At 42.5% G+C, this 286,608-nt stretch overlaps 5 protein-coding genes across 11 annotated transcripts; 3 read left to right on the forward strand and 2 right to left on the reverse strand.

The window, feature by feature from the left end:
* Nucleotides 1-6,875: 6,875 nt before the first annotated feature.
* Nucleotides 6,876-112,379, forward strand: Scp2 (sterol carrier protein 2). 3 transcript variants are annotated; one of them, XM_077791270.1, is made up of 16 exons: nt 6,876-7,047; nt 13,955-14,012; nt 18,548-18,619; nt 22,572-22,703; nt 25,094-25,158; nt 31,391-31,517; nt 44,681-44,744; nt 49,335-49,421; nt 50,609-50,759; nt 55,036-55,183; nt 59,206-59,313; nt 80,710-80,863; nt 90,985-91,078; nt 99,339-99,468; nt 108,925-109,004; nt 111,637-112,379. In XM_077791270.1, exons 1-16 carry the CDS (start codon nt 6,979-6,981, stop codon nt 111,730-111,732), a joined length of 1,635 nt encoding a protein of 544 aa, XP_077647396.1. In that variant the 5' UTR covers nt 6,876-6,978; the 3' UTR covers nt 111,733-112,379. The 3 variants fall into 3 exon arrangements, with proteins under 3 accessions (XP_077647396.1, XP_077647397.1, XP_077647398.1); XM_077791271.1 differs by lacking the exon at nt 99,339-99,468 and having other exon boundaries at nt 111,637-111,721; XM_077791272.1 differs by lacking the exons at nt 90,985-91,078; nt 99,339-99,468; nt 108,925-109,004; nt 111,637-112,379 and adding an exon at nt 84,395-84,478.
* Nucleotides 112,380-122,224: 9,845 nt separating this feature from the next.
* Nucleotides 122,225-143,316, forward strand: Podn (podocan). 4 transcript variants are annotated; one of them, XM_026382248.2, is made up of 11 exons: nt 122,225-122,363; nt 129,158-129,474; nt 130,354-130,447; nt 131,762-131,826; nt 133,063-133,172; nt 133,747-133,903; nt 134,254-134,369; nt 134,902-135,559; nt 138,830-138,978; nt 140,025-140,244; nt 142,368-143,316. In XM_026382248.2, exons 2-10 carry the CDS (start codon nt 129,163-129,165, stop codon nt 140,215-140,217), a joined length of 1,854 nt encoding a protein of 617 aa, XP_026238033.1. In that variant the 5' UTR covers nt 122,225-122,363; nt 129,158-129,162; the 3' UTR covers nt 140,218-140,244; nt 142,368-143,316. The 4 variants fall into 4 exon arrangements, with proteins under 4 accessions (XP_026238033.1, XP_026238041.1, XP_026238030.1 ...); XM_026382256.2 differs by having other exon boundaries at nt 122,225-122,342; nt 142,354-143,316; XM_026382245.2 differs by having other exon boundaries at nt 122,225-122,342.
* Nucleotides 143,317-144,826: 1,510 nt separating this feature from the next.
* Nucleotides 144,827-188,714, reverse strand: Slc1a7 (solute carrier family 1 member 7). The gene is made up of 11 exons (XM_026382264.2): nt 188,415-188,714; nt 181,010-181,089; nt 164,262-164,477; nt 155,704-155,746; nt 153,007-153,229; nt 150,025-150,124; nt 149,134-149,367; nt 147,611-147,805; nt 146,902-147,036; nt 146,331-146,436; nt 144,827-145,840 (listed from the first exon to the last, which is right to left on the reverse strand). The coding sequence occupies exons 1-11, from the start codon at nt 188,547-188,549 to the stop codon at nt 145,622-145,624; spliced, it is 1,686 nt and encodes a 561-aa protein (XP_026238049.1). The 5' UTR covers nt 188,550-188,714; the 3' UTR covers nt 144,827-145,621.
* Nucleotides 188,715-242,478: 53,764 nt separating this feature from the next.
* Cpt2 (carnitine palmitoyltransferase 2) lies at nt 242,479-261,881 on the forward strand. 2 transcript variants are annotated; one of them, XM_026382428.2, is made up of 5 exons: nt 242,479-242,769; nt 248,489-248,569; nt 250,599-250,705; nt 258,590-259,894; nt 261,253-261,881. In XM_026382428.2, exons 1-5 carry the CDS (start codon nt 242,618-242,620, stop codon nt 261,582-261,584), a joined length of 1,977 nt encoding a protein of 658 aa, XP_026238213.1. In that variant the 5' UTR covers nt 242,479-242,617; the 3' UTR covers nt 261,585-261,881. The 2 variants fall into 2 exon arrangements, with proteins under 2 accessions (XP_026238213.1, XP_077659862.1); XM_077803736.1 differs by having other exon boundaries at nt 258,590-259,905; nt 261,253-261,451.
* A 7,208-nt stretch (nt 261,882-269,089) lies between these two features.
* On the reverse strand, nt 269,090-275,904 carry Czib (CXXC motif containing zinc binding protein). Its single transcript, XM_026382360.2, has 8 exons — nt 275,830-275,904; nt 275,529-275,612; nt 274,203-274,259; nt 273,689-273,770; nt 273,466-273,497; nt 271,861-271,938; nt 270,976-271,041; nt 269,090-269,351 (listed from the first exon to the last, which is right to left on the reverse strand). The coding sequence occupies exons 1-8, from the start codon at nt 275,833-275,835 to the stop codon at nt 269,274-269,276; spliced, it is 483 nt and encodes a 160-aa protein (XP_026238145.1). The 5' UTR covers nt 275,836-275,904; the 3' UTR covers nt 269,090-269,273.
* Between the last annotated feature and the right edge of the window lie 10,704 nt (nt 275,905-286,608).

Raw genomic sequence — 286,608 nt, forward strand, 5'->3', positions numbered from 1 at the left:
GTGTCTGTCCTGGGTTCTGTAAATCCAGAGAAAAGTGAATGATCAGTAAGTTTTACTGTGTGTTTCATTTGAGTTCCTTTTTCCAGACGAGCTAAACTTGCAGTTAGTCATTAGGATACAAAAAACAGCTTTCACCAGAGAACAGAGGAGACAGAAAAAGGCAACATTTTTCATCCATTTGGCAGCTCCAGTTAGAGGTGTCCTCTAAGCCAAGCTGGAGGAAGACTCATATATTGCTTAGCAGCATGACCTCCAAAGTTAGTGATTTTTAAAATCAGTTAAAGGCAAATGAAGCTGAAGGATTTATTTTTCCTTTAGTTACTTGCTTATCTTCAAAAGTCCTTGACCAAATTGCTTAACCTCCACCCTTCTTTCTTTGTCTGCAAAGTGGTGGTAATAAACCTTGACTGGAATCAAGGGCTGGAGGATTCACCTTCATTATCACCATTGTCACTGTGCTTGCCAGGCACACCACTGCCATAGGGTAGGTATTGTTATCATCTTCATTTACAAATGGAAGGAAGCCGTGAATCAGAAAGGTTAAGTAACTTTCCTGAGGATGGCCAGCTAGTAGCTTGGTTTATGTTTGATCCCAGGACTCCATAACCTTCTTAAAACACTGATACCCTTTTTTGCCTTCTAAATACTTAGCACCCTGCCTGACTCGAAATAAATGTTGAATTGGTAATAATTAATTTGGAATGTCACTCAAATATTCCAGCTTTTTGGGGTCATCACTATATCCATTAAGGTTTTTTTTTTTTTTTTTTTTTTTTTTTTTTTTTTTATGTGTGTGTGTCTGTGTTTGTGTGTTGGGGATGGAACTCATGGCCTCTCATGTGCTAGGTAAGCATTTTACTACTGAGCTAAGCTCCCAATTCTTCCATTAAAGTTTAAATAAAACGGGGATTTAACTCCCTTTTAGAGCCTAGTGGGAAAATATAAGTTTTCCCCTGTGTCTTTCAAGATTAATTGCAATTTTGGCTGGAGGTATGCTCAGTGATAGAGTGAATGTGTGAATGTTCAGCATGTGCAAGGTCCTGATTTGATCCTCAGCACCAAAAAAAAAAAAAATGGGGTTTATATTAAGCCTGGTCATTTCTGATGCTATGCCCCTGCTTTCAATGAATTAATTCATATTATGGATCATCTGGCCTTTCTTCCATATCTCTTCTCTGTAGCTTACTGGACATGGCTACAATTCCTTCACTCCCTAAAAAAACCACAGAAAGAAGATGCATGTGGTAGATTTTTACAGAAGGTTTGGGAACAAGTACAAGACTTCACTTCTCATGTGTAAAAGAGGTTAATGCTAAATGTTACAGGCTGAATTCTGTCCTCCTGAATTCATATGTTGAAGTTCAGACCCCTAGTACCTCATGATATTTGGAGATTGGATATCCAAAGAAGTAATTAAGTTCAAATGAAGTCATGAGGGTGGGCCCTAATCCAGTAAGACCAGTGTCCTTACAAGAAGAGGGAATCTGGATAGAGATGAATACAGAGGGAAGACTGTGTGAAGACACAGGGGAAAATGGCCATCCATAAGCCAATGAGAGAAACCTCATATGAAAAAAAGGACTTTTTTTTTTTTTTTTTGAGAGAGAGAGAGAGAGAGAGAATTTTTTAATATTTATTCATTTTTTTAGTTCTCGGTGTGTAAAGGTAAAATTTCTAAGCTGATTCTAAGCTGCAAAAGTCTGAGTTAAAGTGTAAAAGACCGGGCATTGTAAAGCTTCTAAATGGCAAGGCCTGGGCTAAAAAGTAAAGACTAGGTATTGTTAAAATTCTTCTGCTATCCCCGGAACCTGTAATCTCTGTAAAGTTGTTAGGACAATGCTGGAACTGCCCAGTAAATATTTCCACTGACTTTCTGGTTATTTAATAGCTAAGGGTTCTGAGTTGCTTGGCACGTAGGCATTGCAGGACCTGAACCAATCAGTTTGAACGTGTACCCCACTTAGGAGCACCAATCACCCCTGTCCAATCTGTTCCCGCCAATGTATGTACTAATCACGTTTCAGAATTGTTGTTCAATTTTCCCGCACCTCATGATGATTTGTTCTGATGTATGCAAAGCCCCCCACCCTCTCCAAAAAGTGTACTTAAGCTCTGCTTGAACTCTGCTCTGGGCTCTGGGCTGCTCTCCCTTCTTGAGTGAGCACAGAGTCCCAGCGCGCTGGAATGGATCCTCAATAAATCCCCTTTTGCCAATTGCATGGAGTCAGTCTCTTGAGTGGTCTCTCCCTCCGACGTTTCGCCGGACCCCCCTTACAATATCTATTTTAAGTATAAAAGCTATATATACAGAATACACTCACACTGCTGAAGGGGGATGTCTCTAATTGGAAAGTATTTAGCAAATATCTGTTAGAATTATAAACGCACAATCTCTGGTGGACATGATAATGCATGTGCTTGTAGTCTTGGCTGCTAGGAGTCTGATGCAAGAGAATTTTTTGAGTCCAGGAGTTTAAGGCCAGCCTGGGTGACATAGCAAGAACCCATTAAAATAGTACACACACACACACACACACACACACACACACACACTGTCAGCTTTATATTGCTGTGCCGATGTCTTGGGGGGCACCAGAATCAGGAGGCACCACACAGCTTTGTATGTTCAAACAGCAATTCTTTATTCCCGATCTCACACCAGCCTCCACACACGTTCAGGGGCAATTCCAATATGTCCGATCCCAAATCCTACTCCACGAGGCTTTTTCCAAATCCCATTTTAATCTCACGAGAACTCAACAAGCCGCAGGAACACCCTAATCCCAGCAGCAATAATCTTCAACCTCAACTTCCCTAAAACTCCTATTGTCACGCCCTAAACCCAAGGACGGAGATACTTCCTGCAGGAATACACCCTAATCCTGGATCCACGCTGGTGATTGAGCAGGGTCACCTTTCTCAAACACACAAGTAAGGTCGCAGCAAATTTCCAAGGCAAGTCCATTTAACATGGGGTACACTGGCAAGGATTACGATGCGTCATACCTACTTGGTAATGGCCCTCAGCATTGCTGTGATCAAAATACCCCAAAAGACCAACTTGGAAGAAGAAGAGTTTATTTTGGGCTCACAGTTTCAGAGGTTCAGTCCATGGTTGGCTGATTTCATTGCTTTAGGCCAGATAAGGTAGAACACCACGGCCCAAGTGCAACAGTGGAGGAAAGCTGCTCCCCTCATAGCAGGCTGGAAGGTAGGGGAGTGGGGATGGAGGGGGGGGGGAACAAGATATAGTCCCCAAGGGCCCACTCCCAGTGACCCACCTCCTCTAGTCACACCCCATCTGCCTACAGTTATCACCCAGTGAGTTCATTCAAACTAGGATAAACTAATTAGATTATGGTTCTCATAATCCATCCATTTTACCTCTGAACATTCCGGCATTAACAGGAGCTTTTGGGGGACACCTCATATTCAAACCATAACATGCATACATACATATAAATGCACCACATCTTTGGCTTATAAATTTCAATCTTAAAATTTAACCTACAGATATAACCACACAGGAAAGAAATTACATATGTCATAGGTTACTTATTACAGCATTTCATTTATAATAGCAACAGACTAGAAGCAATCTTAATGTCCATCAATAAGGGATTGGTTAAATAAATTATGGCACACCCAAATCAAATTCTATGCAGCTATATAAAAACATTTAAATCTCTTTGGGTACTGATACAAGTGGATCTTCAAAATCCATTGGCAAATGAAAAAAACAAGATGCAGACTAATGTAATATAGAGGATGACATGACTTAGGTATGTATGCATATATTTGGTTGTATTTACACAAAGTATCTCTGAAAAGATGAGAGAGGAAGTGGGAGACTGGAGATGGGTCAGGAGGGAGAATTTTATGATTTGATCTTTTGTATTTTTTGAATCTTGATTTATGTATTAAGTATTACTTATTTAAGAAAATATAACGCAAATGGAAACAAAACACAATGACAAAAATTAAAGCAATGACACGATATAGTAAAGCAAAGTTATATATATATATATATATAAAGTTATATATATATATATATATATATATATATATATATATAAAGTTATATATATACACACACACAAAGTCAAAACAGTACAGATGGGTATAAAATTAAAACTAAAACTTCCCCTCCTCCATATTCCTTACATTTAAAATAATGTATGTTGTATTTTATCCAACATTTTCTAGGTATTTTGTAACAGGGATTTTTTAAATTTTAAAAATTACATCGGGCTGGGGATGTAGCTCAAGCGGTAGCACGCTCGCCTGGCATGCGTGCAGCCTGGGTTCGATCCACATACAAAGATGTTGTGTCCGCCGAAAACTACAAAAATAAATATTAAAAAAAATTCTCTCTCTCTCTCTCTCTCTCTCTCTCTCACTCACTCTCTCTCTTTAAAAAAAAATTATCTAGTTCTCCACATTGGAAAGGGAAGTGTTCTTTTTTCCTTTTTTAATTTTTTGGTACTGAGGATTAAACCCAGGGGTGCTTCACCACTAAGCTACAGCCCCGCCCTTTTAAATTTTTATTTGAGACAGTGTCTCACAAAATTGTTCAGGGCCTCATTAAATTGTTGAGGCTTCCCTGGACTTACTATACTCTTGCCTCATCGTCCTAAATAGGTCATAAAAAGACACTTTTTTTACTGGATCAAGAAGACAGATTGTGGTCTTGTTGGACCTCAACTGAGAATGTGGCTTTGGGCATTTCAAATTCATTCACCTCAAGAGCTCATATATTGGTTTTGGGGTTACAAATCAACGTGAGTAGGCGAGTTGTCAAATAGAGTCTTCCCATAATAAGACAGGCTACATTGTTAAAAGAAAAATTTCAGACCAATTAAATTACACAGTTAATTTGAGCCAATTCATGAATCAGTTATCACTTATAATGAAAAGAGTTTCAGAGAGCTGTGCTCCCCAAGGTGAGCAGTATCTACAAACAAAAAATGAAAGTACAGAAATAATTACTTGTAGCCAGGTGGTTGCTTTATTTGCCATAAAATTGAATGAAACCTGACTGTTTTAAAAAATATACTCCTAGTTAAATTTTAGTTTGTTTATGTACTATGTTAGTATGCATCTTTTTTTTTTTTTTTAAAGAGAGAGTGAGAGAGGAGAGAGAGAAAATTTCTTTTTTAATATTTATTTTTTAATTCTCGGAGGACACAACATCTTTGTTGGTATGTGGTGCTGAGGATCGAACCCGGGCTGCACGCATGCCAGGAGACCGTGCTACCGCTTGAGCCACATCCCCAGCCCTATGTACTAGGGTCAAAGTGAGGCACAGATCTCACTTTGACCCATTCTGACCCATTTCTTTCTGTGATGACATGAAGTACACAATTTGAGAGATAGGGTAGAGTAAGGGCATTGAAGAGGAATGCATTTGTTACATCTTTGCTAGGCATATTTATACATATAAATCTATAGTACAGAGATGTGATCTAAGAAGGTGTTTTTAATTCTGCTTGGTAACCAGACATGTTAACCATTATTGGGATGAGGCCATTCTGACATTTCACCCATTACTGGCATGAGGTTATCTTTCTTTGTTTTTGGTACCAGGGATTGAACCCAGGAGCACTTTACCACTGAGCTACATCCCTAGTGTTCTTTATTTTTTGAGGCATCTAAGTTGCTTAGGGCCTCCTCTCTTTACCATGGTTGATTTTGGGACTGTCAGCAAAAGAGTCTCTGTAAATGAGTTCAATGTAGATAAACTTCCTATTTTTGTGTTGCTCTGATTTACTTGGCCACTGGCTGGGAAGAAATCAGCACTCCAGGTGTGAACACCCCCTTACCAGTTTTTCACAAACTTGTATCCAGTACAGTAGTTTGGAGAACCAGACATGTTAACCTCTGGCCTTGAGCTGGGGCTTCACAGAGATGTCTACATTTCTAAGATAAGAGAAGTTACCAATTGGGCTCCATGGTACAGCTGGCAGGGGGAGGGAAAAAAAGAGAAGAAGCTCTCCCCTTCTCAGGTGATGTCCTTGAAGGTTTAACTTGCCCAGAACAGTGAAAGAAAAAGCTGCTTTTATGTAAACTTCTGCAGACTGTGAACTTCTGAGCCCCTTCCCTTACATGTTGGGTATAAAACTCTGAAACTGCCTGATCTCAGGGTTCAGGGGATTGATTGATTACAGCAAAAGCTGTGCCCTCTGAACCTGGCTGCAGCCAAATAAAACTGTTTCCTACTATTTTTGGTGCCTTGCCTTGTCTGTCCCTACAACAATACCTGTGGCTAAGGTTTAACAATTGATTTAATAGTGTTGTTTGTGTCCAGGTATGTGAACATGACCTTTAAGTCTGGACTTTTACTTAATCTATGTGAAAGTGGACTTTATACCATGGCCACTCTTGTTTCGTCCTGCAAGCCCCCTTTCTACTTATCCTTATTGCTTCTATTCCACCTCATCACTCATTTTATCCTACCAAAACAACGTTTGAGAATTTCAGGTTAGAAAACAAAGATGCACAACTGGAGACTGAAGATCCTGCATCTATGGGCAAGCTTCCCCTTTCCTTGATGAGTGTATACAGTAAGTTTATCTCATGCATTGACTCTGCTTCCACCATCACTAATGCAATAGAGAAAGTTAAAAAGACTCTCATTAAAAGAACATTAAAGAATCTCAGGCATGTAGAGTCCCCTTTTGGCCAACCCCTCCTGTCTCAGGCCCTACTCCAGGCCTTCTCTCTCAAGATGAAGACTAAACAGGCCCAGAGCGTGGGAGGTGACTTGTGTCAGGCTAGAGAGAGCTTGGTCCTGGTAGGGACACATTACATAACGCCCCACAGGGCACGCGCCACCGCGCGTGCGCACTGCCGAGTCCGCCCGGCAGGCCCCGCCTCCCGCCCCACCGGGCTGCCTTGAGGGCGCTTGCTGCTGCCCGGGCTTCAGTCGGTTGGAACCCGCTTCTGCTGAGCTTGTGTCCGCCGGTAGCTGGCCCAGCCATGCTTTCTCGCGCAAGCAAGTCTCCGCCCCAACGCCGGGTGTTTGTAGTGGGGGTTGGCATGACCAAGGTAAACAGAGGGGAGGACTTTGTTCCCGGGAGGCCTGGAGCCCCAAGGTGATGGGAAACGGGGGCCAGGTTCTTTCCCCCTCCTTCCTGCCGGGGGACGACCCTCCTTCCTAGCTCCAGCTTCTTGGAGGGAGGGACATCAGAGAGGCCGCTCGAGTGGGATGTGATATTGGTGTCTCCTGTCGTGCCTCGGATTGGACCTGAGGCCAATTATTTATTCTTCCTCCTTCCTTCTCTCTTCTTCCTTGTCAGTTTGTGAAGGAGCCCCCAAGTTAACCCAGGGCTCACACTTTCTTTGATTATAAGTGGAGTCCGGAAGAATGTGCACAGGGCAACAGCTGTCTCACATCCAAAGGGAAGCAGGTCATGAATGTCACCAGTTCTGCTCCCCCCCCCCCCAAGTACTTGTAGTACCCTATCAGAACCATCTCCAAAAGTGGTTGGGGAGCAAACATTAGTGATCCTCAGCGTCTTGGCACAGGTGACAGGTTTCCTGGGTTCTCTGAACTTTTTGTATCTGCCTGGTCCTCAGGAGGCCAGAAGTGTCTCTCTTCAACACTTCTGTGCTAGAATAATGCCAAACTGCCATTAGTTTCTTTCATTTTAAGCTTTTCTTGTCATTATTTGTATCATTTGTCTTCAGCCCGGACCCTTGACCCATACTGGGGATTGAATCCATGATTGCTTTGCCACTGAGCTTTTTTTTTTAGGTGGTGGGGATTGAACCTATGGCCTTGTGCATTCGAGGCAAGCATTCTACCAACTGAGCTATATCCCCAGCCCCAGCTCTTTTTATTTCTTATTTTGAGACTGGGTCTTGCTAAGTTACTGAGGCTGACCTCGAACTTGGGATACTACTGCTTCAATCTCCTTAGTTACTGGGATTACAGACAGGCATGTACCACCACATTTGCCTAGAAGAAGGGATCCTTTTCTATTTTGGAATTGGGGATTGAACCCAGGGGTGCTCTACCACTGAACTCTTTATATTTTATTTTGAGACAGGGTCTTGCCCAGGTTGGCTTGGAATTTGTGCTCCTTGTGACTCAGCTTCCCTAGTAGCTGGAATTATAGGCATGGACCATCAGGTCTTAAAGATCAGTTCAGATCTCTTCCCCAGAAAATCTCTGATCCTCCTGGCCTTCCCAAAGTGCCTTGTACTTACCTCTATCTTACAACTTACTATGTTGTACTAAAATTCTCTTTCTCCTCTTGTAAGCTGCTGCAGGGTGGGTACCATGTTTTATTTATTCTCTGCTGTTCCCCTCCCACCCTGAAGGTGCCTGAAGACCCTTAATAGATGTTAGTTGAACAATATTAAATGGATGTATTCACTAAAAGAGTTCCTGGAGAGAGGTTTTTTTTTTTTTCTGTGAAGGCAGCATTAATTTTTATTATTATCTTATCAGTGGGCTAAGAGCATGTAGTTCAATCAAAATAGAAAAGTTGACTTCTATGTTATAAAGCAGAAGCTTGGAGATCATCCTGTTGTTTCATGGAAGAGGTGAACAGTAAAACAGTGTGTTCCATTTTTAGGTATCTTCCATTGGTTGTTGAATGTCTGATTATATGATCTGTATAGAAAAGCAGTTTCTCACAAAAGTAGGAGATGTATTTTTTCTCAAGTTGGGAGGTGGGGGGATATGTTAATAATCCTGAGGGAAGAGATGGGGAATATGGAGAGTGCTTTCATCATTTAAGCATATACTTAATACATTTACTGTGTGGTATTTGCTAGGGATGGCAAAAAAGAAAAGAAAAAAAAAAAACACCACCAACAAGATTCTTATTCTTAAGGAATGTATAATCTGGAGGAGAAAAGGATAAACAAGTAATAAATAAGGATGATTTGGGACATTTGGTTAAACATGGCAGACCAAAATCATGAATTTATCTGTATTGGTGCTTTCCAAATTCCACTAAAACTACAATAAGGAAATAAAAAGTTATTGACATATAAGAGCAATGTGAATAGGAGAGGAAATTAACAGAGAAATGCCAGAAAAATTTTGGAAAACTAAAAGCTGTTGGAGAAGTGATCATTGACTCAGCAGAGGAGCCCACAAACCAAGTTCTGGAAGAGGGGTAATATTGGCTGAGTCTTCCTCCAGAACTTCAGAAGGCTTAAGGCTTGGACATAGTGGCTACTGAGTAAGGCAGGAAGAAAAGAAAAACTGTTCTATGAAACAATCAGATTCCAGCATCTCTTTTACCACCTGGTGACTATGCCTTTCCTTAGGAGAGAGAAAGGAATGGGCTGGAGACAAAACATACCCTTCAAAGGCATTCCTCCAGTGACCTACTTTCTCTAACTAGGTCCCGCCTCCTACCATTTCTGCCGCCTCATAGTCCATTTAATTATGAATCCAACAATGGATGGTACAGCCATTGGTGGGATCAGAACCCTCATAATCCAATTACTTCCTAAAAGCCCCACCTGAACATTGCTGCACTGGGGACAAGCCTTCAATACACGAGCCCTTGGGGGACATTATAGATCCAAAACTATAGATCCAAACTATTAACAGAGACCATGATATAACTTCCTAAATTGACAAAGAAATAATTCTGTAAGAATATTTAGAAGGCAGTTTATATCAGAAAAAATACCTAAAAAAAATCTAAAATGCATGTTTTAGGAGCAAGTAAGACTTTGTAGGGCATAGTGAAACAGAAGATTATATAATAAGTCATGTGGCACTTTTTTTTTCTTGCATTTCTTTGGTTAAAAATTAAGAAACAAATATAAACAGAATTCCCAGAAGTTGGCCTTGTGCCCTCTTTGAGTCACTGACTCCCTTCTAGCAAAGTGTTGCCATTAACCTGACTTCTGACCTTTGATTCTATGTATTAGTTTTGGATTTAACTCAGGAGTGCTTAACCATTGAGCCACATCCCTAGCCCCCCCCCCCTTTTTAAATAACTTTATTATTTATTTATTATTTTTTTATGTGGTGCTGAGGATCGAACCCAGGGCCTTGCATGTGTAAGGCGAGCACTCTACCACTGAGCCATAACCACAGCCCCCCCATCCCCCTTTTTTAAAAATATTTTTTTAGTTGTTAATATAACTTTATTTATATGCAATGCTGAGAATTGAACCCAGTTCCTCACACATGCCAGGAAAATATGCTACCACTGAGCCCCAGCCCCAGTCTATAAGGATAGCTTTTAATCTGCAATAACTAGTTGGTAGAGAAAGGAGTCCAGCCTGTACTAAATTCAACTACATTTTGTACAGAAGTAACTGGGTGATTTAAAGGAAGAATGAAGGGTAGGTAGGGGGGCCAGAAGGGGCTCAGTAGAGTACAGGAAATGAAAAGTAATAAATTTTGGTATAAATTCAATTAGGCCTGCTGTGTCTGCTATCTGGCAGTTATTAAAGTTAGGATTTTAGCTCATCTCAGAGACCAGGAGACAATCTGTCTAACCTTAGGTGTTGAATGAAGCCCAATACTTTTTTTTTTTTTTTTTTTTTGTAGCAGCCTTGAATTTTCTAAAGCAGGCACTGGAAATGGGGGCAAGGATCTTTTAAGGGTATGGCCTTGAACTATTAGAAACTATGTTAGTGTTCTCATTTGAGATGAGGGTTCGGAATTCTAGCTAGAAATGTTCAAGAGAGGTTGTTTTTTCTTTTTTTGGTGGTGGTGGGGGGGTGGGGGGATACCTCCGATCGAACTCAGGATCATTCAACCACTGAGCCACATCCCCAGCCCTACTTTGTATTTTATTTAGAGACAGAGTCTCACCAAGTTGCTTAGTGCCTCGCTTTTGTTGAGGCTGGTTTTGAACTTGCAGACCTCCTGCCTCAGCCTCTGGAGACACTGGGATTACAGGTGTGTGCTATCTCGCCTGGCCTCAAAAGAAAGTTGTTTTTTTTTTTTTTTTGCCAGGTACACTCCTGTAATCAGGGACTAGGGAACCCGAGGTAAGAGGGGACCATAAATTCCAGGCAGTCTCAACACTTAGCCTCAGTAATTTAGTGAAATCCTGCCTCAAAAAATAAAAATGACCAGGGGTATAGCTCAGTGGTAGAGTGCCTATGGGTTCAACCTCCAGTTCTGCAAGGGATTTGAGGGTAGGGGCAAATCTTTGCTAAATGTCATATTTTATCTGGTCAGTTATTAAAGGACATTTGGTAGTTTCCATCTAAATTTGCTTTTAATTTTGAAAGGGAAAAGTATGTGTTTGTTTGCTTGACTAATCTTTTAAAAGTTTCTTCAGTAAGAAATTGAAAAGTACAGTTCTTTACTATATAGATGATAATTTAATTATTACTGGATACTGCTTGTTGGGGTCTAGCATAGTACTTTTATGAAAGGTACTATGTATAAATGATCTGGCTGTAACTGTTGAATGCTGTATTAGGGAATTAAAAAGGAATCCCTAATTCAAGAACTATGGAGAAGAATTAGAATAGTTCATGGATACGAACACATGTTCAATGTTTTATTCAGTTTAATGGTTATATTTTGGCACTGTGTAATTAGTGTACCATTTAAGTCAAGTATCTAGCATTTCAAACCATCAAGTATCTGGTATTTCAAACAGTGTTTTGTGTAATAAAATCAATATGGAAGGTGACCTTTAGCATTAAAAGAAACATTGAAATAAAATACCAAATATTGTATCTAAGAATACTTATGCTATAACAAGGATAATTATTTTATGAAATTTTTGCTTCCATCATGTGGTTTCATGGGTATACTTTATTGTGTTATAAAGTGTATCTTATTGTGGTCTGCAGTCAAAAGAATGTTTGGGATCCATTTCTTTTAACATGCTCACGGATCAGCAAATCATTTCACCTTATCTAATCAATCACTAAGTTCAGTAGATTTTATTTCTTTTTTTTTAAAGAGAGAGTGAGAGAGGAGAGAGAGAGAGAGAGAGAGAGAGAGAGAGAGAGAGAGAGAGAGAGAGAGAGAGAATTTTCCAACATTTATTTTCTAGTTCTCGGGGGACACAACATCTTTGTTGGTATGTGGTGCTGAGGATCGAACCCGGGCCGCACGCATGCCAGGCGAGCGCGCTACTGCTTGAGCCACATCCCCAGCCCAGATTTTATTTCTTTTGTTTCCATGTCCATCTACTTTTTTTCCATTCTTTTTGATACTGTCATAGTTAATTCTTACTTGGACTGATTTAGAATTATGCCAATTGGTCTCACTGCCTCTAGCCTTGCTCCTTTCATTCCTTTCTTTACTTTGCATGTATCCAAGTTTTTATTTTACAGAGCAGTTTTAGGTTCACAGCAAAATAGAACACAGAGCATAGAGATTTCCCATATCCTGTTTCTCCTAACCAATACACATAGCTTCCTCCACTATCAACAATCCATGCCACAGCTATACATTTATAACAATCTGTGAACTTACATTGACATGTCATTATCACCCAAAGACCATGGTTTACATTAGGGCTCACTCTTAGTGTTTCAACAAATTTATGACATATATCCATCATTAGGGCATCCTACAGAGTAGTTTTATTGCCCTACAAAGCCCTGGTGCTCTACCTGTTCATCTTTCCCTACCTTCTCAACCCCTGATCTTTTTATTGATTTCATAATTTTACCCTTTTTATTTCATTAATTTTTTTTAAAGAGAGAAAGAGAGAATTTTAATATTTATTTTTTAGTTTTCGGCGGACACAACATCTTTGTATGTGGTGCTGAGGATCGAACCTGGGCCGCACGCATGCCAGGCGAGTGCACTATCGCTTGAGCCACATCCCAGCCCAATTTTACCCTTTTTACAGAATGTCATTTACTTGGAATAATACAGTAGGCAGTCTTTTCAGATTGGTTTCTTTCACTTAATATACATTAAACATTCCTTCATTCCTTTCGAGGCTTGATAGCTCTTTTCTTTTTATCACCAAATAATATTTCATTGTTTTGATATACTATATCCATTCATCTACTGAAGGACATCTTTGTTGCTTTCAATAATTGACAACTATGCAGAAAGCTGCTAAACATCTATGTGTACATTTTTCTGTGGATATAACTTTTCAACTCCTTTGGGTAAATGCCAAGATGTGATTATTGGATCATATATGAGTTTGTTTAATTTTATAAAAACTGCCAAGCTGTCTTCTAAAGTGTTGTACCATTTTGCAGGTCCACCAAGCAATGAATGAGGGTCCTTATTGCTTCACATTCTTGCCACATTTTTTTTTTTTTGCCACATTTGATATTGTCATTGTTTTGGGGTTTTACTCTTCTTCTAGTAGATGGTGGCATATCATTATTTTCCATTCTCTTAAAAAATCCATGTCTTCAGGACCTCATAATAGGGCATATAAGGTCCTTCATGAGTTGGCTGTAGACTTAGACTGTCTGATGGTTCAGTTACACTACTTATTAGCTGAGTGCCTTTGCACAAATTGCTTAATTTCTCTGTGTCCTTGTTTTCTTATTTGCAAAATTGTGAGGATTGGACAAGTTATTACATATGAAATGTTTAGCACAATGCATATTACACATAAATGCCAAATAAATATTAGTTATTATCATTTGATCCTAAATTACTTTTATGTCCTTATCACTTTCTATTTTCTTCATTGTGCTTGAGTCTGTTATATTAATTAATTATCTGTTATATTTAATTATTCTATAGAGAAAAAAATGGTCTTACTTTCTGCTGTAGCTTAAGCTAGGTACATGTCTCTCACAAATCATTCTGCGCTTATGATACTATAGTGTAATTGCCTATTTTACATTACACTAGAAGTTCCCAGAGGGCAAGAACTGTACATTATTTATAATGACAGTTGAGGAACATGGCAGGTTCTCAATAATATATTTTTGTTTGAATAAATAGTCAATGAATTTCTATGATGCTCTATTGTGAAAAATTCTAATTGTAACTTGTTTCTATTTATTATCTTCGTCTACATTCTAGTTTGTGAAGCCTGGAGTTGAGAATTCAAGAGATTACCCTGACTTGGCAAAAGAAGCAGGTAATAGAGAAAATTTAGATCTTTGAATATTCATAGTTTATTGTATGGTCTGTCTTTATTGCATAGGGGGAGCAGCCTGGCAAGCAAAAGGAACCCAGGCGAAAGGGAAAAAATTATGTGGCACATTGCCTAGTGGTTCACTTGAAAAGAGAAAGGGAAAGGAAAAGGACCTTGGCTGTTCTTAACTGATATAGAGCCAGGACAGATAGTGGCTTCTGATTTTATGTGTTATCCAGCTGTTTGTTAGAATGGTAAATGGACCTCTGGGAAAGAAAGGTAGGGTTATTAAAAACGGATAACTAGATTCTTATATCTGTTCTTCTTTGGATTTGTAACAAAATTAATGTCTTCCTTTTCTGGAAAAGGGATAACCACATTCAAAATGTTTTAAGTACCTATGTGGTAGTTTTTCTTTCTTCAGTTTGCTGAGTCAACCTTGATGATTATTTTTCTATTACTAGGCTACTGCATGACTAAATGCTGGAGTGCACTTTGTTATTATATATTCTAGTGCTGGTGCTAGCAAGCAAAGGACTTGGGTGAATACTTGTGAGCTGAAACTCAAGAGAGAAGAATCCACAGGAGAATGTATTTGGTATTCTTCAGAGACAAACTTGGACCATGTTGCACCTGCCTGAATTATGGGTGTGAGCTCCAGCAGGGATCCTCTCTGATTGTTTTTTTTTTCTCTCTCTTCCTACCAGGGATTGAACTCAGGGGCATTTAACCCCTGAGCCACATCCCTAGTCCTTTTGTTGCCCTTTTAAAATTTTATTTGGAAACAGTTGAATTGCTTGTGGTCTCATTAAGTTGCCGAGACTATCTTTGAACTTGTGATCCTCCTGCCTTAGCCTTCAGAGCTGCTGGGATTACAGGCATGTGCCATCGCACCCAGCCTCTTTCTCTCTCTTTAAAGAGGACATACATGAGAGCTTCTTTGCATGGTTTAAATAAGTAAATAAATGAAAAGAAGGGAAGAGAGGGAGGGAGGAAGGAAGAAGCATGTAGTCTAAGCTTAAATGCCAGTGTTAGGCATGATCCTTGCCCTAGGAATCTCCCCAACCCTGGTTCCTATTAGTTTGTTGCTGGGAAAACCAAAAAGAATTATTGTGGTTATTCCACAATAAGATGTTCTTGCTTGTTTCTGTGAGTACCCTGTGTACATATATATTTAGATTTGCATCAACTTAGCATGCAACTCAATATTTAGATATTGTATGAGAAATTAGAGCATCTCATCCCCCAAAAGGAAGATTTATGATATTTAATTAACTAACTTCTGTTGGTTTTTAGGGTAGACACCATTTAAGGTTTATACTCCATGTTGATAAATTTTCTTCTTGTGACTATTTTCTGCCTTTCTCTGCAGGGTGAGTTTAATCAAGTCAGGTTTCTTGTTATTATAAATCCTTTGCAAGCAATAGTGTAAAAATAAATAAGAACATTTTATATAGAATAGAGTTTAAACTTAGTGTTGGGCTGAGGATGTAGCTCAGTGAGAGCACTTACCCTGCATGTACAATGCCTTGGGTTTGATCCCCAACACTGGGGGTAAAAAAGAATTCCACCCATACATCTCACCTTAAGTACCCTCAGGCCACATTGGTAACATTTGATTGAACATTTATTTAAACACAATTTGGAGGGAAAAACACCTGAGCTCCTTCTTGTAAATGAGAGCATTTTACTCTCTATAGGTTCATTTGTAGATGTACTGAGGCAGTGGGATTTGTTTCATGGAGTAATGGATCAAGAAATTCTACCCTCTACTTCTCCAAAGTGGCTGTAGGAGGGGGAGTCTGCCACCATGTTCTTTCCCTAAATGCATGGAATGGAGAGGGGCACAACCAGAAGTGTCCTGTCACTTCCATTATTCTATCTTCCTTTCCCTCAGGAAACATGATCTCACTAACATTATTATAAGAGATTTTTTTTTTTTTTTGCTTATACTCTGAGCCGGAAGATAACTTATTTTCTGACTAAAGTAATCCCATAAGCAATTATATACCTTCTTAAATTAATAAAAAAAAATGAGGTCAGGTATAGGGGCAAGAAAGATGGTGGAATAAGATGGACATTATTACCCTAGGTACATGTAGACTGCACATATGGTGTGACACTACATTGTGTACAACCAGAGAAATGAAAAGTTGTGCTGCAATTGTGTATAATGAATCAAAATGCATTCTGCTGTTATATACACCTAATTAAAATAAATAAATTAGTAAATACAAGGGCTGGGGCTGTAGCTCAGTGGCAGAGCGCTTGCCTAGCATATGTGAAGTGCCGGGTTTGATCTTTAGCACTGCATAAAAATAAACAAAAAAAATAAAGGCATTCTTCCATCTACAACTACAAAAAATTAAAACAAACAAACCAAAGTAATATATATCATATGGTTTTAAAATGAAGTACAGAATGGCTTAAAATTCCTAGGCCTATTTCCAAGTGGAAACTTAAAAAAAAAAAACTCTTTAGCTTTAGTTTTTCTGGTGCTTATCTACATATATAAATGCTTACTGGAATTTTTTAATAGTTGGTGTTAGATATCTGTATCTCACTATGGTAGACGAGTATTTAGCTGACACTTCTACAGCCTCTGTTTTTTTTAAATTAATTTATTTATTCTAATCAGTTATACACGACAGCAGAATGCTGTTCGATTTATTGTACACAAATGGAGCACAATTTTTGACTTCTCTGGTTGTACTCAAGTAAGGTTACACCGTTCATGCAATCAAACATGTACCTAGGGTAATGATGTTCATCCCATTCCACCATCTTTCCTACCCCACCCCCATTACAGATTAGCATCCACTTATCAGAGAAAACATTCGGCCTTTGGTTTTTTGGGATTATATCCAGTCTTTATTTTTGTTTTGTCTTGTTGCAGTGCTGCAGACTGAACCCAGGGTGTCGTGCATGTGAGACTAGTACTCTACCACTAAGTATTCCTCTAGCCCCAACCTTTCAGTCTTTTTTCTAGTTTATATACTTAATTTTACTCAGGGTCATTTCAGCCCTCTATGGATAGCTTTAAATCTCCTTTCTTGCTCTATAGACAGGACCACTGGCTTTGTAGGAATGAACTCATCATTTGTCCCCCACCAACCTTAACTCCAGGAGTGAGACTGTGTCTCCTTTGCCTTCTACATGTGTGATGGAACCACGGAGATGAACAAGATAAGAACCTTATATTTATACAATCAATTAACAAGTACATGTAAAAATGCTCACCATCTCTAGCAGTCAGAGAAATGCAAATCAAAACCACCCTAAGATACCATCTCACTCCAGTAAGATTGGCAGCCATTAGGAAGTCAAACAACAATAAGTGCTGGCGAGGATGTGGGGAAAAGGGTACACTTGTACATTGTTGGTGGGACTGCAAATTGGTACAGCCAATTTGGAAAGCAGTATGGAGATTTCTTGGAAAGCTGGGAATGGAACCACCATTTGACCCAGCTATTCCCCTTCTCGGTCTATTCCCTAAAGACCTAAAAAGAGCATGCTACAGGGACACTGCTACATCGATGTTCATAGCAGCACAATTCACAATAGCAAGACTGTGGAACCAACCTAGATGCCCTTCAATAGACGAATGGATAAAAAAAAAATGTGGCATTTATACACAATGGAGTATATTACTCTGCATTAAAAAATGACAAAATCATAGAATTTGGTGGGAAATGGATGGTATTAGAGCAGATTATGCTAAGCGAAGCTAGCCAAGCCCTAAAAAACAAATGCCAAATGTCTTCTTTGATATAAGGAGAGTAACTAAGAACAGACTAGGGAAGAAGAGCACGAGAAGAAGACCAACATTAAACAAGGAGGAGAGGTGGGAGGGAAAGGGAGAGAGAAGGGAAATTGCATGGAAATGGAAGGAGACCCTCAGGGTTATACAAAATTACATACAAGAGGAAGTGAGGGGAAAGGGAAAAATAATACAAGGGGGAGGAATGAATTACAGTAGTGGGGGTAGAGAGAGAAGAGGGGAGGGGAGGGGAGGGGAGGGGGGATAGTAGAGGATAGGAAAGGCAGCAGAATACAACAGACACTAGTATGGCAATATGTAAATCAATGGAAGTGTAACTGATGTGATTCTGCAATCTGTATACGGGGTAAAATGGGAGTTCATAACCCGCTTGAATCAAAGTATGAAATATGATATATCAAGAACTATGTAATGTTTTGAACAACCAACAATAAAAAAAAAAGAAGCTAAAAAAAATAAAGCCCATGTTTTATTTTCTTAAAAAAAAAAAGAACCTTATATTTATAGTTAGGTATGTAGTTAGGACACGAAGGGTCAAGTATCAAAGAAGGTGACATGGAAAAGTAATGCTATAGTCTGAGGAAACATGATTACTTCTAAAAGGAGAGAGCTGAGATGATTTGAGAAGGATTTTTATTTGAATTGAACATAGATTATATAGAGGTAAATTTACCCTGAGGAAACTCTGAACTTAATTTTTATTCACTCAAAGCAAATACTTCAAATACCTTTTGACACAGCCCTTTTGTTTTTATAGGCCAGAAGGCGTTAGCTGATGCGCAGATCCCCTACTCGGCAGTGGAGCAGGCGTGCGTTGGCTACGTTTATGGTAGGTGGTAAACCATGTTTTAAAAATTACTCACCTAGATCTGGCAGCAGCTACATAAATGATAGAGGCTTTTGTGAATTATAAGCCTCAAAATATAGAATTCAGAATCCTATTCTCATCATTATAGGTTTCCTTATGTGTCGACCTACTGTAATTTTTTTTTGGTGCCATTATTGTATTGCCAAAACTGTAGATGAATTTAAAAAAAACCATTTTGATCTTTAAAGAGAAGAATTATCCATAATTCTACCATGTAAGAGTATCTTCATCTATTAGTGTTCAGAAGATAAATTTTACTCTTTGTTGTCTTAAAATTTGTATTTATTGACTTTTTTTGTCTAACAGAATTTTTCTGATTAGAAAAATGATACACGCTAATTGTTTAAAAAAAGGAACCCCCCTCCAAAAGCATAAGATGAAACAAGTCACCTCTAATCCTGTTATATAAAGCTGATCTCCATTGATTTACTGATTTATATCCTTTAGTGAGTATGTGTGTGTGCATAGCATGTACATAGGATTTCTCTTAAAGAAAATAAGGTCTTTTTTTTTTTTGTAATCTGCTTTTCTCATCTTACTACATTGAACATTTCCCATCTCATTAAGTCTTCTACCATCATGAACATTTTCTAGTTAAACTTATTATTTTTTGGAATGGATTAAATATTCACTTGATTCAAAAATATAAAAGATTATGTAGTGGTTATATAGTGTGAAGTCTCACTTTTACTCTGTCTACCTGTCCTGTAGTTTTCTTTCCTCATACAACCAGTTTTCCAAATTACTAGTGTATCTTTTCAGAAATAATTCATGCATATATAAACATGTGTGTGCATATGTAATTTCCCTTTCCCCTTACTTTTGTTACCCACATGGTAGCATAAGTATTATTTTGTATCCTGTATTTTTTGTTTGTTTAGTGGTTTAAGTTCATATTATAAAGAGCTTCATTAGTCTTTTTTAATAGTGTTTTATTAAATAAATGTATCGTATTTTATTTAATCCATCCAAATTTGGGGGGGGGGCTGCTGGGAATTGAACCCAAGGGTGCTTTACCACTGAGCTATATCCCCAGCCCTTTTATGTTTTTATTTTGAAACAGGGTTTCACTCAATTTCTTAGGATCTTGCTAAGTTGCTGAGGCTGGTTTCAAACTTGTGATCCTCCTGCCTCAGCCTCCCGAATCACTGGGATTACAGGTGTGCACCACCATGCCCAGCTAATCCATCCACTTTTTAAAAAAATATTTTATTAGACATTGTTAGTCCTTTATTTTTGTTCATTTGTTTACATGGGGTGCTGAAAATTGAACCCAGTGCCTCACACATGCTAGGAAAGTATTCTACCACTGAGCCACAATCCCAGCTCCTAATCCATCCACTTTTAGTGGATATTTAAATGTTCTTTATTTTTAGCATTTTAAAAGTATTTAATTGTTAAATAAATACTGAATATATTTAAGGTGTATAAATGATTTGAAATATGTATATGTTGTGTAATGATTATTATAATCAAATTAATTAGCTTATCCATTGCCAACTATGATGTACATTAAATCTCCAGAACTTGTTTATCTTAAAACTGAAAGTTTGAGCCCTTTGGCTAGTATCTTCCCCTTATTTCCATAGCATTTTTTAAAAGTATTTTTTTAGTTGTAGGTGGACACAATACCTTTATTTTATTTATTTATATGTGGTGTTGAGCAATGGAATATTACTCAGCAATAAAATAGAATAAAATCATGGCATTTGCAGGTGAGTGGATGGAGTTGGAGAATATAATGCTAAGTAAAGTTAGCCAATTCCAAAAAACCAAATGCTGAATGTTTTCTCTGATATAAGGAGGCTGATTCATAGTGGGGTAGGAAGAGAGAGCATGGGAGGAAGATGGACATCATTACCCTAAGTACATGTATGAAGACACAGATGGTGTGAATATACTTTATATACAACCACAGATATGAAAAATTGTGCTCTGTATGTGTAATATGAATTATAATGCATTTTGCTATCATATATAACAAATTAGAATAATTTGCTGAGGATTGAACTCAGGGCCTCACATATGCCAGGCAAGCACTCTACCATTGAGCCATAACCCCACCCCCTCACATAGCATTTTTTTTTTTTTTTTAAGATATTGTGTCCATCTTATTTTACTTATTTATTTATTTTTTAGTTCTCGGCCGACACAACGTCTTTGTTGGTATGTGGTGCTGAGGATCGAACCTGGGCCGCACGCATGCCAGGCGAGCGCGCTACCGCTTAAGCCACATCCCCAGCCCCCTCACATAGCATTTTTAATAATTACATGAGTTCTAGTCTTGGAGATCTACTGCAGTTTATTTAATGGTAGTAATGATACTTTGTTCTTGACATTTAAAGTTACTTCAAATTTCTAGTTGTTATGAAAATACTGTAAATATTATAGGAAATATCACTGCAGATGAATTTTTGTGCCTGTTATTTATTTCCTTGAGATCTCAAGATATCAAGGGAATCCTAGGAGGGAAACTTGCTGATTCAAAATAAAAAATGTGTATATGAAAAGGATGTTCTTAAACCTTGCTGGAGAGTCTACCTTCCAATGTTCTCATCTTACTGCTCCAGAATTTCTGCCTTGGTGATGATGTTACTTGGGAGAAGTCACATGTGTATTCAATATGGATCACATTTTTCTGGAATGCCCTTGTACATAGGCTCTTTCAAACTTTTTGAAGTTGTGAAGTCTTTATTTATTTATTTATTTATTTTGAGACCTGGTTTCCTAAACTGATGTGGTCCTGAACTAATGGGATCATATATAATCCTCTTGTCTCAGACTCCTAAGTAGCTGGGACTAGAGGTTTATGCTGCCACACTTGGTTTAAGTTGTGTAGTGTGTATATGAAGTGTTAAAAATAGTGGCCTTCAATCTGTTGGTATAGTTTTAAAAATTTACATACCAAGCAAGGCGTGTTGGTGCATGCCTGTAATCCCAGCTATTCAAGAGACTTAGGAAGGAGAATTGTAAGTTGGAGTCCAGCCTGGGCAACTTAGTGAGACCCTGTCTCAAAATAATAAAGAAGACTGGGGATATAACTCAATGGTAGAGTGCTTGTATAGTATGTGTGAGGCCCTGGTTCAATCCCCAGCACTAAAAAAGCAAATTTATGTCTGATAGGCAAGTATCCATGAAATAGTGGTCCATACCACTACCCAGATTGAATTGTTTACTACTATAGTGTCAATTATCTACTTTCCCACCTCTGTATTATATAAAGAAAGTGTACATATGTTCTTTGTTTTGTTTTTTTTAATTTTTGAAGAGTATATGATGCTTAATGCTATAACTGTTTCTAAATAAGGTGTTATTTTAGTCAGATATTTCACTGCTATGACCAAAAGACCTGACAAGAATAATTAAAGAAAGAAAAGTTTACTTGAGAGTCATAGTTTCAGAAGTCTCAGTTCATAGATGTCTCCATTCCTTGGGGCTTGAGGTGAGACAGAACATCATGGTGGAATACTATAGCAGAGGAAAGCAGGTCAGGCCATGGCCACCCAGAGCGGGTGGGGTCGGGGGTGCAGAGAGAGAGAGTGGGGGGAGTGCTGCATTCAACAAGGTATATATTTTATATACCCCAGTGCCTGCCCCCATGGACCCGCCTCTTCCAGCCATTCCTTACCTGCCTACAGTTACCATCCAGTGACTTAACACATGGATTAGGTTAAGACTCTCATTACCCAATCATTTCAAACTCTAAACTTTCTTGCATTGTCTCACACATGAGCTTTCGGGGAACACTTCACAATTCAACTGTAACAGATGTCAATAATGTATACATCCTGCCCGTGTTGTATGCTAGGCAAAGGCATGATACTGAAAAAACATAATGCAATATTATATTGTATTACAGTTCCATGATTCCTGTATTATAGGCATTAAAATTTTAATTTGTTTTTCTATATAGGTGATTCTACCTGTGGGCAGAGGGCCATCTATCACAGTTTGGGATTGACTGGAATTCCTATAATCAATGTTAACAATAACTGTTCCACTGGTTCTACTGCTTTGTTTATGGCCCGGCAACTGATTCAGGGAGGTAAGAAGAGGTTATATGTCTAGTGTACTTGAATAAGTGTGGGACTATTTCCTGGTTAATCATTTCTCCATATTATCATTGCTTTATAATGTATTTCTTTAAAAAAGCTTTATTAAGACATAATTCACCCTTTTGACACATAAAATTCAGTGTTTTTCATTATATTTATAGAATTGTGCAGTCATCATCACTATCTAATTTTAGAACATTTTTATTACTCGAAAAGAAACCTTGAGAATGGGCATGGTGCTACATACCTATAATCCCAGGTACTTGGGAAGATGAGAGGAGGATCGCAAATTGGAGACCAATCTTGGCAATTTAGTGAGGTCCTTCTCAAAAAATATAAAGGGCTGAGGACAAGTTAGAGTGCTTGTCTTGTATGTGTAAGGGCCTAGGTTCAATCCCTAGAACAAAAAAAAAAAAAAAAAAGAAAGAAAAGAAAAGAAAAAGAAACTCTGTATCTATTAGCAGTTACTCCTCATTTCCCTTTCCCATCAGCCCCTTGCAAACCTTAATCCACTTTAATCTGTTGATTTACCTATTCTGAACATTTATATGAACAGAATCATATAATACAAGGCTTTTTATGGTTTCTTTCACATAGTATAATGTTTTAATTCATGTTATAGCATATGTTAGTATTTTATTCCTTTTTTAAAAAAATATTTTTTTAGTTGTAAATGGACACAGCGCCTTTATTTCATTTATTTATTTGTTTTATGTGGTGCTGAGGATTGAACCCAGTGCCTCACATGTGCTAGGCAAGTGCTCTACCACTGAGCCACAACCCCAGCCCATTTCATTGCTATTTTATGGCCAAATAATATTTCTTTGTGTGATATACCATATTTTATCTTGTTTTTATATTTTTTGCTGTTATGCATAACATCACTATAAATAATTTTAAAATTTGTACACAACTTCAAAAGGCCCTTTCTCAAAATAAAAAGGGCTGGGGATATAGCTCGGTGGCAGAGCACTTGCTTAGCATGTGAGAGGCATGTGTGAGGCTCTGGGTTCAAGCCCCAATATTGCTAAGAAAGAAAAGAATGAATAAATAAATAAATATAAAGCAAAAGAAAGAAAAATAACAAGGAAGTGTGGAACAAGGGACACTAGTTTCATCAGACAGTAAGATACAAAACTCCAAGAATTAAAACACTGAGTAGTAGAACAGTAATCAACAATTGAATTGGTGGAACAGAATAGAGAGCTTAATAAAAGACCCTAGAATATTTGGAAATATAGAATATGATGTGAATCCACAAGAACTAAGAATATATGGACACACACACACACACACACACACATACACACACACAAATTATACACAAAGCCAGGTGTGGTTATATACACTAGTAATTCCCATTACTCAGGAGTCTTGCTTCATATTTTCGGGGCTCCTCGCTCAGCCTCCTTGAGTAACTGAGATTATATTATAGATATGATGTCTGGCTTTATCTTCTATTTTTTAAAGAAAATATTTGGCAATTTTGTCATGTTTTGCTTTTTAGTTGAATTTTAACATTGTTTTTAGATGTTTCCTCCCTTCAAAAACAATTATGTTGAGATTTTGATTTTGATTTTTTTAAATTTTTAGTTAAAATTTCCATTTAATTGACCACTTCTTTAAAATTCAGGATTAGTTTTTTTTTTTTTTTTTGGTACCAGGGTTTGAACCCAGCGGGGTTTAACCACTGAGCCAAGTCCCCAGCCCTTTTTATATTTTATTTAGATACAAAGTCTTGCTGAGTTGCTAAGTGCCTTGCTAATCTGCTGAGACTGGCTTTCAACTCCAGATCCTCCTGTGCCTCAGCCTCCCAAGTTGCTGTCATTACCAGCATGTGCCATCATGTTCAGCCAGGATTAGTTTTTTATATTTGTTTTTCATTGAAACATATTTCCACATTAATCAATTTTCTTTTTTTCTTTCTTTCTTTCCTTCTTTCCTTCCTTCCTTTCTTTGCTAGGATAGAACTCTTATCCTTACATGCTCTACAACCAATCTACATCCCGAGCTCTTACGTTTACTTTGAGGCAGAGTCTAGGTTGCCCAGGCTGCCTTGGAACTTGTGATCCTCCAGTCTTAGTCTCCTGAGTAGCTGGGATTACAAGTGTGCACCACCATGCCCACTGATCAAAACCTTTATTGGCATATTAAGACATAAGAGAAGAATTAGCATTTCTTTTTGAATGTTTTTTCTTCTTATCTAGAAGCATGTAAGAATTTTCTATGTAATTTTTTACTTATTAAAAATTTTGTAGAATTATAATATATTTTTACATTTTATATAAATTATTATGCTTATTTTAATTAAAGTATTTAATGTTATTTTGTTGGGTATCTGGAAATTTACATTTTCAAAATAATTACATTTTTCTTTAAGGTATGGCAGATTGTGCCTTGGCTCTTGGCTTTGAGAAGATGTATAAGAGAGGTCTTGAAACAAAAGTGAGTTTCACTTATTATTTTGGAGTTTTTATGAGAAACTTTGCCCATATATCATAAATAGAGTCTGTTAGTAAGCAATATATAGCATGATTTGTCACAGTTATTTAATAAATGATACAATCTAAAAGCTGTAATTTTACCATATATGTACACATAGACCTTGGTATTTTTGAATAGTAAAGAATCTTAAAGAGTTATTTAGTTCAAGCTCTTTTTAAATCAATGATGAAACTAGTGTTCAAAGGGGTCAAATTATTGAATTTCAGGTTAATTTATCTACTTAATTTGAAAGTCATTCATTCATTCAACAAATGAATTCCATTCAACAAATTGGAAAGAGTTTAATAAAGCATGGGACTTCTGGCTGGGTTTAGTGGTATACATGTGTGGTCCCAGTGACTTGGGAGGCTGAGGCAGGAGATTCACAAGTTTGAGGCCAGCCTCAACAATTTAGTGAGACCCTAAGCAAATTAGTAAGATTTTGTCTTAAAATGATGCTTATGTTCACTTTTTTTAAAAAACATTTATTCTTTAGTTGTAGATAGACATAATACCTTTATTTAATTTTTATGTGGTACTGGGAATCGAACTCAGTGCCTCAAGCATGCTAAGTGAGCGCTTTTCTTTTTTTTTTTTTTTTTTTAAAGAGAGAGTGAGAGAGGAGAGAGAGAGAGAGAGAATTTTATTTATTTTTTTTTAGTTCTTGGCGGACACAACATCTTTGTTGGTATGTGGTGCTGAGGATAGAACCCCGGTCGCACGCATGCCAGGCGAGCGCGCTACCGCTGAGCCACATCCCCAGCCCCATAAGTGAGCGCTTTTCCTCGGAGCCATAACCCCAGCCCCTTTGTCTTAAAATGGAAAAAAAAAAAAAAAGTGCTGGAGATGTGACCTGTCTCTAGGTTCAATCCCTACTACTAGGGAAAAAATAAAAAGTGTAGTAGGTTATTTGAGCTTTCTCTGCATTTTTTGAGATGACTAGGTGATTTTTGTCCCCAATTCTAGTCATATGGTGAATTACATTTATTGATTTGCATACGTTAAACTATCCTTACACCTCAGAATAAAACAAACTTGGTCAGTATATATAATCTTCTTAATATGTTGTTGAATATCATTTGCTAATATTTTATTAGGAAATTTTGTATCTAAGTTCATCAATGATTTTGATCTGTTGCTTTCTTTCCTTGATGTGTCCTTATCTAGTTTTAGTATCAGGGTGACACTGGTTTCACAGAATGAATTTAGGTTTTTTTTTTTTTTTTTTTTTTTTTTTTTGTCGGGGGGATGCGAGTGGTACTGGGGATTGAACTCAGGGGCACTCAACCACTGAACCACATCCCAAGCTCTATTTTGTATTTTATTTAGAGACAGGATCTCACTGACTTGCTTAGCACCTTACTGTTGCTGAGGCTGGCATTGAACTCGTGATCCTCCTGCCTCAGCCTCATGAGCCACTGGGATTGTAGGCATATGCCACCATGCCTGGCTCTCATAGAATGAATTAGAAAGTTAAAGTTCTGCCCCTTTCTATTTCATGGAATAATTTGAGGAACATTGGCATTAGTTCTTTAAAGTTCTGGTAGAATTCAGCTAAGAATCCCTCTGATCCTTGGCTCTTCTTTGTTGGAAGGCTTTTTATTACTGCTTCTCTTTCATTGCTAGTTACTGATCTATTTAGGTTTTTCTATGTTCTCTTGATTCAATTTTGAGAGGTCATATGTGACTAGAAGTATATCCTTTTCTTATACGTTTTCCAACTATAAGTATTCAAAATATACCTAATGATCTGCTGGATTTCTGTGATGTCTGTGGTGATTTCTCCCTTTTCATCTCTAATTTCATTAATTTGGGTTTCTTTTCTTTCTTTGTTTTGGTTAGTTTGGCTAAGTGTTTATCAATCTTACCTTTTCAAAAATTCAACTCTTGGGCTGGGGTTGTGGCTCAGTGGTAGAGTGGCTGCCTAGGATGGATGAGGCCCTGGGTTCTATCCTTAGCACCACAAAAAAGCAAATCAACATCAAATAAATAAAGGTTAAATTCTTTTTTTCTTTTTCTTTTTTTTTTTTAATAGAGAGAGGGGGGGAATTTTAATATTTTTATTTTTTAGTTTTCACCGGACACAACATCTTTTGTTTTTGTATGTGGTGCTGAGGATCGACCCAGGCCGCACACATGCCAGGCCAGTGCGCTACCGCTTGAGCCACATCCCCAGCCCCCAAGGTTAAATTCTTAGAAAAAAAAAAAAAAAAGATTCAACTTTTTGTTTCATTGATCATTTTTATTTTTTATTCTGTATTTCACTGATTTTTTTAAAAGTTATTTTTAGTTGTACATAGACACAATATCTTCATTTCGTTTATTTATTTTTATGTGGTGTGAGGATCAAACCCAGTACCTCACATGTGCAAGGCAAGTACTCTGCCACTGAGTCACAACCCCAGCTGTATTCCATCGATTGTAACCCTGCTCTTAAGTGTTTCCTTCCTTCTATTAGTTTTGGATTTTTTTTTTTTTTTTTTTTTGGTACTGAATTTTTGAACTTTGAAGTTTGGGCACTTTACCACTGAGCTATATCCCCAACCTTTTTTATATTTTTATTTTTAGATAGGGTCTTATTGAGTTGATTAGGGCCTTGCTAGGTTGCTGAGACTGGTCTTGAACTCGAGATCCTCCTGCCTTAGTCTTCCAAGTCATTTAGGTTATAGACATGTGCCACTATACCTGGAATTGTTTTTGTTTTTCAAGGGCTTCAAGATGCATCAGTAGGTTGTTTATTTTGTATCTTTATGGTTTTTTATATAAGCCCTCATTTCTATAAATATTCCTCTTAGAACTGCTTTTATAGTGTCCCGGAGGTTCTGGTATATTGTATCACTATTCTGGTTTGAATCTAAGAATCTTTAAATTTCTCCCCTGATTTCTTCCCTCATCCATCATTCTAAAGTATATTGTAAAGCTGGGGTTATAGAGCTCAGTTGGTAGAGCATTTGCCTAGCGCATTCGAGGCACTAGCACATCCTCAGCAACACATAAAAATAAAATAAAGGTATTGTGCCTATCTACTATAAAAATATTTTAAAAAATATATTGTATAATCTCCACAAGTTTATATATTAGTCCTATATGGTTTTTGTTTTGTGATGTTGATGCAAGGAATATAATATATATATTATATTATATATGTGTGTGTGTGTGTGTGTGTGTGTGTGTGTGTATATATATATATATATAAATAAAATACAGATTTTTTTCTTTTTTTTTTAATATTTATTTATTTATTTTTTAGTTTTCGGCAGACACAACATCTTTGTTTGTATGTGGTGCTGAGGATCGAACCCAGGCCGCACACATGCCAGGCGACTGTGCTACCGCTTGAGCCACATCCCCAGCCCCAGATTTTTTTTCTCTTGAGGCTTTTAAAATTATACCCTTGTTCTTCTCTTGAGGCTTTTAAAATTATACCCTTGTTCAGTAGGTTTGGCATTTTAATTATAATGTGACTTGGAGAGGTTTTTGTTTTTTGTTTTGATCTTGTCTATTTGGGGTTCTATATCCTGTATCTGAATGTCCACCTCATTCTCAAGGTTTGGAAATTTTTGTTATTATTTTCTGGAAGAGGTTATTCATGACTTTAGCTTGCCTCTCACAACCCTCTGATTCTAATGTTTCTTAAATTTTGTCTCTTAATGTCCCAAAGTTCTTGTATATTCTGGTTATAGTTAGTTTTTTTCTCTTCCATAGTGTTTGAATGTTGAAGACTGACCACTTTATTATCCTGTAACTCTGAGATTCTTCTTTTTTTTAGCATGGGCTATTTAGAGAAACTTTCAATTGAACATTCTATTTGATTTATTGTGTCTTTCATTTTCAATATTTATGCTTATTTCTTCTTCAACATCTCTATTTCCATATTGAATTTTTCATTCATATCCTGTATGGTTTCCTTAATTCATTAGAGTTTTCTGTGTTCTCTTGAATTCATTGATGATTTTCATAATCATTCTTTTGAATTCTTTATGTGGTATTTCATCCATTTCAATATCTTTGGAGTTGGTTGTTGGTGACTTATGAACTTTAAGAAGCATTGTATTGCCTTGTTTTTCATATTTTATATATTCCTGTATTGGGTTTATGCATCTGTTCGGATGCTTTCTCTTCCATTCTTATGTGGGAGCCTTTTTATGATACAGCCTTCTGTTACTAAAGTTATGGGATATCAAGTGTTGTTAATTTTTCAGTATATTTCCAAATGGGTTTAGGAGTATAATTTTCCTGACAGCTCTTTGGTGATGATTAGTGTGTTTGATACAGTGTATATTATGTTAGAGCTTGAGGATTCCACTTTCCCTGTAGGTCTCAAAAGAATGGGGTCCTTCTTATTAATCCAACAATTGTGTTTTATACAGAATAGTATGTGGAGCATACACTCTGTGATTGCTCTTCTTCATGTATATTCTAAAGAGGGAGGGGGGAGATTTAGATGAAGATCCATTGAAGGTGTGGTGTCCACAATCTTTGTGTTAATCTCTCTGCTTTTGCTGTAGGAGTGGCTATTCTTGAGTGGACCTAAGAACCCCTATCCTAGCCATTACTAACTAAGTACTAAACCTTATAAGATCTTATAAGTCTTTTTACCATTAAATATGAACAGGATATTAGCTACAAAATCAAATGGTCGGGGCTAGGATTGTGGCTCAGTGGTAGAACGCTCGCCTAGCACTGGTGGGACCCGGGTTCGATCCTCAGCACCACATAAAAATAAAGGCATTGTTTAAAAAAAAAATCAAAGTGCCTCACACATGCTAGGCAAGCACTTTACTACTGAGTCATAACCCCAGCCCCCTCTAGGCAAGTCTTTATCACTGAACCACATTCCCAGTCCTGCCTGTGGATTGTTGGTAGATGCCTTTTTTTAAGAGAGAGAGAGAGAGAGAGAGAGAGAGAGAGAGAGAGAGAGAGAGAATTTTAATATTTATTTTTCAGTTTTCAGCGGACACAACATCTTTGTTTGTATGTGGTGTTGAGGATCGAACCCGGGCCGCACGCATCCCAGGCGAGCAGGCCAACACCTGAGCCACATCCCCAGCCTAGTAGATGCCTTTTATTAGTTTGGAGAAAGTTACCTTTTCCTGTTTTTTGTTTTTATTTTAGTTTTGTAATGCAAATTGTCTTTTTTTTTAACTTTTTCTGTGTCTATTGAGATGATTGGGTGTTCTTTGTCCTCTGTTCTATTGATATAGGGTATACATTAATTGATTTATAGGTGTTAAATGAACCTTGCATTCTTGAGATAAATTCCACTTAGTGTGATGTTTCATCCTTTTTATGTGTTGATGCTTTCAATTCACTAGTATTTTGTTTAGGATTTTTTTTCTCTATATTCATCAGAGATAGTGGTCTGTAGTTTTCTTGTGATGGCCATCTACTCTACTTACTGTGTGGGAGGCTGTGTGCTAGATTGGGGTTTGCATACAGAGGTGTATGGTAGAGTAATAGGTGAATTGACAAAACAGCTTTCCCTCTATGGAATATTTGCAGTGGGGAATTCTGATCTTCTTTTCTAGAACCATGAAAACAGATATGGTTATACTTTCTGTGCATCACTTTATCCTTATCTTGATTAGCTCCTTCTCTGAAACACCTAATTATGCTATTACCTTAGTGTCTTTGTTCTTGCTATTCCACCTGCCTAGAATGTTCCTTTCTCAAGATTACCTAAATAATTTACTCCCCACTCCATTACATCCCTGCTTAAATGTCACTATCAATAAGATCTCCCCTGACCATTGTCTGTAAAATAGCAGTTCTCACCTTCAGTCTTTATCCTTTTCCTCATATATATTCTTCTTCATAGCATTATTATTTACATTTCAATTTATTCTTGTCTCCATCATCACCTTCTTCCTTTCTTCCTTCCAAATGTAAATGTCAGATGAGAAGAATCTTTAATTGATGTGTTCATTCTTCTATTCCCTGAACCTTGAATAGTTATTATCACATATTGCATGCTTGATCAATATTTTTAAAATAATTAATATCTCTTTGATTGTTTGAATATTTTTCTTCCTCCCATGTTTTCCTGCAAAGGATTTACTGATGATTTTATTTACATTGACCATTTTTGGTTTACTATATTCTTAGAATAAGCAAAGTTCTTTCAAATAGTGTAATAGTTGAAAGAGACACTTACCATGCTATTACTTATTAAATTTTGTTTTTTACCTCTTAGTTTTCAGATAGGACCAATCCAGTTGATAAACATTTTGAAGTCTTGGTCAATAAGTATGGAATTTCTGCCCACCCAATTGTTCCTCAGCTGTTTGGTTCTGCTGGAAAAGAACACATGGAAAAATATGGTATGTTAAAAAACAAAACAACACTTTAAGGTGACAGGTACAGTGATGCATCCTTTAATCCCAGCTACTTGGGAGACATGGATGCAGGAGAATCATATGTTTGAGGCCAGCCTGGGCAACTTAATGTTTAGCAGCAAAGCCCTAGGTTCAATCCTTAGCACCAAAAAAACCCAACAAAACCTTAAGACTCATTAATAGTTATATATTTATTAAGGAACTGTGGAGGATATCATGATATATAAGATACAAACTAGTTTTTGAACTAGGTTGGTGAAGTAGTCCCTGTACAGAAAGTATGGGAAGTACACCTAGAATACTACATAATAGGAAATTGAAATAGGAAAAAGCACAGTTTTTTGTCTCCTTTAATCATGGATGATGAATTGAGGATTACCAGTTCTGAATATGATAGTAAAACTTAAAACTTGTTCTTGATAATAGATTTATATAGCCAAATTGTATTCTTTTTAAAAATTTTTTAGTTGCAGTTGGACACAATATCTTTATTTTTTATTTTTATGTGGTGCTGAGGATTGAACCCAGGGCCCCGCACATGCTAGGCGAGTGCTCTACCGCTGAGCCACAACCCCAGCCCCCCAAATTATATTCTTATTATTTGAATCTATCAGGAGTCTGTCATGACCCCATATTCCATGGCATTTTATGAGGTTAAAATTTCTTAGTTGATTTGGATTTTGTAGCTAATATTCTGTTCTTTGACTGATGGTCAATGGTTACCAGATGGGTAAAGCATGGGTTAGAGAAAATAGGGTGATTTTTTTTCTATTGTATGACTGAACCACTGCTTTATTGAATATTATGAGATAAGAAAGAAGATGACCATGTTTGACAGGTCAGCACTCCTATTCTTTGCAGGAAAAATATCCTAGGCTCAATAGGCAGCATCAAATAGTCAGAAAGGAAACAAGTCTTTCAGCAAGAATGGAAGTAAGTGGCACTTCCATTTACTAAAATTTTCAAAGCAGAAACATGAATCAACTTTGATAATTTTTCCTCCCTTTCTTCCACTCCAGTTTCTTACTATGTCCTAGAAATTCTACCTCTGAACCATCAAACTATCTTCTTTCATTCAGTTCTTTCATTACCATAGCTCTTTTCTTAGGTCGGACTTTTTTTTTTTTGGGGGGGGGGTAGGGGTGCTGTCCCACTGAACTATATCCCCAGTCCAATTTATTTATTTAGAGATAGGGTCTTACCAAGTTCCCAAGCTGGCCTCGAAGTTGCAGTCTTCCAGCCTCAGCTTCCCAAGTCACTGGGAATTATAGGCAGGTCCCTCTGCCCCTGGGTAGGTTAGAATTTTTCAAACATTGATTGTAACTCACTAGGAAATTATGGAATCGAATCAAGTTTAGTGGGTCAAGCCAACCATTTCTTTTAATCTGAACTTTGTATTGTTGTCTATTATAACTCAAAACAGAGAAGTAAACAAAACACTGTACACAGCAAGCAAGAATGTGAATTCTCATAAAGGTGATAGCTTGTGACCTACATCACCACCTAGGTTAAAAAAAAATAATGTTGTCAGCATCCAAAATTCCTCTGTGTACATTATTTTTGTCTTATGAACTTTGTGGGTTTCTTGATTATCTTGAATCATTGCTTTAGCCACCCCCACAAATCTTATTGTAATATGTTCTTTTCTACCATGAGACTCTTCTGAAATGGTTGAGGGTCAAAAATCTTAAGCTTCCTAGTGGCCCTTTATTTGAGAGAATTTGTAAAATAGAGCTGTCTGAACTATGTACTGAGTATTCCATTTGATCTTTCTGAGATCTTTTTTTTTAATATTTAATTTTTAGGTGTAGATGGACACAGCAAAATGCCCTTATTTTTATGTAGTGCCAAGGATCAAACTCGGGTCCTGCCCATGCTAGACGAGTGCTCTACCATTGAGCCACAATCCCAGCCCCCTTTCTGAGATCTTAACTGAAGATTTGACATAGCCTGGGCTTCATCTCAGACAGTGTTTTACTGGCAGTGTCATGAATTTGATCTTTGCTGAAAATTTATTTCTTAATTTTAGCATCTTTTACCACTAAAGAATCTGAGAATTTTCAAAACTATCACGTTTTAGATTCTTTTTGTTTAACAATTGTTTCCTCAATATAAAGATACAGAATTTTACTATAAGCTGCAATAAGAAATCAGGTAGCAACTTCAACATTTTGTATGTTTTCTAATTTTGCACATAATTTCAGGCAATAGTATTATAAAAATCCCTGTGTTGTTATAAGAAGAATCTCCCTTCATCTAGTTCCCAGTCAGATTTTCTTTATCTTCTTATAAGCCCTCACCTGCAGCATCTTCAAAGGACTTCAAAGATACCACTAATATTCTCTTCTAGGCACTTCAGGCTTTCACTAGCAGTTTCCTCAAAGTCTACTTTCTGGTTCCAAAGCCATTCAGATATTTTACATTTTTGTTCAGTGAGACTGAACAATCAAGGATTGATTGTTCCTTGATCAAGGAACTGGCAGATTCATTGTCTGGTGAAGGCCCACTTTCTGATTCATGGAAGGCATCTTCTCATTATGTCCTCATACAAGAAAAGGGAAAGAGAGCTCTGGGACCTCTTTTATGAGGCCACTAATCCCATTCATGAGGGCTCTGTCCTCATGATTTGATTACCTCTCAAAGGTCCTACTTTCTATTACTATCACCTTGGGGATTAGGTTTCAACATATGAAGTTTGTGGAGATATAAACATTCAGTCCATTGTACCCCTCAAAGGCCCATCTCCTAATAACAATTAGGAACAGAGTTTGACATAAGAATTCAGGGGAATGAAGTGCAGTGGCACATGCTTCTAATCCAAGTTTCTCAGAAGGCTGAGGCTGAAGGGTTGTAAGTTCAAAGCCAGCCTTAGCAATTTAGCAAGGCCCTAAGCAACTTATGGAGCCCCTGTCTCAAAATAAAAAATAAAAAGGCTAGGGATGTGGCTCAGTGATTAAGTCCCTTTGGTTCAATTCCCAGTACCAAAAACTAAAACAAAACAAAACAAAACAAAACAAAACAACAACAATAACAACAACAACAAAAAAAAAAAAAAAAAGAAAGAAAGAAAATAGGGGCTAGGAATGAAACTCAATGGTAGAGCTTCACATGAGGTTCTTCTAGCATGCATGTGACCTGGTCCCCAGCACGACAAAAACAAACAAACAAACAAAAACAAGAAAGGAAATAAATGAACTAATTTAGAGAGAACTGTTGTATTTATGATGTTGTTATCCTAGAAAATTAAAGTTTTCCTTATATATAAATGTTTTATTTCATTTTATTTATTTTTAAATAACTTCCTTAATTGTTTTAGTTGTCTTTGAGGCAAATGGATGTTTCTTTGTTGTTATGTCCTCTAAATTAGTTATTAGCTGTATGTATGCATATTTATGTATATAGATTTCTATTAATTAAAAAAATATTTTTAGTTGTAGATGGATACAGTACCTTTATTTTGTTAATTTATTTGTGGTGCTAAGGATGGAACCCAGTGCCTTACATGTACTAGGCAAGCCCTCTGGTGCTAAGGATGGAACCCAAGCCCTTACAAGTACTCAGCCACAACCCCAGCCCTCTGTGTATTAATTTTATGACTTGCTATATTATTAAATTTTCTAATTTTGGGGTTAGTTTTGTTATTGATTTTATTTAAAGGTGTTTTTCAGATAAGCAACTATATTATATCACCTGCAAAAAGAGTGAGTTTTACTGCATCTTTACCAAGTGTAATGTTTCTAATTGATTTCTTTTTTATAATTGCTTTAGCCAATACCATAAGTACATGTTAAATAGTAATGAAGATAATAGACATCCTTGTCCTATTCCTGATTTCATTGTTTTCCCTTTAAGTAAGATCCTGGCTTCAAGACAATGATATATACAGTTTGAGCCATCTCTAATCCAAAAATCCAAAATCTGAAATACTCTGAAATCTGAAATGCAGAGTTAGATTCTGTTGCTGTTATTTTATGTAGTAATTTCAATTTTCAATTTAATATTTATAACTGATGTTGATTTATAATTTTTTGTTAGGTTTTTATCAAGTTTTATACTTCATAAAAAGAAATATGAAGTTTCTTTTTTTCTTTTTTTTTTTACTCTTAATGCTATAAAATAGTTTATGGAGCATTGAGACCATGTGATCTTTGTAAGTTTGGTAGAATTTCCTGTGAAACTATGTGGGCCTGTTTTTTGTTTTTGTTTTTTCCCCCTGGAGGGTAGTTGCTTGGTAATTTCCTCTATTTCTTTTATGTTTAAATATTCTGTAACCATTGTTGGCAGTCCAGAAATTACCCAATTTAGATTTTCAAATTATATGGAAGTCTGAAAAGTAATCTTTTATAGTTAAAAATTTTATTTCTATTTCAAGTAGGAAAAGTTTCTCAGCCTGTTCTTATTTTTACTGCTAGAAACTGTAGAGCGACAGTAGGCTGCCACCAGCTCACCTCTTTGCTCTCTGCAGGTTTTCTTCTGGCTGCTTTTGTTCCCTCAAAGAATGATCAGTTGTTGGCTGGGATTTGGTCTTTTCCCTTTTCTTTTTTTCTAACTTACAGATAATTTAAAGTTTTGGCACCTTCTGTTTTCTGGTTATGCTGATTGAATGGTTTTGTGCTATCATATTTTTTCTTGTGAGTCTATATTGTTTTGGATATACACACATACACACACGCATATTTGTGTTTATATATGTTTTCTTTGTTCAGCTTTGTTTGGAAGGATTGCCCAAGGACATGGAAGCTACTGAAATATATGAATATATATTTCAATAACTTAGACTTAAAAAGAGGGAACACTTCCAAAGAAACTATAGAATTCAATAACACAATCAATAACTTAGACTTAAAAAGAGGTAGCACTTCCAAAGAAACTATAGAATTCAATAACACAATCAGTAACTTAGACTTAACTGACATAGAATATTTCACCCTTCAATGAGCGAATACTATTTCTTCTCAGCAGCACGTGGATCCTTCTCTAAAATAGACCATATACTATGCCACAAAGCAACTCTTAGCAAATATAAAAAAATAGAGATACTACCCTGTATTCTATCAGATAATAATGGAATGAAATTAGAAATCAATGATAAAATAAGAAATAAAAGCTACTCTAACACCTGGAGACTAAATAATATGTTACTAAATGAACAGTGGGTTGCAGAGGACATCAAGGAGGAGATTAAAAAATTTTAGAGGTGAATGAGAACACAGATACAATATATTGAAATCTGTGGAACACTGTGAAGGCAGTTCTAAGAGGAAAGTTCATTGCATGGAGTTCATTCCTTAAAAGAAGAAAAAGTCAACAAATAAATGACTTAACATTATATCTCATAGCCCCAGAAAAAGAACAAATCTACACCAAAAGCAGTAGAAGACAGGAAATAATTAAAATTGGAGCTGAAATTAATGAAATGGAAATAAAAGAAACCATTGAAAAAATTGACAAAACAAAAAGTTGCTTCTTTGAAAAAAATAAATAAAATTGACACACCCTTAGCCATGATAATGAAGAGAAGGAGAGAGAAAACTCAAATTACTAACATAAGTGATGAAAAAGGAAATATCACAACAGACACTACAGAAATACTGATGATAATTAGAAATTATTTTGAAAACTTGTACTCCAATAAACTAGAAATATCAAAGACACTGACAAATTTCTAGAATCATATGAATTGCCCAAATTGAATCAGGATGATATATACAATTTAAACAATTTCAAGCGATGAAATAGAAGGCACCATCAGAAGCCTACCAACCAAGAAAAGCCCCAGGACCAGATGGATATACAGCCGAGTTCTACAAGATCTTTAAAGCAAAACTAATATTAATATTCTTTAATTTATTTCAGGAAATAAAAAAGGGGGAACAATTCTAAACTCATTCTATGAGGCCAATATTAACCTAATTCCAAAACCAGGGAAGACACATTAAAGAAAGAAAACTTCAGACCAATATTTCTAATGAACATAGTTGCAAGAATTCTCAATAAAATTCTGGCATATTGAATACAAAAACATATCAAAAATATAGTCTGCCATGATCAAGTGGGATTCATCTCAGGGATGCAAGGTTGGTTCAAACATATGGAAATCAATAAATGTAATTCATCATATCAATAGACTTAAAGATAAGAACCATATGGGCTGGGGATGTGGCTCACGCCGTAGTGCGCTCGCCTGGCATGCGTGCGGCCCGGGTTCGATCCTCAGCACCACATACAAACAAAGATGTGTGTCTGCCGATAACTAAAAAATATTAAAAAAATTCTCTCTCTCTCTCTCTCTCTCTCTCTCTCTCTCTAAAAAAAAAAAAAAAAGAACCATATGATCATCTCAATAGATGCAGAAAAAGCATTTGACAAAATACAGCACCCCTTCATGTTCAAAACACTAGAAAAACTAGGGATAACAGGAACATATTCAACATCATAAAGGCTATCTATACTAAGCCCCAGGCCAACATCATTCTAAATGGAGAAAAATTGAAATCCCTCTAAAAACTGGAACAAGACAGGGATGCCCTGTTTCACCGCTTCTATTTAACATAGTTCTTGAAACACTGGCCAGAGCAATTAGACAGATGAAAGAAATTAAAGGGATATAGATAGGTAAAGAAGAACTCAAAATAGCACTGTTTGCCGATGATATGATTCTATACCCAGAAGACCCAAAAAAGTTCCACCAGAAAACTTCTAGAACTAGTAAATGAATTCAGCAGAATAGCAGAATACAAAATCAACACCCATAAATCAAAGGCATTTCTGTATATCAGTGACAAATCCTCTGACATGGAAATGAGGAAAACTACCTCATTCACAATAGCATCCAAAAAAAAAAAAACAACATCAAAACAAAACTTGGGAATCAACTTAATGAAATGAAAACTGTAGAATGCTAAAGAGAGAAATTAAAGAAAACCTTAGAATATGGAAAGATATACCTTGTTCTTGGGTAGGCAGAATTAATATTGTCAAAATGACCATACTACTAAAAGCACTATACAGATTTAATGCAATTCCAATCAAAATCCCAAAGACTTTGGTCATAGAAATAGAAAAAGCAGTCATGAAATTCATCTGGCAAAATAAGAGACCCAGAATAGCTAAAGCAACTCTTAGCAAGAAGAGTGAAGCAGGTGGCATCACTATACCAGACCTTAAACTATACTACAGAGCAATAATAACAAAAACAGCATGGTTTCGACACCAAAATAGACTTGTAGATCAATGGTACAGAATAGAGGACACAGAGACTAACCCACATAATTATAGTTACCTTATTTGACAAAGGTGTCAAAAATGTACATTGGAGAAAAGATAGCCTCTTCCACAAATGGTGCTGGGAAAATTGGAAAACCATATGCAACAAAATGAAATTAAACCCCTATCTCTCACCATGCACAAAACTCAAAGTGAATCAAGGACCTAGAAATTAAACCAGAGACACTGTGTCTATTAGAAGAAAAAGTAGGCCCAAATCTCCATCATGTGGGATTAGGCCCCAACTTCCTCAATAAAACTCCTATGGTGTAAGAATTAAAAATCAAGAATCAATAAATGGGATGGATTCAAACTAAAAAGCTTCTTCTCAGAAAAAGAAACAATCTGTGAGATGACTAGAGAGCCTACTAATTGGGAACAAAGTCTTACCACACACATGTCAGATAGAGCACTAATCTTTAGAATATATAAAGTACTCAAAAATCTTTTCATTTATTTATTTTAGTTGTAGTTGGACACAATACCTTTATTCCATTCATTTATTTTTATGTGGTGTTGAAGATCGAACCCAGGGCCCTGTACATGCTAGGCGAGCGCTCTACTCCTGAGCCACAATCCCTGCCCTCTCAAAAATCTTAACACCAAAAAAAACAAAACCCAATCAATAAGTGGGTCAAGGAACTGAACAATTAATTGTTGATTAATTAATTAACAAGGTTAATTAATTAATCAACAAATATAAGAAAAAATTTTCAACATCTCTAGCAATTAGAAAAATGCAAATCGAAACTACTCTAAGATTTCATCTCACTCCAGTCATAATGTCAGCTATTAAAAATACAAACGAACAATAAATGTTGACGAGGATATGGGGAAAAAGTCACACTCGGACATTGCTGTTGGGACTGCAAATTGGTGCAGCCAATATAGAAAGCAGAATGGAGATTCCTTGGAAAACTGGGAATGGAACTTCCATTTGACCCAGCTATCCCACTCCTTGGTCTATACCAAAGGACTTAAAAACGGTGTACTTCAGGGACACAGCTACATCAATGTTTACAGTAGCACAATTCACAACAGCTAAACTGTGGAACCAACTTAGATGCCCTTCAGTAGATGAATGGATGAAGAAACTGTGGTATATATACACAATGGAATATTATTCAGCATTAAAAGAGAATAAAATCATGGCATTTGCAGGTAAATGGATGAAGCTGGAGAATATAATGCTAAGTGAAATTAGCCAATCCCCAAAAACCAAATGCCAAATGTTTTCTCTGATTTAAGGATGCTGATCCATAATATGCTGTGGTGGTGGTGGTGGGAGGATTAAATGAACTATAGATGAGGCAAAGGGGGAAAGTGGAGGGAGGGAAAGGGAGGGGACATAGGGGTTAGGAAAGATGGTGGAATGCAATGGTCATCATTACCCTAAGTACATGTAAGAAGACATGAAGGATGTGACTCTACTTTGTGTACAACCAGAGATATGAAAAATTGTATTCTATATGTGTAATAAGAATTGTAATGCATTCTGTTGTCATATTTAACAAACCAAAATTTTAAAAAAGATAAATGAGAGAAAACTGGGAGGTGGGAGAGGAGGAGCAAAGTACTGGGGACTGAAGTGGAGCAAATTAAATTCCATGTGTGTATGTTTATGTCAAAATGAACTTCAATATTAGGATAACCATGCATTAATGAAAACATAAAAAAATTGAAATAAACTCTGTGGAGTCCATAATCCATGAGGCACATTGAATGTAGTTGCATGCAAAATTATTAACCCAACTTTGACCTGAAGTTACAGAACAAAACTTAGATGTTATATATTTGAACAATATGAATATTAATGTTATTCAAATGAGGTATGTGAGCAATAATACATTCATATTTTATATGTGGAGTCACTAGAGCTAAAATTGAAGTAGGCTGTTTAAAAATGAAAAAAAAAGATATTTTCTCAAGTTTCACATTACTTGGACTAGTTGGAAATTTTTCTACACCAAAATTTGAAATAAAAATATGTATTATTTTAGTTGAAATATTATTTTTCAACAGATTTACAAATGAATTGTAGAATTTTATTGTATTTAAGTTACCATTTGAAATTGCTGTTTATGAATGTACACTCTGAATAAATATATAAGAAAGTTTGTGGAAGCTTAAGTCATTAGAATATGCACACTTTTTTTCAGGTATTTATTTATTTATTTTTGTAGTGCTGGGGATTGAACCCAGGGCCTTGTGCATGCGAGGCAAGTACTCTACCAACTGATAGAATATGCATACTTTTGTGCTTCATAATTTGACTAAAGGGGACTTAAATCTTTTTATACTAGGCCTTTGAACAGCTAGAACTCTTAATTGACAGTTCTGAATCAGTGATTAACAAGCCCTTTATTATTAGTGCCTAGGCTTACAAAATATATAAGTAACTAGCAGAATATTTTTCAAGGGGATGGGGTGTTTTATAGATTAACTGGATCCCATAGAAAGAAAAAGACTGAAAAGATATCAGCACTTACTGAATATCTCTTGGATTGGATATTATGCCCAGTGCTTTTATATAGTTTTAGCAGCCTTTCTTCCTACCAATCCATGCATGAATTGCTTGTGAATCTTCCAAGAGAGAGAATAAAATATTTGTGCTCCCTATAACAAGTAAGTTTTCAACCAGCTGAGGTTACTAATTTCATTTTTGGGGTGATTCCAGTTATAACAGTGCTTCTTTTCTTCTCCTTCTCACTTCTTCCTTCTCCTTTCTCTCTCCTTCCTCCTTCTTCCTTTCTCCCTTACCCCCCTCCTCCCAAAACCTAAATCTCTCACCTGTAGTTTATACCTATGGCCTTCTTTCTATCTTCTGAGACTCACAGAAGCTTTTTCAAATATATGAAGCCAGCCTAACTCTGCTTAATTTAGCCTCTTCTCTTGTCTCTATTAGATCTGTTTCATGACCCATCACGTAATTTCCATGCCGTGACCATATGTAAGCCTTTCTGGTAGCCACATCATTCTGTTAAATCTCATTGAGCTTGTAGTTGAATAGAACCTCAGAGTGTGTCTCATAGTTGTTCCTTTTCCCAGGGCTTTTTTTTTTTTTTTTTTTTTTTTTTTTTTGGTAGGGGGAGGCTTAAGAACAGAACTGGGCATTTAATTTATATTCTGGTCTATTCCACTGATAAATCTTGCTGAAATCTAGTTGGATTCATTATTACAGCATTTCCTTCAAGCTTCAGATTTGGTGAGTGTCATTTTAATCTTCTAATTCAGTTTCAGTTGGAAAAATTAATCAGAACACAGCTAAGGTTAGTGGTTAGGGCTTTTCTTTAAATGGAGGCATTAATTAATGCTGTGTTTGCCAATGAGTGTTCCATGGGGCACTAAGCTCCTAAGATGCACCATGACATGGGTCAGATAGCATGGGAAATGCTTTCTATGTTAATCCTCCTTTGGGAAGTCACAGTGCACATTCCATGGTAAGGACTCTAAATATCTTAGTAAAGGAATCTATTCTTGTTTGACAAAAGAACCCTCATTAAAAAAAAAAAAAAACACCAAAAATAATTAAAATACAAACACAACAAAACCCACACTACAGTATTTTCTTGTTCAAAAAGATGTCTTGAAGAACTTAGTTAATTGTCTTGTTAATAGATAAGATGTTTCCTTTCAGTTAGCGTTCAGTTAAATCACAAAAAGATATTAACATGTTCTTATTTTAGGGGTGGGTATCAGGAATTGAACTTAGGGGCATTCAACCACTGAGCCACATTCCCAGCCCTATTTTGTATTTTATTTAGAGACAGGGTCTCACAGAGTTGCTTACTGCCTCACTTTTGCTGAGGCTGGCTTTGAACTCTGGATCCTCCTGCCTCAGCCTCCCAAGCCACTGGGATTACAGGAGTGTGCCACTGCCCTCAGCTTGGCCTGTCCTTAATTGAACTCATGTTGACATCTATATCACCACTCTTACTGTTATTTGATCACCAGTGTGGAATCTACCTTCTTCTCTTTTTAAAAAAAAATTTAAAAATTTTATTTATTTATTCTAATTTGTTATACATGTCAGCAGAATGCATTTCAATTCATAGTACACATATAGAGCACAATTTTTCATGTCTCAGATTGTATACAAAGTAGAGTATCACCATTTGTGTCTTCATATGTATACTTAGGGTATTGATGTCCCTCATTCCACCCTCTTTCCTACCTCCCTGTCCCCTCCCTTCCCTTTCCCCTATCTAAAGTTCCTTCATTCCTCCCATGTTCCCCCACTCCATCTCCATTATGGATCAGCATCCTCATATCAGAGAAAACATTTGGCATTTGGTTTTTTAGGATTGTCTTACTTCACTTAGCATAATATTCTCCAACTTCATCCATTTACCTGCAAATGCTGTGATTTTATTCTCTTTTAATGCTGAGTAGTATTCCATTGTGTATATATACCACAGTTTCTTTATCTATTCATCTACTGAAGGGCATCTAGGTTGGTTCCACAATTTAGCTATTGTGAATTGTGCTGCTATGAACATTGATGCAACTATGTCCCTGTAGTATGCTGTTTTTAAGTCCTTTGGGTATAGACCAAGGAGTGGGATAGCTGGGTCAAATGGTGGGTCCAGTCAAGGTTTTCCAAGGAATCTCCATACTGCTTTCCATATTGGTTACACCAATTTGCAGTCGCACCAGCAATGTATGAGTGTGCCTTTCTCCCCACATCCTCGTCTACACTTATTCTGACTGGAGTGAAATGAAGTCTTAAGAGTAGTTTTGAGGGCTGGGGATGTGGCTCAAGCGGTAGCGCGCTCGCCTAGCTTGCGTGCGGCCCGGGTTCGATCCTCAGCACCACATACCAACAAAGATGTTGTGTCCGCTGAGAACTAAAATAAATAAATAAATAAATAAATTCTCTCTCTCTCTCTCTCTCTCTCTCTCTCTCTCTCTCTCTCTCTCTCTCCCCCTCTCCTCTCTCTTTAAAAAAAAAAAAGAGTAGTTTTGATTTGCATTTTTCTAATTGCTAGGTATGTTGAACATTTTTTCATATATTTTTTGATTAATTCAAATCTTCTGAGAGGTTCAGTTCCTTGTTCCCATTGATTGGCTTATTTGTTGTTTTGGTGTTATTTTCTTCTCTTTTTATTAGAATTGGTATAAGTTGTGCTCGATTATATGTATGTCATTTCTGGCCTGAAAAATCTTCCTCCTTGATGGAGAATACAAAGATAAAACAGAAATGGGGACATTCTATTTTACCAAGCCATTCCATCCATGACATCAATTCTAATCACTGGACTTTTTCTTTTGTTGGCCTTTCCAACTCCAAAGGAGAATTCAAATACTATTTTAATTCCATTTCTTCTTTATAGAGGAAAATTTTTGCAAGTTTTACCTCATTGGTGTACTTGCACTTGTTTTCTCAACACTGTTATATATTTACACATTTTCTGTTAAGGAATTTAAAAAGCATACATGTGATTCTTCTAAAGAACCTTTTGCCTGATGATGAGGTATTCATCAGGCCCTGGAGGGCATGACTTGTGGTTCACTAACCCTAGGGTCATCAGGGTTTCTGGAAGACTCTAGGATTGCTGCAGTGTTCTCCTGACTTAGACCACTGTGGTTTTAGACTATAATTTTATAGTTTTTCAAATTTGACTCTTCATTATACTAAAGAGAATAGACCAGTTTGAATTATTTTTATCTCATATGCCTCTTGTTGTTTCAATTAATTAAACATACCCAAATTTAGTTATAAAGAAGTATATGTGAAGATCAATGTTCAAGTTTTAAATACTGATATCTATGCAAGGGGGAAATGTAGGAATATTCAGCAGAACACTAAGTACCATTGCAGCACTTGTTAATAAGCAGCAGAAAGACATTAACACACTAATAGATGTTTTCTTTCTCCACAGGAACAAAAACTGAACACTTTGCAAAAATTGGATGGAAAAATCATAAACATTCAGTTAATAACCCGTAAGTATTTCAGAGATATGAGATTATAAGAAATCTGGTTTATCCTTTTGTGTAATATCCAACTTTGTACTTTAAAAAGCAAATGTAAGATCTCAAAGATTTCAGCCTGAATCTCATTGCTTCTTTTTTAAACAAATATTTATTTTTTAGTTATAGGTGGACACAATATCTTTATTTTTATTTTTATTTTTTTTAATGTGATGCTGAGGATAGAACCCAGTGCCTCCCACATGCTAGGTGAGTGCTCTACCTCTGAGTCACAACTACAGCCCTCATTGCTTCTCTTAACACCTTCTTAGAGCTTCATTGCCTCTTCTGAATACTTTTGTTTTGACACATCACATTTAGTTACCTGTGAGTCTTCTTCTGATGATGATGATCCTCAAGCAGCCATGTGTCTCATCTTGGTGTTTATAGGATCCAGTAGGGTACTTAAATGTGCAATGAAACTTTGCGGTTATTGAATAGTAGAATTAGGATGAGCAGTTTTATGCCCATAAATATGGTCTAGGATTGGTTTTCTTTGTATTTAGAACTAGAAAATCATAAAAACTCTTCGTGATTTCCTGAAACTATAAGGAATTGGTTCTGTCTGATAGCACTGCAGTTTGAGGCTTAAAAAGTAGCTCTTCACTTTACCCAAAGAATTAGAGCTTCTAAGTCTTTCTTTGGCTTAATTACTTGCCTGACCAGGCACTCATTTATCCACTTTTTATATATTCTCTTAAGGAATTTTTTTCAACAAATATATGTTCAGTAGCCCACTACATATAAGACATTGCTCTAGCTACTGGTGATAACACAGATGAGTTTGTTGCTCCCATGGATCTTCTGTTACATATTATAAATTGTCAATTATGTTGAATAGGCAGACATTATTTATTTTTCTTTCTTTAAAGATTTCCTTTTTTCTTTCTTTTTTTTTGTGGGGGGGAAGCTGGGAATTGAACCCAGGGGATCTTTCCTGCTTAGCTACATCCCCAGTCCCCTACTCCTTTTTCTTTTTGACACAGGGTCTCACTAAGTTGTGAAAGTCTTGCTAAATTGCTGAGGCTGGCTTCAAAACTTGTCATCTTCCTGCCCACTGCACCAGGTTGACATATGTTATTACTGAATATCATTTTATTGTTCTTATTTTTAGTTGTAGTTGGACACAGTATCCTTATTTTATTTATTTATTTTTATGTGGTGCTGAGGATAGAACCCAGGGCCTCACACATGTGAGGTGAGCACTCTACTGCTGAGCCACAACCCTGCCCACTGGATGTCATTTTTATCATTTAAAATTCTTTGAAGCAAGGGTTGTGATCAGTGGTAGAGCATTTGCCTAGCATGCATGAGGCACTGGGTTTGATTCTCAGCACCACATACAAATAAATAAAATAAAGATCCATCAACAACTAAAAAAAAAAGTCTTTGAAGCAGCCCAGAAGAGCCTTTTGGGTTTGTTTCAGAAATTTTAGATGGTAACTTCTTGTATTCGGTTTTGCTTGGCTAGTGATAAAGAGAATTCTGGGCTTGCTGACCAGTCATTAGAGATACTCTGGCACATATTCCTATGTAAGGTTGAATTAAGAAATTGTTCTCAAGCATTTTCTTACCAATTATAAGAATACAGTGAGAATTGATGATAAGGATTAGAGATAGCTTGTGTCACTTGAGGTTTCACACCTGTGTCTATAACTTTCCCTTGGTTGTCGCCTCAGATGTCCCACAGGTGCCTACGAATCAACATGTTCATATAGAATTTGTCATTTCCCTTCAATCCTGTTTCCCTTTCATTGTTCTGCATCTTAGCAAATGACATCAGAATACACCTAGTCATCTAAGATAGAAAACGAGAAGTCATGTTTGCATCTGCCGTTCCCCTCAGTGTCCCATATGTAGTGGTTTGAAGTCCTAGAGATTTTGCCCCCCTTGCTATCTCTGAATTTATCCTTTCTCTCCATCTTTCATTTCCAGTTTGCAGCCTCTCCCCTGCTTTTTTCCTTTTTCTTCAGTACAGGGAATTGAACTCGGGGGTGCTTTACTACTAAGCTATATACCCAGTTCTTTTTATTTTTTGCTTTAAGGCAGAGCCTCCCTAAATTGCTGAGGCTGGCCTTAAACTTGTGATCCTCCTGCCTCAGTCTCCTATATTGCTGGGATTACAAACTATGTGCTGCTGGGCCTGGTGGACCTTATCATTTCTTACCTTAATTATTTGCCCCAGTCTTTACTTGCTCTTGGTAATGCCTTTTTACCATCACTTTCCCATGCCTCAGCCTTCTTGCAGAAGTACTGCTCTGGTCATGTCACACTTCAGATTAACTATCTTTTAGTAGTTACTCAGTGTTTTCAATATAAAATGTAAACATCATAACTGGGCTGCATGGTTTAATCCCTATTCATTTCTCCCATCTTCTTTGCCTTGCTTCCACATTCTCTTACACACGTTATGCCCTTGCTCTGGTAGACCATTTTCCCTGGAGAGGCTTTTCCTGTGCTGCTACTTCTGTTGGAAATTCTTTCTTCCCCACTTCTTATTTACTTTCTGATATATGAAGCGTGTCTGTGCTCCCACAGCACCCCATATAACATTTCTATCATAACATTTGTTATACATATTAGAATTATATATTTCTTTGCCATGGAATCATATTGAGTTCCTTGAGGGTAGGGATTATAAACATGTGCCTGGTGCCTAGCACAGTATGTGGCCCAAATAAGGTGGTTTTTGAAAGTTGGTTTACTGTTAACTCCATCTGCAAGTGAAAGTGCAGACACTAGTATATAAACTTAAGTTATGCAGGCTTTATCATCTAAAAATTTTTTTGTTTGTATGTTACTGAGGGTTGAATTCATTAGTGCTCTATCACTGAGCTATATCGTCAATTCCCCTTTTCTAAAAATTTTTGGGAGGGCTGGGGATGTGGCTCAAGCGGTAGCGCACTCACCTGGCATGTGTGCAGCCCGGGTTCAATCCTCAGCACCACATACAAACAAAGATGTTGTGTTTGCTGAAAACTGAAAAATAAATATTAAAAAATTATCTCTCTCTCTCTCTTTCTCTTTAAAAAAAATTTTTTTTTGAGACAGGTTCTCACAAATTGCTGAGGCAGCCCTCAAACTTGTGATCCTTCTGTGTCAACCTCCTGAGTAGCTGGGATTATAGTCATGTGCCACTGGTTTATTTTCTAAAATTTTGAATTGCTTGTTAATTTCCCCAGGAGTTGACATTTGCTTTTATAAACTCCTTTGTAATTTATCTTTCTGCTACTATTTTCTCCAGGGTGGCTTTTGAAGCCATATGATTATATTATTAGAGGAGCCAAAGAGAATAAAAGTAAATTTCTTCTTTGCAGTCATGGAAGGGTAATGTGTTTTTTAGTTGTTGTTTGTGTGTTTTGCAGAAACAGGGGTTGAACCTAGGATCTTGTACATGCTAGGCTACAGCTCTACTACTGAGCTACATCCCTAGACCTTTTAAAAAATATTTTGAGAAACAGGGACTTGCTAAGTTGCCAAGGCTGGCTTAAAACTTGCAGTTTTCCTGCCCTGGCCTCCCAAGTAGTTGCATGACAGGTGTGTGCCATGATGCCTGGCATAGGAAATATGTTTTTTAAGAATCAAAAATTTATTACAGGGGCTAGGGTTGTGGCTCAGTGGTAGAGCGCTCGCCTAGCACGTACAAGGCCCTGGGTTCGATCCTCAGCACCACATAAAAATACATAAATAAAGATATTGTGACCAACTGAAAAATAAAGATTAAAAAATTATTATAGGTTTTAGTTTTAGAACTTGGAGAACTTACATATACTTAAGAGCTCCATTAGCCTTCATTAAATGTACTTGTATAGTATCACCACAAAAGAGGGTTGAGTTGCACATCATTTAATTTTGCTTTTAAGGAATCAGTATTGTATAATTTGCCAGCAAAAATTGTGCAATTCTGTTTTAACCCTTAACAGATCTAACACTAGCTCAGTGTACTGCTACTCAAATCTGCCATGCTCCACTTAGAGTTTATGCAGACTGCATGAATTAAGGCCTCCATCCTCCATGAGACCACCCTCACCTCAGACACCAGCTGCAGGTGGTGGACAGGCCATCTACACCGCTGATTGACTGGTTACAAATCCAGGGGTTCCCATGACCTCATCAGGCTTGATAATTCTCTTGAATAACTTATAGAACTTAGGAAAGCATTCTAGTAACCATTATAGTTTTATTATGAAGGATAGAAATAAGGAACAGCCAAATAAAGAAGCGTGTAGGGTGGAGTCTGGGAGGGTTCCAATGCAGAACTTTCATGTCCTCTCCCTGTGGCAACAGGGAACTTTACCTTTTGGCACATCAGGTGTTTCTCAACTAGGAAGCCTCACCAAACTTCTGTGTCCAGAGATTTTATTGGATATTTTGGAGTTGGGATATTTTTTTATAAAGCTCAAATGACTTATTTATTCAAGGTTGAAACTATTCATAAAAGTTTGTCTTTGGCTGTGAAAAGAATATTCACAGATTATTCTCTCTGCAACTCTGGACCCAGATATCTTCAACAAAAATTGTAATCGCTGCCTCACATTTTGTAACTACTTATTTTGTATTTAGGTATTCCCAATTTCAAGATGAATACAGTTTAGATGAAGTGATGGCATCTCGAAGCATTTTTGAGTTTTTGACTGTCTTACAATGTTGGTAAGAAAAACACATTTTAACATTTAATAGATAGATGTAGCTGTTCCTCTCCTTGCTCATCTCTCTGTGGTTAAATCTTAGGCTTTGTATCTGGGTGTAGATTTTACAGAATTCCTACAAGTGGTTCCATTTTGGGTCCTTCACTAGAATACTCACTTCCTGTTCCTGCCCAGAGACAGACTGACTCCTTTTTTGAAAAACTGTGTTTTACTTCTTCCCTCTCTCCTAACTTCTGCCCACTTTGGTTGTTTTAATTATATTTATTCACTAAAATGTGGCTTAGGAGGCTAGTGGAGTCCCGAGGTTTTTTCCTTGAACATTTTGTTTTTCCTGCTATAGACTTCTAATACAGGAAATTTTACTGTGTAATAGTATCTAAGAGTAGAAGTAAAACAAAAATCATAGCTCTAATAATGATAATATTGGCAACTTGCAAACTGCCTGATGTGATCTGTTTCCTAGAAGATTGAGTGAATGTTGAATAGTTCTTGCCTGTGTCCTTGTATACACCTGGCTTTGCTTTGGAGATGCTGGCTGGGATGCAGGTGAACAAGTTGGGCCAGCTTTTATCTGTTGCAATCTGAAGGTCTTCCCATTTAGGAAGCCCTGCTGAACTCAGAGGGCTTCCTGTGTCTGCAACCTAGCTTTACAGCATGCTCTAAGGAAAAAAAGATATATTCTTGAGGAGATTTCAAGAGTCTTAACTATGGACTTTCTGATATTTTCTTCACTATGACTCTTAGAAGAGTCTTAACTATGGACTTTCCCCTTGTTTTCTCCTTTCCCAGTTTCTGAAAGGATTTTTGTACTGAGCTATTTCAGAGGTAGCAATATTGGAACTACTTAGGCTTATAGTAGAATCTTTATTGTATTAAGATAAAATAACCTTTGTACTCAGTCTTCTGAAGATCACCAAACAGTGCCTTATGTAACTGCAGGGGTAAATCCTGGATTCTTTGCAAAGAAAACTGTTTGGGAGATATTCTAGAGACCAAGCAGTGACTGATAACATTTAAGGTCTTGCTGGAAGTTCAGTTCTTCCAGCATAAATGATTTTTTAAACTGTCAGTATCATAAAAGAGTGCACTGGTCAGCAAAAATACTTGATCTTTCTTCTTGTGTAGTCTCAAATCTTACAATTGAGGTAGTGCTGGTATAAATAATTATTTATTTTTACTTCCTTCTAGTCCCACTTCAGATGGTGCTGCAGCAGCAATTTTGGCCAGTGAAGAATTTGTACAGAAGTACGGACTGCAATCCAAAGCTGTGGAAATTTTGGCACAGGAGATGGTGACCGATTTGCCAAGTACATTTGATGAAGAAAGTGTTATTAAAGTGGTATGTCTGAAATTATGTTTTATTAATCCAATTGAGGAAATTCTATTTAAAATTTTGAGGCAATATTATATTGTCATCAGCTTTGGAAGTTATGTACTTATAAAAATTTCATCTAGAAGGCTAAGGAAGGACAGTTGCAAGTTTGAGGCCAGCCTGGGCAGCATAGCAAGATCTTGTCTTCAAATAAAATTTAAAAGACAGGGAATGTGGTGCAGTAAGTAGAAAGGGTTTTCCTAGTGTGTCCAAGGCCCTGAGTTCAATCCCTAATACCATACCAAAAAAAAAAAAAAAGGTAGAAATTTTAAATTTTAATATTATAATCCATTGTGTGTGTGTGTGTGTGTGTGTGTGTGTGTGTGTGTGTGTATTACTAGGAATTGAACCCATGGTGCTCTACCACTGAGCTACATCCCCAACCCTTTTTATTTTCTGTTTTGAGATAGGGTCTCATTAAGTTGCAGAAGCTGGCCTTGGACTTGCTGTCCTCCTGCTTCAGCCTCCCCAGTCAATGGGATGACAGGGGTTTACCACAGAAACCAGATATTATAATCCATTTTTTAAAAATGTATAGTTTAATGTATTTTAATAGAAAACTTACAGGAACAGCACAGAAGACAGACAACGTTAAAAACATGTACGTGCATGTAGGACAACTCAGTTAGAAAAGTACAGTGAATGGATGGAATCTACTATATGATAAAAATGCTACAAACACCATTTAGTTGTCGTCAATAAGAAATTTACTTGTTTATAAAAATCCAAATGCTGGCATTGTCCAGAAAAATTTAACAGTTTTATTTATAATTGTTATAAAGTTGAACTGCTGAAACTTGTTCACTGAAACATTTTTGACTTGCATTAATGCTTTACATCCCCGCATTTATATTAAAAATTCACACACAAATGAAAATGGAAAAATGGCCAATTCCTGATTTCTGTCCCCTATTTTTCCACTTGCAATCATATACTTAGGTACCTTTTGACTCCATGGGAAAAAAAATATAACGTTCAGAACTACCAATAACAGGGAGAAGAGAAAAAAATTTTTTGAGAATGAAATGTTTCCCATCATAGTGAATTTTTTTTTTAAAGAGAGAGAATTTTTTAAAATATTTACTTTTTAGTTTTTGGTGGACACAACATCTTTATTTTGTTTTATGTGGTGCTGAGGATCGAACCCCGTGCCCCGTGCATGTCAGGCGAGCACTACTGCTTGAGCCACATCCCCAGCCCATCATAGTGAATTCTTAAGCACGTTCTCCACATAGGCGGCATGCTAGTTGGATGTCTTTTGGCATAATTGTTACACGTTTGGCATGGTTAGCTCACAGGTTGGTGTCTTCAAAAAGGTCCACTCGCTTCCTGCAAAGCACCAATAGCTGCGCTCTGGAAGCGCAGATCTGTTTTTGAAGTCCTGAGCAATTTCTCGCACCACACACTGGAAGGGGAGTTTGCGAATCAGAATTTCAGTGGACTTCTGATAACGTCTAATTTCAGGAGTGCCACAGTACGAGGCCTGTAACGATGAGGTTTCTTCACCTCTCCAGTAGAGGGCGCACTCTTGCGCGCGGCTTTTGTAGCCAGTTGTTTCCTGGGTGCTTTACCACCGTAGATTTGCAGGCTTTGTATGAGCCGTGATACAGAGACCTCCTTACTTACCCCCTTCTGCTTCAGCTGGAGCTCAGTGAGCTGGAGACTGCTCTGGCGTTAGAGAGTGCAGCGGCTGCGAACACAATTGAAAGATCTTTAACCCATTCTTAAGATTCTGTTAAGAAGTTGAGTGTGGTGGCATGTGCCTGTAATTCCAGCTACTAAGGAGAATGAGGCAAGGCGATTGCAAGTTCAAGTCCAACCTGGAAATTCAATATCTCAAAATAAAAAATAAAAGTGGTGAGAATGTAGCTCAGTGGGTAGAGAGCCTTGGTTTCAATACTTAATACTACAAAAAGAAAAACGGGGAAAAAAAGATCTGTTGGGAGAAAACAATTGACGAGAATAGATGCTTCTTATGATGGAACCATGAATATGATAACTTTTAACTAACTAGGAGTACTGCTTATTTTTGTTTTGAGTTGACTGAATTTCGATCTTACAGCGTTATGGGGAAAACAAGGAGGTTTCTAGAGATTTTTTCTTTTCTTTTTCCGAATTGTAGTCTTTAAAAAAAAAAATTCTAAGTATATTTTGTTGCTGCATTATAATTATACAAAATGTTTGGATTCTTTATGCCATATTTGTACATGCACATAACATAATTTAATCAGTCTCCTTCCCCAGTATTTTTCCTTTCCTTCCCCTCCTCCCTGTCCGTCTGCTTCCTTTCTCTACTGATCTACCTTCCATCATCATCATTATTATTATTATTAAATATTTTTAGTTGAACATGGACACAATACTTTTATTTTACATATTTATATATTTTATGTGGTGATGAGGATTGAACCCAGTGCCTCACATGTGCAAGGCAAGCACTCTGCCTCTGAGCCACTACCCCAGCCCCTATTATTATTGTTATTATTATTTGTAATTATATATAAGCAAGATTCATTGTAGTATGTTCATACATGGATGTAGCAAAATTTGATAGATTTCATACCCCAGTACTTCCCCATGCTCTTCCCTCATCCCTCCCTTTTATCCCTTCCTTCTCCTCTGTTCATCTCCCTTCTATTTTCTTGTGATCCATTATTATTATATTTTTTCTCTCTCTCTGGCTTTGAAATGTAATATTTTAAAATATTTTTTAGATGTAGATGGACACAATATGTTTATTTTATTTATTTATTTTTATGTAGTGCTGAAGATCAAACCCAGTGCATTGCACATGCTAGGCAAATGTCCTACCACTGAGCCACAACTGCAGCCTGAAATGTAATCTTAATGTATTGCCCAAGCTGGCCTTAAACTCCTGGGCTCAAGTGATACTTTTGCCTGAGCATCCCAAGTAGCTGAAACTATAGGCGTGTACCACCATGCCTGGCTCCAGAGAACTTTCTTAACCCTTAGCATTTCAAAAATCATGATTAAAGATTTTGTGCAATATGGATAAAGAAGATAAGAATTTAGACCTAGTAGTTAGTTGAATATTTGAAAACTCCCTCTTCTCCCACAGAAGCAATTATTTGATAATTATAGTATACAAAATGATTTTACAGCAGTGCTGTGAACTTGAAAATGTCCTGATAACTTGCCCAGGATCACAAAGTTAGGTTGTGGTAGAGGTGGAAATTATATTCAAACTATTGTGGTATAGTTTATATTATTCCAGTTTTATTTCTTGATGAAATTTGAGTTTACATATTCTTTTATTATGTGAGACCAAAGAGAGGTTAAGAGCATGGATTTTGGAATAATGGTTTGAATCCTATATTATCTTAAAAAATAATGTATTTTCATACAGAAGTTCTTTGATATTTTTCACTATTTGTTACTCCTAATGATGTGTTGATAATCTCTTCAACTGATTTATCACAACTATAATTAGGATTTGATAGAGTTTTTGTAACAGCATAAAATATGATCTAAGAATTCTAAGTCCTTTTCATGTCTTACTTAAAGTTTTATAGTTTGTAGTATAAAATTTAGTATGTACATTCTCCTTCCTGGACATTATTATTATTATTATTATAATATACAGGTTCTATGTTGCCCAGGCTGGCCTCGAACTCATGATCCTCCTGCCTCGTCCTCCCAAGTAGCTGAGTTATTTGGACTTTTTGTGTAATGTAGAATAAACTGAGATTTCAATATGTGTGGTACTCTGAGCTGTCAAGATTATTTATAATTGGGGCTGGGGATGTGGCTCAAGCGGTAGCGCGCTCGCCTGCCATGCATGCGGCCCCGGTTCGATCCTCAGCACCGCGGGTTCGATCCTCAGCACTGCATACCAACAAAGATGTTGTGTCCGCCGAGAACTAAAATAAATAAATAAATATTTAAAAAAAAAAAGATTATTTATAATTAATCTCTCTTTCTCTTTTTTTTTCTTTGGGAGATGAACTGGAGGTTAAAGCCAGTGGTGCTTTGCCACTGAGCTACATTTCCAGCCCCTTTAAAAAATTTTTTATTTTGAGATATGATCTTGCTAACTTGCTTGGGGCCTCCCTAAGTTACCAAGGCTGGCCTGGAACTTGCAATTCTCTTGCTTCAGTCTCCCACATTGCTGGGATTATAGGTACATGTCACCATGCATGGTACATAATTAATTTGTTAAAATTCCTTACCTAAAAATCCCAGTTTGTTGCATTAATTTATTTATACATGATTTTGGTTTTAGGTTGGCTATGATATGAGTAAAGAAGCTGCCAGAAAATGCTATGAGAAATCTGGCCTGAGACCAAATGATATTGATGTAATTGAACTTCATGATTGCTTTTCTGTGAATGAGCTCCTTACTTATGAAGCACTGGGACTCTGTCCAGAAGGTAGTATCTTTGAAGAAGGCAGATTAATTGGGTAACTTTCACTGAGAAAGCTTCACTTTCACCATTAAACAGAATAATCCACCTTTGTTTCCACATTGGCTCCACCACTGCACTGTGCAGAGTGAATATAAGCAGGTTTGGTACTGGACTTTTTAGAACATGTGGTCTTAGATAATACCAGCACGGAAATAACAGAGTATACAAATAGTTTATATTATCCAAGTCAATAATTTATGTTATCCAAATTACTGTTAAATTTTTAAAATGGTATAATATGCTTCAAGTTTTTCTAATTATGTGTGAATAAATATTTGCACAAAGGAAAATGAAAAAAAATGTTGGTAGAATCTAAATGTTCTGTCTTCATTTCCTACCAGCAGTATATTAGACTTTTAGTTGTTTTACTTCCTTGCCAGCATTTGACATAATCAGTTTTTAAAATTTCAGTCATGCTAAAGAATATATAGTAGTATCTTATTTTTGTTTTAATTGCATATTTCTGATAACTAATGATATTGAACATCTTTCCATATGCTTACTGGTCATTCATGTATCTTATTTTATAAAGTATTTGTTCAAATCTTTGCCCTTTGGTTGTTGGTTATTTGTCTTTATTGTGTTGTAAAAGTTTTCAAAACTATAGATATAGATAAAAATTAAAACTGGATCCAAGTCATTTGTCTGATAAATGTACATTGTGAACATTTTCTCCTAGTCTGTGGCTTGCCTTTTGTTTCATTAATAATGACTTTTGAAAAACAAATTTTTAAAATGTTAACGAAGTACATATGTGGTTTTGTTTGCATTATATTTCTGTTGTGCAGTGCTAACTTGAGACCTTCAGCATATAATGTAATTATTGATACAGTAGAATTTAGATCGACCATTTGATTATCTGTTTTCTGTTTGTCTTTTCTGTTCCTTCGTTCTCCTCCTCCAGGGTTCTCCATTTTCCTGTATTGGTATTTTTGGCTATATCTCTTTGTATTTTTCTTTTTTTTTTACCAGTAGTTGCTATAGGGCAAGTTTTCTCAACCTCATTACTGTTGACATTTGAGCTCTATTATTCTTGTGATTTGGCTTGTGCATTTTAGGGTATTCAGCAGTATTCTTGGCCTCTTAGCCACTACATGCCAGTAGCAACTCCCCCCACAGTTGTAACAACCAAAAATATTTCTAGACATTGCCAGACGTCTCCTGGTGGCAGAATCTAACCCAGTTAGAACCATTGCTATAAGGGTCATAGTATGTGTATTTAACCTTCATAGTCTCCTTTGAGCTAAAATTACACCATTTCACATGAAATGGAGAAATCTAGTGACCATATAGATCCATTGACTGATTCCCTTTGGTGAGTCATGGTCTCCCTTGCTTACCATGCTGTTCCAGGACCATGCTCATCCTGGGCACCGCTGTTAAGAAAGAGTCTCATGGAGGATAGCTGGGAACTCACCCTGGTGCAGTGGCTTCTCCACTATAATGTTTACTTTTCAGAGTTCTCAGGTAGTTGTTTTATTATTTTAGCCAGTGTTTACAGTTGTGATCAGTGGGAGAAAAGGGCTGAAGGGATCATATGCTGCCATAGCAGAACTGAAACCCCGTCTCAGGGTTAAGCATCTGGTATGTGATGCCAACTTTCAAGTGAATATCTTAGTTCTGTCTGCCTCCTGCAGCTCTAGATTTAGGTATCCAGCTACCTATTTTTCAAGGTTTTTGTTTGTTTGTTTTTGTTTTTGATGTCTCATAAGCATCTCAAGCCTAAGTTCAGAATTGAACTCTTGATATTTTCAAACTTCCTCCTCCCTCAATCTTCCTTATCCTCCAATTAACCAAACTGGAAACTTAGGATCATTTTTGAGTCCTTTCTTTCTCTCACAGCCTCCACTGAATCTATCTCCAAGTCATGTTGGCTGTGGATTTTCCCTTCAGAATAAATCCAGGGTTTGACCAAACCTCATCACTTTTTGTCACCACCAGCTTTGTTTCTTACTCAGATTATTGTAGTAGTCTCCCAGCTAGTCCCATGCATCCGCATTGTCTCCTTAGTCTCTTCACTAGACAGAAGCCAGTATAGTAGGTCAGTGTTGGTCCCCTGTTCAGAACCCTGTAGTTTATTATCTCACCCTGATGCATGAGCCAAATGTGATCTCTGGAATCCCCACTCCCAGCTCTCCAACCTCTTCTACTTCTCTCTGATTCTACTCTCCTGCTGCTATGTCAGTCTCCTTCAAGTGCTCTGGACTCCTTCCTTTCTTCAGGCCTTTGTTCCAGATACCCTGTGATTTGTTCCCTCAGTCCCTTCATCCCAGTCCCAGCACTTCCTAAGTTCCCTTTCCTGCCTCTTTTTTTTTTAATATTTGTTTTTTATGTGTACATGGATGCCTTTATTTTATTTACTTATTTTTATGTGGTGCTGAGGATTGAACCCAGGGGCTCGCCCATGCTAGTCGAGCGCTCTACTACTGAGCCACAACCCCAGCCCCTCCTGCCTCTTTTTTTCTATGGCACTTCAGTCACTCTATGTATTATTATTTTACACATTGTCTCTCTTTTCTTCACTCCTCGCCTATCATGAATTAAATTCCATGAGAGCACATATTTTTGTCTGTTTTGGTCACATTGTATCCATTTGTTCCCATGTTACTTTTGGCACATAATAGTTGTAATAATTATTTTCCAAAAGTGTGCACATATTTTCCTCTTTCCATGGTAGGGGGTCAGAGTGGTCATTTACAGTACTTTATCTTTTAGTTGTTGAGTTCAAGACAGTATTTTAAAATCTTTTAACAATCTTTTATTGTTTTGCAGGTTTGTATATATTTTGGAAAAAACATGTAGTAAAATTTTTATTTCTTGGGGTTAGGTTTTATTTAGTCTGCCCTGACTTGGTACAGTAACAACATTAACAGTTGTGAAAACAGCAATAACAGAATTAGAATGTCTATGATGACTTGGGCCTTGTAGCAGGTTCTAAGTCAGAAACATATCAAGAGATAGAGAGAGTGCCTAAGCATGCGAGGCAACTGCTCTACCCTGAACTACACTCCCAGACCCTATGGGATTTTAAAATCTATAATCTAGACTTAGAAGCAGTTTAGAAGTATTGGTCATTTGAATTCTGTGATTGGTATACTTTATTTTACCAGTAGAGATATGCCTTTTTTTTCCTGTCTGTTCTTACCTTGACTGTTTCCTCATTTGGAAAATGAAAATGATAGTACCTACTTCATAGGTTCTATGAAGGATTGTAGGATTAAATTGTAAAGATATATGGAAAATAATTAGAACAAGACCTGACACAGTGAATGCCCCAAGGAGATTTTGAGTTACTTCACACAGTACCACCATTGCTATTATGATCATCTTTTGGAGTGCCCATTTCTCCTTACTTTGTCAGAAATATCATTTGAAATAATATTTTATACAATGTATGCGTTTTGATTTGCTTCTTAACCACTTGAAACAGTGAGCAGGAAATTGACAGGAATTTTGAAGCCACCAAAAATAAGAAGTGATTTTTTTCAACATTACTTTTGTGGCTCAATGTGTTTTTAGCCATTTCCCTTAGTTTCATAAGAGGGCTTTTTTTTTCTTGTTTTTCCTTTTATTAAAAATGTTTATATAGCACACAGCAGTACAATTGAAAACAGAAAGAAATGAAAACATGAACTTTAAAGTTGTTATAATTATTTTAGTTATAATATCATATAGTATTTATATCCATTTCAGTGCTTTTCTTCTGTTTTTTTTTTTAATCTTTTTTATATTTGGAACAATTTTGGAAGCCAGAGAGCTCTTAGGAACTAATAGGAGCTTTATTTCATGCAGGACATGTTCTGAATATTATTATTATTGCTCAATATTTATTACTTAACTTTTAGAAGTGTTCCTACCAAATTGTTGTTAAGTTATTAAGACATGCTAGGTCTAAGAAATTTTTGGCTATGTGGATATTTAAAAATCCATGCCATTTGTTCCAGTATTATTTTTAACGTTTGTGATTATAATTTTTCCTTTCATAGGGAAAGGTGGAATACTGGTCGATAGAGGAGATAACACTTATGGAGGAAAGTGGGTCATAAATCCTAGTGGTGGATTGATTTCAAAAGGACATCCACTGGGAGCTACAGGTAATACTGCACACAGATTTCATAAGTGTTTGTTATTTTTATCATAAATGTGATTTTCCTTGAGTTGAATGTAAGTTTGTATTCTCTGAGCTTTATAGGCTGAACTTTGATTTTTTAGCTATGGTATTTTTAATATTTCTTTAACTGCTGCACACTTCCGTAATATTGATTAATCAATAAGAATTGGAATTAATTAAAACTCTAAAATTAACAATATCTATTTTTAAAAGTTTAATCATTTTCAGATATGTATAGAACTTAACTAGTAGAGATCTTGCTGGACCTGTTAGACAACAATCAATTCAAATGAGCACATTTATTTATGCTGTATACATTGTTGGCATTGCATGGAAATTATTTTCTCTTGAGACAACTGGACTTGAAAGTATGAAATAGGTATTTTACAACAGTTCTACTTCTGATTGGCCATATGATTGTTTTTTATCAATTGGCAATTAATCACTTTGACTCTTAGTTTCTTAATTGTAAAATGACAAATTTGTGTAATGAAGTTTCTAAAATAACTTTTAGCAATAACATAATCTTATGGTTTTTCATATCATCTCATTATATTAATTGATTAGTTTAGTAAAATTTTATAAATTCTTACAGATTCCAAATTAGAGAAAATGTACAGTGCATTTCTTATAGTAAATAACCTTGTTTTATGTCTGTTTATCATTCAAATTTAGTAAACTCATAACCTAGTAGAAAAAAATATATGAAAGAAACAGAAGGATATGTTTTCAAACACAGAAAGTTCCAATATGATGTGGCACCTTGCTATTTGTTTTATTTTTGTCTTGTGTCTTCTTTGATTCTTTTTTAAAATATATTTTTAGTTGTAGATGGACATAATACTTTTGTTTTTATTTATTTATATTTATTTGGTACTGAGGATTGAACCCAGTGTTTCACACATGAGAGATGAGCGTTCTACCACTGAGCCACAAGCCCAGCCCCTCTTTTTTTTAAATATTTTTTTAAGTTGTAGACAGACACAATAACTTTATTTTATTTATTTATTTTTTATGTGGTGCTGAAGATGAAACCCAGTACCCCACACATGCTAGACAAATGCTGTACCAACTGAGCTACAACCCCAGCCCTGATTCTTTTTCTTAATACCATTTTAAAGATCAATTGATGATTTTTAGTATTTCATTTTCTCTTTTATATTGCATTAGTTCTTTAATTTTTTTTTTTATACTTCAAGGATATGTAGCATACATCTTTAACTTACCTCCATCTACCTTCACGTAGTGTCAAACCACCTCATGTTTAATATAAGACTTTTTCAGGCTGGGGTTGTGGCTCAGCAGTAGAGTGCTTGCCTAGCATGCGCAAGGCCCTGGGTTCAAGCCTCAGCACCACATAAAAATAATTAAATAAAATAAAGGTATTGTGTCCAACTACAATTAAAAATAAATATTTTTTTAAAAAAGTCTTTTTTTATTGGTTGTTCAAAACATTACAAAGCTCTTGACATATCATATTTCATACATTTGATTCAAGTGGGTTATGAACTCCCATTTTTACCCCATATACAGATTGCAGAATCACATTGGTTACACATCCACGTTTTTACATATTGCCATACTAGTGACTGTTGTATTCTGCTACCTTTCCTATCCTCTGCTATCCCCCCTCCCCTCCCCTCCCATCTTCTCTCTCTACCACATCTACTGTAATTCATTTCTCTCCCTTGATTTTTAAAAAAAAGACTTTTTCAATAGCTTATTTCTATTTACTCCTTCTATTCTTCATGTTATTATTGTCATACACTTACTTTTCATATATGATAATTCCCATAGTGTACTACTACAGTTACTGGTTCAAACAATCTGATATTTTTCAAAGAAGTCTAGAAATGAGGGGAATGAGTGTTTTAACTGAGAGTAGCAAAAATGACAATATTGGAAAATTCTCTCCTTTATAAAAGTGCCAACAGGGGCTGGGGATGTGGCTCAAGAGGTAACGCGCTCGCCTGGCATGTGCGGGGCGCTGGGTTCGATCCTCAGCACCACATAAAAATAAAATAAAGATGTTGTGTCCACCAAAAACTGAAAAATAAATATTAAAAAAATTCTCTCTCTTAAAAAAATTAAAAAAATAAAAGTGCCAACAACTCTGACATAAAATATCCTGATCAATTTTGCTGATAACTTTGGAAATTTACCAGATTTAATTCTATAACCTTAGGAATATGTATTTAAAACAACAAAGAATTGAATCTCTGTAAGAACAGCAAGCTTCATGGCATTTTCTTTTTTTTTTTTTTTTTTTTTTAAAGAGAGAGTGAGAGAGGGGAGAGAGAGAGAGAGAGAGGGAGAGAGAGAGAGAGAATTTTTTTTTTTTTTAATATTTATTTTTCAGTTCTCGGCGGACACAACATCCTTGTTGGTATGTGGTGCTGGGGATCGAACCCGGGCCGCACGCATGCCAGGCGAGCGTGCTACCGCTGAGCCACATCTCCAGCCCCCTTCATGGCATTTTCATCAGCACAAAAATCAAGGTTTTAGTGGACATGCCACTAAAAATACCACCCTCTTCTCCCCGGCTCCATGGTAGTCTTGGAAACCAACAGCTTGCAATTATGGTATAAATTAAGCAGCCTCATCAGCCCTAGAGGAGTCCAAATGGAGCTGAAGCTCTTTTAAAGCCCCATCCTTTGAGAACTGTCATTATCCTGTCAATTTCCTGGCAAACCCCCCTTGAAAAGTTTATATTTTACCTGAATGAACACTCACCCAGCATAAAGAATATTTTCTCCAGAAGCATTTGCTAAGACCAGTCAGCAACAACTGTTTAATAGTGTAGCTCTCTGGAGTATCAATTGGGGCAAACAACAGACTAACCCAAAAAATTAAAAGGAAAAGTTGAGGAATGAAATAGCCACAGAGACCTTGAAAAGAATCCAACATAGACTTAGGAATATAGAAGACTGTGTGCATGCTCAGGAAAGACCTGGGAAGGTCTTCAATTCACACATTGAGCTCTGCATAAGCAAGAAGTAAAAGACTAAGGTGGAGTTGAAACTGCATTGCCCAGTACCCCAACACACACAGAGACACAGAGTCCCAGCAAAGACCAGGAGACTCTTAGTTCCAGGAATTTGAGGAAATCTCTACTCAATCAGTAAGAAAATTCAGTGGTTGTATCTGACAAAAAATATAGATTTTAAAGAATTAGTATTGAAAAGTCACTAAAAACAATTAACAAACTGTGGGAAAGGGGGAGAATCTGATTTTTGGAATAGCTATATTACTTAAAGTCATTTTTCAACAAAACTCATGAGATATGAAAGAAACAAGAAAGCATGGCCAAAATATTGAATTTATTAAGACTTTATTAATCAAGACTTTAACTATTTTAAGAATCCAAGGGGACTGTATATAGAGAACTAAAGAAAAGTATGAAAATATTTCATCAAAATAGGGAATATTAATAAATAGAAATTATAGAAAAGAACCAATGGGTCTAGCACAAAGATCAAGGATAAACCCCTAGGTTTTGGTGGACATTAAAGAATTAAAGGTGTAGTTGGAGAAGAGGAGCCATTTAAGAATAAAGAAAAAGGTCAGTTAACCAAGGAAGAGAGTGTTTGAGAAGTAAGAAGTCAGAAAGGCTAGAGAGATAGTAAAGAACATCCTTTGGATTTGGATTTGACTGTTACAAAGTCATTATAAATTCTGACACAGTTTAAAGGGAATGTTTTGCATGGAAGCACATGGGATTCAAAAAGAATTAGAAGCGAGGAAGTGGCAGCAATAGTGGAGTTAGTTTTTAGGAATAGTGGCTGTGAATGGAGAGAGATATGGAAGACTGTACCTGGATTGTAGGTGTGTGTTCTGTGTGAGCAAAGTCTTGAGTGTGCATGCTCAGGAAAGACCTGGGAAGGTCTTCAATCCACACATTGGGCTCTGCATAAGCAAGAAGTAAAAGTTGTAACTGCATGTCCCAGTACCCCAACATACACAGAGACACAGAGTCCCAGCAAAGACCAGGAGACTCTTAGTTCTTTGCTCACACAGAACATGCACACTCTCTTCAGCACATAGCTAGCTAATCTCTGTAAAATGAGAATAAAGTATAGTACCTACTACATAAGGCTGTTCTGTGGATTAAATGAGGAAATCTGTGTAGATAAAATATATAGTAGAGCCCCTGCCAAAAAGGAGTAGGAACACAATAATAATTCCTAATGTTCTCTTCCCCTCATCTCTACAAAAGGAAGTTGCCATGGAGATCCACTTAACAGTTGTTTTGTTTTGTTTTGTTTGTTCATTTTTGTCAGTAATAAAAATCTTGTCTGGACCATAGCATAAAAAAATAATTTATAATTATTTCAGGAAAATGTTCTTTATTTTGTAAAGAATAAGTTTCCTTCTATTATGACAGCTTCAAGGCATTATATCTTTTTGTAAATATTGTGCTAAATGCTACACAGATTATTTTGAAATTATTTTCTGTCTTTGGTAATCAGGCTAAACTGTTTTTATTATCCCTCAAAAAGAGAATTAGGTCATGCTTCAATGTTGATTTTGTTCTCATGGGTGTAAAGAAGTCAGGAGAATGATAAACATTCTTGGGGCGTGGTTATAGGCAGTGGAGTCACCAAATGTGTGTGAGAAGGCGCTTAAATTCTCCTTCAGACAGTGTTCTTCCTCACACAAGAAACCTCTGTTTCAACAGGAGATGAATACCACATACAGTTCATCATTTTATTGACATAAAACTTTTTTCTCCCCTGAAACATGTTTTTATTATAAGAAAACTTGTCTGCCATTTTGAGATGTTTTTGTTCTGCCATCCATTGAAACATTCAGAAATCATACTGTTTAGTAGCAATATGATTTTTCATATCATATTCTTTATTAAAATTTTTTCATATAATAAGACATGTTTGTTAGTAGCAAATTTATAATAACTAAAAGGTGGAAACAACCCAAATTTCTGTCATCAGTTGATGAATGGAAAAACAAAATGTGGTATGTACATACTATGGAATATTCTTCAGCCAGAAAAAGAATGAAATACTGACTGATGCTACAACGTAAGTGAATCTTGAAAACATTTTTCTAGTAAAAGAAGGTAGTCATAAAAGGCCAAATATTATATGATCCCATTTTAATGAAATGTCCTGGGGCTGGGGATGTGGCTCAGTGGTAGCGCGCTCGCCTGGCATGCGTGCGGCCCGGGTTCGATCCTCAGCACCACATACCAACAAAGATGTTGTGTCCGCCGAGAACTAAAAAATAAAGATTAAAAAAAATTCTCTCTCTCTCTCTCTCTCTCTCTCTCTCTCTCCTCTCTCACTCTCTCTTTAAAAAAAAAAAAAAAAGAAATGTCCTGAATAGGCAAATCCATAGAGATAGAGAGTAGATTAGTGATTGCTTAGGACTTGGGAACAATGGAAGGTGATAGTAAAGGGTTTTTAGTTTCTTCTGAGGTGATGAAAATATCCTAAAATTGATTGTGATGATAATTGCACTTATCTCTGAACACTAAAAAACATTAATTTGCATACTTTAAAAAGATGATTTGTTTTGACAATTGTATACCTCCATATAACTACCAGCCAAAACAAGATAAAGCACATTTCCATCACGCCAGAAAGCTCCATTCATCTATTCCAGACAATCCCCTGGCTTCCCTCAGATTCTTCTCCCCACTCTCTACCACCACAGGCTAAGACTTTTTGACTTCTGTCACTAAATTATTTTGATTGACCCTAGAATTTCATAGAAATAGAATCTTTTGTGTCTGACTTCTTTCACTCAGCAGAATGTCAAGTTCAAGTTTTTCTCATTAGTACATTGTTTTTTTTTTATTTTTAATTTTTTTTTAGTTGGAGATGGACACAATATCTTTATTTTAGTTGTTTATTTTTTTGTGTGGTGCTGAGGATCGAATCTAGTGCCTCACACATGCTAGGCAAGTACTCTATCAACTGAGGCACAACCCCGGGCCCAGTACATTGGCTTTTTTTTTCTTGCCACGTAGTATTCCTCTGTTGATATATGTCAGTTTGTTTATCCATTTTCCTGTTAATAAATATTTGAATGTTTTCTGTTTGGGGATGTTATAAATAAAGCTACTGTGAATGTTTTTGTATAAGTCTATTTGTGGACATGTCTTTATCTTGGATTAATACCACAGAGTAGAATTGTTAGATCACAGGACATTTGTATGTTTAATTTTATAAGAAACTGACACACATTTACTGTGTGTGTGTGTGTGTATGTGTGTGTGTCTCGCGCGTACATGCACATGCACACACATACATGATGCTGAGGGTTGAACCCAGGGCCTCATACCTACTAGGCAAGTGCTCTACCACTGAGCTATATCTCCAGCCCTTACGTACTTTTAATATTATAGCAGGGTGACAAATTTTTAACATATAATAATCTTTCTTTTCCTATTTACTATTTGTTTTATTTCTCAGAGTTAATCTCTATTAACATTGTATTTTTCAAAAATTGTTACATTAAAAACATATGTACATGTTATATAATCTTTCTGTGGTTAAGTATATATTTTATCACATTGAAGACTGATTTTATCATTTATATCTGAAATTCTTTCTATATTAGCATTTAAAGATAATCTTTATTCTTTTTTTTAATATTTATTTTTCAGTGGACACAACATCTTTATTTTATTTTTATGTGGTGCTGAAGTGCTCGCATGGCAGGTGAGCACGTTACCGCTTGAACCACATCCCCAGCCCCAATCTTTATTCTTTTTTAATATCTTTATTTTGTTTTTAATTTGTTTTTATGTGGTGCTGAGGATCGAACCCAGTGCCTCCCATGTGTGAGGCAAGTGCTCTACAGCTGAGGCACAACCCCAGCCCTATTCTTTTTTTTTTTTTTTTTTTTTTTGTGATGCTGAGGATTGAACCCAGGGCCTTGTGCATGTGAGGCAGGCACTCGAACAACTGAGCTATATCCCCAGCCCAGTCCTAATCTTTTTAATGTCTACTTAGCATTCTCATTTTAAGATATTTAGCTAGTCATTCACTTTTTGATAGACATATAAGTTAAATCCAGTTTGTTATTACAAATAATGCTGAAATAAGTATCCTTGTATCTTTCTATACTTTTAACAAATATACCCATAGGATAAATTCCAAACAGTAGACTCACTGTGTCAAAGGGTAATATGTATTTTAAAATTGGTAGAGATTGCCACATTTTCTTTAAAAATGATTGTACCAATAGAAAAGTATGAGAGTGCTTCTTTTTCTCCAATTTTGTCAACATTGGGTTTTCTTATCAGATGTTAATAGTTCTGGCAGTCATTCATTTCTCTCCCCTGAGTCCTAAAAAGCATACCTAAAACACCCCCAAAAGATAAAATTTATTCAGCTTTAAAATACTTTGGAGGGAAACGAGAATGTCTTCTACAATATCCTTTTAAAACTCTCCGTTATTTGCATCTACACTGTTTGGTAAATTTTTCCTCTTACCATTAGTCTTTGAGGTATAGTGTTTATTGATGATGTAGCATTTTAATGGGAAACTTAAAAATCTGGATGCCCTAAGTAGTAGTCTGAATAGGGACAAGGAATTATTGGAGAGTAAATGTTTACTTGCTACATATTGTGGATTTGGATATATTTCAAGTAAATCTGACACATGGCTACTAGCTACAGTGTGTTCCAAGAAAGAATTCAGACTCCTGGAAAATATATCAGAATGACAGCTGAGTAGTTTAAATATTTTTGCCTTGGTTACTTGGATAACAAACTGCAAAAGAAGTCTGAAAGAATCAGAAAATGGTCAAGTAGAAGCTTCCAAAAAACCCTGGTAAGGCCTGGGTGGTGAGGGTTCTCCTCTGCCAGTGGTGTTAGTTTAATATTAGGAAAGTGATACTTTGGCGGGGACTCAGTTATTTTGACTTTCACATATTGTAAGAATTTTAAAATTAAAGGTATGTTTTCTGAATTTAACTTATTCCGATCTGAGTGAAAAAAGTTTCTAGCTGTTGTTAACAGTATCCATACTAGAAAAAAAGATAGTTCAGACATTTGAATTGTGTCTTTTGTTCAACTTCAGTTTAAAAACAAATTCCTTTTAGATTTTTCATTTGAACTTTTTTGGTTTGTTTATTTTGCTTTGGTCACATGACAAAAAAAAAGTAGAGTCTAAACAATAGTACCATATTGTATTCTGGTCTTTACCTAACTTTTCCATTTATTGCCCAGTACTTGTTGAACACTTGTAAAAAAAATGAGTAAAATTGGCTTTAGCTTATTCTTAGCTATTTCTATTTTTAGCATTTGTAATCTGGTCAAAGGACAAGTGCCTTGGAGATTAAATTCCTGATAAGGGATTGTTGGTTTAAAGCTGAGAGTTGGCTTTTTAGTTTGTTCTTTTATACCAATTTGGCCTGGCTTTAGAAGTTTTTTTTTTCCATTTAGAATTTTCTAGCATGGCCTCACCTAGTTTTAGGTGCTGATCTTCCACTGTTCAGTCCATGTAAGTTCAGAAGTTGCTTGATGTATATGTCCATCTTGTCATTATGTACCAGAAACTCATTGGCTCTTAAATACAAGGTCTACTTACAGACTGATTCAGAATCTCCTAGAATTGTTAACAAAATACATTGCTACCTTTCCCTTAGAAATTCTGATTCTTAGATATGGGGTGGTCCCAAAAATTTATTTACATTTAAAGTTCTCCAAGAGCTTCTCATGCATAGCCAGGTTTGAAGATTAGGATATACAAATAACTATTGCCCTCAGGAAGTATACAAGAAGTAGATAATGCAAAGTAGTGCAAATAACACAAATAAATAAGATAATAAATATAATACAGGGCAGAATATAAGTGTCTTAGGAGAAACACAAACCAGAGCTATGAAAAGAAGAAAAAGGGAAACAGGGATGGCAAGAGTGAAGATAAATTAAATATCCACTACACACCATGCACTTTTCTAGCATTTATAACTTAGTTGGGATTCAGGGAAAGAGATGCAAAAAGAGAAAGCATGCTTAAATTAATTAAACCAGACTATTTGCTTTTATCAAACAGATTTAATTCTTTTTCATTTCTACAAACTCTGTTATTTTCTCAGTAAACATACAATGCTAAGTGTCGGGTATTGTTCTAAGTACTCTTCATGCCTTTAATTCCCATGTTCTTAATATTTTATGAAAAAAGAAAATAGAACCATGGATAGTATAAGTAATTTGCCTGAAGGCACCATGCTAGAGAAAGAAAGTTAGGATTCAAACCCAGGCCATGTTTTTGGTTTTTTTTTTTTTAAGAGAGAGAGAGAGAGAGAGAGAGAGAGAGAGAGAGAGAGAGTTTTTTTAATATTTATTTTTTAGTTTTCGGTGGACACAACATCTTTATTTTATTTTTATGTGGTGCTGAGGATGGAACTCAGCGCCCCGCACATGCCGGGCTAGCTTGAGCCACATCCCCAGCCTCAGGCCATGTAGAGTCCAAGGTCTTAACGACTTCTCTCTACTCAGTGCATTTTCCTCAGCGGAAATGCCCATCTTTAATGTTCCTCTCAATTGTTATTTATCTCATGAAGCCTTTCCTGATTCTCTGATTTTTTCCAAAGATTAAATTAGTCTTTCCCTATTCTGAATTCCCATTATATTTTCTTAGTACTTCTCTTTGACCTTTATGCTTGTAGTGTGTATTTTGATTATTTACAAGCTTTTAGAAAAATCTCCTCTATTTGATTAAGAGTCTGTGAAGCAGGCTCTTAATCATTTTACTTGTTTCTTAAACATTTTACTTGTTTCTGTACAGTGCCTAAGATAAGACTTTACACATGGGAAGAAATTATTGCTCCATTAACCTCTGAAAAGTGGGATATGGCAGAAGGAATACATTTGTTTAATGTAGGAAGACTTAGGATCATTGGAAAGAATTCACGGAAAGATAGATTTTGGCTTGACTCAAGAAATAACTTTTTAATATGGCTTCTTAAAAGTGGAATAAGTTGCCTTCTGTTGGCTTGCATTGCCTGTCACAGAGGCTACAGACTAAAAATGCATACAACAACTTGACGGAACTGTTGTTAAGAGGAATTGTCTATTTTGTTAGGGCTTATATTTGATGAACTCTTAGATTCTTCCTCTTTCTAAGATGCTCTGATTCTTAATGGGATGTAATTATTTCTCCTTCTGAGTTCACATGGTTCTTGATGTTGTTAGTGGCACATCTATTATTCTATCCTATGATTTTTATTCATACATTTCAGTACTTTTAAAGATATTGCAGACTTTTTAAGTGTTAAGAACTTGAGTGCAAATGAAGTGAGAGTAAATGGAATTTTAACCAGGGGACCTAACATATGCAAAACATGATGTGGTTTTTCTTCAATCTACAAAAGACTCCTAAAAGAAGTCAATCCCTGGACAATGTTGGCAAGACCTAAATCCAGTGTAGAGCTTTTAAGAAGTCAGCAGGTCAGAAAACATAAGTGACTTTTTTCCAAAACATCTTTGTCACCTTTCATTATATCCTCCAGGACACACATCCTCATTTCCATTTTGCAGAAATGAATGTGAGGAAAGGTAAAAAAATTTTTTATATATGTATCTTTATTTTTATTGATTTTTTTAAAAAATATGATGCTGGGGATTGAACCCAGGGCCTACGATGCGTGCAGGGCAAGCACTCTACCACTGAGCTACAACCCCAGCCCTGGAAAGGTAAATTTTATGATTAAACTCTAATGCACACCCTCTAGTACCAAAAGAAATGGAACATTTATTCTTTTTTTTTTTCTTTTGATACCAAGGATTGAGCCCAGGAGTGCTTATCTTATCCACTGAGTCATATCCCCCCAGCCCTTTTTATTTATTTATTTGATTTAGAGACAGGATCTCACTAAGTTGCTTAGGTTTTTTGTTTTTTTTTTAAGAGAAAGAGAGGAGAGAGAATTTTTTTTAATATTTATTTTTTAGTTTTTGGCGGACACAACATCTTTGTTTTTGTATGTGGTGCTGAGGATCGAACCCGGGCTGCATGCATGGCAGGCGAGTACGCTACCGCTTGAGCCACATCCCCAGCCCCTTGCTTAGGGTCTTGTTATTTTTTGGGGCTGGCTTCGAACAGGCAATCTTCCTGCCTCAGCTGATATTACAGGAGTGTGCCACCACACCCAGCTGAAAGTATTTATCTTGATACTTCTTTCTTTCTTTCTTTTTTTTTTTTTTTTTTTTTTAGAGGGAGAGAGAGAGAGAGAATTTTTTTAATATTTATTTTTCAGTTCTCGGCGGACACAACATCCTTGTTGGCATGTGGTGCTGAGGATCGAACCCGGGCCGCACGCATGCCAGGCGAGCGCGCCACCACTTGAGCCACATCCCCAGCCCTTTGATACTTATTTCTAACTAGAAATGACTAGGAGCAGGCCCTGGCTCTTACTGCTCCTGCTAGGTAAGAGGAAGAGAGAGAGGGTAGATTATTTATTACTTTAGTGGCTTTATTAGGTAAAATCAACATATAACCAATTGTATATATTTAAAAAACACAATAATTTTGACATATGTATACCCCTATGAAACTGTGACCATAGTCATGGTAGTCAACATATCCATCAACCCTAAAAGTCTTTTTGAACCTCTTTGTAATGCCTCCCTTCCACTACTCTCCAACCCTCATTTGGAAGCAACCACTGATCTGCTTTCTGTCAGTGTAAATTAGTTTGCAGTTTTTAAAGTTTTATATAAATGGAATTTTAATATCATGTACTTTTGTGTGTGTGCCTGAGATTTACCAGGGTTACCACATGTATCAATATTTCATTCCCCCCACTTTGGTATTAAGCATTTGGTATTTTATTTCAATTTTGAGACTGAGTCTTGTTAAATTGCCCAAACTGGCCTCAAACAGAGTTCCACTTCCAAATCCCAGAGTAGCTGGGAGTATGGGCATATGCCACTGCACCCAGCTAGTTCATTTTTTTTTTATTGCTAACTAGTATTCCACTGTATGGATATAGCACAATTTATTGTTGATGGACATTTGGGTTGATTTCAGTTTTGGGGTATTAGAAGCAAAGATACTGGGAACATTCATGTATAAATCTTTCTATGAGAGCTGGGCACAATGGCACATGCCTGTAATCCCAGTGAATCAGGAGGCTTAGGAAAGAGGATCAAAGCCAGTTCAAAGCCAGCCTCAGCAATTTAGTGAGGCCCTAAGCAATTCAGTGAGACCATCTCTAAATAAAATACAAAAGGGTTGGGGTTGTGGCTCAGTGGTTAAGTGCCCCAAGGTTCAATCCCTGGTACCAAAACACACAAACAAACAAAAAATCTTTGTATGAACGTATTTTATGTTTTCTCTTGAGTAAATACCTGGAAGTGGAATGACTAAATCATCTGCTACTTTTTAAGAAACCATCAAACTGTTTTCAATGTTTTGAAGGTTGTTTCATTTTACTTTCCCACCAGACATGCAAGAGAGTTCCAGTTTCCCCAGATCTATGACAACTCTTGATATGACTAGTCCTTTTAATTTCAGGTATTCTAATCAGTGTGTATTAGCATCCCCTCGTGATTGTAATTAACATATTTCTAATGAATAATGATGTTGAACATCATTTCATGTTCTTATTTGCTGTCTGTATTCCATTTTTGGTGAAGTGTCTATTCGGATTTTTGTCCATTTTTTTATGTTGGGTTTTTCTTTTTGTTGAATCCAAGAGGTTTTTTTTTTTTAAAGTATATTCTATATACAAGTCCTTTATCAGACATTTGCTTTACAATGATTTTTCTTCTAGTTTATGGCTTTTTTCTTCTCATTCCTTGTACTGTCCTGTGAAGAGCAGTAGTTTTAAATTGGTATAAAATTCTATTTGGAATTTTATAAATGGAATTTGTATAAATTGAATTTTATACAAATTTATTTATTTGTTCTTTTATATATTATACATCTAGTTATGGAGGAAAAAAGTAACTCCTTTTCCTCATCCATTATAAGGGTTACTGCTGACACTACTATACCAAAAGATAGATTAACAAAAGAAAAGTATATTATTTAATAAAGTTTTATATAACATGGAGGCTTTAGAAATGAAGACCCAAGACACAGAGGAAAACTATGCTTTTATGCTAAGTCTGATGAAAGAAGTGGATAATCACTGTGAAACATGATTGGACAAAATTGTATGATGTAATGATAAACCTGAAGGAGAACCCTTTAGGTCTCTATGTAGCATTCCTTCTCTTTGTGCTTAGGGCAGGACAACTGTCACATGGAGATCTTATAACTCACTTTTAGGGAAGATAAATCAAGAGGGTGACCTTTCCAAGTTTTCTTGTTTGTTTTGTAAGGAGTTGAGGGGGTAGGAGATAGGAGGATATGAGGAGGTCAGAAAGATTGTTGTTGTTTCTGAAGCCCTCTGTTTTTTAGCTAAAAAATACTCAGCATGCCAAGGTGTCAAACTTTGGGATATCATGTTCTGATCCCCAACATAATGCTGTATCTAAGAATCTTTGTCTAACCCAAGGTCACAAAGATCTTTTCCTTTTTTTTCTTCTAGCTATTTTATAATTTAAGTTTACATTTTGGTCTGTGATCCATTTTGAGTTAATTTGTGTGTGTGTGTCACAAGTTATAGATCCAACTTTATTTTTGCATATGGATTTCCAGTTGTTTCATCACCATTTGTTGAAAAAGCTATACTTTGTCTACTCCATTGACTTTGTACTTTTGTTACAAATCATTTGTATATAACTGTATGGGGCCTTCTTTCTGGACCTATCTTCTATGTTTATTTAATCCATTCTGTTGATACCATACTGTTTTGATTTTTGTAGTTGTGTAATAATTCTTTTTTTTAATATTTATTTTTGTGGCTGGGGATGTGGCTTAAGCGGTAGCGCGCTCGCCTGGCATGCGTGCGGCCCAGGTTCGATCCTCAGCACCACATACAAACAAAGATGTTGTGTCTGCCGAAAACTAAAAAGTAAATATTAAAAAAATATTTATTTTTTAGTTGTAGTTGGACACAATATCTTTATTTTATTTTTATATGATGCTGAGGATCGAACACAGGGCCTCGTATGTGCTAGGCGAGTGCTCTACTGCTGAGCCACAATCCCAGCCCCTGTATTCTTGAAATAAGTAGTCTTAGCCCTCCAGCTTTAGTCTTCTTTTTCAGAATTGTTTGTCTAGGTCCTTTACATTTCCATAGATATTTTAGAATCAGCTTGTTGGTCCCTACCAAAAAAAAAAAAAAATCTCTCTGGCTTTTGATTGGGATTATGTTAAATGTGTAGATAACTTGGAGAACTGACATCCCCAAATCAGTGTCTTCTGACCTCTCAACAAAGATTGTTCCTCCATTTATTTAGGTTATCCTTAGCTAAAGAAGCTATAATAATATGTATAAATATAGTTGTATGTAGAAATAGAATTAAGTTTTGTATGTTGATCTTGTATCCTACAGCCTTGTAACATTCACTAATTCTAGTACCTTTTTTGGTATTGGGGATTGAACCCAGGGATGCTTAACCACTGAGCCCATTCCAGCCCTTTATATTTTTTATTTTGATACAAGGTTTTGCTAAGTTGCTTAGGGTCTTGATGAGTTGCTGAGGCTGACATGAACTTGAGATCGTCCTTCCTCAGCCTCTCAAGCCACTGGGATTATAGGCATGCACACCATGCCCCAGTTTCTAGTCCCTTTTTAAAAACATTAATTTTGGGGCTGGGGATGTGGCTCAAGCGGTAGCGCGCTCGCCTGGCATGCATGCGGCCCAGGTTCAATCCTCAGCAGAACATACAAACAAAGATGTTGTGTCCGCCGAAAACTAAAAAAAAAAAAGTAAATGTTGAAATTCTCTCTCTCTCTCTTTAAAAAAAAAAAACCAACATTAATTTTTTTATTGTTATGAAATCTGAAACCTATTTTGGCTGATTTGATACAGCCAATCCAGCTTTCAATTTTAAATAATAATTATTAATTATTGACAATAAAAATAATGTTAGTAATTAAATAATGCAAATATTTCTATTTTTATCATTTTGCTTTTAATCTATTCATGTCTTTATATTTAAAGGCCATTGGCAGCATTTAGTTGGTTCTTGCTTTTTTTCTCCACTCTGATTATTTCTGACTTCAATTGAGTGATTAGACTGTTATATATATATATATATATATATATATATATATATATATATATTAATATTTATTTTTTAGTTGTAGTTGTACACAGTACCTTCATTTTTATTTATTTATTTTTATGTGGTGCTAAAGAACGAACCCAGGGCCTCGCACGTGCTAGATAAACACTCTACCGCTGAGCTACAACTCCAGCACTGTTTATATATTTGATGTGATTAATCAAATGGTTAGGTGGTTGATATAGGTATAACTTTATTTTATTTTATTTTATTTTTGGGGGGTGGGTACCAGGGATTGGAACTCACGGGCACTAGACCATTGAGCCATATCCCCAGCCCTATTTGTGTTTTTATTTAGAGATAGAATCTCACTGAGTTGCTTGGTGCCTCACTTTTGCTGAGGCTGGCTTTGAACTTGTGATCTTTTTGTCTTAGTCTCTGAGCTGCTGGGATTACAAGGCATGGGCCACTGTGCCTGGCAACAGTGTTTTATTGTTTGAGTGGTTGCTTTATAACTTGTTGTATACATCTTTTTTGTTTGTTTGTTTTTCTATTTTCTTTTTCATTTTTGAGGTGGCATCCCATTATGTTTCCTAGTCTGGTTTCAAACTCCTAGGCTTGAGCTATCCTCTTGCCTCAGCCTCTGGAGTAGCTGAGATTATAGGCATGTGCTACCATACCTGGCTTTATTGTATACATCTAATCATTGTTTGTCTTCAAGTGATATTGTACTGCTTCACTTATAGTAAAAGAACTTTCCAAGTCAAGAGCTGTAATGATATTTTGGTTAACAACAGTTTGCATATGTGATGATATATACTATACAACCTAGGTATGCAGTAGGCTATATCATTTAAGTTTGTATAGGCACACTCTATGATGTTTATACAGTGATGAAATCGACACCACTTTTCTCAGACTGTATCCCACTGTTAAAACAGTGTTTCCCAGACTGGTGTCCAACTTGGATTCTCCTGCCTCAAGTTTCCAGAGTAAGCTGGGATTATAGCTGTGTACCACCACGCCTGGCTTTGTCTGTGTTCACGGTACAGGAAGGGTCATGGGTTGAAGGAAACAGGAGGAAGAAAAGATTTCAGATAGTTTCTCAAAATATTATCCCTTAGAGTTATTTCTATTCTGTAGTTTTCCGTAGCATTTAATAGTTATCTTTGATAGTATTTTAAATTACACTATAAATTTTTAAATAAATTTTTTAGCTGTAGATGAGCACAATACCTTTTATTTATTTATTTATTTGTTTGTTTGTTTATTTATTTATTTTTATGTGGTGCTGAGAATCGAACCCAGGGCCTCGCATGTGCTAGGCAAGCGCTCTACCACTGAGCCACAACCTCAGCTCCACGCTATAAATTCTTTATATTTTTATATATTAGATGTTTGAATGATTTATTTTAGAAGCAAATACTCTATCTATATAGCTGAGTACTAGCCCGGTTGTTTTTATATAAAAGTAGTGAGCAATAACTTGTTAGGAAGAATTTCCAGAAAGATGATGGTAAATGAAGTAATCAGGCTAAAAAAAATTTCCCCTAACTAAAAAAAGGCTATTACTGATTGAATATACTACTTTGACAGAATGCACATTATTATGCTTGTCCATAATTTATTTATAAGCATATTATGTTCATGTTTGATGGTTTTATTTTCCAAACAGAGGGAAAGATGGCTTTCAATTCAATGCCAGAAATTATCTAAGGGAAAAAGAATTTTAAAAATTTGCTGAAATAGTTGATGTTTTCCCAAATGTTTTTCACACTTTCTTGGCAAGTGAATTTCTGAGGCCAATTGTTGACTTCTGCTCTTCACAGAATAGATTCTAGTAATATAAGGAACCTGTTTATTTGAAAGTAGATAATCAGAAAGCTCATATAAACAGTATGTCCCCCCCCCCACCCCTGACACTCAGCATTTGTCAAAAGCAAATGAATGAGAAAATAAATTAATTACATGGATCTTTATTCCCTCCCTCCCTTCTTCTTTCATTTAAGTTGGGAAAATGATTAGTAGAGATTTGTGTAGTCTATCATGTCTTCTGCAGTAGAGATTGAAATTATTGCAAAATCTGGAAGTGCTTCCATTAGATTTATTCCTTCTCCCACACCCCCCTCTCTCTGTTTCTCTCTCCTTTCCCTCTTCCTCTACTTTTCCTTTTGGTATCCCATTCCTCCTATTTTAGCTGTTTTGGACACTCTCTTTCCTGACCCACCCAAGTTTCTGTTTCTTCATACATGTTTCTCGCTCTTCTAGAAGCATTCTTTTCTCCTTTTCCCTCTATCTTTTCTTTATTCACAGAGCCTCAGTTTAGATTTCTAGCATTTGGACATCATTCCTTGACCTTCTAAGCTATACTAGGTATTCCTTCTCTCTGCTCTGGGATCATATATGCTGATGCCTGTGGTGGCATTATCAGACTACACTGCAAATGTCAGCATCTTTATTTCTCAGGCCATCAATTTCACAAGGGAAAGGACCAGGCTCATCTTGTTTATTGCTGGATCTCCTGATCCCGTGTTTGTATCATCATAGGTATTTCTGCAGTGTTTGGCACATTCTAGGTATTCCTAAATATTTGTTGGGTTGATGGGTAAGAAAATATATCCAATAAGATTCATAAGCATTTTTCTGTATTGTTAAAAATTTTTATGAGTACTATTTTAAATGGGAACAAAGTACTTTATCATATACTATGTAATTTGAAATATATATATATATATATTTTATCTTTGTCTGGTTTCTGACACACACAGTTTCTAAATCCCTTATAAAATTTTCTGTATGATAAGGGTGAGAGGAGCATCTTTTGTTATAGTATTTGTTCTTTTACAAAGTTTCTAAAACCTTCTGGAATTTCCTAACTGGTGGAGTATCTATCATTATTCATAACAAGCCCTTTCCATTACACCTGAATTTATGCAAAAGCAGTTTTTCTGGGGCTAGTCAGACGATTAGTTGATGGGAACCCTCAAACCTACCCATCAGCCTCCAGGAAAAAGGTGGAACTGGAGATCAAACTCTATAAAAACTTCTGGACAACTTGATTTGATGAGCTTCGTAGTTGGTGAGCATATACTCCTTCTGGAAGGGCTGCACACAGAAGCTCCTGTGCTCAGGTCCTTCCTGCCCTTGCTCTATGTACCTCTTTATCTCTGTCCTTTGTAATGAAGTGGCAAAATGTGTTTCCTGTGTTATATAAGCCATCCTAGTAAATTAATCAAACCCATGGAGGAAATTGTGGGATCTCAGAGTTGTAGCCACTATTTCCAGGTAGACAGTTTCAGAATTGAATTGAATTGTGGGATGCCCAACTAGTGTCCACTGGAGAGTTCTTGGTATATGGGGAAACGCCTCTCCCATATGTCTGATCACAGAAATGCTGTGAATGTGTTGAGCAGAGAGGTCATAAATCATAGAGTCATTAAATGTGTGTGACTTTTCCTTTTGGCATATGGATAGCTCATAATTTTTTTCTTTTTTTTAATTAGTTGTTCAAAACATTACAAAGCTCTTGACATATCATATTTCATACATTTGATTCAAGTGGGTTATGAACTCCCATTTTTACCCCATATACAGATTGCAGAATCACATTGGTTACACATCCATGTTTTTACATACTGCCATACTAGTGTCTGTTGTATTCTGCTGCCTTTCCTATCCTCTACTATCCCCCCTCCCCACCCCTTCCCTCCCATCTTCTCTCTCTTCCCCATCTACTGTAATTCATTTCTCTCTCTTGTTTTTTTTCCCTTTCCCCTTACTTCCTCTTATATGTAATTTTGTATAACAATGAGGGTCTCCTTCCATTTCCATGCAATTTCCCTTCTCTCTCCCTTTCCCTCCCACCTCTCGTCCCAGTTTAATGATAATCTTCTTCTCATGCTCTTCCTCCCTGCTCTGTTCTGAGTTGCCCTCCTTATATCAAAGAAGACATTTGGCATTTGTTTTTTAGGGCTTAGCTAGCTTCACTTAGTATAATCTGCTCTAATGCCATCCATTTCCCTGCAAATGCCATGATTTTGTCATTTTTTAGTGTTGAGTAATACACCATTGTGTATAAATGCCACATTTTTTTTTTATCCATTCATTTATTGAAGGGCATCTAGGTTGGTTCCACAGTCTAGCTATTGTGAATTGTGCTGCTATGAACATCGATGTAGCTGTATTCCTATAGTGCACTCTTTTAAGGTCTTTGGGGAATAGTCCAAGAAGGGGAATAGCTGGGTCAAATGGTGGTTCCATTCCCAACTTTCCAAGGAATCTCCATACTGCTTTCCAAATTGGCCACACCAATTTGCAGTCTCACCAGCAATGTACAAGTATATCCTTTTCCCCACATCCTCGCCAGCACTTGTTGTTGTTTGACTTCGTAATGGCTGCCATTCTTACTGGAGTGAGATGGTATCTTAGAGTGGTTTTAATTTGCATTTCTCTGACTGCTAGAGATGGTGAGACAGCTCATAATTTATATAACCATTAACCAATTATTTAACTTTTAGACTATCTAGTTTTTCACTGACATAACAATGTGGTGAACTGATAGCTTTGGATATAAAACTGGGCCTACACCTGTTTCTTCTCCAAAAGGTTGTGCTGGCTTAAACATTCACCAGTACTGAGTGTCTTTCTGCATAGTTTCCTTAGCTTTGATTTTTCTCATTTTTAAATACCCTTAGCAATTTGATCAGTTGAAAGTGGTACAATTCTGTTTTATTTCATCAATGGTGAGCTTGAATATTTTCTCAAGTGGTTATAAATCATTTGAGATTATTTTTTGTGAAGGCAACTAGCAATATTTCTCTAACCAGTGAATATAAAACCAGTTTGAATACTTTTTGTTAGGCATATTCATTAAATGTTTAGACTTTTTATAAGGCAGATTTCTAGTGCAATTGATTGCTCCAAAGTTTGGGTATAATACAATAATTTCAATTTGATCTTCATTAATTTTCAAAATGCTCGCAATTTTAAAAAATCACTAGGGTACTTGTCTAGTATGTGCAAGGCTCTGAGTTCAATCCCCAGTATCATGGGAAAAAAAAATTAAAGATGTGGAGTTAAAGCTTTTTTTTTTTTTTTTTTTTTTTTTGGTGCTGGGGATTGAACCCCAGGGCCTTATGTATGTGAGGCAAGCACTCTATCAGCTGAGCTATATCTCCAGCCCCTGGAGTTAGCTCTTTAAAAAAAAAAGTGTTTAGGGTATACTTTGAATATGTGGCACTGCTTAGAAATGAAAAGTGGCAATTAAAATTTATTGGGGAGGTGGGGGCTGGGGTTGTAGCTCAGCGGCAGAGCGCCTGCCTAGCACATGTGAGGCACTGAGTTCGATCCTCAGCACCATATAAAAATAAATAAAATAAAGATATTATATACATATTAAAAATGTTTTTAAGGGTTAGGGATTGTATAGAAAACTGTCACAGATGCTCAGAAGTCAGCAGTTGTTACTTAGGATGTGGGTAGACTAAACACTAGGTAGGCCTGCAGAGCTCTGCCTCCAGGACAGTGAAACCAGTCTTTCCTGATTGAACATTCTTTTTTTTTTTTTTTAATTGTGTATGGACACAATGCCTTCATTTTATTTTTATGTGATGCTGAGGATCAAACCCAGTGTCTCACATGTACTAGGCAAGCGCTCTACCACTGAGCTAGAACTCCAGCCCCTTGATTAACCATTTTTAACTCAGCTCTCTTTTAATAGCTGGGCTGATAGAAAGACAAACCTAAATTTTGAGACATGAGTTCTAGTCTCAGCTTTGGAATTAGCCTGCTCTGACTATTCAGATTACTTAATTTTTCTCTTTCTCGGTGTTTATATCATTAGAATTTATTATCCAAGGGCCAGAATATTATGAATCCATAACTTTTCTTGCGAACAGCTGGGAATGGGCCTGGAAAGCAATTCATATTTGTTGGGAACTACTTGGGGAAAATAATGGGAAAAATTCCTTTATCAGCTAGATTTTTTTAGGGAAAGTGAATGTCCAAATCCTAGATTATTTTCTAATGAACTCCCAAATCCCAGGTATTTTCTTCTGATATATTAAAACCTGGGCCACTTATAACGTGCCAGAAAACGACATGTTGAGTGCGTTAAAAGAGTGGAGGGAATTTCTTCAAATATATGGATATTTCCCAAATAAGAGATTGTCTAACTGCTTTAATCCAAAGTCACTATTAGACGCTCGACGTTTCCGGCTGTAGGAGACTGGTGGCTGCTGCTGTCCGAACTCCGCACTCCCGTGCTCTGTGTTCGATTCGCTAGGTCTGGCTCAGTGTGCCGAACTCTGCTGGCAGCTGAGAGGGGAAGCCGGGAAGAGGCAAGTTCCTGGTGCAAAGGTTGCTCTGCAGCATAATTTAGGCCTCGGAGGAGCAGTGGTGGTCACGCTCTATAAGATGGGGTTTCCGGAAGCCGCCAGGTAAGTGGCATTCTGCGTTTTGTCATTTGATCCTTCTGACTTTTCACAGTGGACCCATTCCAGGTAAAAGTCCTAATTTTATTGTTTTAGTATTCAGGGAAAAGTAATCTCATCACGTTGATTGCCTTGGCAATGGCTTTTAAACTTCAGCAGCTTTAGGGAAATTTTGATCTAAAGGAGACTGCGAAGCCAAGAGTGCTGAACAGGAGCCCCGGGCGGGCTGCCAGAGCAGGGGTTCAGGCGAATCACTTTTTGGTCTCTTTTCCCACAGGCTTTCTCTCCTGGCCGCCCAGGCTTCTGAGGTGGATAGAGGAAGCCACCCAATCAGTACATGTGGGATTGGAACTTCCCAAATGTGTGTTTTTGAGTCACCAGGCCTTCACTGCTGCTGACATCCTTTGGCCTCTTGCTGACTTTTTCCTTTCCTTCAAACACCTGCTCTCCCCAAGGCTCAGACACCTTCTGCTATCCCTCTAGGTCCCTCAACTTCCTTGTCACCTAAGAAGGGCTCTTTCTTCCAAGAGGAAAAAAGTCCCCCTTCCTTTCAAAGGCCCAGCTTTCCTCTTTGCAAGCTTTTATTTCCCACCACTTTCTGTAACTTTGTTCCAAATATCATGTATACCCTCTTTTGAATCTTTCCATCTTTCTGCTCCCCTTGGCACCTTTCCCTCTATCAGCAAACATAATCTTCCCTATTCTAAAAAATTGATTTTTCTCATTGACATAATTATTCTTTCATGATAAGCCTTTTATATAGAGGCATCTTTGCTACCGTTGTGTGTTGGAATACCTCATAGTCTAGCCTCACTTCTGATGACAGGCAAGGCTGATCTGAATGAAATCAAAGGTCCTTGTTCTTATTTTCCTTCATCATTTTCTCTAACCATACCTTAGCTTTTAGCACTTAATTCCCTTGTTTTCTCCTGAAATTTTTGGTAAATTTTCTAATTATTTATTCATACCTTTTGCTCTACAAAGGGTATGAGACACACAGAATCCCCTATATTCTTACTCTTTACATATTGTTGGATCTCTTCTCTCTATTCTTCCTCTGCCCAGAGTATCATTTCTGTTGTAAAAATTCTTTAAGACCCATTTCAAGCATCATCACCTTTTAAATATTCACAGCTCTTTGTGCCTCTTGGGTCCTATTCCAGTTTGATTTGTAATCTATCTGGTTTCATTAACTATGAAATACTTGAGGCCTAAGAGTGTGACTTCCTTCTCCTGCTCTTAGAGTCTCTCATAGTGAGTAAATGTTTATTGAATTAAATAAAAGTCACTGAATCTTAATGTTTGCTCCTAAATCTGACTCATTGTTCCTGTATTCACTTCGGAAGTCCCTATTATATTTGGAGTTGAAAATCCTTAGTAAAAGGCAAATTAGAAAAAGCTACCATAGTCAGCTTAATTAGTATAGTTCTCTAATTTTCTTAAGAGTAGAAAGTTATGGGCTGTGACAATAGATTCTTTTTTAAATGTGGAATTCTCATAGTTTTTATGAGAAATAAGTGTTCACATAACCCAGGGATGATATTTTTGGGAAAGCAGAAACATGAAAAAAAATTCCAGATGATATACTAATGATTGAAAAGAAATCGGCTGAAGATATTACAGACATTATTTGGTAGTTTTAGTGACAGAATGTAATTTATGCTCAAAGGCAAAATTGGAAAATTCTTAATTTTGGTATTAGAAATACAGTTAAAAATATGGTTATGGTTTAGTTCTTAAACAAAATAATTATAAGCTACTCACTGCACATAATCTGATTTGCATACTCATTTAGCTAACTTTGATGGAGCAACTGCTATGTGCTCAGGTCCCTCAAGTATCATTTTCTAAGTATATGGGGAGGGCAGAACATATTCTTTTCAAAATGCCATAAAAGCTCAGAGGAAGAGATTACTCTGAAGAAGGTAAATTTAAACTTGGATGACTAGGATTGTCCAGCAGAAGGGTAGGGGAAGGGCAGTCCAGGCCTGTACATAAGTAAACAGATTTGAAAGTTTGGCAGGTACTGCTGCATGGGTGGAGGGTAGATTATTTTGTGTGGATCTAGGTAAAGGGATAGAGTCAGTACTGTGTAGCAAACAGAAGCAGTACAACTTGCTTTTATAACACTCAGAGGAGTTTGGAATTTCTCTCATAGAATATGTGTTTTAGAAAAAGATGATGTGATTATTCAGTACAAGAGTCTGGCATTACTTTGAGTTGGATGGAAGAGAGAATAGAGGCCAGGAATGCTTGGGCAGATGGTGCAGTAGCATGGAAAAGAAATGTTTAGTGCTGCAACAGGGGCCCTGAAAATGAAGAGGAGAGTCCCATCACCCCCCAACACTCAAGCTTGGTGAGTGTTCTACTACTAAGCTATACCCCCAGTACTTTAGTACCCCCAGTACTACTAAAGACTGAACCCAAAGCCTTTTATGGCCTAGACAAGTGTTCTACTACTGAGCTACATCTCCAGCCATTTTTATATTTTATTTTTGAGAATAGTCTTGCTAATTTGCTCAGGCTGTGCTCAAACAGGGGATCTTTCCATCTTAGCCCCCCAGTAGCAGGATTACAGGTGTGTGCCACCTCACTTAACTGAGGCCATATTTAAGAGTGATGACAACTGCATTTGATTTGCAATTAAATTTTTAAAAATTAGATCAGTTTTAAATATGATTGGCTTTTGTGTTACATAACACAAAATTCTTTTTATCTAAGTAGGGAACTTTTATGATATCTAAGTAGGGAACTTTTATGATACAGACTTAAGTTTGCATTCTGTACTAGGTTAAATAGAACCTAATTCATTCTAATAGGTTAAATGAAACCTATTTCTAAAACTCAACTTTGTTATGTGTTTCTTTTTTTAAATTTACTTACAGTAAAATTTACCATTTCATCATGTTTCTGCAAGTTTTGACATGCATATGCTGCATAGTCATAACTACCACCATAATCAAGATATAGAACAGTTCCATCACTATCCCCCGCCCCCCCAAATTCCTGTGCACCTCTCTAGCCAGCCTTCCCCACTACCATCTCCCTCCTGGAAACCACTGGTCTGTTTTCTGCTCCTGTCATCTTCCCTAGTTAAATACCATCTGTATGTGATATCTTTTTAGATTTTTTTTTTAATAGACTGGAGGCAGATTTTTTTTTTTAAATAGGCAATATTGATCAGTGGAAAGAGCATATTATTGACTTTCAGTCACACTGCCTGTGTTGGGCATTTCCTCATTTAGAAAATACTGAAGGTATCTATTTTATGGAAACAGAAAACAACTGCCACACATTGTAGTTGTTTTTTCATTTTCCAGTGCTTTTTCCTTTCTTCTTATGTCTCTAGTTCATATCACTGATTAAATGACCAAAAGTGGTTTTAGTAATTAAATTACAGCTATCATCCAGGGACTTGAAGAAAATGAACTTGAATTTTTTGTACAGAAAGGGAAATATACTCAACTTGTTGAAAATAGTGGTTTGGATGAGGAGCACCTCCCACTTATCCTGAAGGGTTTCTTTTTGTCTTCACAGGCTGTATTTCAGTTGTGATGGGACCATTTGCCTTCTCTGAGGTCAAGGGGAGTTGCTGATTGAGAATGAACTTTACTTTGTAGTCCTTAGGCACATTGTAAAACCATCACTAATTAAAACAAACTGATTAGGGTTAACTGTAGATTTTGCAATTGAAATTGAAAATATAGGATTTTTTAATTCTTCTCATGCACTAAGAATAACAGCAACCACTTTTTAAAAATTAAACAACTATTAAGACACAATCCACATGCCACAAAATCATCTATTCTAAGTGTACATTCAGCAATTTAGAGAATAGACAGAATTGTGCACTCAGTGCCATGATCAATTTTAGAAAATTTTCATCACCCCCAAAGAAACTGCATACCCATTATCCATCATTCCCTAGTCCCTTCCTTCTTGCAGTCTCTGGAAACCACTCCTCTACCTTCTGTCTCTGTGGATTTGTCTACCCTGGAAATTTCATATAAATAAGGCAATTTTTGGTCTTTCATTATTGTCTTCTTTCGTTTAATATGATGTTTTTCAAGGTTCATGTATTAGTGCTTTATTCCTTTTTAAGGCCAAATAATATCCTATTTGTATGAGGAGTTCCATTTTTCTACATCCTTTCTCTACCTGTCCTACTCTGTGTGAAGTTGTTTCTTATTGTGATATTGATTTGCATTTCCTAAATAGCTAATGATATTAAGTATCTTTTCATGTGCTTATTAACCATTTGTATATCATCTTTGGAGAAATGGCCCTTTGTAATTTGGGTTGTTTTTAAGTCTTTTTATTGTTGAGTTGATAAAAGTTTTGTTTTGTTTTTACTGGGGAACAAACTGGGGTTCTCTACCACTGAGCTACATTTTAGCACTTTTTTAGTTTTACTTTTGAGACAGGGTCTTGCTCAGTTGCCCAGTTTGGCCTGAACTTTGCAATCCTCTCACCTCAGCCTCCTGAGTAGCTGGAATTATGGGTGTGAACACTGGTCCTGGAGTGAGAGTTCTTAAACAATTCCTTTTTGAGGGTCTGGTATGTGCCAGGCCATACATGCTAGATGTTTCACATTCAGTCTTACTTTTTTCCCTCAGTTTTGGGGACCAAACCCAGGGACTGTATACAAGCTTGGTGGGTGTTCTACCACTAAGCTATACCCCCAGCTGTACATCTTTGTTTAATCCTCATAAAACTCCTTCGTGGTCAGTATTATATACCTGTTTGTAGGTGAGATTGATGTGTTTAGTGTTGCAACAGGGGCCCTGAAAATGAAGAGGAGTCTATCTAAAGAAAGCCTCAAGTGGTAGGAATCAAGGTTCTAACCATCATCTGTCTCAGGGCAGGGTACGTGTTTTGTAGACTATTGGGTTCCCAGTCTTTGACATTGTTTAAATGAAGCCTGTATAGGTCTTACAATGAAATTTTTCAGCAATCTAGATATTCACCAACTAGGATAGTCTGCTGGTTTCTCTTCAGGGTCCTTTCCAACATTTTATTTATTTATTTATTTTAAAAGAGAATGAGAGAGAGAGAAATTTTTTAGTATTTATTTTTCAGTTTTTGGTGGACATAACATCCTTGTTTGTATGTGGTGCTGAGGACTGAACCTCGGCCGCACACATGCCAGGCGAGCACGCTACCGCTTGAGCCACATCCCCAGCCCTTTCCAACATTTTATATACTAGATTTTTTTTTTTTTAAAGAGAGAGTGAGAGAGAGAGGGAGAGAGGGAGAGAGGGAGAGAGAGGGGGAGAGAGAGAGAGAGAGAGAGAGAGAGAGAGAGAGAATTTTTTTAATATTTATTTTTTAGTTCTCGGCGGACACAACATCTTTGTTGGTATGTGGTGCTGAGGATTGAACCCGGGCCGCACACATGCCAGGCGAGCACGCTACCCCTTGAGCCACATCCCCAGCCCCTATATACTAGATTTATTCCAGGAAATTTATAGGTAAACCAAATTTAAATAAAACCAATCAGAATTTAGTTTTGCTAAAAGAACTTTGTGTATAAAGAAACCACATGAGAAGCTGGGTCTAGTGGCTCTATATCTAATCCCAGCACTGAGGAGACTGAAATGGGAGGATCACTTGAGCCTGAGAGCTTGGGGCCATCCTGGATAACATAGTGAGACCCCTGTATCAAAAACCAAACAAAACAATGGAAAGAAATAGTGAGAATAAACTTTTCTGAGTGAGTATATTCTCTTTCTGAATTTCAGTTAATAGCTTCAGTTTCCTTTGAACAGGGCACACATCAAATAAATTGTAAGGAAGGGTTTTCAGAAAATATTGATAGCATACCACATATTAACTTTTTCCTAATCTGGATGAAAAGTTGGTTAATTATCAATTTGATGAGCTTTTCAAAACAAGATCAAGAGATAGTCTGTGACCTTTGGGAACATGTCTGGACTTTACCACATAAATCGCTGTACACTGCTACTAATGTCTTATTTTATTATATTCAGTTAAGATGTAGCAAGTTTGGAGAAATACCTGGTGATGTGGGTAAAGGTTGAAAATTCAACTATTGATTAAATGGAATTGGCTTTTGGAGAAAAACTAATGTTGTCACCTGGCTTTAGATCACACAGACTTTATGTGTTGGGAACTAGTGATGCTTAGTATTTTGTTTGTTGCTGTTGGGTTTTTTTTTTTTTTTAATGTGGCATCTGCTTTTGAGAAGTAGATCTTTAGTAGTGTCTCATAGAAAAGGAGTTTTTTGGGCCAGGTCTTGAAGGGAGAAGCAGAATTTCAGACCCAGAAGCAAAGCCACATGGCCCTGAAGCCTCCCTGCTCTACTGCTTCAGATCCATTCCTGGTTCCTGTTAGTGTGATGCCCCTAGTAGGCTCACTTTTCAACTTGTTAGATTTTTCATAGCCACCCTTTCATTCCCACTCTGCTGACTGCTTTATCTTATTCTTTATTGAGAATGTAGCAATTTTTAAACCCAAACACCCTCATCATTGATCACTAGACTGATAGACCTGTCTGGAATTGTACCTCTCTGATCCTGTTTCTTCCCTTCAGCCTCTTTGGCTTAGATCCTGTCCCCTGTCACCTTAAGATTTCTCTCCTTCCACCTCCTTTCCTCTGGTTTATTATTATCATCAGGTATAGCTCTTCTGATAAGTCAATCTTGAAACCAAACCAAACATTCCTTGAAAATTCTAACATATGCTACATCATAAATAAACCTTTTAGACATTAAGTGATAGACTCTAGTTACATGAAGACAAATGCTGTATGATTTCACTTATATGAGGTACTTATGGGTGGTCACAGTCATAGAGATAGAAAGCTGAATGGTATTTGCCCGGAATAGCAGGGAGTGGGAAATTAAGAAGTTATTACTTAATGGATACAGAGTTTCAGTTTTACAAGATGAAAACAGTTATAGAGATGGATATTGGTGACAGTTGCACAACATTATGAACATATTTAATACCACTGAACTGTGTGGCACACGCCTGTAGTTCCAGCTACTCAGGAAGCTAAGGCAGGAGGATCACAATTTTAAGGCTAGCCTGGGAAAGTTGGTAAGAACCTTATGGTTCTCAACATAAAATTTTGAAAAGGGCTGGGAATGTTGCCTTATCCTTAGCATGCACAAAGTTCTGAATTCCATCCCCAGTACTGGGAGAGGAAAAAAAGAAGAAGAAAAAGAAGAAGGTGGTAAATCTTGTGTTATATATATTTTAACACAGTGAAAAAAATAGAAAAGTTTTTTAGAAGTACATCCAGGAAAAAATATACATTTCTTGAAGAGATTAAAGAGATTAGTCAAAAGATTCTATTTTTTCCCACCTCAAAATAAGAAGATAACCTTCCTTCATTCTGTGTTCCCCTCTAAAGACTATTCCATTTCACTGTTCCCCTAAAAGGAATGTCTCAAAAGAGCCACACTGTCCTGTTTCCTTTCATTTCCCCTCAGTCCACTGTCATTGACCACTACCCTCTGCCACTTGTAGCAGCCTTTGTCAAGGTCATGTGTTACCTTGTTACCAAATCCAGTGGGTACTTAACCTTTGGCAGTGTTTGGCATAGTTTACTCCTCCCCCTGAACTCCTCTCCTCTGGGCTCCTGTGATACCATACTTCCCTGGATTTCTGCTTGAGTCTTCACTGGCTGCTGCCTCCTCCCGTTCTGTCCCAGACTCTAAATAATGGGGTTCTGAAGGGCATTGTCCTGGGCTCTCTTTTTCTATAATTCCCTTATGTTCCATTCCCAGGGATTTAAAGGGTTATGCTGTTTGTTTTTTGTCAGTTTTTTTTTTTTTTTTTTTTTTTTTTTGCTGCTATGACTAAAAGGCCCTGACCAGCATAACTGTAGAAAAGGAAAAGTTTATTTAAGGGCTCATGGTTTCAGAGGTCTCAGTCAATAGAAGATTGGCTCCATCATGGTGGAAGAAATGTGGCAGAGGGAAGCTGCTCATGTGGTGATCTGGAAGCAGAAAGAGAGATCTCTACTTGCCAGATACAAATATATACCCCAAAGCCATGCCCCTAATTCCCATCTCCTCCAGCCACATCCTACTATTTCAGTTACCTCTCAGTTAATCCCTATCAGGGGATTAATTCACTGATTAGGTTAAGACTCTCACAACCCAATCATTTCTCCTCTATGTTTTCTTGCACTGTGTCACATGTGAGCTTTTTGGGGGACACCACATCTAAACCATAACATTGATGATTGCTTCATTTTTGTCTCCAGCTAGATCTCTCATCTGAGCCCCAGACTCTCATCCAACTGCCTTCTGATCTCCCATACTGACTGTACCTGTAACCGAAAGTTGAGCTCTTCTATTCTCTATATTCTTTCATATCTCAGGATATGGCCCTGTTGTCCCCAGTTATGCTCAAACTCCTGAATCTTCCTTGCCCTTTCCTTGTCCCTTTCCATCTCCTTCATCCCCAGCTATGGATTCTACTTTGACTATACTTCTCTCTCTCCATTTCTACTCACCACCTATCAAGACTACTCCAGAACTCATAAAAAGTCTCCTTACCTCATTTTTTGTCCCTTCTCCCCAAATCATTCTGTTCTTTTTTGTAAGAATAGTCACAAACTATTTCTTTTCCTTGTTACCATTTCTGTGGTTTTCCAGATTTCTTGCTTTGGCTTGTCTACATAATCTGGTCTCTGCCTAATTCTCCAATTTCATTTCATGTCATTTTCCCTTACTCATTGGGCTCTAGTGAGGTTGGTCTTATTTTACTTTCTGTTAACATACCAAGCTCTTTTCTCCCTCAGGATCTTGGCAGTTTCTTCTTTGAATAGCTAATTCCCTTTCTTTCTCTAATAGAATAGTAGCTTGAAATCACCTGTTCAGAGAGTCATTTCTTGACTGTCCTACATAAAGTAAGTTTCTCTTTTTCTTTGTATCCAGATACGTGCTATAATTCCCAATCTTTTGGGGGAATATGTGGCTTTTTTTTTCTCCAGCAGAAGAATATAAACTCAGTGAAGACAGGGATTGGATGTGACAGCTTCACCCTAAAATCCCCAGTGTACCTGGCAGTGTACCAGAAGGTCACTAAATGTTTATGAAGTGATAGAGCAAGGGAAAGGAAAAATGAACTGGGAGCCTGTATAGGGAGGAGGTGAAAAGGGGAAAGAAAGAAAGAAAGAAAGAAGGGCTGTTGATGAGTAGCTGCTCTGCTCCTCTCCTTCAGACATTTCCTTCCTGCATTCCAGTCTGCTGCGGTGGTATGTGAGAGGAATTACCTGGCAGTCTAAGCTGCCCTCTTCTTCCTTAGACTGCTGGGATTTGTGTCCATACCTAACCTTGAGGCTCTGAATCAACAGTAGTTATGGCTCTTGTTGTTCACCATGGGCCAAGAACTCTGAGAGGTGATCCCCTTTAATCCTGCAGTCTTTAGCACTTTCCACCTCTTCTCTCCCTCCCACTGTGCACTGCAGTGAATTAGCTTGCTCTAAATCATGTCACTTGTGAGTGGAGGAGGCCCTTGGGTTCAGCCTGTGGCTCTGTAAAGGCTGTGTTCCTTGTGCCACATCAAGCCATATTTCTGTAGTTGTTTCCTAAGTATCAAACAATCCAGTAGACAGATGGTTGTTAAACCCTTGTATTGAAGATTTAAAAAAAACCAAAACAACAACAAAACAATCTCAAATCCAACCTGCTTCCTTCCCACTCTCTTATTTCCCTGTTGTAACTATTATCTTTCACTTGGACTGTTGCAAAAGCTACTTGGTTGATCTCCCTGCCCTCCCACATACTCCCTTACAGTCCATTTTTCAGGTGGCATGTACTCCCTCTATATCCCCTTAACCAGCTTTATTTTCTTCATAGTAACTATATTTTTTTATTTATTTGCTTGCCAATTGTCTCTCTCCACTGCTAATATAAGTTTCTTGGGGGAGCTTCTTTGGTCTACAGTATTTTCAAGCATAATGTCTAGCACCTAATGAGTTGCTCAATATTTGGTGAAAAATTGGGAAAAAGGATTGTTTTATGTGCTTTTTGAAAATTTTAGATAAGAGTTGCAATATCTCTAGGAGTTTTTGACAATTACTTTTGTATAAATGTTGAAAACCCTAGTACCCATGAATTGAAATTGATCCTTTCCCCCAATTCTCATAGGACACATCAGATTGAGGCTGCTCCCACCAGTGCTGCAAGTGATGGATTTAAGGCAGATCTTGTCTTTAAGGAGATCGAGAAGAAGCTTGAAGAGGTGAGATCTGTGTAAAACATTGCCAGGGACTCTGAGGCTGCGAAGTGCACACAGGTTTCATATTGTGGCACAAGTTGAGAATTTATGTCATGTTGTCAAGTATTCAGTATGTTTTAGATTTCTGAGAGTTTAATTAAGGCTTCCTTGTAATTCTAGTAAGAATGTTATTTCAGAAATGTACAGATCTCCAGATGGAGTTAAAGAACTAGAATAAATAAGGTTTAAAATTGTCCCTCAGTCCCTTGTAAGAGAGAGATTTAGTTCTGGACAAAGTTCATGTGTATAAGGGGTTCTCATATATTTTGGTGTAATTTCCTTCTGAATTAAAAAGATTTTATGTAGAATAATTCCAAAGAATAATATTTTAAATAATATTTAAATGAGCCTTTAAATGTACATGATGTCAAAATTCTTTTTTAAAAGGAATCATTTGTATTTGATTTCTCTGTTTTTCTGTACTGGGAGTTGAACATAGGGCCTTGCACATGCTGGGCAAGCACTCTACCACTAAGCTACATCTCTGGCCCTTTTTATTTTGAGACATGATCTTGTAGGTTAACCAGGCAGACCTTGAACTTGTGATCCTCCTGCCTCAGACTCCCAAGTAATTGGCATTACAGGCATGTGCCACCACACACAGATGTCTTTTCAAAGTAATTTTTAACTAATTGTTTTCTTATAAGAAATGATACTAATTTTTCAAAAATTTACATTGTACAGAAATACACACAAAATAATTATTTTTAATATTTATTTTTTAGTTTTAGGTAGATGCAATATCTTTATTTTTATGTGGTGCTGAGAATAGAATCCAGTACCTCACGCATGCTAGGCAAGTGTGCTACCACTTGAGCCATATCCTCAGTCCCCAAAATAAAAATTTAAACCTCCCCAAATTCTACTACTCACAGTTCACTGAAGTGTCAACAATGGTGAATATTCATTCAGACATCTCTCTCTACATAAACTTAAAATTTTATATAATGAGGATCATACAATATATGTTGGGTTTTTAAATTATACCATATATGCAGATATTTTTGTACAATAATTCTTGATAATAATCATACAGAAGCAACCTAACAGGAAGATTATTCTCCTTTGATAGAATTAGATATTTATTTCATTGTTTCAAACTTAGAAATATCTGGGATTTCATTATTGATTTCTTGAGACCATGCAAGGTACAGTTACAGCCACTATCACAATTCAAATTACACATCTGATGTGGAGTTCAAAGTGGACTGAAGTAAATAAGAGGATTCAAAACTTTTAAGCTGTGTATTTCAGTCCAGTTAGAGCCACAGGGAAGCAAACACTGTGTGTGTTTCGTAATCTTTACTGCTGGGCACAGCATCTAAGGTGATTACACTGTGGGTGGGAGGCAGCTGTGTCTTGTGAAAGGGCCTAATATTTCCAGGATCTTCTTAATGATCAGCAGCCTTCCTGAGATGGATCAGGGCCAGGCTGATAGCTCCAAGAGAGTGCCACTGATCCAGAAGCTGTAGGAGGTTCACATGGTCATCTTGTGAGGTTGTATCTGCATGGGGCTACCTGTTGTTTTATAGTCTGCTGTTTTCTCTTGCTGTTTCTTGGCCATCAATATAAAAATCTTTACCATCCTTTTCAGTACATAGTATGTGTTGCACATATGTATCATAATTTATTTAACAAGCTTCCTATGATTAATATCAGATTTGTGTTTAAATTTTGAAAGTAAAACACTACTACAATGAATTTCCTTTTGCACTTGTCTTTAGGTACTTATTGCAGGATCAACTTAGTTTAATAATTAAAGGACAGAATTGTTGGATAGTTAGATAAATACATTTCTCATTTTAATAGTTTGTGAAAGTCCCCACCAGAAGGAGGGTATTGGTTGGTGGACTTCCTAACAGTTCAGGAGAGTAACTTCTTTCTTCATACCTTCTCTGATACTGTGTTGGTTGCTTCAAAAAAAAAAAAAATCTTTGACAACCTAGTAGGGAAAAAAATCTCATAATTGTGTTTTGAATTTCTTTAACTGTCCACTGTAAAATGAAGATGGACTCTAATGAGGGTTCAGCTTGATTTTTCTTCTTTTTCTTTTTTTTAACTGCAGTCTGTTTGAAAAATCAAATAAAAGGATTAGAGATCATCTAGGATAAGGTCTGAGGTATGACCATAGATCAATCATTGAATACTCCATTATTGAGATTAACAAAGCAGTGCTGTTTTTATTTTGCGGTATGCTTTTAGCTTTGCAAATGTATGCCTCTTGCTCCCATTTTAATTCCTTTCTCTTCCATGAACTCACCCCCACAGACCTTGTCCCCTTGTTTCTTTTCTCCTTCCCACGATTGTCAGTTTCCTCAGTATTTGCAGCACTAAAAAGTGAAAGTCTTGGAATCTTTTGTCAATTCATGCATTTTCTGCATTAGCAAAGGCTGCTTGGTAAGAGATTTTATTTCCACTTTTGTCTTTGTTAGCAATACTCCATTGCCCTTCTTTGAATTTGTCTTAATTTTTTGTCCCTATTGAGTTTACAACAGGACCCTACTCCATGACCTTTTGCCTACTCAGAAAGAAGTACTTTTCTTCCCATAAGGAGGCAGTTAGAACTTTCTTAGTACTAATGATCTCCAGTTTCACAACTGTGTTTTCTTTTTCCCTTTAACTCTGTCCTTCTGTTTCATTTCCTTAAATACTCTCATTCCCACTTCAAATGAAAATGCTTTATTGACCAAGGGATGTGATTTTCTAAGAGTCATTTGGTTCTCAGAAGTAATACCAAGTACAAATTAATCTACAACTATCTTAAGGAGATAAGAGGGTAAGTAGTAGTAAGATTGCAGGAATTTCTCTTCAAGCATGCAGGTGAAATTTCTAAGTGCTTGCTGATGTTTTCCTGCTCTAACTTGTCAGCATCTGCTCATAGATGTATTCCTGAGCCATTGTGCAAGCGGGTGGTATGGATCTACCTACAATAGTCCTTCAGGGGCCACTGGCCCCAGAGGAAGTCTGGCTCTTGGGTGTCTTAGCACATCACACCAATATTATTAACTCCCTCTCCAAGGTCATCTCCAGAGTGAGAGAAGACTCCAGGGAATGTGGGGAAGACTGAACTTTCTTCTAATTCATGTTATGGTAGCAGATACTATTCTACTGTCATAGACTCACGTTTGGACAATTGATGTAACCTACAGTTGTGGTACAGTGTGGTCAGATGGAAAGAGGATCGAATGTGGGATTGTGATTGAATTCAGGTTTTACTACTTATTAACCATGTGTTCCTGCCCTCAGGGAACATTGTTTAGTGGAAAGAGAGACGTGGAAAATTTTTTCCAGAAAAAAATAACTATTTTGGTGCATGTGCAGAAGTCCATCAGAATTCTTCAGAGGAAGCCTTCCCAGAAGAATTAGCATGTGAGCTGAGACTTGAATGATGAGGTCAGGGTAGGAAAGAAGAATAGGAGTTGAGCAACATGGGACAAAGGGCATGAATGGGACAAAGGGCATGAATGAGGTGAGGGCATAGAAGCATAAGAGACCTTGGCACTATATTCAAAATTATCAGTATTGTTAGAGCATAAAATCTGTGAGGGAGAGAAAGTGGCTGGTGATCAGAAAGATGAATATGCCTCAACTCATGAAGATTCCTAAATGATAAAGATAGACTTCACCCTGTTGCCTAGGGGAGACCATGTATGAAATTCAAGCCTTAAAGTGTTGGAAGGTTATGTTAAGAGTTAGGGTTAGGTTATGTTAGATGAATTGCTTGGCAGCAATATAAAAGATAGTCTGAAGGGTGCTTGACCTTTATTTATTTACTTTTAAAATATTTTTTATTTGTAGATGGACACGATATCTTTATTTATTTATTTTTATGTGGTGCTGAGGATCAAACCCAGTGCCTCACATGTGTGAGGCAAGCACTCTACCACTGAGCTATAGTCCCAGCCCGGTTCTTGTCCTTTATGAGCCTTGGTTGCCTTTTCCACATAATTAGAAAAGTTAATGTTAATACCTACCCAGCTACTTATAGGGCTTTATGAAGGTTAAAGAAATAGTATTTGTACAAATACTTAAAAACTTTGAAACCCCCCTCCCCAGTTATTAAAATTTATTTAAAACATTTTGAGTAAACTCTATTAAGGGAAAACAAAATAAGATAATTTCTTTTTTACTTAAAAACTTGACAGTGGTTTGGTTTTTTGGTTTGACTAGAAAATATTGGTGGTTAATTTCAAAATATTCACGTAAAAGATGCCTCCATAGCTTTTGAGATAAGTAGGCCTAGACTGTTTGTTTTTAGGACAGCTGCTTTGGACCCATGATTGATTTCAAATAGGCTTAGGGTAATTTACCTGTATAAGAAAAATATTGACACACCCAGTAGGGTGACTAAAAAAAAATAACAATGTTGTGAATGTGGAGAAATTGGAACTCCTCATTCATTGCTGGTGGGATTATGAAATAGTATACCTATTTTATTTTATTTTTATTTTTATTTTTTTAGTATACCTATTTTAGAAAAGCAGTTCGGTAGTTCCTAAACAAGTTAGACATTACCTTATTACTCAGCAATTCCACTATATACCTAAGAGAAACTAGAACTTATGTACACACAAAATATTTTGCATAAGTGTTCATCACAGGATTATTCATTTTTAAAAAGTGAAAACAACCATCAATGGATGAATAAACAAAATAAGCTGCATCTATATAGTGGAATATTACCTGGCCATAGAAAGGAGCAAAATACTGATTGATATACACTTCAACATGCACAAACCTTAAAAACATTATGCTAAGTGAAAGAAGCCAGTCACAAAAGACCACACATTGGATGGGTATGGTGGCACTCAGCTGTAATCCCCACTATTCAGTAGGCTGAGGCGGGAGGAACAAAAGTTCAAGGCCAGCCTCAACAAGTTAGTGAGACCCTGTCTTAAAATTAAAAAAAAAAAAAAAAAAAAAAGGACTGGGGGGCTGGGGTTGTAACTCAGTTGGTAGAGCTTTTGCCTTGCATAAAAAATATTAAAATAAAAAAGGACTGGGGATGTAGCTCAGTGGTAAAGCACCTCTCCAGTACCAAAAAACCCCCCAAACAAACAGACAAACCCATATTGTATGATTCTATGTATATGAAATATCCAGAATAAGCAAATCTGTAAAGACAGAAAGTAGGTTTGTCATTTCCAAGGGCTGGTGGGGAGGAACAGGGAGTGACCATGAAAGGGTTCAGATTTCTTTTGGGATTAATGAGAATGTTCTAAAATTAGTCATATTAGTTGTACTTCTTTTTTTTTTTTTAATTAGCTACACATGACAGTACAGTGATCTTGACAATTCATACATTTGAATCAAATGGGGTATAATTTCTCATTTTTATGATTGTACAGGTTGCAGAATCACATTGGTCATACAGTCACCTATATACATACAGCAATAATAATGTCTATTTTATTCTGCTGCCCTTCCTATCCCCCCTTCCCCTCCCCCACATCACTTCTCTCTATCCAATCTAATGTGACACACTTCTTTTTTTTTTCTCCTCACAACATCATACATGTATTCCATCCCTATAACGATGAAGGTCTCCTTCCATCTTCCTTAGTTGTACTTCTTTGAATATGCTAAAAAATGATAAATTTTATGGGGTGTAAATTGTGTATCAATTGCTATTGTAAAACAAACCACAACAAAAAGAAAGAACAAATTTAGGACATAGCACTGCATACATAGAAACGAAGGTTGGTATCGCCTATGATCTAATGTATGTTCCTCAGAGGAAATAATTATTTGAGTATTTCAGGTGCATCATGTTCCTGAGCATAGTAAACTCTTAAATCTTTGTTTAAAGAATGACTATTATGATACAAAAGAAAGAATCTAGGGTATAAATTATTGCAGGACTGTAAATCTTAAGTAAAAAAAGATAGGAAATAAAAGCTATTAGAGATAAGAGAACTTAAAAGGTAACCAGTTCCAAACTAAATGTAAATGTTTATTGGATTTCCTTTATATTTCTAGTAACGCAGCCATAAAATATATTACTAATAAGAGCACTATAAATACCTAAGAATAAACTTAACAAGAAATGTTCAAAAGCCTGTGTGGGAGCTGGGAATGTAGCTCAGTAGAACACTTGCTTAGCGTGTGCTAGGACCTGAGTTCGAGCCCCAGCACTGGTGGGTGGGGACTGGGGGGGTATGGAACCTACAAGGGGAAAATGTTTCTGTAAGGGACATTAAAGATATACCATGAAGGGGCTGGGGTTGTACGATCTTCAGCACCACATTAATAAATAAATAAACAAACAAACAAACAAAAATAAAGATATTGTATCCATCTACAACTTAAAAAAAAAAGATATACCATAAAGATACACCAAGTTCATGGGTGGAGACGCTTAATATTCTAAAGATTACTTCTGTCCCAAACAGATCCATATGTTCTATGCAATGGCATCTAAATTCAACTGCATTTGTGGGGAAGAATTAACTAAATGATTATAAGTACATATGGAGGAAAAAATGTTCCCCCAAATCTAAGAACAGCCAAGAATATTTGGAAGAAGATGATTTTCTATGCCTAAGAGTAAAATGCATTTTATATCTATAATATTAGCACAGGATTAGCAAACATCATAAAATAAAATAACAACAGAAAATGCTAACATCCATTGAGCAATTGTTCTGTGCTTTGTGGGTATTTATATAATTTAATTCTCATGCAATTCTATGTAGGTAGTTATTGTTTTATTTCCATTTAACAGATTAAAAAAACACTGAGATATAGAGAGGTTTGGTTTAATAACTTGTCCAGAGAGATAGAAATATATGAAAAAGGAGGTGATTGCCAGAATCAGAGTTAGCAGAGTTTAATTCTAGGAATTTACCCATATATAAAAGTGAGTTATATAAAATTGTTGAAATATAAGAACATTATTCATAGCATTATAATAAGAGCCAGAGTTAGAATTAGCAAATTCTAACAAGAAAAAAAGGTACTGGTTAAATGAAGTGCCCTTTTACAGTTTTATATGTGGTCATTTAAAATTGTATGGAAGCTCGCCTGGTGGTGTATACCTGTAGTCCCAGCAGCTCAAAAGGCTGAGACAGGAGGATTACTTGAGTCTAGGAGTTCAGGGACAGCTTATGCAACATAGCGGAACCCCTTTCAAAAAATTAAATAAATTAAAATTGTATGACAGGATATTAAGTGATACACATAATGAGAGTAATTAAACAAAAGATTACAAGACAGCATGATCCCATTTTTAAAATGCATATGCTGAGAAAAGAGATGGAATTTATTCCAACTATGATTTTCTTTGATAAAATTCTGAATGATTTGTATTTTCTTCTTTTTGCTTATCAATATTTTCTAATTCTAACACAATGAAATGTGTTTCTTCTCTAAGGAAAAATATTTTCAATAAGATTATTGTGCTGCTTTTGTTTTTCAAAAGCTAGAGTACGAGGTTGTGGTCATCCTTTCATTGCACATCCTGCCAGCTGCTCCTGCAGTCCCTGTGCTTCCCTTATCCCCATGTGTTGTCATGTGGTCATGAAGGATTGCCAGCATTCACTTTTCTGTCTCCTGCTTTTATATCCTTGGTGCCTGGAACAATGTCTGACTTAATAAATGATTCAGGAAGGAAAGTTGAAACAGAGTGGGAATGAAGGAGAGAAGAAGGGAAGGAGAAAGGACACCCATCTGAAGAGGTGTGGGTCTGAGGATATGTTTTTATATTTAGGCCAGCTTTGTTCCCCAAGATCCAAAAATAAGTGGTGAATGTGAGCATTATACTACTTAAATAATTCTTTAGACTAATACAAAAATTAAATTACTCCCCCCAAAAGTCTTTGGTCTCACTTTAAGTCTGGTTGTAGGAAACCAAAATTAGACATAAAAAACATTAATCTGCAGAAAGGCAGTGAGGATGCCTGCATTTTAAGAGACCAGAATGAATCGTGCCCAAATGATTGAGAAAAATGAAGGCTGTTTCAGCAGAAAATGCTGGCACATTTTCTTTCTTTCTTTCCCTTCCTGCAGTTGTGCCTGAGAGCCATTTTTAACAGAGGACTTGGCAGATTTGGGAATTGTTGCCTGGTTGCCTTTCTGACTTCTGGGTGAAAGATCCTAAAGGAGCTTGGGGACTGCCCAGTGGCCCAGCTGCTCATATCTTGTACCTGTTTAAACATTCATTTGCTTGGGGAGAAAGCCAGAGAAAGGGACCTAATATAACTCTGAGTGTTATTTTTATTTCCAGGATGGGGAACAGTTTGTGAAGAAAATTGGTGGTATTTTTGCCTTCAAGGTGAAGGATGGTCCTGGGGGTAAAGAAGCCACCTGGGTGGTGGATGTGAAGAATGGCAAAGGATCAGTGCTTCCCAACTCAGGTCAGTGCAGCAGTAACTGGTTTATGGAACAATGACTGGTTTACAAAGACTATCAGCTGGGGAACTGGAGTCTACTTGGTTATTCCCCAAAAGTGGAGTTACAGGACCTTGTTAAAGAACCATTGAATCTTGGGTACAGGAGTAGATCAAAGCTGCCTCTTCCCAAGATTGGGAGACTCAACCACAGAGCTGACAGTCGTAGGCTTTGGAATTAAATAATCTTAGGTTGGGGGGCTGGGGATGTGGCTCAAGAGGTAGTGCGCTCGCCTGGCATGCTTGCGGCCCGGGTTCGATCCTTAGCACCACATACAAATAAAGATGTTGTGTCCTCCAAAAACTTAAAAAAAAAAAAATATATATATATATAAATCAATCTCTCTCTCTCTCTCTTTAAAAAAAATAAAAAATAAAAAATAATCTTAGGTTGGGGTCCTGGCCCTGACTCTCTCAGATTCTGACCTTGTACCAGTTATTTACTTCTCTTTTAACAGTTATTTTCTTATTTGTAGATGGGCCTGATAAATGGTTCCTATTTCATAGTGTTAATGGAAGGGTTAGGAATATTCTTTGAATTAGCCTAAAGAACACGGTCCAGTGCATGGCTATATGTATGGCCTTGGAAGACTGGCTTTGCTACTATTTCCTCTTCTTCTCATCCAAATCTTTCTTGAATTCATTCCAGTCACCTTTTGTCCTGATCAGTATCATAAATCTGTTTTTGCCAAAGTCATCAATAGCCAGTATCTTGCTGAATTCAGTGGTTAATTTCTCACCCTCATGATATTATAATTCCAGCTTTTCCTCTTCCAGGCTGGTCCTTCCTGGCCTCTCTTGCTGATTTCTCCTTGTCTCTCAAGTTCATGAGTGTTACAAGGCTCAGCTCTATTTCATTCACTCCCTGGGGATCTCATCTAGTTTCATGCTTTTAAAACAATCTACAGTGATGATTCCCAGATGTATGTGTTTAGCAAGTATCCAGCCACTGAACTCCAAAGGGTTTATCCAGCTGCTTAAATGACAAGTTTTCTAGGACACCTGTCTTAGGGCGTTTTCTGTGACTATAACAGAATATCACAGACTGGGTAAATTATGAACATTAGAAATGTATTTGGCTGGGGCTGAGGCTGTGACTCAGTGGTAGAGCGCTTGCCTAGCATGTGTGAGGCACTGCGCTCAATTCTCAGCACCAAGTATAAGTAAAATGAATAAAATAAAGGTCTACACATCTAAAAAAATATTTAAAAAAAGAAATGTATTTGGCTTATGGTTCTGGAGACTGGGAAGTCCAATAATGAGCAGATGTATCTGGTGAGAACTTTTCTTACTGCATTATAATATAGTGAAAGGGCAAGTGAGTGTGCATCAGACAGAACGAGAGGAGGGAAGAAGAAGGGTGGGGCAGAACTTACCCTTTTTTCAGGAGCCCAGTCCTGCAACAATGGCATTACTCTATTCATGAGAGCAGAGCCCTCTTGGCCTATTCACCTCTTCAAGGCTTCACCTCTTAATGCTGTTATAATGGTCATGCAATTTTTAGAGGAAACATTCAAAGTATAGCAATACCTAGCAGACATGTCAAAGCTAACAAGTGTCAAACTGAACTCCTGATCCTTCTCCTGCAGTGTGTACTCCTCCCACTATACTCATGTGTTCTACTATTTCCTTAGTCCAAAAGCCTTGAAGTCATCCTTGACCCCCACTTTCTCTCAGACTACACAGTCTAACCCAGCAGCAAATCCTATCCTCTACTCCTACCACCTGGTCTGAGCTGTCCTCTTATTTTTGCTGAGTCTGCTAGCTTCCCTTCGTTTATACAACTAGCCAGAGTGATCATTTAAAAACTCAAGTCCAGTTTTTGCCCTCCTCTTCTCAAAACCATCTGATGACCTTCAACTCATTCCAAGTAAAAGCAGAAATCCTACAATGGCACCTCATGATCTGTCCCCAGTTGTTTTTTTTTTTTTTTTGGTCTTGGCACATTCTCCCTCACTTTGCACCAGTAACACTGGCCTATTTGCTATTTCATGAATGTGAGGTATTCTCGATGGTGTAGGGGATTTTCTGCTCTCTGTTCCCTCTAGAATTGTCTTCCTCAGATATCCTCCTGGCTCTCCCAGTTCCTTCAGATCTTTGTCCCAGGGGCCCTTCCCTAACCACCCTTTTAAAAATCATACCCCATCGTCATTCCCAATTGTGTGTGTCTGTGTGTTTTTAATCATTTTGGATTTTTTTTTTAGTTGTAGTTGGACACAATACCTTTATTTTATTTATTTGTTTTTATGTGGTGCTGAGGATTGAACTCAGAGCCTTACCCTTGCTAGGCGAGTGCTCTACCACTGAGCCACGACCCCAGCCTCCTATTGTGGTTTTCTACCTTATTTTTCTCCATAGTATTTGTTTCTCTGTGATATACTATATAATAATTTTTTATTTATCTACTTATTGTTCATCTCCCCATGTGAATTGTAATCTCTGAAGGCAGAGCTTTTTGCCTGTTAGATTCACTGCTGCCTTTCTAGCTCCAGAACAGTACCTGACACATGGTAGTCCTTCAAAAATCAGGATGTTCAAACAACTGAATGAATGGCACTCAGCAAACCTTCACTCAGTGGTAGCTGTATCACACTGTTAAATTTCTCTTGTCTGACAGGGTTTAGTGTAATTTAGATGTATGATAGATTGGGACCAGCTTTTTGAAAGGTTTAAAGGGTCATGATAGGAACTTTGAAAGTTATTTGATACATAGTGAATCCTTTGTTTTTTAAATAGAAAATAGTAAAAGTCAGAGCTGTATTTTAGAGGATGAAGCTGGTGCTTTGGACCTGATGAACTGGAAAGGGAGTGATCAGAGGCAGAGAGAGCAGTTAGGATGGATGTCACCATTGAGTGAGCAGCATAATGTGGCAGTGAGCAGAGGAGTGTTGTTCAAGATCAATGCTGGGGTTTTTGAGGTGAAATTGGTGGGACCTGGAATCTGTGTAGAAGAGGTCTATCACAAATGATAGTGCTTCATTTTTGATACAGTACTGAGGAAGGTCCTAGAGGAGATGATGACATCAGGAGCACAGGCACAATGAAAGGAGGGTTAGCCTAGCAGGGTGGGATGAATACTTCTTTCTCTGAAGGGGCACTTCAAGGGGAGAGCAGGTTGACAGAGCTCCTGGAATAGAGTGTAGAGCTTGGAAGAAGGAGAAAAAGTTAAGAGCATTTTATGTGCACTGTTGATAAGGAATCAGTGAGAGGATAAAGAAGGAGAAGCTAAACAGTGGTAAGGGCCTGCATCTGGTATGGGCAGTGTGACTTTTGTTGTGAAGATTCCTGACTTACACATATCTTTTTTTGTTTTCCCCCCCAAAACAAGTAGGCACAAAAAGATTTTATATCTGCATTCTACAAGCTGCCCTCTAAGGTACAGGAAGTAAAGCTAAAGCTTAATCTGGATTCTAGCTTTTAGAAATAGAAAGAGCTTTGGGAAAAATAATAATGCCATTTTTTTAAAAATAACTAAAGTTAGTAGTTTGTAAGATTATATTCTGATATTTTCCAATAAATGTTAAGGTGATTTTGAAATGTCTCCTGTTTCTCCTGTTTCAATGTTTTTGGTTAGTCATTTGTCATGAAAGGTAATTTGCTTGTTGAATGGTTTCAGAAAAGCCTTATTCCCTGCAGAGTGACTTTTCTCATGTGCTCAGGTGCTGAAGAGATCTTAGCCTGGGGCGGGGTAATTTCTGCTGAAACTGACACCTGTTGGCAGTCAGCAGTGGTGTTGAAAAATGGACTTAGCCAGTAAAAGCCACCACTGGAAATTGCCAGCTCTTTTTACATCCACTAACAAATGACCATTTGTTAGATATTAGCTATGTTAAAGCATCAGTAACTTGTCCTAGTTTGAACTGGCATCTTAAGGAGAATTGCTAATTCTTGTGACGTGTATATAGGGCTAGGCTCTTGTTAAAGAAGTAAAATTCATTTAAATATATTTAATTTGCTTGTATTTTAAGAGCTTGGTAATGATTATATTAAAGACTTGTAGATTTTGTGCACTTTCCATAATCTTTTCTTGCTTCTGGGTACCTTTTGGTATCTTTTTCATGAGTTCTGCCTTTCCCATCTCTCCATTGAAATGATTCACATAGCATATCTCCAAGAAGCCAGCTTTGGTTTATCTAACATTACATGATTTATCTAGTATTCCTTCATTTATTCTTCCCTCCTAGCACTTGAGTTCTCAACCTTATCCCTTTAAGAGTAACATGACAGAGAAAGCTTCAGAGTCTTCTACCTCCAAGGTACATTAGAAGGAACATAGCCTTTGGAGGTACCTAGACCTTGGTTTAGTTTGGGTCTTGGCTCTGTCCCTTACAAGGTATATATCTTCCCTGAGTCTAAGTGTATCATTTAGAAAATGGGTGAAAATAACCTGTAAAGCTGTTTTGAGGATTAAATAAGGTAGGGAAAGCACCTAGTTTTATAAGTGCATACTAAATCCATGCTTCCACCCCAATCCATGTATTAAATACTGATTAGTTTACATGCATAGACTTGTAAGCTAATCCCCCCAAAAGGACTGGGAGAACTGAGAAAACATCTGGGATTCATTAGATGCTAATGAATTGGTGAAGGCCCAGTCAAAACTAAGTTGAGGGATTATGTTAGTCAACTTTTTGTCACTGTGACCAAAATATCTGGCAGGAACAACTTAGAGAAGAGTTGATATATTTTGGCTTATGGTTTCAGAGGATTCGATCCATGGCCAGCTGGCTCGATTTCTTTGGGCCTGAGATGAAGTGGCACATCATGGTGGAAGGCATGGCAGAGGAAAGCTGCTCACCTCATGGCAACCAGGAAACGAGAGGGGGGAGGGGAGAAGGCACACTACTAGTGACCTAACTTCTCCAACTAGGTCCCACTTCCTAGTAGTCCATCCAACTATGGATGAATCCACTGATGATGTCAGAGTGCACATGACTATCATTGCCCAAAAGCCCCACCTTTGAGCCTTGCTGCATTGGGGATTATGTTTTCACCATATGAGCTTTTGGGTGCATTCTAGATCCAAACTATAACAGGAATGTTTGCATCCTTCCTATAACCAAAGAAAGCCATATAACACAGGAGTTGGGAGTATGGGCTTTGACAACATGAATCTGCTATGTGATCTTGGGCAAGTTTTTTGACCTCTCTAACTCTCATAGGATTGTTATAAAGATTAGATGAGTCCAGGTATGTGAACTGCTGAGCATTGTGAGGGTACTGTAGATGTCAGTATTACAGCAGCCACAGATTTCACCCCTACCCCAAGTCACCTTTCAGTAACTAGGAGTCCTTTCTTGGAATATTAGAACCAGGCCCAACTATCTCACTTTGTTAGCTTTTTACTTCCCTCTCTTTAATATATATATCTACAATAGAACATTTTCTAGACTGTAAATTCCTTCACTTTGAAGGCTTTAAACCTTATTTTCCCCATAATAAGAGAAAATTTCATTAGTAGCTAAGATAGAATGACATTGAATTAGAGACTCTTCCTGAGTTGTAAGACATATAATAAAAACATTTTTTTTCTCTCTTGCTAGTTATTTAATAATATGGGCATGCCATGCTTTAACAGTTTACCTCTGTCTCAATTAAGGCACAGGTTGACTGAGCCATTTACTGATTGCTCTTTATGTGCAAAGCATTCTTCAGTAGCCTGGGAACACAGCAGTGAACAAAACTGATAAGGCTCTGCCCCCTTGAAGTTTTCATTCTCTTGGACAAATACAGGCAGAAAAATATGTAAATATGTAAGGTGGTTTCAGATAAGTGCAGTGAATAAAAAGTAGACTAATAGAAAGTGCCTTGGTTTTGGAAAGTGTTCAACTTGAATTTGAGCTAATCCTCTTTTTTTTTATTAATTTTTTAATCCTTAATGAGAAGTGGAGCCAGCTGCTGAAGCACTATTGTTATATTGGTAGATTGCCTAAAATATCGACTGCTAAAAAAACTGGTCTCTTAGTGAAATTTTTTCCCTTTGCATTTGACACATCCCATTTGCCCAAGGTAAACATGGCTGATTTAGCAAGGAGATATTAGTCCTTGTTGTTCAGTCTTTTTACTTTGATGATACTAAAATTAACATTTTAAATGTTGTATTGTTTAGGCAATGTACACCTGGCATGAAAAATTTAGAAAAAATAGAGAAGAGTACACCAGAATTCTACCACATAGCCCAGGAATTGGTGAATTATGCATGTAGACCAAATATAGCCTACCACCTGTTTTTTTTTTTTTTGCTTTGTTTTGGTAATATTTTTATTAAATTCTATCCTATGGTAAAAGGCATAAATCTAAGTGTACACCTGATGAATGTTTGCAGATGCACACACCTCCCAGGTCAGGATGGAGAATGTTGCCAGCATTCCATAAGCCTCCCCCAGGCCCAACCCATCACCATCCACATTCTGTTCTGAATCCTTCACCACAGATTGATTTTATTTATTTTGGAAATTCATATAAATGGAACCATACAATATTTACTCATTTTTAAGTCTGGCTTCTTTCACCTGGCAGCCTAAAATTTCAGTATTATGGTTGCATGTAGCAATAGCTTGTTTTTACTATGTGAATGCCCTGGAATTTGTTTATTGACTGATTGTTCCCATCTTGGAGGCGTATTCATAAAACTGTTCTGAACGTTCTTTTGTCTTTTAATGGATCTGTTCTCATTTCCACTGGACATATACACAGAGGTGAAAATGCTAGGTTATAAGGTACAGTGTGGTTAAACGGGTTTTTAAAGTAGATGCACTATTTTATATTCCCTTCCACTTAATATGAGTTTCAGTTCCATGTTTTTGACAGTACTTGATACTGACAGGTTTTTTTCTTAAGTAATATTGATTGAGGTATAATTTTTATAGAATAAAATCTACCCTATTTAGTTGAACAATTCTATAAATTTAGACAAATGCATAGATGTATAACCACTACCAAAATTCAAGATATAGAATATTTCCACCACCACCCCCAGAAAGTGTCCTCATGTCCCTTTGTGTTCATCCCCCTCCTCCTGCCCTCAGGACCTGGCCAGCACTGATTTGATTTCTGTCCCTGTAGTTTTGCGTTTTGTACAGTGTCATATAGATTGTATCATAAAAGTGTAGCTTTTGGAGCCTGCTTCTCTCATTGAGATTCATGCATTGTTGCTTGTATATTGTCAAGTAGTTTCTTTTTTGTTGCTGAGTACTTTATCCCCTCACCGGTTGAAGCACATTTGGGCTCTTTCCAGCTTTGGGCAATTACAAATAAAACCACAATAAACGTTCACATACTGGATTTTGTGTGGACGTAAGTTTTCTTTTCCTTTTGGAAAATATGTAAGTGTAGGATAGCTAGTTCACATGGTATGTGTATATGTAGTTTGTATGAAGCTTCCAGTCTGTTTTCAAGAGTACCTGCAACTCTGCTATTGGGTTGACTTTTCAGTTGCTCTTCATTCTTACTAGTGCTGATTTAATATTTTATATATACATATATATATAATCACTACCCAACTATATATATATATTTTTTTAAATTTCAGCCATTCATTCTAGTAGATATGTGGCATCTATCTCATCTTAGTTGTAATATGCATTTTCCAATGACTATTGAAGTTAAGCACTTTTTAATGTGGGTTTCGGCCACTTAGAGAGCCTTTTTTTACACTATGCTTATTATCATTAGCCCATTTTTGTATTGATTATCTGAGCTTTTCTGAGTGGAAGGAGTTCTCTCTGTGTTCTGGACACAACAAATTCTTTGTCAGATATATTTGAATTGCAAATTTCCTCCTCTATTTGCCACCTGCTTTGAAAATAGTTTTTTTGTTTATTTATTTATTTTTATGTGATGCTGAGGATCAAACCCAGGGTCACACACATGCGAGGCAAGTGTTCTACTGCTGAGCCACAACCCCAGCCCCGAAAATAGTTTTTTTTTTTAATATTTATTTTTTAGTTGTAGTTGTCAATACCTTTATTTTTAATTTATTTTTATGTGGTGCTGAGGATCGAACCCAGGGCTGCACATGCACTAGGCAAGTGCTCTACCGCTGAGCCACAACCCCAGCCCCTGAAAATAGTTTTATTAGAACCCAGCCACACATTTGTTTGTGGATTATTTGTAGCTGTTTTTCACTACACAGGTAGAGTTGAGTAGCTGTAATCCATACTTGGAGACCCACAAAGCCTAAAATATGAAGTGTCTGATTCTTTTTTTTTTTTAAGTTGGACACAATACCTTTATTTTATTTATTTATTTTTATGTGGTGCTGAGGATCGAATACAGTGCCTCATACGTGCTAGGCAAGTGCTCTACCACTGAGCCACAACCCCAGCCTCCCCACCCCCACCCCCCACCCCGTGTCTGATTCTTTATAAAGCAAATTTGTTAACTTTGGATCTAGGTAACTGTATCCATTTTCTTTTATTACATAATAAATTATCACAAAATTAGAAGCTTAAATAATACACACATTTATTGTAAATGTCCATGGTTAAGGAGGCTGAGGACACCCTCACTGGGTCCTCTGCATAGGGTCACACAGGCTGCAATCAAGGTGTTGGTCAGGGCTGGGCCCTCATCTGGAGGCCTAGCTGTGGATGGGTTGGCATCCATTTGCTGGCAGGATGCATTTTCTATGGATGTGAGAATGACAGCTATAGTATTTTACTGGCTCCAGGTCAGAGTCCCTCCAGCTCCTGAGGAAGCATGGCCCTCTCTGTGAGAAGGTCACTCATGGCAGCTAGTTTATCCAAAGCCAGTGGAAGAGTCACTAGTGAGTCTGCTAGTAAGATGGAGGCTTATATAACATAAGAAAAATTTCAGGACTGCCATTCCCTGACTGTCACCACACTCTTTTGGCTAGAAGCAAGTCACAGGTCCTACTCAAATTGGAGGGAAGGGGATTACACAGTGGCATGTATGTATGACAAGAGGCAGAGGTCATAGGGGTCACCTTAGATCTGTCCACAATAACTATTAGTAATTTATTGCTGTCTAAGTGGAAATATTGCTGTCTAAGGGGACAGATGTTTGTCCTGTTCTTATGTATTTGGATACTGTTTTAAGCAGAAATGAGATCATACAGCCTTTTTTGTAACTGGCTTATATAGCAAAGTCATGTGTAATATAACATGAAAATTTCTTCAGGTCAGTAAGTCTGGATTCACATCATCCCTTATAATGACTACATTGTATCTCATTGTATGACTATACCATAATTTACTGAATTAATTAATTCAGTTAGATATGGAAGTTGTAGTCTGTGCACGTCTTACTAGGCTATTATAGAAGTGTAGATGAATGCCCATTTCCCCATGCTGCTTCAGACTGGGTATGGTTCTATTGCAGTCAGTGGCTCTTGACTAAAATGTGTATGGAAACTGAACACTCTCCCTTTTCTCTTCCTTCTCCTTCATGTCTCTGTTTTAGATAAAAAGGCTGACTGCACAATCACCATGGCTGACTCGGACTTACTGGCTTTAATGACTGGTAAAATGAATCCTCAGTCGGTGAGTTTGATGTATATCCTGTTACTAGGTGGATCTTTTAGCCCTTCCCATTCAACTTCCTTCTTGAAGTGCAAAGTGGTCAGACACACAAAACTCAGTGTTCTCCCAAATGTTCACCTAAAAATGGCAGGCACCTGTGGAATGAGCTATGTGCCAGATACCCTGTCCTATGTAATGGAAGAGTAGGAAATAGGTCCATGCTTAGGGTAAGCACAGTTTGGAACAAGACAGATCTTAAAAGATCAAATGTGGCCAAAGATCCAAGGTGCCATACTTGGCTTGAAGTCACTGGGGAGGGTGGAAGAAGGAGCAGCCACGTGTTCTAGCCATCAGAGTTTGCCTCACAGAGAAAACAATACGGAGTGGGCCCCCAGGATAACCAGAAGATAGTAGTGCACAGTGGAGAGGAATTCACGCTCCCAGTGGAGGGAGGATGTGCTGGGAACAGACATCTTTGCCCATGTTCTTTTTTTTCTTTGAACTGTCCTTCCCTGATGTCCTTCCCTTGTCTTTTGAAATTAGCTCAGATGTTATCTCCAAGGATTTACTTCCAGGTTGTTGGGGGGATATAGCAGTTCCTCTTCGAACCACTTACTGGGCTGTTAGCTTAGCACTTACCATAGTGCCTTAATGTGCCTGTCCCCATTAGATTGTGAGTTTCAGAGGACAAACCACATCTTATTGATCTTTGTGTTTCTAGAACTTAGCACAATGCCTGATGCTTTTAGGGTTTATAAACTATTGCTGGATTAAATTTTACTTGTCTAAAATGTATTTATAACTTATTCGGATCATCCTGGTCCCAAAATGATCTATTGTCTCCTTATACTCAGGTGGCACAGCATTCAATAGACAGGACAAGCTGAACTTTCTGTCAACTTGATACATTGAAAAATAACAACAAAAAACTAAGACCTTTCTTTTAATTGCCTGAGCCTTATTCATTTCAGGTCCTGTTCCTGTTGTTCCCTGGTAATTCATAAGATTAGCCCAAACAATCAACTCTGACTCCCACTTATATTCCTTTTTAAAACGCTTTTTAGAAAGAGATGTGCCTGTGTGCCATTTTAGCTGAATCTACACCATGGCATTGACATTTCTACCACAGAGCCTGCTCCAGAAACCTGGACGAAACAGAGGCCACCAGTATAGGAGCTGGCTGTCATCCTCCTTCCCAGCTGCTATTCCCAGTCCCATGGCACATACTGTCCACAGCCTTGGCAGGGTTCTCAAACTTCACACATCTGCTGTCCTCATTCCCTCAGTTTATCTATGTTCTGCCTATTTGGGGGGGGAAAGGTGTTAGCTTATTTTCATTCAGCACCTGTTAGCACCCAGTGGAATTAAATATTAAAATGGCAGACATTTCTATTAATGTGCTGATGGCCTTCCCTTATGCTCAGTAGAGGATTTGACTGGAAATCATTAAATGCAATGGAAATTCTACTTTCAGTGTTTGGCTACAGTTGAAACAAAGCAGTGTGCTCTCCAGTCTAAAAGCACACATGAAGAACACCTAGGGGCCAGATTAAAATGATCCTTATGTTTGGGTTCTCTAAAGAGAGAGATTCATGTTTTCTCTATTAGTTTAAAAAAATTATTTTTTAACTTAAAAAAGGAGAAGATGATGAGTTTCTCTTGGGCTGCTACTGGTCCATATTTCTAAATGACATATGTTAAATATATTGTGTCTGAGAGAACTGACCTTTAAATCATCAGACAGAAGGCTTTGTGCCATATAAAGAGGGAAATATTTAGTTTGTCCAGACAGAGGAGAAAAAAAAAAAGGAATTAGTCACCCTTACCGGGAGGTATAGAAAAAAAAAACAGCAAAGATCCTTACTTTTCAGTGTACTTGTGTAAAAGCTAAGATTATCAGAAACTTTTCTCATCTAGCTCTTCCTTACTTCAGGAATTGAGTTAAAAAACTGAGATCATGTCAAGGAAATCATGCTTCAGTCCCAATTTTGCTATTTCTCTAGAGTTTCCCCAGGATTTTGTTACATGGTAACATTGTGAACATTGTGTGATCTAATCCCAGGCCTTGTTAAATGGAACAGCTCATAGCCCCGCCCTTCAGAGTGGTCTAATCCCTCTCACTGAGCCAGAGAGTAACTTGAGCACCTACAGCAGAAAGCCTGTCCTCTTGAGGATGGAGAATCCATCCTTTATCAGGGATAGCAAAGAGCAGAGCAGTTGGTGGCATTTCATCTGCATGGTATTGAATCCCAAGAGTTTTCCAAATGTGTTTTGAGTGCTTCTTCTCCCAGAAGTTTACTGAGAATTTCAGTTTGTATTTCCAACCTATATGTAATGTTTTTAAATGAAATCCATCTAGTATGAATTTTCTTTGCCTAATATTGAGGAAAAAGTACCACCTTTGAGTAAAGCAGGTAAAGACAGATTCCGTTTCTAAAAGATGTTCCTTCCAGTGCTATAGGTAAAGCATGTCCTTTATATATTCTTCTTCCTGAGGAGAATTCTGGTTCTATGTCTATTCCAGAAAACCAAGTGTTGTATTTTGAATAAAGTTATGTGATGTAGATAGCAGATCTCAGGGATGGATAGTCTAGAAACATTAGCAATCTCAAAACAAAAACCACCAAGTAATAAGTATTTTTTTGTCTTACAGGCCTTCTTTCAAGGCAAATTGAAAATCACTGGCAACATGGGCCTGGCAATGAAGTTACAAAATCTTCAGCTTCAACCAGGCAAAGCTAAGCTGTGAAGAATTCCCTTTGGCAACTTTGGAAAATCGAGATGAGATATATAGATATATATCCACATATTTCATTGTCAGAACTTAGACTGAAACTACACATTGGCAAATAGCATGAGACAGATTTGTTAAATGGGTGTGTAACCAATTGTGTTTTTCCTATGCTCTTGGTAAACAGAGCCTGATGGTGTCCTACTGCTTTGAGGAATTGCATACAACTGTGCATGACAAAGTTAATATGGTAATTATGGTTTGGGGTAAATTAGTTTCAGAATAAAATTAGGAACAGTAAAAATCTAAAAACTATGCAAACAAAAGCTCTCATTTTGCTTAGAAGTTATATTAAAGGATTATTCTGCTGAAGATTCAGTGTAAGTTTTTCTTGGGAGAACTAGGGAAGAAACAGAAAAGCAGAAGCTGACCAGTAATTAGTGTTATGCACTTAATGACCCGAATCAGTTTCTTACTAATAATTAAAATTCTGTACTGGGATTTCAAAACAAAACAAAACTTGTAAACTTTTGCATTTCATGACATCAGAAAAGATTTTTTTTTCTTCCCAAATAAAGTGATAAAATCAGAGCTTGTGTTGGAGGAAAGGGCATTTATAGCGAACACAGGCCTATTTTTAAAGTAAAAATATTTGTAAATGGGTTTCTTTCTTGAAAAATCAGGGTATTAGTGTCATAAAAGGCTGTTGCTAAAAATAATTGAAAAAAGTTTAATTTTAGATGCATAGTTTTCAAATTATTATCATAATCATTTAAGTTTATAAAGCTCTCAGCTTTTTATTATATTTTTTCTTTTTCACATTTTGGTTTAATTATCTGTATTTATCTTCCTAGTTTTTCTAATTCTAATGTTATTTCTTACATCTAAGATACGGGATAAATATAATGCTTTTGAAAGAATGTTTAATAGAAAATTAAAATAACTCTTGCTGATCTCCTTTGTTTCATTGTGTATGTTCTTTCTGCTCAGGGTTTTCTAAGTGATGGAGTATAAAAGAAACCTTGGGCTGGGGTTGTGACTCAGTGATAGAGCACTCGCCTAGCACCTGCGAGGCCCTGGGTTCAATTCTCAGCACCACATAAAAATAAATAAATAAAACAAAGGTATTGTGTTCAACTACAACTAAAAAATAAATATTTTAAAAAAAAAAGAGAGAGAGAGAGAGAAACGTTGGAGTTTACCAGCTGAATGCTTCTGGATAGTGCCTGCTGGGTGCTTTGACATGACGAGACCAGCTCTCCTTAGGGAGTCAGTGTGGGGTCATGGGAAGAGCACCAGACCAGGGCCAGGAAACTTGCTTTTCTTAAGTAAACAGCTGCCAGACTATTTCCTAAACTATTCAAGGAAGGGATTTAAGTAAATGGTCCCTGAGGGTCCTTCTGCTCTGATAATCCCAAGAGGCTATGCAGAGCATAACAGACCTGTTTGGGAGTTATGCAGGCCCACTTTCTTTGTTACTTCAGCTATAAAAAACCCAGATTGTTTGATTTGTTTTAGATGTTTGGAGCCCTTGCTGGCATTCAGCTTTGTATGTTCTGTGACCAGCAGAATAGTATTTGGTGATAGGGCCAGCGGATAAATTAAGCCAATACAAGTTGATCCCAAGTCCCATAGAATAAATTCAGAAGTTGACTTCCTAATGATAGTGACTTCTTCCTCTGACAAAAAAAAAAAAAAAAAAAAATGACTTTAAGAAAGAAGTTCCAGTGAAATGATAAATCTACTGATTTGGATTTGCTGTATTATTCTGCCCTCACTGGTCCCTGAAAACAGGAGATGCCTGAAATAGACTTTAGGATGATCCTATTAAAAACAAAAACTGGTTCTTGGAATAGAAATGTATTTGTATATAAATGAAATTTATGTGTACAACAGGTACTTACTGGAAAAAAAAAACTATCAGTTTTATTTTTTCCCTAGTGTTATGGTTTAGAGGTCAGGGTTAAAATTGTTTCTAGTTGTGTTGCCTGATCTGTATGAAAACAGTGCTGGTCCCTGACAGTCCTTCAGTAAACATGAGTTCCCTTCCATCCTCACCATTACCACCACCATTTGTTCCTGTGATAGGCTATCTATAATGTTCTATCTCGTTTCTGGAGTCTAGTTCTTTTCATTTGTTCATTTACCAAGTTTTTATTGAGTGCCTATCATAGATAAGGTACTTTCTAGAAAGTAGAGTGTTGGGCACTGGAGATATTGGTAAGTTCTTCCCTCACAATGCTTTGGGAGAGAGAGTCAAACTGAAATGCCCTCCAGCAGGTGATCAGGGTGTGGAGATGGAGAATCACAGTGAAGGTCTTCTTTGATGATGTAATTAAGGGATACATCTCTGAGGAAGTAATTTTTAAGCTGAGCTCTGAAGGTTAGGAAGGAGCAAACCATGCCAAGGATCTTGCATTAAAGGGTGGAAAGGAGTTTGGCTCATTCTTAAAATTGTAAGCGGCCATATATGCAAGCGAGAAGGACAGGCCCAAGGTAAGATCAGAAGGTACTTAGGAGATAATTTTATTGGAATTTGTTCTTTATGGTAAGACTTTTGTGTTTCATTTTAGTGCAGTTGGAGTGGTTGAAGATACAGCTTTACGTGTTTACTTTTCATGCTGCATGACTACCTTGCTATCTTATTCGCAGTCTGGAGCCCAGGCAAACAGAATAACCACTATCTAGAACATCATCTTGGCAGAGAAGAGAAATAGTGCTCTTAAAGCTTCCACTCAGAAGTGATACATATCACTTTTTCTCCCATTTCATTGTTCAAAGAAAGTCATGTGCCCCATTTAACTTCTAAACCCTACCATGTGCCAGAAAGAAAGGATGGAGTTGGAATATTTGTGAATAGAACTGATGGCCACCAAAGCAGTGAACTGAAAGCAGGGGAGTGAGTTGTCTCCAGCTATCCCCATAGCTGCTGTGTAGAGAACATGTGGGGCTGAGGGTTGCAGAATGGATGTCCACATGCAAGAAGATGGCAGAGTGCAGTAGGGTGTCAGTAGTGGAGATAGATGTGAAAAAGTAGGCAGAGGTAGAGCTGGCAGAACCTGGTAACTGGTCCTGTCTCTGCCTCTTGAAGCTAAGTCAGGACAAGACATTCAGGCCTCACCAGCCTTTAATTTCTTCTTCTGCAAAAGGGGGACCATTCATTTGGGGGTAGATGTGTCTCATTAGACCATAAACACCTTGAATATAGAAACCATTATTCATCTCCGTGTGTCCAGTGTTAATGTAGTGGCCCATCAAGTTAAGGTCAATAGCTATTTCTTAAACAAATTAGGGTTAGACAAAGACCATTAAAGTCCTCTATAAATTGTAAAATACCTATTAAAAGGTTCAGTCACATATAAATATCCTTCCATTTTCCTCAATATTATTGTCACTTTAAGGAAAAAGAAACAGGAAATTAAAGCCTGTAGCTAGCATCTTTATCTTCTGAAATTTTAGTGATTTTAGAAAGTAATACATTAAGAGCAGGCCTGGAATGGTGGGGAAACTTTGGGGTCCATCTGATGTGGGTTTTGTTTCTAGCTGTGGTACTTAGCTTTATGACCTTGAGCTAATAATAAGTAAGGACTGGAAGCTTGTTTCTCCCTGTATGAGATGGCAATAATAGTGCCAACCTGTGGTTGTAAGGATTAGCAATTATAGCTGTAAAATGTCAAGTACACAGGTACTCAGTGGATGAGGCCTAGATTTGTTTCACTTGAAGAAATTCACTGGTATACTCTGAAATAATCCTTTGAGACCAGATAATGGGCTGGCTTCAGGATGGAGAATAATTTACTTTTGTTACTATCTGCATCTAAAGATGCAGTTACCTCAAAAATCACTTAAAGTTAATAGCTTCTGTAACTAATTGAATGGGTATAGAATTATTTGGTATGACTTTCAGAAGGTTTTCATTTGGCCAAAAATTATAGTTCCAGAAGTCCATGCCATGATTGCTTGTTGAACACAAAGAAGTTGCTTGATGTTATTGACTAGAAAGGAAAGATAACTAGCCAGATAGTACCTCCTAGTAAATTACTCCGTGGGGTTGAAGTTGTTTAGAGACAACACTGACATGAATTAGGAATTTGTACAAAATGGCTCATGAGGGGCCTGAAGGGTTTACATGCTATCAGAAACAACAGCCAACTCTGGCCAAATTTTAGAGTTTTTCTCAATAGAGTGTTACAAAATCTTCTGGAAAGGGCCAACATTAGATCTATCTGGAGACTGCTGCAAACAAACAGTTCTTTAGTTCTTGGTAAGAACAGAGAATATTGGGCCAGATTTCTGGCCTTTAAGAAATGTGGAGTCTGATTCCATTTGGCTGTAACTTTAATCTGGTATGAAATTTTAGCCAGAGTTCTTGAAGAAATGTTTTTTTCAAAAGTATATCCAAAACTTACTGCAAAAAGTGATGTCCATTTAGCCTATTATACTAATAGTCATTTAAATACTTTGTGAATAGTCACAATACTGTTTTCAGCAGCATGTAGTAAGCACTTGACCTTTTAGTTGCTGTATCTGTGGCCATAAACTTTTATGTAGAATTGGGGGAAATGGATGATAGCCTTTTATTTGTTTAAATTGTAGGCAGAGAAGCTGTTAGTACTAGTTTTCTAACCAACTACCCAACAACACTTAAATTTTCCACTGCAAGTTATTGTGTAATTCACCTTTTGGAACATGGCATCTTCTGTACTGTGCAGACCTTTGTCTGTTCAAGAGTAGATGTTAGGACAGAAATAAATGGGAAAGGGTTTTGGGCATGAAGACACAGTAGTGTGGGAGAATGATTGACTTAGGCAGGCTGAAAGAGGCTTAGGGTTGGCAAAATGATACCCAAGGGCAGGGTGTGATATCAGTTCACAAATATTTGAGAGATGGAAAGACCGAAAGAGGGGGAGGAAATTTTTTGCTTAGTTGTTAGAAGTAAAGGGAAAAATAGATAAATTTCAGACTGAAAATCAGTTGAACTTCCTGACAATAAAAATCGGTCATGAGTAGACTGGAAACTCCAGTCAGAGATGTTCCTAAACCCCACTGCAAACACTGAGAGCCTTTCATTTCAAGAGATGGACGGACATTAATAGTGGCTGAAAGATCATCTGAGTGGGAGGAAGTGCTATCTCATCTACAGCCACTTGAGGATTTCTCTTTTTGCTTTATCAAAATATTTGTTTGTTTTTTACTTGTTTATACCCTGACTTGTTCATAATTTACTTTGGAGCAATATTCAAAAGCTTTTACATTTTCATAATGTGAAAAAGGCTTGAGGTGTTTTTCTGGGTTTTTTTTTTGGGGGGGGGGGTGTTGGCTTGGTTTTGTCCTTTTTTGTAGTTGGTTTTTATTTGGCCTAAGGTATTATAATCTTCAAGCCATAGAACCCTAGCTGCAGCATTGAAGACCATGCTCAATGGAGTTGGAATGTGAAGACAAGTTTGAACCCTGCCCAAAACACTCACCAGCCGGGCCATCGAAGCAGGTTTTGAATCCTCCCTGAGCATTCTTCCTAAAATAAGGGGCAGGAATAGCACCAGACTTAGAAGTCTGATGGTATTCACTTGGTTTCTGTGTTCTGGCTCTTTCTCAAGGCTGAAGTGGAGATATTGCTACCCTGGGCTCCCATCTGGAGGCTGTGGAGGAAAACCTGCTCCTGTGCTTATTTGGGATGTGGGCAGAACTCAGTTCTATGCTCCAAAGGACTGAAGTCCCTGCAGGCAGCCTGAGAATGTTGCAGCTTCTAGAGCTGCCTCATTCCTTGGGTCATGGTCCCTTCATTAAAGCTAGTCAAGTATGTCTTACATTTCAAATTTCTTCTGACCGACCATTCCTCTTCAGCTCTCCTACCTCCAGCCACAGACATGCCTCTGTTTTTAATAGCTCACATGATTAGACTAGGCAAATCTGGAAAATCCATGACAAACTCCCTATAAGGTCCATAACCTTGGATTGGTAGAACGCTTGCTTAGCATGTCTGAGACCCTTGGTTTGATGCTTAGCACTAGGGAGGGGGCTCTGTAGTCTTAATTATAGCTCCTAAGTCCTTGGTGTCATGTAACATATTCCCAGATTCTAGAATTAAGTTGTGGACATCTTAGGGGGTATCTTGTGATCTACCTATCACAATGATGTTTTTTAGGCTAGAAAGGAGACTCCACAATACATGAAATGAGGTTCTTGCCCTGGAAGGCTCATAACCCAGTGGAACAAAGTTGAAAAATATAATAATATGGCAAGAAAAGTTCAATAATGAAGAGTCTTCATAAGATGTTGTCAGAGTCCAGAGATTTGTGTACCTGATGGCACAAAGTGGCTTTTCCATCATTCTCTGCTTGTTCCTTGGTGAGTCTTATCAAGATCCTTCAGATGGAATCCATACACCCCAAATGACACCATGTGATTTCATGAAGCCGCTGCTGTAGCTCAGTATTAATAAGGAAAGGTCTTGGGCCCTCAGCTCAAGGTGAGACGAGTAATCTTCTCTGATGATGAAATATAACAGCTCATTGCTCCTTTCTCCCTTTTCTTCATTAGACCCTCTTGAGAGCTTTCCTGTTCTTCGGCCCCAGTTATCTCTACAGTATCTGTCTTTCCTCCCTTCTGAGTGTTCTTTGTTTCTGTTTTGTTAGAAAGCCCTTGTCCCAGGTAGTGGTGAAGTTCTGTTTGATTCTTACTACTTAACATTACTGTTTTAGTATCTCCTGAATGCTTGTTAGGTGTGGATGATAGTTATGTAATTATTACAGCTGCCATTTATGGAATACTTATCATGTACCAGGTGCTTTACAGAATCCCATACTTGCAACTACCCATTTAATGTAGACATTCTGTGATGTGTAGGTACTATTTTTATTTTCATTTGAACCCAGGTCTACATTCAAGGCTTGCATGATACTATGTGCCATTGTAATATCAAATAGGACCTGAAATTGGGGAGCAGCATGAAGGAGTTGAAGTAGCAGGTAGAGTTAGGAAACCCAAATCTCAAACTCAACTGTCTTTACAACTTATTTATTTATTTATTTTTGGACCAGGGATTGAACCCAGGGGCACTTAGCCATTGAGACACATCCCGAGCCCTTTCTCTCTCTCTCTCTCTCTCTCTCTCTCTGTGTGTGTGTGTGTGTGTGTGTATTTTTAAATTTTGAGACAGAATGGCAGTTATCAAGAATGCAAGCAATAATAAGGATGTGGGGGAGAAGGTATCCTCATACATTGTTGATAGGATTGCAAATTGGTGTAAACACGTTGGAAAGCAGTATGGAGATGCCTCAGAAAACTCAGAATGGAACCACCGTTTGACTCAGGTATCCCACTCCTCGTTCTATACCCAAAGGACTTAAAATCAACACACTATAGTGAGGTAGCCATATCAATGTTCATAGCAGCACAATTCACAATAATTAACTGTGGAACAACCTAGATGTCCATCAATAGATGAATGGATAAAGAAACTATGGTATCAAAGGTCTTAAAAACAGCATACTACAGGAACACAGCCACATCAATGTTTATTGCAGCACAATTCACAATAGCTAAACTGAGGAACCAACCTAGATGCCCTTCAGTAGATGAATAGATAAAGAAAATGCGGTATATATATATACACAATGGAATATTATTCAGCAGTAAAAGAGAATAAAATCATGGCATTTGCAGGTAAATGGATGGAGTTGGAGAATATAATGCTAAATGAAGTTAGTCAATTCCCAAAAAACAAATGCCAAATGTTTTCTCTGATATAAGGAGGCTGATTCTTAGTGGGGTAAGGAGGGGGAGCATGGGAAGATTAGATGAACTCTAGATGGGGCAAAGGGGAGAGGGGAAAAGAGGGAGCAAGGGGGTAAAAAAAGAAGGTGGAATGAGATGAACATCATTACCCTAAGCACATGTATGAAGACACAAATGGTATGAATATACTTTATATACAACCAGAGATATGAAAAATATGCTCTATATGTGTAGTGTGAATTGTAATGTGTTCTGCTATCATATATAACAAATTAGAATTTTTTAAAAAAAATAAAATAGTACTCAGCATTGAAAGAGAATAAAATCATGGTATTTTCAGGTACATGGATAGAGTTGGAGAATATGATGCTAATCGAAGTAAGCCAAACCCAAAAAACAGTTCTTTTTTTTTTTTTTTTTTTTTTTTTTTTTAGAGAATTTTTAATATTTATTTTTTAGTTCTCGGCGGACACAACATCTTTGTTGGTATGTGGTGCTGAGGATCGAACCCGGGTCGCACGCATGCCAGGCGAGCGCACTACCGCTTGAGCCACACCCCCAGCCCCAAAACCCAAAAAACAAAAGGCCAAATGTTTTCTCTGATTGGTGGATGGTGATCCATAATGGGGGAGGGGCAGAATGGAGCAACTTTGGATTGGGTAAAAGGAAGGGTGGGGAGGGGAGGGGGCATGGGTCAGGAAAGATGGTGGAATGAGACAGCCATCATTACCCTAGGTACATATATGATTGCATGAATGGTGCAACTCTACATAATGTACAACCAGAGAACTGAGATATTGTGCTCTATTTATGTACGACAAATTGAAATGCATTCTGCTGTCATGTATAACTAAGTAGAACCAAAACAAAACAAAAAAAAATTTGAGGCAGGGTCTTGCTACATTGTTCAAGGCCTCACTAAGTTTCTGAGGCTGGCTTCAAACTTGTGATCTTCCTGCTTCAGACTTCTGATCTGCTAGGATCTTTACAACTCTTCTAAAAGCTAGAAGACTTGTTTCTGGAGCACCAGGATTGCCTCCATTTTCCCACCAGAGACCCTCAAAGGGTCTGTGCCTCAGACAAATGATTGTGTCCATAGCATCAGGCAGCTATAAAGCATGCATGGACATTGGCTTGGCAGTGCCTTTTTCAGTCAGTGGGTGATGGAGAACAGTGACTGGTGTGCCAAGGGGCTGGCCCTGGCAATTACAAATGTAGAGCCTACTTTCCCCTGGGTTGGGATGACAGGATACTTAAGATTTAGGACAGTGCCTGTGGGCACTCAGTATATGCTGGCTCTCACTGTCCTAGATTTTAGTTCATGGATATTCAAGCTAATAGAATCCTGTTCTTTTAGCTGCACATGAATCTAGGCTCATTGTTCAGAAGACACCAGATGTATCTCTCTGATGGCCCCAGTCCAATCGTGTGAATCACACCAACTCCTAAGTTTGGACCCAGAGATGACTGGAACTCGAGGCCAAAGAAGGCAAAGTATTTCCTTTTCCAATTCTGCTAAGTTCTTGAGTTAGTGGTGTAATGGAAACAGACAGCTGTGGGTTCAAATCCAGGCTCTACACTTGCCTCTCATGTGTCTGTTTCCACCCGGAGAGGGCAGTGAAGAGGGGTAGATTTGGGCTCTTCCCCAGTCCTGCCAGTTAATGGTCTTTTTACTCAGCCACTCACCCGTTTGGAAGGATGCCGCAGATGGTGGTCTTCATAAGCTTGTGAAAAACGGAGTGATGCACTTAATGCACGGGGTGTATAAACAGGATGTCCTGGTGGGCAGCGGCAGGAGTGAAAGGTCTGGAGCATCTTTACATGAGCTATTCATTTTTCAGGGCCTACACAATTTAGGTGAATAAATGGTCCCACGATTGACTTATTTATCCAAGCGCCAAATGAAACAGCTATGGGTGCCCTGCCTGTGGGCCAGAGTAGGTATGAGGGAGAGGCTTGTTCCGCAGCAGAGGTGCCAAGTACCACCTCAACCAGCCCCACTGCCCTCCACCACCGAAGTCCCTGGCTCCAACAGTGTTGCTTCAGCTGCTAGTAGTTAATGCTCCTTTACTTGGAAACGTTTTCGTGCTCCTGGGAGCAATGTGATGCCGCGAGGGCTCACTGTTCACCACCCGCCCGCCTTGTCTTCTTGCTGCCACCGGGATCTGCAGGCATCCTATTCCCAGCCCAATTTACCGTCTTTCAAGGTTCACCAGGTTGTGGGCCCAGGATCATTGGAGGATGGGGGCGGCGGATGGGGTAGAGAGCTGGGAACTTTTCCGGGAAGGGGCCCAGCAGAATCTTGGCTGGCGGCCGCGTTAGCCACGGCCGGAGACCCCAGGATAGGAGAGTGAATGGAAAGGTAGCCATGCCTGGAGTGGTCGCAAATCCTCCGTCAAGAGGAAGGAGCTGCGATCGGAGCCCCTGAGTGGAAGGAGCCCTCTCCCCCGCCCTACTTTCAGGTGCGAGGGCCTAAAGAGGGTCGAGTTCCAAGGTGGAAGGCTGGGAACTAGGAAGCATTGCGGGCTAGACACCCCGCCTTCCCGGTCTGGGGGGGCGTGGTGCGGCGGCCCGCGGGGCGGAGGGGACGGTGAGGCGGCTCTGCCTCCCCGGGAAGTAAGGCCCCGCCAAGCACAGCGCCGGAGGGTGCAGGCCCTCCCCTCCCGCGCCCGGGGGGACCCTACGCCTGTGTCCAGAGGAGGCCGGCGTCCAGCTGATGCACGCGGGGTGGGGGCGGGGGAGAGGCGGGGAGAAGAAAACTCACAACAAAACTTGCGTCGCGGCGCGCACGGCTCGACTTGAATGGAAGGAGCCCGCGTCCGCGGAGCGCAGCGGAGACACGGGAGAGAGTGTTCAGCCGTCGGGGCGCGGCACCGCGCGGGGCGCAGCAGGTACCAGGCGCCGGCGGCCGGGTGGGCCAGAGGCCGGGGGTCGAGACTGGGCAGCAGACTCAGACTTCCCCTCCTTCTCCCGACACCTCAACAGCTGCCTGGGGCGGAGCCGCCGCACTCGCCCCCCGGTCGGAGCCTGCCGGAGGGCAGACCCGGAGATCTTCCCCTCGGGTGCGACTCCTGAGCCATCCCGACCTGGGCAGGGAGGGGCCTTTTCTCTGGTCAGGCTAGTCCTAGACCCCAGGCCCCTCCTGCTGCGCACATCTGGAAAGAATCTGTGAGCGGATGGGGCGGAGGGAGATAGTGGAAGGACGCAGGAGGAGACTGAGAATGTGGGGGCAGGTGGAACTCGAGAGGGATGCGGACCCCTATATTTAAAGCCCGGGCCCAGAATATCCCCGCGTCTTTTCTTCAGGTTCTCCTGAGCCCAGACTCCAGCCTCATTACTGACCGAGAAACTGAGGCCCAGAAAGATGCAGAAATATGCCCCTAGGGCAAGTCGACAGGTGGGGCGCACCCCGCGCGCCTGCCTCGGGGTCCTGTGGGGCTCGGCTCTGCGCCCCTGTGCCGCACCAGCCCAGCGCCGCGCACTAGTGGAGCCTGGACTCAATCTGTCTAGGCGGCTGATTCCCGGTCAGGACAGCGGGACAGAGGTAGGAGCAGGAAGAAGGGAAGGCAAGGAGCGAGGTCCGCACTTTACAGCGAATGCAGCGGAAGCCCCAGGTTGTGGGTCCCGAGCCACAAGCATGGCCTGAGAGCGAGGCATTGGAATACCTGACGCACCGTCAGGTGTAAGAGGAGGTGGTGGCGGCGGCAAGCTCCCGGCTGCGTCAGGGGCTGGAGCTGGGAGGCAGCGGCAGCCTGAACTGCCGGAAAGAAGGAGGTACTGCAGCAGGGGCGATCTCTCGGCCCCGTGCTGCTTTGGCACCGACCGCTGATGGTCAGCAGTCTGAAAGTACATAGGGACCAGTATACCAGACCTGAGCATTGGCCCTTTGGCTTTGGGCCGGCTAGGGAAGATGAAGTTGCGCTCTGCCTTTGGAAGGCCAAAGCCAGGTAGGAGGGGCCCATCCAGATCCCCGGGCTCACACCACTCCAAGGTAGAAAAGCCCACCACTCAAAATAGTCTGTGGGCTGTCCTGGCAAGGATCTGTGGCTGGTCTGAGTGTTCCTGTCCACGCTGGGGTTCAGTCTACTCCTAGCCTAGAGTGGAAGTTAAGAAGTGTCAGATTCACATGACTGTTTTCATAATGATCTTGCATACTTTGTCCATTCTGTCTGAATCTTGGGAAGGGAGGAAGTTGCTAATGGTGGAGACTTTAGGCCTGGTGGAATCATGTATAAGATCGCTGATCACCATCTGCTTGGAACCCATGATAGCTCCCTATCACCATAATCTTTGCATAGTGGCTGATGCTCTTGGCAACCTGCCCCTAGCCCCAACTTCTATTCCTATGGATTCTCCTTAAACACACCTCCCTCTTCCCCCATCTCCACTCCTTGCCTTTGCTCATGCCCTTTCATCTGCCTGGAGTGCCTTCCCTTTAATTACTTGGAGAACTCCTACTCAACCTTTAAGAAAAATTTTAGCCCTGGCCTTGTTTTACTTACTTATCTATCTATCTATCTATTTATTTATTTTTGTAGTTGTAGATGGACAGAATGTCTTTATTTTATTTTTTATTTTTTAATGTGGTACTGAGGATGGAATCCAGTACCTTACGCATGCTAGGCAAGTGCTCTGCTACTGAGCTACAGCCACTGAGCTACAACCCCAGCCCCCTGGCTTTGTTTTTAACATACTAATCTGTAAACTGAGGAGTCAGACCAGATAATATTGCAAATCTTTTCCAGTTCTGCCCTTCACAAATTCATTCATTCAACAAACATATTCCTGAGTACCCACTCCATGTCTGGGGAGTCACAGGAGGCTTCACTGAGCTTCCAAGGACCAAGCTGGCAGGGTGCTGTGAGAGCACCCAGGGAGCACCCTAACCTAGAGGAGGGAGCAAAAGAGGCTATCCAGAGTAGGGGAATTTGAGGAGGAGATTTCTGGGGATGGGCAGCAGTGGGGTCCCCTTTGTGTTTGAGTTCTGAACCTGCAAACTAGGAAGGTAGCATCAGTAAGATGTTGCTGTCTGGCTCAGCACAGAGCAGGTAGGTGATCACTGAGTATTTACTTCACTGACCTTGAATGGAGGAAAAAGGTGGTTCTGGGGGCCCAGGATCTGCCCCCTGGCCTTTCCCTCTTCTTTTCTAGTTCTGCCTTAACCCCACCCCCACTTCTGGCCTTGAGATTTAGTTGGCAGCACGTGCCAGTTACTTACTCAGTAATAGTGACCCTGTGTATGGAAGACCTACTTGGTGCCAGCATCAGGCAGGGCCCATCCTGTCATTTAATCCTGGGGAGTAGCTCCCTCTGTTTCCTTGGCTTGTAAATGGAGGCTCAGATCAGTGAAGTGAGTCCTCTGGGCTCACACAGCAGTCAGGTTAGGACCTGTGTTCCCCTATGTCTAATGTTCTCCACCCAAGGAAGAGATTGCCATAGACTAAGCTGCTTTAAGGGTTTGAGTTGTCCCTCCCCAGGTAGACTTGAAGCTCTTGGAGACCCAGGGTCTGCTTCTCCACTGCTCTTCCCATGTGGCCAGGCACTCAGAAGGAGCCTTGGGGCTTACCTTACTCATCATTCTTATAAGAACAGATGGGAAAATTGAAGCTCAGATGGGTCATGGTGTGCCCAAGGTCACACAGCAAATCAGGTAGTAGAGCTGGAGCTGCCCAGGCTTCCATGGTCCTGAGGGTAGCTTGGAAAGTGGAGGACAAGGAGGTGCCACTGCAGCCACCACTCTTCAAGACATGACTATTCTTCCTACCTCACCATGGAATCCAGTTCCTCCTCTCCATCCCTGAAGCCCAGCACCTCCCTCTCTACCCAGGGTAAGCTTGTTTTCTCTCCCCTGTGCCATTCACAGCCTCACAAGCCACCCCTAGCTTGCCTGCCACACCCCTGTCCCTCCACAGCCCATCTTCCAGAGATAAGGCTAATACTCCCTGGCCTTACCTGGCCTAGACCTGTGTCCACTGCCTCCACCCATATCACTCCCAGTCCCCACCTGTCACCAGACAGTCTAGTGAGCTTTGTAGATCTAGTGCACAGCATGGACTCTCTTGCTCCAGGCCTTCACACACACTGACCCCACCCTTGCCTTATTTTCCATTGGCCTGATATTCATCCTTCAGAATGGCTAGACCAGGCTTCAATTCTGGGAAGCCACCTCTAGCAATATTAGGCTTCCCCTGGTCCCCTATGTTCTCTTAAGCGTCCCTCCATCCTATCCCTGAAGATACTGGGATCATCAGACTCAGTTTACACATAAAGCTCTAGGTCAGCACTATCTAATAAAATTGCAAGCCACAAATGCAATGCAACATAGAAGCCATGTTAAAGAAGTAAAATGAAATAGGCAAGTTTAATTTTGTTTAATATGTCCAAAGTATTATCCTGTAATAGGTATAAAAATAAATGTGAAATTATATATATTTACATTCTTTTTTTTTACTACATCTTTGAAATCCACATATACTACATTTTATACTTACAGCACAGCTCACTTTGGACTAGCCACATTTTAAGTGCCACATGTGGCAAGTGGCTACTAGAGGGGACAGTGTGAGCCTCTAAGGGGAGGAAGCTGCACCCAGCTGGGCTTGTCCCAGGCAGAGCAGCACAAGACAGCACTGAAGACATAGGCTGGGAGCTCAGCTTGACCACTTAACAGCTATTATAATGGCCGACCCCCATGGACTTCAGCTCCCCTATCTGTGAAGTGATGGAAACATTTTCAGTATGGTTCAGAATGCTAATATAAATTAAATATTTGTACAGATGTAATTTACAGATTTTTTTAGATACAAACAGAAGATAAGGGAAAAAGACCAGACTATCCAGTCAGTGTACAAGGTATGAGGCACCTGAGCTCCTTCCCCTAGATCCTTTGTCCCTGGTCTCCTGCCCTGAGTGAATTTAGGGCCCAGGCTTGGACCCGCACCCCTCTCCCAGGGACCTTGTCTGTGGTGGGGTCAGACAGCAGGGAGGGGAGGCTTGCCTCAGTTTAGTGCTGGCAGCTCCTGGGCTGAAGGCTCTGGAGCCAGCTGTAGGGTTCATAGTGAGCCAGGGGAGTGGCAGTCTGTGGACTGGCATTTGGTGAAGGCACTGAGGCAGCAGAGAGGAGGCAGGGTGAGCATGGGTCCAGACAGGTGTCACTCACTGCTGCCAACTGAGCCCAGGAGCTGGGTATGTGCTGGGCTCCCTTGTTCTCTGCCTGACTGTGGGGCTGGGACCCAAGTCTGCCTGGACAAGTGGACCTATGGGTGAAGGAGTCCCGGCTCTTCTTTCTCCTCACGTTTTTTTCCTTCTAGGACTTGTCATCCAAGGGATCCCTTTACACTGCCATCCCAATATGGGTAGGAAGTGGTTATTGGTACTGGGGTTCACTGCTTCCTGCAAAAGAAGGCAGGACCTTATCTACCTTCACCTGTGTCTCCAGCACCCAGTGTCAGGCTGGGTGCAGACAAGCCTCACCTTGGAGAATTGGCTGAGCCAATGAGGATTGCAAAGCTGTATCTGAAATCCATAGCAGCCAGCTGCAGGGCTGGATTTTGTAGATGGCCAGCATGTTGGTAACATCTTCTGAGAGCAGGTGGGCTTGTCTGACCAAAAAGCCCAGGTGAGGTCTAGACAAGGGGAGGGAGGAGCAGGGGATTCTGGAGTGGGCAGTGGTGTGGCTGGGAACGAACCACACCATGGAGCATATGAATAGTGGCAGGAAGAACTGACCTTTATTGAGCATTTACTGTGTGCAGTGTGTGCATCTTGCTGACCCTCTCAGTCTCCCATGATGGCAGTTCTGGTATCATTCCAAAGACAGATGAGAAGCTAAGGTTTAGATTGTTTCAAAACTTTCCTGAAGCTGGATGTGGTGGCACATGCCTGTAATCCCAGTGGCTTGGGAGGCTGAGACAGAGAGAATTGCAGATTCAAAGCCAGCCTTAGCAAAGGTGAGGCACTAAGCAACTCAGTGAGACTCTGTCTCTAAATAAAATACAAAAATAGGGCTGGGGATGTGGTTCAGAGGTCAAGTGTCCCTGAATTTAATCCCTGATACCAAAAAAAAAAAAAAAAAGTTGCCTGAAGTCACACTACAGTTAAGGACCAGAGCTGAGATGACAGCCCTGGTTGTGTGCCTGCAAAGCCCACTCGGCCATCTGTGTGATTGTATCCCCATTTCCCAAACTCTCCCAGGCCCAATTTCTGGTCAGAACCTTATAACCCTGATGTTGCCATGGGAGCGTTTTACTGGGCCATGTGCTTGTGGCTACCCTGCTCCAGACTGGGGTGGGAGCATAAAGGGGCCCTGAGGAAGATGAGGCCGAGGAGGTATGAGGAAAGAGGGGAGCCAGGCCTCCTTGACTACCCACTGGTCCATGTGACCTAAGCAGACTTGGGACCCAGCCCTTGGCTTGGATGTGCTGAGGCCTAGACACTTGTTCCTGCACTCCCTGCCCATTTATTGGGGCAAGTCTCTGTGCCACTCAGTACATAGCAATGGCAGCTCTTCATCACCTGACAAGTGCAGGGCTCTGTGTTTAGACATATCGTCTGCACGGTACAGATAAGGAAGTGGTGGCTCAGTGAGGTCCAAGCCCCCAAATGGTGCAGATGGGACTCAAACTGGGGTCTGTGTTCCCTATCACCTGACACAGCTTACCACATCCCAGTGACATTGACATTTCTGAGTTCCTGTCACAGTGACTCAGAAACCCAGATCTAAGTCAAGCCCAGGTCTCGGCACTGCTGGGACAGTGGCACTCCAGCTTCTTCCTTAGTCTGCACCCTCTCCTTTCTGCCACAGGGGACCATGCTGGGGAGGGACCTCCTGAGTATGGCAACGGCTATGTGAGCCCATTAGGCTCTGGTGAGGGCAGCCGAGCGTGTGAACACTGGAATGGGATGGGGTCACAGGGCAGCAGCAGCTCCCCTCACTGAGGCCTCCTCTGTGCTAGGCTTTGTGCTCGGTCTACCACAGACACTGGGAGTTGCTCACAGCCCCATGTGTGACAAAGACACAACCCAAGTCAACCAAGCCCTGGACCATCTTGGAATCTCCCCCTCATCATAGCATTTAGAGTTGGTTCTTAGAAAAGAAGCTACTGATTGGACAAGAGAGGGGAAGGGCATTCTGGGTAGAAGGAACAGCAATGTACAAAGGTTGGAGGGAGGATCCACCTCAGAGTTCTGTGTAACTGGGATGGTTGTGGGAGAGGCAGGGTCAAGTCCCAAAGATCCTGAATGGCTAGCTGAAGCTCTGGGATGCAACTGCTGATGCTGGACCACCAAGGCTTGCAGCTGTTGGAGGAGGGACAGTGGCTCCCTACACTACTGGTGCCAGGGCAGCAGGGGCTTAGCAAAGTTCAGATCCTGCTTCATCTTCTTTTCTGTGAGATGGAGATACAATTCCTTAGGACCCAACCTGCTGAGGGTTGAAGAAGCTTTTGCAGAACTGCCTGAGGACAGGGTCTCATCTCATCTCTTCACCTCACCCCACCCCTCCAGAGGGCAGCCCTGATGGAGGTTAGGTGGGGAGGGAAGGGTGGCAGGACAGCAGGGTGCCGAGGACGGGAACCAGAGTGGGTCCTGCCTTGTGCCACAGCAGGCCCTGTCATGTCTTTTGAGGGCCCAGGCCTTGTGCCCAGTGCATCTCACAGGCCAAGTCAGCCCTGACACCAAGGAAAGCCTGACTCAGCACCTCCCCCAGGTACCATGGCCCAGAGCAGGGCACTGCTGCTCCTGCTGCTGTTGCCACCACAGCTACACCTGGGACCTGTGCTCGCAGTGAGGGCCCCGATGTTTGGCCGAAGCAGCACCCACAGTCTGAGCCCTGAGGAGAATGAATTTGTGGAGGAGGAGCCTGTGCTGGTCCTAAGCCCCGAGGAGCCAGGGCCTGGCCCAGCTACTGTTGACTGTCCCCGAGACTGTGCCTGCTCCCAGGAGGGTGTTGTGGACTGTGGTGGCATCGACCTACGTGAGTTCCCCGGGGACCTGCCTGAGCACACCAACCATCTGTCCCTGCAGGTGAGGCTGATGTGCCAGTGATCATGAGGGATGCTCCCTATCTCTAGATTCAGGGTACAAGGCAGATTAGACTTGTAGAGTCCTGTCAGCTGTGGGTCCTGGACCAGGGTGGCCAGTAATAAGAAGAGACAAGTAGAGGACAACTCTTACATAGGTTCGCTTACTCATTCACATATAGACTATCTTTTGGGTTCCTGCTCTATATCTCCGGTCATGCGTGGGATGGTGGGCACAGAGGACTTGGACATGCCCTGCCCTTTAGGAGCTCACAGTCCATGGGCAAGGTAGAGACCAAAACAGAGAAACCGCACAAAAAGGACTCCCACTGTGGTGCCCAGAGCAGGCTCCTAATCCAGCCCCAGTTCAACCTAGGAAGGCTGGGGAAGGTGGTAAATGACCCAGGTTTTATAATGTTCTAAGAGGAAAGGGGGTCCATGGGGCTTAGAAAGGGAAGCAAAGTGGTTTCTGCTTGGGGAACAGCTATGGATGCTTGTCACCAAATAGAAATACCCAGGGGGTGGGTCTAGAAGGCAGATAGCCCACTAAGCATGAACAACTGTCTGTAGATGTCTACATGTGGGTTCCTTCTCCCCCACCCCTGTACTTGGGATTGGAGTCTCAGTGCATGCTAGACACGTGCTCTACCACTGAGCTACATTCCTACCCATACCTGTGGGTCCTTTGAAAGGCTCACACATCTCTGTGGTCACTGTTGTGCCCCCAGTACCCATATGAGCCAGCACCCAGATTCTGTTTGCCAAGACAGATGCCCAAGAGAGGAACTGGCTCCCAGGACTGGGACTAAGGATAGGTACAGGAGTCCCATGCAGCACCCCTCCAGACTGATGCTGCTTCCTCACCGCCCCCTTCCACTTCTAGAACAATCAGCTGGAGAAGATCTATCCTGAGGAGCTTTCTCGGCTCCAGAGGCTGGAGACTCTGAACCTCCAGAACAATCGCCTGACTTCCAGAGGTGAGGGGTCACCAGAGCCATGGGACACCAGGTGGGGACTCAGGGGCCTGAGCATTGCTGAGTATCCATGGGGAAAGCTTGGCCCTGCAGATCCTGGGGTGTGGAGGAGTAGGGCTGGGCTGGGTTGGTAGTGAGGCTGGTGAGGATGGGCTCCACATGTTCCAGGGGCTCCGTGATGTTGCCTGAAAGCCAGCTGTAGGTCTTTCTGAGACCTGGGACATGGGTTGGGGTGGAGCTTTGGAGTAGCCAAGCTTCCCAGGACCTTATCATAGACTCTTCCATTCACAGGGGCCTTTAGAATCTAAGAGCAGTCAAAAACAAAACAAAGAGCCATAACTCAAGCTTTGTTTTTTTTTTTTCTGATGACAAAAATGATATGTGATTAGGATAGAAAACTTAGAAAATAAAAGTGGAAAGAAAAATCACGGACGGTTCTGCCACTTTGAATTAATCACTATCGACATTTTGGTATATTTCTTTCCAATTTTAAAACAACCTTATTGAGGTGTGATTTATATACCATAAGGTGAACCCAACTTAATGGTACAATTTGACGAGTTCTAGTAAGTTTATGCAGATGTCCAACCATCTCACAATCCAGTCATTTTTTTCCCTAGTGTTTTTCAATTCATCGTTGAATTCCTACTTCAGATGTGATAATCAGCCTCTCTGAGCAGTCTTCCTGGTGGTGTTCCCCATGTTGCTGCAGCTCTTGCTGGCCGGCCTTTTACACCAGCCGGGTATCCGTGGAGGGACACTCCAGGGTTTATGTAACTGTTCCCTCTCATTAAAAACTTGGGCAAGTCCCAGCATCCGGGGGTCCTGGAGCTTGGAACTGAGTGTCAGAGTCTGGCCTTAGGGCTGGAGAGGGGCCAGCCTTGCTGGGCTCCCAGCAACACAACATCTGTCAGAGGGGCAGGGGCAAGCCAGGTGGCTGGAAGACCCAGAAGTGGTAGCCCTGCCCTACACGGAGCTGTCCCAGCTTGTCCCCCCACCAGTGGAGGGGTCTGGGTGTTAAGAGAGGCTCTGACACCTGTGGCCATCCCAAGGGGAACATTCCTTCCTGGCTGAAAGGGTCAGGCTACTTCATCCTTCAGTCCCTCAGCACGCACTTAACTGCTTGCTCCTGTGCTTGGGCCACGTGAGCAAGGAGAAAGGAAGTGGGGCTGGGCAGGCCTGTTGGGACTGACCAGGAAGGGATCTGAGTGGCCTGTCTCCCCATCCAGGCAAGTGGTGGGTAGGGCGAGGGTCGGGTGGCTCGCGTGCTTCCCTGCAGCGTCTCCTTCATCCAGGGCTCTGACCTGTCCTTTGAAGGGCTCCCGGAGGAGGCATTTGAGCATCTGACCAACCTCAACTACCTGTACCTGGCCAACAACAAGGTGAGGGCCTCGGAGGGCGGGGTGTACTGCCCTGCCCTCCAGGTGCTGTCTTCTGCTAAGTTCCATGAACTTCTACCAGGCCATTTCCTGGCTGGCTGCTGGGTCTAGCTTGCTGTTCACACATGACCCTGGAGGAGGGGAGGGAGACAGATCCCACCTAAGATATCAGAGTGTCAGATAATGAAGATAAGCTCAGGCCTCGGGGGGTATAGAAGAAAGAGACCCACTGCAGGGTGTCTGGAGGGCTTCGTGGTGGAGATGAAGTGAGGCAATAAAGGGTAGTCAGATTCCAGTGACCGGCCCTGAGGAGGGCACTGCAGAAGAAGAGTCAACAGCTGGTGTGGAGGTGTGTACCTGTGGTACCAGCACTCAGGAAGCCGGACACGGGTATCACTTGAGTCCAGGAGTTTGAGACTAGCCTGAGCAACCTAGTGAGACCCCCATTTCAAAACAGAAGAAATAAAGGACCAGCATGAGCCAAGCTCAAAATACACAGGGCCTATCCTAGCCTCTTCTCCCTGAACACTCTGGAGGCACCTTGTCTCCTCCAAGGCTCTGACTTCCATCTGCAATCTGGCCATGTCCGATGGCAATCTCCCGCCCTTTCCACTCCTGAAGCTTGAGACTTAAAGGTCTGCCTGCCACCTCGACATCCCCCCCCCAGGTGTCTAATGGAAGTGGAACTACTGCTTCTTGCCCCCAGCCCCAAAATTAATCCTCTATCTTTTCATCTGGGTGAAGGACATCTCTAATCACTACAGCAGCACTGGTGTGACCACAGATCAGGTGTCTTCTAGAGCCTGGGCATCCCTTACTCATGTCCAACCCTCTGCAGGTCCTCCACCTCTCTCAGGCACCAGTCTACCACCCCTCCCTGGATGCTCCTCTGCCTCATTTGCTTCTCTCCTTTCTCCTCAGGGCAGCCAGAGCAACATTTAAAATCTTGTCCACTTCTACCCCTCCATCTACCTAGGATGAGCCCAGGAGGATGTGAGGTGGGGGCAGATTAGAAATTGCTAGCAGACAGGCAGAGCCTTGACCATCAAGCTAAGTACTGGGGAGCCAGAGATACTTTGGTTCTGCTCTTTTGGGGAAGGGTAGAGGTTTCCACTCTAGAAAGATGGCGCTGGTTGTAGAGAGGAGACTTTTGAAGGGACCCAGATGAATAGCTGGCCATGGGCCCAGAGCTGGCCTCTGCTCTCTATTGGTCTTTCCGATGGACTCTTCCCTTTTCAGCTGACATTGGCACCTCGATTCCTGCCAAATGCCCTGATCAGCGTGGACTTTGCTGCCAACTATCTCACCAAGATCTATGGGCTCACCTTTGGCCAGAAGCCAAATTTGAGGTCAGAGGGTGATGGTCCTGGACTTGGCAGGGGCAAAGGGAAGGGCTGAGGTAGAGCTGCCTCTCCTGTGTGAGGCACAGACAAGACCCTGAGAGGGATGTGCTATGTAGTGGGGGATCAAGGGCGATGCTCAGAGCTGTGGTGGAGGGACACCCAAGGCCTGGAGGAGCTCAGGGTCCAAAAGGATGGACCTAGAGGATAAGGAAGATGTGTCCAGGGGGTGAGAACACTGTGTTTGGGAATAGTGGGGACAGGATGGAGGGCAGCCCCTTCCAGCAGGCAGAATGGCCCTGTACTGGAGCTGCTTTGGGAGGAGCAAGTACCTCCAGCACAGGTGTAGTGTGGAGGGGGTCAGGAAATCCTGTTTCTTCCTGGTGGGGTGCTGACCCTTCTGGTGCCTGGTCCAGAAGCTGTGTAGGTGAGGTCTGAGGCTCTTTAACTGCATCCTTGGGTTAATATGGGAGGAGGAGAGCACTCTGGACACTGGTCCCAGCCTCAGCAAAGGTTTGAAGCCTCACTGGGAAGTTGGCCTTGGGCCCCTCAGGTTGGGTGAAGACTATGCCTTGACCCCCAGGTCTGTGTATCTGCACAACAACAAGCTAGCAGATGCGGGGCTGCCGGACAGTATGTTCAACGGCTCCAGCAATGTCGAGATCCTCATCCTGTCCAGCAACTTCCTGCGCCATGTGCCCAAGCACCTGCCACCTGCCCTGTACAAGCTGCACCTCAAGGTAAGGAGGGGAGAGAACAGGGAGGGGGAAGAGCAGACCCCTAGCTGGGGCATGAGAGTAGGGACTGCAGGAAAAGAGCTGGCCCAGTGGGCACAGCACTGCCACCAGAGGCTATGGGGCTGTGGGCACATGATGAAGATCAACAAGTCACTGTAGGAAAGCAGGGAGACACCTGGGCACCTGACCTTTGGTGTGGGTTATGTGGGGGGCTGTCAGCTCACACCCAGATGCTCTGAGTTTCCTCTTGGTGGTCCCCTCTCCACAGTCCCCTCTCTACACCTTATCCTGGGGCCCTGTCCCTGTCCCTTGCATCTCCCTCATTCTTCCCTCCCTACTTTTCCACTCTCTAGAACAACAAGCTGGAAAAGATCCCCCCTGGGGCCTTCAGTGAGCTGAGCAACCTGCGAGAGCTGTATCTGCAGAACAACTACCTGACTGATGAGGGCCTGGACAACGAGACGTTCTGGTGGGTCCTCCTCTCACACATCCTCAGCCTCACTGTTGTACCCAGCAAGCTCCGCCCAGGGCCCACCCCCAGCCACACACTTTCAGGCATCCCTTGCAGATCTCCCCTGGCCACTTTCCCTGTAAGGCTTGTGCCTCAGTTGACAATGCTGTCCCCAAGAAGAGTTGATGTGTATAACTAAGGGCTGCCAAGGTGGCAGGGAGTCCAGGAAATGTTGGCGGAGACTGGCTTATTGGTACCAAATACATACTTGAACATTATTGTTGAAGACCAATATATTTTCATTTTGGGGGACCCAGGGTAGCCACAAAAGGCTAACATAAGTTTCCACTGTGGCCCTCAAAGCTCTCATATATCAAAAACTTTGCACAGATCCTTCCCACACTGAGCTGTCTCCCAACCCCCATGCTTGGGTGAATTAGAGACAGCAAGCCCCCCCCCCCCCACACACACATACACACTCCCTTGGGAATAATGGTAGGATCAAGCAGATGTGGGTTCCTGCCAAGTTCTAATTCCTTCCTTCCCCCAGGAAGCTCTCCAGCCTAGAGTACCTGGATCTGTCTAGCAACAACTTGACGCGGGTCCCTGCAGGACTGCCGCGGAGCCTGGTCCTGTTGCACCTGGAGAAGAATGTCATCCGGAGTGTGGACGCCGACGTGCTGACCCCCATCCGCAGCCTTGAGTACCTGCTGCTGCACAGCAACCAGCTGCAGGCAGACGGTATCCACCCGCTGGCGTTCCAGGGCCTCAAGCGGCTGCACACCGTGCACCTGTATAACAATGCCCTGGAGCGCGTGCCCAGCGGCCTGCCCCGGCGCGTGCGCACCCTCATGATCCTGCACAACCAGATCACGGGCATCGGCCGAGAGGACTTCGCTACCACCTACTTCCTGGAGGAGCTCAACCTCAGCTACAACCGCATCACTAGCCCTCAGATACACCGCGACGCCTTCCGCAAGCTGCGCCTCCTGCGCTCACTTGACCTTTCAGGCAATCGCTTGCACACGCTGCCACCCGGCCTGCCACGCAATGTGCACGTGCTGAAGGTCAAGCGCAATGAGCTGGCTGCTCTGGCACGCGGGGCGCTGGCAGGCATGGCCCAATTGCGGGAGCTCTACCTCACTGGCAACCGACTCCGCAGCCGGGCCCTGGGTCCCCGCGCTTGGGTGGACCTCGCCCATCTGCAGGTGAGGAGGGCTGGGCCATGCCTGTGGGGTGCTATTGGTATGGCTGCCCTGCCCCATTCGTCTATGGGACATGGTAAGGGCTGGGCCGTGAGGGAGGATCCTCTGGTATAGCCAGACTGAGCTCATTTACTTTCAGGTATCCATTGGGGAGAATAGGGAGGCAGAGGCTGGGCCTTAAGGTAACAGGGAGGTGGCCATGCAGAGGACATGACTAGCGTGCCTGGGTTAGCCCAGCCCACTTTAGGCAGAGTACAGAAGTGTTTGTCTAGAAGGGCCAGGTCAGGCTCACCACAGGTAGTTAGAGGTTTAAGGGCTGTGGAAGTAGGAGCTCATGCCTGCAGGTGGGAGCCCCACAGGACCACTTGGAGGCAGTTCAGGTAGCTTGGGAAAGTCCAGCTCACCCCACTGCAGGTACAGTGGTGGGTTCTTGGAGAAGGCTGGGCCTTGGGTTGGGAGGGTATTGCTCATGTCATGGGCTCATCTCACCATACTGCAGAGTGCTACGGGTGGGGAGTCTGCCCAAGGCATTCTGAGGTTGGCCAGTGAGTGTGACTGCTGTGGCCACATGGTCAGAGTCAGTGATGTCTGGGCACATGCACTGAGCTTTTTTTGAGTAACAGGTGGAACCTCCCAACTTAACAAGTATAGGCAAACATGAAACTTTACAGCAGAAGCAGGAGGGTGTTGCTGAAATGCTGGGTGGTTTCCCCCTGAACTGGCCACAGCCCCCCTACTGCCATACCAGAGCCCCTTCACAACCAGACCTCAACCTGGAGGCTCTGGGCCTCCACATTGCTGACCCCTCACCCCAAGACATCCTCTGCTCTCTTTCTCAGGGTTCTGCTCAAGTGCTATCTCCTTGGGAGGCCTTCCTTCGTTTTGTTTTTCTTCATAAGCCTGGTCCCCCGAGACCTCAGGTCCTCTGCTTGCTCTCCTTGACTGCCCTTCCAGACCGAATAAGCAGCAAGCGTGGGCTTCTGGTCACTTCCTCGGGAGGGATGACTAGATAATTGATCCAACTTTATAGAACTTGCTATCTGGACTAGGGTGTCTGAACAGAGTGCAAGGGAGAGGTTGGGGGAGCCCTGAGGCAGAGCAGGGTGGGGTGTGCCAGGCAGCTGATCTTGCAGGTCAGCTGGGGTCTCACCTCATCCAGACTGCCCTGCTGAGTACCAGACCCCAGCATCTAGTCCTCTGTGCTGCCCCTCTTGACTGTCCCTTGGGAGCTTATTCTTGAGGACCCAGAGCCCATATCTTCTCCTCCATGCCCATTCCTCCTGCTGCATTTTCCAACTCACTGAAGGGACAAGACAGCATCCATCCCGGGGGACCTAGAAGCTGTCCTTGGCATCCCCTTCTGCCCTACTGACTTCCCTAGAAGCCTAGCAGCACCTGACTTTGCTGTGCTACCACCATATCTCTGTCTGTCCACTTTTCTCCAGCCCCACTACCCACACTCCAGAGCAGGCCACCATACTTTTTGCCTGGGGCCCAGCTCCCCAGCTCATCACTTGAGTACTCCATATGCAATTAAGGGTATCTTTAAAAACATGTCCTCTCATATTCCTGTCCTGATTCCACAGCTCCCCCTGGTCTTTTGGGGGCCCAAGACAGACTCCTGGCCATGGCCTTCAAGGCCTGCTCTGCCCCTGTTACCAATGAACTTTGCTTGAAGTACCTCTCCATGCTGCCCACCAGTGATAGCTACTCAGTCATGACTTTCATCTGTTCCACCAGCCTACGTGCAGCCCCTACTGTGTGTCAGACAGTTACAGAACTGGGAACCTGTGGGGGCTAAGACAGATAGAGGGCCACTACTACCTGGAGCACACACCTAGGACTCAACTAGGACATTGCCTCCTCTAGGAGGCCCCTTTCTCCTTTACCACTCATGGCAGGTCAGCTGCCTCCCTGAGCCTGGGGGAGCTCATCCAGGGATGTCTGGTGGACAGAGGACTTTTCCTCACACTGTGATCTTTCTACAGGCAGCTGCTCCTGCTGCCTCAGAGCCTACCCTGGAGAGCTTTCCCTGGCCCGAGGCTGGGCCACGCTCCCCCCCACCCCACCTCAGCATAGCCAATTCCACTGACTTGTCCTTTTCAGTTTGGGTCCATCTGTACAGCTGGTCTGGCTTCCTGAAGGTGGACACAGTGTCTCAGTGGAGTCTCTGTCCCCTGAACCCATAGGCACAGGATGTTTGGGATGCATGAGGAAATGGCTGAAGTGGAGACACATCGAGGGCACTGAGTACTGTGGGGACAGCAGAAAGCAGGAGCAGGTGTAGGGGTGATCCGTGAAGCTCTTGCTTCCCTGGAATCCTGATGCCAATGTGCCTGGCTGTCTGGATTCATGGCCCCAGTTTTTGACCCTGAGATTGGCCTCAGGGTAAGGAAGGGAGCTTATTGATCTTGGGGTCCTGCCCTGTGGCTGTACAGTGTCCCTCATAATAACCTGAGGGACAGTGAAGGTGGCCACAACAGCACATGCCAAAACCTCCTGCCCACTGCAGGTGTGTTCCTCTTCTGGGCAAACCCATTCCCGCTTCCCTGGCTATGGGCTCCTGGCGCTTGATTACTGAGTCTGACCAGCCTGGTACAATCCTGGCTATTGTACCAGGATCACTGTAGGCCTCACACCCTTGCTCAGGACCCCTGTGCATGTGGCCCTTGAGGTCCACAAATAAACACCCCACTTGTGTGCCCTCTAGGGCCAGTGGAGCAAAATTCAAAGACTGGAGGACCCTTGGCCTCTGCCTGTCCTAGGTCTTTAATCTGATAGGAGAAGTGTGTTAAGAATTAAGGACTGTTGGGGCTGGAATTGTGGCTCAGCGGTAGAGCGCTCGCCTAGCACATGTGAGGCCCTGGGTTCGATCCTTAGCACCACATAATAATGAAATAAACATAATGTGTCTAACTAAACTAAAAAACAATAAATATTTTTAAAAAAGAATTAAGGACTGTGAAACCCAAATATCTTGGCTATGACTTCATGTGTGAAGGCAGAGGTGCTGGGTAGGGCCTATATCAATTAGAACAAGGGTTTGGAGTCAGGCACAACAGGTTTCAGCCTCTTACAGGCTGTGTGTCCTTAAATCACATACCCTCTTTGAATTTCTATTTTCCCACCTGGAAAATGGAGATAATCATAGACCCCCTCTCCTCAACAGGATTATCATTAGATTTAGATAGGCTGGGGTTTGGTGGGAGTTTTGTAAGCTGTTAAGTGCTTTGCACAGGTGGGAGTCCCTGACTCCCATGGTCACCTCTGCAGCTGCTGGACATTGCTGGGAATCAGCTCACGGAGATCCCCGAGGGGCTTCCCAAGTCTCTCGAGTACCTGTACCTGCAGAACAACAAGATTAGCACCGTGCCTGCCAATGCCTTCGACTCCACACCCAACCTCAAGGGGATCTTTCTCAGGTAGTAAGTCCCCCATGCCCTGCATACAACCCTTGGCACTTGCCCAACTCCAGCCAGACAATTGAGACCCAGGAGTGTCTCATATGAAGAGACCAGTGTTCAGAGCCTGGTTCCACTACTGCCTGGCTGTGGGACCCTGGAGACATTAAAGAACCCCATGAGCCTCTGCTGTCTCAGCCCTGAAGGGTAAGGACAGTTCTGGCCAGGTCTGATATGCCTCATAAATGGACTTTGGAAACTTTAAAACCAATGCACCATAGTGTTTTTGATGTTAATGTGATGGGAAGGAAACCCAAAAAACATCTTCCTGATTTATAGTTGGAAAAACTAAGGCCCAGACAGCACAGGTGACTGCTTTATCCACAGTCAGCCAGACTGAGCCTGGGCCGTAGAGCCACGATGTGAACATCCAGATCCTCCCTGGGCTCTAGGGATGTGGGACTGGAGTTTGCAGTGATTCCAAGGACCTAGCTCCTGGAGGATATGGCACTTCCATCCAGAGCCAGTGTAGTTCTTCCCAACACCCCCACACCCCAATCCCAACCCTCAAATCAGATTTGAAACAGAAGAGAGTAGAGCAGAAAGCCAAGAGCTTGGTGACATTGGGGTGGAGTGACATATGTTTAGGCTTCTACAGTGAAGCTGAGGTGCAGAGAGTAGGGGAGCCTGAGAATAGTGTGTCTGGCTCATTTCAGCAATGGCCTTGCCTGTGTGCCAGCTCAGGCTTTGGGGTTAGTGCAGGTGGGCAGGCAGAGAGGCATTCCCAGGTCTTCCACTCCCAAAGTCGTAGTGAATGTGTGTGCAGAGGGAGAATTCTTGCTTTATGGATGACCAGCCCAGTGCCATTCCCTGCCCCCAAGCCATTGTTACCCTGAACAACTGAGACTTCCCACAGTGCACCATGCTTCTCCACCCCAGGCCTTTTCAACTTGATGTATCATCTCCTGGAGGGCTCACTCCCTCCTCTTTTACCTTCCAAGGTAGATAGTGGGGAGGGACCCCAGAAGTGGGCGCCTATGCTGACCCCCACGTGGATGACTTCCTAGGTTTAACAAGCTGGCCGTGGGCTCTGTGGTGGAAAGTGCTTTCCGGAGGCTGAAGCACCTACAGGTCTTGGACATCGAAGGCAACTTTGAGTTTGGTGACGTTTCCAAGAACCGTGGCCACTTGGAGAAGGAAGAAGAGGAGGAGGAAGAGGAGGAAGAGGAGGAGGATGAGGAAGAAGAGGACAGGAGATAGGGACAGGATGACACAGCTCTGGCCTAGGTAGGTGGCCTCTCCTAACCTTGCTTTCCTGTTCCTACCCCAGTCTAGGCTGTCTCTGTCCATTCTTCATTCTCTGGCCTCTGTTTCATCCCTTCATTTTGTAAATCTACATGCTCATTTTGCAGATAGGGATGCAGCAGGCCCTGGGTTGGGGTATGACATCAAGCCAAGGAGACCAGTCAGTGCCAGGGGATTCTAGTCCAAAGTGATAGGCACTGTGATGGCAGCAGCCCAGGAATGGACTGGACTTAGGGCCTGAGGCTTGGGAATGAGGTCTAGGCTGGAGATGGGGATCCAGGCATTTTGAGCTTTGAGACAGGCACTGAAGCTGCAGATGGCTGATGCTTCCCTAGGGTGAGCAAGTAGGGGGCCTGCAGAGGAGGCTGAGATGGAGCAGTCAGGAGAGGAGGTGGGAACCACAGACTAGCAAGCACTGGGGTGGGGGTGCCTAGCTGACCATGGGGCATGGAGAAGATGGACAATTGGATCATCCATGTCTGGGTTTTGCACACGCATGTAACACAGGTACCTGCACCCATGCACATGCACACAAACGCACACCTTTGTTTCAGCATACATATACCAATGGACACACCCATGTCTAAGCATGTACACACATTCACAAAGCACACACAGAACATGCATGCCATTCACGTGCATGCAGAAACACACATATTCCATGACACATTCATAGGCACAGGCCGTGTAGTAATAGCATTCACAAGTGTGCCTGCATGTGAGCACACACATGTACCCACACACTCAGGCCCTTGCATGTGGACACACATGTGCATGCATGATTCATACAGACAGGCTTCTCCAGAAGTGGGGTACCCAGCCGGGTCAGTACTGCCGAGAGGCTGAAGGAGCTACTGGACTTGTCCACATGGAGTCATCTATGACTTTGTAGCAAGTGACTACAGGGAAAAATGGGAGTGAAGAAGTGGATCCAGGAGTGTAGATACCCTCAGGACGTCTGGTTTGAAGAGATGCAGGGGCAGTAGTGGGCGCATGTGAGCTCAGGAAGGGCTCATTTCATTTGCTGCTCCTTTAGGGATGAAGCTGGTTTCGCTGCTGGTGGTGGCCATGAGGAGTGTGGTGCAGTCATAGGCAGGCTGATAGTGGTGGCTGGATCTGAAGTCACATCAGCCAATGAGTTCAGCCTTTCACCTTCTCCATGCAGTAGGGGGTGCTTAGCTGACCATGGGGCACAGAGAAGAGGGACAGTTGGATCATCCATGGCTGGGTTTTGACCAAGGGTATGGGACCAAGAGGACAGGGAACAAGGAAATAGAGTATATTAACAAGAGGATGACTGAAGTCATGGGTCCTGAGGGCCAGCCTAGGTAGGGAAGGCAGTAGAGACCCTGAGGAATCATTATGCATAGACACTGGGGAGGGTGTTAGAACTTGGGCACAGTGACAGTGGGTGGTTGGAAGGAGAGGCAGGTAGTCGGGGAGATGTCAGAAGTTAGTTAAGAGTTGGGAGTGAGTCATGCGGGGGTCACAGGGCCAGGGTATAGACATGGGTGGGGGCTGCTGGGCCACTTAAGGATGTTGACCTGAAGCAGGGTATGGGGCAGAGAGGAGCCTGCAGGACTGTTGGTGGATGGCTTCAGACCAGTGGGTAGACAGAAGGAGTGGGGAAAGGGGTGGGTCCCCGTTGATAGAAGCAGGACTGGCAGGGCTGTCTGAATGTGAAGGTGCAGACCCAGAGCCAGTGCCCCAGAGTCCCTGGCCCTACTTTTGGGGCCAGGTGTGAAGGTGGAAACCCTTCTCCTGAAGCACTGTCTTCATGTGGAGCCAGCAGCCAGCAACAGGGGTGACTGGCCATTCAGTGAGGACTTTGTGGCCCTCATAAGGAGGGTTGTGGAATCCTGAAGTAGGGGATTGTCACCTTTAAAAGACATTGGACATAGTCAGCATTTGAGGACAACCCTGGGAAAAATCTTAGGGAGCGGCCAATGGAACCCAAAGGCTCTCCTGCCCACATTGGCCTGGACACTTCTCTCTGGCTCCAGGCTTCCAGGGGTGACTCCCCCTCCTCATTCAGAGGAGCCTGGCCTACCCAGAGACCCCCCAATCAGGGTCATCTAACCTAACCTCTAGTCCATCTCTCCCAGGCTGGTTGTGGCTGGTAGCTCTGTCCTGGGCTGGCCCCTGACCTCTCCTACATGTTCTGCAGGACAATGGACCACCGGACTCCTTTCTGCAGCACATGCCTGTGCCCTGTGAGCCCCCATCTGCCACGGTCACATGGACACAGCCAGCGCTAAACCACGGGGCATCCCTCACACCACAGGCTAAACGCAGTCTCATATCCCTGCCCCTTCCTGCAGTGTGCCTCACAACCAGACACGTGCAGACACCACGTCACACCCCCACACACAGCTCGGCCACACACACAGCCAGCTGCTGCACATCACCCTCCAAACCATCGCACTCTGCCCAGGCCCGCCACTGCTGCCTTGCCTGCTCCCTGAGTCATGCAGACTTGGGGAAGGATCTGGCCTATGAGAGAGCCCACTCCCTCCTGTTCTCTCTCTCTCTCACACACACACAGACACACACACACAAACACACACACACAAGCAAATATACAAGTCACTTGCCATCTGCCCCGTCCTCTGTCCATCAGTCCCCTGAAGAAGACACAGCTCAGCTCCTTGTTCTGTGGTGGTGGGGTACTTTCCACTCTCTGGAACTCACAAAAGCTGGCTTTTGTTCCTATTCCTCCCTTTGGGGACAGGAACCTTTTGGACTTCTGCCCTGGCTCTGCCCCTGCCCCCCAGGTGCTAGAGCAGTCACCCTGCTGAGAGCCCCATCCTGCCTTGCCCTGTCAGGCCGCAGGCACTTTCTGATAGACAAGCCCCACTGAGGGAGCTTTGGGGCAGGAGGGAGGCAAGGCCCAGAGGATCCAGAAAAGGCCCAGCTGTGCCTCTAAGACACTCTTGAATCTTTGGGCCTGCAGGGAAGTTCTGGGTGCTTTGGGTGTTATTTTTTAAGGAAAAAAATGATAAATATCTCAAAGTTGATTTTTCTTGTTACAGAAAATCTAATATAAAAGCATTATCCCTGTCCTTGCAGCCGTGTCTGCGTCTGTGTGCTTCCAGCCACGTGCTGGGCTGGCGTCAGCGTAGGGTTGGCAGCCTACATGCAAATCTGCACTTTGGCCAGACCAGAAGGAATCAGGGCAAAGTTCAGGTCTCGGGGCTCCCAAAGGAGTCACACAGGCAGAGAGCCAGAGAGATGGGCTTAGAGGTAGGTGAAGAGGCCTGGGGATTCCCACAGCTGGGTGGGAATCAGCAGGTAGGCCCACACTGCCTGCTCTGCATTCTCAGGAGCTGAACTTCAAGCAAAGGACCTGTTGGGCTTCGGGCTACTCAGGGCTCACCTGGAGGGTTGCCTTTATACTGAGGGGCTGTTATTGATGGGGTCAGTCCCACAGAGGTGGGAAGGGAATAGGATGCAAGCCTAGGAATGGGAGTAGACCTGACTTGGGGGCCTGGTCTCTGCAGACCTTCCCAGGGAAGAGGTAATAGACATGCCTTCCCACGGGGACAGAGTTAGTCCCACAGTGGGAAGCTGCAGAGAGGTGGCATTCAGCTGTGAGCAAAGAAAACCTCTGACAGGCAGTGCTACCCACTCGGTGGATTTAGATGTCCAGGAAGTAGTGACTTCCCTCCTTCTAGAGGTGTGTACGACATTTCTGTCAAGCTTGCTAAAGAGCAGACTCCTGCCTTACGGGTGGGGGCAGACTCCATTGCTCAAAGGGTCTTAGAAATGTGCCCCAGGGAAGGGGCAAATAACCCTGTCCACATGAAGGTAGGAGTGACCAACAGCTTGACAACTGACTTCTCCTAGGTGGCTAGGGTCTGACAGAGGATGGTGGCCCTAAACCTCTAGCCCTGCAGTGGGAAGCGTTCTGGGGTGGAGGCCCTTCCTCCTCCAGCTGTGACCCTGGGAGAAGAATGGAAGTAGTTCAGGAGTTGGAGGTGGAAGCAGGTGCCCTCCCAACTCTCCAGGTGACCTTGGGCAATTTTGTCCCCTTTCTGGATCTCAGTGTCTTTGTGAGCATCCCGGTATAAGACCTTCGTAGACCACAGAGCCATATCTTCTCCGTGTCACACATCTACAACAGGTTATGTGGCCAGGGCCCTTTTGTGTGCCCTGCAGGTCTCCTGGAATCATCCTGTGACAAGAGAATGAGGAACTCACTAGAAGTGTCCTCAAGCATGTCCCCTCTCTAAGGCAAAGCATTCACCAAAGGGAGCAATAGGGACTGATCTCGTTGCCCTGCCTTCGGTCAGGGTCGAGAGGTCTGTCTGCACTATAGATCCCTGAACAAGGCCCAGCCACAGACAGGCCTATTGAGGTAGGCCCCCTGGGCAGGCTGATTTGCACCGTTTTCTGCATGTGGCAGCTCAGACAAGCCTGTTTTCACTCTGGCCACCAAGACAGGCTTATCTGCATTCTGATAGCCTGTGTTAGCCCAACAAAGAAGTGCTGCTCAGAATGTGTTCTCTAAGCTGTAGGACTTGAAAAACCAAACATCTTTATTTAGTTATCACTGAATTTACAAACACAGAAAGGGTATGAACTCTGACTCCACTTTCCCACATAGGCCTTTGTGGAGTTCTGACCCAAGGGAGCCACTGGCACCTCGGCCCAAGCACTTCCCTTCCGGAGGCCTGGCCTGGCCCACCCATCCCATGGGAGTCTAGCCTGGATGTGTCCACGAGGCCGTCCAACCCTGCTGAAGACATCTGTCTCCACATCAGATGAGCTTTTTGCGACATGTAGGCAGAGACAGGGCAGGCTGTGGCCCGTGGAAGGCGGTGGGTCTGGCCCTGTGATGGGCCCGCCCTTGAGGAGAGCCGATTAACTGAGGCCACATGCTCTAGGGTGGGATAGGGGGCTGGCCTGAGCCTGGACACAGCTGGGGCAGAAACCAGGACATTGTTATTTTGTCTTCATATATTGGAAGCCGGCCACCCTCTCCTTCAAGAGGTGGTGGCCAAGCCCCGAAAGACTTTAGTATCTTGGCGCTAGTATTGCTTGTTTTAGATCTTGAGCAAGTGTTTTCAGCTCTCAAACCTGTCATCCAGAAAGTGGGGACAATAACCCCTGCCTGGTGCTCTTTCAGGGCAGAAGTAGTCACAGCTAGGGCTTGGGCTTTGCAGGCCATTGCTCTCTGACTGGGGTTCCTGTATACACCTTCCCTTTTGAAGACCCCATTTTCCACCCATAGAGCCAATTCCAGCCCCTCAGCAAGGGGAAGAATGTGTGAGCATGTTCTCTGTGAGCTGTGAGTTAAGATCCTGCCCCTGGCTCCTGGCCCCAGGGGTCTTGCCTGGTCCCTGCAGCCCCTGCATGCTCAGACATTAGTCTCAAGCTCACTGATCTCAATGGTGCAATGGTCCAGACTGGTGATGGCTGGCTCCTCATCCTGCTCCACCTGTACAGGGACATGGTGGGGGCAGGCAGGACCCAAGGTCAGCTCAGAGGGCTCAGCCACACTCTTCACACAGCCGTTCTGCTGGGTTGCCACAATCTCCTGGAGGCTCATGGGCTTGGTCTCGCAGGGTAGCAGTTTCTGGGGGAGGGAAACAGGCCTGGTATCAGCAGGAGGGACTGAGGGTGGGTGGAACAGTGCAAACACAGGGCTGAGGACCGTGATGGGGACTTTTCTACAGACATGAGTGGACCAAGCAGGTCACTGGACACCGGTTCCCAAGCTGCCTATAGCACACATGCGTTAGGGAGCCCTGAAGACCCTGCAGCCCACACAAAGCCACAGGTGTCGAGGTCGTTGAGCAAGACAGCCCCATCCTGCCCTGGGGTATGAGTCTCCCAGGGCAGGGATTGTTATATTCTATTCCCACTGTCTCTCTTCTGTCTAGATCAGTGTTGGCCCTGGCAGGTGCTCAATAAATAAATGTTAGAGGAATTAGTCACCCTCTGTAACAGACAAGGAGACCAAGGCCCAGAGTCAAGGGGAGACTGCTTGAAGGCTGCCCAGCTGGAAGGCCTGTTGCTCTGCCCGCCCCTCCCAGCTTCACCCTGCTAGTGGTCTCTGTTCTCACCTCGGTGGTGCCTGTATCCCGAGCAAAGTCCTTCCGGCAGATGTGGGCCATGATCCCTGCAGCCAATGCATCACCCAGCACGTTAATCATGGTGCGGAATCGGTCCCTGGGAAACCAAGGTGGGCGGTGAGTGGTGGGCATCTTGAGGGGAGCTGGAGAAGGGCCATGTTTAATTCACTGCAGCAGCGGCCCAGGCAGTGCTGGGAGGCAGGGCAGAGCACCCAAGCCCGCTCCTTGTGGGTGTTGAAGTGAGTTGGTGCAGGGTGGCTCCTGGGCACGTGGCTGTGGCCTGCACAGGACCCGGTGCTTAGGTGGGCCCAACTTAGCTTAATGCTCTGCAGTCACTTTCTTGAAGTTCTTGATAATTTTTGAACAAGGGGCCTCCTGTTTTCATTTTCGAACTCTGCCCCCTCCTCCCAAATTATGCAGCCAGCCTGCAGGCGAGTAAGGCACTCCTACTGTGCTGAGCACGGCAGCTCCCTGGCTCTCTGCCCTGGGGAAGGGACTTGGCTCCCTGTCCTGCTGCCTGCTGCCATTGCCAAGGGGTGGGACTGGGGTTGGGTGAACTCACAGAGCCCAGTCCACAGCGATGATGAGGTTGATGTCGTCGGTGGGCAGTCCCACAGAGGTAAGCACGATGACCATGGTGACAAGCCCAGCCTGGGGGATGCCAGCTGCCCCGATGCTGGCTGCAGTGGCTGTGATACTGCAGGGGGAGCAGTGAGAGGAAGAGGAGGAGCAGTAGGTGGGGATGGGGGGCTCATGTCTGGGCCTAGCTCCAAGAAGGAGGCCAGAAGGCTGGGCCTCTGAGACAGCCATGTGGGGCCAAGGTTGCTAGGAATGCCACATTAGGTTGTTCTCATGTCCCTGCTCATGGTCCTATGACCCAGGGTCCAATCTGAGGCAAGTGTGGAAACCAGGGTGTGGCCCTGCACAGATTCTGTAGGTTCCATAACTACCCACGGGTTCTGATCCTCCACCAGCATAGCTCTGCCCAGCTTTGCTGTGGCATCTGGTCTCCAGGGTGAGGCCTGCCCCACCCAGTGCCTGCCCTTGGCTCCAGCTACGCCAGTGCTCAGTCCTGTCCCTGGCCCACCTGCAGGGTCTGCCCCTCCCTCCTGTCTAGGCCCAGGCCCTCTTCCTTGCCATACTCGGGCACCCTGAGTCCCAGAGACCAGCTCACTCCCAGAGCCAGTGCCGACTTGCTGTGTGGCTTGGTGTGAGTCCTTCACTCTTGCTGACCTCAGAGACCCCTCCAGGGTGTGGGTGTCAGGACGCACCTGATGGTGATGATCTGGCCAAAGTCCAGCTCGTAGTTGTTGACCTGGGCAATGAAGATGGCAGCCACGGCCTCATAGAGCGCAGTGCCATCCATGTTGATGGTGGCGCCTACAGGCAGCACAAAGCGGGCAATGCGCCGGTCGATGTGGTTGTTCTCCAGCAGGCACTTGAAGGTGATGGGCAGTGTGGCTGAGCTACGGGCAGAGGGGCCAGAGTCTGCCCATGCCCTTCTCCAGGGGCAAAGACAGGCAGCTCATGAGAGGGGAGAACAGGTGTCCTGACAGGAGTGTGCAGGCACCCTTGTGGGGCCTCCTTGGGACAAGAGGAAGAGCCACCACAACAGGGCACCCACTGCACCAAGGCACCCACCGTCCTCTTACTTGCTTCCTCCTGGGGCTGCGGGGAGGAGGGCTGGTGCAATGCCACACTGCTGGACCTAGAGACTCTGAAGTGGAGAACCATACAGGCTCTGCGCCAGACTTTGGGCCTGGAGTCAGCCTCCTGCCAGGGCCCTGGAGAGTGCCTCAAACTGGGTGTCTTGGTTTCCTTCTCCCACCCAATACTCAGAGCTCAGAACTATTGGGAGGATCAAGTCACTTGGGGCCCAGAAGAGTGCTTGGCACTGAGTCTGTAGGAGGTGCTTCGTCCAGGGTTGGGGTTGTGTGTCTGCCAGGGAAAGAGGCCTGTGGGCTTCTTGCAGACTGAGGAGCTGAAGCCTAAGGAAGAGAAGACAGCAAGGGCTCCAGAGAAGAGTGAGGCCTTTGGGACAGGAAGATGGGCTTGGTCCCGTGCCTCCTCCATGGAGGGCATGGACACGTGCTGTGGGGAGCATGCCCTTTTCTACAGGGTAAGTGGCTCAGCAGTGGCTGTCACCTTCCAACTCCTTGCCCAACAGCCTGGGTTGCACAGCACTCTCTCTCCCTGGGGTCCCCCTCACTCGCCAGCCCCTGGGTGGATTATCTCACTCTCCACACCAGCCCTGGAAGGGAGAGGCTCAAATGATCCCAGTCTTGAGTATGAGGATGCTGAGGACCAGGGAAGTCAAGGGGCAACCCATCACCAGCCAGTGTGAGAAAGGACCGTGATTTGAATCCCCCTGCCTAGCCTCACTGCCAAGGTTGAAGCAGGACATCCAGCCAGGACATCCCAGCAACAGTGGACAGGCAGAGCCCCTAGGACAGTGTGGGGCGTGACTCCGGCAGAAGTACCCGGGGACTGGTAAGCCACTGATGATTTTCTTCAGACTCTACAGCTCTTTTTCCCCTGAGATGTGGAAGCAACCCCCATTTGCATCGAGAGAGTGTTAGAGACCGTGGGCAGGGGAAGGCCACATGAGTGATTCGGTGGAGCCTCAACCTTGAAATCTCTATCCTGGGTCTTGATACCGCAGCACCATTGCCATCCCTAGGTTGTGAAGTGGGCCATATTAGCACTTTCTATGATTCTGTGGCTGTGGACAAATGATGGCTGGACAGAGCTGTATTCCATCCCCCCACTTGCCCTGCTCATTCCGTGTGGCTACCTGGAAGAGGTGGCCAGTGCAATGAGCAGGGCCTGGAGGACACCGCGGATGAAGACGATGGGGTTCTTCCTGGTGATGAGGAAGTAGAGCAGGGGCAGGATGAAGAGGCCGTGGACCACGAGCCCGCACACCACAGTGATGGCGTAGAAACCCAGCTTCTTCCTCACAGCCTTGGGGTCATCCATCTCCAGGATCTTGCCAGCGATGAGGAACACAATGCCAAAGGGGAAGTACCTGGGGGTGGGCAGCCCTGGGCTCAGGCAGGCAGGCCCATCCCGGCCAGGCACCATGTCACTGTGTGACCTGATCTGTGAGCCTGCCAGGACTCACAGGTGACTGAATGAAACCCAGCCTAGGATCAGGCGCCCGGCATCCCCAGTGTCCTTTCCCTCAACCACCCCACCCTGGGCAAGCTCTTGCCTCTGAGAAGTATCCCTGCCCTCAGGAGGCCCCCATTTCAGCCCCAGCAATGGTACAGCTCCTTGGGGGACGGTGGGCAGGCCTCTGCATTTCCCCTCTCACTATAGGATTCCTAATATCTGAATTCTGAACCAACGATTGGCAGCTGGTTCTCACTTCCAGTGTGAACTCTCTTCAAAAGCGGGGCTAAGGAGGCTCCAGGGTGAGGGAAACTGAGGTGAGCAGCAGAGCCAGGCTAGCGCTCCTCCATGCCATGCCAGAAGTAGCACGCCCAGGGCTGGAACCAGGCCTGGTCAGAGCTGGGAGTCCAGGCCTACATGATTAGCTCTGGAGGCTGAGCCTCCCGTGTAGCCACTGCTGTGCTCCTAAGAGACCACAGGATGGGATGGACTGTGGTGACCCTCCATCTGCCCAGGACTGGAGAGGGGTTAGGGGGCAGGTTGAAGAGGACCCTCCCTGGAGGAAACTTACCACACAGCCAAAGCCACAATCTTCATGACAGACTCATTGAGGCACTGGCAAAAGCTGACCAGTGGGGCCCCGCTGTCACCCATGCGGCCCAGCATGATGCCTGTGGGGACACACAGCATATCACAAGTGTGCCAGCCAGGGCACAGGCATGTCAGTGGCGCACGCATGTACACACACACACACACACACACACACACACGTCCCAGCCCTGGCTGCCTCTCCAGCAGCTTTGACCAGCCAGCACTGCCCCCAACTCCCTTCTCCCTTTGGCCTCCACCACTGGACCCGACAGGGCGCCCCCCCCCACCGACTCACCCCTCTCTAACCTGTCTCCACATGGCAGATGGCATCCTCTCAAGATAAAAATGCTCCTGCCAAACACCCTTGACATCCCTGTCCCTGCACTTAGACCATAACCAAGTTCCCACAACTTCCACTCCATATCTGACCCTGTTGTGCCACCCTCTTCTGCCCACCCTGATCTTCTCTTCCTCACTATCCCCCAGGCTTGCTGGCCTTCCTCAGGCTTCTAGAATACATGGAGGTCTGCTCTGCCTCAGGGCCTTTGTTCTTCCCTTCCCCTCTCATCTCTAGCTGTGTTCTTTCTGTTGCTTATTACAACTGATAACTTTGTTCCCCATTTGTCTGCTTTTTCTCCTTGTCCCTTCTGGTCGGTTAGCTCCATGGGGGTGAGAACTGGCTTCTCAGCTGGCACACAGGAGACACCTGACAAAAACTACTGAATGACTGATGCTGAAGCCATCCCTGAAGCCCCAGTGCCCCTGGGGTATTCTGGGTTTCCCTTCAGTGCTCGAAACACACTTGGAAATCACACAGGTGCAGACTGTACCATGGGGTCAGGTCCATGACACTGGGCATCACCATGCCCGTCTTGAAAAAGTGGCTGATGGTTGCTTTCCTGGAAAGACCAAGATGGGGCACAGAGCACACTCCCAGGCTGCCCTGGGGAAGCTCATGTCACATTCTCAGAAATCAGTGACTGGCTCAGCCAGTGGGGGACAGAGTGGCATTACCATCCTGGCCTGTGGGACTCTCCCTACAGTCCACAGAGCAGCTGCCCTGTGGTGATGGGGTGAAAAAGGGGCCCTGCCTGGTTGGGCAGGAGAGGCTAGAGTTGGAGGTGACCCTGGGCCTAGCCCTGCCCAGGTGGCCTGTCACAGTGTGGCTGATGTGGACCCAGGTTCCTTCTGCCAGCTCCATCCCTCCCCAGGCTACTCTTGCCCCTCCCAGCCTCCACCTGGATTTCTCTGGGGCATCCAAGGACTCTGGCTGGATGAGAGCTAGTGTGCAGGGATCTGGGGGTGTGGTGATGGGGCGCCCCTGCAGGCAAGGCCAAGGAGACCTCAGCACTAGCTATATCCCAGCACTAGGGAGGGTCAGAGAAAGAAGGCTCAATTGAGGAGTCAAAGAAAACCCGTTCAGAGCACAATATTAGCACTGACAAACACGGGCACCAGCAGATGTGGGCACGGACAGAGGTGGGCACACACTAACGCCGGTTCACACTGACTTGATACACACACACAATGATATGTGGACAGTTACACCTGTTCAGTAATCACCAGGTGACTGGAGTCCCAAGGGTTTTTTTTTTTTTTTTTTTGGCTTTGCTAATAGATTCCTTCTTCCATGTCCCCATCCCTAAGAGAGACTCCAGGTGGGGAAGGGAAGAATGTCCAGGACTGAGGACTGAGTGCCAGGGATGCTGAAGGGTCCTTCCAGCAGCAGCCTGCCCCACGCTCACCAGCCTGTCCTGGCCCCTTCACATGCCAGACGTTATGGCCCAGATGATCAGAGCCTTGTCTGTCATCGTCCATTCATTTGGCCATCTGTCACTCATCTCTCCAACAGGTTGACTGTGCCCAAGGACCAGGTCCTAGGGAGCTCTGCAGCTGGCTTGGTTTCTTTCTAAGTGCAGAGCATGTCCAGCTTTGTGACCCTCTGAGGAGGACACACCAAGAGGGGACAAGAGAGGAGGGTGTGGGGGACTCTTTAGGCAGCATTTGCGGGAACCAGGTGGCCTTGAACCAGGGTGGTGGTGGTGGGAAAGGGAAATGCATGAGTAGAGGGAGAATCCAGAGGCAGACCTGACAGGATTTGAATGTGGGTCTAAGGCAGAAGTGGGGGAGAAAGTGAGCCCAGATGTCCTGCAGCCAGGAGGATAAGGAGGCTGGTTACTTGAGAAGAAACTCTGGTGGGGACATGGGGAGCAGGAGACGGCTGCCCAGGCCCCCCAGTGCAGGTCAGTGCTGAAGGACTGGGAGTTGTCCTAAGAAGGAAAATGGTGTTGTGGGGGCACCGCCCACAGAGGCACAGCCAGAGGTTTTGTGGAGACTGGAGTTATACACCTTGGGGGCTCTCTTTAAGAACAAGAAATTTTAAAAATAAAAAGGTCTAGGCCTCGGAAGGCTCCTATACAAATGAGGGGTCCTGAGCCTTGAACTTTATGGCTTCATGGTGATTAGGGGCCTTGGGGACCCAGAGAAGAGTAGCTGGGGAAGGGCGTGGTCAGGGAGGACTCTGTGTGGCCTAAGAAATGGCACAGACAAGAAATGGCTCTGAAGAGAGAAGTGGCCAGTGAGAAGCCCCGGGGGTGGGGTGGGGTGATAGACCTTAAGTAAACAGTGGCACCCCTCCCCATCCTTTCCAGGCCTTAGTGAAAGTCCAGGGACAAGCTGCTGGTCGGGACTGGGGACACAAAAGAAGAGGGAGAGCCAGTGTCCCTGGAAGAAAACCAGCCCTCAGGGATGGGGATTCTGAGCGAGGACCCCCTGGCTCGCTGTGGGGGTGGGGAGGTGGACACCCTCAGTGAGGGAATGGGGGCTCGAGCCACTCTTTGCCTAGGAAAAGGAGGAAGGGCCTGGAGGGCTAGAGGGCTCCAGGTTACTTAGAGAGCTGGATGGCAGGATGCCGGGAGGGGACGGCTGCTGGGCACTGTGCGGGTGGGCAGGTAGCACATACCCATGGTGGCAGAGAAGATGACGATGCCCAGCACGTTCATGCCATCGCTGGTGCCTGGCTCTGACTTGTAAACCACCTCAGGTGCCGGGGTCAGGTCCAGGGCGAAGTTCTGCACACGAGAGCCATTCTCTTCCTGGACTCCATAGATGAGGATCCTCCGAGGAGAGGCTTCCTCTGCGGTCACCCTGGGGGACTTGATAACTGGAGTGCTCTTGGTGCGGTACTGGTGGGTGACATTCCAGCCAAGAAGGAGTCAGGGCCCAGTATTATGATATCAACCACAAGAAGAATGTCTCAAAAGCACATTTGCATCTCCTTATATCCTATCCAATTGACAGTAGCCTTGTGAGGTAGGCAGGGCAGGGGTTATTATTAATACTTTATCCAAAAGAAACTGAGATTCCTTCATTCATTCACTACCCGGAGTGCCTGCCTCCAGCTTTCCGGCCTCTTCCGATATGCATCACAACCCCAACTGGTTCCCCGTCTAACCCTCTGTCCATCTACTGAGATACGTCTCCCCACAGTAGCCATCCACCTACCCACCAGCCAGCCTGCTTCCCACCTGGTGGGAGTGGGGGCTTCCCTCCGAGACAGCTCCACTTGCTTTGAACCTGCCTCTGGTCCTCCTCTGTCCCTAGAGCATTCCTGGATCTCTCCCCCTCAGGCCTCAGGGGCTGGGAACCCAAACAGGGAAGCCCTCAGCCTCTTGAACATCACAGTATCAATAAGATAATCCTTCTATGGGGTAAAAAGAACCAGGCAGGAAATATATGGGACCTAGGTCTCTGAGCTTCCTTTTACCTCATCTTTTTAACAGCATCTATCTTGCTGGTTAAATAAAACTGTACACACATATATAGTGTCAACAGCAGTTCTGGGCACATGGCAAGGCCAATGTACACTTTACTGCTACCCTCAGCAGCAGTGAAAACAGTACCCAAGGCTGAACACTCTGTGCTGGGTGCTGAGATACAAAAATGAACCAAATATGAGTTCTGCCCTGAGAGTTTGGGAGAGGGAGTGACTAGTATGACTAGCTCTGCCTGGAGGAGTCTGACTGCCTTACAGAGAAGGGACTTTTTGGTTTTAGTCTTGAAGGATGAGTAGGGGTTTGTTAAAAGAAAAAGATTACTCCAAGAAGGCATAAGGTAGAGTGATATTCTCTTTCTCTGTTACCTTTAATAATTTCCTACCATAGTTGGCAGTGAGACCCTGCATAACCTGGCTAATTCTGAAGGCAAAGACCCAAGATGTTAGTGACTTATGCAAACTCCTCATTTGGAGCTCCCTTCCCAATCCTCAGCCATCTCCTTTGTGTCCCCAGCCCAACACAGGGCCCAGCTCCAGGAAGGGGCTCAGGACACACCTGCTGGGTTGAGTCAACCAACCAGCTGACATGAGGAAGGAGAGGAGAGCTGTTAAAAGTGCAGACAAAGATGGAGGTGCAAAGAACTTTACCACAATTTCTAAAAGAGGCAAAACTTTGAAAGCAACCTAAAGGAACACTGAAAGGGGCATGGGTCAGTAAATGACAGTCCAGCCTTCCCATGGGCTCCTATATTACCACACAGTGTTGTGCTTTTAAGGATCAGTTAGTAGCCAGGGAAAATACTCATGTATGATGAAAGGAGGTTGGGGAACGGGACATAAACCATGCATGTACTACAATCCTTATTTAATTAAAAAATATAGATAGATATAGATATAGACATACATGGACTAGAAACATACTGTCTGCTACCTCTCCTGCTGGTACTGCCAGGACACACTTTCTAGATGAGTCAACCATCTAGGATTTTTTTTTTACTTTAATATTTTCCTAATTTTCTACAGTGAACATTATAACTATTCTTATTAGGGAGTAAAAGGATTATTTAAGAAAAATAAAAGGAAGAAGTGGGCTGGGGTTGTGGCTCAGAGGGAGAGCACTCGCTTAGCATGTGTGAGGCACTGGGTTTGATCCTCAGTACCACATAAATAAAATGAAGACATTGTGTCAACCTATAATTAAAAATAAATATTAAAAAGAAGAAGAAGAAGAAGAAGAAGAAGAAGAAGAAGAAGAAGAAGAAGAAGAAGAGGAGGAGGAGGAGGAGGAGGAGGAGGAGGAGGAGGAGGAGGAGGAGGAGGAGGAGGAGGAGGAGGAGGAGGAGGGGGAGGAGGGGGGGGGAGAGACTTAGTAGGGCTGGCGTGTGGCTCAGTGGTGGAGCACTTGCCTCGAACATGTGAGGCCCTGGGTTCCATCCTCAGCACCACATAAAAATAAATAAACAAAATAAAGATGTTGTGTCCATGTATAAATAAAATATATATATTTAAAAAACAAAAGACTTAGCAGCCAGCTGAGCCTGAGTCTGTCCAGCAGCTTTTCACCTACTGGTGGCCTAATTTTGGGCAAAATCATCAAATCCTTCTGAGCTTCAGTCTCCTCAGCCAGAAAATGGAGCTGATCTGACCTCAGTGTGGGTTCCTGTGAGGACAGTGAGGAGGTGTGTGAGCCTCTGTGTGCACCGAGGGCCTCACAGGCACTCAGCCAGGCTCCCCTCCACCCAGTAATTGTTCTTCGTGGGGTACGGACATGGAGGCTCCGAGGACCTAGGTCCCCCCCACCTCTCCTCTGGCATCCTGCCTCCTCAGGAGCCTGGGAGGCTCGTAGGGCCTCCCCCTCCATCACCCAAGGACCCACTTGCTCACCTGTTTGAATGTGGCTTCCACCAGGTTGGCTGGGAACATGTTCCTGGGAAGAGAGTCAGCGAATGAAGAATTGCAGAGCCCAGGTCTGGAGAGCCCTTGGGGTCAGGACCTTGGGGTCACCTCAAACCTCCCTTGGCAGCCCAGGTCCTCCAGGAGCCAGCCCCTCTCCCTGCAGTCTCCTCTCCCCACACGGCTGGCCCTGCCGCCATCACCCACAGCAACCTGACCAGGCCTTTGCACTTTTCCAGCCCCAGGCCTTGCTCACGCCGTTCCCTCTGCCTGGAATGGCCTCCTGCTTCTCTGCCTGACCAACTCCTGCTCCCATCAATCACAGTCAAGCGCCACTTCCTCTGCCCAGGCCTGTCTGACTCACTACCTCTGTCTGCCTCTCTTTGAAGGCAAGTCTCGGTTGTTCACATCCTATCTGTGGGGCCCGACACAGGACCTGGCTCAACCGTGGGATAATCACATCATCCCGTGGGATAGGGATTGGTCCCAGGACCGCCCCACATGTGTCAAAATCCTAGGTTGTTCAAGTCCCTTGTATAAAATGATGTAGATGTGGCTCAAGTGGTAGCGCGCTCGCCTGGCATGCGTGCGGCCCGGGTTCGATCCTCAGCACCACATACCAACAAAGATGTTGTGTCCGCCGAGAATTAAAAAATAAATATTAAAAATTCTCTCTCTCTCTCTCTCTCTCCCTGTCTCTCACTCTCTCTTTAAAAAAAAAATAAAAATAAAATAAAATGATGTAGTATTATAACCTACACAATCCTCCTGTATAAAGCATCTCTAGGTTACTTATAATAGTTAATATGATTTAAATGTGGTGTAAATAGTTGTTGTATTGTCTGGGGAATGATGACAAGGGGGAGAAATGACACAAGTGCAGTTTTCCTCCAAATAGTTTTGACCTTCAGTTGGTTGAGTCTGTGGATATGGAACTCATAGATACAGAGTTGATTGAGTTTTCATTAATGTTTTATTATAAAGCTTAAAATGAAGCCAGTCTTGTCCTGCCAGCTTTAAAGAAGTAACTGTCAAAACAGTGTGACACACGGGGCTGGGGATGTGGCTCAAGCGGTAGCGCGCTCGCCTGGCATGCGTGCGGCCCGGGTTCAATTCTCAGCACCACATACAAAACAGTGTGACACAGACGGCCATCAGTGGAAGGAAAAAGATGGCAGAACCTCAGCCCAGAAATAGAACCCAGGACCTTTCACATTTCACATTACAAATCAGTGAGGAATGGGAGGGCTCATCATGGATTGCTGCATAGCTGGCCAACTATTTGGGAAAATAAACGTTAGATCCTTGTTTAACACCTTTTACCAAAATAAACTACAGATGGTTTCAAAACATACATAATTGGAAAAAAGAAAGAAAGAAAGAAACCAAGACTTTATCTTAAATAAAAAATTAAAAAGGACTAGGGATGTAGCTCAACACTGCTGTGTTCAATCCCCAGTACTAATGAATAAATAGTTAGAAGAAACAAAAGTTAATATTTTATCATCTCTCAGATTATGAAAGGACTCTCTAAAAACAAATGAATCAATTGAGAGGAAAAAAGTAACTACACTAAAAATAAGAAATTCCTAAGTGCACTCTGGTATCCTGGATTACATCCTGAAACAGAAAAAACAAATGACATTAATGGAAGCTGATGAAATCCAAATGAGATCTGTAACTTAGTTAATGGTGTTGCACTCACTTAATTCCTTAGTTTTGATTAAAGGACCTTTCTTTCTTTCTTTTTTTTTTTAAAGGACCATTTTTATATAAGACACCTACTAACATCCAGGGTGGGGTAGGGGATCTTTTCTTTGCAATCTTTTTTTTTTTTTTTTTGACAAAATGAAAAGCTAAAAAAAAAAAGCAGGTCTATAAGAAGGATTACAATACAAATGAGATTATAAGGCAAATGACCAACTAAGGAGACTAGATGACCAAGCGTTATTTAAAAGGTTCACAAATCTTGCCCTTATTCCCGTGCTCCCAGTCAGTCTCCTCTCACCAGAGTACCAGCTCCCTGGAGGGCAGAGACCTCTGTTTTGATTCCGGTGGTGTCCCCAGGATCTGGAAGAGGGCCTGGCACACATCAGGGACTCAGCAACTATTTGCTGCATAGACAAACAAACAAAAGGACCCCCAAAACAGTAATGCCTCCACAGGCAAATGATTGGAAGATAGGCCCAGGCAATTTACTTTCCAAAAGAGATGCACATGGGCAAAAACACTTTTAAAAAATGTTTGGCTTTATCAATGCATGAAAGACATTTCCATCTATGAAAATGACCATGTGTTTTTAAAAATGAAGTCCACATGCTGGGGAGATGGGCACCCTCAGGTGGATCTGGGAGTGACCTTTTCTTTCCCAAAGCAGTTTAGCAATTCATGTCCAGAGTCTTAAAAGAGTTTATATCCTTGTCTTTATAGGAATTCCCCTTCTAGGAATCGATTTGAAATCAGAGATGCTAAAAAGACTCTTGTTCCAGCTTGTACTTGCTGGAACAGTCCATGTGCAACACACTCACGCTGCTCTCCTCCTAGATCACCCTCCCACTCACTTTTGTTCTTGGCAAATCTCTTCCCTCTCAAGACTCAGTTCACACATGCCTGGAGTTAGACACGTGGACGTGAGTGTGCACGCTTTCTAAACCCTACTCCCAAGCAGCCACCGCTGGAGGCAGACACTGTCATGTTTTCACTGCTGCCAAGACTCTGGTTCAGTGTACATATTGGCCAGAGGAAGAGGGTCAGAAGGAGCTAGCAAAGCAGAAGGCTAGTCATGGGTATGTTGTGACCCAACCATCATTTACCCATTCCCCAGGAGTTTCAGCTTTGTCACAAGGGAGAGAAGAAGCAAAAGTCAGGAACTGGGATCTCAGAGGTTTGAAGAATTTTTTTTTTCCCCATGAGAGATAAGCAGATCTCTGCCACCAGTATGGGAGCAGCCCGCAAAAATCTTTCTGACATCAAGCAGACCAGAAGCACAGTGCCTGCATTTGTGCCAGGAACATGCATGTACAACCTGCTGGGGTACATGGTCCACCTGTCCTGGGCATCTGGGCATCAATAGTTTGAAAATCTCTCCCAGGTTTAGCTCCAGGAGATTCAAGTGACTTAATCAGAGGTTGTTTTCTAATGAAATTTGAAGGGAAGTCTGCTTTAGCTTGAGCAGAAACTAAAGAACATGTGAAAGATCAGGAAAAACCAAATAGAATTTGTACCTGGTATGTACATTCCTTTGAACCTTCCTTTAACGTCAGCACAATGTCATCATCACGCTGATGATGAAAGCCAAATGCTAAGCATGGCAGTGCACACAGATGACCAAGCATGAGATCCTGATGCATGAGAGTTGCCCGCCTCTGGACTACTCGTTTAGGAGAAAATGCAGGGCTTTATCCCCCCCTAGGAATCAATCGCCTAACCTCTGCTGTTGCAGGTTTCTCTTAACTAGCAGCCAGGAGCAGTTCCTGACTGACATGTTTGCTCATACTAACATCAGGGAACTGCAGATTTAATCAAGAATTTTGCTTTGGATTATTATTTGGGGAAATGCAGAACATTTTCTTTTGGCTTTGAATATCCATGGGAGTCGTTCCTGCATGTCTGGTGAGGCCTGTGCTTCTGGTGGCAGCTACAATGTGCCTGGAGACAATTGCCATGCCTACAAATACCCACACACTCCCTGTGCAAATTTCTGTGGGCAGGGCCAAGGTCCATCTCCAGACTTCCCCCTCATTTATTATTTGAGTTCTCACTGTGACAGTTTCAAACTAGCCCCTAGTCACTTGTCTCCAATCCAGGCCCCAAAGGTGGAGATTATTTCTTTTCAAACACAGCTTCTGAGAGTTTTGTCCAGTTCCTGAGATGGTAACTAGGAGCTATAGAGCCAAGTCATTACTCAACCTCTGTGGTGTTTTAATAAGATTGGGGGGGGGGGTGGGAGAAAAAGAAAAAAAATAAGAAAAAGAAAGAATAAGGGGCCAACTCTGATTAGTGTTCCGTGTGGGTTTTTTCTGTGAGGCTGCACAGGGATCAGACGCCAGTTTTCTGGAGCCCCCACTTGGAGCCTTGGGAAATGAATTCATGACTTGGCAGGTCATCCAGGGACACAGCCTGTTGCATTCCTCTGGAATCATCTTGACACATGGACACAAATCTTTGCACCCCTGGAGGTGAGCTGTGTGGCTTCTTTTCCCCTGTGTAGTCAGCCCCTGCATCTTTCTGGCTTTTCATTTGTCATATCTGCCCCCACATCCCAGTTCCCTGTCCCAGTTATACCTTTTCTTGTTCAGTCAAAAACATTTGCAGGCACCTGCTCTGGACCAGAGCAAAGGGAAGGAGACCCCAAGTACCTTCAGTGCCAGTGTCCCCATTGTCCTCACATCCTCTCAGAGGATGACAGTGGCATCCCTCATACCCTTCTTATCTATAGATGGGGGACAGTCCTATTGCAGAGCCTTGTATTGACTGCCCTGCACCCAGTTCCTATTACAATGCCTTTTCTCAGAGCCGGTTCTTAGTAAAGGTGGGCTGCTTTTGGTGTAAGTGACCACACCTGCTCCCTGGGCATCCCTACACCAAATTCTGTCCACTCCTTCCTTCTCCAGCTCATTCTTCCCAACCTCACCAGCTTCTCCTCCCTCCCTTTTTAATTTATTTTGCTGTGCTGGGGATCAAACCCAGGGTGTCAAGAATGCTAGGCAGGCCCTCTACCACAGAGCTGCCCTCCAGCCCCAGCTTCCCTTTCTAAGGCCGAACAGCTAACTGCACCCTGGGGACATGCAAGGTCCAGGAGGTTGGGCTGTCCTGTTGCTCTAGAATCTGCTTCCAGAAGCTTCAGCTCATCCTCTGCAGCTTGTTCGCTGGCTCGTGGGCCTTGGTTCGTAGAACCACAGAACCGGAGGCATCGTGAGAATCACTGGGAACTGAACTGTGGAGAGAGGGCCTGGCCTGGTCAGGGTCACACAGTGGCTTATTGCTGGCAATGCTGAGATGAGACCGCAGGTCTCTCAGGTTCTGGTACTCCACCCCAGAAAGCATGTGACCCCCTCCCCGCAGCCCCACTCTCTGACCAAGAAATAGTGACGGTGATGCCCAACCACCCAGTTTTGCAAAAGCCTCAAAGCAGAAGGATCAGTTTTCACCATGTGAGAAGCAGCTCTGGAACATTTGACTTTGACACGTGTGTCTGATCCAAAGCTCTGCAGCCCCTGATCAGGGTAGGCTATGCAGGGGGAGGGGAGAGGTCTGCTCCAGCACCCACCACTTCTTCTACCACGTGGAAAAGCTGTTTGGAATCATAGAATCCAAGAAATGATGAGTCATAGGCACCAGATCCTAGAAATAATGATCTTAGAAATGAGGCTTCTCCAAATTCTTTATGCCTTGGCTGCCAGGACACTCGATCTCCTCCTGTCCCCACTTGTGTTCCATTTGCTCCCACAGCCTCCAGCATGGCTGTGCACCAAGGCTGGTCCTGAGCCTCTGTGGCAGGCACACAGGGTGTTTCTCCTGGGTGATTCCAGCTCCTCCCATGGCTTCAGACCCCAACTCCACTGAAGACTCTGTGTCCCATGTATGCATTCAGCAGACACCTAGTACCTGCTCTGTGCTGTTCCAGGCTCCATGAAAGAGCAGGGAACAGATTTGTAGAGATCTGGCTACAAGGGGCATATAACTGTTTATTCCAGTGGGGGCCACAGAAGAAGAAATAAAGAAGTTCATGGATGTGATAATGACTGTAGTCATGAAGGCTGTGACAAAAAGCAAAGAGAAGGGAGGGAGAGAGAGAATGGGGTGGGGAAGGGACCATGAGGACCTTCTAAAGGTGATACTGAGCAGAGACATCGACAGACTGAGCAAAGGGGCCATGTGCTCCCCCATCAAGGCCATTCAGAGAGGCACCAATGTCACCAAGACAGGAGCACACTTGACATGGAGGAACAGCCGAGGCCAGTGTGGCCAGGGTCAAGGGAAGGAAGGGAGAGTTACCTCTCCCACTCTGAGTCTGGGCTTGGCCGTGTGATTTTCTTTGGCCAAGAGGATGCTCATAGACTTGCCAAAAGCAGAGGCTTGAAAACATACTCACAAGCTTCTATTTCCTCTCTTTCTTCTCTACCTTCAGCATAAAAGGATGCCCAGACAAGCTCTCTCCTAGAATCCTGTTGCCACCCTGAATGAAGCTGGACTGGCCTGCCAGAGTAAAGACCACACACAGCCCTGCTGAGCCATGTCAGCCAAGCCATCCATTCCACAGTGGGGCCATTGGCCTCCTGCAGGCCATGACTGAGCTCAGCCAAATCAGCAGATCCTCCCAGCTGACTGTAGACTCCTGTTGGTCATTTCAAACACAAAAATCTTAGGTAGTTAGTTACACAGCAGTAACTGACTGACACAGAGGGTGAGAGTTTTTTTAAAGAGGGGGAGAGAAGCAGTGCTAGGCATGTATCCCCATGGGAGATGAGAGGAATGCTTCTCCCTAAACTGAAGCCAGAAGAACTATTCATAGATCTTGGCTCATGTTCCCCAGGGTTTGAGGAATGTAGGGGCTAGTGCCTGACTCATGTCCAAAGGCCCTGGGAAAGACCTGCACTTCTAACAAGAATATGTATTCTTTCCCATGGGCCAGTCACAGAAGGGACCCTGCCCAAGAGCATCACCTAGAGGGGCGAGTTGACCACCGCAGAGGGAAAAGCTGAGATTAACCAGAGATCAGGCCTGAGGAGGGTGCTTGAAGCAGACAGATGGAAGAGACTTAAAGATGTAGATCAAATGAACCCACAAAAATATCCCTGAAGAATCTCAACCAGGGAGCCCCACTGCAGCTTACTCATCCCGGTAAGGGAGGATCTTGCAGTGCCCCCCGCCTCCCCTCTCTCCTTGCTGCTCCAACCCCAGTGCTGGCAGCAGAGGAGCAGACAGAAGAAGAGAAACACTGACGATCCCCTTCCCACTGCAGCTTCCTGAGCTTGATCAGATCCTCAAGGCTAGGACAGGATTAGTTTTAAATTGAATGAGTCTGGAGTTTTAATATTGACAGGCCGAGACTCCTGATATCCTAAATTGGCTGGAAAATGAGAGGGACAAGGAGGACTCCACAGGGCAAGTTTAACGGGGTAGCAGGTCAAGTCCACCAGGCCATTCCCAGGTGTGTGTGCTTTTGTAGGCACCGTCTAGTCCCTCGCCCACACTCACATGGTCCTGGGAGAGACACTCACCATCAGGGCCACCTACTGCCTCTACCCTGGTACTTTCCAAACCTCCATCTCAAGCTCACTCTCTCCCACAAGATTGAGATCCATTGGGCAACCACCAGCTGACATCTACCCTGGGAGGTCTGTCCCTGCACTGGCACCTCCTGTGTCTTGGTGACCACACTGCTGTCCACTTGGATTATCAGGCCAGAAACCTGCATGTCAGCGCCACCCTCCTCCTACACCCTCACTTCCATTTCTCCTTCCCCCTGCTGATGTTACCCCCTGAGCTGCTGCACAGTCCCCATCCCATCCCCGCCCCCACTATGGCCGCCAGTCCTTGGATCTACCTTCTCCTCCCACCCTACCCCTCCTCCCACCCAGAGCCACTCTCACAGCCAAAGCCTTCTGAATTGGATCATGCCACTCCTCTGCTTAAAACCTATTTCCTGGGACCCTTACGGGCCTCCACCCAATTGCCCAGCAACACCTTCCATGTCTCTCCTCACACAAATGCTGCAGTCAGGCTGGATGGCTGCGGGCCCTCCCTCCCACACCATTCCCTCCCATCTCTGGACCTACATCCACCACTGCCCTCCACCCACCTCCCTGCCCTCCACCACCTCCCCATCCCCTTCTTTAGACTTCTTTTTGTTCCTGCCCCATCACAGCACCCATCCTTGATATAGTCTCTACCTATTTCTGTATCTTTCTCTCCTAGAAGGCAGGGTGAGGGAGGCGTCCCTTGTGGCTCTATGGCTGAGTCTGCAGTACTTTCCTGGGGACAAGGGCTCAGGTCCATGGCACATGGTCAGCAGAGCTGATGCAGCACCATAATGATGGCCAAGAGCACCATCCTGGGAGTTAGACAGGCCTGGATGGAATCCTGGTCCTACAATCTACCTGCTGGATACCCCTGGAAAAGTCACACCACCTCTTGGAGCTGCATATCTTCATCTGTGAAAAGGGAACCTTTTCTTTGTTAGAAAAGAGGAGGAGACCCATCCCTTCAGGCCTCCAACCTCATAGGTTAGGTGCTCACAGCTGCTTATGGAATCAGCAAGGGCTCGCTGACCCTGCTCTGACCAAAAAGCAGGCATGGGAGCAGGCCTGTCCTGCCCTCCTGCTTCTGGACTGATGGGGCAAGTAGCAGTAAGAGCTCATTGACTTCAGGGTCCCAGGAGCTCAGGGCTTCTGCAGGACCTTCATACCTGCCTGCTTCTTGTTACCACACATAATAGAGCAGCTCCCAGTAACCCCCAGCGTCTGCCTTATCCTGCTCTGTGGAGGCCATGCAGGGCACCCCTGGCCAGGTGTGCACTCCTAAGCAGGGCATCAGTAGCAAGTTACCGGATGAGGTCCAGCAGGGCGTCCGCCGAGCTCATGACAGGCTTCCCACTCTGCTCTGTTATCTCCTTCTGGGCTGCACCACCTGGGTGGATGATGGAGACCATGATGATGCCCACGATAACGGCCAAGAAGGTGGTCCATAGGTAGTATGCCACGGTGAGGATGCCCAGGCGGCTAGAGGTCTTGGCATCCAAGGAGGCAAGGCCAGACATCAAGCTGGGAGGAAGAGATAGGTCAGGTCTATGGGGGGCACACACCACCTGACAGGCACTCGGGTGTGACCACCCTAGCCCCCTCCTGGCTGTGCTCAGCCCTCTGCTCCCAACCACCCGCATGCTCCAGGGAACCCTCTTCTCAGTAATACAGTCCTGTGGCTCCTGCTAACCTCTTTCCATTCTGCTCTCCTCTTGACACCCAGGGTCACCAGCCTAGCTGTTCACACCTTTGCCGGTGCTGTTCCCTCGGTGTGGTACCCTTCTTCTCAGAAGCTTCTCTGGCCTAACTCCTACCCACTAGGCTCAGTGTCATCTCTTCAGCAAAGTCTTTTTAGACTACCTGCCTCTCTCCCACAGTTAGGAGCCCATTCTGGGGCTCTCCCAACCCCCCAGCCTCCTCTATCACCACCCTGGTTATCACCGTCTGTTGACCTGTCTCTGTCTCTGGATTGAGTGATATGAGAGGGACAGGTCTGATTATCTGTGAGACCCCAGTCCCCAGCACTAGTCAAGTCTCAGCTTTGCTGAGTGAATCGATGAGTGAGAAGCCAGTGAGCCCACTGGTGAGAAGTCGGTGACCTGGGCCTAGCTAGAGTCCTGCCAACGTGTTACGTGACCTCTGGCAAGCAAGTCATCCTTCCATGTGGGGGCTTCAGGAGTCCCATCTCCAAAATGAGGACAAGAGTGGTCCCCCTCTCAGAGAGAAGCCAGCCTGGGCCATCGTGGGTTGGTGCCTAGACCAGATCTCCCTCGTGGGAGGCTGTGTGGAGGGCGCTTGCGGATCGCTCGCCGCTCAGTTCTTCCCCATTGCTGGCCACCCCCATCTGACCCCTCTGTCCACTAGTGCAGGTCAGACCCAGAGAGTCTGTGGCTGGTGCAGGGGTGTAGAGAGGGTGGGGAGGGGGAGGGACAGAGATTAATTAAGGAAATGCTTGTGCTTTGTTTTGCTGCCAAAAGGATTTTTTCCCCAAAGCCCTTTCATTCTCTCAGATAAAGGAAATATTTGTCTGGTTTTAATCATGTAAACAAGAGCAGATAATCCCTCCCCATCCATCCACGCTCTTCTTATCAGACTACACACAGCAGCATCCAGTGCCAGGCCAAGGCTAGGACAACAGGCCCATTCCCTGGCCTGAGCCCTGCTGTCCTGCTCACTGCCACATGGCTGGCCTGCCATATGAAGACACAGGGTGTGTGCATGGACTAATATGTGACAACAATCCCACCATTATGTACAACTAGAATGCGCCAGTACAAAATGTGGAGAAAAAGAAGTAGTTGTTATTAGTTTTCTTAACATAATTATAAGATCTTTCTAGGCTATTCTTAGCAGTCAGTAAACTGTCTAAATGTTCAAACAAGAATAAACTGGAAAAGTTTTGGGGGGGGGAAACAAAAGAGGCAAGGGTCCCTCCTCCTGGAAGCCTTTCCTGATCACCCTGCTGAAAGGAACCCCTTATCTGAGCTCCCACAGTCCCCACCTCACTGAATTACTGACTGTTTTCTAGAAGCACCTTCCAGGCCAGGTTGGTATCCGCTGAGTCCACCCAGAGCCAGCCCCAGCCTGGTCCAGTAGCTTGTTGCTTAATGAATGAGTGATTGAATGAATGAGTCAATGTTTAGAATTGCTGTCATCTTCCTTTGCCAGGATGCCATATGTTAGTGATGGGCTTAGGGTGGGGCTCAGACATAAACCCTGAAGGGCTCATAATGGGATTGTGTAGCTGGAGGAGCAGGGCTACTGTTATCATTATCCAAGAGATTACCCCAGACCAGAGCCAGAACATTGACCCCAAACCAAGCAGTCCTCTCTCCCAACAGAATACCACAGTCAAGTCCAACCACCTCAGTTTTCAGGGAAGCTGTGGCCTTGAGAGAAGGATCAGACCAACTGGATCAGAACTCGAGCCCCAACTCCATACCTGTCTTTTTAAAATTTGTGCCCACTCTGTGTCGTGCCCTGTGCCCACAGAGAGAAGTCAGCACCCGTTCCTGACTTTAGGGAGCTTCTACTCCTGCAGTGAGTAGGGATGGAGACAAAAATCTGGGACAAAAGGGGACGTGAAATAACCACAGGACAAGGTGGATACATCAGTATGGCAAGGAAAGAGACAAGAAGGACTAACTATCTCTTTAGGGGATGAGGGTTAACTCCAGCTAGGGCTTCTTGGAGGAGGTTCTTAGAAGATAAGGAAGAGTTGGAGGTGGGGCATATGTGCCAGGGAAGGGGATAACAGAAGGTAACGGGGAGGCTGAAAGTGTGGGGCCACTGTGCTGTTCAGTGTGGACAGAGTTCAGGTCATATTTGAAGAATGGTGATGGGACAGAAAAGACCAACTGAATGCAGGAGTGGGTGGCCTTGAATGTCAGACAGGGGGCACTGAGAGCCACCAAGGTGGTGCACACAGTGGGGAGCGAGGGCCTGGAAGCACTTCAGCATAATTCATCTAGCAGAATTTGCTGGATGTTTGAGGAGGAGAACTAAACACTCCTTACATTTGAGAATATCAGAGGAAAGTGTACCTGGAGGGTACCAGAATGGTCCCTTTAAGGGCAAAGACCTTGTGTCTTAGATCAAAAGGTACAGCAAGTCCATGTGCCAGAGTTCTAAGCAGCCTTTACAATGAATGGTATCACTGAGAAGATGCTCCTAATCTAATGCAACGGAGAAAAGCAATTTACCAACTTGTTATAGCCCTGCAGGAAGCCCTAGAGGTAAGTGAGCCCTCTCCAGCTTACTGGGCAGAATGTAGAGAGACATGATTGAGGGATTGTGCGGTAGAGGGGTACAGATAAAATCCAGATTTCAGAAAGGGGTAAAGAGCCCTGAAGGAAAAAACAGCCCTACACAGGGATGGTGCCAGCTCAGGGACAAGCAGCTATGGGAGGCAGGAATTACAGGCTCTGGACAGAACAGGACCTCCACCCCCAGCCCTGTGGGTCCCTCATTCCTCTGTAGAGGAGAGAGAGGGCTGCTGCAGAAAATGGAAGGAATTCCATTTCCTGGGACCCAAGCAGTTCTTCTCTGGAACCTCCCTCCCTCCACCCACAAAGGGGAAGGGCTTTCCTACTGCCTGAAGGGAGAGGGAGCAGAAATGGGACCGGGGGAGTGGGAGTTGCTGGCAAGAGCTGACCCAGAGGCTGCTCCCCAGGCAGGTGCAGATGGTGCCAGGGTGGCCACAGGCAATGGCAGCAGCCAAGAGCAGGGGGAAGTACTAGGGGGGGGCACTGATCCCAATGTGTGACCCATGCCACTCCTGGAAATCACAGTAACAAGAAAGGAGGTGGAAAATTCTGCAGTGTGTCCTTTAGGAGGCTCCTTCCAGAGCAGGGCTCCTCAAGGTCCAAGAGTTATCTGTTAAAGTGACTTTTCTGAGAAATCTACAAGCTGGGACACAGTGGTGGTTGGGGGCGCTTTAGGCCATATGGACATGGTATGTATGTATACACACAAACTTTAGAAAGAAAAGTTAATAGTAATTTTCTTTGGGTGGTGGGCTCACAGGTAATTTGTATTTTGTTTTTCATTTTTGTCCATGTTTTCTAGAATCTCTAGAATGAGCATCTTTTATGTGCTACAGAATACATGAGCACCTGGCAGAGGCATAAACCACAATTTGCTTTAAGATTTGCCGTTCCTCTAGCCCTGAACATCTAATCTACCTCATTCAATCCTTAAATAACTTGCTAAATCAGTGCTGCCCTATAGAGTCATAAAGCCAGCCAAAGTAGTCATTTAAAATGTTCCAGCCAGCCAAAGTAGTCATTTAAAATGTTCTAATAGTCATGTTGAAAAAATAAAAAGGAACAGGTAAAATGCATTTTTTGCAAAATTAATTTTAATAATACTTGAACTGAAATATTCCCTCTTCAAAGCATAGTCAATGTAAAATTTTTACATTGCTCATGTTTTATATTTTAATTAAAATTAATTTTTAAAAATTTAGGATTTAGCTCCTTGATTGCACTCACAGCATTTCAATTGCTCATTAGCTGCTTCTGCCTAGTGTCTGTTGTGGTGGACGCCCAGGACTGAGTGAGTCACAGATAAGGAAAACAGAGCTCTGGAAGGTGAAGGCAAATGGACCAGGCTAGTAAGTTCTAGAGTCAAAACCGGAACAGGGATTTCAGATTCAGAACCCTTGGAGGTTTCCTATCTTCCACAAGGCTTCTTGGTGGTACAGACCTGGTTTAACACCCCCACCCCCATGTTCTGGTTTGGGCTGACCATGACTGTAATGTGATCCAACCTTTTTAGTTCAATTATCAGAGTTCTTGATTTGCCCATGGCTGTGGCCCCAGTGTTTGTGGTAGGGAGCTCCCCATATTGGGAGATATCCAAGTGGAGCCTCGATGACCATCTCGGTATGCTAAACCCAGATAGAGTGGGAGGTCCCATAAAGATGACCTCAAATGTTCCTCCTGGCTCTGTGATTTATGGTGGGAGTGGGGAACAATAGGTAACCTTTTTTTTTATCCTACTCCAATCTTGGTGGGTGCTCCTGGGAGCCCTCAAGGCCCATGAGGGTCCCAGAGAAGAGCTCCAGGAGCCTAGAGGCTTGCAACTGCCTCCTAAGCCATCTGGCCACCACTCAGAGCCCAGGGATTGGGGATCAAGAGATTGTGGTAATGAGAGGCACCGACTCGCAGAGGCAGTAGGGAGCTGGCCAGGCTCCCAGGGCCCTGCCCGATGCAATCTGGTAATTGTTCCACTTGCAGGGGCTGGGGGAAGGGAGCAGAGGCTGCCGGCTCCTGGTGAAGGGAGAAAAAGGCTGCTTACTGGCCTCACCTGGTTCTTACACCAACCCCCAGGTGGGAATTATGACCCCCTCTTACACCAGGTAGCTCTGGGCAGCTCAGCCATCTGCCTGAGGGCTGGTTACCGAGCAGTGCTGCCCCTATGTCCCCAGCCCAGACATTTCCATGGGCCTTTTCCAAGGTCAGCTTAGACATCACTTTTTCGGGGAGGCCTTCCCTGACTGCCACCATCTTGGTCAGGCACCCTGTGCTTCCTGTTTGTCTCAGGAAGCTCTTCCCTTCCTGTCCTCTCCTGCTGCTCACCTCTCTGGATGCAGCACCTCTTTTCTCTGAAGGCCTGCCTGACCCAGGCTAGGCTAGAAAGCTCCTGGGCATGTCTTACTAGCCAGAGCCCTTGGGCAAGTTCCAGAGCCTCTGCCTACCTCTGTTCCCAGTGGAGGATTAATGGCTGGTTTGTCATGAGAGCCAATCCTGGTTTAGAATAGTAAACACACAATATATTTCAATTGTTTGTGCTCCTGTGTTGTCAATATTCTCTGACTGCCTGGCCCATAGATTGGGAGCTCCTCAGTACAGGGTTGGATCTAGTTCAATTTTAGGGCCTCAGAATCCCAGACCCTGGCATAGGCAGGCCTGGGGGCAGGTGTGTGATAGATGTGATGTTAAACCAGGGGACGTTTGGGATCAGAGGATACCTTGTGAGCTCTGGTGACTGTGAGCATCCATTGTAGCTTCCCTAAGAACAGTCATCTGAACCAGCTTTGGTCCCCTGGCCAAGTTTAGGGAGTGCCCTGACACTGAGTCTGTGTGATATTGAGGGAGTAGGCCCCAGGACTTCCAGAAACAGATGGTGAGTTGGTAAAGGGACAGAAGTTGAATGACTATTGCAGACAGTAGACATGGCCTCTAGAGGAAGGCTCTACTTTCAGACCTCTTCTTTCTGGTCATTTTTATCAATGGCTTGGCCAAGGCTCTGACAGCATGTGGATCAGATTTATAGAGCACAGGAAGCCGGGAAGAGCCGCTCATGTGTCAGATGAGGGACCCCAGCAGGCTGGGACCACGGGCCAATTCTGACACGATGCAACTGAACACAGACATGCTGGGCTGGACTCGGCTACAACAGCCTGGAGAATACAAACTCTGTGGGGGAGAGGGAGCCTGAGCCACAATAGCAGCACATGAAGAGGAGACAGTGGGGTTTTGTTGGTTCCCAGCCTGGTGAGTCACCTGGCATATGGAGCCACCAAAGGGCTGATGGACCCTCAGCCTGTGGGGCCAGAAGCCTGGGGACTCATAAAGGATGCCATGGGTCTCCTCTAAGACTGAGACCCTCTACCAAAGAGACCAGGGAGGGGGCTGTGTCCCACAGAGGGTGGCTGTGGTAGGCAGCAGATGACAGAGACATAGGCCTGGGGGAGCTGCTGAGGACAGCACCGCAGAACCCAGAGCGCAGTAGACTGGGGATACCGGGAATGATGGGGAAGCCTTGGGGACCTTGGCTTGGCACCAGGAGTGACTATCCAGCAGAGTTGTCCTGCCCTGGAAGGAGCTGCTTTGAGAAGGAGTGAAGTTCCAGTCATTGGAGGCATGCAAATAACTTGCTAAAGCCACAGTGAGAACACAGGTACCCTGGTCTGCCAGCACAGCCAGTCCCAACATCTTGCCTCTGGGAGACCTGAGGGACAGGGAGGAGCCTGAGCCCTTGAACCAGACCCATGGCTTCTGACCTCAGCTGGCCTAGTCACAGAGGCCTTTCCACACTGGCCCCTGGGACACTGCTGCAGACTCCACCCCACAGAGAAGGAGGCATCTGGGGCAGGGGAGGGTGTCTCTGGGTGAGAAGGGTCCCTCCGGCCCTTCCAAGCATCTTGGGTTACTTTTTTGCCTTGAGCAGATGACAGGCCCGGCAGCTGTCGGCAAGTGCCATGTTAGCACGGAGGACTTACACTTCCCAGATGGCTCTGCCATACCCCGCCCCCAAGCCAAATCCTTCAAAGACCTGAGGCAGGATGCCCTGACTCCAGCTTGCTAAAATTTGGGCTTCCCGGACCTGGCACACCCTCCTGAAGGCAGAAATTTCTCTACAACCTCTGCATATACACCTCAGAGGACAAAGATCCAGCACCTCCAGAGTCAGCCCTGCCATTGCGGGCTGATTTGGCTTCCTAAAAAGCCCTTCTGGTGCCAGGATGACATTCACCTCCTGTGAGGAGAGCGCCCCCCGCTGGGCCCAGCAGCCCTCTGCAGCCACACAGGCCACGCCTCTCCAGCTCCACTGTGATTCCAGGGAGCAAAGATGGCTCCCAGTGGGCAGGGGGCACTGCTGCCCTGGCATCCTTGCTGCCTTCTGAAACTCCCTCCTTCCCAGGCCCCCAGGCCCCCAGAGGAAGCTCCACTGGGACTTGTGCAACTGACAAACTTGAACCTAATCACAAGCCACGGGGGCCACAGCTGTAGCCCTCACAGAGCTCATGTCTGACCACCATCATTCTCAGCTGTATCCTGCCGTGAAGGGTCAGGTCCAGTTCCACACTGTGTGAGCTGGCCTCCTACCCCTTTCTCTCTCATGTGGCAAAGAACATCAGGGCAGTGTCTCTAAGGATGACCACCACACTGTTGTCCACCATGCACAGGGATTTCCTAGGCCCACCTGTCAGATTGGTCACCACCAGGCCATGGACAGGGAAGCCACTCCCAAGGAAAGGGAAGGCCAGGCCCATGCACATGGGAACACAGCTCTCTGCCCTTCCCTTCACCAGCGGGGTGTCTAGTATCTGTCCCACCTGCTCAGGCAGAACCTGCATGAATGAGGTTCTCCCAGGGCAGTGGTTCTCCGTAGAAGGGCAGCAAGAGCTTTTTCAAAAACCCACTCATCTCCCCAGACCCTGGCACATGTTCCCATCCCACCCCTGATGAGCTTCTGCTCTGGGTGCCTTGGGGTCCTGGAAATGAATGAGATGGGTTTGTGGTCCTTGGGAGCTCCATCCAGGGGCTGGTGACACCTGCAGCTGGACAACACAAAGCTCTGGGTGGTAGCTGTAACTGAGAGAGACCTGAACAGGGGCTGGCTCACCCGGGAACTGGGCCAGAGATGACTGTGAATGGATCTTCTGAGGAAGAGGAGGTCTCTAACTGGAAGGGAGAAGGGGCATAGGCATCTGGGACCTTGGAGATTTTCAGAGTCACCAGACTGAAGGTCTGACCCACCCACAGCCCACAGCTGGGCCATGTTTCCCTTTTGATGAGTAAGATTCTCAGCTGACTGGGCAAGAGGACCAAAGGCGGCTCCCTAGGGCTCCCATCAGAAGACTCCACAGAGCTCTGCTAGGAATGGCTGCCCATGACTTGAGAGCAGAGTTCAGAAGCACAGGCCATACCAGATTTGGCCCCCTGGCTGCCCACAGCTCCCGCCTCCCTTCCACCCCCAGCCTGTCCTGGGGAACCCAGGGCCGCTGCCCCTGCACCCTGGCTTCCAGACCAGACTTTAGAGGCTGCTTGGCCCAGGACCATCTCCAAGAAGTCAGAACGTGGGTGTTTGGGAGTTTTCTGCCAAACTAGAGTTCCTCAGCAAGGGGGAGAGGGAGTGGGGGAGATTCTTTGGCCAAACATGATTTCCTGACTCTAAGACAAGTAAGTTTTAAAAGTCTACAAGAAATAGGAAGAAAAACAACACACACACACATACACATACACACACACACACAGAACACACATCAGCCCACACACACGTACAGACACACACCACAGATTCCCACACAAACCCACATACAACACACTTGGATTTCTTTGCTGTGATGTGGAGCTTACAAAACACTGCCATGCTCGGTCTCAGTGAATCATAAACACATGGATTGAGTTTTGCTTGAATGATGCCTGGTTTAAGAAATTGAAGAATGAGGGGAGAGGAGGGTTTGGCAAAAAGCAAGTGGAGAATTGGAGGCTCTAGCTGGATCCAGATGCTGGTTTAGCCACCCCTGGTTCCTTGTGTGGCTCTTGTCTGGGGATGTGTGAAAACAAGGCTCAGTTGAATTCTAAAGGTTAGACAAAATCTCCAGCCCCGGAAGGGCCATAATGGGACACACACATGCACACATGCACACACACCACCTGCTAAGACCTGCCTTGTAAATTTGCAGATGATATTGTGTCTGTTTTATGGTAGAGGCTGAAAGTGTTGTGAATCACAGAACCCGAGGTAACTCCAGAGGCCGGGGGTGCAGTGGTACCCCAGCAGTCTCTCCAGCAGCACCCCAAGTGTCTAGTGAGGGGAAAAGGGCTTTGCAAATTCTGCTCTGGCCCTGAGCGGAAGAGTAAAATAGGATTCCCCAGGCAGAGGTGCCGTGTGGAAAGTCTTATGACATGTTGAATGAAAACCAAAAAAAGCAGGAGGCAGATTTATTTTTGTGGAAGTTAACAGTAAGGTAGTCTCCAAGAACTTAAAGGAGGAGAAAGTTATCGATATATGGGGAGAGGGTTCGGCTATAAATTAAAAGCAAAAGGAATTTAAGCAGTGGGAAGTGTCCTAATGGAAGGGACTGAAAAAAGAGGGTTGCTCGATCCCAAAGGCTGGACTTTTCTAGATGCAGAAGGTGTGATGATCATGGGATCTGTCAGAGAGGAAGTGCAGAGAACACAGCTGGGGGCAAACCACCCATGGGAGAGCACCCCTGACTTAGGGACACGATGGCGCTGTGACACGGCCTATCCATCAGACTATTTGTTCCTTTGCCAGTGTCACGTGATAGAGAATTTTCTGAATTTTATCCAAGGTTTCTAAGCTCAGAAGTAGAGAGAGAGCAAATCCTCCTATAGCCAATTTCATTTTGAGAAGAATCTCTGGAAGGGCAGGTGTGAGGTGAGAAGGCACACAGTGTCCAGGAGAAGAGAGACCCTTTTGTGGTTTGATGGCAAATCTGCAGAGTAATGGAAAGGTGCACCAATGTCCAGGAGACCCAGGGGCCCTGAGAGAAATCAGGTCAAGGCCCAATCCCTGCTTTCTGTGGTTTGAAGTTTGTGTTGTGGTGCACCACTACACCCAAGACCAAGGCCTGTGGGCATAAAAGGCCCTCAGAGTGAACCCACAGGATGGAAAGGAGGTTGGGTCTCAACTCCCAGGGAGCTAATCTCAGGGCATGTCTGGGGTGCTTTGATAAACAATGATAGAGCATGGGGGTGTGATCTAGGACCAAAGAGCGGGAGTCCCTGTGGTCTGAGCAGAGATGTGCATCTGAGAGGAGCTGTGTGCAGACTTCTGTCAGTCCTACAGGACCTGTGATCCACAGTAAACGCTGTGCATAAGGAACCAGAGCTGCAGGGTGGCAGGGCAGCCATTTTACTTCTCTTAGCTACTGAGCACTGGAAGGAAGCTTCCCTGAACAAAATAAGCTGACCTTGGCCGATGTGGTAGAGGCCTCAAGAGCAAGACACTGGACTTCCTGTTTGTATGAGGAGTTGGACTGTACTAGACATACACAGTTTTCCAGTGTCAGTAACAAAGCAATAACCAAGCATAATTAAACTTGCCTTTGAAGATAGCTGGAGCTGCTGGTGACAGTCAGTAGGCATCGTATCAGAGTGCCCTCCAGATGCTTATCCTCCCAGCCTTGGAATGGCTACTCTCTAATTAGATGACTACCAGATGAAGCAGTCAGTCTACATTCAGAGGCTACCAGCTAAAAATGTACTTCTCTCCAGAATCCCCAGGGAAGCTGGGAGCTGCTTGTACCTGGAGGGACATGTGGATGTGATCTAGGAGCACAGAGCTGAGTCCCCAAGAGACAGGCTGAGGACAAAGCAGTCACTCCCCTGCAGGTCCGCTCCATCTGGGCACCACCCTTTGAAGGAGTCTCCTGCCTCATTGAAATGATATTCTCTCTTTTTCAGAGCACCTGAAACTGAATTCCCAGAAATACACATATGATGAGGTTGGGGCCTCAGACAAGAACAGAGCTGGCAAACCTGGAGTCACACTGGTTCCACAATTAAATAATGAAATTGTCCCACCAGCAAACAGATATAACCAGACGGTTCCCATGTGGTGAGCCTACAGGGAGAATGCTCTGGCCAGAGGTTGTATGTATCTGTCCTCTTTGGCAAGTATATTTATCTCTGTGAATGAATAAATTAGCATTTGGTTTATTTGGTCATCTCTTGGCAGCATCAGAGAATTGGATGACCAGCTCTGGGGACCAGGCAAGGTTGAGCCTCTGAACTAATCACCAAGGACACCCTGGATCTATGAACTCACTACTAAAAATGAGAGCAAACATTTAAAATAATAACAACAACAACAATAATACAAGTAGCAGAATTTGAATTGTGGAATGATGTTTTTTTCCTCTGTTTTCCAAAATGTTTGTAATTTGTTTATGTATTTTTTAAAATGACAAACACATCTTTAAATGTACAAAAATAATCTTTAAAAGATGACTCCTCACCATGTCACAAAGGTTCAAATGTTGGACAGGAAACTTTCCTCTGCTCCAGCTGTGCTCCTACTGCTCTTTATTCATTTAATAAACACTATTGGGTACCTCCTAATCCCTAGGCTAGAGAATAAGGAATCCGATGAAAGAGATAAAGTACATTTTTCAGAGTTCTTTCCACGGTAAGTGAGCTGAGATTGTTCAAAAATTTCTTGATGAGCCACTTGGACTAGAAGCCAAGCAGCAGCAGCCCCCAACCCAGCCCCGTGCTCCAGGGACAGAGCATGAGTAGAAGTGATTCTGGAAGACAAAGGCAGGATTTCTGGCTTGTCTGGGGGCAAAATTAGAAGGAAGGTGAAGGGAGAGAAAGAAGTAGATATCCCATGAGGAGACCTCCAAGAGTCTGTGCCCAGTGTAGGCCTCTTCCTGAGCGCCGGCAGGTCTGTCACTTGCTTCTAATAGGCTATGATGGGATGTCACTCATATGATCATACTGTGTAAGACTTGGTCTAAGAGGACTGGAGAGTGAGAGCCTCCCCAGCCCTGGGGAAGTGTGGGACCGTTGCTGCGAAATGCCTGTGGAGGGAGCTAGCAGTCAGGAACTGCAGGTGGCCTCTAGGAACCCAGAGTGACCTCCAGCTGGCAGCCATTAAGAAGCCACAAGGAAATGACTCTGCCTGCAACCTCAAGGAGTTTGGAAAGGGGTTCTTCCATGGCAGGACCACCAGATGAGAACAAAGCCCTGCCGACACCTTGGCTTGAGATCCTGTGAGACACTGAAGTGAGGGCGTGGGCTTCCAAGCCACAAAAACCCTAGGTTTGTTTTACATCAAGTCTGTGGCAGTTACATAGCAATAGATAACTGGGGGACAGTCAGGAGAAAGCCTGTGATCTTTGTGAGTGAACCTCGTGAGGGAGCAATGTCCACATGACTGGGGAATGGAGAAACTGCTGGGTTATAGGAGTGTGAGGGCCAAAAGCAAGATACAGTGAGCACAGAGTTCATGGAAAAGGTGGAGGCTTTGGGGGACTGGCCTGGGCAGTAGGTGAGCACATCATGGTGAAATGGGAGAGAGGTTGTCCATACCTCTGCAAAAGGCCACCGGAGACATGGTGTATGTGACACAGGTGCTACATGCAGGTCTATATTGGTGTCGAGGGAGCACCATGTGGGGCTCAGTTGGGGGTACTTCCCAGGAGAGGTGTCAGGTAAGCTCTAGTGGCCAAACCCCATAGAAGAAAGGGGCCTCTCAAGGGGGCTGCCTGCTGAGAGCAGAAACAGAAGTGCAGGGTTTCATGAATCACCTGGGCCTTGGGGAAGCTTTAAATAATTAGTAGCATTTAAATAATCTGTAGCATTTGTAATGTCCTCAGAGGTATGCTGGGTCTTCGGGTATATCACTTTCTCATTTGGGAAAAATGTGTCTCTCCTATTTTACAGATGACACTGAGTCTCAGGTGGTCAGAGACTTGGTTAAGTGGGCACATCTAGTGATAAGAACAGAGCTCCTGTCCTGGACCTCCTGTAGGTCCTTGGCATCCTGCCTGTGCTGCTGGTCCCCTCCCTCACTGTGACTTACACAGCCACAGCTAGCAGGCATAGGTGGCATCCTGCAGGACAGTAGCATATCTGAGGGGCTCAGGCTAGGGGCTGGATTAGAATAGATTCTAGAAAGAGGCCCCAGAGTTAGAAGACGCTGGGAACAGTGACTGAGCTGGGCTCCAACTCAGCTCTGTGAGTCCTGCCTCACTCCCCAGGGACCTCCCTTCCCTTCTCTGGAAGAAAGAATCTCTGTGATGGTCTCCCTACCAGATGGCGAGGTCCTCTAAGGCAGAACAATCTCTCCCGTCAACCTCACTGCTAATGCCACAGCTCTTTACATCTCATCATCTTTTTACACCTGCTGGTCATGCTGACCACCAAAAAGAGGTCATTGTGAAACCAAGATGGGGAGAACCTGATCCCCTCCCAGCACATACCACCCTACCATGCGGGATCATGCCAACTGGGCCTGGTCCTTGGCAGGGCTACTTCTTGTCCAGCCAGAAGAGTGGTTACTCCAGATAGGAATGCTATTTCATTTACTCAAATAGATGCCACTACCCCCAAAGGATGCCCGTACCTCATAATGAGATCCATCAACTATGACCACAGATTCATTTACCTAACAACATCGGGCACATCCAGGGTTATAAGTATTATCAGAGGTGGACACAGGCTGTCCTCAGTGGCTACCAACAAACAAGGAGCTGGGTGGGCGGATTTCACAGATAGGAACTTGAGCTAGTAAATCGGTCATGAGCACAAGGTGAGAACTAAATAGAAGACAGGGCATCGGAGGGAGGCAGGGGCTCAGCAGGAGTGACAGTGTGCAGACACAAAAGCTTAGAGACAGATGAGGTGGCAGTCTATCTCCAGGGCTTGGTGTAGGGAGGAGGCAAAGGCTGTTATGAGATGAGATGGGAGCAGACATGGGTGCCAGTCTTTGAGCCCAGACTTGCCGCTTGTCGGAACCAGAAGCAAAGGAGCCTGAATCTGAACCCTCCCCACTGCCTGTGACCTATATACCCCCAAAGCCCCTGATTTCTGGGGCGCAGTGTGGAGCTACTGGGGATGGAAGAGTAGCCGAACTTATGCTGGACTCTAGCTGCCCAGCCAGAGGACAGACCCCAAGACCATCTGTTTTTTTTTTTTTGTTTGTTTGTTTTTTAATCATAATATTTGTGGGGCTTTAAAAACACAGCCCTACTCAGCCCCTTGGCAGTTCTGGTGCAGTAAGCCCTGGGTGAGGTCTGACACAAATTTGTCAAAGGGGCTCTGGAGATTTGTCTTTCCCTGAATGACAGCCACACCAGTGTGGGTATTCTTTAGGAGCAGGGACACCCAGCCCTGGGACAGCAAGAACAAAGCTCAGGAAACATTAGTGGATGCATGACGGGTTATAGATCCATTTGAGAACCAAGGAAGGAGGGTTCAGGAGATTTTGGGCCCAGAAATGCGTCATTCTTCCCCCAAGAAGGTTTAATTCTCCCTTGGTTGGAAAATGTTAGAGCATTTCCATTTTTCAGTGACGTGGTTGCTCTGCATCAGCCCAAACTGTATAATAAACAAAAGAAAAGTATGAATACACTGGCTTTTCTCAAGTTAATACTCCATTCCTGTTCCAGCCAAGAGAAAGCACTCCAGCCCAGTGGAGGGGACCAGGGGCGAGAGCCAGGGCTCAGGGGAGCTGGATCAGCCCTTAGCCACAGGGAGCACAGGAGCCTGTGGTGGGTGCCTTCTCCCAGATCACACAACTGTGAGGGGCAGGTCGAGCACCCAGGCCTTGGACTTCTGAACTGGCTTTTTCCTTTTAAGCTGAGCAACTCGCACCAAGGCACATAGCTTTCAAATGGCAGAGCAGGACGGGAATCAGTCTGACTCCAGGGTCCATGCTCTGTCTTTGCAGTATCTTCTGAGTAGAACAGAATGCCCAGGCAGCAAGGAGAGTCAACAGCAATGGAGTCCAACACAGCCTGGAGGGAGTCCTAGGCTCCCTCCTTTCATCTCCTCGCCAGTCTCCCCCACAGCCTTCAAGTTCCTTGAGGTCAGACAAGTGCCTGGTCATCTCTGTATCTGCAGCGCCCACCACAGGGAAAAGTACTCAAGAAGCATAGTGCATGGTTGTTGATTCATTCATTCGTTCATTAGACAAGTGTTATTGAATATCTACTATATGCCAGGCACTTGGCTAGATGCTGACAACCCGGAATTGAATGTCAACAGAATGCTGATGCTGCTTTACCATCCATTGGAAAATAAAGAGACAATGAATATGTGCAGAATGACAATATAGTGAGCTCCAGGGAGAGAAGGGGCAGAGCAAGGTGGTGTGCTGGGATGGGCGGGGATGGGCGGGGATGGGCGGGGTCGGGTGGGTGGGCCTTTCTAAGGGGGTGACATGTAAGTTTTGAGATCCACAGAAAGAGGAGGAGGAAGAGGTGTAAGATACAGGGGAAGCATGTTCCAGGTGGAAGGGACAGCAGGTGTGGAGGTCCTGAGCTGAGGGAAGGTCTGGCTTGCCTAGGGGACCAAGGCCCTCAGAACTGGAATAAATGTGACATGAAATGGGGGTGGAGTGGATAGGAAGCAGCAGATCATATGGGGCTTCCTAGACCAGGTAAATGATTTTAGGGTTTATTTTATTTTTATTGGTATTGGGGATTGAACTCAGGGGCACTTGACCACTGAGCCACATCCCCAGCCCTATTTTGTATTTTATTTAGAGACAGGGTCTTGCTGAGTTGCTTAGCGCCTCTCCATTGCTGAGGTTGTCTTTACACTTGTGATCCTCCTGTCTCAGCCTCCTGAGCTGTTGGGATTATTGGCATGGACCACTGCGCCCAGCTTAGGGTTTATTTTAAATACTTGGAAGCTACTGAAGGCAAATACTGAGTTCATTCTGCCACTGGGTGGAGAATAGATGGGGCAGAGAAGTGAGGGACAAGAACCTAGGTGAGATTACTGTGGAGAAAGAGAGAGCCCTGGACCCATGGGGAGGGATGAGCTGAGCTGAAGTTGCTATTGCCTGACTGTGGGGTACAGAGAGGGGTGACCAAGGGCCTGGGCACAGGGAGCTGCCTTTAGTGACAGTAAAAAACAGAAGGAACTGGTCTGCTGGGTAAAATCTCAAGTTGGTGACACTAAACTTAAAATGCTTGTGAAACATCCATGTGGAGATGTCAAATAGGTAGCTGGTTAATCAAGTGTGGAGCTCACATTCCTAACCTAAGAGCCCTGGGTCAGGGGTGGCATATTGAAGCCATGAGGTTAGAGCAGGAAAGGCCTGAGAGGCTGCAACATGTCAAGGCTGAGCAGAGGAAGAGAAGCTGAGGGGCAGAAGCCAGGGGAAGACAAGGCCACTGGCAGAATATCCCAGGAGGGTAATAGGGACCAACAATATGAACTGCTGATGGAGAAGTCATGCAGAACAGGAACTGAAATTGTTCTTTGGAATTAGCAACATGGAGGTCACTGATGACCTTGACAAATTCACCAGCTCCATGAATGACTCCAAGGATGCACAAAGAGGAGACAATAACCAGAGCAGGATGAGGAGTCAGAGGAGGAGTCCTGAAGGAGGTGGCTTTCAGCAGAGTTTAGAAGACTCAGTCAGAGATCTGAATGCTGCCTACAAGAGCCTCCCAGTAGGAGCATGAGGTACCACTGAGGAGCCCCTAGCCTGGGAGCTTCATTCCCACCTTACAAGAGAGGGCAGAGGAGCTGGCTCACTACTTAACAGCAAGGGAGCCCGGAGGCTGTCCTCGGGGGACAGAGCCGCTTCCCCTCACCCCACCTGCTTCTCACCTGGAGACCACCAGCGGTAGGATCAGCATCTTCAACATCCTCATCAAGAGCTCTCCAGGGAACTGGAAGTAACTAATTTCCTGAAAACACAGCAAGAGCTGGAGTTATAGCAGGTGGCACAGACTTCTTGGTCGCTCAGTTCTTTGCCATCTGCAAAGCGCTATCACATCTGCACCCTCCTGTCTTGCACACGGGCTGCAGAGTCCAGGGAGAAAGAATGGGTTTTGGAGCCAAACAGACCTGGGTTCCAATCCCAGCAACTCCCCTTCATAACCAGCTGTGTGACCTTAAGCAGGTGACCTCACCCAAGTTTTCCCCTGTAACATGAAGATGATAACTGTTAGTTGCTGAGCAGACTGAATGAATGTTAGCTGCAGGGTAGCCTGGACACTCGACCCCCATCCGTCTGGTTCCTTATCACTTGTTTGCCTCAAGGCTGGACACTCAACCCCACTCGAGGCTGAACACTTGACCCCCACCTGTCTGGTCCAATGGAAATCCACATCTGGCCCCTGCCCGGTCTGCCTGAAGGCAGAAGATGACACCCTTAGCAACTACTGCATTATCCAATCACTGTATGACAATAAGGCAGCTTGCAGACCCAGAGACCCCATTAGACCCCATCTCTCTCTATCTCTGCTCTCTCTCTCTCTCTCTCTCTCTCTCTCTCTCTCCTCTTCCTTCCCTGTTAATCAGACACAACTGCAATAAAGATCTCTTGGTTGCTCCAAGTGTAGTGGTCACTTTCCTTTCAATAACTACCTCAGACGGTTACTGGGAGGCTCAGTGAGAGTGCACATAAGTACTTAGCACAGCACCTGGATGAGCAAATGTTCAGTACTCCCAGTAAACAACATCTCTCCCCATTGACTCTGTTCGCCAGCCTATCTGATCCATGGTGTAGAATCCATCTTCAACAGCAGACGTAAGTGGCAAGAGGGCAGGGCTGAGCATTGTTCCTGCAACCCACACTGTGATGGGAATCATACTGGGGACCCCAAAATAAATTAGGAATGGTTCCTGCCCAAGTCCCCAGTTTCGTTTATGAGAAGAAGGACTTATAAGCAGACCACTGCCCTCTTGAGAGAAAGTTTCTCCACTTGTGCTGGTCCACTCTCTAGCCATTCCCTCCAAATGCCAAGAAAGGACCTGATTGGATGGTGAGACACCAATCAGCATCACTAGGCAGAGTTCTAGCATCCGCCCCTTCATCAGCTGTGGGCTCAGGCCTATCCCCAGATCTTTCCAGGGTCCCAAATCTTTGCCCCATCTGCTCTCCTGATGACAAGTCACAGGAGTAAATCCCTGAAGCAGATGCAGAAGGGACCACCAAGCCCAGATAAATTTGACTTTGAGATAATAATAACCCATTCTTTACTTGTTCTAAAACATGATTTATTGTTTCTCTAAAAGTCTAACTTAATGGGGTGTGCTGTTTCTCAGGTTTAAATTTAATTCAGTTTTGCTATTTCTGGCAACCCTGGCTTGGGGCCCCTTTCTCCAGCGGGTGAGGCTGTGGGTGAGGCAGACAAATGGACTTTCAAACACCATCCAAGTTACATTTTTGTGCTTGCAACCATTTCTAAAATATCAGTGCCAAACATGAGGATCTGTTAATGGTCTGATGCTTTTTAAAGCCTCAAATCATAGGATTTTGATGCTCCAAGGGGCTTTAAAGATCTCGTCCAGGCCACTCATTCTGTAGAGGAAGAAACTGAACCAGGAGGGGGAGGTGACTTGTTCATGGAGTGACAGAGAGGACAGAAAATCAGGCTTCCTAGTTTCATTCTACTATTTCCAATGCACCTGGAAAATTGGCTTTGTAAAGAAGTATACTCATTGCATCTATATATTTTAGATTAATTATAATCCACATGTGCATTTTTTTCTATAAATTGAATAGTGCTGTAATTATAAAAGGTAGCCTCTTCCTCCCCTCTCTATCTCCACCCCTCAACTTCCCAGGAAGGAACACCTTCAACTTCTCTGTTTCCCCTAGTTTGACTATTTCTAGCTAATGTGGTTACAATGCTATTTCTCATGTTACCAGTTTGACATCTGTTAACTTCCCTGCCATGATGATGAGGACTTTGTCCCCACCTGCTCTGTTCCTCTTCCCATTTCATCATTATTCGTATGTCAATTTTCGGGTGAATCAGTAGTCGAGATTTACAAAATTTTGACCATCAAATATGTTCACTGCTGAGCCAAATAATGTGCTCCAGCCTGGCCTTCTCATCTGTTAGACCTTTATTTTCCTCCTGAAGTTAGTAATTCACTGATGTTTCATTTGCTTTGAAATGAAAAATTTCAAAATGATTTTTCATTTGATGAACTACTCATCAATTTCTTTCAAATGTTCAAACTTGTCTATTAAAATGTCTGGTAGTAGGGGCTGGGGCTGGGGCTTAGTGATAGGGCACTTGCCTGGCATGTGTGAGGCACTGGGTTTGATTCTCAGCATCGCATATGAATAAATAAATAAGTTAATTAATTAAGGTCTATTAGCAACTAAAAATATTTTTAAATGTCTAATAATAGCATTTTCTATGCACGCAGTTACCTCCGTTTCCTTTACCCCTCTGACAGCTCTCTGCCTTCCCATCCCAGTTTGGACAGCCTGCTGTCTAGGCCCAGAGGCTGTCATGGGCCTCTTCTGGCTGTCATTCTGGGACTTTATCCTGCATAGGATCCCTGTTTCCTGGGTCTGTTGTTTAGTTTATTTTCTTGTTTTCATGGAACATCTCCTTTGGTAGCTGAGAAAGACTGGGAGGAAGGGAAACTTGTGAATCTTTACATGCAGCCTGGTCATTGGTAAGGTTCTCAGTTGAAAATAATCTCTGCTCCCAATGTTGAAGGCATTTCTCCTTTGTCTTTAACTTCCAGTGTTGCTTAAAATGTTCAAAGTCATTCTTATGTCTCCTGCTCCTTACATGAGAACTGTTCTTATTCCCTTGGAACTGTTTAAAGACTATCTGTTTATCTTCACTTTTCAGTAATTTCATGGTGACGTGTGATAGTATGTGATGGAATTTTCTTTTCTTCTCTTTCTTGTGCTGTGCCTCCTTGACACTGAGAAACTTGGAGTATTCTCTGCAATTTTTTTTCTTTCCTCCATTTTTACTGTTAACACTCTTTAAAATTGGCATGTTGGGCATTCCACTTTGCTTCTATTTCCTTTTTCTATTTCCATCTTTTTGTTTTACTTTCTGAGTGATTTCTACAACTGTGTCCCAACTATTGACATTTTTAATCTTGGTTCTTCTATTTTTTGATTTCCCAAAGCTCTTTCTTATTCTCCAATGGTTTGTTCCTTCTTTTTAGCATCCCATTCTGCTTTCTGCCTGTTTGTTTTTGTGGTGTGGGGGGCTGAACCATGAGCCCCACTCCCAGCCCCCATATTCTGTTCTGTTTTATGGTAACTATATCTTCTCTCAGGTCACCAAAGATCTTAAGAAAAGATTTCAAAAGTTGTATTCTACTCCCTGCATTGTCTTTGCTTCTTTTTTGAGAAAAGAAGATTTATTTTTCTCTTTGTTTAGTTTCTTTTACATTTGCAGCTGCTTTCCTTAAAGTTCTGGTGACTTTGGCTTTCTGCTCACATTAAGAGTAAAGCACTGGCAGGAAAGATGATGGAATGAGATGGACACCATTACCCTAGGTACATGTATGACTGCACATAGGATTTGATGCTACATCGTGTACAACCAGAGAAATGTAAAGATGTGCTGCGGTTGTGTACAGTGAATCAAAATGCATTCTGCTGTCATATATACCTAATTAAAATAAATAAATAAATTTAACAATAAAAAAAGAGTACAGCACTGAACTTAGATGTATGTATGGGGCTTGTCAACTGATTGCCCTGTGGGCAGGCTAATGGGTGCAACCTGGCTTTTTAACTGGAGATGGGTAGAGTGGAAATTCTTTTCTATCAGGATTTGGAGATCTTTGCTCCAAGCCTTCAGTGAGTTCTCTTCCTCCCATTGTAGAAAGAGACTGTGGACAGAAATCTAGTGCAGGTGTCTGTTAATTTGTTTGAAGCCTGTGCCTTACCACTGTCCCTTTCCCCAACACATGCAGGTGGGTCTGATGTCCCTAAGTCAAGCTTCTGTTTCTTTGGACAGGCAGGAGGTAGAGGCAGGAGGATGGAGAGTCCTCTGGCCACCATGAACTGGAGGGGCCCTTGGGATCTCATTTTTCTAATCACAAAATTCTAGCCAATGTCCCTACTTTCAACTCCATACCTCACCTGGGCCTAGAACACACTGTGCACCTCCAAATCCAGAGCACTTCTGGAGTTCTGCAGGACAAGCTGCTTGGTCTCCACTTCTATAGACATTAAGATGTTGGCTTTCTGCGCATTTTTACTAAATGAGATCATTCAACTCCATCCTCTTCCCACATGGCCGAATTTGATGCAGTCTCTCTGCTTCCTTTCTCAGCTATCTGCTTTTATATCCCCTTTGTTTGGGGTGGTTCATAGCCTCTAAAAATTCCATTATTATAATTTCCAGGAAGGAGAGGAAAATGAATGTAATTGTAATTCCCCGTTAACTGGTTTAACTGAAAGTCTCAAAACAGTCCATAATTTTTTTTTTTACTAGCTATTCATATCCAAAGGTAAAAATCATATAATTTTGTAAGTTTCTTTTCACAAATAGAACATTCTACCATGTTCTAAATTGTTTATGTTTTTTGCCTGTTGCATAAGCTTACAAAATTAGACGGGTTTAGTTTCTGAGTCACAAGCAAAGAGATCAAACAGAGAAATCCTGGATTTCAAAGTAAGATGCTAAGAAAGCCAATTCCTGCCAAGTAATTGTTCTAAGACTTCACATCCTTCCTTCAGTTTATCTGGCAGGTTAATACAGTCGGGAACACATTTGCATGTCCAAACAGATGGGAAAGGCAGCTCTAGCATAGGAGGCCCCAGATGGGTTTGGCTTTTAATAATGGGCATTCCAATTTGTTTTCACAAAATGATCTTCCTTCAGGAAATGTGTATTTGTTGCTGGGGAAAATCAAAAGAGAGCAGATTGCAAATTGTGCCATCGCTGGTTTAACACTGACAAAACCTCTACTCCCCACGCCTAGCACTGCGTGTGGCTCACATTTTAGTTCAAGAGAACCCATGAGTTGTTTGGTTATTGCAGTCTGTTGGGGGAAACAGACACTGATGGCTCTGAGCAAGCAACCAGCAGCTGGCCTGCCGAGGACAAGGCTGCAAGGTGTGATCCCAGGATGGACTGTACTACAGACAGAGACAGTTCTAGAAGACTTTCTAGAAGATACAGAATATGGGGTGGGGTTCCTGATGTAGGCAGGACTTTGACAGGTAGATGAGGAAAGGAAGGTAAAGTAAAATTCAGTCTGCACTTTCTATATGCTGGATGCTGGTGAATCCTCTTCACTCTTTACAGTAATTCAGTTCTAGAAGATATAGACCTCTTCCCACTCCATTTACAGATAGGGAATCAAGACAGAGAGGAGAGGATTTGATTTTTTTTTTTTTTTAGTTGTAGATGGACACCATACCTTAATTTTATTAGTTTATTTTTATGTGGTGTTGAGGATCAAACCCAGTGCCTCACGTGTGCTAGGAAAGTGCTCTGCCATGGAGCCATAACCCCATCCCCAAGAGGAGAAAGGATTTTTTCCCAGCCATTTATTAGCAGAGTTAGAGTTCAAGTTCCTCTGTCTCCAGAGTGCATGGCTTTCCTTAGTCACTTCTTGAGGTTGACCAGGTTGTTCTAGTGACAGAGGCCCAGTGCCTGGAGAGAGGGCATTTTCTTCTTTCTTTCCTTTTTTTTTTTTTTTTTTGGACTGGGGATTGAACCCAGGGGTGCTTAAATACTGAGCTACATCCCCAGTCCTTTTCATTTTTTTTGACACAGAGTCTCACTAAGTTGCTGAGGATGAACTTGAACTTGGGATCCTCCTGCCTCAGCCTCCTGGGTCACGCAGGTTGTCGGAGTTGCTAAGCACTAGTTGCTGGCCCCACAGCCATGGCCTGTTTTCCATTAACAGGTAAATGCACCCTGATGGCATTTACCTGTTAATGGAAAACAAAATCTGATGCCTGGATCCCAGTTGTAGAGAGAGTATTAGTATCAGTGAGCTGCAGGAAGAGGAATCTTATCAGGACTCTTCCAGGAGCCCCTTAACCATAACTCTCTCTTTGGCCAAACAGTAGACAGCTCCCTCTAGGCCCTCTATTCACTGAAGCCTTGTTCTTGGGCCTTTTCTTCAATTTGCATAGCACAGTTTTAACCAAAATTCTGGCAACTCAGCTTAGTGAAAATCCCTCATCCCTCAAATCCACCCCCACTCTGGGTATCTGGTCACCCTGGCCTGCCTTCAGGCACACTTCCCCACCTTTGATGTCTCCTCTTAGTAATTTCAGGGGGGGGGGTCCCTTTGCTAACTATTTGGCTATAAATCCCCAGATGTCTTTGTTGTATCTGGAGTTGAGTTCTTTCTGTCCCTCCAGGAAGTCTTGACATCTGTCACAATAGTATTCAGTCTTCCTTACTATTTGAACAAATGTCAGAATAATTCCTTCTCTAAAACCATGTGAGTGTCCTCCTTTCTCTCACAGGAGCTGGAGCTTGAGAGGGAAGGAAGGAGTCAATGCATCTTCCCCATGGCCGTTATCCAGACTGGAAACCTGGGGCCCCCCCTTGCTTCCGTCTCCCAACCCCATCTCTAAGCAGCCACTGCTCCCTGAAACCTCCTCTGTTAGGAACAGTTCTCATATCTGCCCCTTTCATCCAAATATCAGACCCCACCCCTACAACTGCCCCCCGCCCCCCGTGATCCCTGCCTACCCCTTTACCCCCGCTCCTCTTCCTGGCACCCGGGCATTTCTCCAAAGCTCAGAACTATCTGCTTCATTTTTCTGTTCATAGTCTTCTCATGCTTGCCCCAAGTCCTGATCTAGCGCCAGCCCTCTGACCTTGTGGACCTTGCCTCCCACTGTACGTGGCTGCTCACCTGAAGTCTTCCACAGCCCTGTGCGTGGCTCCTGCTGTGACTGCTGCCTACAAATCCCTTCCTGGACCTCTAGTCATTGGGCTGCCTGTAGGAGCTGAGTGCTGAGCCCTTATGAGACTCCTCTGTCTCCTCCACCAGAGCACTAAGGCCCCCTAGTCATCCCAACAGGGTGTCCTCGCCTCCTAGTCACCCGGCTGTGCCAGATTTTTTGTTATTTTCTCTCTCCTCAGCCATTTTTCTGTGTCTCCTCTAGTCCTGCCAGGCATTTATCACACCCATGTTACAGGGGAGAAAAAGGGTTCCCAGACAGGCAGAGTGACTCACTGGCAATCATGTCACGGGGAGCCCCAGATCCCTCCAGCCTGCACACTCCTCCTACAGGGACCCTGAGGTGCTCTGGGCGGCTCACCTGTGGGGAGAGGCGCTGGGTCCTCAGAAAGAAGCCAAGGAGGCAGCCCACGATGACAGACAGCACAGACAGGATGAGCAGCCCATTCCGCCTGCACACGTCTCTCCCTCGCGCCAGGAAGGCACTCAGCACCATGGTGAGTGGGGCCTTCTGGCACAGGGCACAGCACCATTCCACGCATGGGAGACTGGCCAGGGCACGGGGGTCCGGGCTGCACACCGGCTCCTTGGCACGCAGGTTGTCGGAGTTGCTAAGCACTAGTTGCTGGCCCCACAGCCATGGCCTGGGTGGCCGCTCGGCAGGGAAGCCACAATCCTATTACCAGCCGCATCATTAGGAACAAGGGATCAGATTAGGGCCTGGGAAATTAGAGCAGGCCACGTGGTCTGGGAGTTCAGCCTCAAAGCCGAGAGCTCCTCTAGAACTGCGGAGTGATGGGAGGAGGAAGAAGAGGAACATCTGCTTGGCTGGTTTGATTTTTACCCATTACTTCATTCCAGAAGGAACCGAAAGCAAGGCCATAAGATACCAGCAGTCACCAACATTAATTAGACATTTACTGGACACTGGGTGTCATTCTGGAAGCACACTACTCATATTGACATATTTAATCCTAACACCAGTCCCAAGGGAAAAGAACTATTAATATACCATTTAATACATGAAGAGCCAGAGGGGATGAGGAGCCAGTGAGCACTGGGAGCCAGGCCTGTTCTGCTGCTTTATCTACACTAATCATGGGAACTCCTCCCAGTTACCCTCAGATCCCCACCTTCGTGTCAGTGAAAAGGGAGACTGGGACTCCAGGAGCCAGAGTGCCCTGGTCATGGTCACAGAGCTAGCACGTGATGAAATGAAGTTCAGTTTCTACCCATGAAGAGGTAGATGGGGCTCCGGGCACTGAGTACTGTGAGAAATGTAGCTTTGAGTTCAAGGGACCCGACTTCAACTCTGAGCCCGGGGCCACCACCCACTGCAAAGCCAAGGAAGGATGCACCTTCTTCAGGGCCCTTTAACCTAGAGCTGCTCCCACTGTGGGATTTGCGTACCTGTTAATTTTAAAGATGACAGAGCTAGGAGGTCTGTATGCAAGACCCAGTTCTGCTACTTACTAGCTGTTAGCCCTGGATGAGGCATTTCCTCCCACCCATAGAGATGAATTTTCCTAGGGCTGGTGCAAAATTCTGTACCGAGAGTATCTGGAAAAGCCGTGGTGAACGCCTGCGTGCTGAACAGGGGCCAGGGGGGTTAGGATCATCATCATCACACCGCGTTCTAAAGAAAGATTTTCTTTGTAAAGTTTCTTGTGGTCTGTCATGTCATTAAAACCAGAGGAATTAATCCTCTGGCTAATTTCATCAGGAATCTGCAATCCCATTAGGGGCAGTCAGGTGGCAGCAGTGGAGGAGGGGATGTGACGGGCTTGAGTGTGGGGTGTGAGCAGGGCCTGCCTCCTGCTGACAAGGGGGTGGGGCCAAGGGTCTGCAGCAGAAGGACAGAGGGGTCTGAGGCACAGGCTCCCAGGCCACAGGAAGGAGACGACACTAGAACTCTGCCGATTGCCATCAGTTTATGGTCTTGCCCTCTCTGGGCTCAGTCTTGCCCTTTTGAGAATGAGAGAAATGGGCTACAGGCCTCCTAAGGAGCTTCAGTCCAGTAGACCAACCTTCTGAAGTCCCTGCTCTTTGCAGTCACTGGAGGTGGGGGGTGGAGAGGAGTGGGGGACCGCAGGATTCAAGTCTGAGAGACCCCAACCAACTGCAAGACCCCAATCCTCCAAGGTCACCTCCTTTCCCAGCCTTCCACACATTGCCCATGCTATTCCCTCTACCTAGAATGTCCTTCATGAAAGAAAAGTGACCACAACACTTGGAGCAACCAAAAGATCTTTATTGAAGCAGTGCAACAAAGAGAAAAGAAAGAAGGAAAGAAAGAGAGAGAGAGAGAGAGAGAGAGAGAGAGAGAAGAGAAGAGAAGAGGAGAGATGAAGAGGGAGAGAGCAAGAGCAAGAGAGAGACAGAGAGTGCTCGCAAGAAAGACAAAGAGAGCAAGAGAGAGAGAGAGCAAGAGAGAGAGAGAGAGAGAGAGAGCAAGAGAGAGAGAGAGCAAGAGAGAGGGGGGCCTGGCAGGAGGGAGTTTTACAGCCCAAATCTAATGGGGCCTCTGGGTCTGCAAGCTGCCTTGTTGGCCCAAGGGGGGGTTAAGTGTTCAGCCTTGAGCGGGGTTGAATGTTCAGACTTGAGGCAAACAGGTGATAAAGGACCAGACAGAGGGGGGGTTTGAGTGCATGGGCTATCTTGCAGCCAACATCTGTTCAGCCTGCCCTGCAGACAACACAGTTCAGCCTGCTCTGCACCCAACACTTCACTGTTACGAAAGTCACAGGTCAGATGTGCCCTTCCTCGAAGCCTTCCTGACTACCCTGGATCCACACCCCTCTCTTTCCTCCACTTCGGGCCTTTCCACAGTCACCAGCCAGGGATTAGCCCCAGATCCTCGTTAAGTGGTTCTGACATCAGAATAATAATCAATGAGAATAAAACCAGTCTATATGTGTCACCATGTCATTTGAAAACCCCTTGGTGGAGAATCCCCAAAGCTGGAGGGTGTGTTGGTAGTTGGGTGTTTGGAGGCATCCCGGGGAGCAGGGGGTTGTCCTTCAGAGCAGCCAACACTGACGGGCAGCAGTACACCTGAGCTGCGGACATGTATATGAGTGGGCAGGAGATAAGCAGTGCTGTCAAAAGTGAGACCCTCCCCCCAAAAAATAAAAAAGTGAGGCCCAGTCACAAAGCATTAGGGGCAGCTGCCCAGCGAGAAGCTAGGGCTCCCAGGCCTGCCACCCTGAGCGGAGTGCTGTGGGAGAGAGCAGGGCGCCTGGTCAGCTAATGATTAATGACTGACGATTCCCCAGGGCCCATAGAGGGTGGCAACTCTGTCTGGGGAGGAGGGTGCATGAAGGCTTCCCAGAGAGAGGTCATTTAGTGGGAGACTCAGGGAGTCTGCGGCGGATTGGAGGATGCTGGTCAAGGTCTGGTGAGAGGAGAGGGATCCAGGCTGGAGGTAGGAGAGCAGAGCCCTCTGGGACCAGCAAGAGATCAGGGAGCTGGAGTGGCCAGCAGGTCCTGGGACCTCACCCCTGCCACTGTGTGTCACAATGTGTTTGGGTCGAGCTGGTTTGTAGAGAGCTCCAGGTTTATTGGCTGCTTTCCAGAGACATCCCAGAGGCGCCTTAATCTCCATGACATGTCTCCCCAGCACAGAGAGGCTGGGCCCTCCTGGGAAGGCTTTCTGTGGGCAGTTAATCCAGCTGGGTGTGGATTCTTGTTAGCCTTACTCACCCTGGGGCTGATCTGACCCCTGCAGAGGGCTGGTCCTTTCCCAGATTGGTCTTTGAGGATGGAGCAAGTGACTTTGACACATACTGCCTTCCTCCTTCCCCTCCCCGCCCCTCCTGTCCAGATGTATCACTTATGGAAGTCAGGCCCGAGCACCCAAGGAACCACTCAGCTTCTGTGTGCTGAGCACTCACCCTGGGCCAGGCTGAGTATCGAACACTTTCACACACGCACCAGTGCCAGGGAGCCACATGAGTCACAGCCACAAGTGTTCACTGGATCTGTCAAGGGTCAGGGTTACAGAATTCAGGGCACAGGTTCTAGATCCGTGAGATTTATCTCTAAGTAAGAGTTTAGAAAGTTTAAAATTAGGGGAGGGGCAAGCAGAAAAAATCAAAGTGATAGAGTGCCAGGGATCCCAACAGCCTGCAGCAGGGCCCCGGAGATCCAGGCCAACTGATTCGCGTGGCCTGCCCTGTGGCTACAGAAGGCGTGGCGCCTCAGTGAAGCCATTAATTAGCAAGCAGGGAGGTTAGGGACTGCCATTAGGTGGAATCCCGCCAGCCAAGCCCACACGGACCCTTGGGCCGAGCCCGGGATCTCAGAAGGGGAAGGAAGCGGTACAGTCCCATCCCCCACAGCGGACACTCCACCGAGGCAGTCATCGGCCACCATCCGGGAAAGCTGAAGGATACACCGCCACTCTCCTTCAGAGTGCAACATCAAAACAGGTCGGTGTCATTCAGCTCACCCCCCAGACAGCGGGAATTCGCATAAAATCTCTCCTAGGCTTGCCGGGAGAGGGAGTATCAAGCTGAGCCTCCATAAAGACTAGGGGGAAACTAGAGACACCTGACCTCCAACCCCTCCTCCCAGTAGCAGCCAAAACGAAACCTGGTTAGCCAGCGCTGGGGGAGGGGCAAGCAGAAAAAATCAAAGTGATAGAGTGCCAGGGATCCCAACAGCCTGCAGCAGGGCCCCCGAGATCCAGGCCAACTGATTCGGGTGGCCTGCCCTGTGGCTACAGAAGGCGTGGCGCCTCAGTGAAGCCATTAATCAGCAAGCAGGGAGGTTAGGGACTGCCATTAGGTGGAATCCCGCCAGCCAAGCCCACCGCCCACGCCCGGAACAGGCCCAGCGACCTGCCAGCATTGTAGTCACGACACCCCAATTGGAATAGGGACAGAGCAGAGCCGCCTTCCACTCCCGGAACAGGCCCAGAGAGCCGCCAGCGTGGTAGACACGTCACCCCAATTGGAGTAGGGGCACAGCCGCCGCCCGCACCTGCAAGGGAGACTTTTCAAGTATACAAGAGCAACATAAATAAATAGGGGGTAAATTTCAAAACACAACAGTTGCACCAAGCAGAAAGAAACACGAGCAGTATGAAAAGACAAGGAAAGAAAGGACCACAAGCAATGCAGGTCAACTCAACTTTAGAAGAGGTAATAGCTGCAACAGATGGAATATCAGATAAAGAGTTCAGGATATATATGCTTCAGATGATCTGGAGTCTCAAGGAAGACATGAGACAGCAAAATCAGACAATGAAAGATCACATTGACAAACAAATCCAGGAAGTAAAAGATCAATTTCACAGGGAGATAGAGGTAATAAAAAACAAACAAATAGAAATTCTAGAAATGCAGGAAACAATAAACCAACTTAAAAACTCAATTGAGAATACTACCAGCAGAGTAGATCACTTAGAAGAGAGAACATCAGACAATGAAGACAAAGTATTTCAACTGGAAAAGAACATAGACAGCTCAGCAAGTCTGCTAAGAAACCATGAGCAGAACATCCAAGAATTATGGGACAATATCAAAAGACCAAATTTAAGAGTCAGTGGGATACAGGAAGGCACAGAGCTCCATTCCAAAGGAATAAACAGTCTATTCAGTGAAATAATACGAGAAAACTTCCCAGAATTGAAGATTGAGACAGAATCCCAAATCCTAGAAGCCTACAGGACGCCGAATGTGCAAAATCATAAGAGATCCACACCTAGACACATTATAATGAAGATGTCCAACATACAGAATAAGGAGAGAATTTTAAAAGCTGCAAGAGAAAGAAAGCAGATTACATTTAGGGATAAACCAATCAGGATAACAGCTGATCTCTCAACACAGACTCTGAAAGCTAGAAGATCCTGGAATAACATATTTCAAACACTGAAAGACAATGGGCTCCAACCAAGAATCGTGTATCCGGTGAAATTAAGCTTCAGGTTAGAAGATGAAATTAAAACCTTCCACAATAAACAAAAGTTAAAAGAATTCGCAGCTAGAAAACCATCTCTTCAAAAAATCCTTGGCAAAACATTACAGGAAGAGGAAATGGAAGATAACATTGAAAACCAACAATGGGAGGTAGGACAGTAAAGGGGGGAAAGTAGTCAAAGAGGATAACAAATCAGGTTTAGTAACATCAATAAACAAATATGGATAGAAGAACAAACCATATCTCAATAATAACCCTAAATGTTAATGGCTTAAACTCATCAATTAAGAGACACAGGCTAGTAGAATGGATCAAAAAACAAGACCCAACAATATGCTGTCTACAGGAGACGCATTTGATAGGAAAAGATATACATAGACTGAAGGTGAAAGGTTGGGAAAAATCATATCACTCATATGGACCGCGGAAACAAGCAGGAGTGTCCATACTCATATCTAATAAAATAGATTTCAAGCCAAAGCTAATCAAAAGGGATATAGAAGGACACTTCATACTGCTCAAGGGAACCATACACCAACAAGACATAACAATCATAAATATATATGCCCCAAATAATGGTGCAGCTGTGTTCATCAAGCAAACTCTTCTCAAGTTCAAGAGTCTAATAGACCAACATACAATAATCATGGGAGACTTCAACACACCTCTCTCACCACTGGACAGATCTTCCAAACAAAAGTTAAATAAGGAAACTATAGAACTCAATAACACAATTAACAACCTAGACTTAATTGACATATATAGACTATACCACTCAACATCAAGTAGCTACACTTTTTTCTCAGCAGCACATGGAACCTTCTCAAAAATAGACCATATACTATGTCACAGGGCAACTCTTAGACAATACAAAGGGGTAGAGATAATACCATGCATCTTATCTGATCATAATGGAATGAAACTGAAAATCAATGATAAAAGAAGAAAGGAAAAATCAAGCATCACCTGGAGAATGAACAATAGGTTGCTGAGTGATCAATGGGTTTTAGAAGACATCAAGGAGGAAATTAAAAAATTCCTAGAGTTAAATGAAAACACAGACCCAACATATCGGAATCTATGGGACACATTGAAAGCAGTTCGAAGAGGAAAATTCATTGCTTGGAGTTCATTCCTCAAAAAAAGAAAAAACCAAAAAATAAATGATCTCATACTTCATCTCAAAATCCTAGAAAAAGAAGAGCAAAACAACAGCAAAAGAAGTAGAAGGCAAGAAATAATTAAAATCAGAGCTGAAATTAATGAAATTGAAACAAAAGAAACAATTGAAAAAATTGACAAAACTAAAAGCTGGTTCTTTGAAAAAATAAATAAAATTGACAGACCCTTAGCCATGCTAACGAAGAGAAGAAGAGAGAGAACCCAAATTACTAGCATACGGGATGAAAAAGGCAATATCACAACAGACACTTCAGAAATACAGAAGATAATCAGAAATTACTTTGAATCCTTATACTCCAATAAAATAGAAGATAGTGAAGGCATAGATAAATTCCTTGAGTCCTATGATCTGCCCAGATTGAGCCAGGAGGATATAGACAACCTAAACAGACCAATAACAATAGAGGAAATAGAAGAAACCATCAAAAGACTACCAACTAAGAAAAGCCCAGGACCGGATGGGTATACAGCAGAGTTTTACAAAACCTTTAAAGAGGAACTAACACCAATACTTTTCAAGCTATTTCAGGAAATAGAAAAAGAGGGAGAACTTCCAAATTCATTCTACGAGGCCAACATCACCCTGATTCCGAAACCAGACAAAGACACATCAAAGAAGGAAAACTACAGACCAATATCTCTAATGAACCTTGACGCAAAAATCCTCAATAAAATTCTGGCGAATCGGATTCAAATACATATCAAAAAAATTATACATCATGATCAAGTAGGATTCATCCCTGGGATGCAAGGCTGGTTTAATATACGGAAATCAATAAATGTTATTCACCACATCAATAGACTTAAAAATAAGAACCATATGATCATCTCAATAGATGCAGAAAAAGCATTCGACAAAGTACAGCATCCCTTTATGTTCAAAACGCTAGAAAAATTAGGGATAACAGGATCATACCTCAACATTGTAAAAGCAATCTATGATAAGCCACAGGCCAGCATCATTCTGAATGGAGAAAAATTGAAGGCATTCCCTCTAAGATCTGGTACAAGACAGGGATGCCCTCTCTCACCACTTCTGTTCAACATAGTCCTCGAAACACTGGCCAGAGCAATTAGACAGTCAAAAGAAATTAAAGGCATAAAAATAGGAAAAGAAGAACTTAAATTATCACTATTTGCAGATGATATGATTCTATACCTAGCAGACCCAAAAGGGTCTACAAAGAAGCTATTAGAGCTAATAAATGAATTCAGCAAAGTGGCAGGATATAAGATCAACACGCATAAATCAAAGGCATTCCTGTATATCAGCGACAAATCCTCTGAAACGGAAATGAGGACAACTACTCCATTCACAATATCCCCCCAAAAAATAAAATACTTGGGAATCAACCTAACAAAAGAGGTGAAAGATTTATACAATGAAAATTACAGAACCCTAAAGAAAGACATAGAAGAAGACCTTAGAAGATGGAAAAACATACCCTGCTCATGGATAGGCAGAACTAACATCATCAAAATGGCGATATTACCAAAAGTTCTCTATAAGTTCAATGCAATGCCAATCAAAATCCCAACAGCATATCTTGTAGAAATCGATAAAAGAATCATGAAATTCATATGGAATAATAAAAGACCCAGAATAGCAAAAACAATACTAAGCAGGAAGTGTGAATCAGGCGGTATAGCGATACCAGACTTCAACTATACTACAGAGCAATAGTAACAAAAACAGCATGGTACTGGTACCAAAACAGGCGGGTGGACCAATGGTACAGAATAGAGGACACAGTAACCAATCCACAAAACTACAACTATCTTATATTTGATAAAGGGGCTAAAAGCATGCAATGGAGGAAGGATAGCATCTTCAACAAATGGTGCTGGGAAAACTGGAAATCCATTTGCACCAAAATGAATCTGAATCCCTATCTCTCGCCGTGCACAAAAGTTAACTCAAAATGGATCAAGGAGCTTGATATTAAATCAGAGACACGGCATCTGATAGAAGAAAAAGTTGGTTATGATCTACACGCTGTGGGATCGGGCTCCAAATTCCTCAATAGGACACCCATAGCGCTAGAGTTAACAAATAGAATCAACAAATGGGACTTACTCAAACTAAAAAGTTTTTTCTCAGCAAAAGAAACAATAAGAGAGATAAACAGGGAGCCTACATCTTGGGAACAAATCTTTACTCCACACACTTCAGATAGAGCCCTAATAACCAGAATATACAAAGAACTCAAAAAATTAGACAATAAGATAACAAATAACCCAATCAATAAATGGGCCAAGGACCTGAACAGACACTTCTCAGAGGAGGACATACAATCAATCAACAAGTACATGAAACAATGCTCACCATCGCTAGCAGTCAGAGAAATGCAAATCAAAACTACCCTAAGATACCATCTCACTCCAGTAAGACTGGCAGCCATTAGGAAGTCAAACAACAATAAGTGCTGGAGAGGATGCGGGGAAAAGGGCACTCTTGTTCATTGCTGGTGGGACTGCAAATTGGTGCAGCCAATTTGGAAAGCAGTATGGAGATTTCTCGGAAAGCTGGGAATGGAACCACCATTTGACCCAGCTATTCCCCTTCTCGGTCTATTCCCTAAAGCCCTAACAAGAGCATGCTACAGGGACACTGCTACATCGATGTTCATAGCAGCTCAATTCACGATAGCAAGACTGTGGAACCAGCCTAGATGCCCTTCAATAGATGAATGGATAAAAAAAATGTGGCATTTATACACTATGGAGTATTACTCTGCATTAAAAAATGACAAAATCATAGAATTTGGAGGGAAATGGATGGCATTAGAGCAGATTATGCTAAGTGAAGCTAGTCAATCTTTAAAAAACAAATACCAAATGACTCCTTTGATATAAGGGGTGTAAACAAGGACAGGGTAGGGACGAAGAGCTTGAGAAGAATATTTACATTAAACAGGGATGAGAGGTGGGAGGGAAAGGGAGTGAGAAGGGAAATTGCATGGAAATGGAAGGCGATCCTCAGGATTATACAAAATGTCATATAAGAGGAAAGGAGGGGTAAGACAAGAGAATACAAATGGAAGAAATGATTTACAGTAGAAGGGGTAGAGAGAGAAAAGGGGAGGGGAGGGGAGGGGAGGGGAGGGGGGATAGTAGACAATAGGACAGACAGCAGAATACATCAGACACTAGAAAGGCAATATGTCAATCAATGGAAGGGTAACTGATGTGATACAGCAATTTGTATACGGGGTAAAAGCGGGAGTTCATAATCCACTTGAATCAAACCGTGTAATATGATGTATTAAGAACTATGTAATGTTATGAACGACCAATAAAAAAAAAAAAAAGAAAGTTTAAAATTAACTTCCTCAGTTGCACTAGTCACAATTTCAAGGGCTCAATAGACTCTGTAACTAGTAGTGGTCACCATACTATATAGTGCAGTTACACAACATTTCTATGGTTACAGAAAGTTCTACTGAACCTTCTATGGTGGCACTGAGCTAAATTCAAATCACAGCTCCTCTTGGAAATTGTGTGACTTTTCCCAAATTAGTGAACCTCTCTGAACCCTTTCTTGTATCTATAAAAGCCCATATTTTTTACATTGTATCATACTCGCTCCTGCTTGAGGAGCAAAGTGTAATGTTGAAACCCCCAGCGAGTTCAAATTAAGTTTCCAAATTTGTTAGGACTCTTGTTAGCAAGTTACAGGAAATTAAACCAGGTGGAGCAGGTAAAAAGGGAATTTATAAGCAGGGCTGACTACATGCCCAGATGGACATGTGCAGGCACGGCCCAGGGTGTCTTTGTTCACAAAGCAGGAAAAAGTGCATTAAGCTACCACAGCTTCTTAACTTATCATGTTTTTTTAATTTGCTATTTAATGTCATCCTTAAGTAAATAAAAGTAATATGTTAAATTGTTAGTATGAATTATTAGCATGAATTTTGCTGTTCATCTTTATATTATGCAATGTCAGTTTTAACCCAATTGTTATGGTTTGTGGGATGCCACCATGAATTATTTGAACTCATTTAAGCGTCTTCACTCAGCCTTGAGCCGCGGAGATTTAGGTTTGGCACTGCAAACTATTTTGTGACTCCTCCCGCTTAATGGATTGTATCGTGCCCATGACCACAGGGGTCTTTGTTTGGCTAGGGAGACGCTCTTGTAGCTCCGGAGTTGGGGTTACTTATTGGAAACTGTACAGCCCACCTCCTACCTTATTTGGCAAAGAACATTCCATGGAAAACCTTTGATGCTTCCCCTGTAAAAATAAAGCAAGTGTGGGCTCTCTTGCTCTTTCCAATGTGAAACTTGACCCCTAAGATAGGAGCCATCCTGCCCCCTGCTTTCTAAAATTACTTCCTGTGTCCTGTGGTTTCTTTGCCATTTTCTCTTCTTAGCTTTATTTCGCAACCAGCCTGTTACATGCAGAGGAAACCCAAATTCCACCACCCACACGGGACGTGGGTGAGAATGGTTTAGATATGAGGTATCCCCCAAATCTCCTGTGTTCATGCAGGAATGTTCAGACGTGAAATGACTGGATTGTGAGAGCTGGAACCTAACCAGTCCATACTGGTGTGAATGTACTGACTTGGTGATCACCATAGGCAGATGGCGTATGGCTAGAGGAGGTGGGTCCCAGGGACGTGCCCTGGAAGGGTGCATCTTCCTTGTGGCCCCTTCCCCGCTTCCTCTCCCCCTCCCCCTTTCCCTGATCCCACCATGAACGGAGCAGCTTTCCTCTGCCCTTCTCCCAAGATGTGCTGCCTCATCTTGGGCCCAGAGCAATGGAGTCAGCCATCCAAGGACTGAGACCTCTGAAACCATGAGTCCGAAATAAAATTTCCCTCCTCTAAGTTGTTCTTGTTGGGGATTTTGGTCACATTGATGGAAAAGCTAACTAAAACACCAATTGACCAGAATCCTAGGGCTGTGGTGTATGGCACAGAGTGAGTATGAGATGGCAAGGACCAATGGCGGATGTGTATGGGGCACGTACCTCCTCTGCTCCCAGGCGTGCTCCATGGTGCCACCACACTTTGCTTGTAAGACACAAACTCAAAGATAAAATTATTGAGAATTTAAAGATGGTGAACATTAAGGCAAGCCTGGGGCCCTGAGTGACTGCACTGGTCACATGCCATGAAAGCAGTCCTGTTTAGGAGGCTGGGTGCATGAGGGTTTCACAGAGCCCAAGGGCAAGAGTGGGTGGTAACTGAGCTGCAAAGACCCTCTGAGCCAGGTGCTGGATGGTTAGAATTCTCCCTCCCACCAGCTCTTCCTTCTGCATGCCTGATCCATTCATTCATCTTCATTCAACACATGCATACTAAGCCGCCGTAGAGGTTAGTGACTCTGCAACCAAATGACTTGTGCTTGAATCCTGTCTCCTTCAGGAGTGATTTTAGGCAAGTGACCCCAAGCCTCAGTTATAGTTTTCTCACATGGAGTATGGGGGTAACAACATTCTACCACAGAAGGTTGTCCTGGGGACTCAATTAATTGCATGTATTGAGCTTAGGAAACTTGTCTGATCACAGTAAGCACCATCTATGTCCATGTTACTGTTATCATTATTACTATGGGTCAGGCACATTCCAGACATGGGAGACACTGTAATATCATTTTTCAACCTTACTATGGGCTTATCAGGGTGTAGTCCCAGTGTAAATAAAAGAGCATTTGGACTTACCAGGGTTCAGCTTATAATTTTTCGAATTGACAATGGATTTATTGGGTTATTATGTGCATTTCCAACTTACGATGGTTTTATTAGGATGTAACCAGTACTTTCTATCATTGGCTTACTGAGAGTAAGGAAGGACAGAAATGGATTCAATCCCAGCACCAAAAAAAAAAAAAAAAAAGAAAAGAAAAAAGAAAAAAAAAAGGGAAAAGGAATTTTCGGGAGTTTAATGGTTCCAATCAAGAGGCATTTGTAAGTAGAAGTAGACAATAGTCCCTGCTCTCAAAGAGCTTACTTTTGATGGTGACAGTTGAGTTACATTATTCTTTCTCTAATGGATTCACTTCCACTACTGCTGGGGACAACATGGAAGGAACGTGGCCCTCAGCAGCTATTTCACTCCAGTTCCAAAATCTTCAGGAAAAGGTTCTGATTGGCTCCGTTTAGACTGAGGGCGGGAGGGCAGAGGCAGGGTTCCATTGTTTTAAAGTGCTGCTTCCTCTAAGCAGATGTGTGTAGCAGCAGTTTGGAAAGTGGGTGCTCTAAGAAGAGAGCAGAAGGCCTAGTGCATCCTCCTAGTCACTCTGGTCTTGTTCAGTTAAGCCTTCACTTTCCTCTCTTTCTCGTGCAAAACACCCAACATCTTGTTCCCTGTAAATCTGCCCCATCACTGGGGCCCAATGCTGAAGGTGTTTTGCTGCTGAATTCTTGACATCTGCCTCTCCCCTTCCAGGTGGCCGGTCCTGAGGTCCTACTCACAGTGAGCCCCCAGCAGACTTTGGTCCAGGTGATCCCTCACCCCTTCTCAGCCCACTGCTTCTCACTTGTTTGGGAGACACAGCCACCAACCAGATTAGGGAGCCAAAGTTTAATAACCAGGTCTAAAGCCCACAGGGAACCCTGGAGCCATTTTGGCTCATTGTCTGAGGTCCCTAGAGGGGAAGGACTTGGAGATTAGCTGCCAGAACAGGAACAGAAGGTCTTCTCCTCCCTACTCAGTCCTGCCAAGCCTGGGAACACAGCTGAAAGAACCATTCCTGCAGCTCTGTCTCCTTTATGATGTAGAATAAACCTCTCCCTCCCACCCAGCATGGCAATCACCAGGTGAACCAGGTACTGCCTGGGCCAAGGCACCTGCTCCCCTGGCTGCCAGGTGCTCATTTTCCTTAAGGTACTGAGGTGGGTGGTTACTGAATGCAGAGGTAGGCTGAGGGCCCCAGGACAGCTGTCTTCAGGGTCACAGTGGCCAGTGGCTAGGGAAAGACAGATACTGGGGAATTATGATCATATGTTAAGGAATCATATTAAGGAATTGAACAGGCAATATTCTCTAATGGATTCATTTCCATTAGAGATATATTCAGCATTGGTTTCTGGAAAATGTAAAATTGAGAGTGGGCCAGAGCACCTGAGGCTCTGGGCAGAGGGTAGAACAATCAGGACAAGATAAAAATTAAGGGTCTTGCCAGGCATGGTGGCCCACACCTGTAATCCCAGGCTCAGAAGCCTGAGGCAGGAGTATAGCAAGTTCAAATCCAGGCCTGCAACTTAGCAAGGCCCTAAGCAACTCATGGAGACCTGTCTCTAAATAAAAATTAAAAAGGGCTGGGGATGTGGCTTAGTGGTAAAGCACCTCTGGGTTCAGTCCTGGTACAAAAAAAAAAAAAACAAAAAAAAACTAAGGGTCTTGTTTTGATGCTACAGAAGGATCTCAGTATCTCATCTGACCTCCCTGAACCTCAGCTACCTCAGCTTCTTCAGCTCAAAGGAGACTCCTTACACGACACAATCTATGGCAAGGCTGCAGGTCAGGGTACATGGTGTCAAGAGCATGGGCTCTGGTCTCAGACAGACCAGGATGGAAGTCCCAGCCCTGCCATTAACCAGCGGTGTGACCTTTATGCCTCACTGCTCTAAGTCTCATTTTCCTTATCTCTGAAATGAGGACATTACCTGTACCCAATTCAAGGGTTTAGGGAAGTTTCAATAGAATATTACATGAAAAATAATACAGAGCTTGGCATGTGCTGTGTAATAAATGGTTGCAAGACATGTAGACCCCTATCAAGAAAGCTTTAGCCAATTTACTGAAAGTTCTTTCACCCTCCCTTCTTCCTACCATTTCTCTCTCTTTCTTTCTGTGTGTGTGTGTGTGGGGGGGCGCACAGTGTGTGTGTGTGTGTGTGTGTGTGTGTGAGTGTGTGTGTGTGCGCGCGCGAATGAGCGCACAAGAGTGCATTATGTGTTGCTGTGGATCAAATCCAGGACCTTACACAGGCTAGGTAAATGAGTGAGCAGTGAGCCAAACCCCCAGTTCCATGTCAGTATTCTTCTTTTCTTTCCTTATTTTATTTTATTTTTACAGTACTAGGGATTGACCTTTTAATTTTTTTATTTTGAGACAGGGTCTTGCCAAATAGCTGAGGCTGGCCTTGAACTTGTGATCCTCCTGCCTCAGCCTCCAGAGTTGCTGGAATTATAGGTGTGTGCCACTACATCCAGCTCCATGTTGCTATTTCTAGTGCCTAACACTACCATATTTTGGAATATGAAAGTCAGAGGTGGTTAAGAATTGAATGGGAACTTCTGGAGGTGGTATTCACAGAGAACCAACAAAAGGTATATAACATCCTGGGTCACACAGCAAAAGGGATCAAACAATTGATGGGATACAGCAAGGGAGGAGGGCACTAGGCAGTAGGCCCTCCATGACCTTTTCCAGACCTTCCCTCTCACTATGCCTTCTCACTCCCAGGTCTAGGGAAGGAATGGTGACCACACAACTCTCATCTGGGCAGTGCTAAGGAAAATCCTGCAGAGAACCAGCCACCAGGAAAGCCCACGACACCCAGGTCCCTCCATGTATGTGCATGTAGGCCTGTGTCTGGATGTTTCCCCTCACACAGCCCAAGGTTTGGTCCTGCAAGAAGAATGTGCTAACTGCTGGCTAGTGGAACCCCTCAGTCAGAACCTGCCGCAGTCCGGCTGCAGCAAAATAACCGGGGGGTGACGAGCAACATGTGTACATTGATACAGCAGGAGTGGGAGCTGTTTATTGTAGGACCGGAGGGGTATTTATACATTCCACACAGCTTATCTAATTAACATAAACTAGATACAGCAGTCAACCAATAAGAAATCTCCACACTTAGTGGCTCGCTAGTGCCACCTCACAAACCACTCCCCCTGGCAAAATGCCAGGCGCCATCCTGACTTGTTTATAGACTCTAACAAGAACCCAGCTAAAAAAGGATGGCAGCGATCGTGAAGAATCTCCAGGTCATGTCTGAACCTTCACAGAGCAAGAGGGCCCCCCTGAGCAGCCACCTAAATTTCCCTCCTGGGCTTCCTCAGATAACCCAGATCAGAGATCAGCACAACCACAGATTGTTCATTTAATGAAAGGATTCTCAGCTTTGGAAGACAGGGTTCAGCATAACCCCTGAGGGTCATTGGAAGAACCTTTGAGGGAGGTTTTGCTTCAAAAAGCAATTCATCTGGGCTCCTGGGGTATACCTATAGTCCCAGCCACTTGGGAGGCTAAGGCATGAGGACTCTCCAGTTTGAGACCAGCCTCAGCAACTTATCAAGACCCTGTATCAAGGTAAAAAAACAAAAAGGAGTGGTGATATAGCTCAGTGGTAAAAGCACAACTGGGTTTGATTCCCAGTCTCAAACAAATACTCAATATCATAATTTTATTTCTTGAAAATAAGCAATAATCCTCTCTTCTTTTACTCCATGAACACAGAATAAAGCCAACTAAAGCTTCAGGGCTAACGGAGCTGTTTCCACCGAATTCTACCCACTGAGAAAATTCTCAGTGTCAGGGTAGGGGAGAATGTTCCTGGACAGAGTCCACATCAGAATCTCTGGGGAATGGGATACCTTTCTGTTCCTTCAAAGAGATCATGTATTCCAGAGGATGAAATACCTTGGATGGAGGCAAGAGGAGGGGGAAGATGCCAGCAAAGGAAAGGGACTTGTCTAACCCAAGGTCAGAAGTGAGCTGGCACTGAGCTGTAATTAGGTCCAGGACTTATTAATGTGTTGGCTGATTGACTGTTGGTGAATACGGCACTTGAGAAAGACCATTTGGGAAATAGTGTTAAGAATCTGTAGTTATTAGCTTAGGAGTCAAGAGGTCAAGGTCAGGGGTTGGTACCTGTTGGGACTTGGTAAGGCTGGCCTAGTTCCTTGGCTCCTGGCAGCATCCAAACTCTTGGAAGGAGGTGTAGGTCCAGATAATTGGCTCTGGCAGAGGGCTGGTGTGCTTCCCTTGGCCCAAAACTATGATCAATAGGATCTAGCAATGCCACAATGAAGAACGTAGGTCTTAACCCTCTCATGTGCTGATTATTTCAAAGAGAAGTTTCAATTATGTTTCTTTTCTTCCCCAAAGCAACCACTGTCCAAAGTCTTGTGTTTTATCATTCCAATTCTTCTCTATATTTTAATATATTATTTCATTTTGTGTATTTTTGAACTTAGGTTAATTGAATCACACTGAATTTTTTCATTCAATATCATGTTCTTGAAATTCATCAATGTCATTGGATGTAATTAATTTTTTTCCTGTGATGTAGCCTTCTGTAATATGAATGGAATATTATTTATCATCTGCTGCTGATGAACATTTGTTTTCTTCTGGGTTTTGACTATAATGAATAATGTTGCTTTAAACACTATTGAATACTGACATATATGTGGAAGAGTCTCTAGGTTATATATATAGCAACAGAATTCCCAGGTCACAGGTTATGCAGATGTTCAGCTTTATTAGGTAGAGCCAACTAAATTAAATTTACCAGTTGATACATTTATTCACAATGTTTGAAAATCCTGATGGCTCCACATACCTGCCAATAATGGTACAGATTAATTATTAACTCTGGTCAATCTTGTATAGGTGGAATGGTATCCCACTGTAGTTTACATTTACATTTTCCTGATTACTAAGATTGAATATATTTTAATATACTTGTGAATCATCTGTGTCTCTTCATTGGTGAAATTGCTATTCATTTATTTTGCTTATTTAATTGGGTTGTTTGTCTTAGGGATTTGGAGATAGTCTTTATGTAATCTGGGTATTAACTCAATAATTTACACATATGTGTTTCATGTTTATGATGACTTTAGATAAACAAAAGTTATAACTTTTAATGTAAAGTGACTGCATCAATCTTTTTCTTTATGTTTTACCTCTGGGTCTTCTTTTAAAAACCAGTACTGTGGTGGTAGCTTAGTGGTAGAGCACTTGTCTTGCACATGTGAAGCACTGGGTTTGATTCTCAGCACCACATAAAAATAAATAAATAAAATAAATTTATTGTGTCCATCTACAACTAAAAAAAAAAATTAAAAAACAACAGTATCAGTGTGTAGTTCAGTGGCCATCTGCTTACCTAGAGGCCCTGGAGTTGATCCCCAGCAAGGAAAAACCAAAGCAAAAAAAAAAAAAAAAAAAACTTATCCAACCTGAATGAAGTTACTCTTCTATGTGAATTTCTAAGAATTGTACACTTTTACTTTTCTTAGATAGGTCTTTGGCCAACCTGGTTAAAGACTGGTATAAGAGTCTAATATATTTTATTTAAGGTTAACTAATTGTTCCAGTACCACATGTTGAAAAATCTATCCATTCACCTTGAACTATAAGGCTGCTCTGAAATAAGATCAAGTTCTGCACATGTTCAGATCTGTTTCTAGGTTACCACTGATGGGTTGTCTCTACCTTTTCTGAGGTCATTCTGTCTAGATTACAATAAATTTAATGGTAATTTTTAATGATTTTGTAAGACAAGTCCCTACATCTTAGTTAGGAATATATTGGTCTTCAATAAGGCTAAAAAACATTTTGAGAAAAAAAAACTATTAATAACCAGAAAAAATGTGATTTTTATGTAATCTCATGGAATTTATCAATTTAAGAGTTTGGACATCTTTATGATATTGAATCTTCCAATTCATAAATATGGTACATCTTTCCATATTTAGATCTTGTTTGCATAGTTTTCTCATTTTTATCCATAAAAGTATTGAATGTCTTTTAAAATATCTATTCTCATATATATACATATACGTGTTTGGTAATATATATATATATATATATATATATATATATATATATATATATATATATTTGGTACCAGAGTTTTGAACTCAGGGGCACCCAATCACTGAACCACATCCCCAGACCTATTTTGTATTTTATTTAGAGACAGGGTCTCACTGAGTTCCTTAGAACTTCACCATTGCTGAGGCTGGCTTTGAACTCTTGATCCTCTTACCTCAGTCTCCTGAGCTGCTGGGATTTCAGGTGTGCACCACCATGCCCAGCTATCTATATTATTTTTTATGCTATTATAAGTAGTATCCTGTTTTATTGCAGTTTCTGGTTATTAGTAGTATATAGAAATAAAATTTATTTTTGCACCTTGATTTTGCATCCTGTTGACTCACTAGATTCTCTTATACTTTGGGCTTTTCTATGTAGATGAGCATATCACCATCAAATAACAATAACTATGCTTCTTTCATTTTAATTCTTTCACCGTAGATTCATTAACTATTGAGGGATTGATTTTTCTGCCCTGGCTAAAGCTTTCAGGACAAAAATGAATGAAAAATCATGATTTGTGGCATTTGTGTCTTGGGTTTTGATCTTAAGAGGAATGTTTTCAGCATTTTACTATTAGTATTGTTATTGTTACAAGTCTTCTTTTTTGGAGATACCTTTTGTCACATTAAGGAAATTCTCTTTTAGTCTTAGTTAAAAATATTTTTGCTTTCATTGAACCCAGGGGGCACTTAACCACTGAGCCACATTCCCAGCCCCTTTTTATATTTTATTTTGAGACAGAGTCTCACTAAGTTGCTTAGGACCTTACTGAAATGCTGAGACTGGCTTTGAATTTGCAATCCTCTGGCCTCAGCCTCCTGAGCAGCTGGGATTACGGGTGTGTGCCACCATACCTGCTGATTTTTGCCTTTTTTAATGTTGAATTTTATCAAATTATTTTTTCTTTTTTCACTTGTTGAATTACATTAAAGCTGTCAAACATTTAATAATGTTGTATAATTAGAATAAACAAAACCTGGCCATGATATTTTTTGTTATTTGTATACATTATATGTAAACATGTACATTTCTTAACTTCGCAACATGGGTTTTCTAATTATCTTTTTATTTAAAAAAAAAGTTGTAGTGAGCCACTTTATTTTCATGTCATACAGTTCATTAATTTTAACTGCATGATTCAATAGTATTTAGTAAGTTCATTGGATTGTGTGATCATCACAACAATCCAATTTAAGAACATGTTTATCATCTTCCAAAGACTTCTCATGCCCATTTCTAATCAATTCCATTTCCACTTACAATCCCAGGAAAATACTAAGTGCTTTCTGTCTCTATAGACTTGTCTTTTCTAACATTTTACATAAATGAAATTGTATAAAGGAGGTGAGACCCTCTCCCAGGCCAGACATCACCTCACCTGCTGAGAACAGCTTCCTCCTCCTCCCTGGTTGATGCTGAGTAACTCTTGGGCTTGGAGAGGAGACAAGCACGTACTGAGAGAAATAACCTCCCCCCACCCCCCACCCCCCCACCCCCCCACCCCCTCGTGTGGAGGAGGTTGGCCTTGATCTCACCAACACACAAGAGAAAAACCCTCATTCAGTGCTAAGAGCCACAGCCAAGTAATATGATGCATGGCATTTTTGGTTCAAAGGTGACGCCAGCTAGCCATTGAGATGATATGATTATGTTAAGATTTACATTCATATGGATATTGGACTCCTGCTGTCCACCTCGGCCTGCTACAGGACTCTTGGAGAGTTCCCATTGGTTGTGGAAGTGCGGTAGGAGGGATTTCCGGAGGAGGAACTTCCTCTTAGGATCCGGGAGAACGCTGCGTGTGTCGATCGGCATTCTTCCCGGGGTTGTACAGGGCATTGGCGGCAGTTTCAAAAAATAAAGTTTGTTCCTGCTTGAGTGGCTCGTGATTTTGTGCCTAGCCAGACTGCGGCAATTCAGTACTTATTCTGGGCCAGCTGCGTGACATCCCTGATTACATCCAATCTATGCAATAACTCCAAGAGGATGGTATTGTCCTGAGAACACTTAAACAGGCTTTCCCAAGGGACTCAGCTAGCAAGTAGCAGAGCCAGGATCTGGACTAACCTCTTACAGCTCTTCATTTGAAGGAGAACCCAAAGAACCTGACTTCTGTAGGAAACAATTTCTGATCCATTCGGAGCAGCCAGGAAAGCCAATGGAGTTAGGGGAGGAAGTGTGGACGTCCTTTCTCCCACACCCTTCTGAGTTCTGGTTCTTGGTGCAGGGGACAACCAGGTGGCACAGTGGGACAGGGAACAGAGAGAGCTGGTTGTGAATCCTTCTCCACCATTCTTCCAATGGAGTGCTGTTGGGGAAGTCACTTGACCTCTAGTCACTTGACCTCTAAGAAGCTCAGTGTCCCCATCAGCAATTCATGGACTCTCACAGGGTGACAATGAACATCAAATAACATCCTGCATGAAAAACACCAAGCAGTTTCTGACCTACAGCAAACTTTTGGTAATTTCTAGTTATTCCTGTTGCTGCTATTGCTGCTATTCTATACCTGGATTCCTACTAATTACATGACCATAACCAAATACCTTTTTCTTTCTGGACCTCAGTTTCCTCATTCTTCTGATGGGGATTAATGTAACTCTACCTTCTTTGGGGTGGGTTTAAAGATCAAACATTGAAATGCAAATATTAGTTTATTTTTTCTTTTCCCCCTCTGTCTTCTAGAAGTTCCAAACAGAGAAGGACTATCTTGAGCTCATGGTGGGTCTTGTGGTCATGGGGCACTCCTAACTGAAGGAGTTGAGCTGGCTCAGATGTGATGAACTTTGGACCACTCAGTACAACAGTGTAGAGGGGCTATGATCTGAAAGTGACAAGGTCCCTGTCTGGGGCCCTTCCCAGGGAGCTAGCTGAGGACCTAGAAGTCCCAGAACAGAGAGACACACAGAGAGAGAGAGAGCTTCCAGGTCACAGGACCAGCACGTGGGCACTTTAAGACACCATATGTTTGGCCACCTTCTCTGTGATTCATTGATTGATAAAGTGTTCTCAGTAGTATTTAGTGTGAGCTTTGTGTGACTTGGATTTTTTGCCTCCTCAGAACCTGGCATTGAAGTGCAGATGTAAGATAAGCCAAGTCATTTAAGATTCTACAAATAGACCACATTCCAAAATTTCACTTGTAAATTCATGCTTGGTTCTCAGAATCATTTGTTCTTTGGGGGGATAGAAAAAGACTTATACCATCCTATACATGGACTCCTATTCCATTCATGGAAAATATTAAGTCCAATATATATAACTATCTATAGATCCATACATTTGTATTGAAAAATTGTAGGTTTTAGCAAGAGGGCACACTCACTAGTGGTTAGTAAGTTGTTGACTTTGTAAAAGGGTAAAATAAAAAAGAAAAATGGAAAAATGAAATTGCATATTTAATGAATGAACCTATACAATTTGCCACTGGGAAGGAGTCACTTTTTATTGGGTGGGTCTGCAAGTGGATATGACTGATGTTGAAACTCACTGTAATGTGTAGCTTTATTTTAGCCTCCATCTCATTTTGGAGCTAATGCCAGCTGTATGTCTAGTTTTGAGTGAAGTAAACAGAATCAGAAAATCACATTTATTTTTTTCTCCTTTGTTTTTCCTGTAGCTGCAAGGTGCATCAGCTCTTTCCATATATTGTCCTTTTGCTGGAAAACATTTTGTGTTGAATAACATTTTCTATAAAAATTTTTTAAAGAAGAAAAATTGGCCAGATGCAGTGGCACATGCCTGTAATCCCAGAAGAAGAGGAGGAGGGCGGGGGGAAGAAGAAATTGTAACAAAACAAAAACCAATAATATCAAAAATTAAAAATCAAATGAAAAGCCAAAAAGAACATCCACAAGCAAAATAAAAATATATATATAGCTCAAAAAAATTCTTTGTATCTGACACAAGGTGAATAGTGCATAATCACTTGTGTACACATATTGTAGACAAAATTTTTAAAAATTCCATTGCCTTATTTAATTTTGGAATTTGATTCTTGAGTTGGATTAAAGAAGAAAGCGTGGTTGATGGTAACATTTGCCCCAGCACATAGAGGATCCCTGACAAGGAAGCTGAATGCCTCCCTCATGCCAAGTGAGGAGCTCAGATCAGAGAGCAGAGATGAGTTTAAAGGTGTGGGGGACCATGGAAGAGAGCAGGCCCATCTGGATGCCTCCTGAGCAGGGCAGAGCCCCAGCACAGTGGCTGCCGGTCCCCCGTTGTGGGACCTGGCCTAGGCCAAGGCCCAGAGTCAGAATCTAACTTGTAAAGGTGAGAAGGCACCCGGCCCTCAGCTGTTTGTTCACACAGCATGGTGGTGGTGGTGGCACGTTCCCTCGGGCTCCACAGGGAAGGAGTCACAACCAAAGGCCACAAAGCCAGTGTGGAGAGTCTCCACTCGCCCAGCCTTCTGGGCTTGGCTCCAGTTGCCTGGATCTTTTCACTCCCTGTGACTGGTCCTCAGGTGACCCGTTACCCTCGTGTACTGATGCCATCCAGAGAGCAGAGGAGGGGAAACAGGGTGCCTTCCTCTTGAAGGGAAAGGCTCCATCTTTTGCTTCTGATAGGCCAAGTGAGCTCTGTAATAGATTTTGGATGAATTATTGAATTCAAGTGTTTCAAGAACTAAGTTTTAGGTAAAAACAAACCGAAACCAATAATATCAAAAATTTAAAATCAAATGAAAAGCCAAAAAGAACATCCACAAGCAAAATCAAAAGACAAAAGATAAGTTGAGAAGCATAAAATGCAGCTCATAGCACGAAGGATTAATCCTCTTAATCTATAAAAAGCTTCTAGAAACAGAGGAAGAAGAGACAGTCAATCTAATGGAAAAAGAGAGAGAGCGAAAAGACACAAAAAGGGCAGTTTACAATTCACTTCATTCAAAATAAGGTAAATTTAGATGAAAATTATCCTTGGCTACAGTTTTTACCTAACAGATTGGCAAAATCCAAACACATTCTGTTGGTGAATTTGGGGTGATGCAAAACATTCTCACCCATTGCTGATGGAAAAGCAAAATTCTGTGAGCAGCTATTTGACATCTATGAAATTTGCAAAGTCATTGACCCTTTGATCCCACACCTGCTTGTAGGAATTCATCCTTTGACTTGCACAAGCTTGAAATAACACAAACACAAGGTTAGTTTTGCTATCACCCACAGGGTGATATCACCCACAGGGTGATAGCAAAAGATGGAAATAACCTGCAATCGTTAAGTGGGAACTGGTTAACTATTCTGTGGGACAGGCAAGGAAAATAGTGATCTTAATACTTCCATGGAAAGGTCTCTCACATATAGTAATAAAACTAAGGTGTAAACTAGTAATTGCATAAGAAAGGAAAACCCAAGAATAAATATTTATGTTACCATTATTTACAAGACAGGCAGGAAGGATGCATAAGAAACCAAGAGAAATGTTTATGCATTAGATGAGAGCAGTGGTTCTCCAGATTCAGAGTGGGTTGTCATCACCTGCAGGGCTTGTTGAAACACATTGCCAGCTCCTGCCCTACAGCTGCAGATCCAGGAGGTCTGTGCTAGATCCTCAAACATGGATTTTTCTTTTTTTTTTTTTTTTGGTACGGGAGGGAGTGGGGTGGGGGAGGGTTGAACTCAGGGGGGTTTAACCACTGAGCTACATTCTCATCCTTTTTTATTTACTTTGAAACAGGTTCTCACTAAGTTGCTTAGGGCCTTGCTAAATTGCTGAGGCTGGCTTTGAACTCGAGATCCTCCTGCCTCAGCTTCCCAAATCACTGGGATTACAGGAGTGGGCCACCATGCCTGGCTCAAATGTGCATTTCTAACAAGTTCCCAGTGGTGTTGATGCTGCTGGTTAGGGAATAAGATGGATAGGGATATAGGTGCTTGTGAAATTGTTACCCACTAAAAAATAAATATTAATTTTTAAAACAAACATTATTTTAAAAAAGACAAATATTCAATAAAATAACCTGTTCTTCAATCACTCTCAACCTTCCTACCCAGGTCTATTTTTCTTTATCACAATTATTATTGTGCCTAAAGTTACTTTGTTTTGTGTGCTTTCTGCCCCCTCTCCACTGTGTTCCTAATACCGATATTGTGACTGGCACATAGTAAGTACTCAAGAAATAACTGTGGAATAAATTAAGTGGATGAATGAATTCTGTAAGTATTCACTGGATTGGTGATTCTCAGTCATCTGGGAAGCTTTTGAAACAATATCCCCACTAGGTCCCAAGGTTTTAATTGTTTGGAGGTGAGGCCCAGCATTGGGTTGAGGGTGATGGGAGCTGCTGACCTAAAAACCACAGCAACTAGAGACTTAGGGTTTGGATTATGCACATAAACTGTATTAGAATTAAGACCTTGCTACATTTGTGTGTGTGTGTGTGTGTGTGTGCATGCACGCTCATGCGCACGCACATGCACATGGTGCTGAGGATGGAAACCAGGCTCCCCCCCCCCCCACATGCCAGGAAAACCCAGCCCCATTGTTGTTTTTTGTACATTGCTTTGGGGCTTGGTTCTGAGGTCCTTTCTGATCTGGAGGCCCCAGCACCCTGCCCTCTCTCTTTTCTCTTTAGTTTGCCTAAAGATCTAGAAGCCTAACTGAAAAGCTAAGTGGCCAAGGCCCCTGTTAAGTGGGGAGCAGTCCAGGTGTCTGATGATGGAACTCAAAAGTCCACAGTGGCATCAAGCCTTAACAATCTTCATGAAGGCTTTCCTCACCTTGGGGCAAGGCAGGCAGTGAGCCCGCAGGCTGGGCCCCCTGCTTAGCTCTGCAGTGAGGCTGTGGGGTCGGGGGCTCAGGAGAGTCTGTGCTGTCATCTCACCTCACCGTCAGAATGGGACTCACGGTCCCAGCTGCTGCCCCACTGGCCACTCACCAGCTCTGTGGCCTTCTGTCTCCCACCTCGGTTTCCTCACCTGAAGATTGGGATGTAATACTGTCTCTTGGGGCTCCTGGAAGACTCACATGACGCTGGGCACAATATGTAGTGCCCAGTGCACATTCATTACTTCTTGGATTTTCAGTTTAGTTATTTCATCCGCTGTTTCCATAGCCCTCCCCCCCCCCCACTTGATTTATTAAGTAATAGTTGTAAAAGTTTATAACAGGTCACGAATTGTCGGCCTGCACCCTTGTTTTGATTGGCCTTCAAAGTGACTTACAAAAACCTGACTTAGTTGCCAACATTTAAAAATTGTGGATCTTACATAAAAACCTGGATTTGTGGCTTCATTAGAAACATCTGCGTGACCACAAGTGCCGGGGCTGAGTCAGCTGCGCGTTCCCACGGCTCCCTGCCACCTTCGGCCTCCTTACCCCTGTCCCCAGGGTCCCCAGGCCCCCAGCATGGACAGCAGCTAAGGGCTTTGCATCCCTAGGTTAGAGCCCTGGTTTGTAAAATGCTTTCATCTACTTCAGGCCCTTTGGTACTTACCCATGACAGAGGTGTTAATATTGTCCCCGATTTATAGGGGAAGAAACGAACTCTGAAATGTTTCGTGACATACTTAGGGTTATTCAGGGTGAAAATCACAGCAACAGTAATAAATAACTCATATTTGTTGGGTATTCATATGTGCCAGGCCTATTTTAAATACTTTGCAGGTTTTCATTAATTTAATCATCACAACAATTTTATTATATATTTTCATTATCCCTAGTTTACCGATGAAGAAATTGAGGTACAGAGAGGTTAAGCAACTTCAGCTCAAGCCTTCTGAATCCTAATCTACACTTGTCCCAATCTCTTTCTTTCTTTCCTGCCCCTTTCTTTTCTTTCTTATTAAAATTTATTTTTATGTTTGCAGTTGAATCAGTTTCGGGAAAGGAGAATACATCTCTCTGGGGACCATGAGGCTTCTCAGTAAGAGGTCGTTAGAAAAGAATTTACAGGATTTAAGTTCATATTAGATGTTTGGGTAGGGATTTTAGGAAGCAGGACTTTTTTTCTGGATTGGATATTGTCAAGGAGAATTCTATGATTAGACATTCTTATCAAATTTCACCTAGAAAACAGGAAGATTAGAACAGGCTAGACCTGTTGCTGGTAAGCTGCCACCGTCACCCCATTAGCCAGGATTCTAATGCCCAGTGACCTTGCTTTTTTTTTTAGTACTTACACATGCTCACTGAACGGTCTGGTCTTCTGTCTCACTCCATCAGGTATGGAGTGGCCTTGTGTGACACTGGTGTTGACAGCCCTGCTGGGGGCATCAGACGACTTTCTAGACGTCAGAGCCTGCTGTCTCTCTCTTAAAGTGTCCTAGCATTGAGTGCAGTGTCAGCACAGAAAGAAGAAACAACATTTCTTTTGTACTTCTGGCTGTTGTATAGCCCTCTGCCCCGCCATTTCCAGATTTGAATCAAGTAAACACTGAACCGAGCTGGTCAAGGCCAAGGTGGAGAAGCAGCAGTTCTGTGAGGCAGTTTATCAGCTTTGTCCAGGAATTAATTACCCTCTCAGCCCTCGGGCCAGGTGATCCTCATTTTCACACGGAAGACTGCATCGTTTGTATTCTGAATGACAGGTTTACCCAGCGCTCGCCACCACCTCAATAGTCATATTTTTAAAAATCCACCGGGGCCTTGGTCCTGGTTCAAATTTTTCTCTAAACACCATGGTATAGTTTGAAAATCTTTTGATCTGTATCCCAGTGTCCTTTGGGCTTCCACAGCACCCAGTTTGTGCTGTGTAGAACTATTCGTAACATATGCATACTTCAAAACATCATGTGTGCATGATAAATATGTACAGTTTTACTTGTCAACTAAAAAATAAGCTATTTCCCAGCTTCTTCATGTTAACCTATTTCATCTTAAAATAGGTGTCTTCTGTGATTTCCATAATCCAGATTCAAGACCTTTGCTCTGATTTGGTAATAGACTATGAGTAGGCATGATACCTTTCAATCTACTAGTTATGCAAGTGTTATAAAAGTCAGGGACAGTCCCTGCTCAGCCCTTTAATAGGTCTGTGGCCTTGAGAAAGTCACATAACCCATTAGAGTGTTCACTGTTTCACCTGTAAAATGGCCCTGACAACTGGGGGTACTGTGAGGCCCTCCATGGTGCCTGGTCCTTGTAAGGTGAAGCTTCTGCCACCATCATTCTTAAGTCCTGTAGGGGTAAATGCAAACATCTTGAAGGTAAGGCCCACCTGAGGTTTCACAGGGTCTTCCTGGCTCTTAAGACAGACTCAGTGGTTTGTGGGATGAATTCAAGCCAGGAACTGCATCTCTGTTTGAAATTCACTTAATGTTTACAGGATCCCAGCCTGTGCCAAGTTCCAAGGATGCAAACATGTGGGGGACAGCTTCACAGGGAGACAGAGTATAAACAAAGTAATTGCTATATAGCAGGGACATCAACAGAGGAATGCAGAGGGCAGAGGGTGCTGAGAGGACCTCTCTCTTTTCCAAAATAGGCAAATCTGTGGACCCCAGCTTCCAGTTAGATTTTGTATTTTTGTAAATTTGTTCCCTGCCATATCTCCCACACTGAGAATGGTGCCTGACATGTAGCATAAGCCCAAGGAATATTGAAAGAATATAGCAAAAGAGGCCTATTGCCAGTTGTCAGAACCCCCAGAGTCTGTAAATAAGTTAATTGATTAATTAATTAGCATAAAGATGAGGACCTTCTGTGCAGGCACATGAGAGGGTTCCTGCTTTTAAACAGCTCATGTTCAGTAAGAAATATTGACTGACAAAATTCAAATACAGGATATGTGCAGACACAAGTCACTTGCCAAGAAAATTACTTTTCCCTTAGAAATTATCAATGATCTAAATATTTACAATACAGACTAAAAAATCAAATCAAGCCAGTTTAGAAACATTATTATTTTATTATTATTTATATTTCAACAATGAAACTGGGTTTATAGGCAGGAAGATTTGGAGTCTCCAGAAATTTGATGATGAAAACCCAAGACAAACTGCAGTTTGGAAGAATTCCCTGATAAAATATTTCCATTTTTCTAGGACAGGCTCACTGGGATCCAGAAATGATGAAGTTTAACATGTTTCTCCTTTTTTTTTGTAGCAGGGATTGAGTCCATGGGCACTTAACCATTGAGCCACATCCCTGGCCCTTTTTATATTTTATTTAGAGACAGGATCTCACTAAGTTGCTTCGAGCCTTGCTAAGTTGCTGAGATTGGCTTTGAATTCGCAATCCTCTTGCCTCAATCTCCTGAGCTGCTGGAGTTACAGGCATAGACCACTGTATTTGGCTATTTTTTTTAAATTAAAAAGAAAAAAAGAAATCCAGACTGGGTCTAACTGTGCTGCTTAGGGCCTTGCTAAGTTGCTGAGGCTGTCCTCAAGCTAGTGATCCTCCTCCCTCAGCCTCCTGAGTCACTGGGATTACAGGCATGGGCCACAGTGCCAGGCTAATCCTACTATCTGACAAATAAAATTCTACATATTTATATAAGAATGTTTCATAATTCTATTATTAATTACTAAGTGCTACTATTAACTATTTCCATCAATGTTTTATGTGACATTTATGTGGCAGAGAAAATATTAAAGCAGAATATTTCAAGTAAATATATTTTATATATATCTTTTTCTTTTTCATATATACATATGTATGTATGTGTGTATATATATATATACATACATACATACACACATAATATATATATATATATATATATATATATATATATATATACACATAAATATATATATGTATATTTGGTGGGTACTGGGGATTGAACCCAGGGGCCCTTTACCACTGAGCTGCATCCCAGCCCTTTTTAGTATTTTATTTTGAAACAGGGTCTTCCTAAGTTGCTTAGGGCCTCACAACGTTGCTGAGGCTGGCCTGCAACTTGCAATCCTCTTGCCTCAGCCTCGAATTATAGGCATGTGCCACCACACCTGGCTTTTTCATAGTCTCATGTTAAAGTAAGTATGTATGTGTGTGTGTGTGTGTGTGTGTGTCTTGAGAGAGGGAAATTCTTAGTACACATTAACAGCATACGGTCAACAAAGGAATGAATATCTGACAGTGGTCCTATGATTATAAAGGAACTGAAAAATTCCTATCACCTAATGAAGATATGATGTCATACTGTCATAGCACATGTGACTCACATGGCTGTGGTGATGCTGGTTGTATATGCACCCACTGTGTTGGTATTGGTATAAAATAGAACCTATCCAATTACATAGAGTGCAAAATGCTGGATAAAGATACCAAAGGGCTGTGTTCCTGGGTTATGCTTTTCCTATACAGGACTAGACTTCGTACCACTATTTTAGGTCAAGACATGAGGCCACTGCTTCAGTGTAACATAGCATATTGTTTTACATTGGACTGAGTTTGGGGGAGCAGAAGGAATCCATTTTAATGAGGAATTTGATTTGCTGAGAGGTGAGGTCACTCTCTTTGGGATGATCCTCCAACACCAGGCTCTGTGCCTCCTGCCACCCCACTCCTTAATTTACCAGCAAGAGCATCATCAGGATCTCTCTGCTCTTACCACTCATGATTAAAGAAACAAGGCCAAAACCCAAAATGAAACAAAAGCTACCTGGATTCATGATTCTGCCCCTTTTTGTTTTAGGAAGACAAATTTCTTGCCATCATTTTCAGAATGCAGCTGGGAGTTGTACATCTAGCCGCTGGCCCTGGATGACCTCAAGCAAGAAGCCAGCTGCGCCTCAGCATGGAGATTGTTCCGTTCAGCTCAACTCCCTGATCCCCTCTGCCACTTTGACTGGGCCCCAGGACTGCAGAGCTGCGGAGCTGCAGAGTTCCTGCTTCCAAACAGCTTCTTGGAGGAGGTGTCAGCTGAGCTGGGCCTTAACGGATGAAGGTGACCAGGTGCAGAAGGGAGAGACAAGGTACCGTATGAACCAAATAATGGAAACATTGCAAGGCACTGGTGAGCAAGATTCAAGAGCAGTCTGGGAACTCTTCCTGTCTTCTATGGTTCTCCATGGTGTGCTGTCTGCCTGTGCGTCCACAAGCATAAAGGGTGGAAGAACAGGCCTGGGCTCTATGGGCTGGTTGGGATCCCACCAACATCAGTGTCTGACACCTGCAGGTGGCATTGCACCCTTCCTCCCACCAGTGCACAGGCCCAGCCAGTTTGTACCAGACTTGCCCTGTCTCTTTCCTCTTTTATCTAAAAAAGAAGATACTGCAAATAATATGTTAATTGTCAAAAACTAAGAAAAACCTAAATAGAAAGTCTCTGCAATTCAATACCAAGAAATATCTTTTGGTTTGTACTCCCATTTTTCTTTTTTGTTGTTGTTATTTTGAGGGAGAGGTGCTCAACTACAGAGCCACATCCCCAGCCCTATTTTGTATTTTATTTAGAGACAGAGTCTCACTGAGTTGCTTAGCGCCTCGCCATTGTTGAGGCTGGCTTTGAACTCTTGATCCTCCTAATTCAGCCTCCTGAGCTGCTGGAATTAAAAGCATGCGCCACCACACCTGACTGTACTCCCATTTTTCTAGGTCTAAATTTTTTTCTTTTTATTTTCTTTCTTTTTTTTCTTTCTTTATTCCTTCCTTCCTTTCTTCCTCCCTCCCTTTCTTTCTTTTCTTTTCTTTTTTTGCAAAAGCCTATATATTACTTTTTCTTCTTGATATAAAATTTGCCATTGTAACCAATTTTAGGGAGACAATTTTGTGGCATTAAAACATTTACATTATTATGCCACCATCACCCCCATCCATCTCCAGAACTTTTTCGTCTTCTCCAGCTGAAACTCGGGACCCATGAAGCACTGACTTCCCACTCTCCACCCCCAGCCCTTGGCGACCACCACTCTGTTTTGTCTCTATGAATCTCACCACTCTAGGAACCTCCTCTGAGTGGAGTCATAACAATATTTGTTCTTTGCTTCTAGTCTATTTCACTTGGGAAAATATCCTCAAATTTCATCCACGTTGTCAGAGTCTCCTCCCTTGTTCTGGCTTAATATGCCATCAGAGGTATACGTCACATCTTACCCATTATCTGTCCATGGGCACATGAGTTGCTTCCACCTGTAGCTAGCTGTTGTGCATATATTGCTTTTTAACTTATGGACATCTTTTCAGAATAACTAATTTCCCCTAAGGCCTTAATAATGCATGACATACCGGTTCCACAGTTTACTTGGCTAATCCCTGAGGGTCAGAAATTGGTTTTCTTTTTTCTTTTCTTCTCTCTCTCTCTCTCTCTCTCTCTCTCTCTCTCTCTCTCCCTCCCTCCCTCCCTCCCTCCCTCTTTCTCTCTCTCTCTCTCTCCCTCCCTCCCTCCCTCTTTCTCTCTCTCTTTTTTTTTTTTTGCTATTATATACATTGCAAGTATACCTTCTCTCCCTTGCATGAGCCAGACTATTTTCCTCCAACACGTCATGGTGGACCCCAGATCCCAGACCCAGAGGTTCCTGATCTCTCAGCTCAAGCACCATCATAGAGGTTTAGTGATATATAGATCCCAAGTTCAAATTCCTGTGAGAGAGCTGTCCTATCTAGGTGCAGCCTCTGCCAGGGGCAAGAGGGGTTACATGGAGAGCAAGTCTCCTCCTCATATGGAAACCACAGCTGGAGGACTGACTAGGAAACTCCAGAAAAATCTAATTCCAGAGGGATCCCATACCTGCCTGGCAACTCTTTCTTGCACTTCCAGGTCTCAGGCCTTGATGGGATCCTTCAGTTCTTTGCAAACTTGTGAATTAGTATGACTATTCTGCAGGAAGGAAACAGTGCCCTCAAAGGGGGCTGTTCCCTTGCAAGGTGAAGGGAAGGTCCACTGCTGGAGCCAGAGAAGCAGCCAGGAGTCAGAGGGGAAGTCGAAGCTGATCAGGCAAGCAAGCCAAGCAGTAAATTCCTGACTGTTCTCTCCTACCACCAAACCACAAGCCAGAAGACAAGGGTACCTAGTGATGAAGTCCACTGGGCTCAGCCTCTTGGGTCCCAGAGCAAGGCAGGGCAGGATAGAGAGAGGATGCAGAGGTAGGGATGTCTTAGTGGAAAATAACCAGCCCAGGTGGTGTGACCATATGTGTTTAGGACACAGTAAGTGCTTGACCCCTGACTTTGTCATCTCACTCTGAGACTGAGGATATGATGCAAACTAAAACTTTTATTTGCAGACTTTGGGAAGGCAGTGTGGTCCTGTGACAAAGTGTGGGTTTTAGAGTGACATCTAGTTACAATCCAAGCCTCCCTGCTTCCCAGCTTTATGCCTCTGGCATGTTGGTTTACTTCTCAGATACCCAATTTCTTCATCTCTGACACTCCCATTCCAAATGTTCTTTTTGCTTCAGAGAGTTATTGATTGACAGGCTTACATAAAATCGCATAAAGTGAAGTTTTGAGCCTGCGATATAATAGGTGCACCATGGATGGTGATTGCTATAACTATTGTTCTTCTTTGCAGAATTTATCTTTAACACAAAATATCTGGAAACAGCCTAGAATCTAACAATAGGGGAATTATTAATAATTAATGCTTGCAGTTCCACCCCCAAAAAAAATACAATCTGAATACAATGGTGAGACAGTGTAGCTACAAGGGACAATGTCTCCCATATAAAGTTAAATGAAAACAAGAAATCCAAAGTCTAGTTTTACTATCTTCTTAAGTATAATGAATAGAAATTTTTTTTTAATAGAAATAAACAACATGCGTGGTGGGTGAAAGAATCGTGGTGCAGGACTGATCACACACACACCTGGGATATGAAATGGGTTTATTGTCAGGAACCTGACAAGGCTACTCTGCACAAAGAGAGGGATAGCAGCAGCAAGAAGGGAGAGCAGCAGCAACTCCCCCTTGAGTGTTACCTTTTATAGGATAGCATCATGGCTGCATTCTAGGGGTGGGTTTAGTCTTGACTGATATAGTAAGCATCCCCTGAGCTTGTGGAAGGCAAGTTTGTTTCTTGGGAACAGAGACAAGCAGTTTTCCTACCTCTCAAAGCGGAAACAGGGAAACTGGAATGTCCTTTTATCTTCTCAAGGAGAGAATAGGGAAACTAGCACATCCTCAGGATTTACCTCAGACTACTTTCTATGTCTTGGGAATAAGAACAGTATTCATAAAGGGCGGGGGTGGGGGAGGAAGATGGTTGCAGTTATGCTAACAGTGGGGATCATGGGTATTTTTTTTAGTTGGTTTATTTCTTTTAATAATTTTTAGGTGGTTTTAATAGAGCTTCTAGAAAATATAGTATTCAAAATTATATAATTATTTGGCCTTACCAAAAATAATTGCTTTCTAGGGTGACTGTATCCATTTTCTGTGGCTACTGTCATAATAACCAGAGATTTGGTGGATTAAAACAACATACATGGGTTCCCTCACAGTTCTGAAGGCCAGAGTTTAAAATCAATGTGTCTGGAGGCCGGCCACGCTCCCTCCTGAGGCTCTGGGGGACGGTGCATTCCAGTCTCCCCTCCCAGTGCCTGGTGGCCGCCAGCAGTGCTAGCCTTATGGCGGTACCACTCAGTCCTCTCCTCTGTCCTCATGTTGCCTTCTCTTTTGCCTCTCTGGTCTCCCTCTGCCTGGCTTTTGTAAGAACCCCTGTTGTTAGATTTAGGGCCCACCCAGAGAATCCAGGATGACCTTCATTTAATGACATCTGCATAAATTCTTGACTGAATCGAATCTGCAAAGACTCAAACCAAAATAGGGCAACATTCACAGGTTCCAGGGATTAGGATGTGGATGGAACTTTTTCTTGGGGGTGGGGGACACCATTTGACCCAGAACACACTCACTTAAGAGAATTCAGAAAAGTGAAATCAGAATTCAGATAAAAACAGCACAACAGATGGTGGTGGTTGAGGGAAACACAACACTAAGACATAGAAATATGTCTTGAATGAATGGAATGAGTTGAAAGGAATTGAGAAGGAGATATAATAGAAGTCTGGGCTCCTAGACCAGTTTCCCAGCCTCACCAATAAGCCCATGGACTTATTAAACAACTGCTATCTTCCCATCATGGTGCTGAACATCCCTCTTCATTTCCTGATCCAGTTTTGCCCCAAGCTTGTGTCCTATTTGATAAATCAGGGATGTGTAAGTATGAAGAGATGGAATATGTAAACAGACCCCTGCTGGACCCCCGTGACAGTGGAACTCTGACTTGCAGTCTCTGCAGCTCCCAGCCTGGGGAGCCACAGCCTCTGCAATACCGGTCTGGAACAGCCAGATCTTGGTCAATGACGATCTGCTTTCCTTTTTTTTTTTTCTTCTTCTTCTTCCACTTACAACTCAAGACCAGCCAGAGAGAAATAAATATTTTGATTGTGTAAAGATGACTACTTCTAGGCAGCCCACCTCCAGCTCCCCAACTCTAACAGCCTCCATTCACTTAGGGTCCTAAACCGCTTTTCATTTCTACTATAAAGTTTTCCTGCTCCTTTACCTACCTCTGAATACCACTAAGAGTTGTTGGCTGACTCTTGCTAAAGCAAATTCTGAATCAACAGTCTGTCTATTCTCAATCAGACCTATTGCTGCAGTGCAGATGCTCCCTCCCATTCTGCTCTGAATGCACATAGACTCACTACCTCTTGGTTGTACCCATTGCCTATGAAGTTGAGCCATGGAAACCAATGCAGCACTTGGCATGTAGTAGATGCTGAATAAATCTTCATCAGGTGAATGAAGAGCCCTCTAAGGTTTAGGTGAAGTGTGCTGTTGCAGATCCAAGCTTTTAGAGCAAGTCCATGGGGATGAATCCAGAAGAATTGTTTTTAGGGAGATTACAATGAACTCTTAAGTTATTCTGATTTTTTTTTTTTTTTAGAAAGTGGAGGTTTCTGGTTAATTGAACTTCCTGGCTGACCAAACTGGGTGGTCTGAATGCCCTCATAGATGCCACTCACTGAACAATCCTTAATGCTTCTTAAAGAGCCAGATGATGTTAAAATTTCAAAATACTGTTGTGAAAGTTGTGGGTACCCAAGAGCAAAGCTAGTCACATCAACTGTGCTGAAGCTGGATGGTGCTGGCTGTGGGGGCTACTCTCAGCCTGGGGGCAGCTGGTGAACTACATGCCCAGCAGGAGCTTGTTCTCTTATTATTTGTTGCTCATAAGATTGAAGGTAAACTGTTCTTATCTCCTGTAGAGTTTCTTGATCTCTCGGTTGTTAAGATTGTGCATAAGACAGGAGGATTGTGAGTTCAAAACAGCTTCAGCAACTTAGCAAGGCCCTAAGCAACTCAGTGAGACCCTGTCTCTAAATAAAACACAAAAAAAGGCCAGGGATGTGACTTAGTGGTTGAGTGCCCCTGTGTTCAATCCCTAGTATCAAAAGGAGGAGGAGGAGGAGGAGGAGGAGGAGGAGGAGGAGGAAGAGGGAGAAGGTGGATAAGTGCACAGTTAGGTGGTTAAGGGAAGAAAGGTCTGAGGTGGCTGATGAGGAAGGCAGCGGGCCACAGAAAGGATACTTAGAGGACAACCCCTGAGAAGCTGCTCTCCCACGGGCTGCTGGACCACCAGAGTCCTCCAACCACCCAAAGTGTGTGCTGCTTCCAAAGCATGGAGACATTGATCTTCCTGAGCATTGCAAACTTTTTTTTTGTTGTTGTTTTTTTAATTCAAAACATCCTTTCCAAGTTCTCTTTAGCTCTTTAGCTCTTTTTATAGCCGTGTTTGGACAAGCCGAGCAAATGAAATTTACTTACCTCTTCCCATGCAGGGCCTTTGGTTGATCACTGAGTGTTCTACGTTTTGAGTAAAATTTGAATTAGTGCTTCAGCAAGAATTCTGCCATGGGAATTCACTTTACCACAAAGGCCAAAGACTGTCCTCCCTGCCTCTCCCCCTCGCTCCACCCACGGTGGATTCCCCTCCTTCAGCCCACCGGGCCTTTCTCTCAATCTCTGCACATGCCATTCCCATTGCTTGGAAAGTCCTCTTCTCTCAGTCCATCTAATGGTCTAGTCTTTTAAAACTCAACAGGAATTCACAGATACCCCAGAGTGTAAATCCCTGTCTGCTCTGTGTGCCCACACTGCCTCTCCCCGCCCCAACACTGACTGCACTGCATATCTGCTCAAGTCTCCCCATCCACCAAATTGGGTGGCCTGAATGCCCTCATAGATGCCCAGTCACATCAACTGTGCTGAAGCTGGATGGTGCTGGCTATGGGGGCTACGCTCAGCCTGGGGGTGGCTGGTGAACAACATGCCCAGCAGGAGCTTGTTCTCTTATTATTTGTTGCTCATAAGATTGAAGGTAAACTGTTCTCATTATCTCCTGTGGAGTTCATGTGGCAAGTCCCACGGGCTCTTTTTTTTAAAATATTTTTTTAGTTGTAGATGGACACAATATCTATTTATTTATTTATTTATTTATTAATTATATGGTGCTAAGGATTGAACCCAGTGCCTTACACATGCAAGGCAAGCGCTCAACCACTGAGTTACGATCCCAGCCCCCCATGGGCTCTTGAAGTCTCAGTTTCCTCATCTGCAAAGTAGGGGAAACACCACTATGGAGATGGGAGAGGATGACACAAGCAGGGCAGTGTTTGGCACATAGTAAACATGAACTATTGTGAAGGATTGTCTTAGACATTTACCAGAATGTTCTTTATTCTCCTGATTTCCCCCTACACACACACACACACACACACACACACACACACACACACACACTTTACATGGTTGCCCTGGGGTCCTCTGTTTGCCCCAGCAAATAGTTGCCAGAAATGGGTCCATTCAAAAAAGATGGTAAACCCTCAGTTTAAGCACAAACTGCCATGGTCTAGAGTCTAGATCTACAGTGTGAGACAGAAGCTGTTTTTTTGTTGCTGTTGTTGGGGTTTTAAGGGGGGGGGGAGGGTGCTTGGGATCGAACCCAAGGCCTTGTACATGTAAGGCAGGCACTCTACCAGCTGAGCTATATCCCCAGCAGAGACAAAAGCTGTTTTTTAAAGAGAGAATGAAAAGGCAGAAGGAGTTTCCCATCTCCTGTCACCACCCCGAGCTCTGAGCTGGAGACAAGGAGATAGGGACTGGAGAAGGAAGGGATCTCTAGCCTACCCAGCCAGAGGGCACCAGAGTCCCTTCCAGATTACCTCCTTTCCCTTCTCCCTCTTGCTCTCTGTCCCAGAAAACTGGCCTATGAATATACCTGTGGGCCCCTTTGTCCTGTTTCTAGTTGGCTTCAGACAGGACAAGGAAGGCAGGAGGAGGGTGGGGTGGGCTCATTTTCGCCCCTGCTCCCTTCCTGCAGGGTCACCACAGGTTGGGAGTATTCTGATCAAGGTTGTGTGTCTAGTCAAGGTGGCCTCTCCACAGGAGTAAATACGCCAGCCCCATCAGGCAATAGTGACGCCTGTGTTACTAGGTGGCTCAGGGATGCTGCATTAGCCCTGGGTCTCCCACACCCTGCCCTCACCTTTGTCAATGGTCCCTTTATCAGCTCTCCACAAATTACATGACTTGAGCATAGCCTCTGCTCCCTGCCCCTGCCTCTCCACATCTAGCCAGGAAGAAACACATTAGTGTTCTTCCTTAAACTTGGGGGAACCCAGGAATACAGAAAACTTGTTCCCTGCTTGCTCTTAGGAGATTTTAATGAGCTGCTGCCTTACAGATGTTACAGGGATGCGGGGGTAACAATAGATGCTGGGAGACTGTGTGGGCAAAACAGGGCTAGAGATGGGCCCCTAAATTTTCTCCCAAGGTGACTTTAGTTGAGAGAGAGAGAGAGAGAGAGAGAGAGAGAGAGAGAGAGAGAGAGAGAGAGAGAAGGGGAGGGGAGGGGAGGGGAGGGGAGGGGAGGGGAGGGGAGGGGAGGGGAGGGGAGGGGAGGGGAGGGGAGGGGAGGGGAGGGGAGGGACAGACCCAGCAGATACACTGCTGGTGGGCTGTCCATCAGGAAGTGGCTGAAATCTTAGAGTGCTATGAGAGTTAATTTTATGCATTAACTTGGCTGGGCCACAGTACCCAGATACTTGGTTAAATATTATTCTGGATGTTTCTGTGAAAGTGTTTTGTGGGTGAGCTTAACATTGAAATGGATGGACTCTGGGTAGTAGCTTGCCTTCTATGACGTGGTGGCCTCCTCTAGTTAGTGGAAGGCCTTAATGGAACAGAGTCAGGCACCCCCGAGCAAGAGGGAGCTCTGCCAGTAGACTGACTTTGGACTTAAACAGCAACACTTCCCTGGGTCTCCAGCCTGCTGGCCTTCCCCGACAGATTTTGGACTTGAATCTCCAGAATCACATAAGTCAATTCCTTACAATACGCATCACACACACACACCCCTCCTCCTGCTCACCCTTGGTCCTGTGGCTCTGGAGAACCCTGACTAATACAAGTACCTTCCCTGCCAGAGAGTCACGACCAGAGCCAATCAACCTCAGCAGACTGTCTGGGGCCTGGTTTGATTGCGTGTTTGTCGCCTCTTGGCAGACATGGTAAATTATTCAACAGTGGGAAGGCAGTTCAACACACAGCGGAATGTCAGCCCTGATTGCTTCCACCAGCCCCTGCCGCCACGGAGCCATCTAGTGACATCCTCTCTACTCCGTGTACTTCCCCTCTCACTGCTGCCACCTTGATCTGAACCATCACAGAAATTCCCAGCCAGTCATACAAGACCCTTAATGGTCTGACTGCCCCTAATCCCCAGCTTCCCTCCTCCCACTCCCAGCTCTCACCCCACCTGCCAGGTGCGCAGAACTCTTGCCTGCCACTCACATAGTCCATGCCCCTTCATGCCTCTGGGTTTTTCATTCACCTAATGAATCTCTAATGAGAGCCTTCTGTGTGGCTCCCTGTGCCAGGCCGATCATGCAGTCCCAGGCCTGGAGGAGCTCAGAGTGTGTGTGGGGGGGGGGGGGAGGGGGTAGGCTTGGAGACAGATAAGTGCAATCACAGGTCAGCAGTGTCCTGAGGAGACCAGTATGGACCACAGAGGGGAGGAGAGCAGTGCATGAGGGGAGGAGAAGCAGTGCAGCTTGCAGAAGGACATCATGAAGTTCCCTTCCCCAATGTTTTCCCACAGATTTCAAACTGGCAAAGAACCGAATAGCACATTGATTCTCTCGGACAAGCATAGTCAGCACACTGGCTAGGTCAGGAGGCAAGATGGGGGATGCTCTCGGTGATGGTACTGGGGCTTTGGCACTCACTCACCCCCAGACACTGTGCTAACCCTAATAGATTGTCTCCAATTGGTTCTTACACCCTATGAGCTGGGTACTGTTATGTGCCCATTTTACAGAAAAGGAAGTAAGATGCAGAGAGGTGATGACTTGCTCAAGATCACTGTTGGCAAATGGCAGAGTCAGGATTTGAACCCATAAAGTCTCACCCACAGCCCATGCACCTAATTGCTAAATAAAACAGCAGCTAAGCCAGAGTCTGGGTGTTAGAAATCTCCAAGGAGGGGCTGAGAAAGCAAGAAACACAAGTCCTCACACACAGAGCAGGAGTCACGGCACCATCTCTCAGTGCTCCTGTTCTCTAGGGATATTTCCCATGGAAGGCACTCTAGGAAAACAGCCACCTTTAATCTCTGTAGCACATTTTTGCTTTCTGCTTCACCACATTCAGCTTCCCTTCCATTGTAACCCATGACTTTTTTTTTTTTTTTTTGGTGCCTGGGAATTTAACCCAGGGCCTCATGCTTTCCAGGCAAGCACTCTACAACCAAGCCACATCCCCAGCCCCCAGTGACATTTGTTGTTGTTGTTGTTTCATTTAATTGTTTTTGCAGTACCGGGGATGAAACCCAGGAAGCCAGGGCCTTGTACATGCTAGGCAAGAACTCTACCACTGAGCTACATCCCGGGCCATTTTTAATATGAGAAACAGGTTTTCACTAATATGTTCAGGCTGGCCTCAAACTTGCAATCCTCTTGCTGGAATTACAAGCATGCACCACCTCGCTCTGAATGAATGATATTATTATAAGATATCTAAAGATATTTTAAGGCACAAAACCTGAATTAAGCTGCCACAATCACTCACAGAAATTTTGGTGTGTGTAAAGAGCCTGATGAGACAAGGCTGGCAGTTCCTGTCCTGGATTTCTGTTTAACCAGCTAAAGTGGCGCCACCTTGTGGCTAGACTGTAATCAACATTTGTGATTGGCTACACAGCTTTGAAATCACACTAGCCTGGATTAACTTTCATTTAAATTGGGGAGAGTTGCATTATTATTGGTTGTTGTGGTTGTTGTTGCTGTTGTTTTGCAAGTGTATTTTTCTGGGAGAGTTCTGGAAGAATTAAACCCAGACCACTTTACTACAAAGAACAACCTCAGTCCTGGGTTTGTTTTTTTTTTAATATTTATTTTTTAGTTTTTGGTGGACACAACATCTTTATTTTATTTTTATGTGGTGCTGAGGATCGAACCCAGCGCTCCACGCATGCCAGGTGAGGGCATTACCACTTGAGCCACATCCCCAGCCCCAGTCCTGGGTTTTGTTATTTTGGTTTTTTGGTTGACAGTCTTGCATGCTGGCCTCACTCTTGTGATCCTCTTGCCTCAGCCTCCCACGTCACTGGGATCATAGGCATGTGTCATCACATTCAGTGAGTTGCATTATTTTAAATGTGCAGAAATGGAATCAGACTTCATTAATATGTTCTATCACACGATATCATATTCCCATATTTTAAATGTGGGCTAAATGTGACTCCTCCATGCCATGTGGTAAGGGCCATGATGTAGGTGAGCTCTGGGCCTAGGAGTTTAACAGGACCCTGAAAAGAGGATCTGTGGAGACTTCCCAATGCAGGTACCATGTGATCTGGGTTTGGGGGGAGGTTCTTAAAGGAACACACACAGGGAACAGCAGAGACAAGGGGAGAAGGTCCAGGAATATGGAGCAGGACATGACATGCCAGAGTCCTAAAGGGACATCAAAGATACAAAGACTAGACCCTGAAAGGGGCATAGAAGCAGAGATGGGGCTTTATGGGAGGGTCAAGACCAGGTCAGGAAGGGCCACGTGTGCCCATGGGAAGGGGCCCTTGTGCTATAGGAGTGGAGGTCACTGAGGGACAGAAGTCCTGTGTTTAGTAGCAGTGTGAATAGTGAACCAGAAGAGAGAAGAAATCACAAGAGCCTGGGGAATAGTTAGAAGACTACTGTGGAAGTATCATATTCATTAATTCCACAAATATTTACTGAATCCCTACTCTGTGCCAGTCACTGCTTTAGGAACATATAGGACCACAAAACAAAGACTGCTGCTTTCAGAGAGTCTGCGCACTATTGCAGGGAGACAGGCAAAAAACCCAGAAATAATAAACTATATAATATCTCAGTGTTCAGAGCAGTGGGAAAAAATGAGGCAGGGAAAGAGGACAGAAAATGCAGATGGGGTTGCCATGTTTGATAAGGTGATCAGGGAAGGCCTCAGTGAGGAGTTGAGGGAGAGGCCTAAGGGAGCAAGAGAGGGAAATATCCCAAGTCTTACGGCATTCCAGGCAGAGACTGCAACAAGGTCAGAGGCTGAGGTCACCTCATACCTGGTGGGATCTAGGACAAGCAAGGAGGCCAATGTGACTGGAGCAGAATCAAGTCAGGTAAGGTATGGATGTATGTGAGTCTGTGTGTGTGTTGTGTCTGTGAGAATGAGTGTGTGTGTGTGAATGTGTGTGTATGTGTGTGTGTGTGTTGTCAGAGAAATTACAGGGGCCAAATTGTATAGGACATGGGTTGGTGAACTTTTTCTGTAAAGGGCCAGGGAGTAAATATTCCAGGATTTGTGAGCTATGGGGATCTTTGTTGAAACTACTCAACTTTCTTTAAACTAGACACTAACAGGAAAGCAGTCAACAATTACATGCAAAAAATGAGCATGATTGTGTTCCAATAAAACTTTATTTACAAAAAAAGGGGGCAATGGGCCAGAACTGCCTATGAATTGTAGTTTATTGACCCCAGTGTAGAAGATTGGAGGTCATTATAAGGTTTTAATTTTACTTTGAGTGAGATGGAGAGCTGTTGACTGTTGTGAATTTAAGTGAAGAAGAAACACACTCTGATCTCATTAGGGTCACTCTGGGTGCTATGTGGGAACAGACTGTAGGGAGCCATGAGTGGGAGAGAGACCAGCTCCATTACTCACTCCAGAGAGATATTGGGCAAGTCACTCAACCTCTCTGGGCTTCATTTCTGACTTTGTAAATTGGGGTAATAGTAATACCTCCCTCATGGAGCTGTTGTGAAGAGTAAATAAATAAGTATATATAAAGCACATAGAAAGTGCCTGGCACACAGTAAGCATTATGTGCCTGCTTACCACCTTTATTTTTTATTTATTTTTTTAATATTTATTTATTTGTTTTGCTGAGAGCCATAGCCAAGTAGGAATGATGCATGGCATTTTTGGTTGAAAGGTGACGCCAGCAAGCCATTGAGATGATAATGATTATGTTAAGATGTGCATTCAATTGGAGATTAGACCCCTGCTGTCCACCTCGGCCTGCTACTTTGGAGCTCTCAGGACTCCCGGAGAGTTCCCATTGGTTGGGGAAGTGCGGTAGGAGGGTATTCCAGAGGAGGGATTTCCTGTTGGTATAGTGTGTCCCAGGAGAAGGCCGCGTGCGTGGCATTTTCGAGGGAGTTTTGGAAATAAAGTTTGTTCCTGCTTGAGTGGCTCGTGATTTTGTGCCCAGCCAGACTGCGGCATTGTTTTAGGTGGACACAATATCTTTATTTATTTTTATGTGGTGCTGAGGATCGAATCCAGTGCCTCGCGCATGCCAGGCCAGCGCGCTACCACTTGAGTCACATCCCCAGCCCCTTACCACCTTTATTAATGCAATAATTTAAACAAAATATAGTGATGACTTGAATCAGGTTATGCTGGTAAAAGTAATAAAAAGTGACCTGATTCTGAGCTTATTTTCAAGGTAAATAAATAAAATTCCCAAATGGATAGTATATGGTGTGGAGAGAAATAAAGGAATTCAGGAAGAGTAACTTTTTTTTGTCTGAGTAACTAAAAAAAATGGAGTTTCTCTTTATTGGAAAGAGAAAGGTTGTGGGAAGATCAAGTCTGCTTGAGGTTAGGTCACAAGAGAGCACACTGAGTCCAAGGAGGTAAAAAAGAACCATCAAAGATGACTGAGATGGAGTGGCCAGCAAGGAAGACAGAAAAATAGAAGGTGTAGCATCCTGGAGTTAAGGGGAGAAGGTACTGTAAGGAGAAAGGTGTGGTCGGGAATACCAAACTTGGATAGGACAAGTAATTTGAGGATAAGAAATAGTCATTTGGGAGCCAGGCATGCCTGTAATCCCAGCAGCTCGGGAGGCTAAGACAGGAGGAATGTGAGTTTAAAGCTAACCTTAGCAATTTAGCAAGGGCCTAAGCAACTTAATGAGAAACTATCTCAAGATAAAACGGGGTGGGGATGTGGCAGTGGTTAAGTGCCCCTGGGTTCAATCCCTGGTATAAGAAAGGAAGGAAGGAAGGAAGGAAGGAAGGAAGGAAGGAAGGAAGGAAGGAAGGAAGGAAGGAAGGAAAGAAAAGTAGAGGGTGAAAGGTGAGTGGGAGCAGACTTAATATAGAATGGATATAGCCAGGTACTGTGGCACATGCCTATAATCCCAGCAGTTTGGGAGGCCGAGGCAGGAGGATTGCGAGTTCAAAGCCAGCCTCAGCAAAAGTGAGGCACCAAGCAGCTCAGTGAGATTCTGTCTCTAAATAAAATACAACAAAGGGCTGGGGATGTGGCTCAGTGGTTAACCCTGAGTTCAATCCCCACTACCAAACCAATAGCAACAACGACAAATAAAGAGTGGGTACAAAGTATTGCGGACATAGAGTAGAGGCAATTGTTTAGGGGAAAGATGAGAAATGAGACCACAACCAAGGTGAGATATGAGGTCCAGACAGAATTGACAAATGATATCAAAGCAATCAATGTTAAGGGCCTACACTAGGCCCTTGGAAGCAGGGTGGAGAGGAGAGTAATCCAAAGGCATTTTCAGTGAAAAGGACCTGGAGACTGTTGAGTTCTGTGGAGTGAGGGAGAAGTCAAGGCTGCCTCCCAGGTTCCTGGTCTCCGTAACTGAGAGGATGGTGGAGAACAGCATCCCTTCTGTATACTTTGGTGGCATCTTAGGCACGCTGTGCTTGCTGCATGCCTCCCACTGTGGTGTGATTATTTGTTTATGAATCTACCTGCTATTTGCAGGCTGTTATATTTCATATTTATTTCTGTAAGACTGGCACAGTAAGTGCTTGGAAATATTCACAGAACTGAATGAAGCACCAGCTACTGGAAGGCAGAAATTCAATTGTTTTAATAAGACAGCAATTTTGTCCTTTGCCACACTCTTGAGCAGGTTCCCTCTGTTCTATCTCTTTACATCTCTGCTTTCTTTCTGGAGATGTGGATGGATTCTTGTCTGAGATGCTATAACTCAACCATATTTAATACAAAGACATGGTTGGCATTCCATCAGGATTCTGGAGATGAATGTAACCACCAGTTCACCAGGGCCACAAACAGCTCTTTCAAGTTTACTGAAGTCTTTTAGATGTAGTTGTCCATAACCTGATGTCTTACAAAGCTGTTCCCATATAACTGAATCTGAATTCTTTAAGAAGTTTTATTCAATGGTCACAAAACTTTGGTGTGTGCAGCTGCCCCCACATTCAGAATCTACTCCATAGACTCCCCATTTTTTTGCTTTTTAATACAAGTGAGTCACCCAAGCTCCAGAAAGGCAAAACTTTACACTGATGAAAGGAACATCCCAGAAGAGACTTTTTTTTTTTTTTTTTGGCATTTTGAATGCTTTGTGGACAAATGTAACCATTGTGAAGCCTCCAAAATCCAGGTCCATCTGAAGTATATTTTCTCAGACAGTAGCTCCACCCCAGAATTCCCCGCATCCTGCTTGCCCATGGAAAGCTGAGGTATGTGGATGAGGTAGTGGGAGAAGCTAGTAGAGTAGTGAAGAGGGTAGACTTGTGAAAGCAGCAGTGAAAGTCTGCCTGTGCCCCCAGGGTGTGTGTTCAAGGGACCTAGACATCCGCTCCAGATTGTGCTCCATGGCATAGGTGTGCCCTGCTTCAATAGTCCTGTCCACCTGACCCTAACACAGGCTGAGCCTGCAGTTGTCCATGTGAGCAATCATGGGGTGACCCATGACACTGCTCAGCATCATAAGTGAGGTGCTGAGAGATCATGTTTGGTCCCCTGCCATCTCCTCCAGAATCGAGCCATCCAATATGGTCCCATTGAGTGCTGCTAAGAAGTTTAGCATCAGGGGTTGGGGTGTAGCTCAGTGGCAGTGCCTGCCTGGCATGCAGAACTGCTTAGGATCTGATCTGCAGCATCACCAAAATAAAATTAATTCAAGTTAATAGTTGGGATTGCCAAAGTCAGAGGACATTTTGATGACTCGGTGAAAGCAGACTCTATCTACTCCCTAAGTCCAGTTTCAGAAAGGAGGCAAGAGTTTTCCCAGAAAGTGTAGCCTGACCCTCAGCTTGATGACTCTGTTTCCCCAGATGGCCTTCCTCTGTGACCAGGTGATGACCCTCCATGAATCATGCAGCACTGCAGGCTTCAAACACAGCCACGTGGAGACCATCCCACTACCAACCACACCAAGTGCTCTGAAGGCATTACTAGGGAGCGTCTAAGGCAGTGACCTGCCAATCACAGTTCAGACCTGCTCTTACCACGTTCGTTCTGCTGAATGAAGAAGGCATGTGAAGTAGATGGAAATCTTGAGCCCCTGATGTCACACAGGGGCTGATTGCATGCCTTCTGGCAAATCCTCAAAAATATGGTGACAGATTGACTCTGATTTAATCAAAGAACCTCAGGGCCCTGGTCTTAAAAGAATGTAAATGACATTAGGGTGACCCGTTAGAAAAGAATATGTCAATAATGTGAAATTATTCACAACTTTTCTCTGGCTTTGCAGGATGGCTCTACACATAGGTGTCTGATTTGAGAACCATCTTGGGTGGATTTCACCTGTCAAACTCTTGGAGTTCTGGGAACCCCTCTTGTGACCCATGTCTATTTTCAAGTGATTGCTGTGAAGTCTAAATTAAATAGTGTAGGTACACAGTACCTAGCAGAATTGGATAGTTAATAAATTTTAGTTGCTTTTCCTTTTACTATTTGAACTGTGTTTTTAAATCGCAAATGAGGCAGTCAAAGGAAATAGATCAACCATCTCTTGAACTTTTAAATCTTCTGGGGATCTGGTTAAAATGTTGATTCTGCATCAGCAGGTCTGGAGTGGTGCTTGAGATTCTGCACTTTTAACAAGCTTCAAGTTAGTGGATTGGAATCTTATTAATTCCAATTCACTAACTACATTTTGAATAGCAAAGATGTATTTAACAGTGATCTTAACTGTGCATTAGAATGTTTTAGTGAGATTTATAAAGTATGCAGATTTATATAAAGTATGAGATTTATAAAGTATGGAATCAGCATTTCCAGTGATGGAGCTTGGGCATTTATACTTATAATAAGCAACCCAGATGATTCTAGTACTCAGCCAAGGCTGAGACGCTCTGGCCTAGAATTCTCTTTAATTCTGATCTCCAGATAATTCCGATTCATTCATCAGTTATTTGTTGAGCTTCTACTGTCTGCCAGGCATTGACCTTGCTGAGGAGGAAAAACAAAAGAACCAGTGGTGAGACAGCATATGATAAAGGCTGGGCAGAGAGGGCTTTGTGTGTGATCCCAGGAAGGGGGAATGGGATCAGCCAGCTTGCTTGGTCAAGAGCAGGAAGGCTCCCCTGTATGAGAGGACAGTGGGATAGGACCAAGTAGGAGCAACAGGAAGTAAAAAAAAAATTGCATAGCATTCTATATGTTGGGAATGACTTTAGTTCAGCCAGGGAGGGCAGAGTAAACTACGCTAGGGAAGAAATTAGAAACAAGTCCATAAAGGGGAGCTAAGCTAAGGAGTTTGACCCCTCGTTCTCAGTGCTAGGATTTTAAGAAGACAGAATGTTGGCAAATAGCAAACACAATAAATCTTGGCTCTCATCATTAACACTATTACGTTACTATTCTTATTATTGTCATGTTTGTGTTCCAGAAATATTATACCAATGTGATGGAAAATGGGCTAGAGGGAACCTAGACTGGAAACAGGGAATGTGATTTAAAAAAAGAATTAATTAAATAAATTCAGTTAAGGAATAGGAAAGATAGGGAAGAGGTGGATTTTAAAGGACTCAGAGGACTTGGTTCCCTCAATAATTTAAAAACTCACATCTTGCCAGGCTGTAATCTTAGCTACTTGGGAGGATGAGGCAGGAAGATCTGGAGTTCAAGGCCAGCCTGGGCAACATAACAAGACCTCCATCTCATAAAACAAACAAAGCTAAGACCACCAAAAACAAAACAACGAAAGCAACAAAACCCTCACATCTTCATGTACCAATTTGCAAATTTCTTTCATGCAACAATTTTGAGACAGTGTAGAAGGATTAGTCTGATTTTATAAATAAGGGAAACTAAGGTTCAGAGGTAAACTGACTTATTTAAGGTCATGTGACACATCCATGAAGAAACACTGTCTATCCGACTTCCCAAGGCACTCCTGCTACATCCGGATCCCACCCGTAAGGTGCAGAAGATGAAATACCTGTATGAACACTGGGAAGGTTGGGGTCCCTCCTCCTGGTTGGTGTGTGGAGTGGACTGATCTGAACTTAAAGGGACTCAGAGGTCAATCCTTGCTACTGTTAGCTCCATATCCCCAGGTATGAAAATTTTGAGAAGCTGGAGTCCCCAACATTAGGATTCTTAGACAATTTTGAGAAGGACCCATATCTGGTTCCCTGCTTTCCCCAACATGGTCTTGGAGCTGGCTGGGTATAAAAGCAACAGCAGAAGGACAGATATTGAAGCCAATGGCAGAGAGGGGTGGTGACCTTATCTTGAACCACCTCTACTTTCTTTCATCTCTGTTTCAAAGACATGTCCCCTTCTCCAACCCTCCCCCATTTCCTCCAAGACACTCTCAATCAATTAATTTAATCTCTGCCTTCATATGGGCTCCCTCTTGGAAGACTTCAAATTTGCTCCAGTCTCACCCATTCTTAAAGAGCCACCCCATCTCAGTCCTGTCATTTTCTCAAGCTATGCCCTGTAGAGTTGACCGACAATGCCACTAATGCTTCACAGAGGAATGAGATAGTTTCGAGCTAATTTTTGCCTGTCATCTGACTAGGCTCTCTGATTATCTTGAGTTCAAAGTTGGCTGCCTAATTTATTATGACTCCCATGACGAATAATGGCTTACCAATGGGTCCCGATGGCCACACTTTCTTCGTCTGAGATTTCATGGACCATTTCTATGTAAATGTAGTCATTTAATGCTACTTACTCCAAGAGATAGTGCATCAATTAAGTGTGTCAATTGCTATTAATGGAACAACCCAAGTCCACTGGCTTAAACATATGATACAATATGAACAGAGGTGATACTTTATTAACCTATTTCCTCAGAGGCAAGAAATCCAGGAGAAAGTATTTGAGGGCTACAGCAGGTCCTCTAAAAAAGTCTCCAATATTCTAGTCTCCTGTCTTTTCATGTTGCCACCCTTGATATGTTGATATGATGGCCCAAGGTGGCAATGTGTCTACAGGTATCTTCCATATAGGAAAAAGCAGGAAGAAGTAAAGAGGTAAAAATAGGGCCTTGTTAGCCAAATCTTTCACTCTTTATCAAGAAGACAAAAGCTTTACTGGAGTCCACACCCTGAAGACTTCTGCTTCTACCACAGTTCACATTACCACCTTGGCTGGATATAGCTAAGGAGCAGAATGTTCAGGATGGACTGTGTCCATCAACCAAGGTCTGTCAACAGACAGCTTCACATTTCCCCCATAAATATGGGGAAGATTTTGCTAGCAGATTAGTTGAGTAGAAGAGAAGTTACAGTTACTAATGTTTCAGGTGTGAGAACCTGTATTAAGAGTACTTTTTTGGTACCATGGATTGAACCCGGGGCACTTAACCACTGAGCCATATCCTCAGCCCCTTTTATTTTTTATTTAGAGACAAGGTCTAAGTTAAGTTAAACTTTGTTAAGTTTCTTAGGGCTTCTCTAAATTGTTGAGGCTGGCTTTGATCCTCCTGCCTCAGCCTCCCGAGCTGCTGGGATTATAGGCATGCGCCACCATGCCCGGCTTTAAGTATTTTAATACAGCATACATCCTGTGAAATAGAGATTATTATCTCCCTTAACAGATAAGGAAACTGAGGCCCAAAGAGGTGGAATAACTTATTCAAGCCTATACAACCTGGAGAAAAATATTTTTATGTTAAAACATAGATATTGCTATGACCCAGAACGAAAAATCTTCACTAATTTCAGAGATTAAAATTGGTGACTGCATAGAAATCCCATGTGAGCTGTGCCTTGAACCTCCCAAAGGAACACTTCCCTCACTCACTAGGGGTACTTCAGTGTGAAAGTAAGAGCAGCCCCATCTGCCAACATGAAGTTGGGATAACAAGATATACACCAATAAAATGAGCTTCTGATACAAGACTCCAGTCATGATGCCATCAGGAATGTGAGTGACAATGTCTCAAGGTGCCAAATGGCAGATGAAGGGGAACGATGGGAAGTGTTCTGTGTTGACAGGAAAGAGCCGTTATGAGTGAGCCGCAAGGGTTGGTGGATAGAATGGGGTTTTGAAAGGAAGGAAAAGGTTGTACAAGAAAGGAGGGGATAGTAAGCATGTTCTAGCTGCTGAGAAATACATGTCCAGACTACATGAGCCAGAACACATGTGGGGAATTTCAGGGCGGAAGAAGAGAGAGCCTGGCTAGAGAAAAGGGTCCTGAAGGAGAGAAACCAGAAGCTGTTCTAAGAAGGAAGTCTAGGCTGTTCCTCAGGGATGTCCTCTGAGATCCAATCTCTCTTCTGTTCCTTTCACCCACAGGTCAGGGATTACCCAGATGTTCGCTAGGCAGACCTGAGCTGCCTCCAAAGGGATCTGATGGCTTGATGTCTTCTTCAACCCAATCTACTTCCAGATGAATCCCAACATCCTCACCCAAGTGTGCTGCCCAGCCCAGCCTTGACTTTAAAGTCACATGTTACTCCAGGAGGAACATCCAACAATTGACTAAGGGATGTAATAGAATGATTGGGAAAGGAGCTTGGTGTTTTAAAGAAAAAGACTATTATCAATTAGGCCCTGGTCAAATGGGCCAGGGCACCTAAGAAGGGGTGGGGATGAGGAAAATAGTGCAGCTACTTCAGCCCAACTCCTCATCCCACAGCTGGGCTCACAACTGGACTGATCTCTTCCCCAAAGGATCCTTTCCAGGAGTGGATAAAAAGGCATCTTTGGGCTCCAGAGTCAGGGCAAGCTTTTCCATCCTTTTCCAATATTCAAAGAGGCTAAATAGCATCTTCCCTTTCTCCTACCTACTCAAGCCTTCACCTCCTCCCCTATTCCCATTCTCCATTGCACCCTCGTAAACAGGGACACAGAACTCTGCCAGCTCAAATGACCACTGACCATGTCTGAGATGCATAAATTTGGTTCTGTGGGCCCCTAGATAGGGTGTGTGGAGAGAGAGAGAGAGAGAGAGTACACTATGCTGGATATATAGCATTTATTTTTTTTCTTTTTTCCCCCTATTCTGGAGATTGAACTCCGATCTTTGATTATGCCAGCCAGGCACTCTACCACTGAGCCCTAGCCCTAGCCCAAATGTCTATTGCATTTTCCATTACCCACAGAACCTCATGTCATGTAATAAGCTCCTTATGCCCTTGTCTTTGGTTGTCTCCAATAGTTCCAACCAATGTCATATTAGTTGTAAAGTTAAAAGGAACAATTTTTTTCACACATCACTAATTCCTCATTGATTGGTTTAATCAAATATCTAGTGTATCCACAGGTAAGTTTTAAAAGTTTCTTTTTGGGGCACAGAAAGTAATTGTACACTTTGGTTTTACATACTTTCTTACAATTACTTTTTAAGGGTTTATAATTCATTATAATAAATCCCATTAAATCAGGCAGTGCTTGTCAGAGTCTGGACTATAATTTTTTTATTTTAAGCAATATTTGGTCAAGGTAAAATCCAGTAAAACCTGAGAACTTCAGACTCAAGCCATGCCAACTCTAGGTACTAGCAGTTCCTGTCATTTCTTTAAATATTTGAGGATTGCCATATCTTTTTTTTTTCTTTTTCTTTCTTTCTTTTTTTTTTTTTTTTTTTTTTTTTTTTTTACCGGGGATTGAACTCAGGAGCACTCGACCACTGAGCCACATCCCCAGCCCTATTTTGTATTTTATTTTCACTGAATTGCTTAGTGCCTCACTTTTGTGAGGCCAGCTTTGAACTGGAGTTTCTCCTGCCTTAGTCTCCTGAGCCGCTGGGATTACGTGACCACCGCACCCAGCAAAGGGTTGCCATTTCTTATCTTTGTACATACTTAACCAACTGGATCTTTTTTTGTTGAATGTGAACTCTCCTGATATCCAGTTAAAGTTCATTGTTTTTAAGAACTTTTTTTTAAAAAAATATGAATATTACTTTAACCTGGCCACTGTGTTCTGCTTTTTCATAGTTGATTAAAACAGAGCTAAACCCTGGGGATTACTATAATACAAACAATTTATTCTTCAGGACGTTTCTCTAAGCAGATTAACTTTCTTGACCCTTGCACAGCAAGATATGGTCTTTCTAAACTCCTAGCTCATGTTATCCTTAATGTGGTACAGTCCCCAGGGCCATCTCTAGGGAAGCACTTACCTACACCAGGACCCAGGCCAAATACTTGGGCACATAAATGAAAACAAAGTCCCTGCCTTAGAGGACCTCAAAATTCATGGTGAGAAGTGTATAAACAATTAAATAGCTCATCATTAACTCACAATACAGCTGTACATACAAAACAGTAAAGGAGTGTGAAGAGTGCTGTGGAATCAGAGGAATTTGTTCTCTTGGGGAAGAATGCTGAGAACTGAGGAAGACTTCATAGAGGTGGTACATTTTGAAATGGGGTTTGCAGGAGGAGGAAGCGTTTACTAGGCAGAGTCAGGCTTGGTGATGCATACCTGTAATCCCAGCAGCTCTGGAGGCTGAGACAGGAGGGTTGCAAGTTCAAGGCCAGCCTCAGCCTCAGTAACTTAGTGAGAGACCCTGTCTCAAAAAAAAAAAAAAAAAAAGTTTACTAGGTAGAGATGCATGAAAAGAATATTCTAGGCAGCGAGACAGCTCTTTTAAAGAAATGGAATGGAGTAAGAACAAGAGATGGGGATGGGATGATGAGTAGTTCAGTGTCACTACAGCACAGAGTGCTTCAGGTGACATGATGGGAGATGGAGAAATAGATGGGAGCCAGAATTCAGAAGGCTGTGGACACTAGCCTGGTGGATAGATTTGTTCCTATTGGCCACATACCACAGAAGACTTTTGAGCCCCTTTAAGCCATTTGATTGGTCCTCTGTCTTTAGAACTGACCAGTGCTCTTCTACTAGTCCAAAATTTCTTCCTCTGATCCTCCAAGCTCTACCCAGATCCAGATATCTGCCTTAAGTTTCAAGGCTCTGAAAACTGTTAGGGTTTCGGGAGGGGGTAATTGATCTTTTTTTCAGAAAGGATTTTACATGCTCTTTCTGACACTATACTCAACACGCAAATGGCACTGGTGTTTTGGACTTGAGCCAGTTGGATCTGTTCTCTCCTCAAGGGAGAAGGATTAGATAATCAGTATATTCCAGTTTCTTGCTTAGTTCTTCAGCATTTGTAATCACTATTTTTTTTATTGGTTGTTCAAAACATTACAAAGCTCATGACATATCATCTTCCATACATTTGATTCAAGTGGGTTATGAACTCCCATTTTTTACCCCAAATACAAGTTGCAGAATCACATCGGTTACACATCCACATTTTTACATAAGATAGAAGAAAAAGTTGGCTGTAATCACTATTGAATGAGTGTCAGAACTGGTTTGTGATTTTCCGGTTCAACTGGTGGTCACCTAAATAGATAAGGACAGAGCTGAGACCAAACTTCAGGTCTCTTGACTCCCAATCCAGTGCTCTTTTGGATGCACTCCAGCCCCTGACTCTGCCTGGCCCTTATGAAAGGAACAGAATGTACTTGGCTGCCTCAAACCCACAGGGTCCTGATTGAGAGTTGGAGCTAAAGGAAGGTCGTGTTCCCAGAATGGAATTCTGTTGTGCCTCAGTCCAGACAGCATAATTCTATGTCTTTTGATACCTTCCTTCTTCTGTAAAATGGGAGCAGAGCCTGAAGACATAGTTAAATGGAGATCCTGATCAAATGTCCACAGTCGTCCAGGGACCGAGCGTTGATCAATGTAGGCTTATCGAATTGCAAAAATGAATTTCGGCGGTTCTTTTTCTCCAGCTCTGATTTCTAGCTTGCTCCATAAAAGGAGAAGGGGAGGACTTCGGCTAGGTCCAACGCCTCCGCCTCCCGGATAGGAAGACCAGCTGTCTCCAAGCATCAGCCGGGCGGGCGGGAATCGGCCGTGGGCGGGGCCTTCTGTGGGCGGGCTCTGTGGGCGGGGCCTTCTGTGGGCGGGGCCGTAGACGGGAAGTGGGCCCCGGGCGGGGACGAATTGGACGCGGAGTCCCTGACGCTGCGTCTCCGGCCTTGAGGGCAGCGGCCTTTTTCTTGGACTAGAATTCCTTCACCTCTGCCTTCTCGCCGCCCGGGACGATGGTGCCCCGCCTGCTGCTGCGCGCCTGGCCCCGGGGCCCTGCCATTGGCCCTGGAGCCCCCTGTCGGTCCCTCAGTGCTGACAGTAGGCCTGGCCAGTACCTGCAGCACAGCATCGTGCCCACCATGCACTACCAGGACAGTCTGCCCAGGTGAGCCCGACCTCCCCGACCCCGCCAGCCCAGGATTGACCCCAGCGCGACTCCATTCACTCAGGACTTCTGAAACTGAACTGGCTTACACCCTCAAACCCCGACCTTGGAGGCAGCCATATTCCCCATTCTCGAACTCCTGTGACTTCCCAGCTTCCAGTTTCTCCAGCCCAGGAACCCCAGAACCTTCAAATTCTCCAAAATCCTTCCATGCACAGTTCTCCGATTCTCCATCTTGAGCCCTTCTCGAATTCCCTCTCCATTAACCTAACTTCCAACCGGATGGATGGATGGATGGAGTGCCTCAGGATTGAGGCCCTCATATTTTCCCTTGAAATATGTCCTGCCTGAATATCTCCAAAACCATCAGAATCCTTCCAAACTAGGGGTATCTAATGAATGCTGAGCATTCCTGCCTGGAATATTTAGGTTGCCAGTTTCTGATATTAATAGTACTGTGGTACCTCAAGTTCTCCCGGTGCTCCCCCTTCTTCACCCATTACTCAGAACTTTCAGTGCCACTCCTCATTCTTCCAGTACCCTGCTCTTTTAGCACCCCACTAGTCTCCACAAGCACTATCTCATGTTCACTCTTACCTTCAACCATACCCCCACCATGCACATCCTAACTTCTAAGTCCAGTCTTAACCTGGGAACGTTTCACGTGCCACCAGACCCTCCTCAGCATCCCTCCCTTCAAGTTCCTCTCTAAAATATCCTCCCTCACAGACATTGCTCCCTGCAACTTCAGCCAACCCTCATAGAATTCTTGAAACTGTCCTCATGCCCCTTGAGGACTTCATCTCTTTCAAATTAGATCCAGGACTCTCCCAAATTTTCAACGCTCTTCATCATAGGCTACCATCCCCACCTTCTGAAACATGAAACACCCTATAAGAATAGCCCTAAGTCTTTCTCTCCCCCACCCTTACCCAGCACTTCCCAGCATCCAGTTTTTCCAGTCTTTGAACTCCCAGCCTTCATCTAAATTGCCAGCTCTCCTTGTCCAGAAAGAAATTAGAAATTTCCTTCACTCTCTGAAACTGAACCTAAATTGTCATCTCTACTCACTCATCATTTAGTTCCTGGAGCCAAGTTTCCAATTTGTTTCAGAAATCCTTCTCTCTTTCTCACTAAACTGTCATCAGGAATCCTCCAAGCTAGGGGCCAGTACTCCTTCTCCAGGAAAAGAACAGCATTATATCACAGGCAGTGCCCCCAGCCACAAAGTTGCTGTTTTTTTTTTTTTATATCCAAGAGTTATGTTTAACCCAACATCAGTGCCCACCCTCCCCTCTCAGGAAGATCATCCAAAGGCAATTCTCCTGAAATAATAGTGTGCAAACTTCTAAGACAGACTAAAATGAGATTATCTGAACTAGTAGGAGAGAGAAAGAAAACAAGGTCTGTGTGCCTGAGGGATAAGCCTGGGACCTGCCTCCTCCTTGTCAGCATTTGTGTCTGAGCTGTGCTTGTATGTGGGGGAAAGGTCAGGACTGACAAACCTGTCTTCAATTGCCAAATCCAGAGTCATGGTCATTGACTTTCAGGCAGGCCCAGGCCCCACCCAGGTTTAAGATCAAAAGGAGTTTCTGTATTTCAGACTTGGAAAACTAGAAAGAATATTTAAGATCATTTACTCCAAAGCCATCCACAGCACAAAAATCTGTAGAAATCTGCAAGAACAAACCATAATGCTCACCGCCCATTAAGCAACCATAAAGTGGAGTTAGCTGGGGGATAAAATTCCTTCTAAATTCTGGGTTAGTAAAATGTATTATCTTTGACATTTATCTTGATGTCAGACTTGGTAAAGAGCCCTTACTTTGAAGTCTAGTAGAACTTAGTTTCAAATTCTATATCTGCAACTGTAGCTATAATTTTGGGCAATTCAGTTAACTTAGTGACAGTCCCCTGTGAGTGAGTTCTCCGTTGTAGCATAATACTGAGATAAGATACAAGAGATAGGGAAGTATCATAATTAGTCACTCCCTCCACCTTATCTGTCAGTTTTCTTATTACCTTTGCCTTTTAACTTGGTAGACTTGGATGCTCTTTCTACTAGGATCCCTCCCACTATGATTTGCCTGTTGTTTGTTTGTTTGTTTTTATGAGTGTGGTAAAATATGCTTAACATAAAATTTACTATTTTAACCACTTTTAGCTGTATAGTTCAGGGATATATAGAGAGTGTGTGTGTGTGTGTGGTGTTGGGCATTGAACCGGGGCCTTGTGCACGGGAGGCAGGCACTCTACCAACTGAGCTATATCCCCAGCCCAGGGTGTATATTTTTTAAGAGGTATATTTATATAACTTGGGACTGTGGAACTGTAAGTTCTGAGGAAACCAAGGATGGATCTGACTGGCCTCTAGTCCACATCAATAAATATTTGATAAATATTCATTGATGTGGATTAGAGGCCCATCAGGGATGAGGAGGCACTTGTGGTTCAGTGGAAGAGATAAAACAGTGACAGGTAAACAATGTTATAATGTGGATAAGAGGGAAATGACATCTTGCTGTCCTTAAAATAATGAGATAGGAGTCAGACCTGATTTATTTATTTACTTACTTATTTATCTGTCTATCACTTTATGGTTCCAGAAATTGAACAAGTCACATCCCTAGCTTGCCCCACTTTTTATTTTGAGACAGGGTCTCACTAAATTGCTGAGGCTGACTTTGAACTTTCACTATTCCTGTCTCAGCCTCCCGAGTTTCTGGGATTACAGGTGTGTGCCACTCACACCTGACTTTTAACCCCAGCTCTACTTTTTACTGGTTGCATGGCCAGGAGCAAGCTGTATTACCTAAAAATGGGAATGTCAGTATTACCTTCCTCTCTGAGTAGTTAGAACCAAACCCTGTAATAGAAAGCACTTGGCTGGATCTTGTGGCACATGCCTGTAATCTCAGCAATTTGGAAGGCTGAGACAGGAGGATGGAAAGCTTGAGACCAGCCTCAGCAACTTAATGAGCCCTGTCTCAAAATTAAAAAAAGAAAAAAAAATTTTAAAGAGCTGGGGCTCTTAAAAAAAAAAAAAAAGCTGAATCTGGCACATAGTAAGTACATGGTGTCATTCACAAGTACTGTGTGAATAATCACTGAAAGAAAGCCATTGTGTTGAGTGAGCGTAGAGGTGCAAGTGACTTATGGTCTGGGTGAGTGAGGGAAGTTTCACAGAGAAAGTGGCACTTGAGCTGGAATCTGAAATTCACCAAGTGAGCAGTAATGAATAAAGGACAGAGAGGCACATGCCAAGGAACAGATAACTGCAATCTGTGATGTGACCAGAAATTTTGAAAGGTTTATGATAGGCCCAGCCCAAGAAAAGAATCACTATGTAGGCCTTAAGTTATTGGAGTTGGTGTGGGGTGTGTGGGGGGAGAAGAGCCCATTATTAGGCACTATATTAGGTCTATAATTGATGCACAATAAATGTCAATCATCTGTTGTTTTTCTTTTAATCTCTAATCACTTTTGGTGATGATTGGTGTGGAGACATAATAGGCAGGTTCTCTAGAATTCCTGCAGGAGGCAGAAGAGTCTGAGATTCCAGGGTGTGGAGAATAACAGGGGAAACAGTAATGTTTCAGGCCCCTCAGGCATGTCTTTCAGATCTATCTTCTTGTCTTCTAGAATAAATTTTATTCCCTAGCAACTCTGTGAACACTATCCCAAGTGTAACTAGATCCTGTAGATACAGAGAAGGCTTTTTAGCTGTGTTCTTGCAGGAGAAATCCCAAAGTGCCTACTTCTCAGAGGAAATGAGTAAGTGACCGAGAGGAACTTAAACAGGAGATAAATCAGTGTAGCACTTCCATCTTTATTACAGCAAATTACTTTTCAATGGGAGTGGGTGGGGAAGGAAAACCCAGGTAGTTAAGATGGAACTGCCATGTACCTCCCTTAACACCTGGGCTCTACCTCTTTCAAGGCCTGTTGAATTACATCACTGGGAACTCCAGGAACTGTGGTGCACATGTTCAATCACTTGTGGTGTTCTTTGAAGAATGTGAAGGAAGCAGAGTTGTGCATAGAGACTGGACTTGCTCTCACATCTCAGTTTTTCAAGAGAATGAATGTTAACTGGAAGAATGGCTTCTGAACACTTACTGAAAAAGAAATTGTTATGGTACAGACCTTTGTGGTAGCAAGTTATAGAAATTTCAAGTCAAACTGGCTTTAGCAAATGAATTCACAGTCCTGAAAAATAGCCAATGGATCAAGAGGATCAAATGATGTCATTTAGACCCTGTTTTGGCTTCCTGATGAACTCTTCATTTATAGAACTCCGTTCTCAAACAGGTTTTCTTCCCCTGGTGACAGAGTGGTAGCCAGCACATAAGATGTAGCTTACACCCTGATCTTTTAGTGACGCAAGCTAATAGAGATTGCCCTTCCTGGGAGTTCAAAAAAAAAAAAATCCTATAATTAAGTCTGATTGGTTCTTACTGGTCTCATCAGTCCTATACTAGTAATCTGTAAGCCCACCCCTGGGAGTTTGGGGTAGTCGGTTCCACCAGCACCACTGGTACTGAGTAGGAAAGGTTAGTTCTTCCACAAAAATAGGGCACTATTACTAGAAACCTGGGAGAATGGATGTCAGGTGGCCCAAAAGCAGAAATGAGAAAATTCTATGCTAGGTACTGAGGAGAGGTGGTGATGAGCTGTTTTCCTAGAGAAGTGAAAAGACTAGGGGCAGAGTTTGGAGCTACAGGACTTGAGGACTGACTAGTATGTTGAGTGTTTACTATGTGCTAGGCCCTCTTCTAAATCATTGATAAGCATTGAGGCATTTAACCAGTATAGGACCCTAAACAGGTACAAATGCATATTACCCCCATTTTATAGATGAGGACACGTGGGTACAAGACAGTTGTATGCCCACAGTCACACAACTGTGAGGGATGCAGCCAGAGTCAGCTCTCTGAACTTCCTTGCAAGGGCAGGAGTCCATATGACTCCTAAAGTTGTAGTCACAGAGGAGAGGGCCCTTAGAGACCATTTCTTTCAGTTTCTTCCTCTTACTGAGAAAAAAATTACCAGAGATGAAAAGTAACTTTTTAAAAAAATTATAACAGCAGGGTGCAGTGGCACTTGCCTGTAATCCCAGAGACTTGGGAGGCTGGGAGGAGGAGACTTGGGAGGAGGATCTCAAGTTCGAGGCCAACTTCAGCAATTTAGTGAGGCCCTAGCAACTTAGCAAAACCCTGTCTCAAAATAAAAAAAAATTTTTTTAAAGGGCTGGGATGTGGCTCAATGGTTAAGTGTCCCTGGGGTCAATTGCTATCAAAATAGATAGGTAGACAGATAGATAGATAAATTAACAGCTTTATGGGGAGGCTGAGACAGGAGGATCTCAAGTTAGAAGCCTGCTTGGGCAATTTAACAAGGTCCTGTCTCAAAAAATAAAGCTGGGTACGGTGGTGCACACCTATAGTCTCAGCTACTTGGGAATCTGGACAGGAGGATTGCAAGTTTGAGGTCAGTCTGGGCAACTTAGCAAGATCCTGACAAAAAATAAAGGAATTGGGGGGTGTGGCTCATATAAAACACCACTGAGTTCAATCCCTAGTATGAAAAAAAAATTTTTTTTTACTAAAATGTGAAGTTACCATTGATACATTAATGATCAATTTTCTCATTTGCCTTGTGAAGCTAATTAATCTCTTTAACATATTATCTGCTTATGCTGACTTTGCTTTCTCTCCAGGCTGCCTATTCCCAAACTTGAAGACACCATTAGGAGATACCTCAGTGCACAGAAACCTCTCTTGGATGATAGCCAGTTCAGGTAAACGCTGACTACTCCGAATGACCATGGTTGGGTGGTTCCAGAGAGGCTGGCAAGTAATGGTGGACCAAGCTTCAGGGAATGTCTGTGACTTGATTGGATCTCCAGAACCTGGAACCTAGTTTATACATGTGCAAGTTCAGGAAAAGATTTTCATTCCCAAAGGACTGAGCAGTCCCTGAGGTGAGAGTCCTTCTAACCTGACTCAACAGATGGTTTATGAGCCAGAATGCCATACTTTTTCAGGGGAGGGGTTACTGGGGATTGAATTCGGGAGCACTCAACCACTGAGCCACATCCCCTGCCCTAATTTGTATTTTATTTAGAGACAGGGTCTCACTGAGTTATTTAATGCCTCCCTGTTGCTGAGGCTGGCTTTGAACTTGTGATCCTTCTGCCTCAGCCTCCCGCTGGGATTCTAGGCCACTGTGCCCAGCCAGAGAACCATACTTGTACTTTATCTTGGCAGCTGGTACTGGTCATTTGCAGAGGGCATGTATTCTTGGTAGAGAGGTCCATTGAGAACCATATGGCTCACCAGAAGTTTGCTTGTTGAGCATGTTTATAGCGCTGGATAGTATGACTTCCAAATCCATGCCCTTTTCAGAATCTCAGAATGTGATCTTATTTGGAAATAGGTTGTTATAGATGTAATTAGTTAAGATGTGGTCCTACATCTTACTGGAGTAGAGGAGTAGAATAGGTGTTTTTTTGTTTTTTGTTTTTGTTTTTTTTTTTTGGTATGAGGATTGAACCTAGAGGGCCTTATCCACTGAGCTATATCCCCAGACCTTATTTTTTATTTTGAGATATGAAGTTGCTTAAGTCCTTGATGAATTGCTAAGGCTGGCCTTAAACTTGCTATCCTCCTATCTCAGCCTCCCAAATCACTGGGATTACAGGCATGTGCCACTGTGCCTAGCAGGGTAGGTCCTTAATCCAATAGAACTCATGTTCTTATAAAAGAGTAAAAGAGACACAAACAGCCATGTGAGGGTGAGGACAGAGATTAGAGTGTTGTATCAACAACCCAAGGAGAGTCAAGATTGCTGGTATCATCAGAAGCTAAGAATGGAATATATTTTCCTAGAGCCTTCAGAGAGATACAGTCCTGTTGATGCCTGGATTTTGAACTATAGCATCCAGAACTGTGAGAGAATAAATTTCTGTTCCTTTAAGCCCCACCCAGTTTGTGATAGTTATGGCAGTCTTAGGAAACTAATACAGCAAAGAATTCAAAAATAATATCAGATATTGCCAAAAAGTGGATTGCATTAAGCTCTGTTAGCCTTGTGTGGTTTGGTACTTTGGTACTTTTTCCATAATGAGAATTTTTTGTTTCCATAACTGGCATTGCTATTTGAATCAGAATCCTTCATTGGGCAGTGACAGAGAAACAGAAACTATGTATAATCTAGGTTCCTGCTTTAAATATTCCTTGTTCAGGAGCTGTTAGTGTTCTCTTCAGATGGATGAACCCCTTAATTTACCCATGTTACCTCAAACAGTGAAATTGCATTAAAATAACCAAACTTTGAATTTAAAAAAAAAATTCTTGATAGTCACTAGAAGTTTCTTTTAATATAGTAATGAATTAACAGCCATCAGTTACAAAGTGAGTATTATGTTTTAGACTATATATTTTTAACCTTGTAGGGTGGTCTCTTTTAGGCATCAAGAAACTGAGACTCAAGAGAGAATGTATAATTTGTCAAGTCACACAGTTTAAAAGTGACAGAACCAAAAATTAAACTCAGTTATTTTTTACTCAAAAGCTTATATCCTTTTCTTCATGCCAAACTGCTTCCTAGAGATTAGAGTATCCTGTGAAATGTTGCTTAAGCTTCCTGATATCCTAGATTTTTCTGTTTTAGATTGATTCCTTTTCTGTTGATTTCAGAGGTACCTTCTTACCTCTTTCCCAGTTTGTAGGGATATGCTGTTGGGGGATCCACAGACCCCTCTGAGTTCTTCTTGACCATGAACCTAAAGGTATTAGGTTTAATTCTGTCTTTTTTGATCATTTCAGGAAGACAGAACAATTTTGTAAGAGTTTTGAGAATGGAATTGGAAAAGAACTACACAAGCAGCTGGTGGCTCGGGACAAACAGAATAAACACACAAGCTACATTTCTGGTAGGTGGGCTGGCCTGTGGGCAGGACTTTTCCCAGAGCCATCTATAATGAAAAATAAGGAATCCTCTCTGCCATTTTGGTCTCAGAAATATTTTCAGTGAGACCAGCATTGAAGTTATGGCCCCCCTACTTCCTGAAGCAGATGTTAAGGCTGCGGGAGCGCCTCCCCTAGGTGCTGACTGGGGGGCCTCCTCTCTAGCAGTGGCTTGCCTTCTCCATTGGTGGAGTCCAATCAAGGACTGTCTGAAAAGGAGGCAGGATTAGGTCCTGCGGCTTCTTCCTGTGGTTCTAGGTCCCCCACAGGCTGACCTAACTGCCCTTTCATGACTCTTCCTGATACATTCCATGCTTCAACAAATATGAACTCTGTGGTCCCCTGAACCTGTGAGTCTTTCACCTTCAATGCCTTTTATCCATATTCTTCCCCTTCTGTTCTTTTCTTTTCTTTTTGGTACTGGGCACTGAACCCAGGAGCATTCTGCCTCTGAGCTACATCTATTTTTATTTTATTTTATTTTTAAAATATTTTTTAATTGTTGGTGGACCTTTATTTTATTTATTTGTATGTGGTGCTAAGAATCGAACCCAGTGCCTCATGTGTGCTAGGTAAGCACGCTACCACTGAGCCACAACCCCAGCCCACACAGCCATTTTTTAAGAAATTTATTTTAGAGAGAGTTGCATTAAATTGCCTAGGCTGTCCTTGAATCTGCATTGCAGACCTTCTGTTCTGCCTTAGCTTCCCAAGTCTCTGGAATTACAAATCACTGTGCCTAGCTCCATTTTCTTTTTCTTTTCTTTTTTTTCCTGGCAAATTCCTCCTTTGAGATCTGGGTAGGGTAGCTTTTTTGTTTTGTTTTTCTTTTTAATATTTATTTTTTAGTTGTATTTGGACATAATACCTTTATTTCTTTTTATGTGGTGCTGAGGATCGAACCCAGGGCCCCCCACGCGCTGGGTGAGTGCTGTACCACTGAGCCACAACCCCAGCCCTGGATAGGGTAGTTTTTCTATAAATCTTCTCAGTCCTTTCCCCTCTCATTCAAAGTTGGTTACTTCCACCTCTCTTCCTTCAGTACTTCTTTAACTTTTCCTTTGTATCAGGTTATACATACACATAGTTTAAAGAATCAAATATTTCCATAAGGCTTATTAGGAGAAGTAGCAATTGCCTGACCTTCCCTTATTTTCACACTTCACACCTTCTTTCATTTTCTGTTTAATTCCCTTGATATGTACCCACACATCCCTAAATGATATACTTATATTACTGCATCTTAATTTTCATTTTTTTCTTTCTTTCTTTCTTTTTTTAATTTTAGGCATTATCTGTTAACATTTAACTACAAAGATTAGAATTTAGCAAACTTTTACATCCCCTCCCACATATATAAGTGTAGATATTTCTCAGACCCACATTTTCCCAGTATAATTATTTATAATTTTGGTTAATTCAATATTTCTTGTTTGTACTGTTATGATCATACAAATGCTATTATTAGCTGAGTCATGTAGTATATTGGATTGTTTTTCCTTTCCTATAGAAACTTATTTTTTTCTTTGAAGTTTAAAAAATTTTTTTTGGCACTGAAGATTAAACTCAGGAGTGCTTAAACACTGAGTCACATACTCAGCCCTTGTTATTTTTTATTTTAAGATAGTTTCTCTCTGAGTTGCTTAGGGTCTCACTGAGTTGCTAAGGCTAACTTTGAGCTTATGATCCTGCTTCCTCAACCTCCTGAGTCGCTGGGATTACAGCTATGCACCACCATACCTGGCTTCTCTAAAGTTAATAATGATCCTGCTGGGCGCTGTGGCACATACCTGTAATCCCAGTGGTTCTGGAGGCTGAGACAGGACGATGCCAAGTTGAAAGACAGCCTTAGCAATGGTGAGGCACTAGGCAACTCAGTGAGACCCTGTCTCTAAATAAAATATAAAACAGGGCTGGGGATGTGGCTCAGTGATTGGGCACTCCTGAGTTCAATCCCTGGTACTAAAAAAGAAAAAGAAAAAAAAAAAAAAGAATAGATGAGATCTTTTCTTTTCTTTTTTCTTTCTTTCTTTCTTTTTTTTTTTTTTTTTTTTTTTGGTACCAGGGATTGAACTCAGGGGCACTTGCCCACTAAGCCACATCCCCAGCCCTATTTTGTATTTTATTTAGAGACAGGGTCTCACTGAGTTGCTTAGCACCTCACCTTTGCTGAGGCTGGCTTTGAAACTTGTGATCCTCTGTCTTAGCCTCCCAAGCTGCTGGGATTACAGGTGTGTGCCACCCCTTCTGGCTCATCTTTTCTTTTGATTAATAATTTATGCTCACACTCCTCCTAAACTGTCTGAATCTCCTCTGAGTACATGAAAGAACATTATATAGTCTATTAATTTTGTTCTTTTTAAAATATATATTCATATATGTATGTGTGTATATCTATCTATCTATATATATATATATTTTTTAAATTTTAAGTGGACACAATATCTTTATTTTACATTTATGTGATGCTAAGGATCAAACCCAGCACCTCAAGCATGCTAGGCAAGCGCTCTACCACTGAGCCACAACCCCATCTCCTAATTTTTTTCTTCTTGACAAAGTCTCTTCTAGAACTTCTGACTCACCTTGGACTGGGTCTGTGAAACCATTCCTCATGCCACGCCCCCCACACCGTTTTTTTTTGGTACTGGGGATTGAATCCAGGATGCTTTACCATTGAGCCACATCCCCAGTCCTTTTTAGTTTTTATTTTTAGACATCTCACAAAGTTGCTTAAGGCCTTGCTAAGTTGCTGAGGTTGGCTCTGAACTTGTAATCCTCCTGCCTGAACCTCCTGAGTCACTAGAATTTCAGGTGTGTACCACCACCTGGCATCTGTGAACTCTTGGCTTAGGATCTTTTTTGGGATCTTTTTTTTCAGCTGAGGTTTCTCTTATTCTTTCTCATGCTGGGACTCTGTTTCTTGGATTTCACATTTTCCTTTCTTAATGTCTCCCTTATTTTCTTAGAACACAAGATTCCCTTTGCTCTCTGGAAGCAGAACACAGAGAGCAAAAGTTTTGAAAACTGTTCTCATACTTCAGTGATAATTTGTTTGACTAGCTTGAAAATAATTTTTCCACAGATTTTGAAGTCTATACTCCATTATCTTTTATTTAATTTATTTTTTATAGGAAGAAAGGTTTATTTTGGCTATGGTTTCCATCCACAATCAGCTGGTTCCATTCCCTTTAAAAAGCTTTTGTGGAGGCAGAAACATCATGACCGAAAGGTGTGGTCAGGAAAGCTGCTTACCTCATTGTATCCAGAAATCAGAGAGCCAGTGAGCGCTCCATTGTCTTCTACTTTCAGTGTTGCTAAGTTATTTTGTTATTTTGAGTCTTGATCCTTTGCTCCTCTGTCTCTGGAAGCTTTTAGAAATTTCTCTTTTCCCGGGTGTTCTGAAATTCAGATAATGTGTTTTGGAATGGGTTTATTTATACCCTTTTGCTGGGTCACTCAGTGAGTTCTTTGACCCTTCAAACTCATGTTTATCCCAGCTCTAGCATATTCTCATTTTATTTCTTTGATTTTTCTCCCTAAATTCTATCTTCCAGTCTTTGAGTTTCTAAATTTCTCCTTTCCTGTTTTTCATTTCCAAGGGCTCTTCTTTTTTTTTTTTTTTTTTTTTTTTGGAGGGTTAAATTTTTTTTTTTTTTTTTATTGGTCGTTCATAACATTACATAGTTCTTAATACATCATATTACACGGTTTGATTCACGTGGATTATGAACTCCCCCTTTTACCCCGTATACAAATTGCTGTATCACATCAGTTTCCCTTCCATTGATTGACATATTGCCTTTCTAGTGTCTGATGTATTCTGATGTCTGTCCTATTCTCTACTATCCCCCCTCCCCTCCCCTCCCCTTTTCTCTCTCTACCCCTTCTACTGTAAATCATTTCTTCCATTTGTATTATCTTGTCTTACCCCTCCTTTCCTCTTGTATGACATTTTGTATATCCCTGAGGATCGCCTTCCATTTCCATGCAATTTCCCTTCTCACTCCCTTTCCCTCCCACCTCTCATCCCTGTTTAATGTAAATCTTCTTCTCAAGCTCTTCGTCCCTACCCTGTCCTTGTTTACTCCCCTTATATCAAAGGAGTCATTTGGTATTTGTTTTTTAAAGATTGACTAGCTTCACTTAGCATAATCTGCTCTAATGCCATCCATTTCCCTCCAAATTCTATGATTTTGTCATTTTTTAATGCAGAATAATACTCCATAGTATATAAATGCCACATTTTTTTTATCCATTCATCTATTGAAGGGCATCTAGGCTGGTTCCACAGTCTTGCTATCATGAATTGAGCTGCTATGAACATCGATGTAGCAGTGTCCCTGTAGCATGCTCTTGTTAGGGCTTTAGGGAATAGACCGAGAAGGGGAATAGCTGGGTCGAATGGTGGTTCCATTCCCAAGGGCTCTTCTTTCTTTTTCTTAGGATGTTCTTTTTTTTTTTTTTTTTTTTTATTGGTCGTTCATAACATTACATAGTTCTTAATACATCATATTACACGGTTTGAATCAAGTGGATTATGAACTCCCGCTTTTACCCCGTATACAAATTGCTGTATCACATCAGTTACCCTTCCATTGATTGACATATTGCCTTTCTAGTGTCTGATGTATTCTGCTGTCTGTCCTATTGTCTACTATCCCCCCTCCCCTCCCCTCCCCTCCCCTCCCCTTTTCTCTCTCTACCCCTTCTACTGTAAATCATTTCTTCCATTTGTATTCTCTTGACTTACCCCTCCTTTCCTCTTATATGACATTTTGTATAACCCTGAGGATCGCCTTCCATTTCCATGCAATTTCCCTTCTCACTCCCTTTCCCTCCCACCTCTCATCCCTGTTTACTGTAAATATTCTTCTCAAGCTCTTCGTCCCTACCCTGTCCTTGTTTACACCCCTTATATCAAAGGAGTCATTTGGTATTTGTTTTTTAAAGATTGACTAGCTTCACTTAGCATAATCTGCTCTAATGCCATCCATTTCCCTCCAAATTCTATGATTTTGTCATTTTTTAATGCAGAGTAATACTCCATAGTGTATAAATGCCACATTTTTTTTATCCATTCATCTATTGAAGGGCATCTAGGCTGGTTCCACAGTCTTGCTATCATGAATTGAGCTGCTATGAACATCGATGTAGCAGTGTCCCTGTAGCATGCTCTTGTTAGGGCTTTAGGGAATAGACCGAGAAGGGGAATAGCTGGGTCGAATGGTGGTTCCATTCCCAAGGGCTCTTCTTTCTTTTTCTTAGGATGTTCTTTTCTTTTTAAACAATTTTATCTCTGGAATATTTAAAACATTTTTCTTCTTCCTTCATAGTCAGTCTCCTTCAAGTTGCCTTTTTCTCCTGTTTGTTTTGCCTCTTTTCTTTCTGCTGATGCTTCTTAATCCTTCCGTGCTGCCTTAGATATGAGTGACATACTAAAAAGTTGTTGGAAGCTCTGTGGATGAGGGTGAGGCTTGTTGGTTACAGGTGTCACTGTGATGTGATCTGGCTAAACTGTTTCTTTGAGGTTCTCCTAATGGTAGTGTCTTTGAGTTAGATTCCTCAGGGAAGGTTTTTCCAGTAAACTGCTAGGAAGTTGCTAGTGTGGTAGAAATAGGGCAAGGGAAGCAAGTTTGAGAGCTCAACTGTGACTTAGGTCTTCTAGTTTCACTTTAACCAGAGAATACAAAAAGCCTTCTATCGAAGTAAGGAGGAAACACTGGGGTTAAAAGAAGTGATCTAATTAAACAGTTGTTCAACCAGAGATCTAAACAGCCCGTTACTGAGCTGTCTGGAAGTTCTGCTGTGTAAAACAGATTATTTTTTTATCTGTCATGCAGTTTAAGATTGGCTTTCTTTTTTTTATTAGTTGTTCAAAACATTACATAGCTCTTGACATATCATATTTCATACATTTGATTCAAGTGGGTTATTAACTCCCATTTTTCCCCCTATACAGATTGCAGAATCACATCAGTTACACATCCGAGTTTTTACATACTGCCATACTAGTGTCTGTTGTATTCTGCTGTCTTTCCTATCCTCTACTATCCCCCCTCCCCTCCCCTCCCCTCCCCTCTCATCTTCTCTCTCTACCCCATCTACTGTACTTCATTTCTCTGGTGAAGGGAAAGGGGGAAAAAAAATAAGATTGGCTTTCTTGAATCTGTTTTTGGTTATTACCCGTTACCTAAATACTTTCAAGTTTTGAATATTTGCTCTTTTCTCATTCTCTTGGCCTTATTTTGGTGTGTGTGTGTGTGTGTGTGTGTGTGTGTGTGTGTGTGTGTGTGTGTTTGGGGGAAGGTACCAGGGATTGAACTCAGGGGCACTCAGCCACTGAACCACATCCCCAACCCTATTTTGTATTTTAAATTCTTTTACTCAAGGTTGGAGTGGGAATCATAGGCATGAATTTATGTTTTCTTTAATAAAATATGTCTTATCCACCAGTACTTCTTTTCTCTCATCATTTTAGTGTATTGCATCACATTTTAATTTTGTTTGTCTACTTCACTAGAATTTTTCAGAATTAAAGAATATATTCTATTCTTCTCTAAATCCCCTGGACCAGGACCTGGCACTGACTCCCAAGGAATGGAATGGAATGAATGGGCCAATGAAGAAGTCATGGTTAAATTGGATCTATTGGTCCTTTCCCAGTACTACCTGTGAAAATTATTTCCTCCAAAGTCATAGAGAGTCCTTTTTTATTGATTTTATCCATGTGTACTAACCTCAGCAGGAATTCCCTTGAAGACACATTTTTCTGATAAAATATTGCTTCTGGAAGTTTTGTAGGCAAAACATCCAGCATGTGATCCACATGCACTTATGGTTATTTCTAATTGATTTTTTGAGAACTTCCTAAAAGAGAGTTCATAAATATATACTGTACACGGAAGGACAGTGAAGGCTGCCCTCTGTGCCCCTGTCCCATTAAGGAGATAGTCAAAGATGAATATTGTCCCTGAAAGTAGATAAATCAAGAGAAACCTAAGGAAATGGGGTAGGAATTAGCTGTTCTGTTCTAGCATGGAATCTTACTGTATGTTTTCCCTTTAGGAACCCCCCCCCAAAAAAAAAAAAGAGAAACAGAATAAAGAAGAAAAAGCAATTAATAAACATTAGGGGAATACATATCAGATCCATAATGATATGCTACTTCATACCCACCAGAATGGTCCCAGTCAAAAAGACATATAGTAACAAGTGTTGATGAGGATTTGGGGGAAATTGGAAGTCTCATGTGCAACTGGTAGGCCGGCTGCAGCTACTTTAGAAAATGCCCTGGCTGTTCCTCAAAAGGCTTAAAAGAAACTTAGATGACCTGCCAGTTCCACTCCTAACTATATGCTCAAGAGAATTAGTAACATGTCCAACCAAAAACTCATATATGAAAGTTCAAGGCAGTATATTTCATAATAGCTAAGAAATGGTAACAACCTAAATAGCTATTAAACAAAATGTAGTATACCCATAAAATGGAACATAGTTCAACAATAACAACAAAATTAAACAACAGTAAAAATGAAATGAAGAACTAATATACTCTCCAACATGGATGGACCTCAAAAGCATTATCAAAAATGACAGCCCAGGGGAAGGGAGGGGGCATGGGGTTATTAATGATGGTGGAATGTGATGATCATTATTATCCAAAGTACATGTATGAAGACATGAATTGGTGTGACTATACTTTGTATACAACCAGAGATATGAAAAATTGTGCTCTATATGTGTAATAAGAATTGTAATGCATTCCACTGTCATATATAAATTTAAAAAATGACAGCCCAGATGCAAAAGACCACACATTGTATAATCCCTTTTATTTTGCTTTTTAGGCCCCTGGTTTGATATGTATTTAACTGCTCGAGACTCAGTTGTTCTGAACTTTAATCCATTTATGGCGTTCAATCCTGATCCAAAATCTGAGTATAATGACCAGCTCACCCGGGCGACCAACATGACTGTTTCTGCCATCCGGTTTCTGAAGACACTCCGGGCTGGCCTTTTGGAGCCAGAAGTATTCCACTTGAACCCTGCCAAAAGTGACACAAATACCTTTAAGAGACTCATACGCTTTGTGCCTTCCTCTCTGTCTTGGTATGGGGCCTACTTGGTCAATGCATATCCCTTGGATATGTCTCAGTATTTTCGGCTTTTCAATTCAACTCGTTTACCCAAACCCAGGCGGGATGAACTCTTTACTGATGACAAGGCCCGACACCTCCTGGTCCTAAGAAAAGGACATTTCTATGTCTTTGATGTCCTGGATCAAGATGGGAACATCGTGAGCCCCTCAGAAATCCAGGCACATCTGAAGTATATTCTTGAAGACAATAGCCCTGTGCCTGAGTTTCCTCTGACATATCTGACCAGTGAGAACCGAGATGTCTGGGCAGAGCTCAGGCAGAAGCTGATACATGGGGGCAATGAGGAGACCCTGAGGAAAGTGGACTCCGCTGCCTTCTGCCTCTGCTTAGATGACTTCCCCATTAAGGACCTTGTCCATTTGTCCCACACCATGCTACATGGTGATGGTACAAATCGCTGGTTTGATAAATCCTTTAACCTCATTGTGGCCAAGGATGGCACTGCCGCTGTCCACTTTGAGCATGCTTGGGGTGACGGGGTTGCAGTACTCAGGTTTTTCAATGAAGTGTTTAAAGATAGCACTAACACTCCTGCCATCACTCCCCAGAGCCAGCCAGCCAATACGGACTCTTCCATCACTGTGCAAAAACTCAGCTTCAAATTGGATGATGCCTTAAAGGCTGGAATCACTGCTGCAAAGGAAAAGTTTGATGCTACCACAAAAACCCTCACCATTGACTGTATGCAGTTTCAGAGAGGAGGCAAAGAATTCTTGAAGAAGCAGAAGTTGAGCCCTGACGCAGTGGCACAGCTGGCCTTCCAGATGGCCTTCCTGCGGCAGTATGGGCAGACAGTGGCCACCTACGAGTCCTGCAGCACTGCAGCATTCAAACATGGCCGCACTGAGACCATCCGCCCAGCCTCCATCTTCACAAAGAGATGCTCTGAGGCCTTCGTCAGGGAGCCCTCTAAGCACAGTGCTGGCGAGCTTCAGCAGCTGATGGCCGAGTGCTCCAAGTACCATGGTCAGCTGACCAAAGAAGCAGCAATGGGTGAGGCAGGGGTGGGGAGCATGCCCTCTGTGCCTGGGTTAGACTCAATAACATCCCCCCACATCTGATGTCTACCCTGTCCCTAGATTTAATTCACCTGCTTATTCCCAAAATGATGATTTTTTCCCCCCTATCCTAGTAGTCTGAAGAGCCAGCCCAGCCACTAGGGATCAGAATGTTCTCATGTCCTAAGTAGGGATGGGGAAATGCATCTAACTTTCTTCTCATTTAAAAGTCATTTTCAACTGTGAGTCAGGATTCTCCTTTTTCTATTGCTTGTTAGTTATCAGACTTCCTTTCAACAATTGAGAATTTCTAAGCCCACAGCTCCCCCTCACTTTACCTCAGATGTAGTGTGTTGGCTCCCTGGAAATAGATCATCTCAGAAGTGCTTTCCAAATTGAAGTGTTATCTTTTCATCTCTTTGTGATAAAATTGAAAACCTGGAAAGGATGTGGAGGATATCCAATCTTTTCACATAGCTTCAAAGTCCTAGAACTGAAAGGGTCCTCCAAGACCTAGTTTTTTTCCTTCTCCATTTTATAGGCAGGAAACTGAGGCCACTGGCTTAGTGTTACACAGAAAATATGTAGTAAGGCTGAAATTAGAACCCTGGCCAAAAATCCTTTTTTTTTTTTCTAGTGACTTAATCTTGTCTTTTACATGTGAATTAGACTTTGAATTTTGTCTTATTTTTGGTTTATGTGTGTGATGGAGGAGGGGCGGTTGCTGGGAATTGAACCCAGGGCCTTGTGTATGCTAACACATACTTTACCACTGAACTGTGTACACCTCTAGCCCCATATCTTAAGTTTTTGAGTCTATGGCTTTCTTCACATAGTGTCTTGACTGACTAAATTGATTCACAATTTTTAAAACCATGCTTTCATTCTACGCTCATTTTTAGCTCAACTATTGACAGCTGAAAATATGTTTTAAAATAATTTAAGGTAGGTGCAGTGGCGCACACCTATAATTCCATTGACTTGAGAGGCTGAGGTAGGAGGATTGTAAGTTCAAGGCCAGCCTCAGCAACTTAGTGAGGCCCTAAGCAACTTAGAGATTCTATACCCAAATAAAAAAAAAAAAAATTTAAAAGCCTGGAGATGTGGCTCAGTGGGTAAACACCTCTGGGTTAAATTCCTGGTTTTAAAAAAAAAAATTTTTTTTAAATATTCTGGAATGAGCTTCTGCAAAGTTTAGTGAGCTGGAGATATACATACAGAGGTAGAGAGACCCTTCTTCTACTTTACAGACTGCTCTTAAGGGGGATTCCTGTCATGGCTAGGAGGTTTGCCTAAGATCCTTTCCAGTTCTGAGATTCTGAGACTCCTGTTTTTCCATTTTGTCTCTGACAGGCCAGGGCTTTGACAGACACTTGTTTGCTTTGCGGTACCTGGTGGCAGCCAAAGGAATTGTCCTGCCCGAGCTTTACCTGGACTCTGCATATGAACGGATAAACCACAACATCCTGTCCACCAGCACGCTGAGCAGCCCAGCAGTGAACCTTGGTGGCTTTGCCCCTGTTGTCCCTGATGGCTTTGGCATTGGTTATGCTGTTCATGACAACTGGATAGGCTGCAATGTCTCCTCCTACCCAGGACGCAATGCCCGGGAGTTTCTTCACTGTGTTGAGAAATCCTTAGAAGATATATTTGATGCCTTAGAAGGCAAATCCATCAAAGCTTAGCTTCCAGGTAGATGGAAAGTCCTCCATTACTTCCTCATGAAAATGGAGGGCCGTGTAGCCAATAAGTGCTATCCTGTGCCTAATGAAACTAACCACGGGCCCAAGCAGCCAGTGCTGCAGGCTTGAGCTCAAAGATCATTTTTTTTTAAAGCTAAATGTGTTATTTCTGAATGGGACTAGATCACAAGAGACAATGAGAAATTTCAGTTTCAAGACCCTCTGATCAAGATATTGGGTTTAAAGAACTAACTCAGGTCTATTTATTGTTTAAACAGAAATAAAATGTAATTGTGTAATTGTTGCTTAAAGATGCTTCCTCTTATTATTAGTAGTGTTTTTTTTTTTTTTTTGTTTTGTGGTGCGTCGAATTGAATCCAGGGACTTGTGCATGCAAGGCAAGCATTCTACCAATTGAGCTATAACCCCAGCTTTTTTTTTTTTAATCCCTACTTCCCACAAAGAACTTCCCAATAGTAAGTTCAGGAAGCAATAAGTTCCCATTGATTCCTGGCTCCTCAGGTGCTATGGGAAACACTGTTTCATCTTCTATAAACTTGCCCCTTTCTCTTGGGCAAAAGTACCCTTTATTTTTCTAAGGAGTGAACTGCTCTGCTTGATTCTGGCAGGCCTGCTTCAATAAAGGATCTAACCACGGATTTAAGGACTGCTATTTGACTATTTTGGGGGGCCAAATGAGGATTTATAATGGTCATGTGTTTATTTTAATCAGTTGAAGTGTGAGTGAGAATTGTGGCCTCAGGTAGCAAACATAAGTCTGCATTTTACAGTACAGAACATTTCCTTTAAGTGAAATGAATATAGATTTTTTTCCTTTCCCATTACTTGTTAGAATGCTACTGGAACTTGAACAGAAGAACATTTTTATCAAATTTTTTGAAAAGGAAGTAATTTGTGTTAATCTTACTGCATTCCTAATGGCTTCTCAGTGAGTTACAGATACAGCCTTTCTATCCTCCTCATTTGCTTCCCTTTAACACATGTCCTACAGAGAAGCCCAGTGGGTCCCATGTCTTCAGCCTGCCTTGCCTAGGTTTTTACTGTCCCTTCTTTATGAAAACTTCTATCCTTGGTCAAAACACATAAGGGGAAATTTCATTCTGGACACACTTAGCTCCCAGGAACAGCACAATATACGTTAACCACAACAACGGATTTGAATTTGCATCACTCAGAGGGCGAGGAGCCCTAACTACTACTTCCTAGACACCAAAAGGCCCTTTGGGAGTCAAAAGGAGCCTGCCTAGGCTGTGGAATTGCCTGGCAGGAGCTGGGACCTCACCCACTCCAGAAGGGAGGAGCCTACCTTGGCATGGCACGCAGTCTTGACTGTATGCTTGGTGAGCAGGAAGGCATACTCCTCTTCGGTATGACTACAGGTGCTGAGTCAGATGTTCTGCCCAATATATGCTTCTGGCATCTTCAGCAGGCTGAGCACCACAGGACTCAGGTTATTCACAGGCATACTGTCCATGGGGATGTCACCCATGGGCAAGCCTGGGGTGGGTAAAGAGACATGCTGGCATGGTCAGAGGCCCTCTCTGGGAAGCTAGACTGGATTTCCCAGAGTTAGTCCACTGGACACCTGCCCAAATCAGCATTGGACAGTGTCCAGGTGTGGCGCCAGGAGCCCTTGGGTCCTTCCTCACCCACAAAGAGGGATGCCTTTTCAGATCACCCAGGGGCCTGAGGGGATGGAGCCCAACTCAGAATTCCAGATAGGGTGACCTCACAATAGTTCTGTGAACTCAATAAAGGATCGTACAGCAGGCCACTATGGGCACCAGACTCTTCATGCCAGATGGGCTGGGCTCCCTGGCAGTGCCTGTGCCCTCCCATGAGGGAAGTGGCATTCACACTTAGGGTGAAGAGGCCCCTCCCACTCTGGCCTCCAGTGCATCCTGCTCTAATCCACCAACCAACTGGCAGAACACAGGTTGCCTGAGGTTTTTTCCAATGTTGAGATATGTTCCTATTATCCTTAGTTTTTCTAGTGTTTTGAACATGAAGGGGTGCTGTATTTTATTGAATACTTTTCTGCATCTATTGAGATGATCATATGATTCTTATCTTTAAGTATATTGATGTGATGAATTACATTTATTGATTTCCATATGTTGAACCAACCTTGCATCCCTGGGATGAACCCCACTCGATTGTGGTACACTATCTTTTTGATATGTATTTGATTTGCCGGAATTTTCTTGAGAATTCTAACATCTATGTTCATTAGAGATATTGTTCTGAAGTTTTCTTTCTTTGATGTGTCTTTGCCTGGCTTTGGAATCAGGGTGATATTGGTCTCATAGAATGAGTTTGGAAGTGCTCCCTCTATTTCCTGAAATAAATTGAAGAGTATTGATATTAGTTCTTCTTTAAAGATCTTGTAGAACTCGGCTGTGTATCCATCTGGTCCTGGGCTTTTCTTTGTTGGTAGGCTTCTAATGGCATCTTCTATTTCATCACCAGGGCCCTTATTTACAAACTGGCTGGTAGGCATAGAAAAGAGCAAGTGTTCCCACTGAAATCTATAACTGAACCCTATCAGCAGCGGCCAGCACAGTCCATTAACTGTTTGGTCACTCAGGGAAATTCTCAGGGAGTTAGAAATAAAACATAAACATACAATTTACCTTTAACCAAGCTCTGGGATGGCTCCTCTTTCTCTCTGCCTCAAGCTCTCAGCGGGGGAGCGAGGATCTACACAAGAGGCTAGTGAGATACAGTGAGCACGCTTTGGAATGGGCTTTTATTGGAGAACTCTAAATTCTGGGGAAAATCCTGTCCAATGAAGGTCAAGGGAGGCAGTGTTGCAAGGTCAGGTGAAGTGATTGGGTCCCTAGGGTTGTGGAGAGACACACCTCTACATGAAGACACCATCCTCAAACCCAAGAAGGGCAGGGCAGACTAGTGGCATTTCTGCTACCCTACGCCTCAATCACCCAGCTGGGGAGTGACTCAGTCACATGTGAGGTTGGTCTCCCACAGAACCCTATCATCCAAATATTCCTTTCAAAAAAATTTTTTTTGGAATGCTGGAGATTAGGACCAGGGCCTTGCCTGGCTCTACCACTGAGCCATCCTCCCAGCCCCACTTCCTATGTTTGAAGAAGTAACAATTACAGTGCTGCTTTCTCACACAGTTGTCCAATGGAGAAATCACCCATCAGAACTGCCTGGTTGATTTTCTCACTGTCCCTGTGGACATCAATGTTATGCCCATTTCACAGAATGGGAATCCAAGGTCCCGAGAAGTTGTAGGACTTGCCCAGTCTCAGGCTCAATGTTAGAGAGCCAGGACTTGGATACAGAACAATTCAACAACAAGCCTGCTTTCTATTACACCTGCAGCTTCACACAGTCAGAACTTGGCCTCACTGTGCTTGGGGAAGGGCACTCACTTAGCAGATACCTCTATCCATCTGGGCTTTCTGGGGCAGAAAGTAGGAGAGAAAATTCTCAAAACAGCAGGGGAGCTGCACACTGGTCATAGGAACCTCATGTCTTGAAAATATTCTTCCATCTCCCCTTTGCTAAATGGCCTGCTGCCAGCCTCCCAGCCATTAGCTTCCTGATGTTCTCCAGGCCACTGCAGACTATGTAGTGGTGGCCCAGGCTCTTGGCCAGATCAGCCAGCAGCTTTCCCTGTGGCTCCAAAATGACAACCAGTTTCTTGGCAGCCATGAGGCTGGAGCTGGAGAGCTGCTGCCAGGAGGGGCCTGGGATGGTGGTGGCACCAGTTTGAGAAAAATGTTATTGTTCAAAGATAATACTTTTTCTTTTCTTTTTTTTTTAGGGGGGGGGGGTACTAAAGATTGCACCCAGGGGTGCTTTACTACTGAGCTCCATCTCCAGCTCTTTTCATGTTTTATTTTGGAACAGGTTCTCACCAAGTTGCTTAGGGCCTGTGCCCATCCTAAGATGATACTTTTTAAAAAACTGCTCAAGGATAATGTAAGAATTGCATGTTGAGGACCTTCACAGAATGTCCAAACAAGAGCCAGTAGTGGATTTAGGACTCATGCAATCATTTCATCTTTCACTGTCCCCACTTCCAGTAGCTTTAACCTGGATAGGACACTGCTGTTCTGGAGTGTTGGGCAGAGGATTTTTTTTTTTTTTTTTTTGTGGTCCTGGGAATTGAACCCAGGGGTGCTTTACCAGTGAGCTACATACCTGGCCCTTTTTGAGACAGAGTCTTGCTAAGTTGCCTAGGCTGGCCTCAAAGCTGTGATCTTACTGCCTCAGCCTCCCTAGCTGCTGGGATTACAGGCATGTGCCACCATACCCAGTTACAAAACTACCTTTTATTTATCACTTAATATATATGTCTAAGCCTAGTTATAAGGGACAGGGTACAGACAAACCACCACCAATTGGACAAATCTCATCAAGTAACAATGTCACAGCTGAATACCCTAATTTTTCAAATGGAGAAAATGAGGTCCTGAGACAGGAGGCATTTGCCCAGGGTTTACAAGGAGCCAGATGCTGAACCTTTAGAGATTCTACTCCTACATATTGCAGTACCAAAGCACTCAAGATCATTAATCCTTGGAATACCTCTTTGAATACAGATCGAGGTAGGGTTTCAACCTTATTTTATTGTACAGAATCTCTTACAGCTGCCTCAGTACCATTTATTGATGAGTTAATAATTAACCTCATGAACTGCAACAGTAGTCCTTAATCTTCATATGTCAGTAGGTCTGTTAACCTGCTGTTCCACTGGTCTGTTTGTGTATCAGTGTCAATACCATAAATGGCTTAAATTGCCATTTCTTTATAAATATATTGTGATACTTGGTAGGGGAGGTCTTCTGCCTCTGTCATACAGTTTTCAAATCAATTTAAGTTCTGGTAAAAATTTGAGATTTTCTTTTTAAACTTTCTTTTATTTATTCGTTTTTTAATGTGGTACTGAGGATTGAACCCAGTGCCTCACATATGCGAGGCAAGCCCTATACCACTGAGCTACATTCAACCCCAGCCCAAAATTTGAGATTTCAATTAGAATTTATAAACATTATTTGAAAATGAGCATCTTTATCATGTACTTTTAAAAAATATTTTTTCGTTGTCAATATAGCTTTTATTTATATTATTTTATATGTAGTACTGAGGATTAAACCCAGGGCCTCACACATGCCAGGCAAGTGCTCTACCAGTGAGCCAGAACTCCAGTCCTCTGTACTTTAAAGTCTTCCTATCCATTAATAGTAATATGGGTCTTCATTTAATACCCTTAATACTCTTCAGTAAAGCTGTCCATTAAGGTCATGAATCTCTTGACAGATTAACTCCTGTTACTTTGGGGGGGAGTATCTTTTTTTTTTTTTCAATTTTTTTGAGTTGTACATGGACACAATGCCTTTATTTATTTATTTTTTGTATGTGGTGCCAGGGATAGAACCCAGTGCCTCATGAATGCTAGGCAAGCGCTCTACCACTGAGCCACAACCCCGGCCCTGGGGGAAGTATCTTTTCTTGAACTATATCTTGCTTGTTAGTAGCATATTGAAATAAGATTTCTCACCTTGACCTTAAATCCAACATGGTAATTTTTTTTTTTTTTGGAGTTACTAAGTGGAAAATCATAAGCAATGAAATACTGAGTTGGCTCTTTCCTTTCTATTCTTTCACTTTACTTTTTTTTAGTACTGGGAATTGAATCCAGGGGTACTAATCATTAAGCCATATCCTCAGCCTGGTTTTTTTTGTCGTTGTTGTTGTTTTTTGAGACAGGGTCTTGATTAGTTGCTTAGAGCCTCACTAAATTGCCAAGGATGGCTGGAACTTATGATCTTCCTGCTTGAGCCCCCCAGGTTGCTGGGATTACAAGTGTGTGCCACCACGCTCAGTCTTTATTTTTCAAATTGTCTTATAGTGGTGGGATTTCCAGCACAATAAACAGATGTAGTGATTGAGGGCATCCTCATCTCACCCTGACGAAGTGTAATACTTCAAACATTTCATCATTTATAAAACATGGCACTTGCTCTAGGTTTTGTTAATACCCTTTGTGAGGTGATAGTAGCTCTCTTTAATCCTAGTTTGCTAAGAGCTTTTTTTTTTTTTTAAATTTTTTTGTAGTTGTAGATGGATGGAGTGCTTTTGTTTATTTTTATGTGGTTCTGAGGATTGAAACCAGTGCCTCATGCATGCCAGGAAAGTACTCTGACACTAAGCTACAGCCCCAGCCCAAGAGCTTTTTTGTTTGTTGTTAAATGGGTATTAAACATCTTTTCTGCACCTATTGACAATCTATTTCATCTTTCCTTTAATCTGTTAAGAGTATTTGGGTCTCCCTACCTCCTGAAAGATGGTCAAGTAATTTAAAATATAAATAAAACCTTGAGGTTCTTTTACTGTTTGGCTTTTGAACTTACATACTGAAAGGTATGTAAGAGACTAAAAACAAGAAAGGTTGGATCCCTAGCCCAATGTGTCCTTGCTTCCAGATGAGACAGTAGACTGGACCCAGTGGGAGGGGGCTGGCAGAGGGAGGCCTGAAGTCTTGCTGTCAGGTACAGAAGAGCCCAGGGAACAGGGAATATAGGGAACCAATGTTGAAAAGTAAAAAGCTAGGCCCCTCCTCACTACCCCTAGACATGGCTAACTTTCCCTGAAAACAGAGAATCCTCTTTTTAGAGCCTTACAACCAGCCTGGGTGTTAGCAGACCCTTTCCTACTCTCAGGAAGTGAGAAAGAGACACTAATTTGTTTTTCCAAAGAATTCTAGGCTCCAGAAGAACACTGAAAAAATAGGTCTCCAGCAACAGGTATTCCCAATGGTGGGTTTGGAGGGGAAGAATAAGCATCGGCATGGCCTAGCAGTGCACTTAACAACCCTGTCAGCTGTGTGGACATTTGGCCCAGGAACCAGGCCCAAGAGGCACAGCAGGTTCTGACTCCTGTCTTTTCAATTCCAAAGGATTTCCTGGGGGCAGACACATAAGTATGGTGCAAGAGTACAAACAGAGACCAACAGGAATTGTTTCAGGGAGCAGAGGCTGACTTAGAACAAGGAAGAACTTCCACACCTCTTCTCATGGGCTGGGAGTACCCCATCACAGCAAATGAGCTGGGACCTGATAACCATCAGTCAGGAATTCTTTTGCCAGAAGTGGGCTGGGCTGGAACGCCAAGTGACTCCAGCTAACAGAGATGCCCGGTTTACCCGAGAGCCAAGCTGGTCAATGCAGGGCTTTGACACAGGACTGCTAAGCCTGTGGCACCATTCCATAGGTTTCCCTGCCCTCTGTGCCACTCGCCTTGAGACCTTTGATCCTCTGGATTGATCTGTCCACTTTTTAAGAGCTGGAGAGTCCCTGGAAATTATGTATTCCTGCATATTTGGCAATTTGGAGGAAGTGCAGGGATTTAAACTGTAGAAAGTTGCCAGAAAGCAGTCAGAGACCTTCAGTGTGAATTCTTCTTTGTGGAGGGAATAGTGGCTGCTCCCTGCAACTATCCTCACACACTGATGTGATACAAACAGGGGTTTTATTGATGCGGCTTGGAAACCATGACAAACCCCAGCATGCAGGTTATGAGGGTTCTCTACGGCAACTAGGAGATGAGGGATGAAGGAGTCAGTCTCTATGAGTGCTGCTGCTTGGGGCACTTTGTTTCCTCTTATTCTTAAGACCAAGTGTGGAGGAAGAGAGTTCAGCACTTCACAAACTGGTGAGTGACCTCGTAGATTCCCACAGACTCCTGAGCCTTCTCATCATAGTCAGTCCAATCCTATAAAATAAGAGAACAGAGTTAGTCAGTGTAGAGAGTGGAGAACGGGGACTTATGAGGACCCACTCAGGCTCAGACTCAAATATTCATGAACATGTATCACCCTGAACAGAGATAGACAGCTCAGGACTAAACTTTAGTTCCTCCAGCTTTGTGATTATGGGTAAGTCACTTAACTTCTCTGCACCTCAGTCCTCTTCTCTTACGGAGAGAGAGAGATGCCAATAGACTTCAGATTGAATTTTCAAAGAATCATATCAGGAAATACAAGTGAAAGCACAATGGCTGGCACAAAGAGGAGCTCAGTAAATGCCAGCTATTGTTGTTAAAGGTGCTATGCAGATGGAATGAAGTGGTTTTTGTTGTTGTTGTTGTTTCTCTTGATTTGGGTCAGGGTCTCACTAAGTTGCCCATGCTGGCCTTGAAACTCCTGGGTTCATGTGAGCCTCTTGCCTCAGCCTCTGTGGAGGGTCAAGACTACAAATACATGCCACCATATCCAGTGTGAATGAAGTTCTTGTCCTTCCTTCCTTTAAGGCCTGAGCACAATTTTATCTGCAGCATACTATGTCCAGCAATGCAGATGATTACTGGTTAAGCTCTATAAAGTCACTACAAACACTAAATTAATGAATACCGAACTACTGTTTCCAGTGGAAATACAGGGTTAAGGTCCTGTGAACATCTAGTCACATTTTCATCAACTGATCAATAACTTTGTTTTACCTGTGTTTATTTCTATTTAAAGACATGTTTTTAAATATTTATTGTTGATTCATTAACATGAAGTTCAGAGCCAACAACACTGTAACCCATGCCTTGACAAACTTGATCCAATTTCTCCACGAGGCACATCTCAGCTTTCTTGCATGTAGAAACTAGACAGCATGACAGCAGTACACTTGGGACTATTTAAATGGCAAAATCAACAACTGCCCGGTTGCACGCGACTAAAACACTCAGGGGTTATTCCGGGGGAACTGGGCTAACTGGGCTGTGCAAAATAACCACACAAGAGACGGAAATACATTTTTCTTTGGGGTTGCTGTGATGGCTCCTCTGACCTTAAGGGTTCAGAGAGAGAGAGAGAGAGAGAGAAACGCAAGCACCCGCGTGTGCCCACACGTGCTGACCCCTTTTATCAAGGAGAAGCTATTCAAATGAGGCAAGGGGTCAGGATTCAGGGTGCTGAGTCTAGCTTCATGATGTCTGCTTGTCAGTAGGTTAAATAACATCTAGGTAGGTCACACCCAAGGGCAGAGTAGGAGAAGGGGTCACACAAAGGGGCGTTTCCATGGAACATTCTATCCCAAACAGGGCAAGGGGTGATATTACAAAAGAACAGGTGAGCATAGCTCCACCCATGGGGCTGTAGGAAGGCACATGCCCATGCACAAAGACACTGTCCCTTGAATCCAAGAAGAGCCGGGCAGTCTGGCATGGCTGCGGCCGGATGCCTCAATCATAGCCAGGGAGTGACTCAGTCACGTGCAAGGTTGGTCTCCTACAACCAGCAAAAAGCACAAAATGCAGAACCAACTTTCCATTGATAAGCCTTGTTCACAAAAAGGAAAATTCTCATCAGGTGCCATATAGCACCTTGCTAGATCTCAAGGCCACATACCTTCTCTTGCAGATTAATGTCATTGAAGATTGTCCCAGACTCCACACCCTCAGCAGCAAACCCATCCTGCAGGGGACAGGAAAGCAACAGTGAATATTATTCTGGAAGAAAAAAAGGCACTGAGCAAGCCTGTGAAGACTGGCCAGGGAGCTGGCTTTTCTAGCAAAGATTTTGGGATGAGGACAGAGATAGAATTATTCTTGAATAGCTGCTGTTTCTAAGACCTGGCAGTTGCCTCAGGATTAAGTCTGTTTTTTTCCAAATTACAGCCTTGGGTTGGGGGACATAGCTCAGTTGATAGAGTGTTTGCTTTGCATGCATAAGGGTCCGGTTCAATCTCCAGCACCACAAAAAAAAAAAAAAAAAAAAGCCAAATTACAGCCTGGACCAGAAGGCAAGAGAAGTGGGGTGAAACACTTTTACTACCCTGATTTGCTGAGCAGCCCAGGGCATGTCACCCCTCTTTCTGGAAGTTTAGTTTTCTTATTTATGAATGGGAATGACAATATTATCTCTTCTGCCTTATGTCATAGATTTGTTGTGAGGTGAAAATGCTATATAAATAAATAGTGATCAACACTGGCTCTGGAGTCAGATAGACCTGGGTTCAAATAACAGCTCCAGTGCTTATTAACTGTGTGACCCTGGACAAGCTGCGAAATCTCTTAGGATCTTCCCTCCTCTGAAAAATAGGATAAATAATGTCATAGGGTTACTGTGATGACTATATTAAGTAACATGTAAAAGTGATGGGCCTGGTGCCCAGCATATAGAAGGCACTTAATAAGTGACAATTAGAGTCTTGACTTCCTAGTCCATAGCCTCTGTAGGAAGCTAAGTTCTGCTATCACTTCTTACATCCCCTTCCCAAAGATACACACATACCTGGGGCTGGAAATCAACTGGTTCAAGGCCCCGGCACTCAAACTCTACTATCGTCTTGAACTTCTCATTGTCTTCAGCCTAAAAAGAAGTGTGTTGAGGAGGTAGCTCATCTTGGCCCTAAAGATGATTCCATGGCCCCCGCCCTTCCTGCCATGTGGGCCCTTACTGCCCTATGAACCTAGAGTGGGACCCTGGAACAACTCATTTCCTTCTTAAAGAACCCTGCCTTGAGCAATGCTCCCCATGGAAACTTTTGTGGACAAGGAGGCACCAAAGAATATGGAGTCTGTGGTTAGCCTGTCTGGATGTGAGGCTGAGCTCTGCATCTCTTCCCCTCTGGGCATAATATTCATAAACTATCAAACGGAGCTGAGGAAACCTTTACAGGTTGATAATGAGAATTTTAAATTTGTATAAAGCGCCTAGCATAGGACCTAACACTATGCTCAAAAAGTGGTAGATATAGGCTGGGGTTGTGGCTCAGTGGCAGAGTGCCTGCCTGGTATGGTGTGAGGCAGTGGGTTCAATTCTCAGCACTGCATATAAATAAATAAAATAAAGGCCTGTTGACAATTAAAAACAAGTATTTTTTTAAAAAGTGGTAGGTAAAATTATCAATACTACAAATATGAACAAGAACATTAAGCTACCAAGTCTCCAGATCATGCAAATAGTCCCAGTACTCTTAGCCATAACCTTTTGCTAACCATCCATAACACTGCAAGGGCAGATGTCTGCCTTAAAGTCTTTGAAATGGGATGTGTGTGTAAAGGGCATACCTGTTTAAGGATAGGCAGCCAGGAAATTCATGCCTATCTGACCCAGAGGGCTCACAGCCAAGTGCCATGCCACATATTCACTCTCATCCTGTCATTTACTGTAAAACCATTTCCTGCACTCCAACCATATGTGTAGCACTGGTGAGGCAATTCTTCACTGAGCTTTGTTTTGTTGTTTGCTGGTCTGTATCTTCTGCTACATTATGATTTACTTGGGAGTAAGTCCTCATTTAATTGCTCTCTTTATGTTTGGGACAATGTGAAAATTGGCCATAATTCAAATATTTTATAAATACCAAATAAGAAAAGGATGAATACAAATAACTACCTTTTAAAAAACAGACCCAAGGCATACCCCAACCCCCTCACTTTTGGGCTAACTTGTTATGTAGTAAGGCATAACCATCTGGTAATAATATTGGCACTCTCCAGCATGGGTTGCACCAAAGGACTGCCCCACTCATAGTTTCAGAGAAGTCTTGCTAGTCCTCTAAGATGCAGATAAGGCATATACTCTCAGCCATGGAAACTGAGCAGCTAGCTTGGGTTAGAAGTCCCTGGAGCTCCAACAGCACAGCACTTTTACAAAGGCACTGCAATGGCCTGTTTTGACTCTTTCCCCTAGCAAACACTCAGTATATGGTGAATGAATGAGGGACTGAGTGAATGAGCACCTAAGTGAGTGAAATTACAGAAAGAAAAAAGTACATGAGTAAAACCCCTAAAGAATGTTGTTTTGCTATAGCAATAACTCTACAACCCAGGCCTCCTAGCTCCCAGTTTAGATTTAAACCCACCACATCTCCCACTATAGCAGCAAACTTACATTGTAAGGTTGGATGGTGCTACTCAAAATATCTGAAACATAAAAAAAAAAAAAAAAGTCAAAGTTGACTTGAATCCATACTGGGGACCCCTCTAGGTGCCCAAATGTGGCCCTGGGAAAGAGACAGATGCAGAGGCTTTAGCATCTGAGGACTGAGTTGTCCACAGTTATATGAGCCTGCTTTCAGTCTGCTATCAGGAAGCTGTGGGCCAATCTGACCTACCTATTGAGTTTTCTCGTGCACATAGCTTGCACTTCTGGACCATGGAGACACTGTGACGGCCTCCCTTCAGTTCCACACTATCCTGGGGAGAAACAGAATCTCTAGTCACATATCAATTAAATGCAAGGATCCTAGGGATATCCTGTCCCACCACTTATTATCCAGTTGAACAGAACAAGACCAAGAGAGGCAAATGACTTGCTAGGACAATCCTGGGGACTGGGGAGTATAGCTCTCAGTGGTAAAGCTTATGTTTAATATGTGCAAATCTTGGGGTTCAGGCCTCAGCACCAATTTAAAAAAAAAAATCTTGGGAAGGCTTGACACTGAGGAAAGGGTTCCCCCTTGATTTTGATTATGGTTTCTAGTACTGATTACACTGAGACCTACCCTCCAAACCACAAACAGCAGTGTCCAAAGGATTGGAGAAACGAGGGCCAGTTTCTCTGAATCCCTGCTCAGATGTATGTGTATGTGTATGTCAGGGGAGGTGGGCAGTGGTGGGGAACGTTACCATAAGCCGGAGGTACTGCCATTTCTCTGAAATCTCACCACAGTTGCCACATTTCATCTTGGAAGAAGAAAAGCATATTAGTAAAGCAATTTGCTAAGTTGGGCAGACACTGAGGGAATGGTAAGGACAGTGTGAGTAGGCAGGCTCAAAACCTACTTTCTTGTTGGAACTCTCACTTCAGTCCTTAAAACCAGCCCAATCAAGGACAAAACCAGACTTATCTCTAGGCAAAGAACAAGTTGTTTCTCATATTGGTGTACCCACTCTCACCTAGGAAGTGCCCAGGATGGCTGGGGATTCAAGGCTCCTTTCAGTACAGAAATGGCCTAACAGACCCCAGCAACTCTGTGATTAGGTGTTCCCTTGTGTTCCCACAAGCCCTGTCAGTGCCTGGTTTCAGTATTTATTCATCATTGTTCTGTTACTCTTTATGTCTCCCTCTGTGCTTCTTGAAGCCAAAGAATACCAATTCTCCAAGTAAAAGCCTAGAACTCAGGCTTCAAAATATTTGGAAATAAAAGTGGTCAAAGGTGGTTTCCCGAAGGACAGGGCTTTAGGCAGTTTCGGAAGGATGCCAGGATTCCGATCAAGAGAACAGGGCAGGGGTTCTGAAGTCTCCAACACGGAAGAGCCTCAAACTCTTCAGATAAGAGGACCTCTGCGTACCATGCCACTGGGGGGACCAGGTTTACCAGTAAGGGTGGTTCATGCACAAATTTTAACTATTTCACAATAAATAAGGTCAGATCAACAAATAAAACATAAGACAAAATTATCATCTTAATAAATAATCAACAGATTCATTCACCAGCATTTCCTTTAGTGTCGGTTTATAGACTACAACATATTTAACAAAGGAAAAATTTACAGCCGTGTGCAATGGCGCAGGCCTGTAATCCCAGCAGCTTGGGAGGCGGAGACAGGAGATCGTGAGTTCAAAGCCAGCCTCAGCTACAGTGAGGCGCTACCAACTCAGTGAAACCCTGTCTTTAATAAAATACAAAATTGGGCTGGGGATGTGGTTCAGTGGTTGAGTGCCCCTGAGTTTAATCCCTGTCTCCTCCCCGAAAAAAATTATAAAAAAGAGTTGTAAAACCGTTGAAAAATGACCAATATACTTAAATTCTGGCCTGAAAAACGCGAACATTTACTATGTCTGATTAAATGTTTCTCATGCTGCCGGAGAGAACGCTCCAGTTCCAAATCAAGATCAGACGGGGACGCCTCCTGGGGAGGTCTGGCCCGCGGCCCTCGGGTACCCCCCTAAAGCCCACCGCCTTCCGAAGCTCCTCCCTTCTCACGTCTCAGGGCCCGCCCTCCGCGCACCTTCAGGTACCACCGGAAGTCCTCGCCGACAGGACGGAGGTTCGTGACGTTCTCCAGCGTCGCTTTGAGCTGCAGCGCGATTTTCTGAGGGGAGGGAGGACCAGACCGACAGTGTCGGCCGCGCTTGCGCACATCCACGCCGGCCCTCCCGGCTCGCGCATTACCTCCTGTACCCTTAGCGCGAGCCCATTCCTTTCATTCCCATCTGGCGCGAGATATTGCTTTCCAGGGCCTCGCCACCGCCCCGCCACCACTCCCGCCCCGGTACCCCGGCCCCAGCGGCGAGTCGCCTCCCCCTCACCCCCATGGTGGCCCAGCTCAGCGCGGCGCCGTCTGCGACGGCTACTTTCTGGCAGGTCGTAAAAGAGGAGGCGGCACTTGCGCACTCTCAGTGCGGGCAGTTTGGTGGCGCGTGGTGGGCAGCAGGGCAGGCGGTGCACTTATTCTGCTGTCACCTTATCTGCCCCTCGGGGCTTTTCCTTTTAGGGGAATTGGAAACGGTGGAGGTCTTTGAGTGTGACATTATCTGGTGCTCAGACGCGCTGAAAGGTGCCCCCAGGAATCGGTCATGCCGCAGGTACCCAATTTTGTACCAGCACTAAGTGGACAGTTACCGCCCCTCAGTTCTCTCCTGCCTCTTCATTATTTTCTCTTCCCTGGGTTTCTCAGATCACTTTGGCTCCTCCTGCTCGGGGGTGAGAAGGTCCGGACCATCTTGGGGACAAAGGGCAGGTCTTAACTCATAACCTAACAGTCATTTAAAAGATGATATGTGCTTTTTCTACTTTTCCACCTCAATTCAAAGTTTGCCATATACTAAAAGCTTGATATGTGCCTTATTCTCAATTTTTTGGTTTTCAGAGTGTAGGTGCATTATTAAAGCCGGGATGCCCTCGCTGTAAGTCTCCAATGATAAACAGCCTAAAGGATAAAAACTATTGAGACTTCAAAATGGCAAAGTCCCAGGATCTTTAACTTGTTTACATGATTTGTGTTTTTACATTTCCCATCTATGTGTTCTTTTAACAAGTATAATAACTCATCCTTATCACAGGGTAAAGATGTTTACACAGGATGTAGCATGATAGGACAAATGTAATGATGTAATGTTAACACCTCCCTTAAAGTGCCCTCACAGGAAAAGAAAAATAACTTCGAAATGCACCTGAAGCCATTTAACATTCCTAAACTCGTCCACACCTGCAAGTAGTCCTTTCACACACACACACACACACACACACACACACACACACACACACACACACACACAAACTAGCCCTCTGGTGTGTCTGGGAGCCAGGCCCACACTCTCCTGATTTTGTCTCCCTTCTTAGAATTCCCAATTAAAAGCCTTGCTTGTAAATTCACGCTCTTCTGATTTGATTTCTTCTAATGAAATTGAGTCAAAAGTTCCCATTCGCTGGCATCAGGGGCATCCTCACAGATTTGGAAATTATGCCTTCTCCAAACTGCTCCTTTATTTGTCCATGAGACTTGGTCTATAGGCTCCTCTCTGGGTTTTCTTGTGTTCATGCCCCTTCTTTCTCTCTGTGATCCCTAAGACTGGATACCCACTTTCTGCTGGCATTTCTGTGGGCTCCCACCTGTCATATCCTATGGTATCCTCACTGGTTGGTACCATACAGGAGCTGTGGGTGTCTATCAGAAGATTCAGCCCATTTGAAACTTTTCTAACTTTGGAGGTCCTCAGTGTCATTTAAAAATTGGAGTGACTTTTCCAGATGTCTACTATACCACCAGATTACCTTATAGCCCCCAAGTTCCCTTTAAGGAAGGAGGTATTTTGGAGTAAGGGACCCTCATTTGGTGGATCCCAGGGATGCAGTTAACTTGTTCTGTAGTCTTTAAAGGAGGCAAAGTGTGGTGGAAATGAAACAGTGAATTTGCTTCCTTCCCACCCCATTAAGAACCATCACCACATGCCGAGACTGGCCCCCCATCCTGACAGGGGCCAAGAAAGCTGAGTAGAGACTACCTCCCTCCTCAGGCCTGCCTTTTGTCTCACTTAGCTGCATTTCCTGCCTCACTTAGCTCATCTTCCTTGAAAGGCTCTGCTTAAAAAAAAAAAAAAAAGCTGGGGATGTGACTCAGTGGTAGATTGCTTGCCTATCATGTGCAAGGCCTGGGTTTGATCCCCAGTGCCTCAAAAATAAATAAAAATAAATAAGCCAGGCATGATGGTGCACACCTGTAATTCCAGCGACTAAGGAGGCTGAGACAAAAAGACTCAAGTTCAGGGGCAGCCTCAGCAATTTAGCAAGACTCAGTCTGGGGTGGGGATGGGAGGACTGGGACTGTGTATGTTGCTTGGTGGAAAATAAATAAAGCTTTTGCTCAGCTTGGAGACTTTGAAGGTGGAAGTGATACTGGTCTTGAATATCAGGATTGGGTCCTCATTCCCCGTTGTTGAAGATTTAAACACTAGAGAAACACCGAAGCAAGCATTGAATGCAAATTTTATTTGAGAGCAGCCAGAGACAGTTGGTAGGCTCTTCTGGAGAGGAATCAGGGACTCAGAGCTGGTGCCTGTGGGAAGGGGCATGTCTTGCCTCTTTAGAGATCTCAGGTTTCTTTTCCTCTCACCCTCCTTGCCTACCTATCTTGACTATAGGACCAAAAGGCAGGAAAAGAGCTGCCCAGAGGTACTCCTTAGCAACTCCCTGTGTTGGAAAGTGATTCCCCAGAGCTGTCGATAACCTTGGGGCAGGGGGTGCTCTGGAGGTGTTAATGTTTCATTTCTTTTTCTTTGAATTAGCCCCCATGTTCTGATCATTCATTATCTATACTATCTGTCCTTTGCCAGTAACTTTTGAAACAGTGTTTCTTCTATCTTTCAAAGCTGTTTTGGAATAAACCCTATTTTCCTACCAATTTGACTCCTAACATTAGAATTGCATGTGTTGTAACCTAGCCTCTTCATCCCAGGATGGATGATGCCACCTAGTTAAAAAAAAAAAAAAAAAAAAAAAAAAAAAAGCACTGTCCTGAATTAGGTTCCTTGGGACTGTTAGGGGCAGAGAGATGAGGATGGTGATGAAATTGGTTTTATTGGTGATCAGGACCAAGTTCATGTTCCACGGAATTGAAGAATGAACACCATGAGTAGACGAATAGACGAGGCAAAGAAGCATAGAAAAATTTATTTATTTAAGAAAGTGATAGAGGACAGACTTCTCCCAAGAGGAGGGTTCCTTCCAGCTGAAATGCCCATGGGGGGTTGGGGAGGTGACTTGCCTTTTTTATATAGCAAGCACTTCTTTCATTATTCATTGTATTTCTGTATATACACACCTAAAAGCAAGATCACAAGTTGTTGTTGTTTTTTAATAACTTAAGCAACTCTTTGTTCTTTCCTTGAAAAACATTCATCACCCCTCAACCTTCATTATTTTTACCCATATTGACTGCTTGACTTCATGTCAGTTATTAGCTAATTTTCTCAATACCAGACCCTTGTCACCCTTACCTATAGTGGGAAAATAAGAATACGAGAATAATTCTATAAAATGGGCCCACTGTGCTGACTCCCCCACATGCTTTCTTTGCCCCAAAGCAATTTACCTGCAGCCCTGCCTGGCCTAAGTGGACAGGATGTGTTGCATTCCTTAAGAGGAACCAAAGTTACTTTGAAGGGAGAGACATTTGTGACCCTTTTCACAGACCAGATTCTGGAAGATAAGAATAATTCCTCCAAACCACAAAACCTGTAAAAATGATTAAGAATCTGGTTACAGTTGCTCAGCATGGGCCAAGGGAATCCAACATTGTCATGGCACTAGGTACTTGAAATTCTGATGTCACCCTGATGTCAATTCAAAGATCAAGAGATAAACCTGGGTGGAGCTCTCTGGAAAATTCCCTGAGACCCTAAATAAAACTGGAATGCAAAGGAGGCATATTATCTCCCTCCTTTCTGAGAGGACCAACTCTCTCCTTTGAGTGTCTCCTTTCTCTTCAATAAATTCATCCTTGTTATTCTGAGGGACATGTCTGAAATCTTTCTGACTTGATCAGCAAAAGGCTTGAAAAGGGGGTATTTGTGCTGCCTCAGTTTCCTAGAAGACCCCAGCTCTGTAATAGGCCCCTCTCCCAATCTAGACATTTCAGGGGTATGAATTTTGTTAGGATAATCACTTCCCATGAGTCAGATGAGGCTTATCAAGGCCTACTTCCTGCCAGCAGTTTTACCTAAAGAAGCCATGCAGTTTAGCAGGGAAGAAAAAAGTTCATAGCACATTTACCTACCTGAACAAAAATTCCCACACTATCTGTACCACCTGGTCTCAGTTCTTAATGGCTGCTGGTTTTTAATTTTACAATGGATTTTAAATTGGGAAATTTTTCTGAGGCCAGGCATTTTATCCCTTAAAATGTGTTAAACATGGGGATCCAAGATGGCAGGCAGAGGGAGACAGCATTCTGTGTCACTCCGTGACCTGGGACTCAAAATGAGAATACTGCTTCTCTACGAGCCATATGCCTGCTCCCGTGCAGGAATCATGGTCACTGTGCCTGTCCAGGGCTCCAGACCTCAGTGTCAGAGCCGGTCTCCCAACTACTGGCCCACGCAGGACTACCGGGTTCATGAGTAGGAACCACTGGCAACAGCACCCGTGCAGAACTTTCGGCCACCCACCTGAGCAGAAATCCCAGACGCAGCTCCCATGCAGGACATCCAGCAGCTTCCCACACATAGGAACTCTGGCCGCCACTCCTGTGAGGACCCCCATCTACCAAGTGGGGCTCCTCAGGTCGCCTCCATCTTGGGACTCTGCAGCAGCAGATAGTCCCCTACATGCAGTAGCCTGTCTGTACCCGAGAACTTCACACAGGCTCTGAAGTCAGTTGACAGCCACACACTGCACGCCACAGAGCTCGTCTCTGAACTCATCATCCAATGCCATCACCCAGTTCCCCCACCAGACCCGAAAGCCCATTGCTGAAAGCAGGTGCCTCCATCTTGGGTCACCTTCATCACCATCTTTAGTGGAGCAACTCCCAGTTTGGAACTCCTGCTGGCCAGGTGTCCAGTTTCTAACTCCCCCCCCGCTCCCCAGTAGCTGCTAACCTGGCACAGTGAGTGACCAACGCAAAACAGCTCTCAGTGGGGCAGGTGCACAGTGCACCCAAAGCACCACACTTGAGAGCCCCGGAGAGAAGAGAGAAATGAAGTAGTAAGGGAGAGGGTGAGTGTGATAGTTTAGAGACTAACACAGATACCAGGAACTGGGAGGTCTTCGGGCAAGATAAAAAAATAAGATCATGGTGTGGTTTCCCTTCGGGGATTGGCAGGTCCCATACCCTACTTCCAGGTGCACTCCAACCAGTACCAACCCTCCTACCCTGATTACCTTCACCATCCTGAGGGCCTAGATACAAGCTAACAACAAACGACCCCACCTATTGGATGAGAAGGGAAGCAGGAAAGATACTGATCTCCAACCAAAACAATCCCTGTTTCTTCCTTCAAGATTTTTTTTTCCTTCTCCCTCTCTATTCTCCCACCCTCACATCCCCAACATATGTGAAACCAAGTACAGGATTTTGAGGACTGGCACATCTGAATACTATATTATAGTTGTGTTGTATATATATATTTTTCTTTTTCCACAAATATTTACTTTTTAAAATAGTATTTTTATTTTTCTTAATACATCTGTTTGTTTTATGTACTCTACTGTCGTCCCACTTACTTGTCTACCCCAAATTACTTCCTCTCACTTCTCCTGCTACTAATCTTCCTCTTTAGATTTCTCTTTCACACTTCCTAAGATATAACAACTCTGTATCCTCACCTCCTACCTCCTCAGCATATCTTCCTACTCCTCACCCCCACTTTTTGTCCACCATCAGAAACTAGAAACTCTTATACAAACCTACTGAGTATACTGTAGATAATAATTGAATTCACCATTTCTGAATATTGTGACCAAACTGTAAATGTCTTAATAGCAAATATTTGTTTGTAGGGCGTATATATTGTTTATACTGGGATCTGTTAACATTGTCCTACACCTCAAAGGAGAGGTATTGGAACCCTATAGGGGCACTATAAGCCTATAGAGTAAAAATGGTAACTCCTCAGATCCACAGTGCTAGAAGGGAAGACACACAAGCAATATGAAAAGACAATGGAAGAAAGTACCCCAAACAAATCAAGATACCACATTATTAGAATCCATGGCAAACACAGCAGAAGAAATGACAGAGAAGGAGCTCAGGGTGTACATAATTAAAATGTTCTGTGAATTAAAGGATGATATGAGACCAAATACAGGCAGCAAAAGATCATTTTGACAAAGAGCTACATAAACATATACAGGAAGCAAAAGATAACTTCAATAGGGAGATAGAAGTTCTAACAAACAAACAAACAAACAAACAGAAATCCCTGAAAGAAACAATAAACCAAATTAAAAGTTCAATTGGAAGCGTTACCAACAGAAGAGAGCACTTGGAAGACAAGACCTGAATGACAGATGAATGAAGACAATGAAGACAAAAAATAATCTTGAAAAGAAGTAGACCACACAGAGAAAATGGTAAGAAACCATGAGCAGAACATTCAAGAAATATTGGATAGCATGAAAAGACCAAATTAAAGAGATATTGGGATAGAGGAAGGCATAGAGTTCCAAACCAAAGGAATGAGCAATCCATTCAATGAAATAATATCAGAAAATTTTCCAAACTTGAAGAATGAATTGGAAAACCAAATTCAAGAGGCTTACAGGATGCCAAATGTATAAAATCACAACAGATCCACACCAAGGAATATATGATGAAAATGGAATATATAATGAAAATGCCAAAACATACAGAATAAGGAGAGAATATTAAACGCCATGAGAGAAAGGAATCAGATTACATATGGGGGAAACCAATTAGATTATGTGCAGATTTTTCAACCCATATCCTGAAAGCTAGAAGATCCTGGGACAACATATATCAAGTTCTGAAAGAAAATGGATGCCAACCAAAAACCTTATATCAAGCAAAATTAAGCTTTAGATTTGATGATGAAATAAAAATCTTCATGTTAAACAAAAGTTAAAAGAATTTACAACTCGAAAGCCTGCACTATAAAACTTCTTCGGCAAAATATTCCATGAAGAGGAATTGAAAAACAACAATGAAAATCAGCAAATGGAGAAACTACACTAAAGGAAAAACTAATCAAAGGAGAAACCAAGTCAATGCCAAAAATAAACAAAAATGGCTGGGAATACAAATCATGTCTCAATAATAACCTTGAATGTTAATGGCCTAAACTCACCAATCAAAAGACATAGACTGGCAGATTGGATTTAAAAAAAAAAAAAGACCCCACAATATGCTGCCTTCAAGAGACTCATAGGAAAAGATATCCACAGACTGAAGGTGAAAGACTGGGAAAAATCATACCACTCACATGGACTGCAGAAGCAAGCAGGAGTTTTCATCCTCATATCAAATAAAGTAGACTTTAAGCCAAAGTTAATCAAAAGGGATAATAAAGGCTATTTCTTACTGCTTAAGGGAAACATTCATCAACAAGACATAACAATAATGAATTTATATGCCCCAAACAATGGAGCATCTATGTTCATCAAACAAACTCTTCTGAAGTTCAAGAGTCAATAGATCACAACATAACAATTCTGGGTGACTTTAACACACCTCTTTCACCACTGGATAGATCTTCCAAAAAAAGCTGAACTAAAAGAAATTATAGAACTCAATGATACAATCAATAACTTAGACTTAATATATACAGAATATTTCATCCTTCAATGAACACATACATTTTCTTCTCAGCAGCACATGGATCCTTCTCTAAAATAGACCATATATTATGTCACAAAGCAACTCTTAGCAAAAGTAGAGATACTACCCTACATTCCATCAGATAATGGAATAAAATTAGAAATCAATGATAAAATAAAAAATAAAAGCTACTCTAACACCTGGAGACTAAATAATATGTTACTAAATGAACAATGGGTTGCAGAGGACATCAAGGAGATTAAAAAAATTTTAGAGGTGATGAGAACACAGATACAATATATTGAAATCTGTGGAATACTGTGAAGGCAGTTCTAAGAGGAAAGTACATTGCATGGAGTTCATTCCTTAAAAGAAGAAAATGTCAACAAATAAATGACTTAACATTACATCTCAAAGCCCTAGAAAAAGAAGAACAAATCAACACCAAAAGCAGTAGAAGACAGGAAATAATTAAAATCAGAGCTGAAATCAATGAAATTGAAACAAAAGAAACAACTGAAAAATTGACAAAACAAAAAGTTGGTTCTTTGAAAAAATAAATAAAATTGACAAACACTTAGCCATGCTAATGAAGAGGAGAGAGAAAACTCAAAATTTTACTAACATATGTGGTGAAAAAGGAAATACCACAAGACACTACAGAAATACAGTAGATAATTAGAAGTTATTTTGTAAACTTGTACTCCAATAAAATAGAGTATCAAAGGCATCCTCAAATTTCTAGTCATATGGTTTGCCAAAATTGAATCAGGATGATATACATAATTTAAACAGATTAATTTCAAGTGATGAAATAGAAGACACCATCAGAAGCCTACCAACCAAGAAAAGCCCAGGACTGGATGGATACACAGCTGAGTTCTACTATAAGACCTTTAAAGAGGAACTAATACCAATACTCTTCAATTTATTTCAGGAAATAGAAAAAGAGGGAGCACTTCCAAACTCATTCTATGAGGCCAATATCACCCTGATTCCAAAACCAGGCAAAGACATATCAAAGAAAGAAAACTTCAGACCAATATCTAATGAACATAGAGATATTGGGATAACAAGAACATATTTCAACATCATAAAGGCTATCTATACTAAGCCCCAGGCCAACATCATTCTAAATGGAGAAACATTGATAGCATTCCCTCTGAAAATTGCAACAAGACAGGGATGCCCTCTTTCACCACTTCTATTTAACATAGTTCTTGAAACACTGTCCAGAGCAATTAGACAGATGAAAGAAATTAAAGGGATACAGATAGGAAAAGAAGAACTCAAATTAGCATTATTTGCCAACAATATGTTTCTATACCAAAAGATCCAAAAAATTCCACCAGAAAACTTCTAGAACTAGTAAATGAATTCAGCAAAGTAGCAGGATGCAAAATCAACACCCATAAATCACCCTCTGAAAGGGAAACTAGGAAAACTAATCCATTTACAATAGCCTTTAAAAATAAAGTTCTTGGGAATAAACCTAATGAAAAAGGTGGAAGATCTGTACCACAAAAACTACAAAACAATAAAGAAACAAAGAAGACCTTAGAAGATGGAAATATCTCCCTTGTTCTTGGATAGGCAGAATTAATATTGTCAAAATGACCATACTATCAAAAGCATTATACACATTTAATGTGATTCCAATCAAAATCCCAATGACATTCCTCATAGAAATAGAAAAAGCACTCTTGAAATTAATCTGGAAAAATAAGAGACCCAGAGTAGCTAAGGCAAGACTTAGCAAATAGAGTGAAGCAGGTGGCATCACTATACCAGAACTTAAACTATATACTACAGAGCAATAGTAACAAAAACAGCATGGTATTGGCACCAAAATAGACTGGTCAGCCAATGATACAGAATAGAGGACACAGAGGAGCTGGGGCTGTGGCTCAGTGGTAGAGCACTTGCCTACACATGTGAGGCACTGAGTTCTGTCCTCAGCACCACATAAAAATAAATAAAATATATTGTGTTCATCTACAATTAAAAAAAATTAAAAAAAGAATAGAGGACACTGAGACTAACCAAATAATTACCATTATCTTATATTAGGCAAAGGCGTCAAAAATGTACATTGGAGGAAAGATAGCCTCTTTAACAAATGGTGCTGGGAAAACTGGAAATCCATATGTAACAAAATGAAATTAAACCCCTATCCTCACCATGCGTAAAACTCAACTCAAAGTGATTAAAGATCTAGGAATTAAACCAGAGACCCTGTCTGCATCTAATAGAAGAAAAGTTAGGTCCAAATCTCCATCATATCGGGTTAGGCCCCTATTTCCTTAATACGACTCCTGTAGCACAAGAATTAAAATAAAGAATAAATGGATGGATTCAAACTAAAAAGCTTTTTCTCAGCAAAAGAAACAATCAGTAAAGTGAATAGAGGGCCTACAGCTTAGGTGCAAATCTTTACCACTTGCACATCAGATAGAGCACTAATCTCTAGGGTATATAAATAACTCAAAAAGCTAAACACCAAAAAAATAAAAAACAAAAAACCATAAATAACCCAATCAATGAATGGGCCAAGGAAGTGAATAGACATTTGTCAGAAGGTGATACACAATCAATCAACAAATATATGAAAAAATGTTCAACATCTCTAACAATTAGAGAAATGTAAATCAAAACTAACTCTAAGATTTCATCTCACTTCAGTCAGAATGGAAGCTATTAAGAATGCAAACAACAGTAAGTGTTGGTGAGGATGAGGGGGAAAAAGGCACACTCATACATACATACATACTCGTGGGACTGTAAAATGGTGCAGCCAATATGGAAAACAGTATGGAGATTCCTTGGAAAACTGGGAATAAAACCACCTTTTGACCCAGCTATCCCACTCCTTGGTCTGCACCCAAAGGACTTAAAAACAGGGACACAGTCACATCAATGTTTATTGTAGCACAATTCACAATAGCTAAACTGTGGAACCAACTTAGATGCCCTTCAGTAGATGAATGAATAAAGAAAATGTGGTATATATTCACAATGGAATATTACTCAATAATAAAAGAGAATAAAATCATGGCATTTGCAGGTAAATGGAGTTGGGGAATATAATGCTAAATTGAAGTAAGCCAATCCCCAAAAAACAAATCCTGAATGTTTTCTCTGATATAAGGAGGCTGATTCATAGTGGGGTTTGGAGGGGGAGGATGGGAGGATTAGACAAACTCTAGATAGGGGAAAGGGGTGAGGGGAAGGGAGGGCGAATGGGGGTAGAAAAAGATGGTGGAATGAGATGGATATGATTACCTTAAATACATGTATGAAGACACGAATGGTG

The sequence above is a fragment of the Urocitellus parryii genome, chromosome 11 (genome assembly GCF_045843805.1).
Source record: "Urocitellus parryii isolate mUroPar1 chromosome 11, mUroPar1.hap1, whole genome shotgun sequence".
In the NCBI taxonomy this organism is placed as follows: Eukaryota; Metazoa; Chordata; class Mammalia; order Rodentia; family Sciuridae; genus Urocitellus; species Urocitellus parryii.

Bases quoted from the DNA above. Each gene is read 5' to 3' on its own strand.
- Slc1a7 (XM_026382264.2), bottom strand. From the start codon at position 188,549: ATGGTGCTGAGTGCCTTCCTGGCGCGAGGGAGAGACGTGTGCAGGCGG. The intron at 153,230-155,703 runs GTGAGCAAGTGG...GTCACCCACCAG, and splicing joins TGGAAGCCACATTCAAACAG to TACCGCACCAAGAGCACTCC. The intron at 150,125-153,006 runs GTATGTGCTACC...GTGTCCCCACAG, and splicing joins CATCTTCTCTGCCACCATGG to GCATCATGCTGGGCCGCATG.
- Cpt2 (XM_026382428.2), top strand. From the start codon at position 242,618: ATGGTGCCCCGCCTGCTGCTGCGCGCCTGGCCCCGGGGCCCTGCCATT. The intron at 242,770-248,488 runs GTGAGCCCGACC...CTTTCTCTCCAG, and splicing joins TACCAGGACAGTCTGCCCAG to GCTGCCTATTCCCAAACTTG. The intron at 248,570-250,598 runs GTAAACGCTGAC...TGATCATTTCAG, and splicing joins TTGGATGATAGCCAGTTCAG to GAAGACAGAACAATTTTGTA.
- Scp2 (XM_077791270.1), top strand. From the start codon at position 6,979: ATGCTTTCTCGCGCAAGCAAGTCTCCGCCCCAACGCCGGGTGTTTGTA. The intron at 18,620-22,571 runs GTAGGTGGTAAA...TTTTCTATATAG, and splicing joins GTGCGTTGGCTACGTTTATG to GTGATTCTACCTGTGGGCAG. The intron at 44,745-49,334 runs GTAAGTATTTCA...TTTTGTATTTAG, and splicing joins AAACATTCAGTTAATAACCC to GTATTCCCAATTTCAAGATG.
- Podn (XM_026382248.2), top strand. From the start codon at position 129,163: ATGGCCCAGAGCAGGGCACTGCTGCTCCTGCTGCTGTTGCCACCACAG. The intron at 131,827-133,062 runs GTGAGGGCCTCG...TTCCCTTTTCAG, and splicing joins TGTACCTGGCCAACAACAAG to CTGACATTGGCACCTCGATT. The intron at 135,560-138,829 runs GTGAGGAGGGCT...TCACCTCTGCAG, and splicing joins TGGACCTCGCCCATCTGCAG to CTGCTGGACATTGCTGGGAA.
- Czib (XM_026382360.2), bottom strand. The intron at 274,260-275,528 runs GTGCGCGGAGGG...TCTTCTTCCAAG, and splicing joins ACTTCCGGTGGTACCTGAAG to ATGAAATGTGGCAACTGTGG. The intron at 273,771-274,202 runs GTAACGTTCCCC...GTTTCTCCCCAG, and splicing joins GGCAGTACCTCCGGCTTATG to GATAGTGTGGAACTGAAGGG.